The 274,210-nt window shown below is 55.1% G+C and overlaps 4 protein-coding genes, 4 long non-coding RNA genes and 1 pseudogene across 19 annotated transcripts; 3 read left to right on the top strand and 6 right to left on the bottom strand.

The window, feature by feature from the left end:
- Positions 1-31,709: 31,709 nt before the first annotated feature.
- LOC127462968 (zinc finger protein 239-like) lies at positions 31,710-117,359 on the bottom strand. Its single transcript, XM_051771907.1, has 2 exons — positions 117,226-117,359; positions 31,710-32,064 (listed from the first exon to the last, which is right to left on the bottom strand). Exons 1-2 carry the CDS (start codon positions 117,252-117,254, stop codon positions 31,710-31,712), a joined length of 384 nt encoding a protein of 127 aa, XP_051627867.1. The 5' UTR covers positions 117,255-117,359.
- LOC127462961 (uncharacterized) lies at positions 33,898-34,704 on the top strand. Its single transcript, XR_007900610.1, has 3 exons — positions 33,898-33,967; positions 34,066-34,104; positions 34,456-34,704. It is a non-coding gene; the product is annotated as an uncharacterized LOC127462961 (long non-coding RNA).
- On the top strand, positions 52,550-53,350 carry LOC127462959 (uncharacterized). The gene is made up of 3 exons (XR_007900609.1): positions 52,550-52,621; positions 52,720-52,758; positions 53,113-53,350. It is a non-coding gene; the product is annotated as an uncharacterized LOC127462959 (long non-coding RNA).
- On the bottom strand, positions 77,119-106,482 carry LOC127462942 (class I histocompatibility antigen, F10 alpha chain-like). Of its 9 annotated transcripts, none has more exons than XM_051771881.1 (7): positions 106,176-106,482; positions 104,076-104,339; positions 103,647-103,916; positions 103,126-103,398; positions 102,900-103,010; positions 102,763-102,801; positions 77,119-77,279 (listed from the first exon to the last, which is right to left on the bottom strand). In XM_051771881.1, exons 1-7 carry the CDS (start codon positions 106,240-106,242, stop codon positions 77,263-77,265), a joined length of 1,041 nt encoding a protein of 346 aa, XP_051627841.1. In that variant the 5' UTR covers positions 106,243-106,482; the 3' UTR covers positions 77,119-77,262. The 9 variants fall into 9 exon arrangements, with proteins under 9 accessions (XP_051627841.1, XP_051627844.1, XP_051627840.1 ...); XM_051771884.1 differs by having other exon boundaries at positions 77,119-77,276; XM_051771880.1 differs by lacking the exon at positions 102,763-102,801 and adding an exon at positions 89,936-89,974.
- A 10,272-nt stretch (positions 117,360-127,631) lies between the features above and the next one.
- Positions 127,632-138,370, bottom strand: LOC127462964 (uncharacterized). Its single transcript, XR_007900613.1, has 3 exons — positions 138,239-138,370; positions 136,996-138,207; positions 127,632-127,690 (listed from the first exon to the last, which is right to left on the bottom strand). It is a non-coding gene; the product is annotated as an uncharacterized LOC127462964 (long non-coding RNA).
- A 21,611-nt stretch (positions 138,371-159,981) lies between these two features.
- On the top strand, positions 159,982-242,600 carry LOC127462952 (class II histocompatibility antigen, B-L beta chain-like). 4 transcript variants are annotated; one of them, XM_051771898.1, is made up of 6 exons: positions 159,989-160,114; positions 160,628-160,897; positions 161,613-161,718; positions 241,884-242,059; positions 242,329-242,435; positions 242,545-242,600. In XM_051771898.1, exons 1-6 carry the CDS (start codon positions 160,030-160,032, stop codon positions 242,551-242,553), a joined length of 753 nt encoding a protein of 250 aa, XP_051627858.1. In that variant the 5' UTR covers positions 159,989-160,029; the 3' UTR covers positions 242,554-242,600. The 4 variants fall into 4 exon arrangements, with proteins under 4 accessions (XP_051627861.1, XP_051627859.1, XP_051627857.1 ...); XM_051771901.1 differs by lacking the exons at positions 161,613-161,718; positions 241,884-242,059; positions 242,329-242,435; positions 242,545-242,600 and adding exons at positions 166,523-166,804; positions 167,320-167,426; positions 237,742-237,859 and having other exon boundaries at positions 159,982-160,114; XM_051771899.1 differs by lacking the exons at positions 241,884-242,059; positions 242,329-242,435; positions 242,545-242,600 and adding exons at positions 167,320-167,426; positions 237,742-237,859 and having other exon boundaries at positions 159,982-160,114; positions 161,613-161,894.
- On the bottom strand, positions 199,658-202,676 carry LOC127462956 (class II histocompatibility antigen, B-L beta chain-like; annotated as a pseudogene).
- Positions 242,601-248,867: 6,267 nt separating the features above from the next.
- LOC127462946 (zinc finger protein 239-like) lies at positions 248,868-271,825 on the bottom strand (the record flags this gene model as incomplete). The annotated part of the gene is given in 5 exon segments (XM_051771891.1): positions 248,868-248,913; positions 248,985-249,156; positions 249,159-249,911; positions 250,056-250,137; positions 271,726-271,825. Coding segments are annotated over 4 exon segments (1,023 nt in total), but the record flags the coding sequence as incomplete, so codon positions are not given.
- On the bottom strand, positions 257,513-258,357 carry LOC127462958 (uncharacterized). The gene is made up of 3 exons (XR_007900608.1): positions 258,290-258,357; positions 258,153-258,191; positions 257,513-257,751 (listed from the first exon to the last, which is right to left on the bottom strand). It is a non-coding gene; the product is annotated as an uncharacterized LOC127462958 (long non-coding RNA).
- Positions 271,826-274,210: the final 2,385 nt, after the last annotated feature.

The following is a 274,210-nucleotide window of genomic DNA, read 5'->3' as shown; positions in this document are numbered from 1 at the left end:
AATCTCCATCGTGACAACTCTTTCCTTTGGTTTGGTTGGTTTTGTGTTCTTTTGTTCTTCTGCCAATACACAGATATCCTTTAATAAAAAACTGTTATTTTTCCTTTTTCCATACTTCCTCAACTGGAATCTCTTAATTTCCGATTTACAATTCCTTACAGGGAGGAGTTTGGTTTTCCTCATAACTCATCCCCCTCAGCAAAACACTTCAGTCTCATCCAACTGAGACAGAGGTGCTGCCCCATGCTCCTGCCCTTGCCACTGCACATCCCCACATCCCAGAGCCCCAGCAAGAGCCCTGAGGAATGAGGCAGGCACAGGATCTCCCTTCCCAGGGCTGGGGGTCAGGCCTTGGCCCTTTGCAAGAACAAAACAAATCCAGATTTATTCAGCATCACAGACCCCAGGACTTTGCTTGTCCCCACCTGTCATCACTGCCCCCAGTTTTCAGCTCTAACTGGAAGCAGGGGACAATTTCTGAGTGCTGGCCCTCAGTGGGACACATTAACGCCACGAGAAACTGTGGACTTGGATCTGACTTGGAATTCTTCAGAGGTTTCTTTAACTTGCTCTCTGTCTGATGTTCAGGGACTCAGCACCAACCCCCGAGGGTCATTCAGTGCCTGGGGCTGCGTCTGTGCTGCTGAGCTGGGCTGGGCTCCTGGCACACAGGGAGCTCCTGGCAAGCGGGCAGCGCTGCAGAGAGACAGCTCTGCCCAGGAGCAGCTCCTCTGCACAGCCCAGCAGGGCTGAGGGCACTGCCAGGGTAGCTCAGGGACACCAGCAGAGCTTCAAGGGGCTCAGGGTTGGGAGGGTGACTGAGAGCTCCCTGCAGCAGGAATCTTGGCAGGGCTGCACACGGGCAGTCTGTGGCTGCAGGGCAGTGCAGGGGCAGCTCCTGGAGGCATCTCCTAAAGCTGGCCCAGCCCCAGCTGATGGGATGGGTGAGGAGGGGGCTGTTGGGGGGCACTTTGGAAGAGCTGTGAAGCCAGGGGTGCAGCCAGGGGTGCCCAGGGCTGTGGGGCAGAGCAGGGTCCTGCAGCCCAGGGCGCTGTGCGGGGCAGGGACTCTGCTGCCTGCCAGGGGCAGCTCTCAGCCGGCCCGGGGAGCTGCTCCAGGGCTGGGGGAGAAGGGCTGTGGGCAAGGAGCAAACCCCAATTGACAGGGGAAGGCAGAGCAGGGCCCTTCTGCTGTCGAGACGGTGCAGCACATGTCAGGAATGATCACAGCTCCAAATGACTGCTGGAGGTTTCTAAGAGGAATTTTCAGGAAATGCAGCAAGGCAGGAGCATCCTGAAAGGGAAGGATCCTGTACTTCCAGTGTTCTGCTTCGGGTTCCCAGGGACGGGCAATGAGAAAGATCAATTCATGTCTCCATTCAGGAGGAAGTATGGAAAATCCAAAGCTGTTCTTCTTCGAGGGCAATGGCACAGGGACTGTCAGAAATCAGCACCCTGGGCCTCACAGGCAGCAGCAGTGGTGCTTTTCCAGCCTCCTCAGGGTTGCTCTAACATTGCCATCAGAGCCTGCCCAGCCAGAGGTGCCCCTGGCACCAGAGTGCCCTGTGCTGGGAGGGCTCTGCAGGGCAGAGCTGAGCACCCAGGGCTGGGCTGGGCTCTGGATGCACTACCAGGGCCCAGCCCTGGGCACAGGGAAACAGCTGCTGGCAGGGACAGCTCCAGGCAGCAGAGCCTGAGCACTCCTCTGCATCGCCCTCTGCTCAGCTGCACAGGGAAAGAGGGAAATAGAGTTGGGAGGAATTGATTTTGCAAGTGCAGTCTTCACAAAAACCCAGGTTTTTTTCAGGCATCTTTGAAGAGAATCATCCACCAAGAGAGAGGTGCAAATAGCACAGGGAACCTGTGTGCTGACCAGCAGGTCACTTGTGGGCAGAGCAGCTCTCCTGAGTCTGCACTGGGGCACAGGGAGCCCTTTGGGACCTCAGAGCTGTCCAGGGTTCAGGCTGAGAGCAATGGGGAGGGTGAGAATTCCTGCCCAGTCAAGGAAAGTGCTCTCGCTGAGCAGCACAGAGCTGAGTTGAACAAAGTTCCCCCAAAGAAATTCAAAGAATTTGGAGTAGATTGTAAAGCAGCAGAGGATTGACTCAAGGCAGCCCTGCCCTGACTGTGCTGCCTCTGCTGTCCCCTCCCCGCCCAGGGACCAGGCCCGGCCCGGCTGCCCTGAGGCTGCCGCTGCTGCAGCTGAGGGCGGCGGCCGGAGGAGGCCTGGGCTGGAGGCGGCTGCCTCGGCACAGCTGGGGAGCCCGGCGCCGGCCCACCAGCGGCCTCTCCTCCTGCCCCGGCCCTCAGCTGGACTGGCCACCCGGGGGGCTCCTCAAACAGCCCAGGCCAGGGCGGGGCCCAAAGGCTCACAAGGTGCCCTCGGTTCCAGGAGGCCCCGCAGGGTCACAGTGGCCCCTGGGCACCCGCAGGCCCCACATCACACAGCCCTGGCACTTGCCATGGAAAGGCCCCTGCCCACAACCGGCTGCAAGCGGCCCGAGCAGCCCCTTCCAGCACAGCCGCTCAGGGGGGGCCCTTTCGGCTGCTCTGGGGCACCTTTTGCCCGCCGGGAGCGTGTGGGGATCCCCCCCCGCAGCCCGGACAGCGGCACAGCGGCACCTCCTTGCTGCTGACACCCCCCAGCAGGGGGGAAGCTTTGCTTCGGGCCCTGCCACATCTCGGGCTGCTCCAGGGCTGCCAGGGCTCCTGTGGCACGCAGCTGTCCCCAGCTGGCCACTCCGGGGGCCAGTGCTCTGTGGGCAGTGCCCGCAAAGGGCCCTGGGGGTCCTGGGGGTGCCCACTTGGCCAGGAGTCAGCAGTGCCCTGGCAGCCAGGAGGGACAACCCTGTCCTGGGGGCATCAGGCCCAGCATGGCCGGGCCAGGGAGGGGATTGTCCTGCTCTGCTCTGCCCTGGGGTGGCCTCACCTCAATAGTGGGGCACTCTGGGGGGACACAATGGAAGGAAGAGATTGAGCCAGTCAAGGGTGTCCAAAGGAGGTGTGCTGGTTTAAGAGTTAACTGGTAGGGGGAATGAACTCAACTCAAAGGAGAGATTAGAAGTCAGAATAACAATTTATTAAAATAATACAGTAAGTACAATAATACAAACAAACAATTGGTCTCAACCCACAAAAACCCAGGTGTATAACCCAGTACCCTGGGGCATGAACAAAGTGGTTTTCCTTGGGCCCCGCTTGAGTCCAAAGTAAAGGGAGAGGGGAAGAACCTGCTGGTGGGAGAGCTGCTGCAGTCTGGTCAGAAGTGCTGATCGCAGTCCAGTGGTGGTCTAAGTCTGGTTGAGAGCGATGAGATGCAGCCTTCCTCTGGATCCCACCAGTGGGTTGAAAAATGTTCCAAAACTCCAAGATTATATATCCTCCAGTTCAGGCAGGAATGTTCAGTGTTCCCCTCAGGGCGGGGAGTTTCACAAAGGGTGTGAGGACAGAAACATCCTCCTATCTCACAGACCTCTTAACACCTAGTTTATAGCCTGAGGAGTCAGGCTCTATGGGCAGAGGGTGCGAATAGTCTATTGACAACAATAGTCTAGTTTCTGGGAAATGACATGGAAGGCTATAGAATACAGTTTTGGGTTACACCCACCATGATGAACTGATCTCAACTGTCCTAACTAGGACAGGAGGCCACCAGGATGGGGAAGGCTCTGCAGGGGAAGCCAAAGGAGGAGCAGCTCAGGGCACTTGGGGTGTTCAGCTGCACAAGGGGAGACTGAGGGGAGACCTCATGGCAGTTCCAACTTCCTCAGGAGGGGCAGAGGAGGGGCAGGCCCTGAGCTCTGCTCTGGGGGGACCAGGGACAGCCCCCAGGGAACGGCCTGGAGTTGTGTCAGGGCAGGCTCAGGTTGGATGTTAGAAAGAGGTTCTTCCCCCCCAGGGTGGTTGGCACTGAACAGGCTCCCCAGGGCAGTGGGCACAGCACCAAGGCTGACAGAGCTCCAGGACAGTTTGGATGATCCTCTGGGGCACAGGCTGTGACTCTTGGGGATAGGCCTTTGCAGGGCTGAGGGTTGGACTTGATGATCCCTCTGGGGTCCCTTCCAACTCGCACAGTCTTTCATTCTGGGATTCTGTAACACTTTGCCTGCTTTGCTGCTTCTGTGAACCACGAGTTCCTTATAGAATCATAGAATCATAGAATCAGCTGGGTTGGAAGGGACCCCACAGGGATCATCAAGTCCAACCCTTGATCCAACACCGCTGCAGTTACTAGGCCATGGCACTGATGCCACATCCAGTCTCTTTTTAAAAATCTCCAGGGACTGGGAATCCACCACTTCCCTGGGCAGCCCATTCCAATGTCTGACCACCCTCTCTGGAAAGAAATTCTTTCTAATATCTAACCTAAACCTCCCCTGGCACAACTTGAGACCATGCCCTCTTGTCTTGCTGATGGTTGCCTGGGAAAAGAGACCAACAGCCCCCTGGCTCCCCCCTCCTGTCAGGGAGTTGTAGAGACTGAGGAGGTCTCCCCTGAGCCTCCTCTTCTCCAGGCTGAACAGCCCCAGCTCCCTCAGCCTCTCCTCATAGGACTTGTGCTCCAGCCCCTTCCCCATCCTCGTTGCCCTCCTCTGGACCTGCTCCAGGACCTCAATATCCTTCCTGAACTGAGGGCCCAGAACTGGACACAGCACTCCAGGGGTGGCCTCACCAGTGCTGAGTCCAGGGGAAGAATCACTTCCTTGGACCTGCTGGCCACGCTGTTCCTGATTGTATTAGGGAGGGTTCAAAACCATACTGAAACTCAAAACCAAGACACCATTAAAAGCTTAACAAAAACCAATATTTATTACCAAGAGGTGGCCAACAAAACGAACAAACCCAAAAGGGAGGAAGGAGGAGAGAAATAAGCCCCCAGTTCCCCAGCTGTTGCCCATAAAGTTCTCTTACTGACCTAGCAGGCCTATAATTACCCAGAGCAGAAGCTGCATCCTTGGAGAGTCAGTAAGTTCACAAACTGGCAGGTGTCCCTGCCAAAGGCAACGTTGTCCTTGGTGTGAAGTTAGCTCTCCCCAAGAAAGCACTATCTGCTTTTTATACAATTAATTGAGTGGCCACAGCCTCCCAGGAGTGGCCAGCACCGCCCAGCCCGAGGCCCTCAGTCCCACCCCCCGTTATGTCAGTGCCTCCCTTCTGTGCATGTGAGAACTTGGGAAATCCCCTCACACACACACAGTGTGTTTTGGGGGTCTTTCTTAATTGAGTCTGGGGACGAGCCTTCCTCATCCTCCTCCTCAATCTCTCCTTCAAGCGACCTTGGAGGACAACTGGCCAATCACAGAACACCAATTAAAACAGTTTATACACAAGTTCTTCCTCCATGGATGAATTCACTTTTTATCATTGAACTTGGCAGGGAGAATATAAACTCTTGCAGGTGGCTGGGGCCAAACACAGACCAAAAGGATCAGCATAAATTCCCCCTAGTACAGATAAACAAGCGCAGGGAAAGCCCCGCGTGCGCAGAAGAGATGCACTGACATAACCAAGGGGTGGGACTGAGGGCTCTGGCTGGGCGGTGCTGGCCACACCTGCCGAGGTTGAGGGGACTCAATTAATTGTATAAAAGCAGATAGCTCTTTTTTTGGAGGGGAACAAGCTCCACATCAAGGACAACGTTGCCTTTGGCAGGGACACCTGCCAGTTTGTGAACTTACTGACTCTCCAAGGATGCAGCTTCTGCCATTGGTAATTACAGGCATTCTAGGTCAGTGAGATAACTTTATGGGAAACAGCTGGGTGACTGGGGGAGGTCATGCTGGGGGCTTATTTCTCTCTTCCTTCCTCTCCTTTGGGTGTGTTCGTTTTTTTGGCCACCTCTTGCTAATAAAGATCAGTTTTGTTGAGCTTTCAATGGTGTCGTGGTTTCAGCTTCAGTATGATTCGAACCCCTCCCCAATACAGCCAGCCAAAGGGACAGTGGGTTGACAGGCCCAGCTCTCTGAAAGATGAGTTGAGGGCTCTGAGCCAGAGAGGGGACGAGAGCCGGGTCCAGGCTTGGGAATGGCCGGGAGGGGAAAGGGATGTCTAAGAACAAGTCCCTCAGGAGAGGGAAGCAGAGAGGCTGTGTTTTGACCCCAGCACAAGGGTCTGCAGGGCAGAGCAGAGAATATCCCCCACGTGAGATTGTTGTGCATCCCTCCTTGCAGTTGTGACAGGCACTTCTCTGCAAAGGTCGTTCTGTGAGCGTCTTCTTGTTCTTTCCAGGTGGGATGCAAGCGGTGGGGGGGCCTTTGGCACCGGAGGGACAACGAGCAAGGTGAGCATTTTCCTGCCAATCTGAATCAGATGTTAATTCTGGTGGGCTGTATCCTTGGTGAATCTAAGCACATCCCTTGGCATTTGGATTTTTTCCGGGTGGTTCGCAACCTGAGAAGCATCAGCAGAGTGGGAAGGAGGTCCCTGCAGTCAGAGGTCAGTGTAAAGGAAGCTGAGAGGGGAGCTTTGGTGAGAATGTTGCCCTCTGAGGGGATCCGTCAGTGTGTGCCTTCCCTGGGGGATTTCTTTGCAGTGGCCGTGCCTGTTGCCAGGGGAGCAGAGCCACAGGCCCAGGAGCCGAGCGACAAGGTCAGGTGCTCTTGTGCTGGCCTGGTGGGCAAGGGCAGGGGATTGCAGGGCTCAACAATGAAGCATTTCCCTCTTCTCTTTGGAGGGAATGTTGCACTCTGAGGGCATCCATCAGTTTGTGCCTTTGCCTCTGTGATGCTGAAAAACCCAGTCTGAAGAACTGCTCAGAGACTTTGGATCTTTGAGCAGCAAAGGGATTTATTGCCGACGTCGGCAGCGAGCGTGGTTCGCACCACAGAGAACTTGGTCGAGAGTTTCACACAATATCGGGGTTGTATACAATTTTCATATATGATTAAATATGATAAATCATATTCATCTGATCACAACATCTGTCTATGCATATTAATAATGGGCAATGCTCGGGCGGAGCTCAGGTGGAGCTTCTCTTGGCCCTCAGTTCTGGGAGGGGTTTAGGTGAGTCTGGGGTCTCTGCTCCTCTCCATCAGTCCCCAGTGTCCCCATCCTGGTCCCTCATGTTCCCACTCCATTCCTGGTGTCCGCATTCCCATTCCTGGTGTCCCCATTCCCATTCCTAGAGTTCCCAACCCAGTTCTGTTTTCCCCATTCCCATTCCTGGTGTCCTCATTCCCATTCCTGATGTTCCCATCCCAGCTCTGTTTTCCGCATTCCCATTTCCGTGTGTCCCCATTCCCAGTTCCTGCTGTCCCCAACCTGCTCCCAATGTCTCCATTGCTATTCCTGGTGTCTCCATCCCATTCCTGATGACCCCAGCCTGTTCCAGTGTCCCCAACCTTCTCCTGGTCATCCCATCCTGCTCCTGGTGTCCCCATCCCTTTCCCTTTTATCTCCTGGTGTTCCCGTTCCCATTCCTGCTGTCCCCATCCCTGTCCCAAATGTCCCCATCCCAGTCCCGACGTCCCCATTCCAAATCCTGGTGGCCCCAGCCTGCTCCCAGTGTCCCCATCCCATTCCCCCTGTCCCCATTCCCATTCCTGGTTCCCACAGAGGAACTGCCGGATGCCAGAGGAGGGAGCCAGGATTTCTTGCCCAAAGCAGGAGATTTTCACACCCAAATTAAAGCCTCAGCAATAATTGTGGTCCTGGGTTTCACACAGGAAAAAGCAGGAAGTTGATCCATGGGGAAGAGCCGCAGGGGGGCCGGGGTGGGTGGGAGCAGCGGGATGAGCTCTGCCAGCAGCTCCTGCCTTTCCGCAGGGAGAGGGAAGGGGCAGATCCAGCTCCGGGGTCGCTCAGGCTGTGATTCCTGCCGGGATGAGAGCGGGGAAAGGAGTCACCATGTCCCTGTTCCCATCCCAGGGGATGGAGCCGGCTGTGGAGCCCAGGGAGAGTAGGAACTGCTCCGGAATCCCATCTGATCCTGCTCTGTCCATCCCACCCCAATCCCACTCCATCCATCCCACCCCAATCCCACTCCAGAATCCAGCCCTGATCCCAGTCCACAATTCCACCTGATCCCACTCTGGAATCCTGCCCTGAGCTGGAATCCCCTTCCAATTCCACTCCAGCCATTAGACCCCCATTCCCCTCTGGAATCCCGGCATCCATCCTGGGATCCCTGCACAGAGGATCTGGATCCACACACGCTGCTGGGACTCACTGGTGGGCGCGGGGCCGTATCCATTCCCCTTCCTCTTCCCTATGGAAAGAAAGTGGGATCAGCACCCGTGGCACAGGATCCCCGGAATGCTGCCGGGCGGATCCGTGCCCCTTGCCGACCCCCATCCCGGGAGTTACCGGATCGGAGCTTCCAGACACCGACTGCCACGAGGCCGATGATGATGATGATGGCAGCGATGACGGACACAGTGTCCTAGTTAGAACAGCTGGGACTGATTCCTCACTGGATGGGTGTAGCCCAAAAGTGTGTATTCTATGGCCTTCCATGCCATTTTCCCAGGAAGTGTTGTCGGGGGGGGGGTCTGCGAGGTGGGGGGGATGTTCCTGTCCTCATACCCTTTTATGGAATTCCCCACTCTGACAATCCTCATATCCTTTTATGGAATTCCCCGCTCTGAGGGAAGAACTCAGCATCCTTTTATGGAATTCCCCGCTCTGAGGGAACGACTGACCATTCCTGCCTGAACTGGAGAATATATAAACCTGGAGTTTCAGAACCTTTCCACCACTCGTGGGATCCAGAGGAAGGCAGCAGCTCACCACTCTCAACTAGACTGAGACCACCACCCTCAACTGGACTGCAATCACCACTTCTGACCAGACTGCAACAGCTCTCCCACCAGCAGGTTTTTTCTCCTCTCCCTTTACTTTGGACTCGGGGGGGGTCCAAGGAAAACCACTTTGTTCATGCCCCAGGGTGCTGGGTTATACCTTTGGGTTTTGTGGATTAAAAGCAATTGCTTGTCTGTATAATCAGACTTATTGGGCAAGGGGGGCCCAAGGGGGGCCCAAGGGGGCTGGTCCAGGGGGGAAAGGGCTGCAGGGGGCGGATCCCGGAGGAGGAAACCCGCCAAAAGTGGCGGCCCAGCCGAGGGAGGAGCCGAGCAGGAGCACAAAGAAGAGCAGCCAAAAGGTCCTGGCGGTGGCTGGGCAATGGCGGGGGGGGCGAGAGCGGTTTGGGGGCCCCCGTGAGAGCCGGGGGGGAACCCCGGTAGCCGCGGAGTGGGGAGAGCGGAGAGGGGCGATCCCGGAGCTGGGGGACCCCCGGAATGCTGGAGGGGGGGGAGCAGAGAGGGAGCGCCGGGCCCCTTAAGCGGGGGTCCCGGAGAGGGGGAAGGCCTTGGAGTGTGGAGAGGAGGGGGGGCCTTGAGGCGGGGTGGGAGCCGAGAGCGCCAAGAGGTTTGCGAGGGTGGGAGCCGAGAGAGGAGGGCCGGCCGGCCCCGGGAGGCAGAGTGGGGAGAAGTGAGCCCTGGGACCCCCCTGGAAACACTCAAGGGGACCCCAATGAGTGGGAACCCCCCGGAGCCGCGGGACGTCCGGCAGCCCAGAGAAGGGGGACCCCCAATGCAGGCAGAAGTGCCATGAGGCCAGACAGGGTAGACCCCCCTAACCCCAAAGAGCAGAGAGGAGGAACTCCTGGAAAGGGGAATTTGGGCTGAATGTTGGTGTTTTGGGGGTTTTTATGGACACAAGATGCCCGGTGAGTCCTAGAGCTGGACTTGGGCAGGAGGAACCCCCAAGGCAACGCGCTCACCCCTTGTTTCCCCCCCCCCCATCAGGATTTCTGCTTCCCAAAGCTTGGGCGGATGGAGGAGGAGGCTGCGAGGAAGAGGAAGATGCCTTGGGCCCCCCAGGCAGGTGAGGAGGAAGTCAGTGCCCCTTTGGGTGGGTCTTTTGTCTTTTGTGGCCGTCCTGGTGGGGCCGGAGTTGGGGGGATGTCCTTGGGCTTCCCTGTGGGCCGGAGGCAAATCCCCTGCGTGTCCTTGTTGGTTCCTGCCCCAGGCCCCGAGGTGAGGCCGGAGAGCGCGGAGGACAAATCCCCCCGGCAGAGCCTGGTGGGAGAGGCCGTTTTGAAGGGCTCCCCGGCGCAGGAAGGCAGCGGGGAGGAAAAGGGCCGGAGATGCCCCCGCAGGAGGGGCTCCAAAGCCAGCCCAGGGGGCTGTGAGGAGGAAAGAGCCAGCGTGTGCCGGGAAGGCGGCCGGAGCTTGAGGCGGAGCTGCGAGTTGGTGGTCCCTGAGCAGCCTCCCAGCAGGGAGAAACCCTTCAGCTGCTTGGAATGTGGGAAGAGCTTCAGGAAGAGAACCGACCTCCTGAGGCACCAGCACATCCACACTGGGGAACGGCCCTACACGTGTGGGGAGTGTGGGAAAAGCTTCAGGCAGAGCTCCACCCTCCGCAACCGCCGTCGCATCCACAGTGGGGAACAGCCCTACATGTGTGAGGAGTGTGGGAAGAGCTTCAATCAGAGCTTCAACCTGCTCCGACACCAGATGATCCACAGTGGAGAAAGGCCCTACATGTGTGAGGAATGTGGGAAGAGCTTCAATCAGAGCTTCAACCTGCTCCGACACCAGATGATCCACAGTGGAGAAAGCCCTACATGTGTGAGGAATGTGGGAAGAGCTTCAAACGGAGCTCCCACCTGCTCCAACACCAGATGATCCACAGTGGGAAAGGCCCTACACGTGTGGGGAGTGTGGGAAGAGCTTCAGGGACAGCTCCAGCCTTTGCAAACACCATTGCATCCACACCAGGGAATGGCCCTACAAGTGCTTGGAATGTGGGAAGAGCTTCAGCACAAGCACCAAGCTGCTCAGCCACCAGCACATCCCCACTGGGGAACAGCCCTACACGTGTAGGGAATGTGGGACAGCTCCACCCTCTACACCCACCATCACATCCACTTCAGGGAGAGGCCTCACAAGTGTGGGGAGTGTGGGAAGAGCTTCAGGGACAGCTCTGCCTTTTCCTCCCACCAACGGACCCACCGGTAAGAGAAGCCCCGAGTGCCCCGACTGCGGGAAGAGCTTCGGCCGCTGCTCCAACTCCATCAGCCATGGGAGGACCCGCGTTGGATGATCCACAGGGACCCCCGTTGGGCACAGCCCTGGTGTGCTGGTTTAAAGGTAAACCAGCAGGGGAAATGACAGTGGTGTCCCCTAGAATGGGATGGAACAGCTGGAAAGGGAATGAGAATGCCTGGAATGGGAATGGGAACACCAGGAATTGGAATGGAGACACCTGGAGTGGGAACACCTGGAATGGGAATAGGAACACCTGGAATGGGAATGGGGACACCAGGAATGGGAATGGGAACACCTGGAACTGGAATGGAAACACCTGGAGTGGGAACACCTGGAATGGGAATAGGAACACCTGGAATGGGAATGGGGACACCAGGAATGGGAATGGAAACACCAGGAATTGGAATGGAAACACCTGGAATGGGAATGGGGACACCAGGAATGGGAATGGGGACACCTGGAATGGGAATGGGAACATTGGGAATGGGAATGGGAACATCGGGAGCAGGTTGGGGACACCAGGAATGGTAATGGTTTCACCTGGGATTGGAATGGGGACACCTGGAATGGGAATGGGAACATTGGGAGCAGACTGAGCACACCAGGAATGGGAATGGGAACACCTGGAATGAGAATGGGAACACCTGGAATGGGAATAGGGAAAACAGAGGTGGGATGGGAACACCTGGAATGGGAATGGGGACAATAGGAATGGGAATGGAGACACCTGGAATATGAATGGGAACACCAAGAACTGGGAATGAGGAAAACAGGAGTGGGATGGGAACACCAGGAATGAGAGGAGCGACAATAGGAATGGGAATGGGGACACCTAGAATGGGATGGAACACCTGGAAAGGGAATTGGAACACATGGAATGGGAATGGGAACACCTGGAATGGGAATGGGAACTCCTGGAATGGGAATGGGGACACCTGGAATGGGATGGGAACAACTAGAATGGGATGGGAACACCTGGAACAGGAATGCAAACCCGTGGAATGGGAATGGGAACAGCCGGGCCCGGGCTGTGTCCCTGGGGAAACAGGAGGCCAGGCCCAAAAGAGTTAACTAAGAAATTGGGGCCTGCTAACAAGCTACCAACATCCAAGAGCATCTGTGCTCGTTCTGTTCTACTGACTGGAGCAAAGCTTCAGAGAATAGTACAGGAACATGTCCTAGGCCTAGAGGGGATAAATTAGAGAGACAGCAGGATCAGGGAGACATTGGAATAGGAGGAATAGGCCGGGAGCCAGGGCTTTTTCCAAGCTTCAGTGAGCGGGTCAAGAAGAATGGAAGAGAAGGAAGGTCAAGCTGAGGAAGATGAGTTGAAGCCCCCAGAGCCATGGAGGAAGAGTGGAAGTACCCTCAGGATTGAGGGCCAAGAGAAACACCGCCCCAAGCCCCGCCTGAGCTCCACCTCTACTCCGCCTGTTATTAATATGCATCGATAGATGTTGTAATCACTTGAATATGCATTTAATCCCAGCTGAAGATTGTAGAAAAATGCTGATTTTGTGTGAAGCCTTCGAGCGGGACCTCCTGAGACCAAAGGAACCCCGGGAGAATTTGGATACTCCTGGAATCAAGGCACAACTGGGACACTGCAGGGCCCTATGGAAAAAAAGGAACCTTGTGACACTGCGGAATTCCTGAAATCCAGGGGCCTTTGGGACATGGGGGCCTCATGGAACCAAAGGAACCCTGAGGTGTTTCCGAAGGTCATGGAATCAAGGGGCCACTGGGACACTGCAGGGCCTCTGGGAATTAAAGGAACACTGGGACACTGGGGCAGGACATCCCCCTGCAATGGCACCAAGACAATGCCCCATTTGCAAAGGGGTCAGTGCTGAGCTGAGAGGGGGCCAGGCCAAGGCAGGAGATGTTGGACCCCAGACTGGTTTGACCCCAAATGAAGCCCCTGATGGTGAGGGAACCCCTGGAGTCCAAGGCCTGTCAGTCCTTGGGTTTCTACCAGAAAGGGCCAGTCCCCTTTCCCAGGGGCAGGTTCTTCCAACAGAACCCTTCTTGGGGGGTGTGTGGAGATTCCTGCCTTGGCTGGGGACCCCCCCAAGGTCACTGCTGGAGGTTGAGAGCAGAGATCTCCCCACGAACGCTGGTCTGGGGCAGTTCCATCCATCTCTAATTAAGAATTCTTACTTGTTTGCCACCTTTAGTAGAATTGCTTCAACAATTGCTTTAGTGTATTGCCCTGTCCTATCTTATCCTGTACTACTGGTAGTTTTAGTGTGTATGTTGTGTAATAAATAATTCTGGTTTAGTCCTTTTGTCTGATCATTATTAGTAATAAGTAGTTCATTGATATAAATATATCTGCTTTTCCATCATTAAAACCTGTGGGACAAAACTGGTTCAATCCCATCTCTATAATTCCTTAAATTCAAAACATTGGCATAACCCAAGGCTGAGATTGGATCCAGCTGCCCCCAGGCTCCTCTGGGAGCAGAGTTTAGAAAGCCAGGGAGTCCGTTCTGCACCTCGGGACTCCAGGGCAGGACTTCTCCCATCAACTTTGTCTGAGCCTTGAACTCCCCCTGCCACAGGGGGATGGGGAAAAGGGAGCAGGAAAGGGGAGAAAAGGTGGGAAAAAGGGGGCGTGGGACCCCTTCAGCTGAGGGGCCAAAGGGGTGGGACCCCCAAAGGGAGCAGAGGGAAGCTGTGGTTTAGTGGGACAATAGGAAAGGGGTGGGAGAGAAGGGAAAAGTGGTGGGCTGAGAGCCCCAAAACTGAGTGTGAGGAGTGCTGGGACCCCAAAGTTATTGGGAGAGGGACGGGAGACCCCAACTGAGTGCAGAGGGGGTCTGGGGGCTGGGGAGACCATAGGAAAGGGGTGGGAGAGGGGCAGAAAACGGGGGTGGGACAGCAGGAAGAGGAGTCCCATGGGGGTCCCCTGGTGTCCCCATCACTTGAGCCCTGGAGCAGTTCCCTGGGGCTCTGGGGGGGTTGGATCTGCACTGGGGGGTCCCCAAACCCCCTGTCCATCCCTGGGGGGCTGATGGGGGGTTCCCCTCCACCCAACAGCCAGTGCTGCAGTGGCCACAGGGGAAAAGGTGGGAAAAGGGGGGTCTGGGGTGGCCCCTGAGCTCCCACCCTGCTGTGGGGTATCACAGCCAGCACGGCTTCCCCAGAGGAAAGGCCTGCTGATCAAACCTGAGTTACTTTATGACAACATCACCCCCTGGCTGATCAAGGGAAGGCAGTTGATGGGACCTTTTTGGGTTTCAGTGAAGCTTCCCATAGTGTCTGTGCCCAGATCCCTCTGGACAAAGTGTCCAGCCCAGAGCTGGATAAACACACCCTGTGCTGGGCGAGCAATGGGCTCCCGGGTCGGGCACAGAGGGTGGCAGTGACTGGGGGACATCAGATGGGGGTCACTAGGGGGGTTCCCCAGGGCTCCATCTGGGCCCTGTGCTCTCCAACATCTCCATCCGTGACTTGGACGCAGCACTGGAAGGGACACGGAGCAAGTTTGCAGATGACCCCAACCTGGGAGGAGCTGCTGAGTCCCTGGAGGGCAGGGAGGCCCTGCAGAGAGACCTGGACAGATCCCAGGGCTGGGAATCACCACCCATGGAAGTTCAACAAGGGGCAGTGCCGGATTCTGCCCCTGGGATGGGCAACCCCAGATGTGGGGACAGAGTGGGAATGAGAGGCTGGAGAGCAGTGCTGGGAAAGGGCCCTGGGGGTCCTGGGGGTGCCCACTTGGCCAGGAGTCAGCAGTGCCCTGGCAGCCAGGAGGGACAACCCTGTCCTGGGGGCATCAGGCCCAGCATGGCCGGGCCAGGGAGGGGATTGTCCCGCTCTGCTCTGCCCTGGGGCGGCCTCACCTCAGTAGTGGGGCACTCGGGGGGGACACAATGGAAGGAAGAGATGGAGCCAGTCGAGAGTGTCCAAAGGAGGCCCCCAGGATGGGGAAGGCTCTGCAGGGGAAGCCTTAGGTGGAGCAGCTCAGGGCACTTGGGGTGTTCAGCTGCACAAGAGGAGACTGAGGGGAGACCTCATGGCAGTTCCAACTTCCTCAGGAGGGGCAGAGGAGGGGCAGGCCCTGAGCTCTGCTCTGGGGGGACCAGGGACAGCCCCCAGGGAATGGCCTGGAGTTGTGTCAGGGCAGGCTCAGGTTGGATGTTAGAAAGAGGTTCTTCCCCCCCAGGCTGGTTGGCACTGAACAGGCTCCCCAGGGCAGTGGGCACAGCACCAAGGCTGACAGAGCTCCAGGAGAGTTTGGATGATCCTCTGGGGCACAGGCTGTGACTCTTGGGGATGGGCCTGGGCAGGGCTGAGGGTTGGACTTGATGATCCCTCTGGGGTCCCTTCCAACTCGCACGTTCTTTCATTCTGGGATTCTGTAACACTTTACCTGCTTTGCTGCTTCTGTGAACACGAGTTCCTTATAGAATCATAGAATCATAGAATCAGCTGGGTTGGAAGGGACCTCTGAGATCATCAAGTCCAGCCCTTGATCCAACACCGCTGCAGTTACTCAACCATGGCACTGATGCCACATCCAGTCTCTTTTTAAAAATCTCCAGGGACTGGGAATCCCCCACTTCCCTGGGCAGCCCATTCCAATGTCTGACCACCCTCTCTGGAGAGAATACTTTCTAATATCTAACCTAAACCTCCCCTGTCACAGCTTAAGACCATGCCCTCTTGTCTTGCTGATGGTTACCTGGGAAAAGAGACCAACCCCCACCTGGCTCCCCCCTCCTGTCAGGGAGTTGTAGAGAGTGAGGAGGTCTCCCCTGAGCCTCCTCTTCTCCAGGCTGAACAGCCTCAGCTCCCTCAGCCTCTCCTCACAGGACTTGTGCTCCAGCCCCTTCCCCATCCTCGTTGCTCTCCTCTGGACCTGCTCCAGGACCTCAATGTCCTTCCTGAGCTGAGGGCCCAGAACTGGACACAGCACTCCAGGGGTGGCCTCACCAGTGCTGAGTCCAGGGGAAGAATCACTTCCTTGGACCTGCTGGCCACGCTGTTCCTGATTGTATTAGGAAGGGTTCAAAACCATACTGAAACTCAAAACCAAGACACCATTAAAAGCTTAACAAAAACCAATATTTATTACCAAGAGGTGGCCAACAAAACGAAAAACCCAAAAGGGAGGAAGGAGGAGAGAAATAAGCCCCCAGTTCCCCAGCTGTTGCCCATAAAGTTCTCTTACTGACCTAGCAGGCCTATAATTACCCAGAGCAGAAGCTGCATCCTTGGAGAGTCAGTAAGTTCACAAACTGGCAGGTGTCCCTGCCAAAGGCAACATTGTCCTAGGTGTGAAGTTAGCTCTCCCCAAGAAAGCACTATCTGCTTTTTATACAATTAACTGAGTGGCCACAGCCTCCCAGGAGTGGCCAGCACCGCCCAGCCCGAGGCCCTCAGTCCCACCCCCCGTTATGTCAGTGCCTCCCTTCTGTGCATGTGAGAACTTGGGAAATCCCCTCACACACACACAGTGTGTTTTGGGGGTCTTTCTTAATTGAGTCTGGGGACGAGCCTTCCTCATCCTCCTCCTCAATCTCTCCTTCAAGCAGCCTTGGAGGACAACTGGCCAATCACAGAACACCAATTAAAACAGTTTATACACAAGTTCTTCCTCCATGGATGAATTCACTTTTTATCATTGAACTTGGCAGGGAGAATATAAACTCCTGCAGGTGGCTGGGGCCAAACACAGACCAAAAGTTTCAGCATAAATTCCCCCTAGTACAGATAAACAAGCGCAGGGAAAGCCCCGCGTGCGCAGAAAAGATGCACTGACATAACCAAGGGGTGGGACTGGGGGCTCTGGCTGGGCGGTGCTGGCCACACCTGCCAAGGTTGAGGTCACTCAACTCATTGTATAAAAGCAGATAGCTCTTTTTTTGGAGGGGAACAAGCTCCACATCAAGGACACCGTTGCCTTTGGCAGGGACACCTGCCAGTTTGTGAACTTACTGACTCTCCAAGGATGCAGCTCCTGCCATTGGTAATTACAGGCATTCTAGGTCAGTGAGAGAACTTTATGGGCAACAGCTGGGTGACAGGGGGAGGTCATGCTGGGGGCTTATTTCTCTCTTCCTTCCTCTCCTTTGGGTTTGTTCGTTTTGTTGGCCACCTCTTGCTAATAAAGATCAGTTTTGTTGAGCTTTCAATGGTGTCGTGGTTTCAGCTTCAGTATGATCCGAACCCCTCCCCAGTACAGCCAGCCAAAGGGACGGTGGGTTGACAGGCCCAGCTCTCTGAAAGATGAGTTGAGGGCTCTGAGCCAGAGAGGGGATGAGAGCCTGGTACAGGCTTGGGAATTGCTGGGAGGGCTTTTGAAAGGAGCGTAGGGGAAAGGGATGTCTAAGAACGAGTCCCTCAGGAGAGGGAAGCAGAGAGGCTGAGTTTTGACCCCAGCACAAAGATGTGCAGGGCAGAGCAGAGAATATGCCCACAGAAGGTTCTTTTGCGCCCATCTTTGCAGTTCTGACAGGCACTTCTTGTCACAGCCTGTCCTCTCCATTCCAGAATAGGTCCTGGCAACCAAAGAACCAACACCCCACACCATAGTGCAGACCAACCCATGTGATTTGAGTCCTTTTGTTGTCCTATCCATTCTGGCCCATCCTCTCCATTCCGGAATAGCCTCTGGAAACCAAAGAACCAAGCCCCCACCATGTGACAGTTCAACCCCATCCATGTGCCAAGGGCTCCTTTGTGGTGTCACAGCCTGTCCTCTCCATTCTGGAATGGGCCCTGGCAACCAAAGAACCAACACCCTACAACCCCAAAGTGAAGCCCCACCTTTGTGCCATGGGCCCTCTTGTGATGTCACGGCCTATCCCCTCCATTCCAGAATGGCTGTAGGAAACCAAAAAACCAATGTCTCACAGCCCCTAGTGCAGCCCAACCCGTGTGCCATGGGCCCCTTTGTGATGTCACAGCCTGTCCTCTCCATTCTGGAATAGCCCCTGGAAACCAAAGAACCAACACCTCACACCCCCACAGTGCAGCCCCACCTGTCTGCCACGGGACTCTTTGGGATGTCACGGCCTTTCCCCCAGGAAAGAAAGCCTGGAACCTTCGGGTTTCACATGCAGTTGGGGGGCCACCCTGGGCACTCCATGGGCAGCAAGAGCTTTCTGCCCTGGTCCTTTTTGTCTGGCAGGAATCTTCAGCTGTGTTCAGTTTGGGCAGTCAGACTGGTAATTTCAGCGCAGGGCTCCTGCAAGTGAACGACAGCCCTTCCCTCCAGGAAAGAAACCCCTTACCCTCGGTCTCTTCTCCTGTTCCTTAAAACACAACCTGCTGGGGAGCTTTCTGGGATCTCTTCTCTTGGGAATTGGGAATACAAACCCGCTCCCATGTTTAACACCTCAGGCAAAACCACCCTTTTACACCTTTCCCAACCCTCCCCAACCTTTCCCAAAGCCCAGATTTTACAGGTGTCCTGTAATTATGGCCCAATCTTACTGATATGGTTTGAAGCTGGCTCCCTGCCAAGTCTCCAAACCTTACCACCAGAGTTCCACCCCCCCCCCCAAACCTCAGGGAGAAGAGGGAGAAAAAAAAACCTAAGAAAACCCAAAACGAGAGAGAGACAACCAAAGTGAGATATATAAATATATTTACACTTATATACAATTAAAATAAGGGAAAGGGAAGGGGGAAGGGAAAAGGAACACACCCAAAATATTATATATATATAAATATCGCAATTAGCAGCCCAATATCTATCCACTAAAAGAGTTAGCAAAGAAATAGCTCACTACTCTCCTGGGACAACCGAGGGTCGCTCCGGAACGATCGCCGGCAACCTCTGTCTCCCAAGGTCGGCAAGGCCTAACCAGGCCTCGCTCCCCAACACGGCAGATCAACAGCAGGGAACCTGCACCTCCAAGCCGCCGGAAGGAAAGAGAGCGAAGGCCTCTCCTCCTTTCTTCTTATAATCTGGCTTACGTAAAAATCGTAGGGAATACTGGGTAAATCTGGACCCTTCCTTGGTTACAAACTGGTCACCAAGGAAGGCCTAGCCCAAACCACCACATTCTCCACCCCTTATTCCATACTATTTTTACGTAACACCTATGTCTCACGTTCGCCTACATCCCGCACGTATATATACACATATACATATATATATATAGTCCTTGTTGGTCTCTCAGCGCAGTTGTCTCGTCGTTGGAAAATCAATACCAATGTCAGTTCAGTTCAGTCCAGATCTTTGGTCTCCTCAGTCACAATTACAGTTCTGATTTATGGCTGTTTCATCACTGGACTGTCTCATCACTGGATACCAGCACCAGCTTAGTTCAGGTCTCTCTCTCTCTCATCTGGTGACTGGCTTCCTGTGAAAACACAACTCAGGACATACAATCAGTTTTTCCCCAAGGCTAAATTTCCTTGAGGCACACACTGGATGACTCCATCCTTCCTCATTACCCACCACGTATATCCTGGCCCTTGAGCAAAGACAATCCCACAAATGGGTTTGTCTTGGCCTGAGGCAGGGGTAACCCAAACAGCTTTCCCTAGCATTCCCCTCAAATGGATTGCTGGAACTTTATCTCCATCAACAATGTGAAGGGATTCTGCTTGTGCGGGGCCAGCTCGATTGACAGAACCCCTGGTGTTAACTAGCCAGGTAGCCTTGGCTAAGTTCTTGTCCCAGTTTTTATAAGTCCCCTCACCTAGTGACTTTAGAGTTGTCTTCAACAGTCCGTTATATCTCTCAACCTTCCCAGCAGCTGGTGCATGATATGGAATGTGGTACACCCATTCGATACCATGTTCCCTCGCCCAAGTGGTGACTAATTCATTTTTGAAATGAGTCCCGTTGTCCGACTCAATACGTTCTGGGGTCCCATGTCTCCACAGGACTTGCTTTTCAAGGCCCAGAATGGTATTCCGGGCCGTTGCGTGGGGCACTGAAAAAGTCTCTAACCATCCTGTTGTTGCTTCCACCATGGTAAGTACATAGCACTTACCTTGACGGGGTCTGTGGCAGTTTGAGATAATCAACCTGCCATGCCTCTCCATACTTATACTTATCCCACCGTCCACCATACCACAGGGGCTTCAGTCTTTTCGCCTGCTTAATAGCGGCACAAGTCTCACAATCATGGATAACTTCAGAAATGATATCCATGGTTAAATCCACCCCTCGGTCTCGTGCCCATCTGTGGGTGGCATCTCAGCCCTGATGACAGGAAGCATCATGGGCCCATCGAGCTAGAAACAACTCTCCTTTCTGCTGCCAGTCTAGGTCTACTTGTGACACTCCTATCTGTGCAGCTCGGTCTGCTTCTCTGTTGTTATTGTGTTCTTCATTAGCTCGCTTCTTGGACACCTGGGCATCTACATGGTGGACTCTCACATTCAGACTCTTTGCTCTGGCAGCGATGTCCTGCCACAAGTCAGCAGCCCAGATGGGTTTTCCTCCACGCCTCCAGTTCATCTTCTTCCATCGGTCTAACCATCCCCATAGGGCATTGGCTATCATCCACGAGTCTGGGTAGAGGTAGAGCCTTGGCCATCATTCTCGTTCTGCAATGTCCAGGGCCAATTGGACGGCTTTGAGCTCTGCAAATTGACTGGACTCGCCTTGACCCTCAGCAGCTTCTGCCACTCGTCGGGTGTGATTCCAAACGGCTGCTTTCCACTTCCGGTGGCAAACGGCCTTAAAATCAAGTACCCAAAATTCATGGCCTGTTCTTTTTCCAAGAAAAGAAGGCGTGGTGAACTCCCCAGACCAGGGAATTGGAAGATCTCCCCAAAACTCCTTTGGTACACGCTGCAGGGCCAACGATTCCTCTGCTCTGCCCTGTCGGCGCTGCTTTGTCTCATCTGGGCCCCCAGAAACTGTCAGTGAAAGCCGGGGAATAAAATCTCTGAGCAGTTGGTTGGGTTCCAGAGGTGACCCTACTTCATTCAGCGCTGAAGGGACACAGGAATTGCTCTCTAACACATGTACATCAGTTCTCAAAACTTTTAACTGTTTCTACATTTTAGCAAACAAAGGAATTCCTGTCCATTGGCTTACCAGTTCTCTGCAGGAATTCTTATTCTCTCTTCTATTGGCTCTTGATTTCTCACTTTGCATGATGCTTAGTCCACAGTTTTTGTCCTTTTCTTGTCTTTTCCCTAGATAGGGAGAGCCTCAGTAACTGTCTGTGTTAGTTTTGTCTTCATCTCTGGTTTCTCTAAGGGTCTTGGTGGTTTAGAAATTCTGCCTTCTTGGTGTCCAGGTCTCAAAAATAGATTTCTCTGCCAGGTCTCTGACCACTGAAGTATGGCAGGCCTTAAACTTTTCCTTTGTTTTTCTAACAAATGGCCATGGCCCAGAACTTGTCCATCATCCATTGTCTCTTGCCCCCATTCAATCTCCTGCCAGCAGTTTCTCCCCACTGCTGGGTGGGCTCCTTTGTCAAGCACTAGAACTTGTTGGGTAACAGGCCCAGTCCTGTTGCACATTTTTCGTGGGGATCTGCAGGAGGGCATTGAGTCTTCCAGGAGCAAATTGGCAGAGGACCCCAAGCTGGCTTGCAGTGTGGATGTGCTGGAGGGTAGGAAGGCTGTGCAGAGGGACCTGGACAGGCTGGACCTCTGGGCCGAGCCCGTGGGCATGAGGTTCAAGAGTGCCTTTGGTGCCTTTGGGGCCCGTGGCCACAAGAACCCCCTGCCGCTCCAGGCCGGGGGCAGAGGAGCTGCAAAGGGTCCCTGTGGGAGAGGCCCTGGGGGTGCTGGTGGACAGAGGCTGAACCTGAGCCAGCGGGTGCCCGGGTGGGCAAGAAGGCCAAGGGCAGGCTGGCCTGGATCAGAAAGAGTGTGGCAGCAGGAGCAGGGCAGGGATTCTTCTGCTGGACTGGGCACTGGTGAGGCCACCCCTGGAGTGCTGTGTCCAGCTCTGGGCCCCTCAATTCAGGGAGAACCTTGAGGGGCTGCAGTGGGTGGAGAGCCGGGCAATGGAGCTGGGCAAGGGTCTGCAGTGCATGGCCTGTGAGGAGCAGCTGAGGGAGCTGGGCTTCTCCAACCTGGAGAAGAGGAGGCTCGGGGCTGACCTTCTCCCTGTCCACAACTTCCTGACAGGTGGCTGGAGCCAGGTGGGGGTCAGCCCCTTCTCCGAGGCAACAGGCGATAGGACAAGAGGACACGAGGACCTGCCTGTCAGGGGCTGTTTGTCAGGGACAGGAGCAGGACTTTTTGGAGAGAAACAGGGATTAGGTATTGAAATGGGCTGCCCAGGGAGGTGGTGGAGTCACCGTACCTGGAGGTGTTTAAGCAAAGACTGGCCATGGCACTGAGTGCCGTGCTCTGCTTGACGTGCTGGGGATGGGGCGTAGGCTGGACGCCGGTTGATCTCACAAGTCTCTGCCAAGCTCGGGGACTCTGGGCTTCTGTGCCACCCCAGCCTTTGGGGACAGCGTGCTGGTGGCTCAGAGGCTCCGTCCTTGCCTTGCCTTGCCCATCTCCTGGCTGCCAGGCAAGGGCCTTGTGACATCACAGCCTCTGTGGAACAGCGCAGGGGCTGAAAAGTGTCAGTGCTGCGTCCCCGTGCCCAGAGCCTGGGCAGAAGTCGGCTGGCAGGGACGGGCAGAGACTGTGCAGAGGTGTCAGCTCGTCCCGCAGCAGCACCATGCCCAGCCAGGGCATCTCCTGGCTCCTCAGGCTCTCGGTGCTCCTGCTCTTGCCTGGCCCACTGGAGCCTTGCAGCCGTGCCACAGGTGCCATTGCTGAGAACCGGGGTTTGCCTTGGCTGGCCCCTTGCCAGAAAAGGCAGGAGAGGCTGGAGAGAGGGGAAGGAGGGGGGTCAGGCCGCTGGGATGGTGCCGGCGGGCCGTGAGCCCCAAGCCAGCAAGGCCTTGGGCCCACCCGGTGTCAGGGGAGGACTGAGAGCCCCCAGGGAGGAGGAAAGCTGGGCAGGCCCCAAGGCTCCTGGGCCTCTTCCTTGGCAGCCCTTTGGCCAAGGCCCCGAGGCACAGGTGGGGCTCAGCCCCTGCCCAGCAATGGGGCACAGGCTGAGCCCCAGGGACACCAGACCCAGGTGGCCTGAGCTCTTCTTCCTGCAGCGTCTGCCTGGGGCAGCCCAGCCAGGCCTGAGTCTCTGCAGGAGAGGCCAAGCCCAGCCAGAGAGGGCTCAGCCCTCTGAGGCTGCACTCACTGCAAAGGGAACAAAACATTGGCCCAGAGGACATCCTGCCCCCAAATGGAGAACTGGAAATGTCAAGAATAAAAAAGTCACCCCCCTCCATTCTTCAAGAAATGTTTAGACCTCTTTCCCAAAAGCATCCAGCACTCGGGTCACCCAATTTTCTCTCTGACAAGGGTTTTTCCATGGTTCCCCTCAATTCCCAGGTTCAAGGGGGTCCCAGTACACTTTGGGATGCGTTGGATGCCATGTTGGGGTGCAGATGTCCCCCCAGGACTCCCCCAGAACAGGGTGACACAAGGGGGAGCACAGAGGGGTCCCCATTCCTGATCCATCCTGGAGCAACCACACTGGGGGCAACTGGGGTCAGAGTGGGAGCAGCTGGGCCCCTGCTGGGCTCATACTGGGATCATCCTGGGAGTGACTGCAATAATACTGGGAGTATGTGAGAGGGACTGCAACCATACTGGGGATGACTGGGATCAAACTGGATTCATACTGGAAGTGTTTGCAAGTTCCTGGGATCATACTGGGGGTGACTGGACTCATAGTGGGATCATACTGGGAGCAACTGGGACCATGCAGGGGCAAATGGCATCGTCCAGGCAGTGACTGAAAGTGCCTGGGGCCAGACTGGACTCAGACTGGGAGTCCCTGAGAGGGAAAGGAACCATCCTGGGGGGACTGGGAGGAACTGGGACCACCTTGGGGGCAACTGGAATCCAATTAGGAGTGGCTGAGAGTGACTGGGATGATAGTGGGAGTGACCAGGACCATACTGGAACCATCCTGAGAGTGATTGTCAGTGCCCAGGATCATACTGGGAGCAACTGAGTCATGGTTGCAGCACAAAGGACAGAGGGAGGAGAGGGGAACAGAGAGGGGAGGGAAAGAGAGGGGAGGGGGAAGTTTAGAAAGGATAAAGAGGAAAGAAAGACAAAAAAAGAAGAAAAATAAGAGAAGAAGCCGAGTTTAAACATTCAGTAAATGTGTGAGTCACTGAGAGCTCCCAGGTCAAAGGCAGGGGAAGTGTTTGCAGGGGACAGGAGCCTGTTCAGGGCTCAGGAGCTGCTGCTGCCCAAAGGGAGGAAACGCACCGAGGGCTCGGAGCAGAGTTTGTGCTTTGGGGCCTTTGCCAAGAACCCGCAGGAGGGAAAGCAGTTCCAGCCAGGGGGGCCCAGGGGCTCCCAGCACGGGCCCAGGGGCTCCCAGTCCCACCCAGGATGGGCCCAGTCACCCCCAGGATGGGCCCAGTCACCCCCAGGATGATCTCAGTCACTTTTAGTCACACCCAGTCTGATCCCAGCGTGATCCCAGTCACTCCCAGTCTGATTCCATTCTCTCCTAGTAGGATCCAAGTTACCCCCTGCAAGGTCCCAGTTGCTCCCAGTCAGTCCCAGTATAATCTCAGTCAGTCCTGGTGTCTCCCACTATATCCCAGTTGCCTCCAGTGTGGTCCCATTGACTCCCGGTTGTTCCCAGCACCTTCCAGCATGATCCCAGTTGCTCACAGCCACTCTCAGTCACTCCCACTGTGGTCCCAGTCACTCCCACTATGATCCCAGTTACCTCCAGCATACTTCCTCCCAGTATATACCAGTTGCATCAGCATGGTTCCAACTGCCCTCAGAATGCTCCCAGTCACTCCCAGTATGACCCCAGTCATCCTCACTGTAGCCCCAGTTGCCCAAGCATGGGTCAAGCTGCTCCCACTGTGATCCCAGTGTGATACCACTTGTCCCCAGCACGGTCCCACTTGCTCCCAGTTCCTCCTAGTGGGATCCCAGTTGCTCCCAGTTGACCCTAGGATTGAACCAGTCATTCCCAGTATGATCCTAGTATGATTTCTGTATGATCCCAGTACAATCACAGTTACCCCAGCACAGTCCCAGTCAATCCCAGTTACCCCCTTGTACATCCAGTCACTCCAGGTGCTCCCAGTCCAAGTCACTCCCAGTGTGGTCCCAGTCACCCCCAGGATGGTTGCAGACTCTCCCAGTATATCCCAGTTGCCCTCAGCATGCTCACAGTCATACCCAGTTACTTCCACTTGCCCCACAATGCTTCCAGTTCCCATCAGGATGATCCCAGTCACTCCCAGTCTATGCCAGTTGCCTCCAGTATGCACCCTGTCACTCCCAGTTACTCCCAGTTCCACCATACTTCCAGCATGGCCCCACTGGCTCCCAGTTCCACCCTGTGTAGTTTTACTCACTCCCAGTATGATCCTGGGCACTGACAGTCACTCCCAGGATGGTTCCAGTATGGCCCTGGTCACTCCCACTAGGATCCCAGTCTCTCCCAGTCACTCCAAATAGGATCCAAGTCACTCCCAATTGGATCCCAGTTACTGCCAAGGTGGTCCCAGTTGCTTCCAGTATGATCCCAGTTGCCCCCAGTGTGGTTCCAGTTGCTCCCATCCACCCCTTCTGTGCTTCCAGTCACTCCCAGTATCATCCCTGTCACTCCCAGTCACTCCCAGTAGATCCCACTTGCCTCCAACATGCTCCCAGTCACCCCCAGTATCATCTCAGTCACTTTCAGTCATGCCCAGTATCATCCCACTATGATCCCAGTCACTCCCAGTACGATACCAGTCTCTCCGAGTAGGATCCAAGTTACCCCCTGCATGGTCCCAGTTGCTCCCAGTCACCCCACTCGAGTTCCACTCCCTCCCAGTCCCTCCCAGGACCATCCCAGTAGGATCTCAGTGACACCCCAGATGGTGGCACTCACACCCAGGATGAACCCAGACATGCCCTGGCACTCCCAGGATAAAGCCATTTGCCCCCAGCAGGGTCCCAGTTCCTCCCAGTCACTGACTATGGTTCCAGTTGCTCCCAGGATGATCCCTGGCACTCCCAGTCACTCCCACTATGATCCCAGTCAGTCTCAGTATGATCCCAGTCCCTCCTGGTCTCTCCCAGTATACCTCAGTTGAAGTCAATGTGGTCCCACTCACTCCCAGTTGCTCCCAGTATCTTCCAGCATAATCCCAGTTGCTCACAGCCACTCCCAGTCACTCCCAGTGTGGTCCTAGTTGCTCCCAGTTTTTCTACTGTGATCCCAGTTGCTCCCAGTTGCCCTGAGCAGAGACCCAGTTGCTTCCAGTATGATCCCTGTCTGATCCCAGTCTGATCCCTGTCTGATCCCAGTCTGATCCCAGTCTGATCCCAGTCTGATCCCAGTATTATCCCAGTACAATCACAGTTGTCCCCAGCATGGGCCAAGTTGCTCCCAGTTGCCTCCAGCACAGATCCAGTCAATCCAAGTGTGATCCCAGTCTTCCCCCAGCATGGTCCCAGTCAATCCCAGTTGCCCCACTGTAGATCCAGTCACTCCCAGTTGCTCCCAGTTGCCCCCCACATGGTCCAAGTCACTCCCAGTGTGCTCCCAGTCACCCTCACGATGGTTGCAGACTCTCCCAGTAAATCCCAGTTGCCCTCAGCATGCTCACAGTCATACCCAGTTACTTCCACTTGCCCCAGGATGCTTCCAGTTCCCATCAGGACAATCCCAGTCACTCCCAGTCACTCCCAGTCTATGCCAGTTTCCTCCAGCATGCACCCTGTCATTCCCAGTCACTCCCAGTTCCACCATACTTCCAGCATGGCCCCACTGGTTCCCAGTTCCCCCCTGAATACTTGCAGTCACTCCCAGTATGATCCCAGTCACTTATAGTCACTCCCAGGATGGTTCCGGTATGGTCTTGGTCACTCCCACTAGGATCCCAGTCACTCCCAGTAGGATCCCAGTTGCCCTCAAGGTGGTCCCAGTTGCTCCCAGTATGATCCCACTGTGAGTCCAGTCACCCTCAGTACAATCCCAGTAACTTGCAGACACTTCCAGTACGAATCCAGTTTGATCCCAGTCATCCCCAGCATGACCCCAGTCACCCTCACTGTGTCCCCAGTTTCTCCCAGTATGGGCCAAGCTCTCCAACTGTGATCCCAGTATGACCCCAGTACTCCCCAGCATGGTCCCAGTTGCTCCCAGTTTCTCCCAGTGTGACCCCAGTTGCTCTAAGTTGTCTCTAGGATTGACCCAGTCTCTCCCTTTAAGATCCCAGTCTGATCCCAGTATGAGCCCAGCATGACCCCAGCAGGGGCCCAGCTGCTCCCAGGATGATCCCAGTTGCCCCCAGCGTGGTTCCAGTTGCTCCCATTCACCCCTATTATGGTTCCACTCACTCCCAAACACTCCCAGTATATCCCAGTTGCCCCCAACATGCTCCCAGTTGCTCCCAGTATGATCCCAGTTGCCCCAGTTCTGGTCCCGCTGGCTCCAGTCCAGGTTTCGGTGTATCCTGGTGTCCCCCCTGTCCCCCCACCCCACTCTCACCCCCTTTTCTCTCCCCACAGAGCTCCTGAGCCGCCAGTGGCCGCAGCCCCTCCCCGTGGCCTCGGGCCCAGCCGGGACCCCCCAGTCCATCCCCACATTGCAGGTTGGGAGCCCTCAGAAGGCTGGGGGGGGTGGAGTTTTTTGCTTTCTCCTGGGCAAAGGGCAAGGCCCTTCACTTTGGCCTTAACTCAGGCAAAGGGGTGTGTTGGAGAGGCTCCGAGGTCCTTTTGTTCTCGACCTGCTCATCTGACTGTTTGCTGGTTCCCGTTTGCCTTCGTTTCCTGCACCCTGTTCTGCCCCCAGCCCGGACCTGCTCGGACTTCATGGGACAGGTTTGACCCCCCTCCAGAGGAACCTTTTGGGGAGGAGGTCGCCCTTTCCCTCCTCCGCTCCCGTGTTGGCAGTGGCGTGTGTTCATCGGCCAAAAGGGGGAATTCCCGGCCACAGCCAGCCACAGACAGCGGGAGATTCGTGGGAAGAGCCCCTTTTTCCCCTTTTCCACTTTTTCCCCTTTTTGTTGTTCTGCCAATACACAGATATCCTTTAAGAAAGCTGTTATTTTTCCTTTCTCCATACTTCCTCAACTGGAATCTCTTAATTTCAGATTTACAATTCCTTACAGGGAGGAGTTTGGTTTTCCTCATAACTCATCCCCCTCAGCAAAACACTTCAGTCTCATCCAACTGAGACAGAGGTGCTACCCCATGCTCCTGCCCTTGCCATTGCACATCCCCACATCCCAGAGCCCCAGCAAGAGCCCTGAGGAATGAGGCAGGCACAGGATCTCCCTTCCCAGGGCTGGGGGTCAGGCCTTGGCCCTTTGCAAGAACAAAACAAATCCAGATTTATTCAGCATCACAGACCCCAGGACTTTGCTTGTCCCCACCTGTCATCACTGCCTCCAGTTTTCTGCTCTAACTGGAAGCAGGGGACAATTTCTGAGTGCTGGTCCTTAGTGGGACACATTAACGCCAGGAGAAACTGTGGACTTGGATCTGACTTGGAATTCTTCAGAGGTTTCTTTAACTTGTCTTTGTCTGATGCTCAGGGACTCATCCCCAACCCCCGAGGGTCATTCAGTGCCTGGGGCTGTGTCTGTGCTGCTGAGCTGGGCCGGGCTCCTGGCTGAGTTGAACAAAGTTCCCCCAAGAAATCCAAAGAACTTGGAGGAGATTGTAAAGCAGCAGAGGATTGACTCAAGGCAGCCCTGCCCTGACTGTGCTGCCTCTCCTGTCCCCTCCCCAGTTCTCTCCTCTCTGCTGGGCAGGCAGGAACAGGCTCCCCCCAGACACTGCCCAGCCCTGGGGGGACAGCTGAGTGCTGGGAGGGCAGCCCTGGATGGCAACAGCTCCTCAGGAAGGCAGGAAGGAAGGGCAGGAGCTGGCCAGGAGCTCTGGGCAAAGGGCAGGCTGGGCTGCACAGGGCCTGGCCTTGGAGGAAGCCTCGTGCTCCCAGGGCTCCAAGAACACAGGGATTGCCACCCCACACTCTGCTGGGAGGGCAGCAGGGCAGGGCACAGAGCAACCCAGGGGGACCTGGAGAGCCCTGGGGACAACATTTCCACACAGATGGTGCAGGGGCTGACTAAGACTCCTTTGTTACAGACAAGGGGCAAGTGCAACAGCCACTGCATGTGGGCAAAGGAATTCATCTGAGTCATTTGGGCTCAGGAGAGGACATTTTTGGCCTTCTTGGTGAATCCGAAAAATCGGTCCCAGAAACTGCTCAGAGACTTTTTTATCTTTAAGCAGCAAGGTATTTGTTTATTCAACGTTGGGAGCAAGCCAGCTGGCACTGGACAAACTTGCTCGAAGGCTTCACACAAAATCAGCATTTTTATCCAATCTTCAGCTGGGATTAAATGCATATTCAAGAGATTACAACATCTATCGATGCATATTAATAACAGGCGGAGTAGAGGAGGAGCTCAGGCGGGGCTTGGGGCGGTGTTTCTCTTGGCCCTCAATCCTGAGGGTACTTCCACTCTTCCTCCATGGCTCTGGGGGCTTCAACTCATCTTCCTCAGCTTGACCTTCCTTCTCTTCCATTCTTCTTGACCCGCTCACTGAAGCTTGGAAAAAGCCCTGGCTCCCGGCCTATTCCTCCTATTCCAATGTCTCCCTGATCCTGCTGTCTCTCTAATTTATCCCCTCTAGGCCTAGGACATGTTCCTGTACTATTCTCTGAAGCTTTGCTCCAGTCAGTAGAACAGAACGAGCACAGATGGTCTTGGATGTTGGTAGCTTGTTAGCAGGCCCCAATTTCTTAGTTAACTCTTTTGGGCCTGGCCTCCTGTTTCCCCAGGGACACAGCCCGGGCCCGGCTGTTCCCATTCCCATTCCACGGGTTTGCATTCCTGTTCCAGGTGTTCCCATCCCATTCTAGTTGTTCCCATTCTAGTTGTTCCCATCCCATTCCAGGTGTTCCCATTCCCATTCCTACTGTCCGTCCTCCCATTCCTGGTGTTCCCATCCCACTTCTGTTTTCCCCATTTCCATTCCAGGTGTTCCCTCCCCATTCCAGGCGTCCCCATTACAACTCCTGCTGCCCCCATTCCCATTCCTGGTGTCCCCAACCTGCTCCCAATGTCCCCATTCCCATTCCTGGTGTTCTCATTTCCATTCCTGGTGTTCCCATTCCCATTCCACGTGTCCCCATTCCCATTCCTTCTGCCCCCATTCCCATTCCTGGTGTCCCCAACCTACTCCTAATGTCCCCATTCCCATTCCATGTGTTCCCATTCCCATTCCAGGTGTTCCTATTCCCATTCCAGAGTTTCCCATCCCATTCCAGGTGTCTCCATTCCAATTCCAGGTGTTGCCATTCCCATTCCTGGTGTCCCCATTCCCATTCCAGGTGTTCCCTTTCCATTCCTGGTGTTCCCATCCCATTGCTATTGTCCCCATCACATTCCTTATGTCCCCATTCCCATTCCAGGCATTCTCATTCCCATTCCAGGGGTTCCTATTCCCATTCCATGTGTTCCAATTCCCTTTCCAGGTGTTCCATCCCATTCTAGATGTCCCCATTCCTATTGTCCCTCCTCCCATTCCTGATGTTCCCATCCCACTTCTGTTTTCCCCATTCCCAGTTCTTGGGGTTCCCATTCATATTCCAGGTGTCTCCATTGCCATTCTTATTGTCCCCATTCCCATTCCAGGTGTTCCCATCCCACCTCTGTTTTCCCATTCCCATTCCACGTGTTCCCATTCCCATTCCAGGTGTCCCCATTCCAATTCCTGGTGTCCTTAATCTCCTCCCAATGTTCCCGTGCCCATTCCAGGTGTTCCCATTCCACGAATTCCCATTCCAGGTGTTCCCATCCCAGTTCCTGCTGTCTCCATTCCAATTCCTGGTGTCTCCATTCCCATTCCTGGTGTCCCTAACCTGCTCCCAGTGTCTCCATCCCTCTCCCCGGTGTCCCCATTCCCAATCCAGGTGTCCCAATTCCCAGTTCCTGATGACTCCATTGCCATTCCTGTTGTTCCCAGTCTGCTCCCAATGTCCCCATTCCCATTCCAGGCGTTCCCATTCCCATTCCAGGTGTTCCCATTCCCATTCCCCCTGTCCCCATTCTCATTCCTGGTTCCCAGGGAGGAACTGCCCAATGCCGGAGGAGGAGACAGAATTTATTGCCAAAACCAGGAGATTTTCACACCAAAATTAACCCTCGGTGATGTCACCACTGTCCCTGTGATGTCACCGCTGTCCCTGTGATGTCACCGCTGTCATTTCCCCTGCTGGTTTACCTTAAAACCAGCACACCAGGTCTGTGCCCAACGGGGGTCCCTGTGGATCATCCAACGCGGGTCCTCCCATGGCTGATGGAGTTGGAGCAGCGGCCGAAGCTCTTCCCGCAGTCGGGGCACTCGGGGCTTCTCTTACCGGTGGGTCCGTTGGTGGGAGGTCAAGGCAGAGCTGTCCCTGAAGCTCTTCCCACACTCCCCACACTTGTGAGGCCTCTCCCTGATGTGGATGGGAAGGTGGGTGTGGAGGGTGGAGCTGTCCCACATTCCCTACACGTGTAGGGCTGTTCCCCACTGTGGATGTGCTGGTGGCTGAGCAGCTTGGTGCTTGTGCTGAAGCTCTTCCCACATTCCAAGCACTTGTAGGGCCATTCCCTGGTGTGGATGCAACGGTGTTTGCAAAGGCTGGAGCTGTCCCTGAAGCTCTTCCCACACTCCGCACACGAGTAGGGCTGTTCCCACTGTGGATCATCTGGTGTCGGAGCAGGTGGGCGCTCTGACTGAAACTCTACCCACACTCCCCACACGTGTAGGGCCTTTCCCCACTGTGGATCATCTGGTGTCGGAGCAGGGTGGAGCTCCGTTTGAAGCTCTTCCCACATTCCCCACACGTGTAGGGCCGTTCCCCACTGTGGATCATCTGGTGTTGGAGCAGGTGGGAGCTCTGTTTGAAGCTCTTCCCACACTCCCCACATGTGTAGGGCTGTTCCCCACTGTGGATGCGACGGTGGGTGCGGAGGGTGGTGCTCTGGCTGAAGCTCTTCCCACACTCCCCACACGTGTAGGGCCGTTCCCCACTGTGGATGCGCTGGTGGCTGAGGAGGGTGGATCTCTTCCTGAAGCTCTTCCCACATTCCAAGCACCTGAAGGGTTTCTCCCTGCTGGGAGGCTGCTCAGGGACCACCAGCTCGCAGCTCCGCCTCAAGCTCCGGCCGCCTTCCCGGCACACGCTGGTTCTTTCCTCCTCACAGCCCCCTGGGCTGGCTTTGGAGCCCCTCCTGCGGGTGCATCTCCGGCCCTTTTCCTCCCCGCTGCCTTCCTGCGCCGGGGAGCCCTTCAAAACGGCCTCTCCCACCAGGCTCTGCCGGGGGGATTTGTCCTCCGCGCTCTCCGGCCTCACCTCGGGGCCTGGGGCAGGAACCAACAAGGACACGCAGGGGATTTGCCTCCGGCCCACAGGGAAGCCCAAGGACATCCCCCCAACTCCGGCCCCGGCAGGATGGCCACAAAAGACAAAAGACCCACCCAAAGGAGCACTGACTTCCTCCTCACCTGCCTGTGGGGCCCAAGGCATCTTCCTCTTCCTCGCAGCCTCCTCCTCCATCCACCCAAGCTTTGGGAAGCAGAAATCCTGCTGGGGGGGACAACATGGGGTGAGCACATTGCCCTTGGGGTTCCTCCTGCCCAAGTCCAGCTCAAGGACTCACTGGGCATCTTGTGTCCATAAAAACCCCCAAAACAACAACATTCAGCCAAAAATCCCCTACCAAAATTCCCCCTCTCTGCTCTCTGGGGTTAGGGGGGTCCCCCCTGTCTGCCCTGATGGCACTTCTGCCTGCATTGGGGGTCCCCCTTCTCCGGGCTGCCGGGGGTCCTGCGGCTCTGGGGGGTCCCCACTCACCGGGGTTCCCTTTAGTGTTGCCAGGGGGGTCCCAGGGCTCACTTCTCCCCACTCTGCCTCCCGGGGCCGGCCGGCCCTCCTCTCTCGGCTCCCACCCTCGCAAACCTCTTGGCGCTCTCGGCTCCCACCCCGCCTCAAGGCCCCCCCTCCTCTCCACACTCCAAGGCCTTCCCCCTCTCCGGGACCCCCGCTTAAGGGGTCTGGCGCTCCCTCTCTGCTCCCCCCCCCTCCAGCATTCCGGGGGTCCCCCAGCTCCGGGATCGCCCCTCTCCGCTCTCCCCACTCCGCGGCTACCGGGGTTCCCCCCCGGCTCTCACGGGGGCCCCCAAACCGCTCTCGCCCCCCCCGCCATTGCCCAGCCACCGCCAGGACCTTTTGGCTGCTCTTCTTTGTGCTCCCGCTCGGCTCCTCCCTTGGCTGGGTCGCCGCTTTTGGCGGGTTTCCTCCTCCGGGATCCGCCCCCTGCAGCCCTTCCCCCCCTGGACCAGCCCCCTTGGGCCCCTCTTGGGCCCCCCTTGCCCAATAAGTCTGATTATACAGACAAGGAATTGGTTTTAACCCACAAAACCCAAATGTATAACCCAACACCCTGGGACATGAACAAAGTGGTTTTCCTTGCCTCGCCCCCCCCCCCTCCGAGTCCAAAATAAGAGGAGAGGGGAAAAAAACCTGCTGGTGGGAGAGCTGTTGCAGTCTGGTCAAAAGTGGTGATTGCAGTCCAGTTGAGGGTGGTGGTCTCAGTCTAATTGAGAGTGGTGAGCTGCAGCCTTCCTCTGGATCCCACGAGTGGTGAAAATGTTCTGAAACTCCAGGTTTATATATTCTCCAGTTCAGGCAGGAATGGTCAGTTGTTCCCTCAGAGCGGGGAATTCCATAAAAGGATATGAGGATTCTCAGATTAGGGAATTCCATAAAAGGATATGAGGACAGGGACACCCCCCCCACCTCGCAGCCCCCCCCCCCCACCCCCCGACAACAGTTCCTGGGAAAATGGCATGGAAGGCCATAGAATACACACTTTTGGGCTACACCCATCCAGTGAGGAATCAGTCCCAGCTGTTCTAACTAGGACACTGTGTCCGTCATCGCTGCCATCATCATCATCATCGGCCTCGTGGCAGTCGGTGTCTGGAAGCTCCGATCCGGTAACTCCCAGGATGGGGGTCGGCAAGGGGCACGGATCCGCCCGGCAGCATTCCGGGGATCCTGTGCCACGGGTGCTGATCCCACTTTCTTTCCATAGGGAAGAGGGAGGGGAATGGATACGACCCCGTGCCCACCAGTGAGTCCCAGCAGCGTGTGTGGATCCAGATCCTCTGTGCAGGGATCCCAGGATGGATGCCGGGATTCCAGAGGGGAATGGGGGCCTAATGGCTGGAGCGGGATTGGAAGGGGATTCCAGTTCAGGGCAGGATTCCAGAGTGGGATCAGGTGGAATTGTGGACTGGGATCAGGGCTGGATTCTGGAGTGGGATTGGGGTGGGATGGATGGAGTGGGATTGGGGTGGGATGGACGGAGTAGGATCAGGTGGGATTCCGGAGCAGTTCCTACTCTCCCTGGGCTCCACAGCCAGATGCATCCCCTGGGATGGGAACAGGGACATGGTGACTCCTTTCCCCGCTCTCATCCCAGCAGGAATCACGGCCTGAGCCATCCCGGAGCTGGATCTGCCCCTTCCCTCTCCCTGCGGAAAGGCAGGAGCTGCTGGCAGAGCTCATCCCGCTGCTCCCACCCACCCCGGCCCCCCTGCGGCTCTTCCCGATGGATCAACTTCCTGCTTTTTCCTGTGTGAAACCCAGGACCACAATTATTCCTGAGGCTTTAATTTGGGTGTGAAAATCTCCTGCTTTGGGCAAGAAATCCTGGCTCCCTCCTCCGGCATCCGGCAGTTCCTCTGTGGGAACCAGGAATGGGAATGGGGACAGGGGGGACTGGGATGGGGACATTGGAGACAGGGATGGGGATACTGGGAGCAGGTTGGGGACACCAGGATTTGGAATGGGGACGTCAGGACTGGGTTGGGACATTGGGGACAGGGATGGGGACACTGGGAATAGGTTGCAGACATCAGGAATGGAAATGGGAACACCAGGAGACAATGGGGACAGGGATGGGGACACCAGGAACAGGATGGGATGACCAAGAGAAGGTTGGGGACACTGGAACAGGCTGGGGTCATCAGGAATGGGATGGAGACACCAGGAATAGCAATGGAGACATTGGGAGCAGGTTGGGGACAGCAGGAACTGGGAATGGGGACATACAGAAATGGAAATGTGGAAAACAGAGCTGGGATGGGAACATCAGGAATGGGAATGGGGACACCAGGAATGGGAATGGGGAAAACAGAACTGGGTTGGGAACTCTAGGAATGGGAATGGGGACACCAGGAATGGGAATGGGGACCTGGAGGACCACGCTGGGGACACTGGGAACAGCCTAGGGAGAGCAGGAACTGGAATGGTAACACCAGGAAAGGGAACGGGGACATCGGCAGCAGGTTGGAGACACGAGGGACTGGGAATGGGGACATCAGGAATGGGATGGTCACACTGGGAATGGGAACACCAGGAATGGAGTGGGAACATGAGGGACCAGGATGGGGACACTGGGGACTGATGGAGAGGAGCAGAGACCCCAGACTCACCTAAACCCCTCCCAGAACTGAGGGCCAAGAGAAGCTCCACCTGAGCTCCGCCCGAGCTTTGCCCATTATTAATATGCACAGATAGATGTTGTGATCAGATGAATATGATTTATCATATTTAATCATATATGAAAATTGTATACAACCCCGATATTGTGTGAAACTCTCGACCAAGTTCTCTGTGGTGTGAACCACGCTCGCTGCCGACGTCGGCAATAAATCCCTTTGCTGCTCAAAGATCCAAAGTCTCTGAGCAGTTCTTCGGACTGGGTTTTTCAGCATCGCAGAGGCAAAGGCACAAACTGATGGATGCCCTCAGAGGGCAACATTCCCTCCAAAGAGAAGAGGGAAATGCTTCATTGCTGAGCCCTGTAATCCCCTGCCCTTGCCCACCAGGCCAGCACAAGAGCACCTGACCTTGTCGCTCGGCTCCTGGGCCTGTGGCTCTGCTCCCCTGGCAACAGGCATGGCCACTGCAAAGAAATCCCCCAGGGAAGGCACACACTGACGGATCCCCTCAGAGGGCAACATTCTCACCAAAGCTCCCCTCTCAGCTTCCTTTACACTGACCTCTGACTGCAGGGACCTCCTTCCCACTCTGCTGATGCTTCTCAGGTTGCGAACCACCCGGAAAAAAAAACAAATGCCAAGGGATGTGCTTAGATTCACCAAGGATACAGCCCACCAGAATTAACATCTGATTCACACTGGCAGGAAAATGTTCAACTTGCTCGTCTCCCCTTTGGTGTCAAAGGCCCCCCCACCGCTTGCATCCCACCTGGAAAGAACAAGAAGACGCTCCCAGAACGACCTTTGAAGAGAAGTGCCTGTCACAACTGCAAGGAGGGATGCACAACAATCTCACGTGGGGGATATTCTCTGCTCTGCCCTGCAGACCCTTGTGCTGGGGTCAAAACACAGCCTCTCTGCTTCCCTCTCCTGAGGGACTTGTTCTTAGACATCCCTTTCCCCTCCCGGCCATTCCCAAGCCTGGACCCGGCTCTCAGCCCCTCTCTGGCTCAGAGCCCTCAACTTCTCTTGCAGAGAGCTGGGCCTGTCAACCCAGCTGCCAAAAGCACGGCCCTTGGGCTGCCTCGGAGGTTCCTGCAGTCGCCCCAGGCCCTGCCCAAGGCCCTCCCATCAGGGGCTGGGCCCTGGGGGCCGGGGGAGAACCCACCCGCGGCTTGGCCCTTCTTGCCCAGCCCTGCTCTGGCCCAGCCTCCTCCCCCTGCACACTCCCCACTGCCACAGCCTGCGCTGGGGCAGCATTTCCTTCCTGGGCCCTTTCCAGCTGCCCCCATGGGGACACTTCCATTTTCTGGGCCAGGCCCCAGAGGCAATCCCAGCCAGTCCTGCCCCTCGGCCCCAGCCCGGCTCACTGACTCCTGGGGGCCCCTGGAAGCCAAGAGCCAAAGGCCGACCCCCCCAGAGTGCAGCCCCACCATCTGCACTGGGGCCCCAGGGCTTCCCTTTCCCAAGCAGCCCCTGCAAAGCCTTGTCAGAGACAAAACTGGGTGACCCGAGTCCTGGATGCTTTTAGGAAAGAGGTCTGAACATTTCTTGAAGAATGGAGGGGGGTGACTTTTTTTTTCTTGACCTTTCCAGTTCTCCATTTGGGGGCAGGATGTCCTCTGGGCCAATGTTTTGTTCCCTTTGCAGTGAGTGCAGCCTCAGAGGGCTGAGCCCTCTCTGGCTGGGCTTGGCCTCTCCTGGAGAGACTCAGGCCTGGCTGGGCTGCCCCAGGCAGACGCTGCAGGAAGAAGAGCTCAGGCCGCCTGGGTCTGGTGTCCCTGGGGCTCAGCCTGTGCCCCATTGCTGGGCAGGGGCTGAGCCCCACCTCTGCCTCGGGGCCTTGGCCAAAGGGCTGCCAAGGAAGAGGCCCAGGAGCCTTGGGGCCTGCCCAGCTTTCCTCCTCCCTGGGGGCTCTCAGTCCTCCCCTGACACCGTGTGGGCCCAAGGCCTTGCTGGCTTGGGGCTCACGGCCCGCCGGCACCATCCCAGCGGCCTGACCCCCCTCCTTCCCCTCTCTCCAGCCTCTCCTGCCTTTTCTGGCAAGGGGCCAGCCAAGGCAAACCCCGGTTCTCAGCAATGGCACCTGTGGCACGGCTGCAAGGCTCCAGTGGGCCAGGCAAGAGCAGGAGCACCGAGAGCCTGAGGAGCCAGGAGATGCCCTGGCTGGGCATGGTGCTGCTGCGGGACGAGCTGACACCTCTGCACAGTCTCTGCCCGTCCCTGCCAGCCGACTTCTGCCCAGGCTCTGGGCACAGGGACGCAGCACTGACACTTTTCAGCCCCCGCGCTGTTCCACAGAGGTTGTGATGTCACAAGGCCCTTGCCTGGCAGCCAGGAGATGGGCAAGGCAAGGCAAGGACGGAGCCTCTGAGCCACCAGCACGCTGTCCCCAAAGGCTGGGGTGGCACAGAAGCCCAGAGTCCCTGAGCTTGGCAGAGACTTGTGAGATCAACCGGCGTCCAGCCTACGCCCCATCCCCAGCACGTCAAGCAGAGCACGGCACTCAGTGCCATGGCCAGTCTTTGCTTAAACACCTCCAGGGACGCTGACTCCACCACCTCCCTGGGCAGTCCATTTCAATACCTACTCCCTGTTTCTCTCCAAAAAGTCCTGCTCCTGTCCCTGACAAACAGCCCCTGACAGGCAGGTCCTCGTGTCCTCTTGTCCTATCGCCTGTTGCCTCGGAGAAGGGGCTGACCCCCACCTGGCTTTAGCCTCCTGTCAGGAAGTTGTGGACAGGGAGAAGGTCAGCCCCGAGCCTCCTCTTCTCCAGGTTGGAGAAGCCCAGTTCCCTCCCTGCTCCTCACAGGCCATGCACTGCAGACCCTTGCCCAGCTCCATTGCCCTGCTCTCCACCCACTGCAGCCCCTCAAGGTTCTCCCTGAATTGAGGGGCCCAGAGCTGGACACAGCACTCCAGGGGTGGCCTCACCAGTGCCCAGTCCAGCAGAAGAATCCCTGCCCTGCTCCTGCTGCCACACTCTTTCTGATCCAGGCCAGCCTGCCCTTGGCCTTCTTGCCCACCCGGGCACCCGCTGGCTCAGGTTCAGCCTCTGTCCACCAGCACCCCCAGGGCCTCTCCCACGGGGACCCTTTGCAGCTCCTCTGCCCCCGGCCTGGAGCTGCAGGGGGTTCTTGTGGCCAGAGGCCCCAAAGGCACCAAAGGCACTCTTGAACCTCATGCCCACGGGCTCGGCCCAGAGGTCCAGCCTGTCCAGGTCCCTCTGCACAGCCTTCCTACTCTCCAGCACATCCACACTGCAAGCCAGCCTGGGGTCCTCTGCCAATTTGCTCCTGGAAGACTCAATGCCCTCCTGCAGATCCCCACAAAAAATGTGCAACAGGACTGGGCCTGTTACCCAACAAGTTCTAGTGCTTGACAAAGGAGCCCACCCAGCAGTGGGGAGAAACTGCTGGCAGGAGATTGAATGGGGGCAAGAGACAATGCATGATGGACAAGTTCTGGGCCATGGCCATTTGTTAGAAAAACAAAGGAAAAGTTTAAGGCCTGCCATATTTCACTGGTCAGAGACCTGGCAGAGAAATCTATTTTTGAGACCTGGACACCAAGAAGGCAGAATTTCTAAACCACAAAGACCCTTAGAGAAACCAGAGATGAAGGCAAAACTAACACAGACAGTTACTGAGGCTTTCCCTGTCCAGGGAAAAGACAAGAAAAGGACAAAAACTGTGGACTAAGCATCATGCAAAGTGAGAAATCAAGAGTCAATAGAAGAGAGAAGAAGAATTCCTGCAGAGAACTGGTAAACCAATGGACAGGAATTCCTTTGTCTGCTAAAATGTAAAAAGAGTTAAAAGTTTTGGGAACTGATGTACAAGTGTTAGAGAGCAATTCCTGTGTCCCTTCAGCCGCTGAATGAAGTAGGGTCACCTCTGGAACCCAACCAACTGCTCAGAGATTTTATTCCCCGGCTTTCGCTGACGGTTTCTGGGGACCCAGATGAGACAAAGCAGCGCCGACAGGGCAGAGCAGAGGAATCGTTGGCCCTGCAGCGTGTACCAAAGGAGTTTTGGGGAGATCTTCCAGTTCCCTGGTCTGGAGAGTTCACCACACCTTCTTTTGTGGGAAAAAGAACAGGCCATGAATTTTGGGTACTTGATTTTAAGGCCTTTTGCCTGCACATAAGGCACAGCAATGGGAAGGACGCAGCGTGAGGCTGAGAGGTTTCTGTCATGGTTTGTGGGCCTGGGTGAGATTGGGCCAGAATTACAGGACACCTGTAAAATCTGGGCTTTGGGAAAGGTTGGGGAGGGTTGGGAAAGGTGTTCAAAGGGTGGTTTTGCCTGAGGTGTTAAACATGGGAGTGGGTCTGTCTTCCCAATTCCCAAGAGAAGAGATCCCAGAAAGCTCCCCTGCAGGTTGTGTTTTAAGGAACAGGAGAAGAGACCGAGGGTAAGGGGTTTCTTTCCTGGAGGGAAGGGCTGTCGTTCACTTGCAGGAGCCCTGTGCTGAAATTGCCAGTCTGACTGCCCAAACTGAATACAGACAAAGATTCCTGCCAGACAAAAAGGGTCAGGACAGAAAGCTCTTGCTGCCCATGGAGTGCCCAGGGTGGCCCCCCAACTGCATGTGAAACCCGAAGGTTCCAGGCTTTGTTTCCTGGGGGAAAGGCCGTGACATCCCAAAGAGTCCCGTGGCAGACAGGTGGGGCTGCACTGTGGGGGTGTGAGGTGTTGGTTCTTTGGTTTCCAGGGGCTATTCCAGAATGGAGAGGACAGGCTGTGACATCACAAAGGGGTCCATGGCACAGGGGTTGGGCTGCACTAGGGGCTGTGAGACATTGTTTTTTTGGTTTCCAGCAGCCTTTCTGGAATGGAGGGGATAGGCCGTGACATCACAAGAGGGCCCATGGCACAAAGGTGGGGCTTTGTAGCGAATTGGCTATAGAACACGGCTTGCCTAGGCCATGGGAACATCTTAGATAGCGAGGTTACAGTGCCCTTGTACCCTGTTAGCTGGCTGGTAAACAGGACATTGTGATTAGCAAAACAAAAGTAACTGAGTGCCACCTGTGTCAACAAAGAAATGAGTAAGAGGTGAGATCAACATTTAAGCCAGAGTCAATAATGAGCTTAACCTTTGCAATATGTATGAGCTAATTATAAAGCATATATTAAGCTGTTTGCAATGATCAGTAAACGAAGCTTGCTGATTCTCATATTGAGGGTCTCTTTCTTCCTTGTCCAACAAATGGCACCCGAAGAGGGGCTAAGTTAAATCTGCAGCCCCAGGGGCTAAGCTGAATGTGTAAGCCCCAAGGGCTAAGTTGAATCTGCGGCCCAAGGGACTAAGTTGAATCTGCGGTCCCCGAAACCTGAAAAGGGAGAAAGTTAAATCTGCACTCCCCGAAGCCACGGTCTGACGCAGTAGCCGGTCGGTCTTGCAGCAGCACAAGAGGCAAAAGAGCTGGACTCCGTGCCCCAGGCGACCTCACAGAAGGGTCCTGGCCGACAACACCGCCGATGTCTTGTAAAGGGCTGCAAAGTGTGCTGAAGATTTATAGGTATGGAAAGACAAGCGGTGCTTTCATTACTCCAGTGCTTTTTAGAAAAGCGGGGACTTAAGGGTATAGCTTTGAAAAAAGAATTACCAAGATTGCTTACAACGGGGGTTGCTAAAAGTTGTTTTGTGGACCCTAATACAGTTTTTGATGAAAGAGAATGGAAATGTTATGAGGTTAAGTTGTGGTAGGTTGACGCAGAGACGGAGCTCAGTGTAACATGACAGAAGTGGAGAGGCTGCCAGGCCAGCCAGACAAGACGCCTGGACAGGTGAGCCACCGAGAACAAAAGGGATCTAATGTTGCATTTATATGGAAGTCTATCCTGCTTAAAAAGGAAGAAAAATTAGACGAACTGGCTTTGCGGCAGATGCTGCTTTCATGTAAGGGCCAGGGACATGAAGCAAACACTGTAACTGCCTTTACTATCTCTACTTGGAAAGAACTTAGTGATAACTTAGTGATAAGCTTTTTACTGCTGTCTATAAGGGAGAAAAAGTTGCTGCTTCCCTCCTTACAACTTGGCGATTGTTATCTGGAACAGTAAAAGACATTAAAGCACAGTCTGAGGGCATTAGAATGCTACTAGATACCATCATACGGAGAAATCGTGTAAAAAGGGAGTCGAGTGGAGTTGAAGGGAGCCGGAGCGGGACAGGAAATCACGGATCGGGGCCGGGGACAACCGAGTGGCCCCGCCAGCATGAACGCGGTGCAACATCTCGGCAGTGCATATCCAGGACGATCGGAGACGACGGCTGCGGCGTGAAAGTACTGCTGATGGACCAGAGATGAACTTTACGAACACTATGACTGAGTTCCACCTGAAGACATTTCCAGCTTTTCATCTGAACTGTGCAGTGGGACTGCGCTGCGCGTTTGTGGCTGTGTTCACGGCGCTGGGTGCTTACACCGCCGTGCTGAGTGAATACGGGGCGGCGCTGGGCAGCGGGGCAGTGGCGGTGGTCGCGGTTCCTGCGCGGCCCCGGCTCGGAGCGCTCCCGGATGCCGCACAGCCGGGGCCGGTGATATCGCTCGGAGCGCTCCCGGATGCCGCAGAGCCGGGGCCGGTGATATCGCTCGGAGCGCTCCCGGATGCCGCAGGGCCGGGGCCGGTGATATCGCTCGGAGCGGTGCGCGGCCCCGGCTCGGAGCGGTGCGCCCGCGCGCGTGCACGCCGGCGGCCCCAGGCTCGGCGGGCGGCGGGGGGGGCTCTGTGTCCCCCGCACTGCTGACAGCCATGGTCCCGGGGGGTGTGCGTTCCCCTTCCCTTCTTTGCAGCGAGTGTTTTCTCCCTGGTGCCGCTCCTCTTCCTAGAGCGGCGAGTTAATGACGGTAGCAAAAGCCTTGGGGGGTGCAGCTGGGGGAGGGGGAAAGCTGTTTCTCTTTTTTCCTCGTTACTCCAATCACCCCCTCTCTAAAACGTGCCTCTCCTATGTTTTGTCTTTTCTTAAGCAGACTCTGTGATTAAGTTCCTTCTGCTGATCTCTCTGGGTGAGCCCGGCCCCTCCTTCCCCTCCTTCGTCCTTCGGCAATGAGGAGCGTGGGGGAGGCAAAGACGGTAAAACACAGAAAAAAGGGAAAAGAGAAAAACACCTTAAAATTAACAACATCCCACTTATAAATCAAATAAGATTGCATTGTTTTTACAGCAATAGGTGTCACGCATACAGCGTGCTCATGGCATTCTCAAATGTTTTCTTCAAAAACAGAAAGGGAGACTGACGAAAAATCCCTTGAAGCAAGATTAGAAATAACGGAACATCCGTGCTTAGCTTTTTGCATATTACGGAAGGTTATTAAGAATTTCCTATAGTTTGCTATTTTGCTTCTCTTACATGAAATTTGGCTGTTTCCCCCAGGGGCAGGGTGCAGGTAGAAGATTTGGAGACGGAATGATGAGACAGAAGTGGATATAGTCTTGCCCCCTGCAAAAGTAGTTTTATTGCCTTTATGATAGAATATCATTGCTCTATGAGAAGAGTTGAAGATTTCCAAGATAATATTCTGTTCTTTCCTGCTGTATCTGTCTTTTACATAGAGAGTTATGCAGGATTTGCAGATTGCTGATGGCAGCTATGCCATAAATTTCCTTTGAATTATGAAACTGATAAGAAGTGCACAACCAATGACTACTTGAAAATGTGTGTGAATGATGGATGTCTGAGGTGGCCCCCTAAGAGTGTGTGAAAAAAGATTGTGTGAAAGAGAAAAGCTACATGAATGTGTGACTGTGTAAACTTAAAAATACCTTCTGCCGGTGTCAAGATTTTAGAGATGTGTAACATGATTCTGTTGAACCATAGTGACTCCTTATTCTGAATGGTAAATGAATTCTTCAAATTCCCACCATGAGTGACGAGGCTTTGGTTATTTCTGGACTAGCCCTGTCCGGCTAGCTGTTTGATCTGAACTGAGGTTGAATAAGGGGTTCTTGCGTAGGTTTGGTGTTCTATTTCTGCCTTGTTTCAGAAATTTGTGAAAGTTAAGTCTCAGGTGGAGTTTTTCCACTGCTGTTGTTCCTTAGCTGTGTAATCTGCGCAGGAGATCACCAGTTTTAAAGCGAGTAGAAACCATAAGCCAGCAAACATTGGTGCAGACTGCAAGGTTGGCAGAGCCCGAAGCAAGGTACACCACTGTGCATCCAGGTGCCCGGGAACCATTCTTACAGTTCGTGGAAAAGCTGCAAGGCACTGTAGAGAAACAAGTTTTGTGACAGATACAGAAGTTGCTAGTTACATAACTAGCTAGAGATAATGCAGGCTTGTGCCGGGGTGAGGTCCTTAGACCATCAAATAATTGCATTTGCATCTGCTATGGCAGTAGTGAGGGTCGTTTTGAGCTTTTCTGTGTTTCCCAGGATTTAAATCAGGAGTTGTCGATGTTGCTGCCTTGTTTGCTCAGCTCGTTGCAGGGGGGCCTTTAGGCTGTCAAGGCCATCCTGCGTGCCTTCTCAAAAACATCTGCAGTGTTGTGGATAGTGTGTCTTCAGGCCTCCTGGCTGGAGGCCAGAGCAGACCAGTTATGTTGATCAGTGTGACCAGAGCTGAAGTGTTGTTTTAAAGAGTCCTTATATATTGTCTTCAAAACCCCTCCCGTGCACCAGCTGGTAGCAATATTCATTGTAAAACAGCTAGTCTCTCCTCCTTAAAACATGCCCTACCCATTGTAGCTGTGTTCTCAGCAAAATAGCCTCACTAATTGTGATTACTCCTTGTTTCATACCAGACGTATTGCTTGCATAATTTGACTAGTGAATGTTTAGGGTTGTACGAAGGCAACCTGTACTCTTCATGATGCTCAAAGCTTGTTGTTAATTGTCCAAACAAACAAACAAACAGACTTCTGTAGTCATTCCAAAAGTTAGGGTTGTGATATTAGGAGGTACTGCTTGGAGTTTTCTTTTAGAAGGTACAGATCCTGTGTGACTTAAACAATGGGTCCTACCTACAGAACAGCTGTTGGCCCTGCAAGAGCTTGTCAGAAGGCAGCTTGATGCTGATTACATTGAACCATCTCAGAATCCTTTAATTACCCCTGTGTTTGTGATAAAGAAAAAAAAAAATCTGTGAAATGAAAACCTTTGCATGATCTCAGACAGGTTGGTGCAATCATGGTTAGTAAGCATTGGCTTACTGACCCCTTCTGTGCTTTCTGCTGAATAACCCATTGTTATTATTGATTTGACAGGTTATCTTCTCACAATCCAGTTAAATCCCAGTGATAGAGAAAAGATGTGCATTTTTAGTTCCATCTATTATTCGTGCAGAACCTTATGAGTGTTATCCATAGAAAACCCTCTCCCATGGAATGAAAGGCTTTTCTATAATTTGTCAGTGGTTTATGTTTCCAATGCAATTTTCTGACTGTCTTTGTTGTCATTATATAGATGATATTTCTGCTAGCTGTAGCCACTGAGGATCAGCTGGGTGTGTTGGACGCTGAAACCAGAGTCTACAATTCTTTGGCCTAGTAGTTGCTCCTGACACGGTGCAGTGAAAAATACCCTGGAAATATTTAGGGTTCATGTACACAAAAAGCAGTCATTTCTCAACCAGTTATGCCAAGTCTTAATTTTCAAGCGTTGTTTGTACTCTAAAGAACTCCTTTGCAGAGGATTGTTCCAGCAAGTTTCCTATGCTTCAATCCAGTGCAGTTTCATAGTTTTTCACCTCTTTTACAGTTTTGGGAAAAACACGCTGTGCTTGGCCAGAAGCCTCCTTTAAGCTGATGGTCTTGTGGTCCCTGTGGGAGCTGGGGGCGGAGCGCAGCGTGCAGGTGTGGACCTTGTCCTTCTCACAGTAGCATTCCAGCAGTTTACTGTACTGGGGGATTTCCTCTCAGCCAAAACCTGGGCACCACAGAGCCCCACCAGGACGTAGTTTTTTCTGAGTGTTCTTTGTGCTGTGCTTACTCAGGTGGGCTTGGCACAGGGAGGCCTTGCAGGTCAGGCAAGTCTTCATGGCTGGACGGGGGCCTGTGGGGTAAAGGCAGAGTGGGCACTGGGAAGGGCCCTGCTGGCATATTTCTGTTCCTTCTGCATGCACTCCTTGCAGAAGCTGTGACCGCACCCCAGAGACATGGGGTTCCTGTAAATGTCCAGGCAGATGGGGCATGTCAGTTCATCCTCCAGCCTGGCCTCAGCACCCACCTCGGCCATGTTGCCTGAGCCTCGTGACAGGGCTGAGAGCAAGGAGGAGGGCACTGGTGAGAAACTGAGAGCACAGCATACAGAAGCCTTCAGATGTCGATTTAGCTTAATTCATTCTATTGCTCGCTCAGTTGTTGTCTCTTGTCCGGATTGTCGTCGTGCTTGTGCTGTCTATTTTAGTACTAACCCTCGAGGTCTTACTCTGGCAAAAGATCCCCAAGAGTTAGATTTAATGGGATCACTGTCTGTACATAACACAAGTGGTAATGGGACTCAAACCTGTTTTATGTTGGGATTATTTCAATCTAGATTAAGTGTTTATCAAAGCCGTGACTTGTCCAGCTGGCACAAACTGCCCAGCCTGTACACAAAAGAACTGTAGAGCCTGAGTGAAACAGTAGAACACACAAAGAAAGTAACAGTAACAACTAGTCCTATAGACTTGTAGCTTCAATCTATTTTTGGTTCTACGTCTGAATAAGTTTTAAGTTTTGTTAAAGAAAAGCCTATGATGGTTGTTGACAATTGTTGTAATTTTAGTAATAGTTCATATTGTTTTTTCTTGTATTGTTAAATGTGTAAGTGCTATAACAGAGAAAACATTGTTGGCCCAGAATAAAAAAACGGGGGTATTTGTAGGGAATTGGCTATAGAACACGGCTTGCCTAGGCCGTGGGAACATCTTAGATAGCGAGGTTTCAGTGCCCTTGTACCCTGTTAGCTGGCTGGCAAACAGGACATTGTGATTAGCAAAACAAAAAGCAACTGAGTACCACCTGTGTCAACAAAGAAATGAGTAAGAGGTGAGATCAACATTTAAGCAGAACCAATAACGAGCTTAGCTTTTGCAACATGTATGAACTAATTATAAAGCATATATTAAACTGCTAGCAATGATCAATAAACGAAGCTTGCTGATTCTCATATTGAGGGTCTCATTCTTCCCTCGTCCGACAGGGTCCAACATCTCCTGCCTTGGCCTGGCCCCCTCTCAGCTCAGCACTGACCCCTTTGCAAATGGGGCGTTGTCTTGGTGCCATTGCAGGGGGATGTCCTGCCCCAGTGTCCCAGTGTTCCTTTAATTCCCAGAGGCCCTGCAGTGTCCCAGTGGCCCCTTGATTCCATGACCTTCGGAAACACCTCAGGGTTCCTTTGGTTCCATGAGGCCCCCATGTCCCAAAGGCCCCTGGATTCCAGGAATTCCGCAGTGTCACAAGGTTCCTTTTTTTCCATAGGGCCCTGCAGTGTCCCAGTTGTGCCTTGATTCCAGGAGTATCCAAATTCTCCCGGGGTTCCTTTGGTCTCAGGAGGTCCCGCAGTGTCCCAGCGGCCCCTTCATTCCAGGCAGGCCCAGGGAGACGAAGCCAAAGACGGAGCCCCGACCCCGTCAGCATCTTGGGGGGCGGGGGGGCAGGACCTGGGAAACGACTGGGAAGGGACTGGGATGGACTGGGATGGACTGGGACAGACTGGGATGGACTGGGATGGATTGGGACTGACTGGGATGGACTGGGACAGAGTGGGAAGGACTGGGATGGACTGGGACGGACTGGGATGGACTGGGACAGAGTGGGACAGACTGGGACGGACTGGGATGGACTGGGATGGACTGGGACGGACTGGGATGGACTGGGATGGACTGGGATGGACTGGGACAGACTAGGACAGACTGGGACAGACTGGGAGGGACTGGGATGGACTGGGACAGACTGGGATGGACTGGGACACCAGGATACAGCGGGACCAGGACTGGGACCCAGCAGGACCCCCCAGGAGCAGGATCTGAGCACACTGGGACCCTCCAGGACCAGAACTGGGGCAACAGGGATCAGACTGGGAGCAACTGGGACCACACTGAGGGCTACTGGGAGCAACTGGAGGCCACATAGGATATAGTGGGAGTGCCTTGGAGTCACTGGGATCATACTGGTGGAAACTGAAATGTTACTGGGGCAACTGGGAGTGACTGGGAAGGATTAGGAGCATGCTGAGGGCTCTACTGGGATATACTGGGAGTGTCTGCAACCATGGTGGGGGTGACTGGGACTGTACTGGGAGTGACTGGGACTACATGAAGGGGAATTAGGACCAGGTTGGGGGCAACTGGAAGGAATTGTGAGTGACTGGATCTACAAGAGAAGCAACTGGGATTGACTGGGACTGTCAGGAGGGAGGACTGGGATCATACTTGGAGTGACTGGATCTGTGCTAGGGGCAACTGGGAGCAAGTGGGACCATAATGGGGACAACTGGGATCATCCTGGGATCACGGTGGGAGAAGCTTGGCCCATGCTGGGAGCAACTGAGACCACACTGAGGGTGACTGGGGTCATCCTGGGATCACACCAGAAGTGAGTGGGATCATGCAGGAGGTGATTGGGATCATACTGGGAGCAACTGGGAGTGCACTGGGGATGACTGGAAGTGGCTGTGAGCAACTGGGATCATGCTGGAAGCTTCTGGGGGCAACTGGGAATGAGTGGGACCACATGGGGGAAACTGGGAGCAACTGGGAGAGACCAGGAGTGACTGGGATCATCCTGGGACTGACTGGGCGCTGAATCCGAAAAATCGGTCCCAGAAACTGCTCAGAGACTTTTTTATCTTTAAGCAGCAAGGTATTTGTTTATTCAACGTTGGGAGCAAGCCAGCTGGCGCTGGACAAACTTGCTGGAAGGCTTCACACAAAATCAGCATTTTTCTACAATCTTCAGCTGGGATTAAATGCATATTCAAGTGATTACAACATCTATCGATGCATATTAATAACAGGCGCAGTAGAGGTGGAGCTCAGGCGGGGCTTGGGGCGGTGTTTCTCTTGGCCCTCAATCCTGAGGGTACTTCCACTCTTCCTCCATGGCTCTGGGGGCTTCAACTCATCTTCCTCAGCTTGACCTTCCTTCTCTTCCATTCTTCTTGACCCGCTCACTGAAGCTTGGAAAAAGCCCTGGCTCCCGGCCTATTCCTCCTATTCCAATGTCTCCCTGATCCTGCTGTCTCTCTAATTTATCCCCTCGAGGCCTAGGACATGTTCCTGCACTATTCTCTGAAGCTTTGCTCCAGTCAGTAGAACAGAACGAGCACAGATGGTCTTGGATGTTGGTAGCTTGTTAGCAGGCCCCAATTTCTTAGTTAACTCTTTTGGGCCTGGCCTCCTGTTTCCCCAGGGACACAGCCCGGGCCCGGCTGTTCCCATTCCCATTCCACGGGTTTGCATTCCTGTCCCAGGTGTTCCCATCCCATTCTAGTTGTTCCCATCCCATTCCTATTGTCCCCATTCCCTTTCCAGGTGTTCCCATTCCCATTCCATGTGTTCCAATTCCCTTTCCAGGTGTTCCATCGCATTCTAGGTGTCTCCATTCCCATTCCTATTGTCCCTACTCCCGTTCCTGGTGTTCCCATCCCACTTCTGTTTTCCCCATTCCCAGTTCTTGGTGTTCCCATTCATATTGCAGGTGTCTCTATTCCCATTCCTATTGTCCCCATTCCCATTCCAGGTGTTCCCATCCCACCTCTGTTTTCCCTATTCCCATTCCAGGTGTCTCCATTCCCATTCCAGGTGTCCCCATTCCCATTCCTGGTGTCCCCAGTCTGCTCCCAATGTTCCCATTCCCATTCCAGGTGTTCCCATTCCCATTCCTGGTGTCCCAAACCTGCTCCCAATGTTCCCATTCCCATTCCTGATGTCCCCATTTCCAGCCCAGGTGTCCCTATTCCCATTCCAGGTGTTCCCATTCCAGGTGTTCCCATTCCAGATGTCTCCATTCCCATTCCAGGTGTCCCCATATCCATTCCAGGTGTTCCCATTCCAGGTGTCTCCATTCCAAATCCAGGTGTTCCCATTCCAATTCCTGGTGTCCCCATTTCCATTCCAGGTGTTCCCATTCCAGGTGTTCCCATTCCAGGTGTCTCCATTCCAAATCCAGGTGTTCCCATTTCCATTCCTGGTGTCCCCATTTCCATTCCTGGTGTTCCCATTCCAGGTGTCTCCATTCCCATTCCAGGTGTCCCCATTTCCATTCCAGGTGTTCCCATTCCAGGTGTTACCATTCCAGGTGTCTCCATTCCAATTCCAGGTGTTCCCATTTCCATTCCTGGTGTCCCCATTTCCATTCCAGGTGTTCCCATTCCCGTTCCAAGTGTTCCCATTCCAGGTGTCTCCATTCCCATTCCAGGTGTTCCTATTCCCATTCCAGAGTTTCCCATCCCATTCCAGGTGTTCCCATTCCCATTCCACGTGTTCCCATTCCCATTCCTAGTGTCCCCACTCTGCTCCCAATGTCCCCATTCCCATTCCAGGTGTTCCCATTTCCATTCCTGGTGTTCCCATCCCATTGCTATTGTCCCCATCCCATTCCTGATGTCCCCATTCCCATTCCAGGCATTCTCATTCCCATTCCAGGTGTTCCATCCCATTCTAGGTGTCACCGCTGTCATTTCCCCTGCTGGTTTACCTTTAAACCAGCACACCAGGGCTGTGCCCAACGGGGGTCCCTGTGGATCATCCAACGCGGGTCCTCCCATGGCTGATGGAGTTGGAGCAGCGGCCGAAGCTCTTCCCGCAGTCGGGGCACTCGGGGCTTCTCTTACCGGTGGGTCCGTTGGTGGGAGGTCAAGGCAGAGCTGTCCCTGAAGCTCTTCCCACACTCCCCACACTTGTGAGGCCTCTCCCTGATGTGGATGCGACGGTGGGTGTGGAGGGTAGAGCTGTCCCACATTCCCTACACGTGTAGGGCTGTTCCCCAGTGGGGATGTGCTGGTGGCTGAGCAGCTTGGTGCTTGTGCTGAAGCTCTTCCCACATTCCATGGACTTGTAGGGCCATTCCCTGGTGGGGATGAAACGGTGTTTGCAAAGGCTGGAGCTGTCCCTGAAGCTCTTCCCACACTCCCCACACCTGTAGGGCCGTTCCCCACTATGGACCATCTGGTGTCCGAGCAGGTGGGAGCTCTGTTTGAAGCTCTTCCCACACTCCCCACACGTGTAGGGCTGTTCCCCACTGTGGATGCGACGGTGGGTGCGGAGGTTGGATCTCTTCCTGAAGTTCTTCCCACATTCCCCACATGTGAAGCGCTTTTCCCTGCTGGGAGGCTGCTCAGGGACCACCAGCTCGCAGCTCCGCCTCAAGCTCCGGCCGCCTTCCCGGCACACGCTGGCTCTTTCCTCCTCACAGCCCCCTGGGCTGGCTTTGCAGCCCCTCCTGCGGGGGCATCTCCGGCCCTTTTCCTCCCCGCTGCCTTCCTGCGCCGGGGAGCCCTTCAAAACGGCCTCTCCCACCAGGCTCTGCCGGGGGGATTTTTCCTCCGCGCTCTCCGGCCTCACCTCGGGGCCTGGGGCAGGAACCAACAAGGACACGCAGGGGATTTGCCTCCGGCCCACAGGGAAGCCCAAGGACATCCCCCCAACTCCGGCCCCGGCAGGACGGCCACAAAAGACAAAAGACCCACCCAAAGGGGCACTGACTTCCTCCTCACCTGCCTGGGGGGCCCAAGGCATCTTCCTCTTCCTCGCAGCCTCCTCCTCCATCCGCCCAAGCTTTGGGAAGCAGAAATCCTGATGGGGGGGGAAAACAAGGGGTGAGCGTGTTGCCTTGGGGGTTCCTCCTGCCCAAGTCCAGCTCTAGGACTCACCGGGCATCTTGTGTCCATAAAAACCCCCAAAACACCAACATTCAGCCCAAATTCCCGTCCCAGGAGTTCCCCCTTTTTGCTCTCTGGGGTTAGGGGGGTCCCCCCTGTCAGGCCTGATGGCACTTCTGCCTGCATTGGGGGTCCCCCTTCTCCGGGCTGCCGGGGGTCCCACGGCTCCGGGGGGTCCCCACTCTCCGGGGTCCCCTTTAGTGTTGCCAGGGGGGTCCCAGGGCTCACTTCTCCCCACTCTGCCTCCCGGGGCCGGCCGGCCCTCCTCTCTCGGCCCCCACCCTCGCAAACCTCTTGGTGCTCTCGGCTCCCACCCCGCCTCAAGGCACCCCCTCCTCTCCACACTGCAAGGCCTTCCCCCTCTCCGGGACCCCCGCTTAAGGGGCCCGGCGCTCCCTCTCTGCTCCCCCCCCTCCAGCATTCCGGGGGTCCCCCAGCTCCGGGATCGCCCCTCTCCGCTCTCCCCACTCCGCGGCTACCAAGGTTCCCCCCTGGCTCTCACGAAGGCCCCCAAACCGCTCTCGCCCCCCCCCGCCATTGCCCAGCCACCGCCAGGACCTTTTGGCTGCTCTTCTTTGTGCTCCCGCTCGGCTCCTCCCTCGGCTGGGCCGCCGCTTTTGGCGGGTTTCCTCCTCCGGGATCCGCCCCCTGCAGCCCTTCCCCCCCTGGACCAGCCCCCTTGGGCCCCCCTTGGGCCCCCCTTGGGCCCCCCTTGCCCAATAAGTCTGGTTATACAGACAAGCAATTGCTTTTAATCCACAAAACCCAAATGTATAACCCAGCACCCTGGGGCATGAACAAAGTGGTTTTCCTTGGGCCCCCCCCCGAGTCCAAAGTAAAAGGAGAGGAGAAAAAAACCTGCTGGTGGGAGAGCTGTTGCAGTCTGGTCAGAAGTGGTGATTGCAGTCCAGTTGAGGGTGGTGGTCTCAGTCTGGTTGAGAGTGGTGAGCTGCAGCCTTCCTCTGGATCCCACGAGTGGTGGAAAGGTTCTGAAACTCCAGGTTTATATATTCTCCAGTTCAGGCAGGAATGGTCAGTGATTCCCTCAGAGCGGGGAATTCCATAAAAGGATATGAAGATTGCCAGAGTGGAGAATTCCATAAAAGGGTATGAGGACAGGAACACCCCCCCACCTCGCAGGCCCCCCTCCCCCCCCGACAACAGTTCCTGGGAAAATGGCATGGAAGGCCATAGAATACACACTTTTGGGCTACACCCATCCAGTGAGGAATCGGTCCCAGCTGTTCTAACTAGGACACTGTGTCCGTCATCGCTGCCATCATCATCATCATCGGCCTCGTGGCAGTCGGTGTCTGGAAGCTCCGATCCGGTAACTCCCGGGATGGGGGTCAGCAAGGGACACGGATCCGCCCGGCAGCATTCCGGGGATCCTGTGCCACGGGTGCTGATCCCACTTTCTTTCCAGAGGGAAGAGGGAGGGGAATGGATACGACCCCGCGCCCACCAGTGAGTCCCAGCAGCGTGTGTGGATCCAGATCCTCTGTGCAGGGATCCCAGGATGGATGCCGGGATTCCAGAGGGGAATGGGGGCCTAATGGCTGCAGTTGGATTGGAAGGGGATTGCAGCTCAGGCCAGGATTCCAGAGTGGGATCGGGTGGATCTGCGGACTGGGATCAGGGCTGGATTCTGGAGTGGGATTGGGGTGGGATGGATGGAGTGGGATTGGGGTGGGATGGACGGAGCAGGATCAGGAGGGATTCCAGAGCAGTTCCTACTCTCCCTGGGCTCCACAGCCAGATCCATCCCCTGGGATGGGAACAGGGACATGGTGACTCCTTTCCCCGCTCTCATCCCGGCAGGAATCACAACCTGAGCGATCCTGGAGCTGGATCCACCCCTTCCCTCTCCCTGTGGAAAGGCAGGAGCTGCTGGCAGAGCTCATCCCGCTGCTCCCACCCACCCCGGCCCCCCTGCGGCTCTTCCCCATGGATCAACTTCCTGCTTTTTCCCGTGTGAAACCCAGGACCACAATTATTCCTGAGGCTTTAATTTGGGTGTGAAAATCTCCTGCTTTGGGCAATAAATCCTGGCTCCCTCCTCCGGCATCCGGCAGTTCCTCTGTGGGAACCAGGGATAGGAATGGGGACAGGGGGGACTGGGGTGGGGACATTGGGGACAGAGATGGGGACACTAGGAGCAGGTTGGGGACAGCAGGAATGGGCATGGAAACTCCAGGAATGGGAAAGGGGACACTGGGAGCAGGTTGGAGTTGCAAGGAATGGGAATTGGGACACTAGGAATGGGAATGGGGACATGGGAGACAAGGATAGGGATAGTGGGGACAGGAACGGAGACACTGGGAGCAGGTTGGCACAGTAGGAAGTGGGAATGGGGACAGGGATGGGAACCCCAGGAATGGGAATGGGGACAGGGATGGGAACCCCAGGAATGGGAATGGGGACAGGGATGGGAACGTGTCTCTCCAGGAGTTGGTTCAATACAAAGGTGGGTCCCTGGCTCGAGGCCACGGGAAGCCCCTTCTTTGGGAATGTCTGGGAACCAGGTGTCAGAGGTTTGAAAAGAGGTGTTGGAATTGTTTCCCAGTGTCCCCCCATTCCCATCTGTGTCTCCCGGGATGGGGTGGGTTGGAGCGGAGCCGCAGGCGCTGGGCAGGGGCAGTGGGGGGAGGGCGGCTCTCGGGGACACCGCGGTGGCCGCGGGGAGGGCGGGGGGTCCTTTGTTCGGGGGCTTTTGGGGTTTGTCCGGGACCGGACAGAGCGGGAGTTGATTTTGGCCACCTCGTTCTCTTTTCCTGAGAGGAAGTTTTTTCCCCACGGGACACCTCGTGGAGAATGACTGAGAGAGAGAGAGAGAGAGAGCCCGACCCATCTGGGAGCGAGGTGTTCTGCTTTGGGGACTGCCCTGGGAAAAGGGACTCCTTCACTGCTGGCTGCGAGCACACGGGGCTGAGAGAACTTTGAACTGCCGGGACAGTTTCTCCCCCCACCTGGGGATTTGGGACTTCGTTTTGTCTTGTTTAACTAAGACCCAGTGCCCCCAGGGGGAGGAGGAGGAAAGGAGACCAAGAGGTGCTGTGGCCACTCAAACTGCAGAGGAACAACCTGTGCCAGTAGCAGCTGCCCCTCTACAGAAGAAATCCAAGACCAAATCAGCTCAGTTAGTGAGGGATGAAGGGGAAGCAGAGCCCTCAGAACAGGAGCAAGAGGCAGGGCCAGAGATAATCACCAGATCCCCATCCCCGGCTGAGCTGTGAGAGATGTGAAAAGATTTCAGCCTCCAGCTGGGAGAGCCCCTGCTGACCTGGCTGCTCCAGTGCTGGGATATCATGGCCCAGCATATGGAACTAGGTGGGAGTGCAGCCAAGCACCTGGGATCCCTGTCCTGGCATGTTGGGATTGACCAGGGGATTGGGAAGACGAGAGAGAGAGGATGAGAGCCGGGTACAGGCTTGGGAATTGCCAGGAGGGCTTTTGAAAGGAGCATAGGGGAAAGGGATGTCTAAGAACAAGTCCCTCAGGAGAGGGAAGCAGAGAGGCTGTGTTTTCACCCCAACACAAGGGTCTGCAGGGTAGAGCAGAGAATATGCCCACATAAGATTCTTGTGCGTCCGTCTTTGCAGTTCTGACAGGCACTTCTTGTCACAGCCTGTCCTCTCCATTCCAGAATAGGCCCTGGCAACCAAAGAACCAACACCCCACACCATAGTGCAGACCAACCCATGTGCTTTGGGCCCTTTTGTTGTCCTATCCATTCTGGCCTATCCTCTCCATTCCGGAATAGCCTCTGGAAACCAAAGAACCAAGCCCCCACCATGTGACAGTTCAACCCCACCCGTGTGCCAAGGGCTCCTTTGTGGTGTCACAGCCTGTCCTCTCCATTCTGGAATGGGCCCTGGCAACCAAAGAACCAACGCCCTACAACCCCAAAGTGAAGCCCCACCTTTGTGCCATGGGCCCTCTTGTGATGTCACAGCCTATCCCCTCCATTCCAGAAAGGCTGTTGGAAACCAAAAAACCAATGTCTCACAGCCCCTAGTGCAGCCCAACCCCTGTGCCATGGGCCCCTTTGTGATGTCACAGCCTGTCCTCTCCATTCTGGAATAGCCCCTGGAAACCAAAGAACCAACACCTCACACCCCCACAGTGCAGCCCCACCTGTCTGCCACGGGACTCTTTGGGATGTCACGGCCTTTCCCCCAGGAAGGAAAACCTAGAACCTTCGGGTTTCACATGCAGTTGGGGGGTCACCCTGGGCACTCCATGGGCAGCAAGAGCTTTCTGTCCTGGTCCTTTTTGTCTGGCAGGAATCTTCAGCTGTGTTCAGTTTGGGCAGTCAGACTGGCAATTTCAGCGCAGGGCTCCTACAAGTGAACGACAGCCCTTCCCTCCAGGAAAGAAACCCCTTACCCTCGGTCTCTTCTCCTGTTCCTTAAAACACAACCTGCAGGGGAGCTTTCTGGGATCTCTTCTCTGGGGAATTGGGAAGACAGACCCACTCCCATGTTTAACACTTCAGGCAAAACCACCCTTTGAACACCTTTCCTAACCTTCCCCAACCTTTCCCAAAGCCCAGATTTTACAGGTGTCCTGTAATTCTGACCCAATCTCACCCAAGCCCACAAACCATGACAGAAACCTCTCAGCCTCACGCTGCCTCCTTCCCATTGCTGTGCCTTATGTGCAGGCAAAAGGCCTTAAAATCAAGTACCCAAAATTCATGGCCTGTTCTTTTTCCCAGAAAAGAAGGCGTGGTGAACTCCCCAGACCAGGGAATTGGAAGATCTCCCCAAAACTCCTTTGGTACACGCTGCAGGGCCAACGATTCCTCTGCTCTGCCCTGTCGGCGCTGCTTTGTCTCATCTGGGTCCCCAGAAACCGTCAGCGAAAGCCGGGGAATAAAATCTCTGAGCAGTTGGTTGGGTTCCAGAGGTGACCCTACTTCATTCAGCACTCAAGGGACACAGGAATTGCTCTCTAACACCTGTACATCAGTTCTCAAAACTTTTATCTATTTTTACATTTTAGCAAACAAAAGAATTCCTGTCCATTGGCTTACAAGTTCTCTGCAAGAATTCTTATTCTCTCTTCTATTGGCTATTGATTTCTCACTTTGCCTGATGCTTAGTCCACAGTTTTTGTCCTTTTCTTGTCTTTTCCCTAGATAGGGAGAGCCTCAGTAACTGTCTGTGTTAGTTTTGTCTTTGTCTCTGGTTTCTCTAAGGGTCTTGGTGGTTTAGAAATTCTGCCTTCTTCGTGTCCAGGTCTCAACAATAGATTTCTCTGCCAGGTCTCTGACCACTGAAGTATGGCAGGCCTTAAACTTTTCCTTTGTTTTTCTAACAAATGGCCATGGGCCAGAACTTGTCCATCATCCATTGTCTCTTGCCCCCATTCAATCTCCTGCCAGCAGTTTCTCCCCACTGCTGGGTGGGCTCCTTTGTCAAGCACTAGAACTTGTTGGGTAACAGGCCCAGTCCTGTTGCCTATTTTTCGTGGGGATGTGCAGGAGGGCATTGAGTCTTCCAGGAGCAAATTGGCAGAGGACCCCAAGCTGGCTTGCAGTGTGGGTGTGCTGGAGGGCAGGAAGGCTGTGCAGAGGGACCTGGACAGGCTGGACCTCTGGGCCGAGCCCGTGGGCATGAGGTTCAAGAGTGCCTTTGGTGCCTTTGGGGCCTCTGGCCACAAGAACCCCCTGCAGCTCCAGGCCGGGGGCAGAGGAGCTGCAAAGGGTCCCCGTGGGAGAGGCCCTGGGGGTGCTGGTGGACAGAGGCTGAACCTGAGCCAGTGGGTGCCCGGGTGGGCAAGAAGGCCAAGGGCAGGCTGGCCTGGATCAGAAAGAGTGTGGCAGCAGGAGCAGGGCAGTGATGCTTCTGCTGGACTGGGCACTGGTGAGGCCACCCCTGGAGTGCTGTGTCCAGCTCTGGGCCCCTCAATTCAGGGAGAACCTTGAGGGGCTGCAGTGGGTGGAGAGCAGGGCAAGGGAGCTGGGCAAGGGTCTGCAGTGCATGGCCTGTGAGGAGCAGCTGAGGGAGCTGGGCTTCTCCAACCTGGAGAAGAGGAGGCTCGGGGCTGACCTTCTCCCTGTCCACAACTTCCTGACAGGAGGCTGGAGCCAGGTGGGGGTCAGCCCCTTTTCCGAGGCAACAGGCGACAGGACAAGAGGACACGAGGACCTGCCTGTCAGGGGCTGTTTGTCAGGGACAGGAGCAGGACTTTTTGGAGAGAAACAGGGATTAGGTATTGAAATGGGCTGCTCCATTGTTCAAGAAATGTTCAGACCTCTTTCCTAAAAGCATCCAGGACTCGGGTCACCCAGTTTTGTCTCTGACAAGGCTTTGCAGGGGCTGCTTGGGAAAGGGAAGCCCTGGGGCCCCAGTGCAGATGGTGGGGCTGCACTCTGGGGGGGTCGGCCTTTGGCTCTTGGCTTCCAGGGGCCCCCAGGAGTCAGTGAGCCGGGCTGGGGCCGAGGGGCAGGACTGGCTGGGATTGCCTCTGGGACCTGGCCCAGAAAATGGAAGTGTCCCCATGGGGGCAGCTGGAAAGGGCCCAGGAAGGAAATGCTGCCCCAGCGCAGGCTGTGGCAGTGGGGAGTGTGCAGGGGGAGGAGGCTGGGCCAGAGCAGGGCTGGGCAAGAAGGGCCAAGCCGCGGGTGGGTTCTCCCCCGGCCCCCAGGGCCCAGCCCCTGATGGGAGGGCCTTGGGCAGGGCCTGGGGCGACTGCAGGAACCTCCGAGGCAGCCCAAGGGCCCTGCTTTTGGCAGGTGGGTTGACAGGCGGTGAGCGTCTTCTTGTTCTTTCCAGGTGGGATGCAAGCAGTGCGGTGGGCCTTTGACACCAAAGGGGAGATGATCAAGGTGAGCATTTTCCTGCCAGTGTGAATCAGATGTTAATTCTGGTGGGCTGTATCTTTGGTGAATCTAAGCACATCCCTTGGCATTTGTTTTTTTTCCGGGTGGTTTGCAGCCTGAGAAGCATCAGCAGAGTGTGAAGGAGGTCCCTGCAGTCAGAGGTCAGTGTAAAGGAAGCTGAGAGGGGAGCTTTGGTGAGAATGTTGCCCTCTGAGGGGATCCCTCAGTGTGTGCCTTCCCTGGGGGATTTCTTTGCAGTGGCCGTGCCTATTGCCAGGGGAGCAGAGCCACAGGCCCAGGAGCCGAGCGACAAGGTCAGGTGCTCTTGTGCTGGCCTGGTGGGCAAGGGCAGGGGATTGCAGGGCTCAGCAATGAAGCATTTCCCTCTTCTCTTTGGAGGGAATGTTGCACTCTGAGGGCATCCAGCAGTTTGTGCCTTTGCCTCTGTGATGCTGAAAAACCCAGTCCGAAGAACTGCTCAGAGACTTCGGATCTTTGAGCAGCAAAGGGATTTATTGCCGACGTTGGCAGCGAGCGTGGTTCGCACCACAGAGAACTTGGTCGAGAGTTTCCCACAATATCGGGGTTGTATACAATTTTCAGATATGATTAAATATGATAAATCATATTCATCTGATCACAACATCTATCTATGCATATTAATAATGGGCAAAGCTCGGGCGGAGCTTCTCTTGGTCCTCAGTTCTGGGAGGGGTTTAGGTGAGTCTGGGGTCTCTGCTCCTCTCCATCAGTCCCCAGTGTCCCCATCCTGGTCCCTCATGTTCCCACTCCATTCCTGGTGTTCCCATTCCCAGTGTTCCCATTCCCAGTGTTCCCATCCCATTCCTGATGTCCCCATTCCCGGTCCCTGGTGTCTCCAACCTGCTACCAGTGTCCCCGTTCCCTTTCCTGGAGTTGCCATCCCTGTTCCTGCTCTCCCTAGCCTGCTCCCAGTGTCCCCAGTGTGGTCCTCCAGGCCCCCATTCCCATTCCTGGTGTCCCCATTCCCATTCCTGGTGTCCCCATTCCCATTCCTAGAGTTCCCAACCCAGTTCTGTTTTCCCCATTCCCATTCCTGGTGTCCCCATTCCCATTCCTGATGTTCCCATCCCAGCTCTGTTTTGTGCATTCCCATTTCCGTGTGTCCCCATTCCAAGTTCCTGCTGTCCCCAACCTGCTCCCCATGTCTCCATTGCTATTCCTGGTGTCTCCATCCCATTCCTGATGACCCCAGCCTGTTCCAGCGTCCCCAACCTTCTCCTGGTCATCCCATCCTGCTCCTGGTGTCCCCATCCCTTTCCCCATTGTCTCCTGGTGTTCCCATTTCCATTCCTGATGTCTGCAACCTACTCCCAGTGTCCCCATCCCTGTCCCCAATGTCCCCATCCCAGTCCCAACGTCCCCATTCCAAATCCTGGTGTCCCCAACCTGTCCCCAGTGTGCCCATCCCTGTCCCCAATGTCCCCATTCCAGTCCCCCCTGTCCCCATTCCCATTCCTGGTTCCCACAGAGGAACTGCCGGATGCCGGAGGAGGGAGCCAGGATTTCTTGCCCAAAGCAGGAGATTTTCACACCCAAATTAAAGCCTCAGGAATAATTGTGGTCCTGGGTTTCACACAGGAAAAAGCAGGAAGTTGATCCATCGGGAAGAGCCGCAGGGGGCCGCGGTGGGTGGGAGCAGCGGGATGAGCTCTGCCAGCAGCTCATGCCTTTCCTCAGGGAGAGGGAAGGGGCGGATCCAGCTCCAGGATTGCTCAGACCTTGATTCCTGCTGGGATGAGAGCGGGGAAAGGAGTCACCATGTCCCTGTTCCCATCCCAGGGGATGGATCTGGCTGTGGAGCCCAGGGAGAGTAGGAACTGCTCCGGATTCTCTCCCAATCCTGCTCCATCCATCCCACCTCAATCCCACCCCAATCCCACTCCAGAATCCAGCCCTTATCCCAGTCCACAATTCCACCTGATCCCACTCTGGAATGCTGTCCTAGTTAGAACAACTGGGACCGATTCCTCACTAGATGGGTGTAGCCCAAAAGTGTGTATTCTATGGCCTTCCATGCCATTTTCCCAGGAACTGTGTTCGGGGAGGGGGGGGCCTGCGAGGTGGAGGGGGTGTCCCTGTCCTCATATCCTTTTATGGATTTCCCCGCTCTGACAATCCTCATATCCTTTTATGGAATTCCCCGCTCTGAGGGAAGAACTGAGCATCCTTTTATGGAATTCCCCACTCTGAGGGAATCACTGACCATTCCTGCCTGAACTGGAGAATATATAAACTTGGAGTTTCAGAACCTCTCCACCACTAGTGGGATCCAGAGGAAGGCTGCAGCTCACCACTCTCAACCAGACTGAGACCACCACCCTCAACTGGACTGCAATCACCACTTCTGACCAGACTGCAACAGTTCTCCCACCAGCAGGTTTTTTCTCCTCTCCCTTTACTTTGGACTCGGGGGGGGGCCAAGGAAAACCACTTTGTTCATGCCCCAGGGTGCTGGGTTATACATTTGGTTTTTGTGGGTTAAAATCAATTGCTTGTCTGTATAATCAGACTTATTGGGCAAGGGGGCCCAAGGGGGGCCCAAGGGGGGCCAAGGGGGCTGGTCCAGGGGGGAAGGGCTGCAGGGGGCGGATCCCGGAGGAGGAAACCCGCCAAAAGCGGCGGCCCAGCCGAGGGAGGAGCCGAGCGGGAGCACAAAGAAGAGCAGCCAAAAGGTCCTGGCGGTGGCTGGGCAATGGCGGGGGGGGCGAGAGCGGTTTGGGGGCCCCCGTGAGAGCCAGGGGGGAACCCCGGTAGCCGCGGAGTGGGGAGAGCGGAGAGGGGCGATCCCGGAGCTGGGGGACCCCCGGAATGCTGGAGGGGGGGAGCAGAGAGGGAGCGCCGGGCCCCTTAAGCGGGGGTCCCGGAGAGGGGGAAGGCCTTGGAGTGTGGAGAGGAGGGGGGGCCTTGAGGCGGGGTGGGAGCCGAGAGCGCCAAGAGGTTTGCGAGGGTGGGAGCCGAGAGAGGAGGGCCGGCCGGCCCCGGGAGGCAGAGTGGGGAGAAGTGAGCCCTGGGACCCCCCTGGCAACACTCAAGGGGACCCCGGAGAGTGGGGACCCCCCGGAGCCGCGGGACCCCCGGCAGCCCGGAGAAGGGGGACCCCCAATGCAGGCAGAAGTGCCATCAGGGCAGACAGGGTGGACCCCCCTAACCCCAGAGAGCAGAGAGGGGGAACTCCTAGGAGGGGAATTTGGGCTGAATGTTGGTGTTTTGGGGGTTTTTATGGAAACAAGTTGCCCGGTGAGTCCTAGAGCTGGACTTGGGCAGGAGGAGTCCCCAAGGAAATGCACTCACCCCTTGTTTCCCCCCCCATCAGGATTTCTGTTTCCCAAAGCTTGGGCGGATGGAGGAGGAGGCTGCGAGGAAGAGGAAGATGCCTTGGGCCCCCCAGGCAGGTGAGGAGGAAGTCAGTGCCCCTTTGGGTGGGTCTTTTGTCTTTTGTGGCCGTCCTGCCGGGACCGGAGTTGGGGGGATGTCCTTGGGCTTCCCTGTGGGCCGGAGGCAAATCCCCTGCGTGTCCTTGTTGGTTCCTGCCCCAGGCCCCGAGGTGAGGCCGGAGAGCGCGGAGGACAAATCCCCCCGGCAGAGCCTGGTGGGAGAGGCCGTTTTGAAGGGCTCCCCGGCGCAGGAAGGCAGCGGGGAGGAAAAGGGCCGTAGATGACCCCGCAGGAGGGGCTCCAAAGCCAGCCCAGGGGGCTGTGAGGAGGAAAGAGCCAGCGTGTGCCGGGAAGGCGGCCGGAGCTTGAGGCGGAGCTGTGAGCTGGTGGTCCCTGAGCAGCCTCCCAGCAGGGAGAAACGCTTCAGGTGCTTGGAATGTGGGAAGAGCTTCAGGAGGAGCACCCACCTCCTCAGCCACAAGCACATCCACACCGGAGAACGGCCCTTCACGTGTGGGGAGTGTGGGAAGAGCTTCAAACTGAGCTCCCACCTCCTCAGCCACCAGATGATCCACACTGGGGAACGGCCCTACACGTGTGGGGAGTGTGGGAAGAGCTTCAATCAGAGCTCCAACCTCCGCACGCACCGTCGCATCCACAGTGGGGAAAGGCCCTACATCTGTGGGCAATGTGGGAAGAGCTTCAAACAGAGCTCCCACCTGCTCCAACACCAGATGATCCACAGTGGGGAAGGTTCTACATGTGTGGGGAGTGTGGGAAGAGCTTCAGGGACAGCTCCAGCCTTTGCAAACACCGTTGCATCCATACCATGGAATGGCCCTACAAGTGCTTGGAATGTGGGAAGAGCTTCAGCACAAGCACCAAGCTGCTCAGCCACCAGCACATCCACACTGGGGAACAGCCCTACACGTGTAGGGAATATGGGACAGCTCCACCCTCTACACCCACCTTCCCATCCACATCATGGAGAGGCCTCACAAGTGTGGGGAGTGTGGGAAGAGCTTCAGGGACAGCTCTGCCTTGACCTCCCACCAACGGACCCACCGGTAAGAGAAGCCCCGAGTGCCCCGACTGCGGGAAGAGCTTCGGCCGCTGCTCCAACTCCATCAGCCATGGGAGGACCCGCGTTGGATGATCCACAGGGACCCCCGTTGGGCACAGCCCTGGTGTGCTGGTTTAAAGGTAAACCAGCAGGGGAAATGACAGCGGTGACCCCTAGAATGGGATGGAACAGCTGGAATGGGAATGAGAATGCCTGGAATGGGAATGGGGACATCAGGAATGGGATGGGGACAATAGCAATGGGATGGGAACACCAGGAATGGAAATGGGAACACCTGGAATGGGAATGGGGACATTGGGAGCAGAGTGGGGACACTAGGAATGGGAATGGGAACACGTGGAATGGGAATGGGAACACCTGGAATGGGATGGGAAACTCTGGAATGGGAATAGGAACACCTGGAATGGGAATGGAGACACCTGGAATGGGAACACTTGGAATGGGAATGGGAACACCTGGAATGGAAATGGGGACACCAGGAATGGAAATGGGAACAACTGGAATTGGAATGGGAACACCTGGAATGGGAACACCTGGAATGGGAACACCTGGAATGGAAATGGGGACACCTGGAATGGGAATGGGGACACCTGGAATGGGAATGGAGACACCTGGAATGGGAACACCAGGAATGGAAATGGGGACACCAGGAATTGGAATGGGAACACCTGGAATTGGAATGGAGACATATGGAATGGGAACACCTGGAATGGGAACACCTGCAATGGGAACACCTGCAATGGGAACACCAGGAATGGAAATGGGGACACCAGGAATCGGAATGGGAACACCTGGAATTGGAATGGAGACATCTGGAATGGGAACACCTGGAATGGGAACACCTGGAATGGGAAGAGGAACACCTGGAATGGGAATAGGGACACTTGGGCTGGAAATGAGGACATCTGGAATGGGAATGGGAACATTGGGAGCAGGTTTGGGACACCAGGAATGGGAATGGGAACACCTGGAATGGGAATGGGAACACTGTGAGCAGACTGGGGACACCAGGAATGGGAATGGGGACACCTGGAATGGGAATGGAGACACCTGGAATGGGAATAGGGAAAACAGAGGTGGGATGGGAACACCTGGAATGGGAATGGGGACAATAGGAATGGGAATGGAGATACCTGGAATATGAATGGGAACACCAAGAACTGGGAATTGGGAAAACAGAAGTGGGATGGGAACACCAGGAATGGGAGGAGGGACAATAGGAATGGGAATGGAGACACCTAGAATGCGATGGAACACCTGGAATGGGAATTGGAACACATGGAATGGGAATGGGAACACATGGAATGGGAATGGGAACACCTGGAAAGGGAATGGGGACAATAGGAATGGGATGGGAACAACTAGAATGGGATGGGAACACCTGGAACAGGAATGCAAACCCGTGGAATGGGAATGGGAACAGCCGGGCCCGGGCTGTGTCCCTGGGGAAACAGGAGGCCAGGCCCAAAAGAGTTAACTCAGAAATTGGGGCCTGCTAACAAGCTACCAACATCCAAGACCATCTGTGCTCGTTCTGTTCTACTGACTGGAGCAAAGCTTCAGAGAATACTGCAGGAACATGTCCTAGGCCTCGAGGGGATAAATTAGAGAGACAGCAGGATCAGGGAGACTTTTGAATAGGAGGAATAGGCCGGGAGCCAGGGCTTTTTCCAAGCTTCAGTGAGCGGGTCAAGACCAATGGAAGAGAAGGAAGGTCAAGCTGAGGAAGATGAGTTGAAGCCCCCAGAGCCATGGAGGAAGAGTGGAAGTACCCTCAGGATTGAGGGCCAAGAGAAACACCGCCCCAAGCCCCGCCTGAGCTCCACCTCTACTCCGCCTATTATTAATATGCAGAGATAGATGTTGTAATCACTTGAATATGCATTTAATCCCAGTTGAAGATTGGATAAAAATGCTGATTTTGTGTGAAGCCTTCGAGCGGGACCTCCTGAGACCAAAGGAACCCCGGGAGAATTTGGATACTCCTGGAATCAAGGCACAATTGGGACACTGCAGGGCCCCATGGAAAAAAAGGAACCTTGTGACACTGCGGAATTCCTGGAATCCAGGGGCCTTTGGGACATGGGGGCCTCATGGAACCAAAGGAACCCTGAGGTGTTTCCGAAGGTCATGGAATCAAGGGGCCACTGGGACACTGCAGGGCCTCTGGGAATTAAAGGAACACTGGGACACTGGGGCAGGACATCCCTCTGCAATGGCACCAAGACAATGCCCCATTTGCAAAGGGGTCAGTGCTGAGCTGAGAGGGGGCCAGGCCAAGGCAGGAGATGTTGGACCCCAGACTGGTTTCACCCCAAATGAAGCCCCTGATGGTGAGGGAACCCCTGGAGTCCAAGGACTGTCAGTCCTTGGGTTTCTACCAGAAAGGGCCAGTCCCCTGTCCCAGGGGCAGGTTCTTCCAACAGAACCCTTCTTGGGGGTGTGTGGAGATTCCTGCCTTGGCTGGGGACCCCCCAAGGAGGTTGGATCTCTTCCTGAAACTCTTCCCACATTCCAAACACCTGAAGGGTTTCTCCCTGCTAGGAGGCTGCTCAGGGACCACCAGCTCGCAGCTCCGCCTCAAGCTCCGGCCGCCTTCCCGGCACACGCTGGCTCTTTCCTCCTCACAGCCCCCTGGGCTGGCTTTGGAGCCCCTCCTGCGGGGGCATCTCCGGCCCTTTTCCTCCCCGCTGCCTTCCTGCGCCGGGGAGCCCTTCAAAACGGCCTCTCCCACCAGGCTCTGCCGGGGGGATTTGTCCTCCGCGCTCTCCGGCCTCACCTCTGGGCCTGGGGCAGGAACCAACAAGGACATGCAGGGGATTTGCCTCCGGCCCACAGGGAAGCCCAAGGACATCCCCCCAACTCCGGCCCCGGCAGGACGGCCACAAAAGACAGAAGACCCACCCAAAGGGGCACTGACTTCCTCCTCACCTGCCTGGGGGGCCCAAGGCATCTTCCTCTTCCTCGCAGCCTCCTCCTCCATCCGTCCAAGCTTTGGGAAGCAGAAATACTGATGGGGGTAAAAACAAGGGGTGAGCGCGTTGTCTTGGGGGTTCCTCCTGCCCAAGTCCAGCTCTAGGACTCACCAGGCATCTTGTGTCCATAAAAACCCCCAAAACACCAACATTCAGCCCAAAAACCCCTCCCAGGAGTTCCCTCTCTCTGCTCTCTGGGGTTAGGGGGGTCCCCCCTGTCTGGCCTGATGGCACTTCTGCCTGCATTGGGGGTCCCCCTTCTCCAGGCTGCCGGGGGTCCCGCGGCTCCGGGGGGTCCCCACTCTCCGGGGTCCCCTTGAGTGTTGCCAGGGGGGTCCCAGGGCTCACTTCTCCCCACTCTGCCTCCCGGGGCCGGCCGGCCCTCCTCTCTCGGCTCCCACCCTCGCAAACCTCTTGGCGCTCTCGGCTCCCACCCCGCCTCAAGGCCCCCCCTCCTCTCCACACTCCAAGGCCTTCCCCCTCTCCGGGACCCCCGCTTAAGGGGCCCGGCGCTCCCTCTCTGCTCCCCCCCCTCCAGCATTCCGGGGGTCCCCCAGCTCCGGGATCGCCCCTCTCCGCTCTCCCCACTCCGCGGCTACCGGGGTTCCCCCCTGGCTCTCACGAGGGCCCCCAAACCGCTCTCGCCACCCCCGCCATTGCCCAGCCACCGCCAGGACCTTTCGGCTGCTCTTCTTTGTGCTCCCGCTCGGCTCCTCCCTCGGCTGGGCCGCCGCTTTTGGCGGGTTTCCTCCTCCGGGATCCGCCCCCTGCAGCCCTTCCCCCCCTGGACCAGCCCCCTTGGGCCCCCCTTGGGCCCCCCTTGGGCCCCCCTTGCCCAATAAGTCTGATTATACAGACAAGCAATTGCTTTTAATCCACAAAACCCAAATGTATAACCCAGCACCCTGGGGCATGAACAAAGTGGTTTTCCTTGGGCCCCCCCCGAGTCCAAAGTAAAGGGAGAGGGGAAAAAAACCTGCTGGTGGGAGAGCTGTTGCAATCTGGTCAGAAGTGGTGATTGCAGTCCAGTTGAGGGTGGTGGTCTCAGTCTGGTTGAGAGTGCTGAGCTGCTGCCTTCTTCAGGATCCCACGAGTGGTGGAAAGGTTCTGAAACTCCAGGTTTATATATTCTCCAGTTCAGGCAGGAATGGTCAGTGATTCCCTCAGAGCGGGGAATTCCATAAAAGGATGCTCAGTTCCCTCCCTCAGAGCGGGGAATTCCATAAAAGGATATGAGGATTCTCAGAGCAGGGAATTCCATGAAAGGATATGAGGACAGGAACACCTCCCCCACCTCGCAGCCCCCCCGCCCCCCCCCCCCCCGACAACAGTTCCTGGGAAAATGGCATGGAAGGCCATAGAATACACACTTTTGGGCTACACCCATCCAGTGAGGAATCGGTCCCAGCTGTTCTAACTAGGACACTGTGTCCGTCATCGCTTCCATCATCATCATCATCGGCCTCGTGGCAGTCGGTGTCTGGAAGCTCCGATCCGGTAGCTCCCGGGATGGGGGTCGGCAAGGGGCACGGATCCGCCCGGCAGCATTCCGGGGATCCTGTGCCACGGGTGCTGATCCCGCTTTCTTTCCAGAGGGAAGAGGGAGGGGAATGGATACGACCCCGTGCCCACCAGTGAGTCCCAGCAGCGTGTGTGGATCCAGATCCTCTGTGCAGGGATCCCAGGATGGATGCCGGGATTCCAGAGGGGAATGGGGGCCTAATGGCTGGAGCGGGATTGGAAGGGGATTCCAGCTCAGGGCAGGATTCCAGAGTGGGATCAGGTGGAATTGTGGACTGGGATCAGGGCTGGATTCTGGAGTGGGATTGGCGTGGGATGGATGGAATGGGATTGGGGTGGGATGGACAGAGCAGGATCAGGTGGGAATCCGCAGCAGTTCCTACTCTCCCTGGCCTCCACAGCCGGCTCCATCCCCTGGGATGGGAACAGGGACATGGTGACTCCTTTCCCCACTCTCATCCCAGCAGGAATCATGGCCTGAGCCATCCCGGAGCTGGATCCACCCCTTCCCTCTCCCTGCAGAAAGGCAGGAGCTGCTGGCAGAGCTCATCCCGCTGCTCCCACCCACCCCGGCCCCCCTGCGGCTCTTCCCGATGGATCAACTTCCTACTCTTTCCTGTGTGAAACCCAGGACCACAATTATTCTTGAGGCTTTAATTTGGGTGTGAAAATCTCCTGCTTTGGGCAAGAAATCCTGGCTCCCTCCTCCGGCATCCGGCAGTTCCTCTGTGGGAACCAGGAATGGGAATGGAGACATTGAGGACAGGGATGGGCACACTGGGGACAGGCTGGGGACACCAGGATTTGGAATGGGGACATTGGGACTGGGATGGGGACATTGGGGACAGGGATGGGGACACTGGGAGTAGGTTGTAGACATCAGGAATGGAAATGTGAACACCAGGAGACAATGGGGAAAGGGATGGGGACACCAGGAGCAGGATGGTATGACCAAGAGAAGGTTGGGGACGCTGGAACAGGCTGGGGTCATCAGGAATGGGATGGAGATGCCAGAAATAGCAATGGAGACATTGGGAGCAGGTTGGGGACAGCAGGAACTGGGAGTGGGGACACACGGAAATGGGAATGCGGAAAACAGAGCTGGGATGGGAACATCAGGAATGGCGACACCAGGAATGGGAATGGGGAAAACAGAATTGGGTTGGGAACTCAAAGAATGGGAATGGGGACACCAGGAATGGGAATGGGGACACCAGGAATGGGAATGGGGACCTGGAGGACCACGCTGGGGACACTGGGAACAGCCTGGGGAGAGCAGGAACTGGGATGGCAACACCAGGAAAGGGAACGGGGACATCGGCAGCAGGTTGGAGACACCAGGGACTGGGAATGGGGACATCAGGAATGGGATGGGAATACTGGGAATAGGAACACCAGGAATGGGAACACCAGGAATGGAGTGGGAACATGAGGGACCAGGATGGGGACACTGGGGACTGATGGAGAGGAGCAGAGACCCCAGACTCACCTAAACCCCTCCCAGAACTGAGGGTCAAGAGAAGCTCCGCCTGAGCTCCACCCGAGCTTTGCCCATTATTAATATGCATAGACAGATGTTGTGATCAGATGAATATGATTTATCATATTTAATCACATATGAAAATTGTATACAACCCCGATATTGTGTGAAACTCTCAACCAAGTTCTCTATGGTTCGAACCACGCTCGCTGCCGACGTCGGCAATAAATCCCTTTGCTGCTCAAAGATCCGAAGTCTCTGAGCAGTTCTTCGGACTGGGTTTTTCAGCATCACAGAGGCAAAGGCACAACTGACGGACGCCCTCAGAGGGCAACATTCTCACCAAAGCTCCCCTCTCAGCTTCCTTTACACTGACCTCTGACTGCAGGGACCTCCTTCCCACTCTGCTGATGCTTCTCAGGTTGTGAACCTCCCAGAAAAAAAAACCAAATGCCAAGGGATGTGCTTAGATTCACCAAGGATACAGCCCACCAGAATATGCTCACCTTGATCATCTCCCCTTTGGTGTCAAAGGCCCACCCCACCGTTTGCATCCCACCTGGAAAAAACAAGAAGATGCTCACAGAACGACCTTTGAAGAGAAGTGCCTGTCAGAACTGCAAGGAGGGATGCACAACAATCTCACGTGGGGGATATTCTCTGCTCTGCCCTGCAGACCCTTGTGCTGGGGTCAAAACACAGCCTCTCTGCTTCCCTCTCCTGAGGGACTTGTTCTTAGACATCCCTTTCCCCTCCCGGCCATTCCCAAGCCTGGACCCGGCTCTCAGCCCCTCTCTGGCTCAGAGCCCTCAACTTCTCTTGCAGAGAGCTGGGCCTGTCAACCCAGCTGCCAAAAGCACGGCCCTTGGGCTGCCTCGGAGGTTCCTGCAGTCGCCCCAGGCCCTGCCCAAGGCCCTCCCATCAGGGGCTGGGCCCTGGGGGCCGGGAGAGAACCCACCCGCGGCTTGGCCCTTCTTGCCCAGCCCTGCTCTGGCCCAGCCTCCTCCCCCTGCACACTCCCCACTGCCACAGCCTGCGCTGGGGCAGCATTTCCTTCCTGGGCCCTTTCCAGCTGCCCCCATGGGGACACTTCCATTTTCTGGGCCAGGCCCCAGAGGCAATCCCAGCCAGTCCTGCCCCTCGGCCCCAGCCCGGCTCACTGACTCCTGGGGGCCCCTGGAAGCCAAGAGCCAAAGGCCGACCCCCCCAGAGTGCAGCCCCACCATCTGCACTGGGGCCCCAGGGCATCCCTTTCCCAAGCAGCCCCTGCAAAGCCTTGTCAGAGAGAAAACTGGGGGACCCGAGTCCTGGATGCTTTTAGGAAAGAGGTCTGAACATTTCTTGACTAATGGAGGGGGGTGACTTTTTTATTCTTGACCTTTCCAGTTCTCCATTTGGGGGCAGGATGTCCTCTGGGCCAATGTTTTGTTCCCTTTGCAGTGAGTGCAGCCTCAGAGGGCTGAGCCCTCTCTGGCTGGGCTTGGCCTCTCCTGCAGAGACTCAGGCCTGGCTGGGCTGCCCCAGGCAGACGCTGCAGGAAGAAGAGCTCAGGCCGCCTGGGTCTGGTGTCCCTGGGGCTCAGCCTGTGCCCCATTGCTGGGCAGGGGCTGAGCCCCACCTCTGCCTCGGGGCCTTGGCCAAAGGGCTGCCAAGGAAGAGGCCCAGGAGCCTTGGGGCCTGCCCAGCTTTCCTCCTCCCTGGGGGCTCTCAGTCCTCCCCTGACACCGGGTGGGCCCAAGGCCTTGCTGGCTTCGGGCTCACGGCCCGCCGGCACCATCCCAGCGGCCTGACCCCCCTCCTTCCCCTCTCTCCAGCCTCTCCTGCCTTTTCTGCCAAGGGGCCATCCAAGGCAAACCCCGGTTCTCAGCAATGGCACCTGTGGCACGGCTGCAAGGCTCCAGTGGGCCAGGCAAGAGCAGGAGCACCGAGAGCCTGAGGAGCCAGGAGATGCCCTGGCTGGGCATGGTGCTGCTGCGGGACGAGCTGACACCTCTGCACAGTCTCTGCCCGTCCCTGCCAGCCGACTTCTGCCCAGGCTCTGGGCACGGGGACGCAGCACTGACACTTTTCAGCCCCCGCGCTGTTCCACAGAGGCTCTGATGTCACAAGGCCCTTGCCTGGCAGCCAGGAGATGGGCAAGGCAAGGCAAGGACGGAGCCTCTGAGCCACCAGCACGCTGTCCCCAAAGGCTGGGGTGGCACAGAAGCCCAGAGTCCCTGAGTTTGGCAGAGACTTGTGAGATCAACCGGCGTCCAGCCTACGCTCCATCCCCAGCACGTCAAGCAGAGCACGGCACTCAGTGCCATGGCCAGTCTTTGCTTAAACACCTCTTGGGACGGTGACTCCACCACCTCCCTGGGCAGCCCATTTCAATACCTAATCCCTCTTTCTCTCCAAAAAGTCCTGCTCCTGTCCCTGACAAACAGCCCCTGACAGGCAGGTCCTCGTGTCCTCTTGTCCTATAGCCTGTTGCCTCGGAGAAGGGGCTGACCCGCACCTGGCTCCAGCCTCCTGTCAGGAAGTTGGGGACAGGGAGAAGGTCAGCCCCGAGCCTCCTCTTCTCCAGGCTGGAGAAGCCCAGCTCCCTTTAGCTGCTCCTCACAGGCCATGCACTGCAGACCCTTGCCCAGCTCCATTGCCCTGCTCTCCACCCACTGCAGCCCCTCAAGGTTCTCCCTGAATTGAGGGGCCCAGAGCTGGACACAGCACTCCAGGGGTGGCCTCACCAGTGCCCAGTCCAGCAGAAGAATCACTGCCCTGCTCCTGCTGCCACACTCTTTCTGATCCAGGCCAGCCTGCCCTTGGCCTTCTTGCCCACCCGGGCACCCGCTGGCTCAGGTTCAGCCTCTGTCCACCAGCACCCCCAGGACCTCTCCCACGGGGACCCTTTGCAGCTCCTCTGCCCCCGGCCTGGAGCTGCAGGGGGTTCTTGTGGCCAGAGGCCCCAAAGGCACCAAAGGCACTCTTGAACCTCATGCCCACGGGCTCGGCCCAGAGGTCCAGCCTGTCCAGGTCCCTCTGCACAGCCTTCCTACCCTCCAGCACATCCACACTGCAAGCCAGCTTGGGGTCCTCTGCCAATTTGCTCCTGGAAGACTCAATGCCCTCCTGCAGATCCCCACGAAAAATGTGCAACAGGACTGGGCCTGTTACCCAACAAGTTCTAGTGCTTGACAAAGGAGCCCACCCAGCAGTGGGGAGAAACTGCTGGTAGGAGATTGAATGGGGGCAAGAGACAATGGATGATGGACAAGTTCTAGGCCATGGCCATTTGTTTGAAAAACAAAGTAAAAGTTTAAGGTCTGCCATATTTCAGTGGTCAGAGACCTGGCAGAGAAATCTATTTTTGAGACCTGGACACCAAGAAGGCAGAATTTCTAAACCACAAAGACCCTTAGAGAAACCAGAGACAAAGACAAAACTAACACAGACAGTTACTGAGGCTCTCCCTATCCAGGGAAAAGACAAGAAAAGGATAGAAACTGTGGACTAAGCATCATGCAAAGTGAGAAATCAAGAGCCAATAGAAGAGAGAAGAAGAATTCCTGCAGAGAACTGGTAAACCAATGGACAGGAATTCCTTTGTTTGCTAAATTGTAAAAATAGTTAAAAGTTTTGAGAACTGATGTACATGTGTTAGAGAGCAATTCCTGTGTCCCTTCAGCGCTGAATGAAGTAGGGTCACCTCTGAAACCCAACCAACTGCTCAGAGATTTTATTCCCCAGCTTTCGCTGACGGTTTCTGGGGACCCAGATGAGACAAAGCAGCGTCGACAGGGCAGAGCAGAGGAATCGTTGGCCCTGCAGTGTGTACCAAAGGAGTTTTGGGGAGATCTTCCAATTCCCTGGTCTGGAGAGTTCACCAAGCCTTCTTTTCTTAGAAAAAGAACAGGCCATGAATTTTGGGTACTTGATTTTAAGGCCGTTTGCCACCGGAAGTGGAAAGCAGCCGTTTGGAATCCCACCCGACGAGTGGCAGAATCTGTAGAAGGTCAAGGCGAGTCCAGTCAATTTGCAGAGCTCAAAGCTGTCCAATTGGCCCTGGACATTGCCGAAGGAGAAGGTTGGCCGAGATTCTACCTCTACCCAGACTCGTGGATGATAGCCAATGCCCTATGGGGATGGTTAGACCGATGGAAGAAGATGAACTGGAGGCGTGGAGGAAAACCCATCTGGGCTGCTGACTTGTGGCAGGACATCGCTGCCAGAGCGAAGGGTCTGAATGTGAGAGTCCACCATGTAGATGCCCAGGTGTCCAAGAAGCGAGCTAATGAAGAACACAATAACAACAGAGAAGCGGACCGAGCTGCACAGATAGGAGTGTCACAAGTAGACCTAGACTGGCAGCAGAAAGGAGAGTTGTTTCTAGCTCGATGGGCCCATGATGCTTCCGGTCATCAGGACCGAGATGCCACCCATAGATGGGCACGAGACCGAGGGGTGGATTTAACCATGGATATCATTTCTGAAGTTATCCATGATTGTGAGACTTGTGCCGCTATTAAGCAGGCGAAAAGACTGAAGCCCCTGTGGTATGGTGGACAATGGGATAAGTATAAGTATGGAGAGGCATGGCAGGTTGATTATATCAAACTGCCACAGACCCCGTCAAGGTAAGTGCTATGTACTTACCATGGTGGAAGCAACAACGGGATGGTTAGAGACTTTTTCAGTGCCCCACGCAACGGCCCGGAATACCATTCTGGGCCTTGGAAAGCAAGTCCTGTGGAGACACGGGACCCCAGAACGTATTGAGTCGGACAACGGGACTCATTTCAAAAATGAATTAGTCACCACTTGGGCGAGGGAACATGGTATCGAATGGGTGTACCACATTCCATATCATGCACCAGCTGCTGGGAAGGTTGAGAGATATAACGGACTGTTGAAGACAACTCTAAAGTCACTAGGTGAGGGGACTTATAAAAACTGGGACAAGAACTTAGCCAAGGCTACCTGGCTAGTTAACACCAGGGGTTCTTTCAATCGAGCTGGCCCCGCACAAGCAGAATCCCTTCACATTGTTGATGGAGATAAAGTTCCAGCAATCCATTTGAGGGGAATGCTAGGGAAAGCTGTTTGGGTTACCCCTGCCTCAGGCCAAGACAAACCCATTTGTGGGATTGTCTTTGCTCAAGGGCCAGGATATACGTGGTGGGTAATGAGGAAGGATGGAGTCATCCAGTGTGTGCCTCAAGGAAATTTAGCCTTGGGGAAAAACTGATTGTATGTCCTGAGTTGTGTTTTCACAGGAAACCAGTCACCAGATGAGAGAGAGAGAGACCTGAACTAAGCTGGTGCTGGTATCCAGTGATGAGACAGTCCAGTGATGAAACAGCCATTAATCAGAACTGTAATTGTGACTGAGGAGACCAAAGATCTGGACTGAACTGAACTGACATTGGTATTGATTTTCCAACGACGAGACAACTGCGCTGAGAGACCAACAAGGACTATATATATCTATATATGTATATGTGTATATATACGTGCGGGATGTAGGCGAACGTGAGACATAGGTGTTACGTAAAAATAGTATGGAATAAGGGGTGGAGAATGGGGTGGTTTGGGCTAGGCCTTCCTTGGTGACTAGTTTGTAACCAAGGAAGGGTCCAGATTTACCCAGTATTCCCTACAATTTTTACGTAAGCCAGATTATAAGAAGAAAGGAGGAGAGGCCTTCGCTCTCTTTCCTTCCGGCGGCTTGGAGGTGCAGGTTCCCTGCTGTTGATCTGCCGTGTTGGGGAGCGAGGCCTGGTTAGGCCTTGCCGACCTTGGGAGACAGAGGTTGCCGGCGATCGTTCCGGAGCGACCCTCGGTTGTCCCAGGAGAGTAGTGAGCTATTTCTTTGCTAACTCTTTTAGTGGATAGATATTGGGCTGCTAATTGCGATATTTATATATATATAATATTTTGGGTGTGTTCCTTTTCCCTTCCCCCTTCCCTTTCCCTTATTTTAATTGTATATAAGTGTAAATATATATCTCACTTTGGTTGTCTCTCTCTCGTTTCGGGTTTTCTTAGGTTTTTTTTTTCTCCCTCTTCTCCCTGAGGTTTGAGGGGGGGGGAGGGGAAATCTGGTGGTGAGGTTTGGAGACTTGGCAGGGAGCCAGGTTCAAACCATATCAGTAAGATTGGGCCATAATTACAGGACACCTGTAAAATCTGGGCTTTGGGAAAGGTTGGGGAGGGTTGGGAAAGGTGTTCAAAGGGTGGTTTTGCCTGAGGTGTTAAACATGGGAGCGGGTTTGTATTCCCAATTCCCAAGAGAAGAGACCCCAGAAAGCTCCCCTGCAGGTTGTGTTTTAAGGAACAGGAGAAGAGACCGAGGGTAAGGGGTTTCTTTCCTGGAGGGAAGGGCTGTCGTTCACTTGCAGGAGCCCTGCGCTGAAATTGCCAGTCTGACTGCCCAAACTGAACAGAGCTGAAGATTCCTGCCAGACAAAAAGTGCCAGGACAGAAAGCTCTTGCTGCCCATGGAGTGCCCAGGGTGGCCCCCCAACTGCATGTGAAACCCGAAGGTTCCAGGCTTTCTTTCCTGGGGGAAAGGCCGTGACATCCCAAAGAGTCCCGTGGCAGACAGGTGGGGCTGCACTGTGGGGGTGTGAGGTGTTGGTTCTTTGGTTTCCAGGGGCTATTCCAGAATGGAGAGGACAGACTGTGACATCACAAAGGGGCCCATGGCACACGGGTAGGGCTGCACTAGGGGCTGTGAGACATTGGTTTTTTGGTTTCCAGCAGCCATTCTGGAATGGAGGGGATAGGCCAGAATGGATAGGACAACAAAAGGACCCAAAGCACATGGGTTGGTCTGCACTATGGTGTGGGGTACTGGTTCTTTGGTTGCCAGGGCCTATTCTGGAATGGAGAGGACAGGCTGTGACAAGAAGTGCCTGTCAGAACTGCAAAGACGGACGCACAAGAATCTTATGTGGGCATATTCTCTGCTCTCCCTGCAGACCTTTGTGTTGGGGTGAAAACACAGCCTCTCTGCTTCCCTCTCCTAAGGGACTTGTTCTTAGACATCCCTTTCCCCTATGCTCCTTTCAAAAGCCCTCCTGGCAATTCCCAAGCCTGTACCCGGGTCTCATCCCCTCTCTCTCGTCTTCCCAATCCCCTGGTCAATCCCAACATCCCAGGACAGGGATCCCAGTTGCTTGGCTGCACTCCCACCTAGTTCCATATGCTGGGCCATGATATCCCAGCACTGGAGCAGCCAGGTCAGCAGGGGCTCTCCCAACTGGAGGTTGAAATCTTTTCACATCTCTCACAGCTCAGCCTGGGATGGGGATCTGGTGATTATCTCTGGCCCTGCCTCTTGCTCCTGTTCTGAGGGCTCTGCTTCCCCTTCATCCCTCACTAACTGAGCTGATTTGGTCTTGGATTTCTTCTGTAGAGGGGCAGCTGCTACTGGCACAGGTTGTTCCTCTGCAGTTTGAGTGGCCACAGCACCTCTTGGTCTCCTTTCCTCCTCCTCCCCCTGAGGGCACTGGATCTTAGTTAAACAAGACAAAACGAAGTCCCAAATCCCCAGGTGGGGGGAGAAACTGTCCCGGCAGTTCAAAGTTCTCTCAGCCCCGTGTGCTCGCAGCCAGCAGTGAAGGAGTCCCTTTTCCCAGGGCAGTCCCCAAAGCAGAACACCTCGCTCCCAGATGGGTCGGGCTCTCTCTCTCTCTCTCTCTCGGTCACTCTCCACGAGGTGTCCCGTGGGGAAAAAACTTCCTCTCAGGAAAAGAGAACAAGGTGGCCAAAATCAGCTCCCGCTCTGTCCGGTCCCGGACAAACCCCAAAAGCCCCCGAACAAAGGACCCCCCGCCCTCCCCGCGGCCACCGCGGTGTCCCCGAGAGCCGCCCTCCCCCCACTGCCCCTGCCCAGCGCCTGCGGCTCCGCTCCAACCCACCCCATCCCGGGAGACACAGATGGGAATGGGGGGACACTGGGAAACAATTCCAACACCTCTTTTCAAACCTCTGACACCTGGTTCCCAGACATTCCCAAAGAAGGGGCTTCCCGTGGCCTCGAGCCAGGGACCCACCTTTGTATTGAACCAACTCCTGGAGAGACACGTTCCCATCCCTGTCCCCATTCCCATTCCTGGGGTTCCCATCCCTGTCCCCATTCCCATTCCTGGGGTTCCCATCCCTGTCCCCATTCCCACTTCCTACTGTGCCAACCTGCTCCCAGTGTCTCCGTTCCTGTCCCCACTATCCCTATCCTGGTCTCCCATGTCCCCATTCCCATTCCCAGTGTCCCAATTCCCATTCCTTGCGACTCCAACCTGCTCCCAGTGTCCCCATTCCCATTCCTGGAGTTTCCATGCCCATTCCTGCTGTCCCCAACCTGCTCCCAGTGTCCCCATCTCTGTCCCCAATGTCCCCACCCCAGTCCCCCCGTCCCCATTCCTATTCCTGGTTCCCACAGAGGAACTGCCGGATGCCAGAGGAGGAGCCAGGATTTATTGCCCAAAACAGGAGACTTTCACACCCAAATTAAAACCTCAGAAATAATTGTGGTCTTGGGTTTCACACGGGAAAAAGCAGGAAGTTCATCCATCGGGAAGAGCCGCAGGGGGGCCGGGGTGGGTGGGAGCAGCGGGATGAGCTCTGCCAGCAGCTCCTGCCTTTCCACAGGGAGAGGGAAGGGGCGGATCCAGCTCCAGGATCACTCAGACCGTGATTCCTGCTGGGATGAAAGCAGGGAAAGGAGTCACCATGTCCCTGTTCCCATTCCAGGGGATGGATCTGGCTGTGGAGCCCAGGGAGAGTAGGAACTGCTCCGGAATCCCACCTGATCCTGCTCTGTCCATCCCACCCCAATCCCACTCCATCCATCCCACCCCAATCCCACTCCAGAATCCAGCCCTGATCCCAGTCCACAATTCCACCTGATCCCACTCTGGAATCCTGCCCTGAGCTGGAATCCCCTTCCAATCCCACTCCAGCCATTAGGCCCCCATTCCCCTCTGGAATCCCGGCATCCATCCTGGGATCCCTGCACAGAGGATCTGGATCCACACACGCTGCTGGGACTCACTGGTGGGCGCGGGGTCGTATCCATTCCCCTCCCTCTTCCCTCTGGAAAGAAAGTGGGATCAGCACCCGTGGCAGAGGATCCCCGGAATGCTGCCGGGCGGATCCGTGCCCCTTGCCGACCCCCATCCCGGGAGTTACCGGATCGGAGCTTCCAGACACCGACTGCCACGAGGCCGATGATGATGATGATGGCAGCGATGACGGACACAGTGTCCTAGTTAGAACAGCTGGGACCGATTCCTCACTGGATGGGTGTAGCCCAAAAGTGTGTATTCTATGGCCTTCCATGCCATTTTCCCAGGAACTGTGTTCGGGGGGGGGGGGGCCTGCGAAGTGGGGGGGATGTTCCTGTCCTCATACCCTTTTATGGAATTCCCTAATCTGAGAATCCTCATATCCTTTTATGGAATTCCTCGCTCTGAGAATCCTCATATCCTTTTATGGAATTCCCCACTCTGAGGGAAGAACTAAGCATCCTTTTATGGAATTCCACGCTCTGAGGGGAAGACTGACCCTTCCTGCCTGAACTGGAGAATATATAAACCTGGAGTTTCAGAACCTTTCCACCACTCGTGGGATTGAGAGGAAGGCTGCAGCTCACCACTCTCAACCAGACAGAGATCACCACCCTCAACTGGACTGCAATCACCACTTTTGACCAGACTGCAACAGTTCTCCCACCAGCAGGTTTTTTTCCCCTCTCCCTTTACTTTGGACTCGGGGGGGGGCCCAAGGAAAACCACTTTGTTCATGCCCCAGGGTGCTGGGTTATACATTTGGGTTTTGTGGATTAAAACGAAATTGCTTGTCTGTATAATCAGACTTATTGGGCAAGGGGGGCCCAAGGGGGGCCCAAGGGGGCTGGTCCAGGGGGGGAAGGGCTGCAGGGGGCGGATCCCGGAGGAGGAAACCCGCCAAAAGCGGCGGCCCAGCCGAGGGAGGAGCCGAGCGGGAGCACAAAGAAGAGCAGCCAAAAGGTCCTGGCGGTGGCTGGGCAATGGCGGGGGGGGCGAGAGCGGTTTGGGGGCCCCCGTGAGAGCCGGGGGGGAACCCCGGTAGCCGCGGAGTGGGGAGAGCGGAGAGGGGCGATCCCGGAGCTGGGGTACCCCCGGAATGCTGGAGGGGGGGGAGCAGAGAGGGAGCGCCGGGCCCCTTAAGCGGGGGTCCCGGAGAGGGGGAAGGCCTTGGAGTGTGGAGAGGAAGGGGGGCCTTGAGGCAGGGTGGGAGCCGAGAGCGCCAAGAGGTTTGCGAGGGTGGGAGCCGAGAGAGGAGGGCCGGCCGGCCCCGGGAGGCAGAGTGGGGAGAAGTGAGCCCTGGGACCCCCCTGGCAACACTCAAGGGGACCCCGGAGAGTGGGAACCCCCTGGAGCCGCGGGACCCCCGGCAGCCCGGAGAAGGGGGACCCCCAATGCAGGCAGAAGTGCCATCAGGCCAGACAGGGGGGACCCCCCTAACCCCAGAGAGCAGAGAGGGGGAACTCCTGGGAGGGGATTTTTGTGCTGAATGTTGTTGTTTTGGGGGTTTTTACAGACACAAGATGCCCGGTGAGTCCTAGAGCTGGACTTGGGCAGGAGGAACTCCCAAGGCAACGCGCTCACCCCTTGTTTTCCCCCCCAGCAGGATTTCTGCTTCCCAAAGCTTGGGCGGATGGAGGAGGAGGCTGCAAGGAAGAGGAAGATGCCTTGGGCCCCCCAGGCAGGTGAGGAGGAAGTCAGTGCCCCTTTGGGTGGGTCTTTTGTCTTTTGTGGCCGTCCTGCCGGGGCCGGAGTTGGGGGGATGTCCTTGGGCTTCCCTGTGGGCCGGAGGCAAATCCCCTGCGTGTCCTTGTTGGTTCCTGCCCCAGGCCCCGAGGTGAGGCCGGAGAGCGCGGAGGACAAATCCCCCCGGCAGAGCCTGGTGGGAGAGGCCGTTTTGAAGGGCTCCCCGGCGCAGGAAGGCAGCGGGGAGGAAAAGGGCCGGAGATGCCCCCGCAGGAGGGGCTCCAAAGCCAGCCCAGGGGGCTGTGAGGAGGAAAGAGCCAGCGTGTGCCGGGAAGGCGGCCGGAGCTTGAGGCGGAGCTGCGAGCTGGTGGTCCCTGAGCAGCCTCCCAGCAGGGAGAAACCCTTCAGGTGCTTGGAATGTGGGAAGAGCTTTAGGAAGAGAACTGACCTCCTGAGGCACCAGCACGTCCACAGTGGGGAACGGCCCTACACGTGTGGGGAGTGTGGGAAAAGCTTCAGTGACCGCTCCACCCTCCGCACCCACCGTCGCATCCACAGTAGGGAACGGCCCTACATGTGTGGGGAGTGTGGGAAGAGCTTCAAACAGAGCTCCCACCTGCTCCAACACCAGATGATCCACAGTGGGGAAAGGCCCTACATGTGTGAGGAATGTGGGAAGAGCTTCACTCTCCTCTTCCACCTGCTCCGACACCAGATGATCCATACTGGAGAAAGGCCCTACATGTGTGAGGAATGTGGGATGAACTTCAATCAGAGCTCTACCCTGCTCCGACACCAGAGGATCCACAGTGGGGAACGGCCCTACACGTGTCGGGAATGTGGGAAGAGCTTCAAACGGAGCTCCCACCTGCTCCAACACCAGATGATCCACAGTGGGAACAGCCCTACACGTGTGCGGAGTGTGGGAAGAGCTTCAGGGACAGCTCTGCCTTGACCTCCCACCAACGGACCCACCGGTAAGAGAAGCCCCGAGTGCCCCGACTGCGGGAAGAGCTTCGGCCGCTGCTCCAACTCCATCAGCCATGGGAGGACCCGCGTTGGATGATCCACAGGGACCCCCGTTGGGCACAGACCTGGTGTGCTGGTTTAAAGGTAAACCAGCAGGGGAAATGACAGCGGTGACACCTAGAATGGGATGGAACACCTGGAATGGGAATGAGAATGCCTGGAATGGGAATGGGGACAATAGGAATGGGAATGGAGACACCTGGAATATGAATGGGAACACCAAGAACTGGGAATGGGGAAAACAGAAGTGGGATGGGAACATCAGGAATGGGAGGAGGGACAATAGGAATGGGAATGGAGACACCTAGAATGGGATGGAACACCTGGAAAGGGAATGGGGACACCTGGAATGGGATGGGAACAACTAGAACGGGATGGGAACACCTGGAACAGGAATGCAAACCCGTGGAATGGGAATGGGAACAGCCGGGCCCGGGCTGTGTCCCTGGGGAAACAGGAGGCCAGGCCCAAAAGAGTTAACTAAGAAATTGGGGCCTGCTAACAAGCTACCAACATCCAAGAGCATCTGTGCTCGTTCTGTTCTACTGACTGGAGCAAAGCTTCAGAGAATAGTACAGGAACATGTCCTAGGCCTCGAGGGGATAAATTAGAGAGACAGCAGGATCAGGGAGACATTGGAATAGGAGGAATAGGCCGGGAGCCAGGGCTTTTTCCAAGCTTCAGTGAGTGGGTCAAGACCAATGGAAGAGAAGGAAGGTCAAGCTGAGGAAGATGAGTTGAAGCCCCCAGAGCCATGGAGGAAGAGTGGAAGTACCCTCAGGATTGAGGGCCAAGAGAAACACCGCCCCAAGCCCCGCCTGAGCTCCACCTCTACTGCGCCTGTTATTAATATGCATCGATAGATGTTGTAATCACTTGAATATGCATTTAATCCCAGCTGAAGATTGCATAAAAATGCTGATTTTGTGTGAAGCCTTGGAGCAAGTTTGTCCAGCGCCAGCTGGCTTGCTCCCAACGTTGAATAAACAAATACCTTGCTGCTTAAAGATAAAAAAGTCTCTGAGCAGTTTCTCGGACCGATTTTTCGCATTCAGCGCCCAGTCAGTCCCAGGATGATCCCAGTCACTCCTGGTCTCTCCCAGTTGCTCCCAGTTTCCTCCATGTGGTCCCACTCATTCCCAGTTGCTCCCAGAAGCTTCCAGCATGATCCCAGCTGCTCACAGCCACTTCCAGTCATCCCCAGTGCACTCCCAGTTGCTCCCAGTATGATCCCAATCACCTCCTGCATGATCCCACTCACTCCTGGTATGATCTCAGGATGACCCCAGTCACCCTCAGTGTGGTCTCAGTTGCTCCCAGCATGGGCCAAGCTGCTCCCACCGTGATCCCAGGATGATCCCAGTTGTCCCCATCATGGTCCCAGTTGCTCCCAGTTGCCCCTAGCACAGATCCAGTCACTCCAAGTATGATCCCAGTCCTCCCTCCTGACAGTCCCAGTCAATCCCAGTTGCTTCTATTTTAGATCCAGTCACTCACAGTTCCTTCCAGTTGCCCCCAGCCTGGTCCTAATTCCCCTTCCCGTAGTCCCAGTCACTCCCAGTATGGTCCCAGTCACCCCCACCATGGTTACAGACACTCCCAGTATATCCCAGTAGAGCCCTCAGCATGCTCCTAGTCCTTCCCAGTCACTCCCAGTGTGGTCCCAGTAACATTCCAGTTTCCACCAGTATGATCCCAGTGACTCCAAGGCACTCCCACTATATCCTATGTGGCCTCCAGTTGCTCCCAGTAGCCCTCGGTGTGGTCCCAGTTGCTCCCAGTCTGATCCCTGTTGCCGCAGTTCTGGTCCTGGAGGGTCCCAGTGGGCTTGGATCCTGCTCCCGGGGGGTCCTGCTGGGTCCCAGTCCTGGTCCTGGTGTATCCTGGTGTCCTGGTCCATCCCAGTCTGTCCCAGTCTGTCCCAGTCCATCCCAGTCAGTCCCAGTCCATCCCAGTCCATCCCAGTCCATCCCAGTCTGTCCCAATCCATCCCAGTCCATCCCAGTCCATCCCAGTCCCTTCCCAGCCGTTTCCCAGGTCCTGCCCCCCCGCCCCCCAAGATGCTGACGGGGTCGGGGCTCCGTCTTTGGCTTCGTCTCCCTGGGCCTGCCTGGAATGAAGGGTCCGCTGGGACACTGCGGGACCTCCTGAGACCAAAGGAACCCCGGGAGAATTTGGATACTCCTGGAATCAAGGCACAATTGGGACACTGCAGGGCCCTATGGAAAAAAAGGAACCTTGTGACACTGCGGAATTCATGGCAGGGAGAATATAAACTCCTGCAGGTGGCTGGGGCCAAACACAGACCAAAAGTTTCAGCATAAATTCCCCCTAGTACAGATAAACAAGCGCAGGGAAAGCCCCGCGTGCGCAGAAGAGATGCACTGACATCACCAAGGGGTGGGACTGAGGGCTCTGGCTGGGCGGTGCTGGCCACACCTGCCGAGGTTGAGGGGACTCAACTAATTGTATAAAAGCAGATAGCTCTTTTTTTGGAGGGGAGCAAGCTCCACATCAAGGACACCGTTGCCTTTGGCAGGGACACCTGCCAGTTTGTGAACTTACTGACTCTCCAAGGATGCAGCTTCTGCCATTGGTAATTACAGGCATTCTAGGTCAGTGAGATAACTTTATGGGCAACAGCTGGGTGACTGGGGGAGGTCATGCTGGGGGCTTATTTCTCTCTTCCTTCCTCTCCTTTGGGTGTGTTCGTTTTGTTGGCCACCTCTTGCTAATAAATATCAGTTTTGTTGAGCTTTCAGTGGTGTCGTGGTTTCAGCTTCAGTATGATCCGAACCCCTCCCCAATACAGCCAGCCAAAGGGACGGTGGGTTGACAGGCCCAGCTCTCTGAAAGATGAGTTGAGGGCTCTGAGCCAGAGAGGGGATGAGAGCCGGGTCCAGGCTTGGGAATGGCCGGGAGGGGAAAGGGATGTCTAAGAACAAGTCCCTCAGGAGAGGGAAGCAGAGAGGCTGAGTTTTGACCCCAGCACAAGGGTCTGCAGGGCAGAGCAGAGAATATGCCCACAGAAGATTCTTGTGTGTCCGTCTTGGCAGTTCTGACAGGCACTTCTTGTCACAGCCTGTCCTCTCCATTCCAGAATAGGTCCTGGCAACCAAAGAACCAACACCCCACACCATAGTGCAGACCAACCCATGTGCTTTGAGTCCTTTTGTTGTCCTATCCATTCTGGCCTATCCTCTCCATTCTGGAATGGCCTCTGGAAACCAAAGAACCAAGCCCCCACCATGTGACAGTTCAACCCCATCCATGTGCCAAGGGCTCCTTTGTGGTGTCACAGCCTGTCCTCTCCATTCTGGAATGGGCCCTGGCAACCAAAGAACCAATGCCCTACAACCCCAAAGTGAAACCCCACCTTTGTTCCATGGGCCCTCTTGTGATGTCACGGCCTATCCCCTCCATTACAGAATGGCTGCTGGAAACCAAAAAACCAATGTCTCACAGCCCCTAGTGCAGCCCAACCCCTGTGCCATGGGCTCCTTTGTGATGTCACAGCCTGTCCTCTCCATTCTGGAATAGTCCCTGGAAACCAAAGAACCAACACCTCACACCCCCACAGTGCAGCCCCACCTGTCTGCCACGGGACTCTTTGGGATGTCACGGCCTTTCCCCCAGGAAAGAAAGCCTGGAACCTTCGGGTTTCACATGCAGTTGGGGGGCCACCCTGGGCACTCCATGGGCAGCAAGAGCTTTCTGTCCTGGCCCTTTTTGTCTGGCAGGAATCTTCAGCTGTGTTCAGTTTGGGCAGTCAGACTGGCAATTTCAGCACAGGGCTCCTGCAAGTGAACGACAGCCCTTCCCTCCAGGAAAGAAACCCCTTACCCTCGGTCTCTTCTCCTGTTCCTTAGAACACAACCTGCAGGGAAGCTTTCTGGGATCTCTTCTCTTGAGAATTGGGAAGATAGACCCACTCCCATGTTTAACACCTCAGGCAAAACCACCCTTTGAACACCTTTCCCAACCCTCCCCAACCTTTCCCAAAGCCCAGATTTTACAGGTGTCCTGTAATTCTGGCCCAATCTCACCCAAGCCCACAAACCATGACAGAAACCTCTCAGCCTCACGCTGCCTCCTTCCCATTGCTGTGCCTTTTGTGCAGGCAAAAGGCCTTAAAATCAAGTACCCAAAATTCATGGCCTGTTCTTTTTCCCAGAAAAGAAGGCGTGGTGAACTCCCCAGACCAGGGAATTGGAAGATCTCCCCAAAACTCCTTTGGTACACGCTGCAGGGCCAACGATTCCTCTGCTCTGCAGTGTCGGCGCTGCTTTGTCTCATCTGGGTCCCCAGAAACCGTCAGCGAAAGCTGGGGAATAAAATCTCTGAGCAGTTGGTTGGGTTCCAGAGGTGACCCTACTTCATTCAGCACTGAAGGGACACAGGAATTGCTCTCTAACACCTGTACATCAGTTCTCAAAACTTTTAAGTATTTCTACATTTTAGCAAAGGAATTCCTGTTCATTGGTTTACCAGTTCTCTGCAGGAATTCTTCTTCTCTCTTCTATTGGCTCTTGATTTCTCACTTTGAATGATGCTTAGTCCACAGTTTTTGTCCTTTTCTTGTCTTTTCCCTAGATAGGGAGAGCCTCAGTAACTGTCTGTGTTAGTTTTGTCTCTGTCTCTGGTTTCTCTAAGGGTCTTGGTGGTTTAGAAATTCTGCCTTCTTGGTGTCCAGGTCTCAAAAATAGATTTCTCTGCCAGGTCTCTGACCAGTGAAATATGGCAGGCCTTAAACTTTTCCTTTGTTTTTCTAACAAATGGCCATGGCCCAGAACTTGTCCATCATCCATTGTCTCTTGCCCTCATTCAATCTCCTACCAGCAGTTTCTCCCCACTGCTGGGTGGGCTCCTTTGTCAAGCACTAGAACTTGTTGGGTAACAGGCCCAGTCCTGTTGCCTATTTTTCGTGGGGATCTGCAGGAGGGCATTGAGTCTTCCCTGAGCAAATTGGCAGAGGACCCCAAGCTGGCTTGCAGTGTGGATGTGCTGGAGGGCAGGAAGGCTGTGCAGAGGGACCTGGACAGGCTGGACCTCTGGGCCGAGCCCGTGGGCATGAGGTTCAAGAGTGCCTTTGGTGCCTTTGGGGCCTCTGGCCACAATAACCCCCTGCAGCTCCAGGCCGGGGGCAGAGGAGCTGCAAAGGGTCCCCGTGGGAGAGGCCCTGGGGGTGCTGGTGGACAGAGGCTGAACCTGAGCCAGCGGGTGCCCGGGTGAGCAAGAAGGCCAAGGGCAGGCTGGCCTGCATCAGAAAGAGTGTGGCAGCAGGAGCAGGGCAGGGATTCTTCTGCTGGACTGGGCACTGGTGAGGCCACCCCTGGAGTGCTGTGTCCAGCTCTGGGCCCCTCAATTCAGGGAGAACCTTGAGGGGCTGCAGTGGGTGGAGAGCAGGGCAATGGAGCTGGGCAAGGGTCTGCAGTGCATGGCCTGTGAGGAGCAGCTGAGGGAGCTGGGCTTCTCCAACCTGGAGAAGAGGAGGCTCGGGGCTGACCTTCTCCCTGTCCACAACTTCCTGACAGGAGGCTGGAGCCAGGTGGGGGTCAGCCCCTTCTCCGAGGCAACAGGCGACAGGACAAGAGGACACGAGGACCTGCCTGTCAGGGGCTGTTTGTCAGGGACAGGAGCAGGACTTTTTGGAGAGAAACAAGGATTAGGTATTGAAATGGGTTGCCCAGGGAGGTGGTGGAGTCACCGTCCCTGGAGGTGTTTAAGCAAAGACTGGCCATGGCACTGAGTGCCGTGCTCTGCTTGACGTGCTGGGGATGGGGCGTAGGCTGGACGCCGGTTGATCTCACAAGTCTCTGCCAAGCTCAGGGACTCTGGGCTTCTGTGCCACCCCAGCCTTTGGGGACAGCGTGCTGGTGGCTCAGAGGCTCCGTCCTTGCCTTGCCTTGCCCATCTCCTGGCTGCCAGGCAAGGGCCTTGTGACATCACAGCCTCTGTGGAACAGCGCGGGGGCTGAAAAGTGTCAGTGCTGCGTCCCCGTGCCCAGAGCCTGGGCAGAAGTCGGCTGGCAGGGACGGGCAGAGACTGTGCAGAGGTGTCAGCTCGTCCCGCAGCAGCACCATGCCCAGCCAGGGCATCTCCTGGCTCCTCAGGCTCTCTGTGCTCCTGCTCTTGCCTGGCCCACTGGAGCCTTGCAGCCGTGCCACAGGTGCCATTGCTGAGAACCGGGGTTTGCCTTGGATGGCCCCTTGGCAGAAAAGGCAGGAGAGGCTGGAGAGAGGGGAAGGAGGGGGGTCAGGCCGCTGGGATGGTGCCGGCGGGCCGTGAGCCCGAAGCCAGCAAGGCCTTGGGCCCACCCGGTGTCAGGGGAGGACTGAGAGCCCCCAGGGAGGAGGAAAGCTGGGCAGGCCCCAAGGCTCCTGGGCCTCTTCCTTGGCAGCCCTTTGGCCAAGGCCCCCAGGCAGAGGTGGGGCTCAGCCCCTGCCCAGCAATGGGGCACAGGCTGAGCCCCAGGGACACCAGACCCAGGCGGCCTGAGCTCTTCTTCCTGCAGCGTCTGCCTGGGGCAGCCCAGCCAGGCCTGAGTCTCTGCAGGAGAGGCCAAGCCCAGCCAGAGAGGGCTCAGCCCTCTGAGGCTGCACTCACTGCAAAGGGAACAAAACATTGGCCCAGAGGACATCCTGCCCCCAAATGGAGAACTGGAAAGGTCAAGAATAAAAAAGTCACCCCCCTCCATTAGTCAAGAAATGTTCAGACCGCTTTCCTAAAAGCATCCAGGACTCGGGTCCCCCAGTTTTGTCTCTGACAAGGCTTTGCAGGGGCTACTTGGGAAAGGGAAGCCCTGGGGCCCCAGTGCAGATGGTGGGGCTGCACTCTGGGGGGGTCGGCCTTTGGCTCTTGGCTTCCAGGGGCCCCCAGGAGTCAGTGAGCCGGGCTGGGGCCGAGGGGCAGGACTGGCTGGGATTGCCTCTGGGGCCTGGCCCAGAAAATGGAAGTGTCCCCATGGGGGCAGCTGGAAAGGGCCCAGGAAGGAAATGCTGCCCCAGCGCAGGCTGTGGCAGTGGGGAGTGTGCAGGGGGAGGAGGCTGGGCCAGAGCAGGGCTGGGCAAGAAGGGCCAAGCCGCGGGTGGGTTCTCCCCTGGCCCCCAGGGCCCAGCCCCTGATGGGAGGGCCTTGGGCAGGGCCTGGGGCGACTGCAGGAACCTCCGAGGCAGCCCAAGGGCCATGCTTTTGGCAGGCAGGTTGACAGGCCCAGCTCTCTGCAAGAGAAGTTGAGGGCTCTGAGCCAGAGAGGGAATGAGAGCCGGGTCCAGGCTTGGGAATTGCCAGGAGGGGAAAGGGATGTCTAAGAACAAGTCCCTCAGGAGAGGGAAGCAGAGAGGCTGTGTTTTGACCCCAGCACAAGGGTCTGCAGGGCAGAGCAGAGAATATCCCTCACGTGAGATTGTTCTGCATCCCTCCTTGCAGTTGTGACAGGCACTTCTCTCAAAGGTCGTTCTGTGAGCGTCTTCTTGTTCTTTCCAGGTGGGATGCAAGCGGTGGGGGGGCCTTTGGCACCAAAGGGGAGACGAGGAAGGTGAGTATTCTCCTGCCAGTCTGAATCAGATGTTAATTCTGGTGGTCTGTATCTTTGGTGAATCTAAGCACATCCCTTGGCATTTGGGTTTTTTTCGGGGTGGTTCTCAACCTGAGAAGCATCAGCAGAGTGGGAAGGAGGTCCCTGCAGTCAGAGGTCAGTGTAAAGGAAGCTGAGAGGGGAGCTTTGGTGAGAATGTTGCCCTCTGAGGGGATCCGTCAGTGTGTGCCTTCCCTGGGGGATTTCTTTGCAGTGGCCGTGCCTATTGCCAGGGGAGCAGAGCCACAGGCCCAGGAGCCGAGCGACAAGGTCAGGTGCTCTTGTGCTGGCCTGGTGGGCAAGGGCAGGGTATTGCAGGGCTCAGCAATGAAGCATTTCCCTCTTCTCTTTGGAGGGAATGTTGCACTCTGAGGGCATCCAGCAGTTTGTGCCTTTGCCTCTGTGATGCTGAAAAACCCAGTCCGAAGAACTGATCAGAGACTTTGGATCTTTGAGCAGCAAAGGGATTTATTGCAGACGTCGGCAGCGAGCGTGGTTTGCACCACAGAGAACTTGCTCGAGAGTTTCACACAATATCGGGGTTGTATACAATTTTCATATATGATTAAATATGATAAATCATATTCATCTGATCACAACATCTATCTATGCATATTAATAATGGGCAAAGCTCGGGCGGAGCTCAGGCGGAGCTTCTCTTGGCCCTCAGTTCTGGGAGGGGTTTAGGTGAGTCTGGGGTCTCTGCTCCTCTCCATCAGTCCCCAGTGTCCCCATCCTGGTCCCTCATGTTCCCACTCCATTCCTGGTGTTCCCATTCCCGGTGTTCCTATTCCCAGTGTTCCCATCCCATTCCTGATGTCCCCATTCCCAGTCCCTGGTGTCTCCAACCTGCTGCCGATGTCCCCATTCCCTTTCCTGGTGTTGCCATCCCAGTTCCTGCTCTCCCCAGGCTGCTCCCAGTGTCCCCAGCATTGTCCTCCAGGTCCTCATTCCCATTCCTGGTGTCCCCATTCCCATTCCTGGTGTCCCCATTCCCATTCCTGATGTTCCCATCCCAGCTCTGTTTTCCGCATTCCCATTTCCGTGTGTCCCCATTCCCAGTTCCTGCTGTCCCCAACCTACTCCCAATGTCTCCATTGCTACTCCTGGTGTCTCCATCCCATTCCTGATGACCCCAGCCTGTTCCAGTGTCCCCAACCTTCTCCTGGTCATCCCATCCTGCTCCTGGTGTCCCCATTCCCCATTGTCTCCTGGTGTTCCCATTTCCATTCCTGATGTCTGCAACCTACTCCCAGTGTCCCCATCCCTGTCCCCAATATCCCCATCCCAGTCCCAATGTCCCCATTCCAAATCCTGGTGTCCCCAGCCTGTCCCCAGTGTACCCATCCCTGTCCTCAATGTCTCCATTCCCATTCCTGGTTCCCACAGAGGAACTGCCGGATGCCGGAGGAGGAGCCAGGATTTCTTGCCCAAAGCAGGAGATTTTCACACCCAAATTAAAGCCTCAGGAATAATTGTGGTCCTGGGTTTCACACAGGAAAAAGCAGGAAGTTGATCCATCGGGAAGAGCCGCAGGGGGCCGGGGTGGGTGGGAGCAGCGGGATGAGCTCTGCCAGCAGCTCCTGCCTTTCCGCAGGGAGAGGGAAAGGAATGGATCCAGCTCCGGGATTTCTCAGGCTGTGATTCCTGCTGGGATGAGAGCGGGGAAAGGAGTCACCATGTCCCTGTTCCCATCCCAGGGGATGGAGCCGGCTGTGGAGCCCAGGGAGAGTAGGAACTGCTCTGGAATCCCTCCTGATCCTGCTCCGTCCATCCCACCCCAATCCCACTCCATCCATCCCACCCCAATCCCACTCCAGAATCCAGCCCTGATCCCAGTCCACAATTCCACCTGATCCCACTCTGGAATCCTGCCCTGAGCTGCAATCCCCTTCCAATCCCGCTCCAGCCATTAGGCCCCCATTCCCGTCTGGAATCCCGGCATCCATCCTGGGATCCCTGCACAGAGGATCTGGATCCACACACGCTGCTGGGACTCACTGGTGGGCGCGGGGTCGTATCCATTCCCCTCCCTCTTCCCTCTGGAAAGAAAGTGGGATCAGCACCCGTGGCACAGGATCCCCGGAATGCTGCCGGGCGGATCCGTGCCCCTTGCCGACCCCCATCCCGGGAGTTACCGGATCGGAGCTTCCAGACACCGACTGCCACGAGGCCGATGATGATGATGATGGCAGCGGTGACGGACACAGTGTCCTAGTTAGAACAGCTGGGACCGATTCCTCACTGGATGGGTGTAGCCCAAAAGTGTGTATTCTATGGCCTTCCATGCCATTTTCCCAGGAACTGTTGTCCGGGGATAGGCGGGGGGGCCTGCGAGGTGTGTTGGGTGCTCCAGTCCCCATATCCTTTTATGGAATTCCCTGCTCTGAGAATCCTCATATCCTTTTATGGAATTCCCCGCTCTGAGGGAGGGAACTGAGCATCCTTTTATGGAATTCCCCGCTCTGAGGGAATCACTGACCATTCCTGCCTGAACTGGAGAATATATAAACCTGGAGTTTCAGAACCTTTCCACCACTCGTGGGATCCTGAAGAAGGCAGCAGCTCAGCACTCTCAACCAGACTGAGACCACCACCCTCAACTGGACTGCAATCACCACTTCTGACCAGATTGCAACAGCTCTCCCACCAGCAGGTTTTTTTCCCCTCTCCCTTTACTTTGGACTCGGGGGGGGGGCAAGGAACACCACTCTGTTCATGCCCCAGGGTGCTGGGTTAGACATTTGGGTTTTGTGGATTAAAAGCAATTGCTTGTCTGTATAATCAGACTCATTGGGCAAGGGGGGCCCAAGGGGGGCCCAAGGGGGCTGGTCCAGGGGGGGAAGGGCTGCAGGGGGCGGATCCCGGAGGAGGAAACCCGCCAAAAGCGGCGGCCCAGCCGAGGGAGGAGCCGAGCGGGAGCACAAAGAAGAGCAGCCAAAAGGTCCTGGCGGTGGCTGGGCAATGGCGGGGGGGGCGAGAGCGGTTTGGGGGCCCCCGTGAGAGCCGGGGGGGAACCCCGGTAGCCGCGGAGTGGGGAGAGCGGAGAGGGGCGATCCCGGAGCTGGGGGACCCCCGGAATGCTGGAGGGGGGGGAGCAGAGAGGGAGCGCCGGGCCCCTTAAACGGGGGTCCCGGAGAGGGGGAAGGCCTTGGAGTGTGGAGAGGAGGGGGGGCCTTGAGGCGGGGTGGGAGCCGAGAGCGCCAAGAGGTTTGCGAGGGTGGGAGCCGAGAGAGGAGGGCCGGCCGGCCCCGGGAGGCAGAGTGGGGAGAAGTGAGCCCTGGGACCCCCCTGGCAACACTAAAGGGGACCCCGGAGAGTGGGAACCCCCCGGAGCCGCGGGACCCCCGGCAGCCTGGAGAAGAGGGACCCCCAAGGCAGGCAGAAGTGCCATCAGGCCAGACAGGGGACCCCCCTAACCCCAGAGAGCAGAGAGGGGGAACTCCTTGGAGGGGATTTTGGGCTGAATGTTGTTGTTTTGGGGGTTTTTATGGACACAAGATACCCGGTGAGTCCTAGAGCTGGACTTGGGCAGGAGGAACCCCCAAGGCAAAGCACTCACCCCTTGTTTTCCCCCCCCATCAGGATTTCTGCTTCCCAAAGCTTGGGCGGATGGAGGAGGAGGCTGCGAGGAAGAGGAAGATGCCTTGGGCCCCCCAGGCAGGTGAGGAGGAAGTCAGTGCCCCTTTGGGTGGGTCTTTTGTCTTTTGTGGCCGTCCTGCCGGGGCCGGAGTTGAGGGGATGTCCTTGGGCTTCCCTGTGGGCCGGAGGCAAATCCCCTGCGTGTCCTTGTTGGTTCCTGCCCCAGGCCCCGAGGTGAGGCCGGAGAGCGCGGAGGACAAATCCCCCCGGCAGAGCCTGGTGGGAGAGGCCGTTTTGAAGGGCTCCCCGGCGCAGGAAGGCAGCGGGGAGGAAAAGGGCCGGAGATGACCCCGCAGGAGGGGCTCCAAAGCCAGCCCAGGGGGCTGTGAGGAGGAAAGAGCCAGCGTGTGCCGGGAAGGCGGCCGGAGCTTGAGGCGGAGCTGCGAGCTGGTGGTCCCTGAGCAGCCTCCCAGCAGGGAGAAACCCTTCAGGTGCTTGGAATGTGGGAAGAGCTTCAGCAAGAGATCCAGCCTCTTGAGGCACCAGCACATCCACACTGGGGAACGGCCCTACACGTGTGGGGAGTGTGGGAAAAGCTTCAGGCAGAGAGCCGACCTCCTGAGGCACCAGCACATCCACAGTGGGGAACGGCCCTACAGGTGTGAGGAGTGTGGGAAAAGCTTCAGGCAGAGTTCCACCCTCCTCAGCCACCAGATGATCCACAGTGGGGAACGGCCCTACACATGTGGGGAGTGTGGGAAGAGCTTCAAGCAGAGCTCCACCCTCCGCAACCACCGTCGCATCCACAGTGGGGAACAGCGCTACACGTGTGGCAAGTGTGGGAAAAACTTCAAGCGGAGCTCCACCCTGCTCCAACACAAGATGATCCACAGTGGAGAAAGGCCCTACATGTGTGACGAATGTGGGATGAACTTCAATCAGAGCTCCACCCTGCTCCGACACCAGATGATCCACAGTGGGAACGGCCCTACACGTGTGCGGAGTGTGGGAAGAGCTTCAGGGACAGCTCCAACCTTTGCAAACACCGTTGCATCCACACCAGGGAATGGCCCTACAAGTGCTTGGAATGTGGGAAGAGCTTCTGCACAAGCACCAAGCTGCTCAGCCACCAGCACATCCCCACTGGGGAACAGCCCTACACGTGTAGGGAATGTGGGACAGCTCCACCCTCTACACCCACCTTCGCATCCACATCAGGGAGAGGCCTCACAAGTGTGGGGAGTGTGGGAAGAGCTTCAGGGACAGCTCTGCCTTGACCTCCCACCAACGGACCCACCGGTAAGAGAAGCCCCGAGTGCCCCGACTGCGGGAAGAGCTTCGGCCGCTGCTCCAACTCCATCAGCCATGGGAGGACCCGCGTTGGATGATCCACAGGGACCCCCGTTGGGCACAGCCCTGGTGTGCTGGTTTAAAGGTAAACCAGCAGGGGAAATGACAGCGGTGACACCTAGAATGGGATGGAACACCTGGAATGGGAATGAGAATGCCTGGAATGGGAATGGGGACATCAGGAATGGGATGGGGACAATAGTAATGGGATGGGAACAACAGGAATGGAAATGGGAACACCTGGAATGGGAATTGGGACATTGGGAGCAGACTGGGGGACACTAGGAATGAGAATGCGGGCAGCAGGAATGGGAATGGGGACACATGGAATGGGGAGGGAACACCTGGAATGGGAATGGGAACACCTGGAATGGAAATGGGGACACCTGGAATGGGAATGGGAACACCTGGAATGGAAATGGGGACACCTGGAATGGAAATGGGAACACCAGGAATGGGAATGGGAACACCTGGAACGGGAATGGGAACACCTGGAATGGAAATGGGGACACGAGGAATGGGAATGGGAACACCTGGAATGGAAATGGGGACACCTGGAATGGAAATGGGAACACCTGGAATTGGAGTGAGACACCTGGAATGGGAACACAGGAATGGGAATGGGAACACCTGGAATTGGAGTGGAGACACCTGGAATGGGAACACCTGGAATGGAAATGGAAACACCTGGAATTGGAGTGGAGACACCTGGAATGGGAACACAGGAATGGGAATGGGAACACCTGGAATTGGAATGGGAACACCAGGAATGGGAATGGGAACATTGGGAGTAGACTGGGGACACCAGGAATTGGAATGGGAACACCTGGAATGGGAATGGGAACATTGGGGGCAGTTTGGGGACACCAGGAATGGGAATGGGAACACCTGGGATTGGAATGGGGACACCTGGAATGGGAATGGGAACATTGGGAGCAGACTGAGCACACCAGGAATTGGCATGGGGACTTCTGGAATGCAATGGAGACAACAGGAATGGGAATAGGGAAAACAGAGGTGGGATGGGAACACCTGGAATGGGAATGGGGACAATAGGAATGGGAATGGAGACACCTGGAATATGAATGGGAACACCAAGAACTGGGAATGGGGAAAACAGAAGTGGGATGTGAACACCAGGAACGGGAGGAGGGACAATAGGAATGGGAATGGAGACACCTAGAATGGGATGGAACACCTGGAATGGGAATTGGAACACATGGAATGGGGATGGGGACAATAGGAATGGGAATGGAGACACCTGGAATATGAATGGGAACACCAAGAACTGGGAATGGGGAAAACAGAAGTGGGATGTGAACATCAGGAATGGGAGGAGGGACAATAGGAATGGGAATGGAGACAACTAGAATGGGATGGAACACCTGGAAAGGGAATGGGGACACCTGGAATGGGATGGGAACAACTAGAATGGGATGGGAACACCTGGAACAGGAATGCAAACCCGTGGAATGGGAATGGGAACAGCCGGGCCCGGGCTGTGTCCCTGGGGAAACAGGAGGCCAGGCCCAAAAGAGTTAACTAAGAAATTGGGGCCTGCTAACAAGCTACCAACATCCAAGAGCATCTGTGCTCGTTCTGTTCTACTGACTGGAGCAAAGCTTCAGAGAATAGTACAGGAACATGTCCTAGGCCTCGAGGGGATAAATTAGAGAGACAGCAGGATCAGGGAGACATTGGAATAGGAGGAATAGGCCGGGAGCCAGGGCTTTTTCCAAGCTTCAGTGAGCGGGTCAAGAAGAATGGAAGAGAAGGAAGGTCAAGCTGAGGAAGATGAGTTGAAGCCCCCAGAGCCATGGAGGAAGAGTGGAAGTACTCTCAGGATTGAGGGCCAAGAGAAACACCACCCCAAGCCCCGCCTGAGCTCCACCTCTACTCCGCCTGTTATTAATATGCATCGATAGATGTTGTAATCACTTGAATATGCATTTAATCCCAGCTGAAGATTGTAGAAAAATGCTGATTTTGTGTGAAGCCTTCCAGCAAGTTTGTCCAGCGCCAGCTGGCTTGCTCCCAACGTTGAATAAACAAATACCTTGCTGCTTAAAGATAAAAAAGTCTCTGAGCAGTTTCTCGGACTGATTTTTCGCATTCAGCGCCCAGTCAGTCCCAGGATGATCCCAGTCACTCCTGGTCTCTCCCAGTTGCTCCCAGTTTCCTCCATGTGGTCCCACTCATTCCCTGTTGCCCCCAGAAGCTTCCAGCATGATCCCAGCTGCTCACAGCCACTTCCAGTCATCCCCAGTGCACTCCCAGTTGCTCCCAGTATGATCCCAATCACCTCCTGCATGATCCCACTCACTCCTGCTATGATCCCAGGATGACCCCAGTCACCCTCAGTGTGGTCTCAGTTGCTCCCAGCATGGGCCAAGCTTCTCCCACCGTGATCCCAGGATGATCCCAGTTGTCCCCATCATGGTCCCAGTTGCTCCCAGTTGCCCCTAGCACAGGTCCAGTCACTCCAAGTATGATCCCGGTCTTCCCTCCTGACAGTCCCAGTCAATCCCAGTTGCTTCTATTGTAGATCCAGTCACTCACAGTTCCTTCCAGTTGTCCCCAGCCTGGTCCTAATTCCCCTTCCTGTAGTCCCAGTCACTCCCAGTATGGTCCCAGTCACCCCCACCATGGTTGCAGACACTCCCAGTATATCCCAGTAGAGCCCTCAGCATGCTCCTAGTCCTTCCCAGTCACTCCCAGTGTGGTCCCAGTAACATTCCAGTTTCCACCAGTACAATCCCAGTGACTCCAAGGCAATCCCAGTATATCCTATGTGGCCTCCAGTTGCTCCCAGTAGCCCTCGGTGTGGTCCCAGTTGCTCCCAGTATGATCCCTGTTGCCCCAATTCTGGTCCTGGAGGGTCCCAGTGTGCTCAGATCCTGCTCCTGGGGGGTCCTGCTCGGTCCCAGTCCTCGTCCCGGTGTATCCTGGCATCCCAGTCCCTCCCAGTCCCTCCCAGTCCATCCCAGTCCATCCCAGTCCATCCCAGTCTGTCCCAATCCATCCCAGTCCCTCCCAGTCCATCCCAGTCCATCCCAGTCCATCCCAGTCCATCCCAGTCCCTTCCCAGCCGTTTCCCAGGTCCTGCCCCCCCGCCCCCCAAGATGCTGACGGGGTCGGGGCTCCGTCTTTGGCTTCGTCTCCCTGGGCCTGCCTGGAATGAAGGGGCCGCTGGGACACTGCGGGACCTCCTGAGACCAAAGGAACCCCGGGAGAATTTGGATACTCCTGGAATCAAGGCACAATTGGGACACTGCAGGGCCCTATGGAAAAAAAGGAACCTTGTGACACTGCGGAATTCCTGGAATCCAGGGGCCTTTGGGACATGGGGGCCTCATGGAACCAAAGGAACCCTGAGGTGTTTCAGAAGGTCATGGAATCAAGGGGCCACTGGGACACTGCAGGGCCTCTGGGAATTAAAGGAACACTGGGACACTGGGGCAGGACATCCCCCTGCAATGGCACCAAGACAATGCCCCATTTGCAAAGGGGTCAGTGCTGAGCTGAGAGGGGGCCAGGACAAGGCAGGAGATGTTGGACCCCAGACTGGATTGACCCCAAATGAAGCCCCTGATGGTGAGGGAACCCCTGGAGTCCAAGGACTGTCAGTCCCTGGGTTTCTACCAGAAAGGGCCAGTCCCCTGTCCCAGGGGCAGGTTCTTCCAACAGAACCCTTCTTGGGGGGTGTGTGGAGATTCCTGCCTTGGCTGGGGACCCCCTCAAGGTCACTGCTGGAGGTTGAGAGCAGAGATCTCCCCACGAGCGCTGGTCTGGGGGAGTGTCAGAGACTGGAACAATTAATGATTTCTGCATTCTAAGAGACTTCTGCAGGCTTTTGACTTTCTGATGGGCAGCTGGGCCCATCCTCCTCCTCCAGTGCAGAAGATGTCAAGCCCCCAAAAGGCGGGAAGAGCCGAGTTTACCACGCCCTCCACATGAACTCCGCGCCAGAAAGGGGGACACCCCCCTATGGAACCAACTCCCCGCCTTGGGGAGGTGCAAAGGATATGGATATTGACTGGTGACTTTGGGGGTTTGGGGGGGATTTTTCCTTCTTCTCCCCCCACCGCCTGCGGATCCAGACCATTGCTTTTTACATGGCTGGATCCAGTGGGCGGTGACTATTTACGTTTTTACCACTCTCATCTTTTCCTTTTTCTTGCTCCCCCTCACTCTTACCCTGTCTTTCTCTCCCCTATGCATTTTTCTCCTCCCCTGAAATGTTGGCCTTGTTATATGACAGCCCCCAAAATGCTGCAATACCTGTTGATACAAAATTGTTCAAATAAACCTTGTCAATATGTTTTCAGACACCGATTATTCAGTGTCGTTTCACTTTAATCCACCCCAAGGGAATTATGGATAAAACCTGAGTTACCCTCCCGCCTCTTTCCTGGGGGGGGGGTCGTAACAGTCACTGCTGTCCCTGTGATGTCACCGCTGTCTCTGTGATGTCCCTGATGTCCCTGTGATGTCACCGATCTCTCTGTGATGTCACTGCTGTCCTTGTGATTGTGATGTCACTGTTGTCCCTTTGATGTCACTGTTGTCCCTGTGATGTTACCGATGTCCCTTCAACCAGACTGCAACCACCACTTTTCAATCAGACTGTGACCACCACTGTCAACCAGACTGCAGATCACCACTCTCGACCCAACTGCAACCACCACTCTTGACCAGACTGCACCACCACTCTCACCAACAGGTTTTTTCCCCCTCTCCCTTTACTTTGGGCTCAGGGGGCCCAACAAACACCACTCTGTTCATGCCCCAGGGTGCTGGGTTATACATTTGGGTTTTGTGGGTTAAAACCAACTGTTTGTCTGTATAATTGTACTTATTGTATTATTTCATGAAATTGTTATTCTGACTGTTATAGATTAGGAAATCAGGGGGAATTTTTCTTCCCCTGCCCTCACTCCAAGGGAAAGAAAGGGAGTGAGCAGGGGGAAGGGAGGTCATTAGCATTACAAAAGATGTAGCCAACCTAGGGTAATGGACCCATTGGAGAAAGAGGAGAGGTGGGGGGGGGGGGCTGGGCGCTGGTGGGAAAGGTGAGAGGCAGAGTGCTGTGGCTGGCTCCCGGGGTGCAGACAGGCATTTTGTTGGGGAGGGGGGCTGGAGGCCTAGCTTGTTTTTTGGCTGTTAATCCTGGGGAGTTTGGCCTCTCGTCCTGCTGGCTTCGACCTGCCTGACTGTCCCTCCCGCCGGAGCTGCTGTGTTTCATCGGAGAGTTTTGCTTGCCCGCGGGAGAGGAGGAGGAGTTTTTTTGAGACACCACCGCCTGAGACTGCAGTGAGTCCCCGCCACTTGAGACAGCGGTGAGTTCCCGTGGGAGTGTGCTGCCTGCCTTCCTTGTCGTCCCCACGGAGGCGAGGACCCCCCTCATCTCCTTCTCGGCTTCCCCCGCGGTCCCGGGACCGCTCTCTGCGGCCCCTCTGCCCGCGGGGACTGACGGGCCCACAGCGCCCCCTGCTGGCCACGGCCGGGCACTGCAGGTCCTGCAGCTCCAGCGATCCCACAGCGCCCCCTGCTGGCCACGGCCGGGCACTGCAGGTCCTGCAGCTCCAGCGGTCCCACAGCGCCCCCTGCTGGCCACGATTCGGGCTGTGCCGAAGGACAGAGCAGTGTTCTTTTGGACTTGTTGTTGTGGTGGTTGTTGCTGGTGTTGTTTTGGTTCGTGTTACTGTTTTTTTGCCAACATACATATATCTTTTAATAAAGGGTTGTTATTTCTTCTGTTTTTCCACATTTTCCTCGTGTAAAGCCCCTTAATTTGACATTACAATTGCAGAGAGAGAGGAGTTTGGTCTACCTCATAACTCATCCTCTTTAGCAAGCAGTCCAGTCTCTCTAGACAGCGACAGAGGGATTGATATGGGATGGGGTAACACGGTTGGGGATGTGTAAACATTATGCTACAGGGTAAGGGATAGAATGCAGCTCCATTAAAATCTACAATCACTACACCACTACTTCTAAAATCTACCAAAGTTAAAAATTCCAAAAAGCTCTGAGGTATCACACCTCTTCTTTTACAGTTCTATCACAACTTTTTATAAGTCAATTGTATTATATTATAGAGCTCCATTTCTATGTTGGGTAGGTACACCTTTTATATATATTTATATAACTTTTATAAACCTTTTAATGCCTTAATAAAATCCCAGGGATCCTGCTTGGAACTCCCCACATCCAGAGACTGAGAGGATCTCCCTGAATAACACTTTCAGTGAGCACTGGAATCCTCAGGGTCCTGGAACCCCTGGGGGCATCAACAGCTTTGTCCCTCCAAGTGGGTCCCAATTTGTTTCCAATGGTTCAAGAATACAAAATAAACCAAATACCAGTTTCCAAAACCAAATCAACTTCTTAGTCCAGAAATCACAAGTTAATATCCAAAATACCAGAAAGGATTTCTTCAAGATTCTTTCTTTGCAACCTGATTTACCCATAATACAAAATAAATCAAATACCTGTTTCCAAAACGAAATAAAACAAATACCAGTTCCAGAACCAAATAAACCAGTGAGTCCAGACTCCCAAATTAATATCCAAAATCATGGCTGGGCTTCGCAAAGGTAGATGTGGGAAGGGCTCTGCCCACATTTGCTACAAGCACACTGGTGGCTAAAGAGGCCAATACGAGATAGACACGTCCAGTTGCAAAAGGCAGAGCAGAAAGACTCCTTGGATGGGATGGACAGGACACGGTTCTTTCTGCGTTGTCTTTTCTCCTCGATGCTGATCCTGCTGCGTTCTCAAAGGAAGCAGCAGCGTTAGAGATGGGGTGTCTCCAGACCTCCCGACTGGAGGCCAGAGTAGACCAGTGATGAAGATCAATATGGCCAAGGCTGAGATGTTGTTTCAGGCAGTCCTTGTATCTCCTCTTCGGGGCTCCTCTCTTGCGGCAGCCGGTGGCAAGTTCACCACAGAGCACGATCTTAGGGAGGGGGTGGTTGGTCCTTCATCCTGGAGACGTGCCCTGCCCAGCACAGCTGTGTTCTCAGCAACATGGCCTCAATCCTTGTGACTGCTGCCTGTTCTAGAACAGATGGATTGGTCACATCATCTGACCAGTGGATGTTTAGGATTGTACGGAGGCAGCGTTGATGGAAGCGTTCCAGGAGTCGCAGGTGGTGGCTGTAGATGACCCAGGATTCGGACCCATATAAGAGAGTAGACAGCACAATGGCTCTGTAAACACTGATCTTGGTGCTTTTCTTCAAGTGTTTATTTCGCCAAACTCTTTTATGGAGTTTTCCAAAAGTTCTCTATGCCTTTGCTAACCTGTTGTCCATCTCTCTGTCAATCTCACCATCCGAGGAGATGAGGCTCCCTAGGTAATTAAACTGCTGGACTGCTTTGAGCTCTGATTGGCCAATGGTGATGTGGGGATGATGAGGGACTTCCTGAGGTGCAGGTTGATGGAGAACTTCTGTTTTCTTTAAGCTGACTTCCAGCCCAAAGAGCTCAGCAGCCTCAGCACAGCAGGATGTTAAACGCTGCAGAGCTGCTTCTGTGTGAGCGACGAGGGCGGCGTCATCAGCATAAAGCAGCTCCTGGACAAGATGGTTTAAGGTCTTGGTGTGGGCCTTCAGTCGCCTTAGGTTGAAAGGGCTTCCATCAGTACGGTATCAAATGTAGATCCCGTCCTGATCATCGAGGTCTGCCGTGGCCCTTTGGAGCATCCTGCTGGAAAAGATTGTGAATAGGGTTGGAGCGAGAACGCAGCCTTGTTTCACACCATTGGTTATTAGAAAGGGCTCAGAGAGTGCATTGCCATATCTGACTTGGCCGTGCTGATCCTCATGGAGTGAGATGATCTCTTTGAGGAACTTGGGGGGACAACCTAAACGTTCCAAAATCTGCCACACACCTTTCCTGCTCACAGTATCGAAAGCCTTGGTGAGATCAGCAAAGGTTCCATAGAGACCTTTGTTCTGTTCCCTGCACTGCTCTTGCAGTTGTCTGAGAACAAATCCCATGTCTGTGGGGCTCCTGTTGGTTCTGAAACCACATTGGCTTTCAGGGAGAATTCCTTCTGCTATAGCGGATTTTAGTCTGTTCAAAAGTATTCTTGCCAGGATTTTGCCAGCAATGGGGAGCAGAGTAATACCCCGGTAGTTTGAGCAGTCTGATTTATCTCCCTTCTTCTCATACAAGGTGATGATGACTGCATCACCAAGGTCTGATGGTATAACCCCCACCTAACTCACCCTGGGGTGTCATTCCTTTTGACTCAGTCATTAACCCAGCTCAGGTTAATGTCTTTCTCCCCCTTAACCCTCTGAGGGTTGGTTTGACTCTCTCCTGGAAAAGCCTTTCAACAGGTCCAGGTACCAGAGAACCTTTCAACAGGTCCAGGCTACACCAGAGAGCCTTTCAACAGGTCTGATGTGCCCGGGTCACACTGAGAGGAGAAAAATTCTCACTATAATTTCACAACGTGGGGATGGTCACCATTTGACTCACCCTCAGTGTCAGTTTTGGACTACACCGATTACTCCACCACATCCAAAGGGTCCTTGTCCCTGACGCCAAAAACGTTACAACCCACCCCAGAAAAGGGGGGGGGTAACCCAGGTTCTTATTAATGAATCCCTTGGGGTGGATTAGAGTGAAACGACACTGAATAATTGGTGTTTGAAAACTTACATATGTAGGGTTTATTTTAGAACAATTTTGTTTCAAAGGTAAACAGGTACGAGGCCATTTTGGGTGTTATCATCTGCATCTCTCATCTACAGCAATATGGCATAAAGAGAACCTTTGGGGAAAATGCATAAGGGAGAGAAAGGAAAGACAGGAGAAGGGTAAGGGAGAGGAAGGGAAAGAAAAGCTGAGAGTGGACAGATGTCTATAGTCACTGCCCATGGGGTCCAGCGATGGAACTTGGGAGTTGCAGCTCCCATGTCTGTCAGATGAAGTGGTGGCCTTGATCCACTGGGGGTGAAGGAGGGAAGCCCCCACACTCAGGGAAGTTATGAGTTATTATATCCATGGACAGTGTCCCGGGCCATGCCACGAACCCCCAACATCTCCCAGGCCTGCACAGAGTTCCTGTGAGGGGCATGGAAAAGGCTTTTTCCCACCTTCCAAGGTTGGCAGAGGGGGGATGGGCTTTGATGGGCCATGCCATGAACCCCCAACACCTCGGACAGCCCAGAGCAGAGTTCCCGTGAGGGGCCTGGTAAACTCGGCTCTTCTCTCCTTTCCAGGGCTTGACACCTTCAGCAGCACTGGAGGGGGAGATGGGCCCAGCTGCCCATCAGAGGGATAATGCCAAAGTCCTGCAAAAGCCGGCCAAAGCCTCCTGGCAATCCCAGAATGCAGAAATCATTGACTGTTTCAGTCTCTGACAGGTTCACACAGGAAAAAGCAGGAAGTTGATCCATCGGGAAGAGCCGCAGGGGGGCCGGGGTGGGTGGGAGCAGCGGGATGAGCTCTGCCAGCAGCTCCTGCCTTTCCGCAGGGAGAGGGAAGGGGTGGATCCAGCTCCAGGATTGCTCAGGATGTGATTCCTGCTGGGATGAGAGCGGGGAAAGGAGTCACCATGTCCCTGTTCCCATCCCAGGGGATGGAGCCGGCTGTGGAGCCCAGGGAGACTAGGAACTGCTTTGGATTCTCTCCTGATCCTGCTCTGTCCATCCCACCCCAATCCCACTCCATCCATCCCACCCCAATCCCACTCCAGAATCCAGCCCTGATCCCAGTCCACAATTCCACCTGATCCCACTCTGGAATCCTGCCCTGAGCTGCAATCCCCTTCCAATCCCACTCCAGCCATTAGGCCCCCATTCCCCTCTGGAATCCCGGCATCCATCCTGGGATCCCTGCACAGAGGATCTGGATCCACACACGCTGCTGGGACTCACTGGTGGGCGCGGGGTCGTATCCATTCCCCTCCCTCTTCCCTATGGAAAGAAAGTGGGATCAGCACCCATGGCACAGGATCCCCGGAATGCTGCCGGGCGGATCCGTGCCCCTTCCCGACCCCCATCCCGGGAGTTACCGGATCGGAGCTTCCAGACACCGACTGCCACGAGGCCGATGATGATGATGATGGCAGCGATGACGGACACAGCCACCAACACCGGGCTGGAATTCCAGACGGATTCCGGCTCTGGGAAGGGCAGGAGGGGCAGGAGGGGGAGGGTTACCCCCATCCCCCTCTCCCACACTCCCAAATTCCTCCTTCCCAAACCCCCAGTTCCCACATTGCCCGTTCCCAGCCTCACCCCAGGCGAAGATCCCGGGCTCCGGCATTCCGGCGTGCTCCACCCGGCACCGGTACTGCTCCCGCTCCCCCGGCAGCGCCTCGATCCTGGCCCAGCTGTGGAAGGTGCGGTCGCTGTTGGGAACGATCTCGCCCCACTCCGTCTCCTGATCCCGCAGTTCATCCCCCTTCAGCCAGTTGATCCCGATCATCCCGGGGTAGAATCCGTACACGCGGCAGGACAACGTCAGGATCCCGTGTTCCTCTTTCCCGGACAGATGGACATCGGGGGGCTCTGGAATGGGATAAGAGTGAGATCCATCCATGGAATTCCCATGGGAATGGGACTGGAGTTAGATCCATCCACGGAATTCCCATTGGAATGGGACAAAAGTGGAATCCATGCATGGAATTCCCACGGGAGTTGGATGACTCAGATTCATCCATGGAATTCCCATGGGAATTCCCTTGTTCCTCAGTTCCACCCTCCCAAATCCCACATTCCCAAATCCCACATTCCCATGGGAATTCTGTCTCACTCACCTTTGCGCTCCAGCGCCTCCCACCCATATCCAACGTATTTCTGGAGCCATTCCACACAGCTCTGTGCCAGCTCGTGCTGAAGAGCCTCGTACCCTTCAGATTTCCATTTCCTCTGGATGATCCGGGCAGCTCCATCGGCCGCCATGAAGGTCCCAGTCTCCGGGGAGAAGGAGATGAAATCCTGCCCATCAATGCCGTACCGAAGGGTTCTGTGGACACTCCCGTCGGACAGGAGGTCACAGCCAGAAAGTTGCTGCACTGTGTGGAGACCTGGGGGGTGGGATCGGATCCATGGAGACCCTGGAATTCCAGCCCTGTGGAGCCCCAGAGTCTGATGGAGACACACAGAGCCTCATCCCAGCCTTTGGAGCGCCTTGGATCCCCATCCCAGCCCCACACATCCCCCATTCCCCGGCTCCCCCCACTTACCCCCACTCCAGTTGTACCAGCCCTGTGCTATCTCCAGGTTGTCGGCATCAATGAACCGGTTCCTCTCATTGATCTGGGTCTGTCCATCCCAATATCCCGGCTCGGCTCCGGCCGCCATCCACGGCGTCAGCGGCTCCGTCCGGCCCCGCTCGCTGTTGTAGCGCACGAAGGGGATCCCGTCCACGTATCCCATGGACAGGAATTGAGGGATCCCCAGGCTGGGCTCCGTCACCGCCACATCCAGGTAACGCAGGGAGTGGAGAACTGGGGGGACACGGAGATTTGAGAGGTCTGGGGGTGTCCATGGGTCGAGAAAAGGGGGAACTGGGAGAGCTGGGAGAGCCGGGAAGAGGGTTTGGGGTTCCCAGGGAAGTTGGTGCAGGGGGTGTCAGTGCTGGGGTAGGGGGTGCCAGGGGTCCCACTGCACGGGATTGAGGGTTCAAGGAGGTCCCGGCATCAGGGAAAAGGGAGATACAGGGATTGGGAGAGGTGGAACTGGGGGGTCCAGAGGGTCCCTCTGCCCAGCAAAGGGGGTCCAGAGGTCCCCAGGGTTGAGGAAACAGGGTGGGGAGATGTGAGATGGCCGGGAATGGGGGTCCAGGGTGTGCCAGGATCAAGGAAAAGGGGACATCTGGGAATTGGGAGAGGTGAGATGGCCGGGAAATGGGCTGCAGGGGGATCCCAGTGCCCAATAGGGGCGTGCAGGGGGTCCCAGTCGCAGAGAAGGGGGTTCAGGGGGGACTGGGTGGTGGATAAGGGGGTTCAGGGGGGTCCTTGTGCCCAGGAATGGAGGTTCAGGGGGGTCCCAGGGTCAGGGGAAGGGGGGTGAGGGCACTGTGAGAAGTGGGATGGAGGTTCAGGGGGTCTCTGTGCCCAGGAAAGGGGGGTCCAGCGGTCCCTGGTGTTGAGGAAAGTGGGGGCTGGGGGCTGGGAAAGGCGGGAATGGGGGTCCAGGGGGTCTCAGGGTCAAGGAAAAGGGGGCTGTGGGGACTGGGAGAGGGAGGATGGCCAGGAAAGCAGGTGCAGGGGGGTGTTGGTGCAGGATAAGGGGGTTCAATTGGGTCCTGGAGCTGGGGATGGGGGTTCAGGGGGATCCCAGTGCCCAGGAATGAGGGTTCAGAGGGGTTCCTTCCCAGGAATGGGGTTCAGGGGGGCTCCCAGTCCCGGGAATGAGGGTTCAGGAGGCCCCAATGCTGGATAAGAGCATTTAGGGAAGTCCAGGTGCTGGGGCAGAGGGTCCACGGGAAGGTCCCAGTGCCAGGAAATGGAAGTTCAGGGAGGTCCCGGTGCCCAGGAATTGCGGTCGAGGGCGTTCCCGGTGCCTGGGACCCCCCTGCAGGAAGCACAGGGAGGGGAGAACTGGGGGGCGTCACAGAGATTGGCGGGTTTGGGAGGTTCAAGGGTCAGGGAGCTGGGAGAGGTGGGATTGGCAGGAAAAAGGTCACAGGGGGGTATTTGTTGAGAATAAGTGGGTTCGGAGGGGTCCTGGAGCCAGGGATGGAGGTTCAAGGGGTCCGGGTGCAGGATAAGGGGGTTCAGGGGGGTTTCCGTGCCCAGGAATGGAAATGAGGCGGTCCCGGTGCCGCATAGGGAGGTTTAAGGGGATCCCGGTGCTGAGGGAGAGGGTGCAGGGGGGTCCCGGTGCCCGGAAATGGAAGTTCAGGGGGGGTCCCGGTGCCCAGGAGTGGGTGTTCAGGGGGGTCCCGGTGCCCAGGAGTGGGTGTTCAGGGGGGTCCCGGTGCCCAGGAATGGGTGTTCAGGGGGGTCTCCTTCCGGGAATGGGGGCTCAGGGGGTTCCCGTGCCCAGCAATCGGGATTCAGGGGGTCCCAGTGCAGAGACAGAGGGTGCAGGGAGGTCCCAGTGCCTGGAAATGGAGGTTCAGTGGAGTTCCCGTGCCCAGGAATGGGTGTTCAAGGGGGTCTCGGTGCCCAGGAATGGAAATGAGGCGGTCCCGGTGCCGCATAGGGAGGTTTAAGGGGGTCCCGGTGCGGAGGGAGAGGGTGCAGGGGGGTCCCGGTGCCCGGAAATGGAGGTTCAGGGAAGTGCCGGTGCCCGGCAATAAAGGCTGAGGAGTTGCCCGTTCCGGGGGTCCCACTTACCCTCGGGCTGCCCCATCGAGACCCCCAGGAGCGCCAGGAGCGCCCCCAGCCCCAGCGCTGGAGCCATCGCGCTGCTCCGCTGGCCCCGCTGGGCGCAGTTCGGGAGACGCGGAAGCGAAAGTGGCCGAGGGAGCGCGGGGGGCGGGCAGGGGGGAATTGCCGGGAATGCCCCGGGATCCCCTTCGGGACCCCTCCCGGCACCGCCCCGGGTCCCCCCGCCACCCCCGGGCCCCCTGGACGGGCCCGAGCGGCGGGACCCCCGGGCCGGGCCGAGCTGAACTCGCGGGCCCTGCGCTTAAACTCGGCCATAAAGGCGCCGCTTTGGGGCCAAAGCGGGGGAAGCGCCGCGATCAGCGGATGCCGCGGGGGCGGGGGGCGATCTCCCTGGGCCAGTGCCCGCCCTGGGCAGCCCCCACTGCCCCCCGCAGGGGTCCCGGGATCAAGGCAAAGGGGGGCTCCCAAAGCCCCTGCCAGGGGGGAGCGGGAGCTGGGGCAGGAGCTCCGTGGGGAGAGAAAAGGGGTGACAGCGGGATGGGGGTCCCGGGGGGGCACACACGCTCCGGGGGGGACCCCCTTCAGCTCCTCCCGCGGGCGGAGGCCGAGCCCCAGCCCAGGGAGACGAAGCCAAAGACGGAGCCCCGACCCCCGTCAGCATCTTGGGGGGGCGGCGTCCGGTGGCAGCTCTGGGGGCGCGCGGGGGGGCAGAACCCGGGAAACGGCGGCGGCTGCTGGGAAGGGACCGGGATGGACTGGGATGGACTGGGATAGGCGGGGACAGTCTGGGATAACCTGAGACAGACTGGGACAGACTGCCGCCAGCCTGAGCACATCGCCAGGGCTGTTTCCCGTAAACCGCGGCCGGTTCAGCACAGGGAGCTGGGATTCTGGGCCAAGCCGGGCGGGCACTCGGGGAGGCGGTGGCGGAGCTCGGGCGCGGCCCCGGCGCGGCTGGAGGGGGCGGGAGGGGGGTCCGGCGGGTTCGTCCCGCCCTGTCCCCTCCCCAGGGCCCGCGCAGGGAGCGGCTGCCCGCGGGCTCCTCCTTCCCGCCCAGCCCCGGCGGGCTCGGAAGGAGCCGCTGCCGCAGCAGCGCTGCCTCGTCCCGGCTCCTCTCGCCCCGACCCCTTTGGCTGCCCCGGGCCCGCCACTGGTCCCGCCCGGGGGGGACCGGCCTTGCAGCCGCATCGGCTGCTGCCACATGGCCCTGCTGGGGCAGGGCTGGCACGGGAGGGGCTTGGAGTCCCTGCCAAGCCGAGCCGGGCTGGGACTGAAAGACGCGGACCGGGATGGACCGGGCTGGGAATGTACTGGGATGGGGATGTGGGATGGACCGGGATGGGGGTGTTGAGCCAGATCGGGGGGGTGGGGGCTGGGCTGGCCCAGGATGAAGCAAGTTTGCATTTGAGCTTACTTCTCTCTTCCCAAGATTGCTGTGCCAGATCCAGAGGGAATTTGGGAGGGGGAAGGAGGATGTGAGACTAAGAGGAGCAAGAAGAAGCAGCTTTCTCCTGCACGTCCTGCTCCGTCTCCCCTGAGCCTCCACCTCTAGCCCAGCCCAGCCTGGGGGTCCCACTTTGGGGTCCCCGTGACCCCCAGGTGTCTCCTTGCAGGGACACCTCAGGTCAGGGCTGAATTACTCTTGGATTTGCAGACAAAAAGTGGAAGTTCCTGGTGACTGGTTGGATTCCCTCTCCTTTGGTCACTACAGAAAAGCCCCTTTAAATCACTCCCACGGCCACTTGGGGACTCATTGCCCTTCCCTGAGCAGCAGCAAAAAAAAAAAAGGCCACAAGTATATTGGACTGCAATAGTTTTGAACTGCTCTTTGGGACACAAAAGTCCTTTATTTCCACAAACCCGATGTCTTTAGGAGTATTTTCCATGGTAAGTTCCTCTGTTGTTCCTCCTAGGTCTGTTTTCTCCTCCTCTTCCTCCCCCACCTGTTTTTGCTCCAAAATGCCCTAAACTGCAGCCTGGGGCAGGAGGAGTTTGGGGGTTAGGAACAGTAAAAAACCACTTCATCAATGAAAGCTTATTGAAAAATGAAGTGTTTGGGTGGCAAAAATGATCCTTTCAGTTCTTCCTTTGCAGACACAGGCAGAGGGTTCTTACCTGGAGAATATTTACCTATGGAGGAAAGGCTGGGTGCAGGGGCTGGTAATAATTGGAATTTGTTGATATCAGGGTCTATGGGGAGTTTCAATAAATGTGGAAACTCTTTGCAGCTGCCAGTGCCCCCCCAGCAGCATCCACATTCTGTGCCAGTGGATGCTTGTCCTGTTTCTTTGGGTTCTTTCCTTCCAAATATTCCACAAATGGCTCTGGTGGGGTCAGTTTTGCTTTGGTGACCCTGTGAATTTTGAACTTTGCCTTGGGGAATAGTGCATGGCCAGGGAAAGGCTGCGGAGGGAAAGAATTCAGGAAAAACCATGAACCAGATGAGAAAATGTTCCCGACATGGGAGGTTGGAGCAGTGACAAGAGGAGCAAGCAAAGGCTGGGACAGGAAACAGTGAACAAAAACCAGCCCTGGGGAAATGAACAGGGTTAGAAAAAGGCTGTGACTGCCTGGGTGGGAGTTTGGGGAATTATCAGCTCTTTGTGGGTTTATATTTGACCCATGAGGCATCCTGGCAAAGCCCCAGGATGGAGCAGGACCTGCCCAGGCCTCGGAGCTCAGGCTGTTGTCTCAGCTCAGCTCGTGGCAGGAGGAGCTGAGGGTGCCCCTGTCCCCTCTGTGCCCCCTGGGGGTGGCAGAAGCCCCTCGGGAGGCAGGTCCAGAGGCACCATCCCCTGTCCCGGGGGCTCCCTGAGCTGCCCTGCCAAGGGTGGGCACACGGGGGGTGGGCTCAGGTGGGTCTGAAGGGCCGTCCAGCACCTTGGGGGGTGACCTGGGAGGCTGGGACTGAAAACCCCTGGGAGCTGTGCAAGTCCTTGAGACAACACCTTCCCAGGGCACACAGAGCCAGCAGGAGCCAAGGCTGAGTTGGGAAAACCAAGCCAGCCCTGGCTCTTTGAAGGCTCAAATCACCTAAAGCCGCTGAAGGGAAAAGGGGGCTTAATGTTCCTGGCAGGAAAGTGCCCCAAATCAGGCATTTGCCACTGCCCAGTTCCCGGCCTGAGCAGGAACTCCCTTGGTTTGCACAGACTGGGCTGCTGCGATGGAGCTGCTGCAGCAGAGAGCAGAGGGAGGGCCAGGAAAACCAGCTCCTCTTTTGGGGAGGTTGTTTCAAAGCTGTGCTTGAGTTTAGTGTGTGTGGGCACTAAAATCAGTTCAAACAGCCACAGGGGAGTGCTACAGCCCACCCTGCCAGGCCGGAGGAACTTTTGTTTGATTCTTGTATCCCTTGGAGTGAATTAAAGTGAACCAGTCCTGGATGATCAGTGTTTGCAGAGAGAGAGAGAGAGAGAGAGAGAGAGAGAGAACATTTATTTTAGAGCAGTTGGGTTGCAAAGGAAAACAGGTGTGGAGCCCTTTGGGTTGTGATCCAGCCCCCCAAGGCAATGTGGAGGGATTCCGTCCCCTCCAAAAGCCTCCTGGGGCCTCCCCTGGGTGTGTTTGGGGCCACTTTGGCAGGGGCCGGAGGGGCTGGTTTGCGCCAAGTCTTTGCGGCCTGGGCAGGGGGTGCTTGGAGGGCAGCCCTGCTCAGAGGCCTTGTTGGGGCAGTGCTGGGTGTGGGCACCCCCCCAGGGGCCTCTGCCATGGCCTGGCCCAGGGCAGAGAAATGTCCAGGCCCCAGAGCCCAGAGAGGCGCCCCAGGGCCTCCCCAGTGCCACAGCCTGGGGGCTCCGGCCTCCTCCCCTCAGCCCGACCCTCCATGGCCTGGCAGCAGCTCCTTTGCACAGCCTGGCCCAGCCCAAAGGCTGCAAGTCCCCTCCAACAGGCCAGTTCCTGCCGGGGAGGAGCAGGGAAGGAAGGGCAAAGGGGTTGGCAAGCTGTGGGGCTGGGGGGGTGCCCATCCCGTGCTGGAAGGGGGCTCGGGGGGGATGCAGCCCCAAAAATCCTTGGGTGCCGCTGACAGCACTGGGATCCCCCCAAACTGAGCCTGGAGCCCCCACGGGCCTGGGGCTGGGCTGGGAGGTGGGGAAGGGACCCAGGGGGTACAAGAGCTGGGGCTGTGGGGTGCTCTTTGTGCCCCTTCCATGGGCTTTGTCCCCACATTTCAGCCTCAGGCCCATCAAGGACATAAAGGTGCCCGTGGGGGTCACCGGGCTCGTCACGGGGCTGCTCCTCACCATCACTGCCCTGGGGGGAGTGGCTGAGGCTGGAGGAGCCACCCCAGAGCCTCCTCCTGCACAAACCCCCTGCCAGGAGTCACCTGCACACATATGGTAAAGTTTAATTAACATTATCATATTAGATCAATATTTGGTGTAACAATGACAATAGATAGGATTGTATTTCCTACCTGCTTTTAACCAGCAGCAAAGAACAAGGAATGGAAGGATGGGATCTGCTTGGAATTTGTAGGGGGCTCGTTAATTTTGGGGGGTTCTGGCAACTTTTTTGGGGTGTTTCTGGCAGCTTTTTGGGTCCCAGCACTGCTCCCATCCCAGCTCAGAGGGGGGAGAAGAGCAGAGCTGGTGAACCAGGAAACACAGACCTGGTTGGGTTTGGCCACAAAACTCACCCTTGGCTGGTTTGGCCTTTCTAGAGGTGACTTTGCAGCAGATCCCTGTGGATTTGTGCTCCTGGGAATGCTCAAACACCGCAGGAAACATCTGCCATGGTACAGAGGGGTCTTGGCCAAAAAGGAGTATTTTAAGGAAGAAATCTCTTTTCCATGCTTCCAGCATGATCCCAGTTGCTCACAGCCACTCCCAGTCACTCCCAGTGTGCTCCCAGTCGCTCCCACTATGATCCCAGTCACCTCCAGCATGATCCCACTTGCTCCCAGTATATCCCAGTTGCATCAGCATGGTCCCAACTGCCCTCAGAATGCTCCCAGTCACTCCCAGTATGACCCCAGTCACCCTCACTGTGGGCCCAGTTGTCCCCAGCATGGGCCAAGCTGCTCCTACTGTGATCCCAGTATGACCCCAGTTATTCCCAGTGTGGTCGCAGTTGCTCCCAGTTCCTCCCATTGTGATCCCAGTTGCTCCCAGTTGCCTCCAGCACAGATCCAGTCAATCCAAGTACAATCCCAGTCTTCCCCCAGCATGGTCCCAGCCAATCCCTGTTGCCCTCACAGGGTTCCAGTCACCCCCAGGATGGTTGCAGACTCTCCCAGTATATCCCAGTTGCCCTCAGCATGCTCACAGTCATAGCCAGTTACTTCCACTTGCCCCAGGATGCTTCCAGTTCCCATCAGTACAATCCCAGTCATTCCCAGTCTATGCCAGTTGCCTCCAGCATGCACCCTGTCACTCCCAGTTACTCCCAGTTCCACCATACTCCCAGCATGGCCCCACTGGCTCCCAGTTTTCCCCTGAATAGTTCCAGTCACTCCCAGTATGACCCTGGGCACTGACAGTCACTCCCAGGATGGTTCCAGTATGGTCCTGGTCACTCCCACAGTGATCCCAGTCACTCCCAATAGGATTCCAGTTGCCCCCACGGTGGCCCCAGTTGCTCCCAGTCCCGCCCAGGATGGTTCCTTTCCCTCTCAGGGACTCCCAGTCTGAGTCCAGTCTGGCCCCAGGCACTTTCAGTCACTGCCTGGACGATGCCATTTGCCCCCTGCATGGTCCCAGTTGCTCCCAGGATGATCCCACTACGAGTCCAGTCACCCCCAGTATGATCCCAGGAACTTCCAGCCACTTCCAGTGGATTCAGTGAATCCAGTTTGACCCTAGTCATCCCCAGTATGGTTGCAGTGCCTCTCACATACTCCCAGGGGTATTGCAGTCATTCCCAGGATGATCCCAGTGTGAGCCCAGCAGGGGCCCAGCTGCTCCCAGGATGATCCCAGTTGCCCCCAGTGTGGTTCCAGTTGCTCCCATTCACCCCTATTATGGTTCCACTCACTCCCAGACATTCCCAGTATATCCCAGTTGCCCCCAACATGCTCCCAGTTGCTCCCAGTATGATCCCAGTTGCCCCAGTTCTGGTCCCACTGGCTCCAGTCCAGGTCTCGGTGTATCCCGGTGTCCCCCCTGTCCCCCCACCCCGCTCTCACCCCCTTTTCTCTCCCCACAGAGCTCCTGAGCCGCCGGCGGCCGCAGCCCCTCCCCGTGGCCTCGGGCCCAGCCGGGACCCCCAAACCCTGCCCTGATTTTGGGGGCTTTGGGAGGGCACCTGCCCTTCAATACAGCACCCAGCACACCCCAAAAGGTGCTGGGACTCCCCTAAAACGCCAACTGCTCCCCAAGGACCCCCCAAACCAACCAAATCCCACCCAGGACCCCACCTAACCCCATTGTTGGGGGGACTTTTATGGGCTCTGGTGTTACTGGGAGCCCCCCCGGCTTCGGGAGAGGAGCTCTGGGGTGAGTGGGGGGTGGGAAGAGGGGGGTCAGTGGGAAAAGGGGTGTGGAAAGGAGAGAAAAGGGGTGGTGGGACCCCACACTGAATGGGACAGGAGTGTGATCCCCCAAAAAGGGAGGGGGAGGAAGACTGAGGATTGGGGGCTGATGGGAAGGGGTGGGAGAGGTCGGAAGAGTGGGGAAAAGGGGAGGGCGGGACCCCCAAACTGAGCATGAGGAGGCTGGGGATTGGGGGATGATGTGTAAGGGGTGGGAGAGGGGAAAAAAGTGGGGGTTGGGACCCCAAAACTGGGAGAGGCTGGGGATTGAGGGGACCATGGAAAAGTGGGAGGAACAGGGAGAGGGGTGGAAAAAAGAGGCTGGACTGGAGGGATGGATGGCCCTATGGGGGTCTTTGGGCACTGGGGGGTTGGGAAAGGGGGGTGGTCCCCCTGAGCTCCCAAATTACTCTGGGTGCTGGGGGCTGCTGGATCCAATCTCAGCCTTGCATTGTGCCAACAGTTGAAATTTAGAGCAATTCTAGAGGGGGGACTGAACCACGTTTGTCCCATAGGTTTTAATGATGGCAAATCAGATCTATTGATAGAAAATGAGTTATTTATTTTTTGCAAATTATGACACAAAAGGTTTTAGTCAGAATAATTTAGCGAACAGTAGAAACACTAAAACTACCAGTAGTACAGGATAAGATAGGACAGGGCACTACACTAAAGCAATTGTTGAAGCAATTCTACTAAAGGTGGCAAACAAGCAAGAATTCTTAATTAGAGATGGATGGAACTCCCCCAGACCAGCGCTCGTGGGGAGATCTCTGCTCTCAACCTCCAGCAGTGACCTTGGGGGGTCCCCAGCCAAGGCAGGAATCTCCACACCCCCCCAAGAAGGGTTCTGTTGGAAGAACCTGCCCCTGGGACAGGGGACTGGCCCTTTCTGGTAGAAACCCATGGACTGACAGGCCTTGGACTCCAGGGGTTCCCTCACCATCAGGGGCTTCATTTGGGGTGAAACCAGTCTGGGGTCCAACATCTCCTGCCTTGGCCTGGCCCCCTCTCAGCTCAGCACTGACCCCTTTGCAAATGGGGCATTGTCTTGGTGCCATTGCAGGGGGATGTCCTGCCCCAGTGTCCCAGTGTTCCTTTAATTCCCAGAGGCCCTGCAGTGTCCCAGTGGCCCCTTGATTCCATGACCTTCGGAAACACCTCAGGGTTCCTTTGGTTCCATGAGGCCCCCATGTCCCAAAGGCCCCTGGATTCCTGGAATTCCGCAGTGTCACAAGGTTCCTTTTTTTCCATAGGGCCCTGCAGTGTCCCAGTTGTGCCTTGATTCCAGGAGTATCCAAATTCTCCCGGGGTTCCTTTGGTCTCAGGAGGTCCCGCAGTGTCCCAGCGGCCCCTTCATTCCAGGCAGGCCCAGGGAGACGAAGCCAAAGACGGAGCCCCGACCCCGTCAGCATCTTGGGGGCGGGGGGGCAGGACCTGGGAAATGGCTGGGAAGGGACTGGGATGGACTGGGATGGACTGGGATGGACTGGGATGGACTGGGACACCAGGATACACCGGGACCAGGACTGGGACCCAGCAGGACCCCCCGGGAGCAGGATCTGAGCACACGGGGACCCTCCAGGACCAGAACTGGAGCAACAGGGATCATACTGGGAGCAACTGGGACCACACTGAGGGTTACTGGGAGCAACTGGAGGCCACATAGGATATAGTGGGAGTGTCTTGGAGTCACTGGGATCATACTGGTGGAAACTGGAATGTTACTGGGGCATCTGGGAGTGACTGGGAAGGACTAGGAGCATGCTGAGGGCTCTACTGGGATATACTGGGAGTGTCTGCAACCATGGTGGGGGTGACTGGGACCATACTGGGAGTGACTGGGACTACGTGAAGGGGAATTAGGACCAGGCTGGGGGCAACTGGAAGGAATTGTGAGTGACTGGATCTACAAGAGAAGCAACTGGGATTGACTGGGACTGTCAGGAGGGAGGACCGAGATCATACTTGGAGTGACTGGATCTGTGCTAGGGGCAACTGGGAGCAAGTGGGACCATAATGGGGACAACTGGGATCATCCTGGGATCACGGTGGGAGAAGCTTGGCCCATACTGGGAGCAACTGAGACCACACTGAAGGTGACTGGGGTCATCCTGGGATCATAGCAGGAGTGAGTGGGATCATGCAGGAGGTGATTGGGATCATACTGGGAGCAACTGGGAGTGCACTGGGGATGACTGGAAGTGGCTGTGAGCAACTGGGATCATGCTGGAAGCTTCTGGGGGCAACTGGGAATGAGTGGGACCACATGGAGGAAACTGGGAGCAACTGGGAGAGACCAGGAGTGACTGGGATCATCCTGGGACTGACTGGGCGCTGAATGCGAAAAATCGGTCCGAGAAACTGCTCAGAGACTTTTTTATCTTTAAGCAGCAAGGTATTTGTTTATTCAACGTTGGGAGCAAGCCAGCTGGCGCTGGACAAACTTGCTCCAAGGCTTCACACAAAATCAGCATTTTTATCCAATCTTCAGCTGGGATTAAATGCATATTCAAGTGATTACAACATCTATCGATGCATATTAATAACAGGCAGAGTAGAGGTGGAGCTCAGGCGGGGCTTGGGGCGGTGTTTCTCTTGGTCCTCAGTCCTGAGGGTGCTTCCACTCTTCCTCCATGGCTCTGGGGGCTTCAACTCATCTTCCTCAGCTTGACCTTCCTTCTCTTCCATTCTTCTTGACCCGCTCACTGAAGCTTGGAAAAAGCCCTGGCTCCCGGCCTATTCCTCCTATTCCAATGTCTCCCTGATCCTGCTGTCTCTCTAATTTATCCCCTCGAGGCCTAGGACATGTTCCTGTACTATTCTCTGAAGCTTTGCTCCAGTCAGTAGAACAGAACGAGCACAGATGCTCTTGGATGTTGGTAGCTTGTTAGCAGGCCCCAATTTCTTAGTTAACTCTTTTGGGCCTGGCCTCCTGTTTCCCCAGGGACACAGCCCGGGCCTGGCTGTTCCCATTCCCATTCCACGGGTTTGCATTCCTGTTCCAGGTGTTCCCATCCCATTCTAGTTGTTCCCATCCCATTCCAGGTGTCCCCATTCCCATTCCAGGTGTTTCCATTCCCATTCGATGTGTTCCAATTTCTTTCCAGGTGTTCCATCCCATTCTAGGTGTCTCCATTCCCATTCCTATTGTCCCTCCTCCCATTCCTGGTGTTCCCATCCCACTTCTGTTTTCCCCATTCCCACTTCTTGGGGTTCCCATTCATATTACAGGTGTCTCCATTCCCATTCCTATTGTCCCCATTCCCATTCCAGGTGTTCCCATCCCACCTCTGTTTTCCCTATTCCCATTCCAGGTGTCTCCATTCCCATTCCAGGTGTTCCCATTCCCATTCCTGGTGTCCCCAGTCTGCTCCCAATGTTCCCATTCCCATTCCAGGTGTTCCCATTCCAATCCCAGGTGTTCCCATTCCCATTCCTGGTGTCCCCATTTCCATTCCTGGTGTTCCCATTCCAGGTGTCTCCATTCCCATTCCAGGTGTCCCCATTCCCATTCCTGGTGTCCCCATTTCCATTCCAGGTGTTCCCATTCCTGGTGTTCCCATTCCAGGTGTTCCCATTCCAGGTGTCTCCATTCCCATTCCAGGTGTCTCCATTCCCATTCCAGGTGTCCCCATTTCCATTCCAGGTGTTCCCATTCCCATTCCAGGTGTTCCCATTCCAGGTGTCTCCATTCCAATTCCAGGTGTTCCCATTTCCATTCCAGGTGTTCCCATTCCCATTCCAAGTGTTCCCATTCCAGGTGTCTTCATTCCCATTTTAGGTATTCCTATTCCCATTCCAGAGTTTCTCATTCCCATTCCAGGTGTTCCCATTCCCATTCCTGGTGTTCCCATTTCCATTCCTGGTGTTCCCATCCCATTCCTTATGTCCCCATTCCCATTCCAGGCATTCTCATTCCCATTCCAGGTGTTCCATCCCATTCTAGGTGTCACCGCTGTCATTTCCCCTGCTGGTTTACCTTTAAACCAGCACACCAGGGCTGTGCCCAACGGGAGTCCCTGTGGATCATCCAACGCGGGTCCTCCCATGGCTGATGGAGTTGGAGCAGCGGCCGAAGCTCTTCCCGCAGTCGGGGCACTCGGGGCTTCTCTTACCGGTGGGTCCGTTGGTGGGAGGTCAAGGCAGAGCTGTCCCTGAAGCTCTTCCCACACTCCCCACACTTGTGAGGCCTCTCCCTGATGTGGATGGGAAGGTGGGTGTAGAGGGTGGAGCTGTCCCACATTCCCTACACATGTAGGGCCGTTCCCCAGTGGGGATGTGCTGGTGGCTGAGCAGCTTGGTGCTTGTGCTGAAGCTCTTCCCACATTCCAAGCACTTGTAGGGCCATTCCCTGGTGGGGATGCAACGGTGTTTGCAAAGGCTGGAGCTGTCCCTGAAGCTCTTCCCACATTCCGCACACGTGTAGGGCCGTTCCCACTGTGGATCATCTGGTGTCGGAGCAGGTGGGAGCTCCGTTTGAAGCTCTTCCCACATTCCCGACACGTGTAGGGCCGTTCCCCACTGTGGATCATCTGGTGGTTGAGGAGGTGGGAGCTCCGTTTGAAGCTCTTCCCACACTCCTCACACATGTAGGGCCGTTCCCCACTGTGGATCATCTGGTGTCGGAGCAGGTGGGAGCTCCGTTTGAAGCTCTTCCCACACTCCCCACACTTGTAGGGCTGTTCCCCACTGTGGATGCGACAGTGGTTGCGGAGGGTGGAGCTGTCACTGAACCTCTTCCCACACTCCCCACACGTGTAGGGCCGTTCCCCAGTGTGGACAAGCTGGTGCCTCAGGAGGTGGGTGCTAATCCTGAAGCTCTTCCCACAATCCAAACATCTGAAGGGTTTCTCCCTGCTGGGAGGCTGCTCAGGGACCACCAGCTCGCAGCTCCGCCTCAAGCTCCGGCCGCCTTCCCGGCACACGCTGGCTCTTTCCTCCTCACAGCCCCCTGGGCTGGCTTTGGAGCCCCTCCTGCGGGGGCATCTCCGGCCCTTTTCCTCCCCGCTGCCTTCCTGCGCCGGGGAGCCCTTCAAAACGGCCTCTCCCACCAGGCTCTGCCGGGGGGATTTGTCCTCCGCGCTCTCCGGCCTCACCTCGGGGCCTGGGGCAGGAACCAACAAGGACACGCAGGGGATTTGCCTCCGGCCCACAGGGAAGCCCAAGGACATCCCCCCAACTCCGGCCCCACCAGGACGGCCACAAAAGACAAAAGACCCACCCAAAGGGGCACTGACTTCCTCCTCACCTGCCTGGGGGGCCCAAGGCATCTTCCTCTTCCTCGCAGCCTCCTCCTCCATCCGCCCAAGCTTTGGGAAGCAGAAATCCTACTGGAGGGTGAAAACAAGGGGTGAGTGCGTTGTCTTGGAGGTTCCTCCTGCCCAAGTCCAGCTCTAGGACTCACTGGGCATCTTGTGTCCATAGAAATCTCCAAAACAACAAGATTTAGACCAGAAAAACAGTAAACACAGAGATTTGGGAAAAAAAAACAAACAACAAAGTCCCCCCAAATTTGCAAAAGATCAAGGGACAGCAAAAAAATACTCCAAAATATGAACATTCAGCCCAAAAAACCCTCCCAGAAGTTCCCCCTCTCTGGTCTCTGCACATTTACCTTCTGGGCTCTCCCCTCTCTGGGCTGCTGGGGGTCCCGCTTAGGGGTGCCGGGGCTTTTGGAGGTCCCAGGGGTCCCTTCTCCCCTCACTCTCTGCTTCAGGGGGCCGGGTTCCCAGACATTCCCCCTCTCCGCCTTCTCCACTTTCTTGGCCCGGGGATCCCAGGGGTCCCCACTGCCCAGGCTGCCCCTTCTCCGGGACCCCCCTTGCAGCCTCCCGGGGCTCCTCCCTCTCCCTGCTCCCCCCTCCAGCCTGCCGGGGGTCCCCCAGCTCCGCCATCGCCCCGCTCCGCTCTCCACACTCCGGGGCTCCCGCCCTTCCTCCCCCCACCCCCGGCTCTCCCGAGGGCTCCCCAAACCCGCTGCCTCGGCTCCCTCCGGCTCCCCCGGACCAGCCCCCCCCGCCCACACCGGCCTCACAATGGAGCCGCCGGGGCCTCACCCACCAACACCAACCCCCAACAAGGGGGGGACCCGCAGCCCCCCGACCACCCACGGGGCTCTGCCCACAACCCACCCCGACACCGCCCCAAAACACCCCCCGGGGACCCCCAGCAGCCCCCCGGCACACAGCCCCGCACAAGGGCCGCCTGTGCCCGAGCCAACAAAACGCCCCCACAGCCGGGGGGACACCAGAGGCTGCCCCGGGGCAACGAGAGCAGGGAGCGGATCGGGCCCCGCACACGTGGCCGGGCTCTTGGCTCAGCCGGCCGGGATCGGCAACCAACAGCACGGCCCCGACCGCCGGCTCGGCACAGCGAGCCCGGGGGTGTCCCCTCTCCAGGGCCCCCCTCTCCACAGATCAACGCATGGGGACACCAAGGGACCCCCAAGGGAACCCCTTGCCCGCTCTCCCACCTCCCCTTAGCCCCCCTCGCCCACCCCTTGCCCACCGGCCCCCCAAACCCCGGCTCCCCCCAGCTCCCTTTGGGGCTCACCCACCGCCCCCCGCGCTCCCTTTGGGGGTCCTACCCCCCGTTTCCCTCCTTTCCCCCCTTTCCCATCGGCTCGTCCCCCTCCCCCGCTCACCCCAGAGCTCCGCCCGCGGCCGCAGCGATGCAGCAGGAGAAGGAGGGGCGGCAGGAAGGGCAGGGAGAAAGGCGGAGCGGGAACGGGAACAGGATCGTCCCCCCCGCCCCATCTCGCGGGGGATCGGGAAGGGGGAGCTTGTCCCAAATATCTTGATGGGGGTTTTGGTGTTTGTTTCTTTTTTGGAAGGGGGGGCTGTAGGGGGAGAATGTTTGGATCTTACAGGACTCCAAAGCTGAGCCGCAAATGCCCCTTAGGGGGATTTTGGGGGTCCCCGGTGGGTGTTTTGCAGTGGTGGAGGGATGGGTTGGCGGCAGAGCCACAGAAGTTCAAGAAGAGGCAGTGCTGGATTCTGCCCCTGGGATGGGGCAACCCCAGATGTGGGGACAGAGTGGGAATGAGAGGCTGGAGAGCAGTGCTGGGAAAGGGCCCTGGGGGTCCTGGGGGTGCCCACTTGGCCAGGAGTCAGCAGTGCCCTGGCAGCCAGGAGGGACAACCCTGTCCTGGGGGCATCAGGCCCAGCATGGCCGGGCCAGGGAGGGGATTGTCCCGCTCTGCTCTGCCCTGGGGCGGCCTCACCTCAATAGTGGGGCACTCTGGGGGGACACAATGGAAGGAAGAGATTGAGCCAGTCGAGAGTGTCCAAAGGAGGCCACCAGGATGGGGAAGGCTCTGCAGGGGAAGCCTTAGGAGGAGCAGCTCAGGGCACTTGGGGTGTTCAGCTGCACAAGAGGAGACTGAGGGGAGACCTCATGGCAGTTCCAACTTCCTCAGGAGGGGCAGAGGAGGGGCAGGCCCTGAGCTCTGCTCTGGGGGGACCAGGGACAGCCCCCAGGGAATGGCCTGGAGTTGTGTCAGGGCAGGCTCAGGTTGGATGTTAGAAAGAGGTTCTTCCCCCCCAGGGTGGTTGGCACTGAACAGGCTCCCCAGGGCAGTGGGCACAGCACCAAGGCTGACAGAGCTCCAGGACAGTTTGGATGATCCTCTGGGGCACAGGCTGTGACTCTTGGGGATGGGCCTGGGCAGGGCTGAAGGTTGGACTTGATGATCCCTCTGGGGTCCCTTCCAACTCGCACATTCTTTCATTCTGGGATTCTGTAACACCCCACCTTTGCCTGCTTTGCTGCTTCTGTGAACCACGAGTTCCTCCCTTCATTGTTTCTTTCCTTTCCTTGGCTGGTTTCTCTCCATTGCAGTTGGTTACACAGATATTTTCTAGGGCACATTCTGGACAACCACTGCTGGTTCAGTTCTGTCTCAGAGCCCGAGATCAGCCTTATGGAGCCAAAGGAACCCTGGGACACTGCGGGACCCCATGGGATCAAGGGACCATCGTGACACTGCGGGACCTCATGGAATTAAAGGAACCCAGAGGCCACTGTGGTGCCTCATGGAACAAAGTTGCCAGTGTGACATGTGGGGCCTCATGGAATCAAACGAGCCCTGAGACCTTTGGTACCCTCATGGAATCCAGTGGCCTTTGTGACCCTGTGGAACCTCATGGAATCAAAGGGCCACTGTGACACTGCAAAACCTCATGGAACCAAGGGGCCATTCCAGAATCACAGAATCAACGAGGTGGGAAAAGACCTCTGAGATCATGGAGTCCAAGCCATGACCCAACCCCACCCTGTCAACTAGACCATGGCCCTGAGAGCCACGTCCAGTCTTTTCTGAAACACCTCCAGGCACGGTGACTCCACCCCCTCCCTGGGCAGCCCATTCCAACACCCAGTCACCCCTTTTGGGAAGAACTTGAGCCTCCTGTCTGACCTAAACCTCCCCTGGTGCAGCTTTAGGCTGTGCCCTCTTGTCCCACTGTTGGTTGCCTGGGAGAAGAGACCGACCCCCCGGGTCCCCCCTCCTGTCAGGGAGTTGTAGAGAGTGAGAAGGTCCCCCCTGAGCCTCCTTCTGTCCAGGTTCAGCAAGCCCAGCTCCCTCAGCTGCTCCTCACAGCACTTGTGCTCCAGAGCCTTCAGCAGCCCCAGTGCCCTTCTCCAGACATGCTCCAGCACCTCAACACCTTCCCCAAAGTGAGGGGCCCAGAACTGGGCACAGCACTCGAGGTGTGGCCTCAGCAGGGAGAGCCCAGGGGCAGAATCCCTGCCCTGAAGGCAGCTCCCTGCAATCAGCTCTGCTGCAGCCCTGCAGGGCCCTTCTGCTCCTTGTCCTGCAGCTCCACCATTCCCTGCTCCCTGCAACCCTGGCTCCCTCAGCCTTCCCCTTCCCAGCCAGACCCCCTTGTCTGGCAGCAAGAGAGCAGCCCTGGGCAGCCCAGGGATTGTCTGGGGCCCAGAGCTGTCTGCCACAGCCTCCAGCATCTCCTGGCTTGCCTGTGCCCAGCCCTGCTGCCCTGCCAGAAGATCCCATGGTGTTCCCACTTGCAATGGAATGGGGGACCTGCTCCCAGGCTTTGCAGGCCCTTCTGTCCCTTCATCACCCACCTGATGATTCAACCAAGGCTCTGTGGGATGACTGTCAGTGTTCCTGAATCACGAGATGTGCCCACCCAAAGACATTTTCAGCGTCTCTGTCCTGCCTTGAGATCAGCTTCTCCTCCAGCACAGCCCCTCAGGGGCTGCAGAGACCCCCCCGACAGCAAAGGCCTCTCCTGCCAGGGCTGCAGAGACCAACCCAGCCTTTCCCTGGCCTGGGGGGAAGCGTTTCCCCTTTCTGTGCTGTCCCATTGCCATCTGCCCCTCCAGCACGTCTCTGCTCCAGCCCAGCACTTGCACACATCGGCTCCGGGCACTCGGTGCTGCTGCTGGGAACGAGATCATTTCCTGATTCTTTTAAATGAATGGTGTTCATTAACTTGTTAGTTAATTGCTTTAGTGAATCATTACCAGAATATTCATCCTAAACAGTGGGTTAGTCTTAAGTCACTATTGGCCAGCACTTGGCAAAGTTTGTCATCACCTGCTCTTGTGGGAACAGGCTTGGGAAAATTATTGCAACTCTGAGTTTTGCTAAACTAGCCCTGATCTGCTTCAGTGAACAAAGCCTGGGGAGAGAGGTGGATTGCTGAAACTGGACACAGGGAATGCAGAATTTACAGACCACAAGGACATTTTGCAGGAACTAGAAGATAAAGAAGAGGTTAACAAAGACCATACAATAGGTGTTGGAAACTCCCTACCTGGGAAAAGGATAATAAAAAGCCTGAACAATGGGGACTAATTAGCATGAGAAGTGAGAAGTCAATAACCAGTAGAGGACAGAATACTAAATACTGAAGAGGATGATGTAAGTTAGAACTGATGCCCTTTAAATTCTTTCTTTGCTAAACACATATAAATAAGTGAAAAGGCTGGGGGGCAGGGAGGGCTGGAGTTATCCCCAACACACCCCCTGGCCAGAAGAAAGTGGTGCCTGACTCACTGATACAAAAGGACAGAGTTGGAGGGTTTCATTTTTCCCATTTGTGGCTGCAGCAGGAAGAGCAAAGTCTTCTTCTCTGGAAATGTTTCTTCCCTCAGGGTGTCTGGTGCACATTCCAGTGGGCACACAGGGGAATGCTGGGCTGGAATGGGTTTGTTTCCAGGTGGCCTGCACAGTATCCCCTGGCACAGGGGTGGCCACGAGGCAGGGACCAAAGGGCAGGGAGGCCCTGCCCCGTGGCCAGAGCACAGGAGACACCGACTCTGAGCTCATCAGCAGCAGAGTAAAGACTTCATCCCAAAATTCTCACTGCTCCCTCCAGTAATGCAGGAAAGCCATTGTTGGAAATGGGGGGCTCTTTTGGATTAGTTTCCTAAAAGACTTTAAGCTTCAAATCCTCTTTAAAAGTGGTCAGGAACAAGGGTCTCAGCCTTTTTGGGACTGTGACAGACCAAGGGAACACAAAGGGTTGAGGAAACACCCCTTTTGCAGGACAGAGATGATGCCCAAAGCTCAGAGGTGGGCTCCTGAAAGTTGGTGCCATTAACTGTCCTTGGGAAGGAAAGCCCCCAGCCCCAGTGTTTCAGGGGCAGGTGACAGGGTGCCCAGGGCAGGCAAAGGCCAGCAACAGGTTCCTGTGCTGGCCCCTTTTGGGTGGGAGCAATCCCTGACAGAGTCAGGTTGGCAGGTGGCATCCAAGGTTTGGAGGTGGCTCCCGGGGGGGATGACAGTCCCTTTCCTTGGGAAGGACAGCACCCAGTCCCAGTGCTGGGGGGCAGAGGAAAGGTTTCCCAGGGCAGGCAAAGGCCAGCAGCAGCTTTCTGTCCTGGCCCTTTTGGCATGGCAGCAATCCCCAGACATATCCAATTTGGGAAGTGCTATCCAAATTTTGGAGCTGGGCTCCTGGAAATGATGGCAGTCCATGTTTTTTCCAAGGACAGCATTTGGCCCCCATGCTGGCAGTGCAAGTGACTGAGTGCTGAGGGTGTTGCCAAATGCTCTGACATTGTTGGGATCAATCAAACCCTCTAACACCGTGGGTTTAGTGTGACAAAGCAAGGCATTACTTTCTTTGCTGGCTGTGTATGTGGCCAACAACAATGCTGCCTTCACACAGACAGCAGTACATCACTTTTGCACCCATTTACACATTTATGACAAAGAAATTAATGTTCATCGGTTCCAAATGCCATCATTTCATTGTTCCATTTCAGTAATTAGTATTTTAGCCACTCTTGCTCAGTACTCTCTTGTTGCTTATGCTAATTAGTTCACACTTTTACTCTTTTTAGCACCTTTTTCTCCAGTGGGGATTTTCCCCCACAAATGCTGAGTCTTTGTTCATCTTCCTCCTTACCTGCTGCTTTCTGCAGAAGGCCCTTGTTTCCAGATATGCAGGTTCAAGAACACATCTTTCTCTCCCAGGCTTTGTTCACTGAAGCTTATCAAGGGTAACTCTCACAAAACTGACAGTTCTAGTGCTTTTCCCAAGCTGTGTTCTCTCCAAAGCAGCTTGTGAGGAATTTTTGCTGTGTGCTGGCTAAAGGTGATTTATGGCCTAACACCCCCTTTGTGATTAATGGAAACAACGAATCCAAAGGCAAAGTGGGCCCACTGAAAGATTAGGAAAGTTCTTTAATTTCCAGGAAGGGCCCCGTGCTGCCACCAGACTCTTGGCTGTGGCTCCTTGGGGCGAGTCTGTGATTCCCCCCGAAACTGGGGCTAAAAGGTTCCCCTTTGCAATGGTGCCCGTCTGTGCCTGGTGCATTGGGAGAGGCCTGTGCCGAGGGCAGAGCTGGAGAGCCCCTGTGCTGCTCCAGGCCTGCAGAGCTGCCTCTCTGCCTGCAGCCCTTGCCAGCTGGGAGCGGGCAGGCCTGCGGGCTCCCTGCCTGCTCTCCGGCCTCTCCCGGGCCTCGGGCGCTCCAGCCCCGGCCCACTGGGGCTCCGCTGGCCTCGCTCCGTGGGGCCCGTGTCTCCTGCCCCTGGGCAGCCCCAGCCCACCCCGCTGGGCCATGGGCTGGCTTTGCCCACAGCCGGGAGCTTGGAGAGCCTGGGGGGAAAGCTTCTGCCAGGGGGGTCCTTCCCAGGCCTCCCGTCAAACCAGGCGGGGTCTCTCCTGAGAGCAGGAATTCTCCCTTGCTCGGCAATTTTCCACGGGCCTTTGCAGTGGAAGTTTCTGGCAGGGGAGTTACAAAATCAGGAAGTTTCTGAATGCTTTTCAGTTGGGGTGGTTGTCACATAAGGTTTTGGAGAAGAGATGCTGAACAAGGGTCCTCTGTATCCAGCTGTAAATACTCTGCTCAACAGACAAGGTCAAGTAAAGTTCAAACTCCAAACAAGCACCAGAGACCACCAAGAGGCCACCAGAAGACCCCCAGTGACCAAATAAGGACTTTGGAAGGACTTCAGAAGGACCTCTCTGAGCTAATTCCCATGGGTGTGATCTTTCTGAGGGAAGGAGTGAATATGTAAGACATTTGCTGGATATGTAGAATTGTGAGTAAATCTCAGCTGCCCTGGGGGAGAACGGGGCACACTCCTGGTTGGGGGGAAGATCCTCCCATGGGTGAGGGGCTGATAACAAAGAATGGCTGCCCACTATTGCTCCCAAATTGAGCCTTGGGGGTTTCTTTTCTGCCCATTTACGGTCCCACCATGAGGAGACAAGTGACCCTTGCAGCCCTGGGGCCTCACTGCCTCCTTGTCCCTGCTCAGCAGCCTGGGAGGTTGTCACAGGTTTACTTGTTCAAAAAAACCCAGGCAGGGAATCTTTCTTTGCCCTGCATTGCTGTAAGGGGGGATGTTGAACGGGGGAGGTGAGTTTCTGCCTTGGGTGATTGACCCACACAAAAGAACCAACCAGCACATCCACATTCCAGGCTGAAGGCCCTCCAATAGCTGTGGGGGGGTGAGGAGCTTTTTATTTTACTCTCTCCTCAGAAATGGGAGGCACTACCTGGAGGATGCCACTTGCCCCTGCATGGTCCCAGTTGCTCCCAGTATGATCCCACTATGAGTCCAGTCACCCCCAATGATTCCAGTAAATTCCAGACACTTCCAGGGGATTCAATGAATCCAGTTTGATCCCAGTCATCCCCAGTATGGTTGCAGTCCCTTTCACATACTCCCAGTATTATTGCAGTCACTCACAGTACAATCCCAGTATAAACCCAGCAGGGGCCCGGCTGCTCCCAGTACGATCCCAGTTGCCCCCAGTGTGGTTGCTCCGGGATGGATCAGGAATAGGGGCACCTTTGTGCCCCCTCCCCCCCTTGTGTCACCCTGCTCTGGGGGAGCTTTGGGGGGACATCTGCACCCCAACACAGCATCCAACGCATCCCAAAGTGTGCTGGGACCCCCTTAAACCACCCCACAGCCCCCCAAGGAACCCCCAAACCCACTCAGAGTCCACCCAGGACCCCACCTAACCCCCTTTGGAGGGGACATTTATGGGCTCTGGTGTTACTGGGAGCCACCCCTGCTGAAGGTGAGGAGGTCTCGGGTGAGAGGGGGCGTTGGGAAGGGGGATTGGTGAGTCAGAGGGGATAAAAGGGGTGGTGGGACCCCAAACTGAGTGGGAGGGGAGTGGGACCCCCCAAAAGTGGAGGGGGAGGGGGAATGAGGATTGGGGGCTGATGGGAAAGGGGAGGGAGAGGTCAGAAGAGTGGGGAAAAGGGGAGGGTGGGACCCCCAAACTGAGCATGAGGGGGCTGGGGATTGGGGGAATGATGTGTAAGGGGTGGGAGAGGGGGGAAAAAGTGGGGGTTGGGACCCCAAAAGTGATCCTGGGCTGCCACGACCAGCGGGGCAAAGGAATGGGGACGCGGCACTGCAAAAAGGGTTCAGGACACAGCAGAGGTCCCGTGAAGCAATGCCGATTTTATTGGGGGTAACAGTAACTTATATAGGGCAGGTTCAAGGGTGGAGTTTGGACTAGGGAGGAGCATAAGACTGACAGCTCAGGGATGAACGTGATTGGGTAACCGGGCAAGGGGGGGAGGAGTTTTGATGTAACCGGGGAAACGGGCCAATGGCAGCTCTCCCTGCACTGCAGCACTTAGTGGCCAATCAGGCGCAGGGGAGCGGGAAAACAGGGGAAAACTGTGAGGGGATGAGGGAGACAATATGGTGGATAATTTAAAAACAACAACTGGGGTACAGACAACAGTATAACAGTACAATAATAAACCGGGGACAACTGGGGATAACTGGGGATGAACTGTCCAATCCAGGGTGATGTCATATCCAGTATAATAAGGTAAAGTCCAGTGGAGTAATGTCCATTCAGGTGTAGAATGTCTCATTCTGGGTTGTAAATTCTGCACCATGCTTGAAATTGTTCCCACTCAGTTTTTTGTTCTCCAACACTGGGCAGGTTGGGAATTGAGGGGAACGATGGAAAACCCCTTGTCAGAGAGAAAATTGGGTGACCCGAGTGCTGGATGCTTTTAGGAAAGAGGTCTGAACATTTCTTGAACCATGGAGGGGGGTGACTTTTTTATTCTTGACTGTAATAGGTAGAAAACGAGGAGGCTATAATTTAGGTTGCAAGGAAAAAGGAGTTTATTAAAGCTAACAAGCAAAAGCGGCTAGCCGGGCGACCGGGGAGACCCTTGCTCCACCACAGTCCGCAAAATGGAGAACCGAAACAGTAACTGTTATACCCTCGGTAGACACCACCCCCCTAAGTCATGTCAATAGTCCATTGGCTGTGCTTTAACGAGCTGCTCCCTGCTTGGTTCCTCTTTCGTGGGCAGATCTGTGGTTGGTGTCTCTAATTGTGAGCGTCGTCGTTGCTGAGGGGTTTCCACCAACGATATCAGAGTCATTAATCTCTATGGGACTGTGGTTCTGGAGCTTTCCATAGAGTGATGTCATCTAGTCACAGGGCTCCTCGTGGCTTGCCTTTACAATAGTCCTGTAACAAACAGCTTCAAAACACTAATTAAACAACTCTAAAAACACTGAATAGTACTCTGCGTTGTGTTCTGTAGTAATTAGACTTGTGGTTAAAGGTTTCACAATCACCTTATTTGTAACTTTTAACAATATAACAATTTAACTAACTTATCTCTTGAACAGCAAATTTCTTTAGTTTACTTATCACAATTCCCCCCTCCTAATTTCCTCATAAATTTACTGGTCAAGTCTAATTGCTGCTTCTCTAGATGCTTCTAAAAGAGAAGCTTGGTCTTCATCAGAAGACCTTCTACTCATATCTTCATACTGTTGTCTCATGGTCAATAATTGCACTTTATCAATCCTATTTTTAGCAAAAGCAACAATTTTGTTAAGAATACAGGGTCCGAAAATTAGGGAAGCAAACAGCACTACCAACGGTCCTGCCAGGGTTGAGATCAGGGCTGTCAGCCATGGGAACTGATTATGCCAATTTTCTAGCCAACTTTGAGTGATCTCTTTTTCCCTCTTTCTTTGTAAAATTCCCTCACGTAATTTAGACATTGAATCTTTGATAACTCCTGAATGATTGGCATAAAAACAACACTCTTCACCCAATGCTACACATAATCCTCCCTGTTGTAAGAACAGCAAATCCAATCCTCTCCTGTTTTGTAAAACCACTTCTGAAAGGGAATTTAGAGAGGTCTCTAAAAAGGATATAGATTTCTCTATCCGGTCCAAATCTTCATCTACAGCTGTTCTTAATGCGGTTAGTCCGTGACTATGTTGGACCAAAGAAGCAACTCCAGTTCCCGTAGCTCCCAATCCTAATATCATTGCTATCGTCACACTCACCAGCTCTCGCTTTTGTAGTGTATGTTTACTCACTTCCCAAGATTCGAAAACAGATTCTTCAGAACGATATAATATGCGAGGTAGCACTGTTATTTGAATACAAAACTCATTATTTCGCTTAAAGGCAGAGACGGACACACATGGAACCAGACCTGTTTTTGAACAAATCCACCACCCGCCTTGGTGTGGTATGACCCATTTATTGTTTCCCTCTTCTACTTTATTTACTTCAATACCACATAAATCTCTACTGCTTGGTGAAACATTCCCAATACATGCCCCTTGTCCGCTGATTTGCGACATGGAAAGACCTATTTCCTTTTCTCCCCATCTACACTGATTTGGGTTATCCTCAGTGCTAAAATTAAAGGTGAGGTTCAACCCTACTCCCTCATAAAAGGGAGGTCTCACATTGTAGCACAACCAACAGGACTCTGTCACCTCAGGATCTATATAATTAATTGCTTTATAAGATGACTCTACCATATTTAGCATTGATTTAATCCCACCATATGATACCTCGTCCTCTTTTACTGGCTTGGTGGGGAGAATTTGGGTACTCTTCAAGTCTTGTGGAACTGGTCTGATGAGAATTTTATTCTCTCTCTCCCTTTCTTTCTTTTGATTGTTTCCTTTGGGCTCTTTTATTTCCAAATTGGGTCCTAGGAACTGAGAATATGTGGTTAGTGGTTGTTTTCTTATAGTAACATATTCACCCGGGTCTGCTGACAATCGGTCTAGCCTTACTCCCCATGTCCGGCCAGTCAACCATCCCTTATCTTCATGGTTGAGAATCTGGACCTGTAAATATTCACAGTTAGATGGTTCATTGGGGAGGACAAGTCCTCCAAGAGCAGGTGGTTTACAATGTGGGGGTCCCCACTGCACTCGTAAATACCTATCCGGTTTTTCCGGCCTCCAAGCAGTAGCTATGGTTTCACAGCCCCAATACCCACAATGATAATGTCCTGGGTAATTACAAAAAGACTTTCCTGGGTTAGAGGTCGGGCACCAATATGTAGCTCCTTTGTTAACTGTCACTGAGGGCTTTCTTCCTCCCTGTCCACATTCCTGAGGTATAGTGGCCATAAGTAGATCACAAACAGTTACATTAAACTTAGGACTTATAGTAGTTATCATTTTTCTTACAACTTTAGAATCTTTTGACCGGATTATGGTCCATTCGAATGGTTGGTGGGCATGTCCCAGAAAGCTTATAGAAATTATTACTCCAATGATTATTGCCAATTCTTGCTCCAATTTGTTTTTGAGTCCCATCCCTGTATTATCAGTGATCCTTATTTCCCACACTCTTACCTCTCTGCCTTCCTTCGTCTGTTCCTGTGCAGGGAACAACGAGGTTCTAGCTCTTCTTAGCAGCAGAGGTATTCTTCAGGGAATACTGATTAATTTGCTCTATTGTCTGTCACTGATTCAGGTTGGGACTCTTCTATATTGAGTTTTTGAATATTGTCAAGTAGTCCCAATAAGTCAATATATCTCCTCCGACTTGGTTTCTCCAATTTCCACGAGAATCTAGCACGGCACAGTTCTATTAGTGCCCTATTCCAATTATATTCATACACTTCCCAAGTTTCTGGGACTAACCATTCCCAACCACAAAATGCCTTTATTATTTCAGCTTTAGCTAATTGTTCACTTATAGACTCAGTAGAACTTGTTCTGCATTTCATACAACAAGGTTGCCCTCTTAACGAAATACAGCGCCACTGTTTACCGCATTTCTTACACTTACACACCACCCAGCTGTAATGGGTAGATCCGGGATGTTTTATGCAAGGTATTCCATGTGGATCGCGTCCGCCTGGTACATCTGTTTCCACCTCGCAACAAAAAGGCAAAACTGTTTGAGTTCCAACTACTCTATATAGTCCTGAACCTCCAGTCTGCTCAGGGATTCCTTCTAAGTTCCATGAAACATAATACGACCTCCTTAGAGTCTGTCCTTGTGGTATCTGGAAAAAAGAATACAGGCTGGGCCTTACTCTCTCTTCTTCAAAGTTCATTTTCAGGCCGTACTCTCTTTATTTTCAACCGTAAGTTTCCAGGATTTGAAGTCACTCTCCACTCCGAATTTTCTATCGGTCCTTTCACTCGTGAGGCATGAGTCCACCCTCGTTCAGCTGTCCTTACTGAGGTATCTGTAGTGAGAAGAACGACAAATGGCCCCTCCCACTGTGGAGTTAGTGAAGTTTCTTTCCAGGTTTTAATTAGCACCTGATCACCAGGTTGGATTCTATGGATAGCTAAGTCTAGAGGAGGTCTTTGAGTTACCAACCCTTTCTTTTTCAATTCTTGTCTCCTCCTCATTAATTCAATAATATATTCTCTTAAACGTATGTCTTCAACTTTAGGGTGATCTACTGGGGTCCCAAATTCATAAGGCATACCGTATAGCATCTCAAATGGCGAAATACCTGTATCTGTACGAGGTTGGGTTCTAATGTAGAGTAATGCCAGGGGAAGACATTTTACCCAATTCATCTTAGTTTCTAACATCAATTTAGTTAAATGTTTCTTAATTTCCCCATTCATTCGTTCTACTTTTCCCGAACTTTGAGGGTGCCAAGGGGTATGATATTCCCACCTGATGCCTAGCAGCTCAGTTACTTCTTTAATTACTTTGGAAGTGAAGTGAGTCCCCCTATCCGAATCTATAGTAGTGACAACACCATACCTAGGTACAATTTCTTCCAATAGGACTTTAGATACTACTTTAGCTGTACACCGAGTAGTAGGAAAAGCTTCCACAAAGTGCGTTAGATGGTCTACCAACACCAACAAATACTGATGCCTACCCACTCTTGGTAATTCAGTAAAATCAACTTGAATACTTTCAAATGGTCTTTTAGCTAATTCTCTTCCTCCTTTAACTTTATCTCTTAAATACCCTCTATTCACTCTTTTACAAGTCAGACATCCTTCCAAGGTTTTCTTAGCTATATCATATACTCCGACACATACATACTTATTCTCAAAATGATCTACTAAAGCCTGGGTACTCCAATGAGTCTGTTTATGCAGTCTATCCATAATTTGACGGGCAAGGCCTTTAGGAATTATTTCTCTCCCGTCTGGTAACAACCACTTTCCCTGTTCTTCTCGTGCCCCCACTTGCAACAATTTTTCTTTTTCTTGATTGCTAAAAGACTTAGGGGTCTGTTCACTTCCTAGCTCCTGTTCACTCACTACCAACAGAGCTGCTTTCTTTGCTTCAGCGTCAGCTAAATTGTTTCCTCTGGCTGATACTCTCAACCCCTTCTGATGACTTCTCACATGCACCACAGCAATCTGCTTCGGGCCTCTCAGAGCTCTCAACACCTCTCGAATTAGATTTTCATGAACTAGCCCTTTTCCTTTTGCATTTGCTAGTCCCCTTTCTTCCCATATCTTTCCAAAGGTATGTACTACTTCAAAAGCATATTTTGAATCTGTGAATATAGTTCCTACCTTCCCTTTTAACAGTTGAAGAGACCTTAACAGAGCATAGAGCTCACATACTTGAGCTGACCAAGTACTACACAAAGATCCGGATTCTTTCACTTGAAAGGTAACTCCATCTACTATGGCATAGCCTGATTTCCTTTTTCCATCTACTACTCTGGATGAACCATCAATGTAAAACTTTTCTCCTGTATCCAACTCCTCTTCTTCTAAATCTTCCCTAATTTTTGTCCGAAGACTTATGACTTGGATGCAATCATGTACTATATTTCCTTGGGGTTCCCCATACAGAAATTGAGCTGGATTCTGTAAATGAGTTACTTCTAGCTCCAGCTTAGGAGTATTCAACAAGATACTCTCATACTTCAACAGCCTGCTATCAGACAACCATTTTTCTGCTCTTTGTTTCAGTACCCCTCTGATATCGTGAGGAGTATATACTTTTAGATCTCCCCCAAAAGTGATTTTGACAGCCTCTTCCACCAAAAGCGCAGTAGCTACTATAGCTTGTAAACAAGTGGGCCAACCCCTGCTGACTGGATCCAGGATTTTTGAATAATATCCTACAGGCTTCTTATGTTCTGCCCATTTCTGAGTTAATACACCATAAGTTGATCCATTTTCTACATTTACAAACAGATAAAAAGGTTTTCTGGTGTCTGGAAGGCTAAGCACTGGAGAATTTATCAAATCCTCTTTCAATGCTTCTAACTTACTCTCATCGTCATCATTCCACTTCACTAGTTTCTCCTTGGCCAGCTTTTCATATAGAAACTTTACTTTGTTGCTATAGTTCTCTATCCATTGCCTACAGTATCCCAAAAGTCCTAGTATCTGCCTGACTTGCCTTTTGCTCTTAGGTGCAGGTAGGGACAGTATTCCTTCTACCCTTTCAGGGTCTAACCCTTTACATCCTTTACTCAGCCAATGTCCCAGGTACTTTACTCTCTCTTCAGTAAACTGCAGCTTGGGTTTAGACACCTTTAGGCCCTTACTGCCCAAAAAATTCAGGAGCCTAATGCTTTCATCTCTTACAGATTCAACATCTTTCCCTGCTATCAGCAGATCATCGACATATTGCACTAACACTGTACCCTCTCTAGGTTTGAAGGACTCTAGCAACTGTTCCAGAGCCTGCCCAAACAAATTTGGCGACTCTGTAAATCCCTGGGGTAAAACTGTCCATCTCAACTGCTGTTTCCTATGTGTATCAGGGTCCTCCCATTCGAATGCAAAATAATTCCTGCTCTCCTCCTTAAGAGGGCACGTCCAAAAGGCATCTTTCAAATCTATTACGCTATACCATTGGTGCTCTGGGGATACTTGGCTCAATAAAGTGTATGGATTAGCAACCACAGGGAATCTTGTCACCGTCCGTTTGTTTACTTCCCTTAAGTCTTGCACCAATCGATAAGTCCCATCCGGCTTTTTCACCGGCAAAATGGGCGTGTTATGAGGAGACATACAAGATTCCAATAGTCCTTTTGCCAGCAGTCTCTCTATGATAGGCTTAAGGCCTACTTTTCCTTCACTAGGAATTGGATACTGTTTTACTCTAATTGGTTTATCCGGATCTTTTATAGATATTTCAAATGGTTCAATACCTAATTTCCCTACAGTGTCAGGAGTATACCACACCTCTGGGCTAATTTTGGTTTCATCTTCTGCCGTAAGGGCATAGATTTTTACTTTCAATTGTTGCTTTGAGACCTCTAAATTAACTCCTAACTCCACCATCAAATCTCTTCCCAATAAATTATATTCTGCCTCTGGGACTAACAGAAAGGTTCCCAAGGCAAACTTATTAGAAGCTTCTATTTCAACATCTTTAATCATAGGTACCTTAAAAGGTTCCCCTTTTGCTCCAATTACTTGGACTTTTTCGGATGATATTACACATCCTTGAGGTAGTTGTTGCACTGTTGATCTTTCTGCTCCAGAGTCCACAAGGAACTCCATAATTTGTTGCTGAGGACCCACTTTCAATTTTATCAAGGGCTCTGTGTTCTTTGGGGTCCCCAGCAGATAGAGCCCCTGACCCCTCTAATCTTCTAAAAAGATCTGCTCATCTCTCTGCTTTTTTCTGCAGTTTCTCTGAATATGTCCTCTCTGGCCGCAATAATGACACTCAACTTCTCTGAAACTTATTCTCCTACTTCTGCTGGGTTGTGTCTTGTCATCAAGCCTAAAGGACTCTTTTCTCTCCTTTTCTCTGTTATTGTTTTGCTCTCCTCTAATTGCTGCTACCAAAACCCTTGTCTGTTTCCTCTGCATATCCTCCTTCTTTCTTTGCCTTTCTTCTTCTCGTATCTCATCTCTCCTAACATACACCTCCTGAGCTTCTCTCAACAACAAATCCAAACCTTTAGTTTGCCAATCTCTATTCTTTTCTAACTTCTTCCTAATATCCTCCCAAGATCCTTGGACAAACCTGAGCTTAAGTACTGCTTGTCCCATAACATCATCTTCAGGGTCCATCCCTGAATACAACTGAAAACTCTTTCTCAATCTCTCCAACCAATCTGTGGGGGACTCATCCTTCCTTTGATATTCCTTAAATGCTCTGTCTATATTTTGTCCTCTCGGGACAGACTCCCGTATTCCCTGAACAATCATACTCCTTAGATCATCCATTAGAGCCCTATCTTCAGGTCTCTGATTATTCCAATTAGGCCTTTCAAGGGGCCACTTAGTCTCAGCAGCTGGACCTTGCTGATGCCTCCTATCCCAATTCCTCATGCCAGCTGTTCTAATCATTCCCCTTTCTTCCACTGTAAATAAAATGCCTAATATAGCTTGCATTTCATCCCAAGTATAGGTGTTAGGCCCTAAGAATTGATCAAACCTTTCGGAGACTCCTATGGGGTCCTCTAAAAGATTCCCCATTTCCTTCTTAAAAGTTCGGACTTCTCCGGAGCTAAGGGGCACCGATACAAATCCTATACCTCCCTGCCTCCCGGGTAACGCTGTCTCTCGCAGGGGATATAACTGCGACTGTAGAGGGGGGTGTTCAGTTTTTGTGTGAGTCCTTGCCAAGTCAATGGTTAAAAATGACTCGCTAGCCCTATCGGCTGATAGGGGTGTGGAGGGGGATAACAAGATGGAGGACTTCCGCCCTTGTGCGGATAAAATGGCGGATTCCCGCCCTGGTACAGATAAAATGGCGGATTCCCGCCCTGGCACAGATAAAATGGTGGATTCCCGCCCTGGCACAGATAAAATGGCGGATTCCCGCCCTTCTGTTGGTGAGATAAAAATTTCCCGCCCTTGTGTATGTGAAATGGCGGTCTCCCGCCCTTGTTCGGGTAAAATGGCGGGCTCTAACACCGTTGGAGCACTAGGTTTCATTTTACTATCCTCACTATATGGAGGAATATAAGGTGGAGGTGAACTCCACAATTCAGAATTCTTATTATGATCCACACACTTCCCTTTTTCTTTTAGTGGAAACAACCGAGCAGGTGTACTCGCTCCCAGCCAGATAACAGCATATTGGCTCTCTTCCAGACAATAAGGTCTTTTATCATTAACATAGTAATTCAAGATTTCACAAATCAAACCTTCTAAAGTACCATAGATAGGCCAGTATACACCATCTCCTATCTACCTACCTCCCCACACTTCAATGCAATAATAAATCATCTTGTTCTTCGACTTTCCGAGAGTATGTGGATTGTTACTCCAATCTCTCAACACTATTCCTAGTGGGCTATTAGATGGAATGCCCTGCAACCTAGCCTCAAAGTCACATCTCTCAAATCTTCTCTCATCCAGGGAGTCTATTCTAGTTTCACTCTCAATATCACTCCCCTTCTCGGTAGGTATATCCCTAGCACGATTCCTTACACTCTGGGAGCTGCAGCTGCCTAGTGCAAACTGTCTACTCTCTCGAGGGCACTTCTTCGCCACATAGATTCTGCTCCTTAGTCCTTTTCCTCCTCGGGAACCACCAGACCTCAGGAGCTGCGCCTCATCAGAGGACTTACTGGGCTACCCTACCTTACAGCCACCCATGGGTGGGGAAGCCTTGCTCTTCCCCAAACCCATCTTCTGGAGTGCCTTCTCACACACACACAATCACTCAAATCACAAACGCTTCCCTCTGGTCGTGGTCTGCTCCCTCGCGGGCTACAGAAACCGCACTACTGAGAGGTCCGCACTTGCTTCGTCCTCAGTGGACGTCTCAAACAGGCACACTCCAGGGCCCCCTCCCAACCACCAGGGGGTTCGCTATACTCACCTCTCCGTGGATGAGTCTTCGCTCGTTCCGGCAGTGCTCAGAGCACTGGAGCGGCCCTTCCCCAACCAGACAACTCACAGTCACCTCGCCTGTAACCGGCTGCTGCCCTCAAACAGAGCTCACCATCAGTTCCTAGCTACCCTTGAGCTAGGTGTTCTCTGGATTCGCATGCGAAAATTACGGAGACCTGCAGAAACCCAACTTTCTTTTGCTTGTTTGCCTCAATAAACTGATCGGTATGGAGAGGCTGAATGACAGAATCTCCTGGGGCCGTCCAAAAATGGGACGGGGGCGCCCTCCCCAAGAGTGTTTCGATCACTCAGGGGGTCTCCATCCGAGTCACGGCACCAATTGTAATAGGTAGAAAACGAGGAGGCTATAATTTAGGTTGCAAGGAAAAAGGAGTTTATTAAAGCTAACAAGCAAAAGCGGCTAGCCGGGCGACCGGGGAGACCCTTGCTCCACCACAGTCCGCAAAATGGAGAACCGAAACAGTAACTGTTATACCCTCGGTAGACACCACCCCCCTAAGTCATGTCAATAGTCCATTGGCTGTGCTTTAACGAGCTGCTCCCTGCTTGGTTCCTCTTTCGTGGGCAGATCTGTGGTTGGTGTCTCTAATTGTGAGCGTCGTCGTTGCTGAGGGGTTTCCACCAACGATATCAGAGTCATTAATCTCTATGGGACTGTGGTTCTGGAGCTTTCCATAGAGTGATGTCATCTAGTCACAGGGCTCCTCGTGGCTTGCCTTTACAATAGTCCTGTAACAAACAGCTTCAAAACACTAATTAAACAACTCTAAAAACACTGAATAGTACTCTGCGTTGTGTTCTGTAGTAATTAGACTTGTGGTTAAAAGTTTCACAATCACCTTATTTGTAACTTTTAACAATATAACAATTTAACTAACTTATCTCTTGAACAGCAAATTTCTTTAGTTTACTTATCACATTGACCTTTCCAGTTCTCCATTTGGGGGCAGGATGTCCTCTGGGCCAATGTTTTGTTCCCTTTGCAGTGAGTGCAGCCTCAGAGGGCTGAGCCCTCTCTGGCTGGGCTTGGCCTCTCCTGCAGAGACTCAGGCCTGGCTGGGCTGCCCCAGGCAGACGCTGCAGGAAGAAGAGCTCAGGCCGCCTGGGTCTGGTGTCCCTGGGGCTCAGCCTGTGCCCCATTGCTGGGCAGGGGCTGAGCCCCACCTCTGCCTGGGGGCCTTGGCCAAAGGGCTGCCAAGGAAGAGGCCCAGGAGCCTTGGGGCCTGCCCAGCTTTCCTCCTCCCTGGGGGCTCTCAGTCCTCCCCTGACACCGTGTGGGCCCAAGGCCTTGCTGGCTTGGGGCTCACGGCCCGCCGGCACCATCCCAGCGGCCTGACCCCCCTCCTTCCCCTCTCTCCAGCCTCTCCTGCCTTTTCTGGCAAGGGGCCATCCAAGGCAAACCCCGGTTCTCAGCAATGGCACCTGTGGCACGGCTGCAAGGCTCCAGTGGGCCAGGCAAGAGCAGGAGCACCGAGAGCCTGAGGAGCCAGGAGATGCCCTGGCTGGGCATGGTGCTGCTGCGGGACGAGCTGACACCTCTGCACAGTCTCTGCCCATCCCTGCCAGCCGACTTCTGCCCAGGCTCTGGGCACGGGGACGCAGCACTGACACTTTTCAGCCCCCGCGCTGTTCCACAGAGGCTGTGATGTCACAAGGCCCTTGCCTGGCAGCCAGGAGATGGGCAAGGCAAGGCAAGGACGGAGCCTCTGAGCCACCAGCACGCTGTCCCCAAAGGCTGGGGTGGCACAGAAGCCCAGAGTCCCTGAGCTTGGCAGAGACTTGGGAGATCAACCGGCGTCCAGCCTACGCCCCATCCCCAGCACGTCAAGCAGAGCACGGCACTCAGTGCCATGGCCAGTCTTTGCTTAAACACCTCCAGGGACGCTGACTCCACCACCTCCCTGGGCAGCCCAAAAAGCTCTGAGGCATCACACCTCTTCTTTTACAGTTCTATCACAACTTTTTATAAGTCAATCATATTATATTATAGAGCTCCATTTCTATGTTGGTTATGTACACCTTTTATATATCTTTATATACCTTTTATATACCTTTATATACTTTTTATATACCTTTATATACCTTTTATAAACCTTTTAATGCCTTAATAAAATCCCAGGGATCTTATTTGGAACTCCCTGCATCCAAGGACTGAGAGGATCTCCCTGAATAACACTTTCAGTGGGCACTGGAATCCTCAGGGTCCTGGAACCTCTGGAGCATCAACAGCTTTGTCCCTCCACAGGGGTCCCAATTTGTTTCTAATTGTTCAAGAATACAAAATAAACCAAATACCAGTTTCCAAATCCAAATCAACTTATAAGTCCAGAAATCACAAGTTAATATCCAAAATACCAGAAATGATTTCTTCAAGATTCTTTCTTTGCAACCTGATTTACCCATAATACAAAATAAATCAAATACCTGTTTCCAAAACCAAATAAACCAAATACCAGTTCCAGAACCAAATAAACCAATGAGTCCAGACTCCCAAATTAATATCCAAAATCATGGCTGGGCTTCGCAAAGGTAGATGTGGGAAGGGCTCTGCCCACATTTGCTACAAGCACACTGGTGGCTAAAGAGGCCAATACGAGATAGACACGTCCAGTTGCAAAAGGCAGAGCAGAAAGACTCCTTGGATGGGACCGACAGGACACGGTTCTTTCTGCGTTGTCTTTTCTCCTCGATGCTGATCCTGCTGCGTTCTCAAAGGAAGCAGCAGCGTTAGAGATGGGGTGTCTCCAGACCTCCCGACTGGAGGCCAGAGTAGACCAGTGATGGAGATCAATATGGCCAAGGCTGAGATGTTGTTTCAGGCAGTCCTTGTATCTCCTCTTCGGGGCTCCTCTCTTGCAGCAGCCGGTGGCAAGTTCACCACAGAGCACGATCTTAGGGAGGGGGTGGTTGGTCCTTCATCCTGGAGACGTGCCCTGCCCAGCACAGCTGTGTTCTCAGCAACATGGCCTCAATCCTTGTGACTGCTGCCTGTTCTAGAACAGATGGATTGGTCACATCATCTGACCAGTGGATGTTTAGGATTGTACGGAGGCAGCGTTGATGGAAGCGTTCCAGGAGTCGCAGGTGGTGGCTGTAGATGACCCAGGATTCGGACCCATATAAGAGAGTAGACAGCACAATGGCTCTGTAAACACTGATCTTGGTGCTTTTCTTCAAGTGTTTATTTCGCCAAACTCTTTTATGGAGTTTTCCAAGAGCTCTCTATGCCTTTGCTAACCTGTTGTCCATCTCTCCGTCAATCTCACCATCCGAGGAGATGAGGTTCCCTAGGTAATTAAACTGCTGGACTGATTTGAGCTCTGATTGGCCAATGGTGATGTGGGGATGATGGAAGCCTTCCTGAGGTGCAGGTTGATGGAGAACTTCTGTTTTCTTTAAGCTGACTTCCAGCCCAAAGAGCTCAGCAGCCTCAGCAAAGCAGGATGTTAAACGCTGCAGAGCTGCTTCTGTGGGAGCGACGAGGGCGGCGTCATCAGCATAAAGCAGCTCCTGGACAAGATGGTTTAAGGTCTTGGTGTGGGCCTTCAGTCACCTTAGGTTGAAAGGGCTTCCATCAGTACGGTATCGGATGTAGATCCCGTCCTGATCATCGAGGTCTGCCGTGGCCATTTGGAGCATCCTACTGGAAAAGATTGTGAATAGGGTTGGAGCGAGAACGCAGCCTTGTTTCACACCATTGGTTATTAGAAAGGGCTCAGAGAGTGCATTGCCATATCTGACTTGGCCGTGCTGATCCTCATGGAGTGAGATGATCATTTTAAGGAACTTGGGGGGACAACCTAAACGTTCCAAAATCTACCACAGACCTTTCCTGCTCACAGTATTGAAAGCCTTGGTGAGGTCAACAAAGGTTCCATAGAGACCTTTGTTCTGTTCCCTGCACTTCTCTTGCAGTTGTCTGAGAACAAATCCCATGTCTGTGGGGCTCCTGTTGGCTCTTAAACCACACTGGCTTTCAGGGAGAATTCCTTCTGCTATAGCAGATATTAATCTGATCAAGAGTATTCTTGCCAGGATTTTGCCAGCAATGGGGAGCAGAGTAATACCACGGTAGTTTGAGCAGTCTGATTGTGCTGGTTTAAAAGTAAACCAGCAGGGGAAATGAACTCAACTCAAAGGAGAGATTATAAATCAGAATAACAATTTAATAAAATAACACAATAAGTACGATTATACAGACAAACAATTGCTTTTAACCCACAAAACCCAAATGTCTAACCCAGCACCCTGGGGCATGAATAGAGTGGTGTTTGTTGGGCCCCCTGAGCCCAAAGTAAAGGGAGAGGGGAAAAAAACCCTGTTGGTGAGAGTGGTGGTGCAATCAGGTCAAGAGTGGTGATCTGCAGTCTGGTTGACAGTGGTGGTCAGAGTCTGATTGAAAAGTGGTGGTTGCAGTCTGGTTGAAGAGACATCAGTGACATCACAAGGACAGCAGTGAGATCACAGGGACAGTTGTAACATCACAGAGACAGTGATTACATCACAGGGACAGCAGTGACATCACAGAGAGAGCGATGACATCACATAGACAGCAGTGACATAAAAGGGATAGCAATGACATCACAGACACATCAGTGACATCACAGACACAGCAGTGACATCACAAGGACATTGGTGACATCACAGGGACATCGGTGACATCCAAGGGACAGCAGTGACATCACAGACACACCAGTGACATCACAAAGACAGCAGTGACATCACAGGGACAGCAGTGACTGTTACAACCCCTCCCAGGAAAAAGGCGGGGGGGTAACTCAGGTTTTATCAATAATTCCCTTGGGGTGGATTAAAGTGAAACGACACTGAATAATCGGTGTCTGAAAACAGATTGACAAGGTTTATTTTAACAATTTTGTATCAACAGGTATTGCAGCATTTTGGGGGCTGTCATATAACAAGGCCAACCTTTCGGGGGAGGAGCAAAATGCACAGGGGAGAGAAAGACAGGGTAAGAGTAAGGGAGAGCAAGAAAAAGGAAAAGAAAAGAGTGGTAAAAACGTAAATAGTCACCGCCCACGGGATCCAACCATGTAAAAAGCAATGGTCTGGATCCGCAGGCGGTGGGGGGAGGAGAAGGAAAAATCCCCCCCAAACCCCCAAAGTCACCAGTCAATATCCATATCCTTTGCACCTCCCCAAGGCGGGGAGTTGTTTCCATAGGGGGGTGTCCCCCTTTTTGGCGCGGAGTTCATGTGGAGGGCGTGGTAAACTCGGCTCTTCCCGCCTTTTGGGGGCTTGACATCTTCTGCACTGGAGGAGGGGGGATGGGCCCAGCTGCCCATCAGAAAGTCAAAAGCCTGCAGAAGTCTCTTAGAATGCAGAAATCATTAACTGTTCCAGTCTCTGACACTCCCCCAGACCAGCGCTCGTGGGGAGATCTCTGCTCTCAACCTCCAGCAGTGACCTTGGGGGGGTCCCCAGCCAAGGCAGGAATCTCCACACACACCCCCAAGAAGGGTTCTGTTGGAAGAACCTGCCCCTGGGAAAGGGGACTGGCCCTTTCTGGTAGAAACCCATGGACTGACAGTCCTTGGACTCCAGGGCGTCCCTCACCATCAGGGGCTTCATTTGGGGTGAAACCAGTCTGGGGTCCAACATCTCCTGCCTTGGCCTGGCCCCCTCTCAGCTCAGCACTGACCCCTTTGCAAATGGGGCATTGTCTTGGTGCCATTGCAGGGGGATGTCCTGCCCCAGTGTCCCAGTGTTCCTTTAATTCCCAGAGGCCCTGCAGTGTCCCAGTGGCCCCTTGATTCCATGACCTTTGGAAACACCTCAGGGTTCCTTTGGTTCCATGAGGCCCCCATGTCCCAAAGGCCCCTGGATTCCAGGAATTCCGCAGTGTCACAAGGTTCCTTTTTTTCCATAGGGCCCTGCAGTGTCCCAGTTGTGCCTTGATTCCAGGAGTATCCAAATTCTCCCGGGGTTCCTTTGGTCTCAGGAGGTCCCGCAGTGTCCCAGCGGCCCCTTCATTCCAGGCAGGCCCAGGGAGACGAAGCCAAAGACGGAGCCCCGACCCCATCAGCATCTTGGGGGGCGGGGGGGCAGGACCTGGGAAACGGCTGGGAAGGGACTGGGATGGACTGGGATGGACTGGGATGGACTGGGACAGACTGGGACAGACTGGGATGGACTGGGATGGACTGGGACAGACAGGGATGGACTGGGACACCAGGATACACCGGGACCAGGACTGGGACCCAGCAGGACCCCCCGGGAGCAGGATCTGAGCACACTGGGACCCTCCAGGACCAGAACTGGGGCAACAGGGATCAGACTGGGAGCAACTGGGACCACACTGAGGGCTACTGGGAGCAACTGGAGGCCACATAGGATATAGTGGGAGTGTCTTGGAGTCACTGGGATCATACTGGTGGAAACTGGAATGTTACTGGGGCATCTGGGAGTGACTGGGAAGGACTAGGAGCATGCTTAGGGCTCTACTGGGATATCCTGGGAGTGTCTGCAACCATGGTGGGGGTTACTGGGACTGTACTGGGAGTGACTGGGACTATGTGAAGGGGAATTAGGACCGGGATGGGGGCAACTGGAAGGAATTCAGTGACTGGATTTACAATAAAAGCAACTGGGATTGACTGGGACTGTCAGGAGGGAGGACTGGCATCATACTTGGAGTGACTGGATCTGTGCTAGGGGCAACTGGGAGCAACTGGGATCATCCTGGGATCACGGTGGGAGAAGCTTGGCCCATGCTGGGAGCAACTGAGACCACACTGAGGGTGACTGGGGTCAACCTGGGATCATAGCAGGAGTGAGTGGGATCATGCAGGAGGTGATTGGGATCATACTGGGAGCAACTGGGAGTGCACTGGGGATGACTGGAAGTGGCTGTGAGCAACTGGGATCATGCTGGAAGCTTCTGGGGGAAACTTCTGGGGAATGAGTGGGACCACATGGAGGAAACTGGGAGCATCTGGGAGAGACCAGGAGTGACTGGGATCATCCTGGGACTGACTGGGCGCTGAATGCGAAAAATCGGTCCGAGAAACTGCTCAGAGACTTTTTTATCTTTAAGCAGCAAGGTATTTGTTTATTCAACGTTGGGAGCAAGCCAGCTGGCGCTGGACAAACTTGCTCGAAGGCTTCACACAAAATCAGCATTTTTATCCAATCTTCAGCTGGGATTAAATGCATTTCAAGTGATTACAACATCTATCTCTGCATATTAATAACAGGTGGAGTAGAGGTGGAGCTCAGGCAGGGCTTGGGGCGGTGTTTCTCTTGGCCCTCAATCCTGAGGGTACTTCCACTCTTCCTCCATGGCTCTGGGGGCTTCAACTCATCTTCCTCAGCTTGACCTTCCTTCTCTTCCATTCTTCTTGACCCGCTCACTGAAGCTTGGAAAAAGCCCTGGCTCCCGGCCTATTCCTCCTATTCCAATGTTTCCCTGATCCTGCTGTCTCTCTAATTTATCCCCTCGAGGCCTAGGACATGTTCCTGTACTATTCTCTGAAGCTTTGCTCCAGTCAGTAGAACAGAACGAGCACAGATGGTCTTGGATGTTGGTAGCTTGTTAGCAGGCCCCAATTTCTTAGTTAACTCTTTTGGGCCTGGCCTCCTGTTTCCCCAGGGACACAGCCCGGGCCCGGCTGTTCCCATTCCCATTCCACGGGTTTGCATTCCTGTTCCAGGTGTTCCCATCCCATTCTAGTTGATCCCATCCCATTCCAGGTGTCCCCATTCCCATTCCAGGAGTTCCCATTCCCATTCCAGATGTCTCCATTCCCATTCCTATTGTCCCCATTCCCATTCCAGGTGTTCCCATCCCACCTCTTTTTTTCCCTATTCCCATTCCAGGTGTTCCCATTCCCATTCCTGGTGTCCCCATTCCAATTCCTGGTGTCCCCATTCTGCTCCCTATGTTCCCGTTCCCATTCCAGGTGTTCCCATTCCCATTCCACGAATTCCCATTCCCATTCCAGGTGTTCCCATCCCAGGTCCTGGTGGCTCCATTCCAATTCCTGGTGTCCCCATTCCCATTCCTGGTGTCCCTAACCTGCTCCCAGTGTCTCCATCCCTCTCCCCGGTGTCCCCATTCCCAATCCAGGTACCCCCATTCCGAGTTCCTGATGTCTCCATTCCCATTCCTGTTGTTCCCAGTCTGCTCCCAATGTTCCCATCCCCATTCCAGGTGTTCCCATTCCCATTCCAGGTGTCCCCATTCCCATTCCCCCTGTCCCCATTCCCATTCCTGGTTCCCAGGAAGGAACTGCCGGATGCCAGAGGAGGAGCCAGAATTTATTGCCCAAAGTAGGAGATTTTCACAAAAAAATTAACCCGTTGGTGATGTCACCACTGTCCCTGTGATGTCACTGCTGTCCCCGTCATGTCACCAATGTCCTTGTGATGTCACCGATGTCCCTGTGATGTCACCAATGTCTCAGTGATGTCACCGCTGTCCCCCTGATTTCACCAATGTCCCTGTGATGTCACCGATGTCTCAGTGATGTCATCGATGTCCCTGTGATGTCACCACTGTCATTTCCCCTGCTGGTTTACCTTAAAACCAGCACACCAGGGCTGTGCCCGACGGGGGTCCCTGTGGATCATCCAACGCGGGTCCTCCCATGGCTGATGGAGTTGGAGCAGCGGCCGAAGCTCTTCCCGCAGTCGGGGCACTCGGGGCTTCTCTTACCGGTGGGACCGTTGGTGGGAAGTCAAGGAAGAGCTCTGCCTGAAGCTCTTCCCACACTCCCCACACTTGTGAGGCCTCTCCCTGATGTGGATGGGAAGGTGGGTGTAGAGGGTGGAGCTGTCCCACATTCCCTACACGTGTAGGGCTGTTCCCCAGTGGGGATGTGCTGGTGGCTGAGCAGCTTGGTGCTTGTGCTGAAGCTCTTCCCACATTCCAAGCACTTGTAGGGCCATTCCCTGGTGGGGATGCAACGGTGTTTGCAAAGGCTGGAGCTGTCCCTGAAGCTCTTCCCACACTCCGCACATGTGTAGGGCCGTTCCCACTGTGGATCATCTGATGGTGGAACAGGTTGGAGCTCTGACTGAAGCTCTTCCCACATTCCTCACACATGTAGGGCCTTTCCCCAGTGTGGATCATCTGGTGTCGCAGCAGGGCGGAGATCTGTTTGAAACTCTTCCCACATTCCCCACACGTGTAGGGCCGTTCCCCAGTGTGGATCATCTGGTGGCTGAGAAGGTGGGAGCTCAGTTTAAAGCTCTTCCCACATTCCCCACACGTGAAGGGCCGTTCCCGACTGTGGATGCGACGGTGGTTGCGGAGGGTGGAGATGTCATTGAAACTCTTCCCACACTCCCCACACGTGTAGGGTCGCTCCCCAGTGTGGACAAGCTGGTGCCTCAGGAGGTTGAATCTCTTGCTGAAGCTCTTCCCACATTCCAAACACCTGAAGGGTTTCTCCCTGCTGGGAGGCTGCTCAGGGATCACCAGCTCGCAGCTCCGCCTCAAGCTCCGGCCGCCTTCCCGGCACACGCTGGCTCTTTCCTCCTCACAGCCCCCTGGGCTGGCTTTGGAGCCCCTCCTGCGGGGGCATCTCCGGCCCTTTTCCTCCCCGCTGCCTTCCTGCGCCGGGGAGCCCTTCAAAACGGCCTCTCCCACCAGGCTCTGCCGGGGGGATTTTTCCTCCGCGCTCTCCGGCCTCACCTCGGGGCCTGGGGCAGGAACCAACAAGGACACGCAGGGGATTTGCCTCCGGCCCACAGGGAAGCCCAAGGACATCCCCCCAACTCCGGCCCCGGCAGGACGGCCACAAAAGACAGAAGACCCACCCAAAGGGGCACTGACTTCCTCCTCACCTGCCTGGGGGTCCCAAGGCATCTTCCTCTTCCTCACAGCCTCCTCCTCCATCCGCCCAAGCTTTGGGAAGCAGAAATCCTGATGGGGGTAAAAACAAGGGGTGAGCGCGTTGCCTTGGGGGTTCCTCCTGCCCAAGTCCAGCTCTAGGACTCACCGGGCATCTTGTGCCCATAAAAACCCCCAAAACACCAACATTAAGCCCAAATTCCCCTCCCAGGAGTTCCCCCTCTCTGCTCTCTGGGGTTAGGGGGGTCCCCTGTCTGGCCTGATGGCACTTCTGCCTGCATTGGGGGTCCCCTTCTCCGGGCTGTCGGGGGTCCCGCAGTTCTGGGGGGTTCCCACTCTCCGGGGTCCCCTTTAGTGTTGCCAGGGGGGTCCCAGGGCTCACTTCTCCCCACTCTGCCTCCCGGGGCCGGCTGGCCCTCCTCTCTCGGCTCCCACCCTCGCAAACCTCTTGGCGCTCTCAGCTCCCACCCCGCCTCAAGGCCCCCCCTCCTCTCCACACTCCAAGGCCTTCCCCCTCCCAGGGACCCCCGCTTAAGGGGCCCGGCGCTCCCTCTCTGCTCCCCCCCTCCAGCATTCCGGGGGTCCCCCAGCTCCGGGATCGCCCCTCTCCGCTCTCCCCACTCCGCGGCTACCGGGATTCCCCCCGGCTCTCACGGGGGCCCCCAAACCGCTCTCGCCCCCCCCGCCATTGCCCAGCGACCGCCAGGACCTTTTGGCTGCTCTTCTTTGTGCTCCCGCTCGGCTCCTCCCTCGGCTGGGCCGCCGCTTTTGGCGGGTTTCCTCCTCCGGGATCCACCCCCCGCAGCCCTTCCCCCCCTGGACCAGCCCCCTTGGGCCCCCCTTGGGCCCCCCTTGGGCCCCCCCCTTGGGCCCCCCTTGCCCAATAAGTCTGATTATACAGACAAGCAATTTGGTTTTAACCCACAAAACCCAAATGTATAACCCAGCACCATGGAGCATGGTTTTCCTTGGGCCTCCCCGAGTCCAAAGTAAAGGGAGAGGGAAAAAAAACCTGCTGGTGGGAGAGCTGTTGCAATCTGGTCAGAAGTCGTGATTGCAGTCCAGTTGAGGGTGGTGGTCTCAGTCTGGTTGAGAGTGGTGAGCTGTAGCCTTCCTTTCGATCCCACGAGTGGTGGAAAGGTTCTGAAACTCCAGGTTTATATATTCTCCAGTTCAGGCAGGAATGCCCAGTCCTCCCCTCAGAGCAGGGAATTCCATAAAAGGATGCTTAGTTCTTCCCTCAGAGTGGGGAATTCCATAAAAGGATGCTCAGTTCGTTCCCTCAGAGCAGGGAATTCCATAAAAGGATATGAGGATTCTCAGAGCGGGGAATTCCATAAAAGGGTATGAGGACAGGAGCACCCCCCACACCTCGCAGACCCCCCCCCCCGACAACAGTTCCTGGGAAAATGGCATGGAAGGCCATAAAATACACACTTTTGGGCTACACCCATCCAGTGAGGAATCGGTCCCAGCTGTTCTAACTAGGACACTGTGTCCGTCATCGCTGCCATCATCATCATCATCGGCCTCGTGGCAGTCGGTGTCTGGAAGCTCCGATCCGGTAACTCCCGGGATGGAGGTCGGCAAGGGGCACGGATCCGCCCGGCAGCATTCCGGGGATCCTGTGCCACGGGTGCTGATCCCACTTTCTTTTCATAGGGAAATAGGAATAGAGACATTGGGGACAGGGATGGGGACATTAGGGACATTAGGGATGGGGACACTGGGAGCAGGTTGGGGACAGCAGGAATGGGCATGGGAACTCCAGGAATGGGAATGGGGACATTGGGAGCAGGTTGGAGTCACCAGGAATGGGAATTAGTACACCGGGAATGGGAATGGGGACATGGGAGACCAGGATAGGGATAGTGGGGACAGGAACGGAGACACTGGGAGCAGGTTGGCACAGTAGGAAGTGGGAATGGGGACAGGGATGGGAACCCCAGGAACTGGAATGGGGACAGGAATGGGAACCCCAGGAATGGGAATGGGGACAGGGATGGGAACCCCAGGAATGGGAATGGGGACAGGAATGGGAACCCCAGGAATGGGAATGGGGACAGGGATGGGAACGTGTCTCTCCAGGAGTTGGTTCAATACAAAGGTGGGTCCCTGGCTCGAGGCCACGGGAAGCCCCTTCTTTGGGAATGTCTGGGAACCAGGTGTCAGAGGTGTGAAAAGAGGTGTTGGAATTGTTTCCCAGTGTCCCCCCATTCCCATCTGTGTCTCCCGGGATGGGGTGGGTTGGAGCGGAGCCGCAGGCACTGGGCAGGGGCAGTGGGGGGAGGGCGGCTCTCGGGAACACCGCGGTGGCCGCGGGGAGGGCGGGGGGTCCTTTGTTCGGGGGCTTTTGGGGTTTGTCCGGGACCGGACAGAGCGGGAGCTGATTTTGGCCACCTTGTTCTCTTTTCCTGACAGGAAGTTTTTTCCCCACGGGACACCTCGTGGAGAGTGACCGAGAGAGAGAGAGAGCCCGACCCATCTGGGAGCGAGGTGTTCTGCTTTGGGGACTGCCCTGGGAAAAGGGACTCCTTCATTGCTGGCTGCGAGCACACGGGGCTGAGAGAGCTTTGAACTGCCAGGACAGTTCCTCCCCCCCACCTGGGGATTTGGGACTTGGTTTTGTTTCTTCTGAAAGTTTTTGGTTGCACCATTTGTTGTTTATTCAGATTTTGTTAATAAAAAGCTGCTTCTTTTCCTTTTCCACACTTCCACCTGAAGTCTCTTAATTTCTAAGTTGTAATCTTGTTTAACTAAGACCCAGTGCCCTCAGGGGGAGGAGGAGGAAAGGAGACCAAGAGGTACCGTGGCCACTCAAACTGCAGAGGAACAACCTGTGCCAGTAGCAGCTGCCCCTCTACAGAAGAAATCCAAGACCAAATCAGCTCAGTTAGTGAGGGATGAAGGGGAAGCAGAGCCCTCAGAACAGGAGCAAGAGGCAGGGCCAGAGATAATCACCAGATCCCCATCCCCAGATGAGCTGTGAGAGATGTGAAAAGATTTCAGCCTCCAGCTGGGAGAGCCCCTGCTGACCTGGCTGCTCCAGTGCTGGGATATCATGGCCCAGCATATGGAACTAGGTGGGAGTGCAGCCAAGCAACTGGGATCCCTGTCCTGGGATGTTGGGATTGACCAGGGGAGTGGGAAGAGGACAGAGAGGGGATGAGAGCTGGGTACAGGCTTGGGAATTGCCAGGAGGGCTTTTGAAAGGAGCGTAGGGGAAAGGGATGTCTAAGAACAAGTCCCTCAGGAGAGGGAAGCAGAGAGGCTGAGTTTTGACCCCAGCACAAGGGTCTGCAGGGCAGAACAGAGAATATGCCCACATAAGATTCTTGTGTGTCTTTGCAGTTCTGACAGGCACTTCTTGTCACAGCCTGTCCTCTCCATTCCAGAATAGGCTCTGGCAACCAAAGAACCAACACCCCACAAGGTCAGAATGCAGCCCAACCCGTGTGCCATGGGCCCCATTGTGATGTCACAGCCTGTCCTCTCCATTCTGGAATAGCCCCTGGAAACCAAAGAACCAACACCTCACACCCCCACAGTGCAGCCCCACCTGTCTGCCACGGGACTCTTTGGGATGTCACGGCCTTTCCCCCAGGAAAGAAAGCCTGGAACCTTCGGGTTTCACATGCAGTTGGGGGGACACCCTGGGCACTCCATGGGCAGCAAGAGCTTTCTGTCCTGCCACCTTTTGTCTGGCAGGAATCTTCAGCTCTGTTCAGTTTGGGCAGTCAGACTGGCAATATCAGTGCAGGGCTCCTGCAAGTGAACGACAGCCCTTCCCTCGAGGAAAGAAACCCCTTACCCTCGGTCTCTTCTCCTGTTCCTTAAAACACAACCTGCAGGGGAGCTTTCTGGGATCTCTTCTCTTGGGAATTGGGAAGACAGACCCACTCCCATGTTTACACCTCAGGCAAAACCACCCTTTTACACCTTTCCCAACCCTCCCCAACCTTTCCCAAAGTCCAGATTTTACAGGTATCCTGTAATTATGGCCCAATCTTACTGATATGGTTTGAACCTGACTCCCTGCCAAGTCTCCAAACCTCACCACCAGAGTTCCCCCCTCAAACCTCAGGGAGAAGAGGGAGAAAAAAAAAACCTAAGAAAACCCGAAACGAGAGAGAGAACCAAAGTGAGATATATATTTACACTTATATACAATTAAAATAAGGGAAAGGGAAGGGGGAAGGGAAAAGGAACACACCCAAAATATTATATATATATAAATATCCCAATTAGCAGCCCAATATCTATCCACTAAAAGAGTTAGCAAAGAAATAGCTCACTACTCTCCTGGGACAACCAAGGGTCGCTCCGGAATGATCGCCGGCAACCTCTGTCTCCCAAGGTCGGCAAGGCCTAACCAGGCCTCGCTCCCCAACACGGCAGATCAACAGCAGGGAACCTGCACCTCCAAGCCGCCGGAAGGAAAGAGAGCGAAGGCCTCTCCTCCTTTCTTCTTATAATCTGGCTTACGTAAAAATCGTAGGGAATACTGGGTAAATCTGGACCCTTCCTTGGTTACAAACTAGTCACCAAGGAAGGCCTAGCCCAAACCACTACATTCTCCACCCCTTATTCCATACTATTTTTACGTAACACCTATATCTCACGTTCGCCTACATCCCGTGCGTATATATACACATATACATATATATATATATATAGTCCTTGTTGGTCTCTCAGCGCAGTTGTCTCGTCGTTGGAAAATCAATACCGATGTCAGTTCAGTTCAGTCCAGATCTTTGGTCTCCTCAGTCACAATTACAGTTCTGATTTATGGCTGTTTCATCACTGGACTGTCTCATCACTGGATACCAGCACCAGCTTAGTTCAGGTCTCTCTCTCTCTCATCTGGTGACTGGCTTCCTGTGAAAACACAACTCAGGACATACAATCAGTTTTTCCCCAAGGTTAAATTTCCTTGAGGCACACACTGGATGACTCCATCCTTCCTCATTATCCACCACCTATTTCCTGGCCCTTGAGCAAAGACAATCCCACGAACGGGTTTGTCTTGGCCTGAGGCAGGGGTAACCCAAACAGCTTTCCCTAGCATTCCCCTCAAATGGATTGCTGGAACTTTATCTCCATCAACAATGTGAAGGGATTCTGCTTGTGCGGGGCCAGCTCAATTGACAGAACCCCTGGTGTTAACTAGCCAGGCAGCCTTGGCTAAGTTCTTGTCCCAGTTTTTATAAGTCCCCTCACCTAGTGACTTTAGAGTTGTCTTCAACAGTCCGTTATATCTCTCAACCTTCCCAGCAGCTGGTGCATGATAAGGAATGTGGTACACCCATTCGATACCATGTTCCCTCGCCCAAGTGGTGACTAATTCATTTTTGAAATGAGTCCCGTTGTCTGACTCAATACGTTCTGGGGTCCCATGTCTCCACAGGACTTGCTTTTCAAGGCCCAGAATGGTATTCCGGGCCGTTGCGTGGGGCACTGAAAAAGTCTCTAACCATCCCGTTGTTGCTTCATTAGCTTGCTTCTTGGACACCTGGGCATCTACATGGTGGACTCTCACATTCAGACTCTTCGCTCTGGCAGCGATGTCCTGCCACAAGTCAGCAGCCCAGATGGGTTTTCCTCCACGCCTCCAGTTCATCTTCTTCCATCGGTCTAACCATCCCCATAGGGCATTGGCTATCATCCACGAGTCTGGGTAGAGGTAGAGTCTTGGCCAACCTTCTCGTTCGGCAATGTCCAGGGCCAATTGGACGGCTTTGAGTTCCGCAAATTGACTGGACTCGCCTTGACCTTCTACAGCTTCTGCCACTCGTCGGGTGGGATTCCAAATGGCTGCTTTCCACTTCCGGTGGCAAAAGGCCTTAAAATCAAGTACCCAAAATTCATGGTCTGTTCTTTTTCCCAGAAAAGAAGGCGTGGTGAACTCTCCAGACCAGGGAATTGGAAGATCTCCCCAAAACTCCTTTGGTACACGCTGCAGGGCCAACGATTCCTCTGCTCTGCCCTGTCGGTGCTGCTTTGTCTCATCTGGGTCCCCAGAAACCGTCAGGCAAAGCCGGGGAATAAAATCTCTGAGCAGAGATTGGGTTCCAGAGGTGACCCTACTTCATTCAGCGCTGAAGGGACACAGGAATTGCTTTCTAACACTTGTACATCAGTTCTCAAAACTTTAACTATTTTCACATTTTAGCAGACAAAGGAATTCCTGTCCATTGGCTCACCAGTTCTCTGCAGGAATTCTTATTCTCTCTTCTATTGACTCTGGATTTCTCATTTTGCATGATGCTTAGTCCACAGTTTTTGTCCTTTTCTTGTCTTTTCCCTGGATAGGGAGAGCCTCAGTAACTGTCTGTGTTAGTTTTGTCTTTGTCTGGTTTCTCTAAGGGTCTTTGTGATTTAGAAATTCTGCCTTCTTGGTGTCCAGGTCTCAAAAATAGATTTCTCTACCAGGTCTCTGACCACTGAAATATGGCAGGCCTTAAACTTTTCCTTTGTTTTTCTAACAAATGGCCATGGGCCAGAACTTGTCCATCACCCATTGTCTCTTGCCCCCATTCAATCTCCTGCCAGCAGTTTCTCCCCACTGCTGGGTGGGCTCCTTTGTCAAGCACTAGAACTTGTTGGGTAACAGGCCCAGTCCTGTTGCCTATTTTTCGTGGGGATCTGCAGGAGGGCATTGAGTCTTCCAGGAGCAAATTGGCAGAGGACCCCAAGCTGGCTTGCAGTGTGGATGTGCTGGAGGGTAGGAAGGCTGTGCAGAGGGACCTGGACAGGCTGGACCTCTGGGCCGAGCCCGTGGGCATGAGGTTCAAGAGTGCCTTTGGTGCCTTTGGGGCCTCTGGCCACAACAACCCTGTGCAGCTCCAGGCCAGGGGCAGAGGAGCTGCAAAGGGTCCCCGTGGGAGAGGCCCTGGGGGTGCTGGTGGACAGAGGCTGAACCTGAGCCAGCGGGTGCCCGGGTGGGCAAGAAGGCCAAGGGCAGGCTGGCCTGCATCAGAAAGAGTGTGGCAGCAGGAGCAGGGCAGGGATTCTTCTGCTGGACTGGGCACTGGTGAGGCCACCCCTGGAGTGCTGTGTCCAGCTCTGGGCCCCTCAATTCAGGGAGAACCTTGAGGGGCTGCAGTGGGTGGAGAGCAGGGCAATGGAGCTGGGCAAGGGTCTGCAGTGCATGGCCTGTGGGGAGCAGCTGAGGGAGCTGGGCTTCTCCAGCCTGGAGAAGAGGAGGCTCGGGGCTGACCTTCTCCCTGTCCACAACTTCCTGACAGGAGGCTGGAGCCAGGTGGGGGTCAGCCCCTTCTCCGAGGCAACAGGCAATAGGACAAGAGGACACGAGGACCTGCCTGTCGGGGGCTGTTTGTCAGGGACAGGAGCAGGACTTTTTGGAGAGAAACAGGGATTAGGTATTGAAATGGGCTGCCCAGGGAGGTGGTGGAGTCACTGTCCCTGGAGGTGTTTAAGCAAAGACTGGCCATGGCACTGAGTGCCGTGCTCTGCTTGACGTGCTGGGGATGGGGCGTAGGCTGGACGCCGGTTGATCTCACAAGTCTCTGCCAAGCTCAGGGACTCTGGGCTTCTGTGCCACCCCAGCCTTTGGGGACAGCGTGCTGGTGGCTCAGAGGCTCCGTCCTTGCCTTGCCTTGCCCATCTCCTGGCTGCCAGGCAAGGGCCTTGTGACATCACAGCCTCTGTGGAACAGCGCGGGGGCTGAAAAGTGTCAGTGCTGCGTCCCCGTGCCCAGAGCCTGGGCAGAAGTCGGCTGGCAGGGACGGGCAGAGACTGTGCAGAGGTGTCAGCTCATCCCGCAGCAGCACCATGCCCAGCCAGGGCATCTCCTGGCTCCTCAGGCTCTCGGTGCTCCTGCTCTTGCCTGGCCCACTGGAGCCTTGCAGCCGTGCCACAGGTGCCACTGCTGAGAACCGGGGTTTGCCTTGGATGGCCCCTTGGCAGAAAAGGCAGGAGAGGCTGGAGAGAGGGGAAGGAGGGGGGTCAGGCCGCTGGGATGGTGCCGGCGGGCCGTGAGCCCGAAGCCAGCAAGGCCTTGGGCCCACACGGTGTCAGGGGAGGACTGAGAGCCCCCAGGGAGGAGGAAAGCTGGGCAGGCCCCAAGGCTCCTGGGCCTCTTCCTTGGCAGCCCTTTGGCCAAGGCCCCGAGGCACAGGTGGGGCTCAGCCCCTGCCCAGCAATGGGGCACAGGCTGAGCCCCAGGGACACCAGACCCAGGCGGCCTGAGCTCTTCTTCCTGCAGCGTCTGCCTGGGGCAGCCCAGCCAGGCCTGAGTCTCTGCAGGAGAGGCCAAGCCCAGCCAGAGAGGGCTCAGCCCTCTGAGGCTGCACTCACTGCAAAGGGAACAAACCATTGGCCCAGAGGACATCCTGCCCCCAAATGGAGAACTGGAAAGGTCAAGAAGAAAAAAGTCACCCCCCTCCATTAGTCAAGAAATGTTCAGACCTCTTTCCTAAAAGCATCCAGGACTCAGGTCACCGAGTTTTCTCTCTGACAAGGGTTTTCCATGGTTCCCTTCAATTCCCAGCCCGCCCAGGATCAGTTTTAGGGTCCCAACACCTACTTTTTCCTCCCTCTCCCACCCCTTACACATCATTCCCCCAGTCCCCAGCCCCCTCATGCTCAGTTTAGGGGTACCTTTTCCCCACTCTTCCGACCTCTCCCTCCCCTTTTCGATCATCCCCCAATCCTCAGTCTCCCTCCCCCTCCACCTTTGGGGGGTCCCACTCTCCTCCCACTCAGTCTGGGGTCCCACCACCTTTTTTATCCCCTCTGACTCACCGATCCCCCTCTTCCCAACACCCCCTCTCACCCGACAGCTCCTCACCTTCAGCGGGGGGGGCTCCCCATAAAACCAGAGCCCATAAATGTCCCCCCCAAAAAAGGGGTTAGGTGGGGTCCTGGATGGACTCTGAGTGAGTTTGGGGGTTCCTTGGGGGGCTGTGGGGTGGTTTAAGGGGGTCCCAGCACACTTTGGGATGTGTTGGATGCCATGTTGGGGTGCAGATGTCCCCCCAAAGCTCCCCCAGAACAGGGGGACACAAGGGGGGGGCACAGAGGGGTCCCCATTCCTGATCCATCCTGGAGCAATCACATGGGGGGCAACTGGGATCAGAGGGGGAGCAGCTGGGCCCCTGCTGGGCTCATACTGGGACCATCCTGGGAGTGACTGCAAGAATACTGGGAGTATGTGAGAGGGACTGCAACCATACTGGGGATGACTGGGATCAAACTGGATTTGTACTGGAACTGTCTGCAATTACCTGGGATCATACCGGGGGTGACTGGACACATACTGAGATCATACTGGGAGCAACTGGGACCATGCAGGGGCAAATGGCATCGTCCAGGCAGTGACTGAAAGTGCCTGGGGCCAGACTGGACTCAGACTGGGAGTCCCTGAGAGGGAAAGGAACCATCCTAGGGGGGACTGGGAGCAACTGGGACCACCTTGGGGGCAACTGGGATCCTATTGGGAGTGACTGGGATCCTAGTGGGAGTGACCAGGACCATATTGGGACCATGCTGAGAGTGACTGTCAGTGCCCAGGATCATACTGAGAGCAACTGGGATCATGCTGGTGGCACAAAGGACAGAGGGAGGGGAGGGGAAAAGGGAGGGGAGGGAAAGGGAGGGGAGGGGGAAGTTTAGAAAGGATAAAGAGGAAAGAAAGACAAAAGAAAAGAAGAAAAATAAGAGAAAAAGCCGAGTTTAAACATTCAGTAAATGTGTGAGTCCCTGAGAGCTCCCAGGTCAAAGGCAGGGGAAGTGTTTGCAGGGGACAGGAGCCTGTTCAGGGCTCAGGAGCTGCTGCTGCCCAAAGGGAGGAAACGCACCGAGGGCTCGGAGCAGAGTTTGTGCTTTGGGGCCTTTGCCAAGAAGCCGCAGGAGGGAAAGCAGTTCCAGCCAGGGGGGCCCAGGGGCTCCCAGCACGGGCCCAGGGGCTCCCAGTCACCCCCAGGATGGGCCCAGTCACCCCCAGGATGGGCCCAGTCACCCCCAGGATGATCTCAGTCACTTTTAGTCATGCCCAGTCTGATCCCAGCATGATCCCAGTCACTCCCAGTCTGATTCCATTCTCTCCTAGTAGGATCCAAGTTACCCCCTGTAAGTTCCCAGTTGCTCCCAGTTAGTCCCAGTATAATTCTGGTGTTTCCCATTATATCTCAGTTGCCCCCAGTGTGGTCCCACTCGCTCCCAGTCGTTTCCAGTAGCTTCCAGCATGATTCCAGTTGCTCACAGCCACTCCCAGTCACCCCCAGTGTGGTCCCAGTCACTCCCAGGATGGCTGCAGACACTCCCAGTATATCCCAGTTGCCCTCAGGATGCTCGTAGTCATAACCAGTTACTTCCACTTGCCCCAGGATGCTTCCAGTTCCCATCAAGACAATCCCAGTCACTCCCAGTCTATGCCAGTTGCCTCCAGTATACACCTTGTCACTCCCAGTTACTCCCAGTTCCACCATACTTCCAACATGGCCCCACTGGCTCCCAGTTCCACCCTGTGTAGTTTTACTCACTCCCAGTATGATCCCGGGTACTGACAGTCACTCCCAGGATGGTTCCAGTATGGCCCTGGATCCCAATCACTCCCAGTCACTCCAAATAGGATCCAAGTCACTCCCAATTGGATCCCAGTTACCCCCAAGGTGGTCTCAGTTGCTTCCAGTATGATCCCAGTTGCCCCCAGTGTGGTTCCAGTTGCTCCCATCCACCCCTTCTGTGCTTCCAGTCACTCCCAGTATCATCCCTGTCACTCCCAGCCACTCCCAGTAGATCCCACTTGCCTCCAACATGCTCCCAGTCACCCCCAGTATCACCTCACTCACTTTCAGTCATGCCCAGTATCATCCCACTATGATCCCTGTCACTCCCAGTACAATACCAGTCTCTCCTAGTAGGATCCAAGTTACCCCCTGCGTGGTCCCAGTTGCTTCCAGTCACCCCACTCGAGTTCCACTCCCTCCCAGTCCCTCCCAGGATCATCCCAGTAGGATCCCAGTGACACCCCAGATGGTGGCACTCACACCCAGGATGAACCCAGACATGCCCTGGCACTCCCAGGATAAAGCCATTTGCCCCCAGCAGGGTCCCAGTTCCTCCCAGTCACTGACTATGGTTCCAGTTGTTCCCAGGATGATCCCTGGCACTCCCAGTCACTCCCACTATGATCCCAGTCAGTCTCAGTATGATCCCAGTCCCTCCTGGTCTCTCCCAGTATACCTCAGTTGAAGTCAATGTGGTCCCACTCACTCCCACTTGCTCCCAGTATCTTCCAGCATAATCCCAGTTGCTCACAGCCACTCCCAGTCACTCCCAGTGTGGTCCTAGTTGCTCCCAGTTTTTCTACTGTGATCCCAGTTGCTCCCAGTTGCCCTGAGCAGAGACCCAGTTGCTTCCAGTATGATCCCTGTCTCATCCCAGTCTGATCCCAGTAATATCCCAGTATTATCCCAGTACAATCACAGTTGTCCCCAGCATGGGCCAAGTTGCTCCCAGTTGCCTCCAGCACAGATCCAGTCAATCCAAGTGTGATGCCAGTCTTCCCCCAGCATGGTCGCAGTCAATCCCAGTTGCCCCATTGTAGATCCAGTCACTCCCAGTCACTCCCAGTGTGGTCCCAGTCGCTCCCAGTATGATCCCAGTAACCTCCAGCGTGATCCCACTTGCTCCCAGTATATCCCAGTTGCACCAACACGGTCCCAACTGCCCTCAGAATGCTCCCAGTCATTCCCAGTATGACCCCAGTCACCCTCACTGTGGGCCCAGTTGTCCCCAGCATGGCCAAGCTGCTCCCAGTTGCCTCCAGCACAGATCCAGTCAATCCAAGTGTGATCCCAGTCTTCCCCCAGCATGGTCCCAGCCAATCCCAGTTGCACCACTGTAGATCCAGTCACTCCCAGTTGCTCCCAGTTGCCCCCCACATGGTCCAACTCACTCCCAGTGTGCTCCCAGTCCCCCCCACGATGGTTGCAGACTCTCCCAGTAAATCCCAGTTGCCCTCAGCATGCTCACAGTCATGCCCAGTTACTTCCACTTGCCCCAGGATGCTTCCAGTTCCCATCAGGACAATCCCAGTAACTCCCAGTCACTCCCAGTCTATGCCAGTTTCCTCCAGCATGCACCCTGTCATTCCCAGTCACTCCCAGTTTCACCATACTTCCAGCATGGCCCCACTGGTTCCCAGTTCCCCCCTGAATACTTGCAGTCACTCCCAGTATGATCCCAGTCACTTACAGTCACCCCCAGGATGGTTCCAGTATGGCCCTGGTCACTCCCACTAGGACCCAGTCACTCCCAGTTGGATCCCAGTTGCCCTCAAGGTGGTCCCAGTTGCTCCCAGTATGATCCCACTGTGAGTCCAGTCACCCTCAGTACAATCCCAGTAACTTGCAGACACTTCCAGTACGAATCCAGTTTAATCCCAGTCACTCCCAGTATGACCCCAGTCACACTCACTGTGTCCCCAATTTCTCCCAGCATTGGCCAAGCTCTCCAACTGTGATCCCAGTATGATCCCAGTACTCCCCAGCATGGTCCCAGTTGCTCCCAGTTTCTCCCAGTGTGATCCCAGTTGCTCTACGTTGTCTCTAGGATTGACCCAGTCACTCCCTGTAAGATCCCAGTCTGATCCCAGTATGAGCCCAGCAGGGGCCCAGCTGCTCCCAGGATGATCCCAGTTGCCCCCAGCGTGGTTCCAGTTGCTCCCATTCACCCCTATTATGGTTCCACTCACTCCCAAACACTCCCAGTATATCCCAGTTGCCCCCAACATGCTCCCAGTTGCTCCCAGTATGATCCCAGTTGCCCCAGTTCTGGTCCCGCTGGCTCCAGTCCAGGTCTGGGTGTATCCCGGTGTCCCCCCTGTCCCCCCACCCCGCTCTCACCCCCTTTTCTCTCCCCACAGAGCTCCTGAGCCGCCGGCGGCCGCAGCCCCTCCCCGTGGCCTCGGGCCCAGCCGGGACCCCCCAGTCCAGCCCCACCTGCACTTTGGGGGGTCGTGTGTCCTCCCCGGCCCTGCTTTTGTTCACACCCCAGCCGGCTGCTCCCAGTGTTCCCAGTAAAGCTTCCCAGTTCTCTGCAGTCCCGGTTTTTGGGGGGGCAGTGAGGGGGCTCTGAAAATCCCAGGAATGGGGGGTTTGGGCACTTCCAGACCCACAAAATCCTTTGAACAGGACTTTTGGGGACATTCAGACCCCAAAAATCTTGGGAACATGGGGGCTTTCCTAGAACCCAGAAGTTACAGGAACATCGTGGTTGGGGCTCTCCCTGACCCCAAAATATTGGAAAAGAGGGGCTTGGACACTCCTAGACCATAAAACTCATGGGAATAGGGGGTTGGGGCACTCCCAGACCCTACAAATCCCCGAGAAAGTTGGCTTGGGCACATCCAGAGCCCAAAATATTGGAAAAGAGGGGACTGGACACTCCCAGACCCTAAAAGTCCCAGGCAGAGTGGGATTTGGGAAGCGTCACACCCCCAGAATCCCAGGAACTGGAGGTTTTTGGGCACTCGGGGCCGCCCAGAACTTCATTCCCACGTACCCAGGCCAACCCAAACGCCAACCCCAGGAATCCGGGAACTCCCAGAACCCACCTTGGACCCCCCAAAACCCGGGCAGGGTCAGCAGCAGCAGCCAATGGGAGCGAGCGCTGTTGGTGCGTCATCAGCTGCCGGGCAGACCCGTCCGGAACGGAGCCCTCCCCGAGTTCAGCCAGTCAGAGAACGCCCTCAACTCATTTTGGGGACCCGTGGGAGCTGCGGGAGCCCTGGCTGGGCATTTTTGGTGGGCCCTGAGCTCCCCCCCTCCGCCGCAGCCCACGGACCCCCCGAACCCCCCAGCCCCGGGGCTGCCGCGGGGGCCCCCAACGGCCCTCAGCCAATCCCAAAGCGCCCACGCCGCCCGCGCCCAATCCCAGCGCGCCACGCTGATGACTCATCAGTCGCCGGGAAGACGCCTCGAAAAAAGGGCCCCAACTGCGCCCTCAGCCAAGCCCAGCGCGCCCCAAACCCCCCAAAACGGCGCCGCCCGGCTGTTTTGGGGCTGTCAGCAGCTGTCCGGCGCTGGGCATGGAGCGTGTGCGGGGAGCTGGGGCCGTGCTGGCGGTGCTGGTGGTGCTGGGAGCCCCCCCGGCTGCGGGCGAGGAGCTGTCGGGTGAGCGGGGGGGGGCGGGCAGGGGGGTCGGGTGGGAAAGGGGGGGAAAGAGGGGAGAAAAGAGGGGGTGGGAGCCCCAAAAGTGGGAGGGAGGGGGGTTGGAAGGCTCGGAGTGAGTGGGAGGGGGGTGAGAGCCCCAAAGTGAGTGCGGGGGGATCTGGGGATTGTGGGGCCGGTGGGAAAGGGGTGGGAGAGGGGGGCAAAGGGGTGTGGGAGAGCAGGCAGAGGGGTGCCCTGGGGGTCCCTGGGTGTCCCTTGAGCCCTGGAGTGGTTCCCTGGGGCTCTGGGGGGGTCGGATGTGCAGTGGGGGGGTCCCCAACCCCTCTGTCCATCCGTGGGGGGCTGATGGGGGGTTTCCCCCCAGCCAAGAGCCGGTGCTGGGGCGTCCATGGGGCAGAGGGGGGTGGGAAAGGGGGGTCCGGGGTGGCTCCCTGAGCTCCCACCGTGCTGTGGGGGGCTGGGGGATGATGGGGGGGAACGGGGCACCCCCTACCCCGTGTCCTGCACACACAGGGGTGTTCCAGTTGTTGTCTCCGAGCGAGTGTCACTTCATCAACGGCACCGAGCGGGTGAGGCTCGTGGACAGGTACATCTACAACCGGGAGCAGCTCCTGCACTTCGACAGTGATGTGGGGGTCTATGTGGGGGACACCCCGTTTGGGGAGATCCAGGCCAGGTACTTCAACAGCAACCCAGAAATCATTGAGCGTAAACGGGCTGAGGTGGACACGTTCTGCCGGCACAACTACGAGGTGTACACTCCACCTGCTATGGAGAGGAGAGGTGAGCCTGGGGCACAGCGGGTCCCCTGGGCCCTCCCCCGGGAATGACCCTGGAGCCCCTCAAACCCTCACTGGGAATCACCCCAGACCCCACAGCCCTCCCTGTGCCCATCCCCTTGCCTTTTCCCCACTCCCAGTTCCTCCCAGTCCGTCCCAGTGTCTCCCAGTCCTTCCAATGCTCCCTAGTCACTCCCAGTCCATTCCAGTTATTCAGAGTCCATCCCAGTCCATCCCAGTCTCTCCCAGTGCCCCCCCCGCGTCTCCACCCCGCTGGGGCCACCGAGCTCCCGCCCCTCAGCCAATCCCAGCGCGTCTCTGTGATGACGCTCCAGTTGCCAGGCAGACCCAAACCAAAGACTTCCCTCCCCAGGACTCAGCCTCCCAGTCCCGAGCGCTCCTTCCCAGTCCACACCAGTCACTCCCAGTCTTTCCCAGTCACTCCCAGTCCCTCTCACTCCACTCCCAGACCCTCTCACTCCATTTCCAGTCGTTCTCACTTCACTCTCACATCTCCCAACTCTCTCCCCAGTGCCCCCCCAGCCCAGCCCCTTCTCCCCCAGTCTATTCCCAGTCCCTCCCACTGCCATCCCAGTCCCTCCCACTGCCATCCCAGTCCCTCCCACTGCCATTCAAATCCCTACCAATGTCCTCCAAGCCCTCTGCCCTTCCCCCCAGTGCCCCCCAACTCAGCCCAGTGTCTCCCCCGTCCCTCCCAGTGCCCCCCAGTGTGTCCATCTCGCTGGTGCCGTCGAGCTCCCAGCCCGGCCCCGGCCGCCTGCTCTGCTCCGTGATGGATTTCTACCCTGCGCCGGTGCAGGTGAGGTGGTTCCAGGATGGGCAGGAGCTGCCGGAGCACGTGGTGGCCACCGACGTGGTCCCCACCGGGGACTGGACCTACCAGGTGCTGGTGCTGCTGGAAATCCCCCCCCGGCGTGGGGTCACCTACAGCTGCCAGGTGGAGCACGTCAGCCTGGAGCACCCCCTCAGCCGGCACTGGGGTACGGCCCGGCCCCCCCAGCACCGGGGGCACACTGGCAGCGGTGCCGGGGGTGAAGGGGGCAACTGGGGGCGACTGGGAGGGAGTCTGGTGGGTGCTGGGGGTGATGGGAAGGGGGTTGGAGGGTCCTAAAGGGGCCAGGAGAGGCTGGGTGGGATCCCTGCAGGGGCTGGGAAGGGACTGGCAGGAGGTTTCAGGGACCCCCGGGTGGACTGGGGGAGAGCGGGCTGGGCTCTGTGGGGTGCCGGGGGGTGCGTGGGAGGAGGTTTTGGGGGTGCTGACCCCCCCGGCTCCCCCCAGAGATGCCACCGGACACCGTCCACAGCAAGATCCTGGTGGGGGTCGGGGGCTTCGTCTTGGGCTTGGTCTTCCTGGCGCTGGGGCTCGGCTTCTACCTGCGGGAGAAGGTAAAGGGGGGTCCCCAAATGGGGGTTGTGTCCCCCCCCTTGCTCTCCCACAGCCTCTGTGCCCCCCCAGCCCCTTTGCTCTCACCCCCTTTTCTCTCCCCACAGAGCTCCTGAGCCGCCGGCGGCCGCAGCCCCTCCCCGTGGCCTCGGGCCCAACCGGGACCCCCCCAAACCCTGCGCTCATTTGGGGGGGTCGCCTGTCCCCCCCTTCCCTGCATTTCTTCCCACACTAACCAGCTGTTCCCAGTGTTCCCAGTAAAGCTTCTCAGTGCTCTGCAGTCCTGGGTGTTTGGAGAGGTGGGGGGGGGTGTGCAAAAATCCCAGGAATGGGGGAGGTTGGGCACTGCAACAACTACAGAATCCTGGGAGCAGCGGGATTTTTGGCACTCCCAGACCCTAAAACTCCTGGGAACTGAGGGGTCTGGACACTCCCAGCCATTTAAAATAATGGGAACAGGGGGTTGGGCACTCCCAAACCCACAAAATCCTGGAGAAAGGTTGTTTGGACACATCCCGACCAAAACCAGTGGACAAGAGGGATTGGACACTCCCAGACTCTAAAACTCCCGGGAACATTGGGGTTTAGGCACACTAAGACCCACAAAATCCCGGGAACTCGGGGCTTTGGGAAACATCAGCCCCTCAAAATCTGGGAACAGGGTCTTTGGGCACATTCAAACCCCAAAAATTCTGAGAACAGGGGGGTTTGGGTACTCCCAGACTCCCAAAATCCCAGCAACAGGGGGTTACTGGACACCCGCGGACACCCAGAACCTCATTCCTACGTATCCAGGGCACCCCAAACCCCATCCCCAGCAATCCGGGAACCCCCAAAACCCACCTCGGACCTCCCAAGGCCCGGGCGGGGTCAGCAGCAGCAGTAGCCAATGGGAGCGAGCGCTGTTTTTTCGTCATCAGTTGCCGGGTAGACGAGTCCCGAGCTGAGCCCCGATCGGACTCAGCCAATCAGAGACCGCCCTGAGCTCGTTTTTTGGTCAACGGGGGCACTCCCAGACCCCCCAAATCCTGGAGAAAGGTGGGTTTGGACACATCCAGACCCTAAAAATCCTTGGAACGGGGGTTTTGGAAGTTCCCAGCCCCCCAAGAAACCAAGGGACAGGGGAGTTGGGAGCAATCAGACACTAAAAATTTTGAGAACATGGGGGTGTGGGCTCTCCTAGACCCTAAAAATCCCAGGAATATGGGGTTTAGGGCACTCCCAGAGCCCAAAATATTGGAAAAGAGGGGCTTGGACACTCCCAGACTCCTTCAAAATTCTGGGAACCAAGGGGGTTGGGCACTCTCAGACCCACAAAATCCTGTGTACAGGGGGGTTTGGGCACCTTCAGACCCCCAAAATCTTGGAAAAAGATGGTTTGGGCACATCCAGAGGCAAAAAATCGTGGGAAAAGGGGGGTTTGGGACATGTCAGTGCCCTAAAAACCCAGGAACACAGGGGTTGGGGCACTCCCAGACCCCCAAAACCATGGAAAAATGGGGTTTGGGCACTCCCAGACACTAAAAGTCCTGGGAACAAGATGGTTGGGCACTCCCAGACCCCCAAAATCCCGGGAACAGGGGGGTTGGGACAAACCCAGACCCCAAAAATCCCGGAAAAGGGAAGTTGAGCTGCACCCAGACGCCCAAAACCGCAGGAACGGGAGGGTGTGGGCACACCCAGGTGCCCAAAATCCCCGGAAAACGAGGATTTCTCACCCCCTTCTTCCCCATCACCGCATTCCCACCTATCCAGGTCACCTCAAAACCCATTCCTAAAAATCCGGGACCCCCCAAAAACCCACCTTGGACCCCCAAAATCCCGGGAACAGGGGGGTTGGGGCTCTCCCAGACCTTAAAAATCATGGGAAAAGGTGGTTTGGGCACATCCAGAGCACAAAAATCTTAGGAACGAGGGGTCGGGGCACTCCCAGAGCCCAAAATATTGGAAAAGAGGGGCTTGGACAGTCCCAGACTCCATCAAAATCCTGGGAACGGAGGGGGTTTGGGCACCTTCAGACCCTCAAAATTTTGGGAACAGGGGGGTTAGGACACTCCCAGACCCCAAAACATTGGAAAAGAGGGCTTTGGACACTCCCAGACCCTAAAACTCCTGGGAACAGGGGGGTTTTGGCATTCCCAGAGCCATGGAATTGTGGGAACAGAGGGGTTTGGGCAACGCCAGACCCACGGGATTTAAGGAACAGAGGGGTTTGGGCACCCCCAGACCCCAAAACATTGGTAAAGAGAGGTTTGGACACTCCCAGACCCTAAAACTCCTGGGAACAGGGGGGTTTGGGCACTCACAGACTCCCAAAATCCCGGGAACAAGGGGTTATTGGACACCAACACCCACCCAGAACCCCATTCCAACGCATCCAGATCACCTTAAATGCCATCTCCAGGAATCTGGGACCCCCCAAAACCCACCTTGGACCCTCCCGAACCCCCCAGCCCCGGGGCTGCCGCGGGGGCCCCCAACGGCCCTCAGCCAATCCCAAAGCGCCCACGCCGCCCGCGCCCAATCCCAGCGCGCCGCGCTGATGACTCATCAGTCGCCGGGAAGACGCCTCGAAAAAAAGGGCCCCAACTGCGCCCTCAGCCAAGCCCAGCGCGCCCCAAACCCCCCAAAACGGCGCCGCCCGGCTGGTTTGGGGCTGTCAGCAGCTGTCCGGCGCTGGGCATGGAGCGTGTGCGGGGAGCTGGGGCCGTGCTGGCGGTGCTGGTGGTGCTGGGAGCCCCCCCGGCTGCGGGCGAGGAGCTGTCGGGTGAGCGGGGGGGGCGGGCAGGGGGGTCGGGTGGGAAAGGGGGGGAAAGAGGGGAGAAAAGAGGGGGTGGGAGCCCCAAAAGTGGGAGGGAGGGGGGTTGGAAGGCCCGGAGTGAGTGGGAGGGGGTTCGGAGCCCCAAAGTGAGGTTGGGGGGTTCTGGAAATTGTGGGGCCGGTGGGAAAGGGGTGGGAGAGGGGGGAAAGGGGAGTGTGGGAGCAGGCAGAGGGGTTCCCTGGGGGTGCCTGGGTGTCCCTTGAGCCCTGGAGCGGTTCCCTGGGGCTCTGGAGTGGTTGGATCCGCACTGGGGGGGTCCCTAACCCCCCTGTCCATCCCCGGGGGGCTGATGGGGGGGTTTCCCCCCAGCCAAGAGCCGGTGCTGGGGTGTCCGTGGGGCAGAGGGGGGTTGGGAAAGGGGGGTCCGGGGTGACCCCCTGAGCTCCCACCCTGCTGTGGGGGGCTGGGGGATGATGGGGAGTAAGGGGCACCCCCTGACCCGTGTCCTGCACACACAGGGGTGTTCCAGGACATGGTGAAATCTGAGTGTCACTTCATCAACGGCACCGAGCGGGTGAGGTTCGTACACAGGTACATCTACAACCGGCAGCAGCAAGTGCACTTCGACAGCGATGTGGGGATCTTTGTGGGTGACACTCCATTTGGAGAGTACCAGGCCAGGAACTGGAATAGCCAACAGGAAAGGCTGGAGTACTATCGGTCTCTGGTGGACAGGGTCTGCCTGCCCAGCTACGAGGGGTACGGCCCGTTCAGTGTGGAGAGGAGAGGTGAGTGTGGGGCAGAGCGGGTCCCCTCGGCCCCTGCCCCGGGAATGACCCTGGAGCCCCTCAAACCCTCTCTGGGAATCACTCCAGACCCCTCAGCCCTCCCTGTGCCCGTCCCGTGGCATTTTGCCCCTCCCAGTTCTTCCCAGTCCATCCCAGTCTCTCCCAGTGAGGCCCAGTCCATCTGAATCCATTCCAGTTTTTCAGTGTCCATCCCAATCCATCCCAGTCCATCCCAGTCTCTCCCAGTGCCCCCCCCGCGTCTCCACCCCGCTGGGGCCACCGAGCTCCCGCCCCTCAGCCAATCCCAGCGCGTCTCTGTGATGACGCTCCAGTTGCCAGGCAGACCCAAACCAAAGACTTCCCTCCCCAGGACTCAGCCTCCCAGTCCCGAGCGCTCCTTCCCAGTCCACACCAGTCACTCCCAGACCCTCTCCCTCCACTCCCAGACCCTCTCAGTCCATTCCCAGTCGTTCTCACTTCACTCCCACATCTCCCAACTCTCTCCCCAGTGCCCCCCCAGCCCAGCCTCTTCTCCCCCACTCGATTCCCACTCCCTCCCACTGCCATCCCAGTCCCTCCCACTGCCATCCCACTCCCTCCTAACGCCCTCCAAGCCCTCTGCCCTCCCTCCCAGTGCCCCCCAGCTCAGCCCAGTGTCTCCCCCGTCCCTCCCAGTGCCCCCCAGTGTGTCCATCTCGCTGGTGCCGTCGAGCTCCCAGCCCGGCCCCGGCCGCCTGCTCTGCTCCGTGATGGATTTCTACCCTGCGCCGGTGCAGGTGAGGTGGTTCCAGGATGGGCAGGAGCTGCCGGAGCACGTGGTGGCCACCGACGTGGTCCCCACCGGGGACTGGAGCTACCAGGTGCTGGTGCTGCTGGAAATCCCCCCCCGGCGCGGGGTCACCTACAGCTGCCAGGTGGAGCACGTCAGCCTGGAGCACCCCCTCAGCCGGCACTGGGGTACGGCCCGGCCCCCCCAGCCCCGGGGGCACACTGGCAGGGGGGCTGGGGGCTCAGGGGGACAATGGGGGCAATTGGGAGGGAGACTGGGGGGGAATAGGAAGGGCTCGAGGGTGGTGGAGAGGCTGAGAAGGAGGTTGGTGGGTGTTGGGAGGGCTTGAGAGGGGCTTTGGGGAATCCTGGGAGCAGCTGGGAGGGAGTTTGGGGGAGCCTGGGCGGGACAGGAGGGAGGCTGGGGGGGCTTGTCATGACTGGAAGGGGATCTGAGAAGTGGTGGGGGGTCTGGGAAGGGACTAGAAGGGGTTCTGGGGTGTCCTCGGCGTGATGGGAGGGGGTTTGGAGGGTCCTAAAGGGGCTGGGAGGGGCTTTGTGGAATCCCCAAAGGGGCTGGGAAGGGACTGGCAGGAGGTCTCAGGTGGTACTGGGTGGGCTGGGAGAGACTAGGATGGGGTTTGTGGAGTCCTGGGTGGTGTCTGGGAGGTTTTAGGGGTGCTGACCCCCCCGGTTCCCCCCAGAGATGCCACCGGACACCGTCCGCAGCAAGATCCTGGTGGGGGTCGGGGGCTTCGTCTTTGGCTTGGTCTTCCTGGCGCTGGGGCTCGGCTTCTACCTGCGGGAGAAGGTAAAGGGGGGTCCCCGGGGGTCGTGTCCCCCTTTCCCAGAGCTTGCGTGCCCCCCCCTGCCCCCCCACCCCGCTCTCACCCCCTTTTCTCTCCCCACAGAGCTCCTGAGCCGCCGGCGGCCGCAGCCCCTCCCCGTGGCCTCGGACCCAGCCGGGACCCCCCAGTCCAGCCCCACACTGAATTTGGGGGGTCGTGTGTCCCCCCTGTTGCTGCTGTATTTTGGTGCTGAAAAATTCTCCGGAGCAGTTAATTAGGGGTGAGATAAGAAAGGGTTTATTTACCAAGGCTAAGATGTTACAAGACCCGCGCAGGCCGTGCCTGAGAGGTTACGTTTTATAACACCATCCATCCAATCCCAGATGTGCCCACCCTGTGGCCTTTACTCTGGTCCGCCCTGGGTCGACCCCCTTAAAATGAGTCTGGGGTGTATTTCGGGACCCCCCATTCATCCCATCTTCACCATCACCAGAGCACAAAGGGTACATAGTTACCTAATTCTTGACCGTATTCTGTGGTTTAGGCCTTGATATGCTGTTCTGCCAACAATCTAGGCCTTGCCTTGACAAAAGACTAAACATTTCTATTGGATTTGGGGCTATGAGTGATATCGGGAGGATAGAATGGGGGAAGAGGGTTAAGGAATGTATGAACAAGGGTGCTAGAGAGAGGGAAAGGAACAAGGGACAAAAAGGGGGAGGGGAGGTTGCTGCTTTTAAAATCTACTTCCACTACTTATAAAACTTACAAGTCTTACAAATATTAGAAAAATAAAAAAACATTAGGGGCTTAAGGCATCAGTCCCCCCTTAGAGACTGGACAAAACCCAAAGGTCTTGTCCAATCTCTACTACCTACACCTACAACAACTATAAAACGGTGCATGCAGTGAGCTATTACACTAACACTAAGTATATACAATACTAAAATAAACAGTTGTTTCATCCATGTCCAGTTCGGTAACCATGAGGTGAGTTTGTTGAAGACATCTCCTAAACCTAGGGAGACATCATCCAGAGATATTTGGTGTAAGATTTTAGTTTGATTTTGAATTGCGGCCAAATCATTATTAATTCTACCAGTCTGGTCTATGTAAGAGCAGCAGCTGGTATTGATGACTTTACACACGCCTCCCTGTGAGGCTAGCAAAAAATTGAGGGCCATTCTGTTTTGTATTACTACATGAGACAAGCTCTGGAATTGTTCTTTCAGGGTTTCAATTGCATCCAGAGTGTGATCTTGTATGTTTTCCATAACAGCCGAAATATTTACAATTGCCTTTTCCAATTCACTCACTCCTAGAGATGGGATTAAAGCTCTGATTATGCTATGGAAAATCGTAGGGCGCTCAATGAGGGGATTGCTAGTTCTTTTCACTCTTTTTGGATAGGGTCTTTCCCATTCCTGTTCATCAATTGGGTCGAGAATTGTTATATTTGGAATCACTGCCCCCAGGGCACAGGCCCAATCTTTATCAAGGGGCAAAACTTTCCAGGCCTCCTTTTCACAAATCCAATACCATCCTGAACCCTGGGGAGGAATTAATCTCAAAGGGAACTGTGCCATCCCTGCAACAATTTCTGGGTTTATTTCTTCTTTTGAATTGTTTTTATCACAGTAGGGGGGAAGAATGATTTTTCCTGTAGCGTTTATGATCATACAGGGAACAACATCCTGATTAGAAATTACATTACTTAGGGCCACCGGGTAATAGGCCTCTGTAACAGGCTTCCAGGTCCCTGGGAAATTCATCATGGACTTACCGAAGTTTGTCTCATTTAGTAAAATGCCAATTAGGGGCCACTCACTATTCTCATCATCAATTGCTGGTACTTGAGTACAAATCCAGCATTCCGTTTTTCGGAGAATTTTAGATCCGTTTTGGACTAGGGCCACATGCAATTTTTGGTCCCAAACTCGGTTCATAGTTACCGGTTGCACGAACAGAATGCACAGAACAAGCAGTCTATTCCACATCCTCGTCGTCGGTGCCTGGTTCTGTCTGGTTGGTTGTTCCAGGAGCTGATGCTCTCTTGACTCTGGAATAGTGGAACCAGGGTTCTCTGCCAGCAACTTTGACGGAGGTGAGGGAAGTCAGCAGGACTTGGTATGGTCCTCTCCACTTGGCTCTCAAGGGGCCACTGTTCCACCACTTGACGTAGACCCAGTCTCCTGGCTGGAATGGGTGAGCAGGGGTGTCCAGTCCTATGGGTCTGGATAGCTCGATGACCTTCTGCAGCTTCTGCAAAGTAGAGCCTAAAGCAATCAAATATTTTTGTAAATCGGCTCTCCCTCTCAAGTGTACATCCCCTGGTACGTGTGGTGCCTGATATGGTCTTCCATATAATATTTCATAGGGGTTATGTTATCCCTCCGCCTCGGCTGGATACGAATTCTCAGCAGAGCTAGTGGCAAAGCCTGAACCCAGGACATAGATGTTTCCTGACAAATTTTACTAATTTGCATTTTCAAGGTGCCATTCATTCGTTCAACTTTGCCACTGGCCTGAGGTCTGTAGGGGGTATGTAGGTCCCAGACAATTCCCAGGATGCAGCATACTTCTTTTACTACTGTCGCAATAAAATGTGTTCCTCTATCTGATGCCATTCCTAGAGGAACCCCAAACCTTGGAATTATGTGGTTTAGTAAAGCTTTTACCACTTCCCTTGCTGTGTTAGTGCGACAGGGGTATGCTTCAGGCCATCCACTGAAAGTGTCAACCAGTACAAGGATGTATTTGTACCCCCCCCATGGTGGTAACTCAGCAAAATCTATTTGCCAGTAATCTCCGGGTTGGTCTCCAGCTTTGGTTACCCCTAGTACCACTCTCTTTGATGTATCTGGATTGTTTCGTTTGCAGATTTCACACTTACCTACTGTAGACTGCACAGCTTCAGTCATATTTGTTCCTATTACTGTTTTCTTTAGATGTTTCAGGAGGTTTTCCGTTCCCCAATGGGTAGCCTCATGTTCCTGTTGAGCTATTTCCCTGAGGAGTGGTGGTGGGACTACAACCTGTCCAGTAGGGGTAACACCCACCCCCCTTCTTTGATTTCAGCTTTCAGTGATCTAATTAGCTGATTGTCTCTCTCATCATACTTAGGGGTGTGTTTTGTCAAATCAATTTCTTTTTGTGGCACTACTGCCAAGATGCCTTTTTCTGCAGCCCCTTTTGCTGCTCGATCAGCAAACTGATTTCCCAACTCGGGAATTGTTTTCCCCTTCTGGTGGGCCCTACAATGCATAATAACTACCTCCTCTGGTTTCCAAATACTCTGCAGGAGTGCATGGATTTGGTCTGCATGCTTGACTCCACTGCCTTGGGCTGTCAGTAGTCCTCTCTCCTTCCAGATGGCTCCGTGGGCATGTACAACACTAAATGCATATTTTGAGTCAGTCCAGATATTTACCTTCTTTCCTTCACTCAGTTCCAAGGCTCTTGTCAGTGCGATTAATTCTGCTTTTTGGGATGACACATCTGCTGACAAGGCTTTTGCCTCGATCACTTCGTCTCTGGTTGTCACTGCATACCCTGTGAAGCGTTTACCATCCCGCATGAAGCTGTTTCTGTCCGTATACAGTTCCCAGTCTGCGTTTTCCAGGGGCTCATCCTTCAGGTCTGGTCTGCTGGAGTGAGTCTCCTCTATAGTCTGCAAACAGTCATGCTCGGGGACACTGTCAGTTAGTGTTGAAGACAGAAACATAGCTGGATTTACAATAGACGTTGTTTTTAGGGTAACATCGTCCTGTTCCAGCAACACAACCTGGTACTTAAGCATTCTGCTGGGGGACAGCCAGTGGCCTCCCTTTTGCTCAAGCACGGCTTGAACTGCATGGGGCACATACACAGTGATGTGCTGCCCAAGGGTGAGCTTCCAGGCCTCTTCAATCAGGATAACAGTTGCTGCGACAGCTCGCAGGCACCCCGGCCACCCTTGGCTAACACTGTCCAGCTGTTTGGAGAAATAAGCCACAGCTCTTTGTTGGCTTCCCAGAGTTTGTGATAATACCCCCAGAGCAACATTTAACTGCTCATGTGTGAACAGTTCAAATGGTTTAGTCAAATCTGGTAGTCCTAGTGCTGGAGCTGACATCAAGGACTGTTTCAGTGGTTTGAACACATCTCTGGTCTCATCTGTCCATGTTACAACTCCCTCTTTGGCCGTTTTCAGGGCTTCATACAGAGGTTTGACTAGCAACCCATAGTTAGCTATCCACAGCCGACACCATCCTACCATTCCCAGGAAAGCCTGCCTCTCCCGTACAGTGTGGGGCTCTGGGGGACGGCAAATGGCCTCTTGTCGGTCTGTACTGAGTCGCCGATGCCCACGATAGATCTCAAGTCCCAGGTAGATGACTATCTCCTTGGCTATCTGTGCCTTCTCTCTCGAGACCCGATACCCACTTAGCCCCAAAAAGTTCAAGAGACTTACAGTGAGCTCGATGCATTGGTCCCGGCTTTTGGCTGCAATTAAGATGTCGTCAGCATACTTCAGGACAACTCCTTCTTGCTGCTGTCTTCTCCAGTCCTCCAGTTCCTTTGCCAACTGATTTCCGAAAGGCGTTGGACTGTTCTTAAAGCCTTGTGGAAGAACTCTCCAGGTTAGTTGCGTTTTTCTCCCTGTCTCAGGATTTTCCCACTCAAAGGCAAAAATCTCCTGGCTGTCTTTGTGTACAGGAATGCAGAAAAAGGCATCTTTAAGGTCGAATACAGTAAACCATCCTAAATCCTCTGTCAATGTGTTTAACAGTGTATAGGGGTTGGCTACCACTGGGTAAATGTCCTCAGTTATTCTATTGATGGCCCTAAGATCTTGGACTAGCCGATAGCTTTTGCCATCAGCCCTTTTCACGGGTAGAATGGGGGTATTAAATCTGGATTCACATTCTACTAGTAAACCAAATTTAAGGAACTTTTCAATTATAGGTGCTAGGCCTTTTCGGCTTTCTAATTTCAAAGGATATTGTTTCTGCCTTACCGGGGCTGCTCCTGGCCTGAGTGCGATGCTTACTGGTTCAGCTTGCTTTGATTTCCCAGGGTACTCGCTGGCCCAGACTAAAGGCATGACAGCATTTTCAACTTCTGCAGGGATCTCTCCATGATTTTCCTGTATAAAGAAAGCAGCTGCCTCGATGTCTCAGTCTGAAGAGACTAGACTGTTTGCTAAAGAGGAGGAGTTATGAGGTAGACCAAACTCCTCTCTCTCTGCAATTGTAATGTCAAATTAAGGGGCTTTACTCGAGGAAAATGTGGAAAAACAGAAGAAATAACAACCCTTTATTAAGAGATATATGAATGTTGGCAAAAAAACAGTAACACAAACCAAAACAACACCAGCAACAACCACCACAACAACAAGTCCAAAAGAACACTGCTCTGTCCTTCGGCACAGCCCGAATCGTGGCCAGCAGGGGGCGCTGTGGGACCGCTGGAGCTGCAGGACCTGCAGTGCCCGGCCGTGGCCAGCAGGGGGCGCTGTGGGCCCGTCAGTCCCCGCGGGCAGAGGGGCCGCAGAGAGCGGTCCCGGGACCGCGGGGGAAGCCGAGAAGGAGATGAGGGGGGTCCTCGCCTCCGTGGGGGCGACAAGGAAGGCAGGCAGCACACTCCCACGGGAACTCACCGCTGTCTCAAGTGGCGGGGACTCACTGCAGTCTCAGGTGGTGGTGTCTCAAAAAAACTCCTCCACCTCTCCCGCGGGCAAGCAAAACTCTCCGATGAAACACAGCAGCTCCGGCGGGCGGGACAGTCAGGCAGGTCGAAGCCAGCAGGATGGGAGGTCGAACTCCCCAGAATTAACAGCCAAAAAACAAGCTAGGCTTCCAGCCCCCCTCCCCAACAAAATACCTGCCTGCACCCAGGGAGCCAGCCACAGCACTCTGCCTCTCACCTTTCCCACCAGCGCCCAGCCCCCCCCCCCCCCACCTCTCCTCTATCTCCAATGGGTCCATTACCCTAGGTTGGCTACATCTTTTGTAATGCTAATGACCTCCCTTCCCCCGCTCACTCCCTTTCTTTCCCTTGGAGTGAGGGCAGGGGAAGAAAAATTCCCCCTGATTTCCTAATCTATAACAGTCAGAATAACAATTTCATGAAATAATAAATAAGTACAATTATACAGACAAACAGTTGGTTTTAACCCACAAAACCCAAATGTCTAACCCAGCACCCTGGGGCATGAACAGAGTGGTGTTTGTTGGGCCCCCTGAGCCCAAAGTAAAGGGAGAGGGGGAAAAAACCTGTTGGTGAGAGTGGTGGTGCAGTCTGGTCAAGAGTGGTGGTTGAGGTTCGGTCGAGAGTGGTGATCTGCAGTCTGGTTGAGAGCGGTGGTCACAGTCTGATTGAAAAGTGGTGGTTGCAGTCTGGTTGAAGGGACATCGGTGACATCACAGGGACAGCAGTGACATCATAGAGACATTGGTGACATCACAGAGACAGCGGTAACATCACAGGAACAGCAGTGACATCAAAGGGACAACAGTGACATCACAATCACAAGGACAGCAGTGACATCACAGAGACATCGGTGACATCACAGGGACATCAGGGACATCACAGTCACAGCAGTGACATCACAGGCACAGCAGTGACTGTTACAACCCCCCCAGGAAAGAGGCGGGGGGGTAACTCAGGTTTTATCCATAATTCCCTTGGGGTGGATTAAAGTGAAACAACACTGAATAATCGGTGTCTGAAAACATATTGACAAGGTTTATTTGAACAATTTTGTATCAACAGGTATTGCAGCATTTTGGGGGCTGTCATATAACAAGGCCAACCTTTTGGGGGAGGAGCAAAATGCATAGGGGAGAGAAAGACAGGGTAAGAGTAAGGGAGAGCAAGAAAGAAGAAAAGATGAGAGTGGTAAAAACGTAAATAGTCACCGCCCACGGGATCCAACCATGTAAAAAGCAATGGTCTGGATCCGCAGGCGGTGGGGGGAGAAGAAGGAAAAATCCCCCCCAAACCCCCAAAGTCACCAGTCAATATCCATATCCTTTGCACCTCCCCAAGGCGGGGAGTTGTTTCCATAGGGGGGTGTCCCCCTTTTTGGCGCGGAGTTCATGTGGAGGGCGTGGTAAACTCGGCTCTTCCCGCCTTTTGGGGGCTTGACATCTTCTGCACTGGAGGAGGGGGGATGGGCCCAGCTGCCCATCAGAAAGTCAGAAGCCTGCAGAAGTCTCTTAGAATGCAGAAATCATTAACTGTTCCAGTCTCTGACACTCCCCCAGACCAGCGCTCGTGGGGAGATCTCTGCTCTCAACCTCCAGCAGTGACCTTGGGGGGTCCCCAGCCAAGGCAGGAATCTCCACACACCCCCAAGAAGGGTTCTGTTGGAAGAACCTGCCCCTGGGAAAGGGGACTGACCCTTTCTGGTAGAAACCCATGGACTGACAGTCCTTGGACTCCAGGGGTTCCCTCACCATCAGGGGCTTCATTTGGGGTGAAACCAGTCTGGGGTCCAACATCTCCTGCCTTGGCCTGGCCCCCTCTCAGCTCAGCACTGACCCCTTTGCAAATGGGGCATTGTCTTGGTGCCATTGCAGGGGGATGTCCTGCCCCAGTGTCCCAGTGTTCCTTTAATTCCCAGAGGCCCTGCAGTGTCCCAGTGGCCCCTTGATTCCATGACCTTCGGAAACACCTCAGGGTTCCTTTGGTTCCATGAGGCCCCCATGTCCCAAAGGCCCCTGGATTCCAGGAATTCCGCAGTGTCACAAGGTTCCTTTTTTTCCATAGGGCCCTGCAGTGTCCCAGTTGTGCCTTGATTCCAGGAGTATCCAAATTCTCCCGGGGTTCCTTTGGTTTCAGGAGGTTCCGCAGTGGCCCAGCGGCCCCTTCATTCCAGGCAGGCCCAGGGAGACGAAGCCAAAGACGGAGCCCCGACCCCGTCAGCATCTTGGGGGGCGGGGGGGCAGGACCTGAGAAATGGTTGGGATGGACTGGGATGGACTGGGATGGACTGGGACACCAGGATACACCGGGACCAGGACTGGGACCCAGCAGGACCCCCCGGGAGCAGGATCTGAGCACACTGGGACCCTCCAGGACCAGAACTGGGGCAACAGGGATCATACTGGGAGCAACTGGGACCACACTGAGGGCTACTGGGAGCAACTGGAGGCCACATAGGATATAGTGGGAGTGCTTTGGAGTCACTGGGATCCTACTGGTGGAAACTGAAATGTTACTGGGGCATCTGGGAGTGACTGGGAAGGACTATGAGCATGCTGAGGGCTCTACTGGGATATACTGGGAGTGTCTGCAACCATGGTGGGGGTGAATGGGACCATACTGGGAGTGACTGGGACTACATGAAGGGGAATTAGGACCAGGCTGGGGGCAACTGGAAGGAACTGTGAGTGACTGGATCTACAATAGAAGCAACTGGCATTGACTGGGACTGTCAGGAGGGAGGACTAGGATCATACTTGGAGTGACTGGATCTGTGCTAGGGGCAACTGGGAGCAACTGGGACCATGATGGGGACAACTGGGATCATCCTGGGATCACGGTGGGAGAAGCTTGGCCCATGCTGGGAGCAACTGAGACCACACTGAGGGTGACTGGGGTCATCCTGGGATCATAGCAGGAGTGAGTGGGTTCATGCAGGAGGTGATTGGGATCATACTGGGAGCAACTGGGAGTGCACTGGGGATGACTGGAAGTGGTTGTGAGCAACTGGGATCATGCTGGAAGCTTCTGGGGGCAACTGGGAATGAGTGGGACCACATGGAGGAAACTGGGAGCAACTGGGAGAGACCAGGAGTGACTGGGATCATCCTGGGACTGACTGGGCGCTGAATGCGAAAAATCGGTCCGAGAAACTGCTCAGAGACTTTTTTATCTTTAAGCAGCAAGGTATTTGTTTATTCAACGTTGGGAGCAAGCCAGCTGGCGCTGGACAAACTTACTCCAAGGCTTCACACAAAATCAGCATTTTTATCCAATCTTCAGCTGGGATTAAATGCATATTCAAGTGATTACAACATCTATCGATGCATATTAATAACAGGCGGAGTAGAGGTGGAGCTCAGGCGGGGCTTGGGGCGGTGTTTCTCTTGGCCCTCAATCCTGAGGGTACTTCCACTCTTCCTCCATGGCTCTGGGGGCTTCAACTCATCTTCCTCAGCTTGACCTTCCTTCTCTTCCCATCTTCTTGACCCGCTCACTGAAGCTTGGAAAAAGCCCTGGCTCCCGGCCTATTCCTTCTATTCCAATGTCTCCCTGATCCTGCTGTCTCTCTAATTTATCCCCTCGAGGCCTAGGACATGTTCCTGTACTATTCTCTGAAGCTTTGCTCCAGTCAGTAGAACAGAACGAGCACAGATGCTCTTGGATGTTGGTAGCTTGTTAGCAGACCCCAATTTCTGAGTTAACTCTTTTGGGCCTGGCCTCCTGTTTCCCCAGGGACACAGCCCGGGCCCGGCTGTTCCCATTCCCATTCCACGGGTTTGCATTCCTGTTCCAGCTGTTCCCATCCCGTTCTAGTTGTTCCCATCCCATTCCTGGTGTTCCCATTCCCATTCCATGTGTTCCAATTCCCATTCCAGGTGTTCCATCCCATTCTAGGTGTCTCCATTCCCATTCCTATTGTCCCTCCTCCCGTTCCTGGTGTTCACATCCCACTTCTGTTTTCCCCATTCCCAGTTCTTTGTGTTCCCATTCATATTCCAGGTGTCTCCATTCCCATTCCTATTGTCCCCATTCCCATTCCAGGTGTTCCCATCCCACCTCTGTTTTCCCTATTCCCATTCCTGTTGTCTCCATTCCCTTCCAGAAGTCCCCATGCCAATTCCTGGTGTGCTCAGTCTGCTCCCAATGTTCCCATTCCCATTCCAGGTGTCCCCATTCCAATCCCAGGTGTTCCCATTCCCATTCCTGATGTCCCCAAACTGCTCCCAATGTTCCCATTCCCATTCCAGGTGTCCCCATTCCAATTCCTGGTGTCCCCAGTCTACTCCCAATGTTCCCATTCCCATTCCAGGTGTTCCCATTCCAATTCCAGGTGTTCCCATTCCCATTCCTGGTGTCCCCAACCTGCTCCCAATGTTCCCATTCCCAATTTTCCGATTCCCAGTCCAGGTGTCCCCATTCCCATTCCTGATGTCCCCATTCCCATTCCGGGTGTCCCCATTTCCATTCCAGGTGTCTCCACTCCCATTCCAGGTGTTCCCATTGCCATTCCTGGTGTCCCCATTTCCATTCCAGGTGTTCCCATTCCCATTCCAGGTGTTCCCACTCCAGGTGTCCCCATTTCCATTCCAGGTGTTCCCATTCCCATTCCAGGTGTTCCCATTCCAGGTGTCTCCACTCCAATTCCATGTGTTCCCATTTCCATTCCAGGTGTTCCCATTCCATGTGTCTCCATTCCAATTCCAGGTGTTCCCATTCCCATTCCAGGTGTTCCCATTCCAGGTGTCCCCATTTCCATTCCAGGTGTTCCCATTCCAGCTGTTCCCATTCCCATTCCTGGTGTTCCCATTCCATGTGTCTCCATTCCAATTCCAGGTGTTCCCATTTCCATTCCAGGTGTTTCCATTCTCATTCCTGGTGTCCCCATTTCCATTCCAGGTGTTCCCATTCCCATTCCTGGTGTTCCTATTCCAGGTGTTTCCATTTCCATTCCAGGTGTTCCCATTCCTTTTGTCCCCATTCCCATTCCTGGTGTCCCCATTCCCATTCCAGGTGTTCCCATTTCCATTCCAGGTGTTCCCATTCCAGGTGTCTCCATTCCAATTCCAGTTGTTCCCATTCCCATTCCTGGTGTCCCCATTTCCATTCCAGGTGTTCCCATTCCCATTCCTGGTGTTCCCACTCCAGGTGTCTCCATTTCCATTCCAGGTGTTCCCATTCCCATTCCTGGTGTTCCCATTCCAGGTGTCTCCATTCCAATTCCAGTTGTTCCCATTCCCATTCCAGGTGTTCCCATTTCCATTCCAGGTGTCCCCATTTCCATTCCAGGTGTTCCCATTCCAGGTGTCCCCATTTCCATTCCATGTGTTCCCATTCCCATTCCTGGTGTCCCCATTCCCGTTCCAGGTGTCTCCATTCCCATTCCAGGTGTTCCCATTCCCATTCCAGGTGTTCTCTCCCCATTCCACATGTCCCCATTCCCATTCCTGCTGCCCGCATTCCCATTCCTAGTGTCCCCAGTCTGCTCCCAATGTCCCCATTCCCATTCCAGGTGTTCCCATTTCCATTCCTGTTGTTCCCATCCCATTACTATTGTCCCCATCCCATTCCTGATGTCCCCATTCCCATTCCAGGCATTCTCATTCCCTTTCCAGGTGTTCCATCCCATTCTAGGTGTCACCGCTGTCATTTCCCCTGCTGGTTTACCTTTAAACCAGCACACCAGGTCTGTGCCCAACGGGGGTCCCTGTGGATCATCCAACGCGGGTCCTCCCATGGCTGATGGAGTTGGAGCAGCGGCCGAAGCTCTTCCCGCAGTCGGGGCACTCGGGGCTTCCATTACTGGTGGGTCCGTTGGTGGGAGGTCAAGGCAGAGCTGTCCCTGAAGCTCTTCCCACACTCCCCACACGTGTAGGGCCGTTCCCACTGTGGATCATCTGGTGTTGGAGCAGGTGGGAGCTCTGTTTGAAGCTCTTCCCACACTCCCCACACGTGTAGCGCTGTTCCCCAGTGTGGATGCGACGGTGGTTGCGAAGGGTGGAGCGGTCATTGAAGCTCTTCCCACATTCCTCACACATGTAGGGCCGTTCCCCACTGTGGATCATCTGGTGTCTGAGGAGGTGGGAGCTCTGCTTGAAGCTCTTCCCACACTCCTCACACATGTAGGGCCCTTCCCCACTGTGGATCATCTGGTGTCGGAGCAGGCTGGAGCTCTGATTGAAGTTCATCCCACATTCCCCACACGTGAAGGGCCGTTCCCGACTGTGGATGCGACGGTGGTTGCGGAGGGTGGAGATGTCATTGAAACTCTTCCCACACTCCCCACACGTGTAGGGTCGCTCCCCAGTGTGGACAAGCTGGTGCCTCAGGAGGTTGAATCTCTTGCTGAAGCTCTTCCCACATTCCAAACACCTGAAGGGTTTCTCCCTGCTGGGAGGCTGCTCAGGGATCACCAGCTCGCAGCTCCGCCTCAAGCTCCGGCTGCCTTCCCGGCACACGCTGGCTCTTTCCTCCTCACAGCCCCCTGGGCTGGCTTTGGAGCCCCTCCTGCGGGGGCATCTCCGGCCCTTTTCCTCCCCGCTGCCTTCCTGCGCCAGGGAGCCCTTCAAAACGGCCTCTCCCACCAGGCTCTGCCGGGGGGATTTGTCCTCCGCGCTCTCCGGCCTCACCTCGGGGCCTGGGGCAGGAACCAACAAGGACACGCAGGGGATTTGCCTCCGGCCCACAGGGAAGCCCAAGGACATCCCCCCAACTCCGGCCCCGGCAGGACGGCCACAAAAGACAGAAGACCCACCCAAAGGGGCACTGACTTCCTCCTCACCTGCCTGGGGGGCCCAAGGCATCTTCCTCTTCCTCGCAGCCTCCTCCTCCATCCGCCCAAGCTTTGGGAAGCAGAAATAATGCTGGGGGGGAAAACATGGGGTGAGCACATTGCCCTTGGGGTTCCTCCTGCCCAAGTCCAGCTCAAGGACTCACCGGGCATCTTGTGTCCGTAAAAAGCCCCAAAACACCAACATTCAGCCCAAAAACCCCTCCCAGGAGTTCCCCCTCTCTGCTCTCTGGGGTTAGGGGGGTCCCCCCTGTCTGGCCTGATGGCACTTCTGCCTGCATTGGGGGTCCCCCTTCTCTGGGCTGCCAGGGGTCCCGCGGCTCCAGGGGGTTCCCACTCTCTGGGGTCCCCTTTAGTGTTGCCAGGGCGGTCCCAGGGCTCACTTCTCCCCACTCTGCCTCCCGGGGCCGGCCGGCCCTCCTCTCTCGGCTCCCACCCTCGCAAACCTCTTGGCGCTCTCAGCTCCCACCCCGCCTCAAGGCCCCCCCTCCTCTCCACACTCCAAGGCCTTCCGCCTCTCCGGGACCCCCGCTTAAGGGGCCCGGCGCTCCCTCTCTGCTCCCCCCCCTCCAGCATTCCGGGGGTCCCCCAGCTCCGGGATCGCCCCTCTCCGCTCTCCCCACTCCGCGGCTACCGGGGTTCCCCCCCGGCTCTCACGGGGGCCCCCAAACCGCTCTCGCCCCCCCACCATTGCCCAGCCACCGCCAGGACCTTTTGGCTGCTCTTCTTTGTGCTCCCGCTCGGCTCCTCCCTCGGCTGGGCCGCCGCTTTTGGCGGGTTTCCTCCTCCGGGATCCGCCCCCTGCAGCCCTTCCCCCCCTGGACCAGCCCCCTTGGGCCCCCCTTGGGCCCCCCTTGGGCCCCCCTTGCCCAATAAGTCTGATTATACAGACAAGGAATTGATTTTAACCCACAAAACCTAAATGTATAACCCAGCACCCTGGGGCATGAACAAAGTGGTTTTCCTTGGGCCCCCCCCCCGAGTCCAAAGTAAAGGGAGAGGGGAAAAAACCTGCTGGTGGGAGAGCTGTTGCAGTCTGGTCAGAAGAGGTGATTGCAGTCCAGTTGAGGCTGGTGGTCTCAGTCTGGTTGAGAGTGGTGAGCTGCAGCCTTCCTGTGGATCCCACGAGTGGTGGAAAGGTTCTGAAACTCCAGGTTTATATATTCTCCAGTTCAGGCAGGAATGGTCAGTCGTTCCCTCAGAGCGGGGAATTCCATAAAAGGATGCTTAGTTCGTTTCCTCAGAGCGGGGAATTCCATAAAAGGATGCTCAGTTCGTTCCCTCAGAGAGGCAAATTCCATAAAAGGATATGAGGATTGTCAGAGCGGGGAATTCCATAAAAGGATATGAAGATTGCCAGAGTGGGGAATTCCATAAAAGGATATGAGGATTCTCAGAGCAGGGAATTCCATAAAAGGGTATGAGGACAGGGACACCCCCCCCACCTCGCAGCCCCCCCCCCCCCCCGACAACAGTTCCTGGGAAAATGGCATGGAAGGCCATAGAATACACACTTTTGGGCTACACCCATCCAGTGAGGAATCGGTCCCAGCTGTTCTAACTAGGACACTGTGTCCGTCATCGCTGCCATCATCATCATCATCATCGGCCTCGTGGCAGTCGGTGTCTGGAAGCTCCGATTCGGTAACTCCCGGGATGGGGGTCGGCAAGGGGCACGGATCCGCCCGGCAGCATTCCGGGGATCCTGTGCCACGGGTGCTGATCCCACTTTCTTGCCATAGGGAAGAGGGAGGGGAATGGATACGACCCCGCGCCCACCAGTGAGTCCCAGCAGCGTGTGTGGATCCAGATCCTCTGTGCAGGGATCCCAGGATGGATGCCGGGATTCCAGAGGGGAATGGGGGCCTAATGGCTAGAGCGGGATTGGAAGGGGATTGCAGCTCAGGGTAGGATTCCAGAGTGGGATCAGGTGGAATTGTGGACTGAGATCAGGGCTGGATTCTGGAGTGGGATTGGCGTGGGATGGATGGAGTGGGATTGGGGTGGGATGGACAGAGCAGGATCAGGTGGGATTCCGGAGCAGTTCCTACTCTCCCTGGGCTCCACAGCCGGCTCCATCCCTTGGGATGGGAACAGGGACATGGTGACTCCTTTCCCCGCTCTCATCCCAGCAGGAATCACAACCTGAGCGATCCCGGAGCTGGATCCACCCCTTCCCTCTCCCTGCGGAAAGGCAGGAGCTGCTGGCAGAGCTCATCCCGCTGCTCCCACCCACCCCGGCCCCCCTGCGGCTCTTCCCGATGGATAAACTTCCTGCTTTTTCCTGTGTGAAACCCAGGACCACAATTATTCCTGAGGCTTTAATTTGGGTGTGAAAATCTCCTGCTTTGGGCAAGAAATCCTGGCTCCCTCCTCCGGCATCCAGGAGTTCCTCTGTGGGAACCAGGACTGGGAATGGGGCCATGGGGGACCGGGATGGGGATAGTGGGGACAGGGATGGAGACACTGGAAGCAGTTTGGCACAGTAGGAAGTGGGAATGGGGACAGGGATGAGGACCCCAGGAACTGGAATGGGGACAGGGATGGGAATGGGGAGATGGATGGGAACCCCAGGAATTGGAATGGGGACAGGGATGGGAACCCCAGGAATGGGAATGGGGACAGGGATGGGAACGTGTCTCTCCAGGAGTTGGTTCAATACAAAGGTGGGTCCCTGGCTCGAGGCCACGGGAAGCCCCTTCTTTGGGAATGTCTGGGAACCAGGTGTTAGAGGTGTGAAAAGAGGTGTTGGAATTGTTTCCCAGTGTCCCCCCATTCCCATCTGTGTCTCCCGGGATGGGGTGGGTTGGAGCGGAGCCGCAGGCACTGGGCAGGGGCAGTGGGGGGAGGGCGGCTCTCGGGGACACCGCGGTGGCCGCGGGGAGGGCGGGGGGTCCTTTGTTCGGGGGCTTTTGGGGTTTGTCCGGGACCGGACAGAGCGGGAGCTGATTTTGGCCACCTTGTTCTCTTTTCCTGAGAGGAAGTTTTTTCCCCACGGGACACCTCGTGGAGAGTGACCGAGAGAGAGAGAGAGCCCGACCCATCTGGGAGCGAGGTGTTCTGCTTTGGGGACTGCCCTGGGAAAAGGGACTCCTTCATTGCTGGCTGCGAGCACACGGGGCTGAGAGAGCTTTGAACTGCCAGGACAGTTCCTCCCCCCCACCTGGGGATTTGGGACTTGGTTTTGTTTCTTCTGAAAGTTTTTGGTTGCACCATTTGTTGTTTATTCAGATTTTGTTAATAAAAAGCTGCTTCTTTTCCTTTTCCACACTTCCACCTGAAGTCTCTTAATTTCTAAGTTGTAATCTTGTTTAACTAAGACCCAGTGCCCTCAGGGGGAGGAGGAGGAAAGGAGACCAAGAGGTACCGTGGCCACTCAAACTGCAGAGGAACAACCTGTGCCAGTAGCAGCTGCCCCTCTACAGAAGAAATCCAAGACCAAATCAGCTCAGTTAGTGAGGGATGAAGGGGAAGCAGAGCCCTCAGAACAGGAGCAAGAGGCAGGGCCAGAGATAATCACCAGATCCCCATCCCCAGATGAGCTGTGAGAGATGTGAAAAGATTTCAGCCTCCAGCTGGGAGAGCCCCTGCTGACCTGGCTGCTCCAGTGCTGGGATATCATGGCCCAGCATATGGAACTAGGTGGGAGTGCAGCCAAGCAACTGGGATCCCTGTCCTGGGATGTTGGGATTGACCAGGGGAGTGGGAAGAGGACAGAGAGGGGATGAGAGCTGGGTACAGGCTTGGGAATTGCCAGGAGGGCTTTTGAAAGGAGCGTAGGGGAAAGGGATGTCTAAGAACAAGTCCCTCAGGAGAGGGAAGCAGAGAGGCTGAGTTTTGACCCCAGCACAAGGGTCTGCAGGGCAGAACAGAGAATATGCCCACAGAAGATTCTTGTGCGTCTTTGCAGTTCTGACAGGCACTTCTTGTCACAGCCTGTCCTCTCCATTCCAGAATGGGCCCTGGCAACCAAAGAACCAACACCCCACAAGGTCAGAATGCAGCCCAACCCGTGTGCCATGGGCCCCTTTGTGATGTCACAGCCTGTCCTCTCCATTCTGGAATAGCCCCTGGAAACCAAAGAACCAACACCTCACACCCCCACAGTGCAGCCCCACCTGTCTGCCACGGGACTCTTTGGGATGTCACGGCCTTTCCCCCAGGAAAGAAAGCCTGGAACCTTCGGGTTTCACATGCAGTTGGGGGGACACCCTGGGCACTCCATGGGCAGCAAGAGCTTTCTGTCCTGCCACCTTTTGTCTGGCAGGAATCTTCAGCTCTGTTCAGTTTGGGCAGTCAGACTGGCAATATCAGTGCAGGGCTCCTGCAAGTGAACGACAGCCCTTCCCTCGAGGAAAGAAACCCCTTACCCTCGGTCTCTTCTCCTGTTCCTTAAAACACAACCTGCAGGGGAGCTTTCTGGGATCTCTTCTCTTGGGAATTGGGAAGACAGACCCACTCCCATGTTTACACCTCAGGCAAAACCACCCTTTTACACCTTTCCCAACCCTCCCCAACCTTTCCCAAAGCCCAGATTTTACAGGTATCCTGTAATTATGGCCCAATCTTACTGATATGGTTTGAACCTGACTCCCTGCCAAGTCTCCAAACCTCACCACCAGAGTTCCCCCCTCAAACCTCAGGGAGAAGAGGGAGAAAAAAAAAACCTAAGAAAACCCGAAACGAGAGAGAGAACCAAAGTGAGATATATATTTACACTTATATACAATTAAAATAAGGGAAAGGGAAGGGGGAAGGGAAAAGGAACACACCCAAAATATTATATATATATAAATATCCCAATTAGCAGCCCAATATCTATCCACTAAAAGAGTTAGCAAAGAAATAGCTCACTACTCTCCTGGGACAACCGAGGGTCGCTCCGGAACGATCGCCGGCAACCTCTGTCTCCCAAGGTCGGCAAGGCCTAACCAGGCCTCGCTCCCCAACACGGCAGATCAACAGCAGGGAACCTGCACCTCCAAGCCGCCGGAAGGAAAGAGAGCGAAGGCCTCTCCTCCTTTCTTCTTATAATCTGGCTTACGTAAAAATCGTAGGGAATACTGGGTAAATCTGGACCCTTCCTTGGTTACAAACTAGTCACCAAGGAAGGCCTAGCCCAAACCACTACATTCTCCACCCCTTATTCCATACTATTTTTACGTAACACCTATATCTCACGTTCGCCTACATCCCGTGTGTATATATACACATATACATATATATATATATATAGTCCTTGTTGGTCTCTCAGCGCAGTTGTCTCGTCGTTGGAAAATCAATACCGATGTCAGTTCAGTTCAGTCCAGATCTTTGGTCTCCTCAGTCACAATTACAGTTCTGATTTATGGCTGTTTCATCACTGGACTGTCTCATCACTGGATACCAGCACCAGCTTAGTTCAGGTCTCTCTCTCTCTCATCTGGTGACTGGCTTCCTGTGAAAACACAACTCAGGACATACAATCAGTTTTTCCCCAAGGCTAAATTTCCTTGAGGCACACACTGGATGACTCCATCCTTCCTCATTATCCACCACCTATTTCCTGGCCCTTGAGCAAAGACAATCCCACGAACGGGTTTGTCTTGGCCTGAGGCAGGGGTAACCCAAACAGCTTTCCCTAGCATTCCCCTCAAATGGATTGCTGGAACTTTATCTCCATCAACAATGTGAAGGGATTCTGCTTGTGCGGGGCCAGCTCAATTGACAGAACCCCTGGTGTTAACTAGCCAGGCAGCCTTGGCTAAGTTCTTGTCCCAGTTTTTATAAGTCCCCTCACCTAGTGACTTTAGAGTTGTCTTCAACAGTCCGTTATATCTCTCAACCTTCCCAGCAGCTGGTGCATGATAAGGAATGTGGTACACCCATTCGATACCATGTTCCCTCGCCCAAGTGGTGACTAATTCATTTTTGAAATGAGTCCCGTTGTCTGACTCAATACGTTCTGGGGTCCCATGTCTCCACAGGACTTGCTTTTCAAGGCCCAGAATGGTATTCCGGGCCGTTGCGTGGGGCACTGAAAAAGTCTCTAACCATCCCGTTGTTGCTTCATTAGCTTGCTTCTTGGACACCTGGGCATCTACATGGTGGACTCTCACATTCAGACTCTTCGCTCTGGCAGCGATGTCCTGCCACAAGTCAGCAGCCCAGATGGGTTTTCCTCCACGCCTCCAGTTCATCTTCTTCCATCGGTCTAACCATCCCCATAGGGCATTGGCTATCATCCACGAGTCTGGGTAGAGGTAGACTCTCGGCCAACCTTCTCGTTCGGCAATGTCCAGGGCCAATTGGACGGCTTTGAGTTCCGCAAATTGACTGGACTCGCCTTGACCTTCTACAGCTTCTGCCACTCGTCGGGTGGGATTCCAAATGGCTGCTTTCCACTTCCGGTGGCAAAAGGCCTTAAAATCAAGTACCCAAAATTCATGGTCTGTTCTTTTTCCCAGAAAAGAAGGCGTGGTGAACTCTCCAGACCAGGGAATTGGAAGATCTCCCCAAAACTCCTTTGGTACACGCTGCAGGGCCAACGATTCCTCTGCTCTGCCCTGTCGGTGCTGCTTTGTCTCATCTGGGTCCCCAGAAACCGTCAGGCAAAGCCGGGGAATAAAATCTCTGAGCAGAGATTGGGTTCCAGAGGTGACCCTACTTCATTCAGCGCTGAAGGGACACAGGAATTGCTTTCTAACACTTGTACATCAGTTCTCAAAACTTTAACTATTTTCACATTTTAGCAGACAAAGGAATTCCTGTCCATTGGCTCACCAGTTCTCTGCAGGAATTCTTATTCTCTCTTCTATTGACTCTGGATTTCTCATTTTGCATGATGCTTAGTCCACAGTTTTTGTCCTTTTCTTGTCTTTTCCCTGGATAGGGAGAGCCTCAGTAACTGTCTGTGTTAGTTCTGTCTTTGTCTGGTTTCTCTAAGGGTCTTTGTGATTTAGAAATTCTGCCTTCTTGGTGTCCAGGTCTCAAAAATAGATTTCTCTGCCAGGTCTCTGACCACTGAAATATGGCAGGCCTTAAACTTTTCCTTTGTTTTTCTACCAAATGGCCATGGCCCAGAACTTGTCCATCATCCATTGTCTCTTGCCCCCATTCAATCTCCTGCCAGCAGTTTCTCCCCACTGCTGGGTGGGCTCCTTTGTCAAGCACTAGAACTTGTTGGGTAACAGGCCCAGTCCTGTTGCCTATTTTTCGTGGGGATCTGCAGGAGGGCATTGAGTCTTCCCTGAGCAAATTGGCAGAGGACCCCAAGCTGGCTTGCAGTGTGGATGTGCTGGAGGGTAGGAAGGCTGTGCAGAGGGACCTGGACAGGCTGGACCTCTGGGCCGAGCCCGTGGGCATGAGGTTCAAGAGTGCCTTTGGTGCCTTTGGGGCCTCTGGCCACAACAACCCTGTGCAGCTCCAGGCCAGGGGCAGAGGAGCTGCAAAGGGTCCCCGTGGGAGAGGCCCTGGGGGTGCTGGTGGACAGAGGCTGAACCTGAGCCAGCGGGTGCCCGGGTGGGCAAGAAGGCCAAGGGCAGGCTGGCCTGCATCAGAAAGAGTGTGGCAGCAGGAGCAGGGCAGGGATTCTTCTGCTGGACTGGGCACTGGTGAGGCCACCCCTGGAGTGCTGTGTCCAGCTCTGGGCCCCTCCATTCAGGGAGAACCTTGAGGGGCTGCAGTGGGTGGAGAGCAGGGCAATGGAGCTGGGCAAGGGTGTGCAGTGCATGGCCTGTGAGGAGCAGCTGAGGGAGCTGGGCTTCTCCAACCTGGAGAAGAGGAGGCTCGGGGCTGACCTTCTCCCTGTCCACAACTTCCTGACAGGAGGCTGGAGCCAGGTGGGGGTCAGCCCCTTCTCCGAGGCAACAGGTGATAGGACAAGAGGACACGAGGACCTGCCTGTCAGGGGCTGTTTGTCAGGGACAGGAGCAGGACTTGTTGGAGAGAAAGAGGGATTAGGTATTGAAATGGGCTGCCCAGGGAGGTGGTGGAGTCACCGTCCTGGAGGTGTTTAAGCAAAGACTGGCCATGGCACTGAGTGCCGTGCTCTGCTTGACATGCTGGGGATGGGGCGTAGGCTGGACGCCGGTTGATCTCACAAGTCTCTGCCAAGCTCAGGGACTCTGGGCTTCTGTGCCACCCCAGCCTTTGGGGACAGCGTGCTGGTGGCTCAGAGGCTCCGTCCTTGCCTTGCCTTGCCCATCTCCTGGCTGCCAGGCAAGGGCCTTGTGACATCACAGCCTCTGTGGAACAGCGCGGGGGCTGAAAAGTGTCAGTGCTGCGTCCCCGTGCCCAGAGCCTGGGCAGAAGTCGGCTGGCAGGGACGGGCAGAGACTGTGCAGAGGTGTCAGCTCGTCCCGCAGCAGCACCATGCCCAGCCAGGGCATCTCCTGGCTCCTCAGGCTCTCGGTGCTCCTGCTCTTGCCTGGCCCACTGGAGCCTTGCAGCCGTGCCACAGGTACCATTGCTGAGAACCAGGGTTTGCCTTGGATGGCCCCTTGCCAGAAAAGGCAGGAGAGACTGGAGAGAGGGGAAGGAGGGGGGTCAGGCCGCTGGGATGGTGCCGGCGGGCCGTGAGCCCGAAGCCAGCAAGGCCTTGGGCCCACCCGGTGTCAGGGGAGGACTGAGAGCCCCCAGGGAGGAGGAAAGCTGGGCAGGCCCCAAGGCTCCTGGGCCTCTTCCTTGGCAGCCCTTTGGCCAAGGCCCCGAGGCAGAGGTGGGGCTCAGCCCCTGCCCAGCAATGGGGCACAGGCTGAGCCCCAGGGACACCAGACCCAGGCGGCCTGAGCTCTTCTTCCTGCAGCGTCTGCCTGGGGCAGCCCAGCCAGGCCTGAGTCTCTGCAGGAGAGGCCAAGCCCAGCCAGAGAGGGCTCAGCCCTCTGAGGCTGCACTCACTGCAAAGGGAACAAAACATTGGCCCAGAGGACATCCTGCCCCCAAATGGAGAACTGGAAAGGTCAAGGATAAAAAAGTCACCCCCCTCCATTCTTCAAGAAATGTTCAGACCTCTTTCCTAAAAGCATCCAGGACTCAGGTCACCCAGTTTTGTCTCTGACACGGCTTTGCAGGGGCTGCTTGGGAAAGGGAAGCCCTGGGGCCCCAGTGCAGATGGTGGGGCTGCACTCTGGGGGGGTCGGCCTTTGGCTCTTGGCTTCCAGGGGCCCCCAGGAGTCAGTGAGCCGGGCTGGGGCCGAGGGGCAGGACTGGCTGGGATTGCCTCTGGGGCCTGGCCCAGAAAATGGAAGTGTCCCCATGGGGGCAGCTGGAAAGGGCCCAGGAAGGAAATGCTGCCCCAGCGCAGGCTGTGGCAGTGGGGAGTGTGCAGGGGGAGGAGGCTGGGCCAGAGCAGGGCTGGGCAAGAAGGGCCAAGCCGCGGGTGGGTTCTCCCCCGGCCCCCAGGGCCCAGCCCCTGATGGGAGGGCCTTGGGCAGGGCCTGGGGCGACTGCAGGAACCTCCGAGGCAGCCCAAGGGCCGTGCTTTTGGCAGCTGGGTTGACAGGCCCAGCTCTCTGCAAGAGAAGTTGAGGGCTCTGAGCCAGAGAGGGGATGAGAGCCGGGTCCAGGCTTGGGAATGGCCGGGAGGGGAAAGGGATGTCTAAGAACAAGTCCCTCAGGGGAGGGAAGCAGAGAGGCTGAGTTTTGACCCCAGCACAAGGGTCTGCAGGGCAGAGCAGAGAATATCCCCCACGTGAGATTGTTGTGCATCCCTCCTTGCAGTTGTGACAGGCACTTCTCTTCAAAGGTCGTTCTGTGAGCGTCTTCTTGTTTTTTCCAGGTGGGATGCAAGCGGTGGGGGGGCCTTTGGCACCGGAGGAACGATGAGCAAGGTGAGCATTTTCCTGCCAGTCTGAATCAGATGTTAATTCTGGTGGGCTGTATCTTTGGTGAATCTAAGCACATCCCTTGACATTTGGGTTTTTTTCCGGGTGGTTCGCAACCTGAGAAGCATCAGCAGAGTGGGAAGGAGGTCCCTGCAGTCAGAGGTCAGTGTAAAGGAAGCTGAGAGGGGAGCTTTGGTGAGAATGTTGCCCTCTGAGGGGATCCGTCAGTTGTGCCTTTGCCTCTGTGATGCTGAAAAACCCAGTCCGAAGAACTGCTCAGAGACTTTGGATCTTTGAGCAGCAAAGGGATTTATTACCGACGTCGGCAGCGAGCGTGGTTCGAACCACAGAGAACTTGGTCGAGAGTTTCACACAATATCGGGGTTGTATACAATTTTCATATGTGATTAAATATGATAAATCATATTCATCTGATCACAACATCTATCTGTGCATATTAATAATGGGCAAAGCTCAGGCGGAGCTTCTCTTGGCCCTCAGTTCTGGGAGGGGTTTAGGTGAGTCTGGGGTCTCTGCTCCTCTCCATCAGTTCCCAGTGTCCCCATCCTGGTCCCTCATGTTCCGACTCCATTCCTGGTGTTTCCATTCCCAGTGTTCCCATTCCCATTGTTCCCATCCCATTCCTGTTGTCCCCATTCCCAGTCCCTGGTGTCTCCAACCTGCTGCCGATGTCCCCGTTCCCTTTCCTGGTGTTACCATCCCAGTTCCTGCTCTCCCCAGGCTGCTCCCAGTGTCCCCAACGTGGTCCTCCAGGTCCCCCTTCCCATTCCTGGTGTCCCCATTCCCATTCCTGGTGTCCCTATTCCGATTCTAGAGTTTCCAACCCAGTTCTGTTTTCCCCATTCCCATTCCTGGTGTCCCCATTCCCATTCCTGGTGTCCCCATTCCCATTCCTGATGTTCCCATCCCAGCTCTGTTTTCCATATTCCCATTTCCGTGTGTCCCCATTCCCAGTTCCTCCAGGGAGACCTGCTCCCAATGTCTCCATTGCTATTCCTGGTGTCTCCATCCCATTCCTGATGACCTCAGCATGTTCCAGTGTCCCCAGCCTTCTCTTGGTCATCCCATCCTGCTCCTGGTGTCCCCATCCCTTTCCCCATTGTCTCCTGAAGTTCCCATTTCCATTCCTGATGTCTGCAACCTGCTCCCAGTGTCCCCATCCCTGTCCCCAATGTCCCCATCCCAGCCCCCCTGTCCCCATTCCCAGTTCTGGTTCCCACAGAGGAACTGCCGGATACGGGAGGAGGAGCCAGGATTTCTTGCCCAAAGCAGGAGATTTTCACACCCAAATTAAAGCCTCAGGAATAATTGTGGTCCTGGGTTTCACACGGGAAAAAGTAGGAAGTTGATCCATCAGGAAGAGCCGTAGGGGGGCCGGGGTGGGTGGGAGCAGCGGGATGAGCTCTGCCAGCAGCTCCTGCCTTTCCACATGGAGAGGGGAGGGGCAGATCCAGCTCCGGGATCGCTCAGGCTGTGATTCCTGCTGGGATGAGAGTGGGGAAAGGAGTCACCATGTCCCTGTTCCCATCCCAGGGGATGGAGCCGGCTGTGGAGCCCAGGGAGAGTAGGAACTGCTGCGGAATCCCACCTGGTCCAGCTCCGTCCATCCCACCCCAATCCCACTCCAGAATCCAGCCGTGATCTCAGTCCACAATTCCACCTGATCCCACTCTGGAATCCTGCCCTGAGCTGCAATCCCCTTCCAATCCCGCTCTAGCCATTAGGCCCCCATTCCCCTCTGGAATCCCGGCATCCATCCTGGGATCCCTGCACAGAGGATCTGGATCCACACACGCTGCTGGGACTCACTGGTGGGCGCGGGGTCGTATCCATTCCCCTCCCTCTTCCCTATGGCAAGAAAGTGGGATCAGCACCCGTGGCACAGGATCCCCGGAATGCTGCCGGGCGGATCCGTGCCCCTTGCCGACCCCCATCCCGGGAGTTACCGAATCGGAGCTTCCAGACACCGACTGCCACGAGGCCGATGATGATGATGATGGCAGCGATGACGGACACAGTGTCCTAGTTAGAACAGCTGGGACCGATTCCTCACTGGATGGGTGTAGCCCAAAAGTGTGTATTCTATGGCCTTCCATGCCATTTTCCCAGGAACTGTTGTCGGGGGGGGGGGGCTGCGAGGTGGGGGGGGTGTCCCTGTCCTCATACCCTTTTGAGGACGGAGCATCCTCATATCCTTTTATGGAATTCCCTGCCCTGACAATCCTCATATCCTTTTATGGAATTCCCCGCTCTTAGGGAAGAACTGATCATCCTTTTATGGAATTCCCTGCTCTGAGGGGACGACTGACCATTCCTGCCTGAACTGGAGAATATATAAACCTGGAGTTTCGGAACCTTTCCACCACTCGTGGGATCCAGAGGAAGGCTGCAGCTCACCACTCTCAACCAGACTGAGACCACCACCCTCAACTGGACTGCAATCACCACTTCTGACCAGACTGCAACAGCTCTCCCACCAGCAGGTTTTTTCTCCTCTCCCTTTACTTTGGACTTGGGGGGGCCCAAGGAAAACCACATTGTTCATGCCCCAGGGTGCTGGGTTATACATTTGGGTTTTGTGGATGAAAACCAATTGCTTGTCTGTATAATCAGACTTACTGGGCAAGGGGGGGCGAAGGGGGGCCCAAGGGGGGCCCAAGGGGGGCCCAAGGGGGCTGGTCCAGGGGGGGAAGGGCTGCAGGGGGCGGATCCCGGAGGAGGAAACCCGCCAAAAGCGGCGGCCCAGCCGAGGCAGGAGCCGAGTGGGAGCACAAAGAAGAGCAGCCAAAAGGTCCTGGCGGTGGCTGGGCAATGGCGGGGGGGGGCGAGAGCGGTTTGGGGGCCCCCGTGAGAGCCGGGGGGGAACCCCGGTAGCCGCGGAGTGGGGAGAGCGGAGAGGGGCGATCCCGGAGCTGGGGGACCCCCGGAATGCTGGAGGGGGGGAGCAGAGAGGGAGCGCCGGGCCCCTTAAGCGGGGGTCCCTGGGAGGGGGACGGCCTTGGAGTGTGGAGAGGAGGGGGGGCCTTGAGGCGGGGTGGGAGCTGAGAGCGCCAAGAGGTTTGCGAGGGTGGGAGCCGAGAGAGGAGGGCCGGCCGGCCCCGGGAGGCAGAGTGGGGAGAAGTGAGCCCTGGGACCCCCCTGGCAACACTCAAGGGGACCCCAGAGAGTGGGAACCCCCCGGAGCCGCGGGACCCCCGGCAGCCCGGAGAAGGGGGACCCCCAATGCAGGCAGAAGTGCCATCAGGCCAGACAGGGGGGATCCCCCTAACCCCAGAGAGCAGAGTGGGGGAATTTTGGTTGGGGTTTTTGGGCTGAATGTTGTTGTTTTGGGGGTTTTTATGGACACAAGATGCCCGGTGAGTCCTTGAGCTGGACTTGGGCAGGAGGAACCCCATGGGCAATGTGCTCACCCCATGTTGTCCCCCCCAGCATTATTTTTGCTTCCCAAAGCTTGGGCGGATGGAGGAGGAGGCTGCGAGGAAGAGGAAGATGCCTTGGGCCCCCCAGGCAGGTGAGGAGGAAGTCAGTGCCCCTTTGGGTGGGTCTTTTGTCTTTTGTGGCTGTCCTGGTGGGGCCGGAGTTGGGGGGATGTCCTTGGGCTTCCCTGTGGGCCGGAGGCAAATCCCCTGCGTGTCCTTGTTGGTTCCTGCCCCAGGCCCCGAGGTGAGGCCGGAGAGCGCGGAGGACAAATCCCCCCGGCAGAGCCTGGTGGGAGAGGCCGTTTTGAAGGGCTCCCCGGCGCAGGAAGGCAGCGGGGAGGAAAAGGGCCGGAGATGCCCCCGCAGGAGGGGCTCCAAAGCCAGCCCAGGGGGCTGTGAGGAGGAAAGAGCCAGCCTGTGCTGGGAAGGCGGCCGGAGCTTGAGGCAGAGCTGCGAGCTGGTGGTCCCTGAGCAGCCTCCCAGCAGGGAGAAACCCTTCAGGTGCTTGGAATGTGGGAAGAGCTTCAGGAAGAGATCCAGCTTCCTGAGGCACCAGCACATCCACACTGGGGAACGACCCTACACGTGTGGGGAGTGTGGGAAGAACTTCAATGACATCTCCACCCTCCGCAAACACCGTCGCATCCACAGTGGGGAACGGCCCTACATGTGTGGGGAGTGTGGGAAGAGCTTCAATCAGAGCTTCAACCTGCTCCGACACCAGATGATCCACAGTGGGAACGGCCCTACACGTGTGCGGAGTGTGGGAAGAGCTTCAGGGACAGCTCCAGCCTTTGCAAACACCGTTGCATCCACACCAGGGAATGGCCCTACAAGTGCTTGGAATGTGGGAAGAGCTTCAGCACAAGCACCAAGCTGCTCAGCCACCAGCACATCCACACTGGGGAACGGCCCTACACGTGTAGGGAATGTGGGACAGCTCCACCCTCTACACCCACCTTCGCATCCACATCAGGGAGAGGCCTCACAAGTGTGGGGAGTGTGGGAAGAGCTTCAGGGACAGCTCTGCCTTGACCTCCCACCAACGGACCCACCGGTAAGAGAAGCCCCGAGTGCCCCGACTGCGGGAAGAGCTTCGGCCGCTGCTCCAACTCCATCAGCCATGGGAGGACCCGCGTTGGATGATCCACAGGGACCCCCGTTGGGCACAGCCCTGGTGTGCTGGTTTAAAGGTAAACCAGCAGGGGAAATGACAGCGGTGACACCTAGAATGGGATGGAACACCTGGAATGGGAATGAGAATGCCTGGGATGGGAATGGGGACATCAGGAATGGGATGAGGACAATAGTAATGGGATGGGAACAACAGGAATGGAAATGGGAACACCTGGAATGGGAATTGGGACATTGGGAGCAGACTGGGGACACTAGGAATGGGAATGGGGGCAGCAGGAATGGGAATGGGGACATGTGGAATGGGGAAGGAACACCTGGAATGGGAATGGGAACACCTGGAATGGGAATGGAGACACCTGGAATGGGAATGGGAACACCTGGAATGGGAATGGAGACAGCTGGAACGGGAATGGGAACACCAGGAATGGGAATGGGAACACATGGAATGGAAATGGGGACACCTGGAATGGAAATGGGAACACCTGGAATGGAAATGGGGACACCTGGAATGGAAATGGGAACACCTGGAATGGGAATGGGAACAACTGGAATTGGAATGGAGACACCTGGAATGGGAACACCAGGAATGGGAATGGGAACACCTGGAATGGGAATGGGGACACCAGGAATGGGAATGGGGACAAAAGGAATGGGAACACCTGGAATGGAAATGGGGACACGAGGAATGGGAATGGGAACACCTGGAATGGAAATGGGGACACCTGGAATGGAAATGGGAACACCTGGAATTGGAATGGAGACACCTGGAATGGGAACACCTGGAATAGGGATGGGAACACCTGGAATGGAAATGGGGACACCAGGAATGGGAACACCTGGAATGGAAATGGGAACACCAGGAATGGGAATGGGAACACCTGGAATGGAAATGGGGACACCAGGAATGAGAATGGAAACACCTGGAATGGAAATGGGAACACCTGGAATTGGAATGGAGACACATGGAATGGGAACACCAGGAATGGGAATGGGAACACCTGGAATGGAAATGGGGAGACCTGGAATGGGAACACCTGGAATGGAAATGGGGACACCTGGAATTGGAATGGAAACACCTGGAATGGAAATGGGAACACCTGGATTTGGAATGGAGACACATGGAATGGGAACACCTGGAATGGAAATGGGAACACCTGGAATGGAAATGGGGACACCTGGAGTGGGAACACCTGGAATGGGAATGGGAACACCTGGAATGGAAATGGGGACACCAGGAATGGGAATGGGAACCCCTGGAACGGGAGTGGAGACACCTGGAATGGAAATGGGGACACCTGGAATGGGAATGGGGACATCAGGAATGGGAATGGGGACACCTGGACTGGGAATTGGAAAATTGGGAATGGGAATGGGAACATTGGGAGCAGGTTGGGGACACCAGGAATGGGAATGGAGACACCTGGAATTGGAATGGGAACACCTGGAATGGGAATGGGAACATTGGGAGTAGACTGGGGACACCAGGAATTGGAATGGGGACACCTGGAATGGGAATGGGAACATTGGGAGCAGTTTGGGGACACCAGGAATGGGAATGGGAACACCTGGGATTGGAATGGGGACACCTGGAATGGGAATGGGAACATTGGGAGCAGACTGAGCACACCAGGAATTGGCATGGGGACTTCTGGAAGGGAATGGAGACAACAGGAATGGGAATAGGGAAAACAGAGGTGGGATGGGAACACCTGGAATGGGAATGGGGACAATAGGAATGGGAATGGAGACACCTGGAATATAAATGGGAACACCAAGAACTGGGAATGGGGAAAACAGAAGTGGGATGTGAACACCAGGAACGGGAGTAGGGACAATAGGAATGGGAATGGAGACACCTAGAATGGGATGGAACACCTGGAATGGTAATTGGAACACATGGAATGGGAATGGGAACACCTGGAATGGTATGGGAACAACTAGAACGGGATGGGAACAGCTGGAACAGGAATGCAAACCCGTGGAATGGGAATGGGAACAGCCGGGCCCGGGCTGTGTCCCTGGGGAAACAGGAGGCCAGGCCCAAAAGAGTTAACTAAGAAATTGGGGCCTGCTAACAAGCTACCAACATCCAAGACCATCTGTGCTCGTTCTGTTCTACTGACTGGAGCAAAGCTTCAGAGAATAGTACAGGAACATGTCCTAGGCCTCGAGGGGATAAATTAGAGAGACAGCAGGATCAGGGAAACATTGGAATAGGAGGAATAGGCCGGGAGCCAGGGCTTTTTCCAAGCTTCAGTGAGCGGGTCAAGAAGAATGGAAGAGAAGGAAGGTCAAGCTGAGGAAGATGAGTTGAAGCCCCCAGAGCCATGGAGGAAGAGTGGAAGTACCCTCAGGATTGAGGGCCAAGAGAAACACCGCCCCAAGCCCCGCCTGAGCTCCACCTCTACTCCGCCTGTTATTAATATGCATCGATAGATGTTGTAATCACTTGAATATGCATTTAATCCCAGCTGAAGATTGGATAAAAATGCTGATTTTGTGTGAAGCCTTCGAGCAAGTTTGTCCAGCGCCAGCTGGCTTGCTCCCAACGTTGAATAAACAAATACCTTGCTGCTTAAAGATAAAAAAGTCTCTGAGCAGTTTCTCGGACCGATTTTTCGCATTCAGCGCCCAGTCAGTCCCAGGATGATCCCAGTCACTCCTGGTCTCTCCCAGTTGCTCCCAGTTTCCTCCATGTGGTCCCACTCATTCCCTGTTGCCCCCAGAAGCTTCCAGCATGATCCCAGTTGCTCACAGTCACTTCCAGTCATCCCCAGTGCACTCCCAGTTGCTCCCAGTATGATCCCAATCACCTCCTGCATGATCCCACTCACTCCTGGTATGGTCCCAGGATGACCCCAGTCAGCCTCAGTGTGGTCTCAGTTGCTCCCAGCATGGGCCAAGCTTCTCCCACCGTGATCCCAGGATGATCCCAGTTGTCCCCATCATGGTCCCAGTTGCTCCCAGTTGCCCCTAGCACAGATCCAGTCACTCCAAGTATGATCCTAGTCCTCCCTCCTGACAGTCCCAGTCAATGCCAGTTGCTTCTATTGTAGATCCAGTCACTCACAGTTCCTTCCAGTTGCCCCCAGCCTGGTCCTAATTCCCCTTCACGTAGTCCCAGTCACTCCCAGTATGGTCCCATTCACCCCCACCATGGTTGCAGACACTCCCAGGATATCCCAGTAGAGCCCTCAGCATGCTCCTAGTCCTTCCCAGTCACTCCCAGTGTGGTCCCAGTAACATTCCAGTTTCCACCAGTATGATCCCAGTGACTCCAAGGCACTCCCACTATATCCTATGTGGCCTCCAGTTGCTCCCAGTAGCCCTCGGTGTGGTCCCAGTTGCTCCCAGTATGATCGCTGTTGCCCCAGTTCTGGTCCTGGAGGGTCCCAGTGGGCTCAGATCCTGCTCCTGGGGGGGTCCTGCTGGGTCCCAGTCCTGGTCCCGGTGTATCCTGGTGTCCCAGTCCATCCCAGTCTGTCCCAGTCTGTCCCAGTCCATCCCAGTCCATCCCAGTCCATCCCAGTCCCTTCCCAGCCGTTTCCCAGGTCCTGCCCCCCCGCCCCCCAAGATGCTGACGGGGTCGGGGCTCCGTCTTTGGCTTCGTCTCCCTGGGCCTGCCTGGAATGAAGGGGCCGCTGGGACACTGCGGGACCTCCTGAGAGCAAAGGAACCCCGGGAGAATTTGGATACTCCTGGAATCAAGGCACAATTGGGACACTGCAGGGCCCTATGGAAAAAAAGGAACCTTGTGACACTGCGGAATTCCTGGAATCCAGGGGCCTTTGGGACATGGGGGCCTCATGGAACCAAAGGAACCCTGAGCTGATTCCATGTCATGGAATCAAGGGGCCACTGGGACACTGCAGGGCCTCTGGGAATTAAAGGAACACTGGGACACTGGGGCAGGACATCCCCCTGCAATGGCACCAAGACAATGCCCCATTTGCAAAGGGGTCAGTGCTGAGCTGAGAGGGGGCCAGGCCAAGGCAGGAGATGTTGGACCCCAGACTGGTTTCACCCCAAATGAAGCCCCTGATGGTGAGGGAACCCCTGGAGTCCAAGGACTGTCAGTCCATGGGTTTCTACCAGAAAGGGTCAGTCCCCTTTCCCGGGGGCAGGTTCTTCCAACAGAACCCTTCTTGGGGGTGTGTGGAGATTCCTGCCTTGGCTGGGGACCCCCCAAGGTCACTTCTGGAGGTTGAGAGCAGAGATCTCCCCACGAGCGCTGCTCTGGGGGAGTTCCATCCATCTCTAATTAAGAATTCTTGCTTGTTTGCCACCTTTAGTAGAATTGCTTCAACAATTGCTTTAGTGTAGTGCCCTGTCCTGCCTTATCCTCTACTACTGGTAGTTTTAGTGTGTATGTTGTGTAGTAAATAATTCTGGTTTAGTCCTTTTGTCTGATCATTATTAAGAATAAGTAGTTAATTGATATAAATATAGCTGCTTTTCCATCATTAAAACCTATGGGACAAAACTGGTTCAATCCCATCTCTATAATTCCTTAAATTCAAACCATTGGCACAATGCAAGGCTCAGATTGGATCCAGCTGCCCCCAGGCTCCTCTGGGAGCAGGAGTTTAGTGTCGCTGGATACAGAGATTTCTGTGAACAATTTTTCCTGCACTCTGTAGGCCTTGCTTGCCATGGAAGTGTCAAGTGTGTATTGTTTATACTTATAGACTGTGTGAAAATATGTGATGCTTATACTTGTTAGCTGTGTGTCTAATTATAAGGTTTGAGAACATGATATGTTTATAGAAAGAAAACCTTGAGAAACTGAAGATAATGAAACACCTGCAAATTTAGTAAAACTCTAAAAGCAGATTAATTAGAAAGAGGTTTCTATGCCAAGGATGATTTCAGATCGCGTGGACAGAACATCAGGTCCAATGAACTGGGGACATGAGACACGTGCACAGACTGAGCTATCCAATCACCTTATTGTGAGCATGTGCCCTAAACAAATAAACTGTATAAAAGTTAACTGATTTAAATAATAAATTTGACATATTGCCAATCCTAGGGGTCTGTGAGCTTATGTTCGTGCCTCCCCATCGATAACTGGTGCCCGAAACAGGACGGGACTTCCTCTTCGTCGAGTTCTGAGGGACGTAAGGCGAACAGAAGGACGTGGGAGAAGCAGCCGTTTACAGGTAGCGTGACCCCGGCACTACGGAACAAAGTCATGCGCGTGGGGAAAAAGAAATCTTACCCTGATCAGGTGAGTCGGCTGAAGAAAGGAGAATCGGGGTCTGCAGAAAGAGGCAGTGCAAACGCTCCTTTATTTAATTCTCTCTGAGAGGGCTGGGGGGGACACACGACCCCCAAAAGTGCGGGCGGGGCAAAATTGGGAGGTCCCGGCTGGGCCCGAGGCCACGGGGAGAGGCTGCGGCCGCCGGCGGCTCAGGAGCTCTGTGGGGAGAGAAAAGGGGGTGAGAGCAAAGGGGCTGGGGGGGCAGGGGGGTCCAGAGGCTGTGGGAGAGCAAGGGGGGGGACACACCCCCCCTTTGGGGACCCCCCTTTACCTTCTCCCGCAGGTAGAAGCCGAGCCCCAGCGCCAGGAAGACCAAGCCCAAGACGAAGCCCCCGACCCCCACCAGGATCTTGCTGCGGACGGTGTCCGGTGGCATCTCTGGGGGGAGCCGGGGGGGTCAGCACCCCCAAAACCTCCTCCCACGCACCCCCCAGCACCCCACAGAGCCCGGCCCGCTCTCCCCCAGCCCACCCGGGGGTCCCTCCAACCTCCTGCCAGTCCCTTCCCAGCCCCTGCAGGGATCCCACCCAGCCCCTCTCAGACCCTTTAGGACCCTCCAACCCCCCTCCCATCACCCCCAGCACCCCCCAAACTCCCTCCCAGTCGCCCCCAGTTGCCCCCCCGGTGCTGGGGGGGCCGGGCCGTACCCCAGTGCCGGCTGAGGGGGTGCTCCAGGCTGACGTGCTCCACCTGGCAGCTGTAGGTGACCCCACACCGGGGGGGGATTTCCAGCAGCACCAGCACCTGGTAGGTCCAGTCCCCGTTGGGGACCACGTCGGTGGCCACCACGTGCTCCGGCAGCTCCTGCCCATCCTGGAACCACCTCACCTGCACCGGCGCAGGGTAGAAATCCATCACGGAGCAGAGCAGGCGGCCGGGGCCGGGCTGGGAGCTCGACGGCACCAGCGAGATGGACACGCTGGGGGGCACTGGCAGGGACGGGGGAGACACTGGGCTCAGCTGGGGGGCACTGGGAGGGAAGGCAGAGGCCTTGGAGGGCACTGGGAGGGACTGGGATGGCAGTGGGAGGGACTGGGATGGCAGTGGGAGGGACTGGGAATAGACTGGGGGAGAAGGGGTTGGGCTTGTGGGGGCACTGGGGAGAGTGTTGGGAGATGTGGGAGTGAAGTGAGAACGACTGGGAATGGAGTGAGAGGGTCTGGGAATGGATCGAGAGGGTCTGGGAGTGGAGTGAGAGGGACTCGGATTGACTGGGATGGACTGGGAGTGACTGGTCTGGACTGGGAAGGAAGCGAGCGGGACTGGGAGGCTGAGTCCTGGTGAGGGAACTCTTTGCTTTGTGTCTGCCTGGCAACTGGAGCGTCATCAGAGTCGCGCTGGGATTGGCTGAGGGGCGTGAGCTCGGTGGCCCCAGCGGGGTGGAGACGCGGGGGGGCACTGGGAGAGACTGGGATGGACTGGAAGGAACTGGGAGGGGGCAAAAGGCCACGAGGGAGGGCTGAGGGGTCTAGGGTGATTCCCAGAGAGGGTCTGAGGGGCTCCAGGGTCATTCCCGGGGCAGGGGCCGAGGGGACCCACTCTGCCGCACAGTCACCTCTCCTCTCCTCGCTGAACGGGGTGATCCCCTCGTAGTTGTGCCGGCAGTACCTGTCCACCATAGACCGTTTGTACTCCAGCCATTCCAGTTGGCTGTTCCAGTACCTGGCCTGGATCTCCCCAAACGGGGTGTCCCCCACAAAGACCCCCACATCGCTGTCGAAGTGCGCTTGCTGCTCCCGGTTGTAGATGAGCTTCTCGAAAAACCTCACCCGCTCGGTGCCGTTGATGAAGTGGCACTCCTCCTTTCCCATGTGCAGGAACACCCCTGTGTGTGCAGGACACGGGTCAGGGCGTGCCCCGTCCTCCCACCATCTTCCTCCAGCCCCCCACAGCAGGGTGGGAGCTCAGGGGGCCACCCCGGACCCCCCTTTCTCACCCCCTCTACCCCATGGACGCCCCAGCACCGGCTCTTGGCTGGGGGAGAACCCCCCCATCAGCCCCCTGGGGACGGACAGGGGGATTGGGGACCCCCCCACTGTGGATCCGACCCCCCCAGAACCCCAGAGAACCGCTCCAGGGCTCGATGGACAGCCAGGAACCCCCAGGGCACCCCTCTGCCTGCTCTCCCACACCCCTTTGCCCCCCTCTTCCACCCCTTTCCCACCGGCCCCACAATCCCCAGACCCCCCCGCCTTCACTTTGGGGCTCCCACACCCCTCCCACTCACTCCGGGCCTTCTGACCCCCCTCGCACTCACTTTTGGGGCTCCCACCCCCGCTTTTCTCCCCTCTTGCCCCCCTTTCTCACCCCCCCGCTCACCCGACAGCTCCTCGCCCGCAGCCAGGGGGGTCCCAGCACCACCAGCACCGCCAGCACGGCCCCAGCTCCCCGCACACGCTCCATGCCCAGCGCCGGACAGCTGCTGACAGCCCCAAACCAGCCGGGCGGCGCCGTTTTGGGGGGTTTGGGGCGCGCTGGGCTTGGCTGAGGGCGCAGTTGGGGCCCTTTTTTCGAGGCGTCTTCCCGGCGACTGATGAGTCATCAGCGCGGCGCGCTGGGATTGGGCGCGGGCGGCGTGGGCGCTTTGGGATTGGCTGAGGGCCGTTGGGGGCCCCCGCGGCAGCCCCGGGGCTGGGGGGTTCGGGGGGTCCGTGGGCTGCGGGGGAGGGGGGAGCTCAGGGCCCACCAAAAATGCCCAGCCAGGGCTCCCGGAGCTCCCACGGGTCCCCAAAATGAGTTGAGGGCGTTCTCTGACTGGCTGAGCTCGGGGAGGGCTCCGTTCCGGACGGGTCTGCCCGGCAGCTGATGACGCACCAACAGCGCTCGCTCCCATTGGCTGCTGCTGCTGACCCTGCCCGGGTTTTGGGGGGTCCAAGGTGGGTTCTGGGAGTTCCCGGATTCCTGGGGTTGGCGTTTGGGTTGGCCTGGATACGTGGGGATGAGGTTCTGGGTGGCCCCGAGTGCCCAAAAACCTCCAGTTCCTGGGATTCTGGGGGTGTGACGCTTCCCAAATCCCACTCTGCCTGGGATTTTTAGGGTCTGGGAGTGTCCAGTCCCCTCTTTTCCAATATTTTGGGCTCTGGATGTGCCCAAGCCAACTTTCTCGGGGATTTTTAGGGTCTGGGAGTGCCCCAACCCCCTATTCCCATGCGTTTCATGGTCTAGGAGTGTCCAAGCCCCTCTCTTCCAATATTTTGGGGTCAGGGAGTGCCCCAACCACGATGTTCCTGTAACTTCTGGGATCTAGGAGAGCCCCCATGTTCCCAAGATTTTTGGGGTCTGAATGTCCCCAAAAGCCCTGTTCAAAGGATTTTGTGGGTCTGGAAGTGCCCAAACCCCCCCATTCCTGGGATTTTCAGAGCCCACTCACTTCCCCCCCAAAAACCGGGACTGCAGAGAACTGGGAAGCTTTACTGGGAGCACTGGGAGCAGCCAACTGGGGTGTGAACAAAAGCAGGGCCGGGGGGAACACACGACCCCCCCAAAGTGCAGGTGGGGCTGGACTGGGGGGTCCCGGCTGGGCCCGAGGCCACGGGGAGGGGCTGCGGCCGCCGGCGGCTCAGGAGCTCTGTGGGGAGAGAAAAGGGGGTGAGAGCGGGGTGGGGGGACAGGGGGGACACCGGGATACACCGAGACCTGGACTGGAGCCAGCGGGACCAGAACTGGGGCAACTGGGATCATACTGGGAGCAACTGGGAGCAGGTTGGGGGCAACTGGGATATACTGGGAATGTTTGGGAGTGAGTGGAACCATAGGAGGGGTGAATGGGAGCAACTGGAACCACGCTGGGGGCAACTGGGATCATCCTGGGAGCAGCTGGGCCCCTGCTGGGCTCATACTGGGATCAGACTGGGATCTTAAAGGGAGAGACTGGGTCAATCCTAGAGACAACTTAGAGCAACTGGGATCACACTGGGAGAAACTGGGAGCAACTGGGACCATGCTGGGGAGTACTGGGATCATACTGGGATCACAGTTGGAGAGCTTGGCCAATGCTGGGAGAAACTGGGGACACAGTGAGGGTGACTGGGGTCATACTGGGAGTGACTGGGAACAAACTGGATTCGTACTGGAAGTGTCTGCAAGTTACTGGGATTGTACTGAGGGTGACTGGACTCACAGTGGGATCATACTGGGAGCAACTGGGACCACCTTGGGGGCAACTGGGATCCTACTGGGAGTGACTGGGATCCTAGTGGGAGTGACCAGGACCATACTGGAACCATCCTGGGGGTGACTGTAAGTGACTGGGATCATACTGGGAGTGACTGCAAGTATTCAGGGGGGAACTGGGAACCAGTGGGGCCATGCTGGAAGTATGGTGGAACTGAGAGTGACTGGGAATGACAGGGTGCATGCTGGAGGAAACTGGCATAGACTGGGAGTGACTGGGAGTGACTGGGATTGTCCTGATGGGAACTGGAAGCATCCTGGGGCAAGTGGAAGTAACTGGGTATGACTGTGAGCATGCTGAGGGTTACTGGGATTTACTGGGAGAGTCTGCAACCATCGTGGGGGGGACTGGGAGCACACTGGGAGTGAGTTGGACCATGTGGGGGGCAACTGGGAGCAACTGGGAGTGACTGGATCTACAGTGGTGCAACTGGGATTGGCTGGGACCATGCTGGGGGAAGAATGGGATCACACTTGGATTGACTGGATCTGTGCTGGAGGCAACTGGGAGCAGCTTGGCCATGCTGGGGACAACTGGGCCCACAGTGAGGGTGACTGGGGTCATACTGGGAATGACTGGGAGCATTCTGAGGGCAGTTGGGACCATATTGGTGCAACTGGGATATACTGGGAGCAAGTGGGATCACGCTGGAGGTTCCTGGGATCATACTGGGAGCGACTGGGACCACACTAGGAGTGACTGGGAGTGACTGGATCTACAATGGGGCAACTGGGATTGACTGGGACCATGCTGGGGGAAGACTGGCATCACACTTGGATTGACTGGATCTGTGCTGGAGGCAACTGGGAGCAACTTGGCCCATGCTGGGGACAACTGTGATTGTACTGGGATAATACTGGGATCAGACTGGGATCAGACAGGGATCATACTGGAAGCAACTGGTTCTCTGCTCAGGGCAACTGGGAGCAACTGGGATCACAGTAGAAAAACTGGGAGCAACTAGGACCACACTGGGAGTGACTGGGAGTGGCTGTGAGCAACTGGGATTATGCTGGAAGATACTGGGAGCAACTGGGAGTGAGTGGGACCACATTGACTTCAACTGAGGTATACTGGGAGAGACCAGGAGGGACTGGGATCATACTGAGACTGACTGGGATCATAGTGGGAGTGACTGGGAGTGCCAGGGATCATCCTGGGAGCAACTGGAACCATAGTCAGTGACTGGGAGGAACTGGGACCCTGCTGGGGGCAAATGGCTTTATCCTGGGAGTGCCAGGGCATGTCTGGGTTCATCCTGGGTGTGAGTGCCACCATCCAGGGTGTCACTGGGATCCTACTGGGATGGTCCTGGGAGGGACTGGGAGGGAGTGGAACTCGAGTGGGGTGACTGGAAGCAACTGGGACCATGCAGGGGGTAACTTGGATCCTACTCGGAGAGACTGGTATCGTACTGGGAGTGACTGGGATCATAGTGGGATGATACTGGGCATGACTAAAAGTGAGTGAGGTGATACTGGGGGTGACTGGGAGCATGTTGGAGGCAAGTGGGATCTACTGGGAGTGACTGGGAGTGACAGGGATGATACTGGGAGTGACTGGAAGCACAGAAGGGGTGGATGGGAGCAACTGGAACCACACTGGGGGCAACTGGGATCATACTGGAAGCAACTGAGACCACCTTGGGGGTAACTGGGATCCAATTGGGAGTGACTTGGATCCTATTTGGAGTGACTGGGAGTGATTGGGATCCAGGGCCATACTGGAACCATCCTGGGAGTGACTGTCAGTACCCAGGATCATACTGGGAGTGAGTAAAACTACACAGGGTGGAACTGGGAGCCAGTGGGGCCATGCTGGAAGTATGGTGGAACTGGGAGTAACTGGGAGTGACAAGGTGTATACTGGAGGCAACTGGCATAGACTGGGAGTGACTGGGATTGTACTGATGGGAACTGGAAGCATCCTGGGGCAAGTGGAAGTAACTGGGTATGACTACGAGCATCCTGAGGGCAACTGGGATATACTGGGAGTGTCTGCAGCCATCCTGGGAGTGACTGGGACCACACTGGGGGTGACTGGGAGTGGCTGTGAGCAACTGGAATCATGCTGGAAGCTACTGGAAACGACTGGGAGCGAGTGGGACTACACTGGGGGCAACTGAGATATAATGGGAAACACCAGAATTATACTGGGACTAACTGGGAGCAACTGGGAACTTACAGGGGGTAACTTGGATCCTACTAGGAGAGAATGGAATCAGACTGGGAGTGACTGGGATCATGCTGGGATCAGACTGGGTGTGACTAAAAGTGACTGAGATCATCCTGGGGGTGACTGGGCCCATCCTGGGGGTGACTGGGCCCATCCTGGGGGTGACTGGGAGCCCCTGGGCCCCCCTGGCTGGAACTGCTTTCCCTCCTGCGGCTTCTTGGCAAAGGCCCCAAAGCACAAACTCTGCTCCGAGCCCTCGGTGCATTTCCTCCCTTTGGGCAGCAGCAGCTCCTGAGCCCTGAACAGGCTCCTGTCCCCTGCAAACACTTCCCCTGCCTTTGACCTGGGAGCTCTCAGGGACTCACACATTTACTGAATGTTTAAACTCGGCTTTTTCTCTTATTTTTCTTCTTTTCTTTTGTCTTTCTTTCCTCTTTATCCTTTCTAAACTTCCCCCTCCCCTCTCTTTCCCTCCCCTCTCTGTTCCCATCCCCTCCCTCAGTCCTTTGTGCTGCCAGCATGATCCCAGTTGCTCTCAGTATGATCCTGGGCACTGACAGTCACTCTCAGGATGGTCCCAATATGGTCCTGGTCACTCCCACTAGGATCCCAGTCACTCCCACTAGGATCCCAGTCACTCCCAATAGGATCCCAGTTGCCCCCAAGGTGGTCCCAGTTGCTCCCAGTCCCCCCTAGGATGGTTCCTTTCCCTCTCAGGGACTCCCAGTCTGAGTCCAGTCTGGCCCCAGGCACTTTCAGTCACTGCCTGGACGATGCCATTTGCCCCTGCATGGTCCCAGTTGCTCCCAGTATGATCTCAGTATGTGTCCAGTCACCCCCGGTATGACCCCAGGTAATTGCAGACAGTTCCAGTACAAATCCAGTTTGATCCCAGTCATCCCCAGTATGGTAGCAGTCCCTCTCACATACTCCCAGTATTCTTGCAGTCACTCCCAGGATGGTCCCAGTATGAGCCCAGCAGGGGCCCAGCTGCTCCCCCTCTGATCCCAGTTGCCCCCCATGTGATTGCTCCAGGATGGATCAGGAATGGGGACCCCTCTGTGCCCCCCCCTTGTGTCCCCCTGTTCTGGGGGAGCTTTGGGGGGACATCTGCACCCCAACATGGCATCCAACACATCCCAAAGTGTGCTGGGACCCCCTTAAACCACCCCACAGCCCCCCAAGGAACCCCCAAACTCACTCAGAGTCCATCCAGGACCCCACCTAACCCCTTTTTTGGGGGGGACATTTATGGGCTCTGGTTTTATGGGGAGCCCCCCCCGCTGAAGGTGAGGAGCTGTCGGGTGAGAGGGGGTGTTGGGAAGAGGGGGATCGGTGAGTCAGAGGGGATAAAAAAGGTGGTGGGACCCCAAACTGAGTGGGAGGAGAGTGGGACCCCCCAAAGGTGGAGGGGGAGGGAGACTGAGGATTGGGGGATGATCGAAAAGGGGAGGGAGAGGTCGGAAGAGTGGGGAAAAGGTACCCCTAAACTGAGCATGAGGGGGCTGGGGACTGGGGGAATGACGTGTAAGGGGTGGGAGAGGGAGGAAAAAGTAGGTGTTGGGACCCTAAAACTGATCCTGGGCGGGCTGGGAATTGAAGGGAACCATGGAAAACCCTTGTCAGAGAGAAAACTTGGTGACCCGAGTCCTGGATGCTTTTAGGAAAGAGGTCTAAACATTTCTTGACTAATGGAGGGGGGTGACTTTTTTATTCTTGACCTTTCCAGTTCTCCATTTGGGGGCAGGATGTCCTCTGGGCCAATGTTTTGTTCCCTTTGCAGTGAGTGCAGCCTCAGAGGGCTGAGCCCTCTCTGGCTGGGCTTGGCCTCTCCTGCAGAGACTCAGGCCTGGCTGGGCTGCCCCAGGCAGACGCTGCATGAAGAAGAGCTCAGGCCGCCTGGGTCTGGTGTCCCTGGGGCTCAGCCTGTGCCCCATTGCTGGGCAGGGGCTGAGCCCCACCTCTGCCTCGGGGCCTTGGCCAAAGGGCTGCCAAGGAAGAGGCCCAGGAGCCTTGGGGCCTGCCCAGCTTTCCTCCTCCCTGGGGGCTCTCAGTCCTCCCCTGACACCGGGTGGGCCCAAGGCCTTGCTGGCTTCGGGCTCACGGCCCGCCGGCACCATCCCAGCGGCCTGACCCCCCTCCTTCCCCTCTCTCCAGCCTCTCCTGCCTTTTCTGGCAAGGGGCCATCCAAGGCAAACCCCGGTTCTCAGCAATGGCACCTGTGGCACGGCTGCAAGGCTCCAGTGGGCCAGGCAAGAGCAGGAGCACCGAGAGCCTGAGGAGCCAGGAGATGCCCTGGCTGGGCATGGTGCTGCTGCGGGACGAGCTGACACCTCTGCACAGTCTCTGCCCGTCCCTGCCAGCCGACTTCTGCCCAGGCTCTGGGCACGGGGACGCAGCACTGACACTTTTCAGCCCCCGCGCTGTTCCACAGAGGCTGTGATGTCACAAGGCCCTTGCCTGGCAGCCAGCAGATGGGCAAGGCAAGGCAAGGAAGGAGCCTCTGAGCCACCAGCACACTGTCCCCAAGGGCTGGGGTGGCACAGAAGCCCAGAGTCCCTGAGCTTGGCAGAGACTTGTGAGATCAACCGGCGTCCAGCCTACGCCCCATCCCCAGCACGTCAAGCAGAGCACGGCACTCAGTGCCATGGCCAGTCTTTGCTTAAACACCTCCAGGGACGGTGACTCCACCACCTCCCTGGGCAGCCCATTTCAATACCTAATCCCTGTTTCTCTCCAAAAAGTCCTGCTCCTGTCCCTGACAAACAGCCCCTGACAGGCAGGTCCTCGTGTCCTCTTGTCCTATCGCCTGTTGCCTCGGAGAAGGGGCTGACCCCCACCTGTCTTTAGCCTCCTGTCAGGAAGTTGTGGACAGGGAGAAGGTCAGCCCCGAGCCTCCTCTTCTCCAGGTTGGAGAAGCCCAGCTCCCTCAGCTGCTCCTCACAGGCCATGCACTGCAGACCCTTGCCCAGCTCCATTGCCCTGCTCTCCACCCACTCCAGCCCCTCAAGGTTCTCCCTGAATGGAGGGGCCCAGAGCTGGACACAGCACTCCAGGGGTGGCCTCACCAGTGCCCAGTCCAGCAGAAGAATCACTGCCCTGCTCCTGCTGCCACACTCTTTCTGATCCAGGCCAGCCTGTCCTTGGCCTTCTTGCCCACCCGGGCACCCGCTGACTCAGGTTCAGCCTCTGTCCACCAGCACCCCCAGGGCCTCTCCCACGGGGACCCTTTGCAGCTCCTCTGCCCCCGGCCTGGAGCTGCAGGGGGTTCTTGTGGCCACAGGCCCCAAAGGCACCAAAGGCACTCTTGAACCTCGTGCCCACGGGCTCGGCCCAGAGGTCCAGCCTGTCCAGGTCCCTCTGCACAGCCTTCCTACTCTCCAGCACATCCACACTGCAAGCCAGCCTGGAGTCCTCTGCCAATTTGCTCCTGGAAGACTCAATGCCCTCCTGCAGATCCCCACGAAAAATAGGCAACAGGACTGGGCCTGTTACCCAACAAGTTCTAGTGCTTGACAAAGGAGCCCACCCAGCAGTGGGGAGAAACTGCTGGCAGGAGATTGAATGGGGGTAAGAGACAATGGATGATGGACAAGTTCTGGGCCATGGCCATTTGTTAGAAAAACAAAGCAAAAGTTTAAGGCCTGCCATATTTCACTGGTCAGAGACCTGGCAGAGAAATCTATTTTTGAGACCTGGACACCAAGAAGGCAGAATTTCTAAACCACCAAGACCCTTAGAGAAACCAGAGATGAAGGCAAAACTAACACAGACAGTTACTGAGGCTTTCCCTGTCCAGGGAAAAGACAAGAAATAGACAAAAACTGTGGACTAAGCATCATGCAAAGTGAGAAATCAAGAACCAAAAAAAGCGAGAATAAGAATTCCTGCAGAGAACTGGTAAACCAATGGACAGGAATTCCTTTGTCTGCTAAAATGTAGAAAGAGTTAAAAGTTTTGAGAACTGATGTACATGTGTTAGAGAGCAATTACTGTGTCCCTTCAGCGCTGAATGAAGTAGGGTCACCTCTGGAACCCAACCAACTGCTCAGAGATTTTATTCCCCAGCTTTCGCTGACGGTTTCTGGGGACCCAGATGAGACAAAGCAGCGCCGACAGGGCAGAGCAGAGGAATCGTTGGCCCTGCAGCGTGTACCAAAGGAGTTTTGGGGAGATCTTCCAATTCCCTGGTCTGGAGAGTTCACCACACCTTCTTTTCTGGGAGAAAGAACAGGCCATGAATTTTGGGTACTTGATTTTAAGGCCTTTTGCCTGCACATCAGGCACAGCAATGGGAAGGACGCAGCGTGAGGCTGAGAGGTTTCTGTCATGGTTTGTGGGCTTGGGTGAGATTGGGCCATAATTACAGGACACCTGTAAAATCTGGGCTTTGGGAAAGGTTGGGGAGGGTTGGGAAAGGTGTTCAAAGGGTGGTTTTGCCTGAGGTGTTAAACATGGGAGCAGGTCTGTCTTCCCAATTCCCAAGAGAAGAGATGCCAGAAAGCTCCCCTGCAGGTTGTGTTTTAAGGAACAGGAGAAGAGACTGAGAGTAAGGGGTTTCTTTCCTGGAGGGAAGGGCTGTCGTTCACTTGCAGGAGCCCTGCGCTGATATTGCCAGTCTGACTGCCCAAACTGAACACAGCTGAAGATTCCTGCCAGACAAAAAGTGCCAGGACAGAAAGCTCTTGCTGCCCATGGAGTGCCCAGGGTGTCCCCCCAACTGCATGTGAAACCCGAAAGTTCCAGGCTTTGTTTCCTGGGGGAAAGGCCGTGACATCCCAAAGAGTCTCGTGGCAGACAGGTGGGGCTGCACTGTGGGGGTGTGAGGTGTTGGTTCTTTGGTTTCCAGGGGCTATTCCAGAATGGAGAGGACAGGCTGTGACACCACAAAGGAGCCCTTGGCACACGGGTGGGGTTGAACTGTCACATGGGGGGGACTTGGTTCTTTGGTTTCCAGAGGCCATTCCAGAATGGAGAGGATAGGCCAGAATGGACAGGACAACAAAAGGGCCCAAAGCACATGGGTTGGTCTGCACTATGGTGTGGGGTGTTGGTTCTTTGGTTGCCAGTGTTGCAAAGCAATTTAAATTAGTAGTAGAATGGCTAAGGCTTAGTAGAAGACTAGGCCTAGAAAGCAACACTCCAAAGTAGCAACCTTGTTTGTGTGTGAAGTGGAAACCATAATCAAAGAATCTAGTCAGGCATGTATATAACGATTTGTTACCTAGGATGTGGTTAAGGTCTGTTAAACAGTTTCTAGGGATAAGACAACTTAAGCAGATTTATGATTAGAGTAGATGATTATTAATTGTTATCAGTATGAAGTATGAGCTTGTTTGTAACTGCACCTGGTTTGCTGTGGAAACTGTAACTGGTTTGCTGTGGAAACTGCATGTAAACTTGTTTGTGTATAAAAGCTGAACTGAAAATGAGGGTCTTTGGAATCCTGACTTGGGGCGTTAGCCCGCAGGTTCCCAGGGCCCCGAATAAAGCACCGCATAAACCGGCACTCTGTGGGTTTGTGTTTCTTTTGGATTACGGGCAACAGTTTTCTGGCGACCCAGGTATGGGACTCCGGGGGTCGCTGGGGCGGCTCACGAGCTGATCCACTCCATGCCGTCAACCAGGTGATTTCTGGGGAGACATCGACCCGTGCCCGACCCTGCGCCCGCCGGACGACCACTCAGGTAAGCCCGGAGGTGCTTTATTCTTTTAGGTCTGTTGGTTGGGAGCCTGCCTATAAGACGGGATAGTGAGTTACCCGCTGGGTTGGGCTAAAGGTACCTCGGTTGGGAAGCCTAGGCGCTGGTCGTAAGACGTAGCGAAAGACGCGCTGTACCAGCACTCGCCACTCAGAGGGAGAATTGGTGAGTTGGTTTTGGTTTTGGTTTTGGAATATGTTACTGGTTTATATTGTTGTGTTATCGTGCTGGTCGTTCAAAGTATTGTTTTGTATTGTTGTGTTATTGTGAATTTGATGAATTTAGCTTGTGGTGTGTGTGTGTGAGTCAGTATGATGCCGTTTAAAACCTTTAGAACACTGTCTTGTGCAGAAAAAGATATCCCTAGCGATTCTCCGCTTGGTTGCTTGTTAAAACATTGGAAGGAAGGAAATTTTGGACAAGAGTTAAGTAGGAAACAATTGATTGATTATTGTAATAATGTATGGCCTCAATATGAGACAGAAGGAATGCAATGGCCTAGAAATGGTTCACTGACTTTGGAAATTATAACCCCTTTGATGCGATATTTACGAGAGAATGAGAAGTGGGATGAAATACCGTATCTGGATTTGTTTTATTATTTAGAACAAAACACTGAATGGCAAAAGGAATGTGGTATCTTAGTGTTGAAAGAACTGGAACTGGAGGATGATAAATGTAAGAAATGTCAAGAGCGGAGTATAAAGATATTGAAAGGATTGAATGATAAACATGAGCAGAAAATACGGTTTTCAGAACCAGAGGAGGATGTGTCTTTGTTAGTCTCCCCCGGAGTAACTCCAAGTGCGCCCCCGAGAAATAGTCTCCCTTCACGTGCAAGGGCACAATCACACACCATGCCCCCGTTAGAATCATCCTCGGATGAGGAAGAAAAAGGGGGGTGGGAATGTGACAGAACTCCTCTAGCAGAACGGACTCGGAGAGGGCGAAGGGAGAGGGAAAGAAGACGGGGAGGGGGGAGGGAGACAGACGTTTCGCTCTCACCCCCTAGATTGATGGCTCCCTTGCGAGAAGCAGTTGGAGTAGGCAGGGGAAAAATCATGATAAAAGTTCCTTTTTCGCCTAATGATTTACTAATTTGGAAACAGTCAGCTGGGACATATAGAGAAAATCCTGAACGGGTGGCTCGTGTTATAAAAATGGTTATAAAAACACAAGACCCGGACTGGAATGATTTACAGGTATTAATAGATACAATTTTAGATTCAACAGAAAAAGAAATGGTATTAAAGGTGATGGTGGAGAGAGCAAAGGAAAGGATTCGTACCCTGCCTCGGGCAGCACGGGGGACGGTAAACGATTTTGTACCGCGGGAGGATCCCGATTGGGACGCTAATAACCCCGCAGATTATAAAAAGTTAAAAATTTACCAGGAATTATTGGTAGAGGGAATACGATGTGGCATTCCAAAAACGTTGAATTGGTCTAAGTTATATTCAGTAATGCAAGATAAGACTGAGTCCCCTTCTGCCTTTTTAGAAAGGCTAAAGGAAACAGCTAGGAAGTATACAGACTTAGATGTGGAAGACGAGTCTGGAAAATTACAATTAGCATTGATCTTTATGGGACAATCACAAGAATATATTAGAAAGAAATTTCAAAAACTGGAAGGGAGAGAAACAAGAGATTTAGAGAAATTGTTAGAAGTGGCTTGGAAAGCATATAACAATCGGGAAAAGGAAAGTACTAAGAAACAACAAGCGAGCTTGTTGGCGCTTTTACAAGCTTCAGGAGAGAACAATGGGGCTGGTGGCCATAGAGGAAGAAGTCGTGGTAATAGGGGAAGGGGAGGAATGGGTAGAGGATTTAACAATCAGTCGGGATTTGGAAATCAATATGGGGGAGGACGTGGTAGAATAGGACCAAATCAGTGTGCTCTTTGTAAAGGACAAGGACATTGGAAAAACGAATGCCCATTAAATGCTGGAAATGGAATGAATCCTTGGAATCCTCAAAGCTTTGTGAATCCACAAAACCCTGTTGGTATGGGCACGCCACAGGGTGTCGCCCAAGCATTTATGTTAGGGAGTTATGGAAGACGGAGTCGGCTAGATTCAGACTAAAAGGTTGTTTTGCAAGTAGAGGGGGAGCCGACGGAATTTAGAATAGATACTGGAGCTAGTTTTTCGGCAATGAATAAATTGATGGGGCCATTAAGTGATTCAACCGTACAAGTAGTGGGAGTTTCAGGACAGATAGAGGAAAGAACATTTCTGCGACCTCTAGATATCAAATTTAAGGGAAGAGAATTAGATCATCAATTTCTGTACATGCCCAACAGTCCTGAATGTTTATTAGGAAGGGATTTGCTTTCAGCCTTGCAAGCTAAAATTATATTTGAAAAAGGGAGAGTCAAGATAGAAATTCCAGAAGAAAATTTAGCAAAAATTTTTGTTGTGAAAGAAGTGGAAAAGGAAGAAATACCCCAAGAGATTGAACAGGCTGTTGTACCCTGGGTTTGGGAAACAGGGGTCCCTGGAAAATCTAAAGCTGCTACCCCAGTTAGAATAGAATTAGAAGAAGGAGCACAACCTGTTAGAGTGAAGCAATACCCAATTAGTTTAGAAGCTAGGAAAGGGATAGCTCCAATGATCACACAGTTTTTAATTTTAGGGATATTAAAAGAATGTGAGTCGGAATTTAATACCCCCATATTTCCGATAAAAAAAAAAAAAAAAAAAAAAAAATGGTAAGTATAGGTTAGTGTAAGACTTGTTAACATCTGTTTCTGAGAAATTTCAGTGGTTTACAGTTATTGATCTAAAGGATGCCTTCTTCTGCATACCACTGGCACGGGAAAGTTGGAAAATCTTTGCCTTTGAATGGGAGAACCCAGAGACTGGACGAAAGCGACAGCTTACTTGGACCAGATTACCACAAGGATTCAAGTGTTCTCCTACAATATTTGGTAATCAGTTAGCAAAGGAACTAGAGGAATGGAAGACTACCCAGGTAAAAGAATCTCCTTTTTCTTATATAGTGCTTCAGTATGTTGATGACGTCTTTTTGGGGGCTACAGAACAGGGACTTTGTCGTCAGTTAACTATTGAACTGTTAAACATGCTGGGCCAAGCAGGCTACCGAGTCTCAAAAGAAAAAGCACAATTAGTAAAACGGAAAGTTATCTATCTGGGATGTGAAATTTCCCAAGGAGTCCGGCGCCTGGGAACAAATAGAATCCAAGCAATATGTGCTATACCTGTGCCTAGAAATAATCAAGAACTGAGATCTTTTCTAGGAATGGTCGGATGGTGCAGGCTGTGGATTCCTAACTTCGGACTGACTGCTCGACCACTGTATGAAGCAGCAAAGGAGTCCAAGCTAACCTGGGGGACAGAGCAAGAAAAAGTATTCCAGGAACTGAAGAAAGCCCTCCAGGAAGCACCTGCCCTGGGACTACCGGACCCAACCAAGGAATTTCAGCTCTATGTTTGTGAGAGACAGCGAATGGCCTTAGGAGTACTCACTCAGCGATTATGGTCCTGGAAGAGACCGGTTGGGTACTTCTCCAAACGGCTAGACGCAGTAAGTGGGGGATGGCCGGGGTGTCTCAGAGCTGTGGCAGCGACGGTCATTTTAATACAGGAAGCCCGCAAATTGACTCTGGGAAAACACATGATAGTGTACGTGCCCCACATGGTCATAGCAGTTCTAGAGCAAAAAGGGGGGCATTGGCTCTCCTCCAGCCGCATGTTGCAATACCAGGCTTTGTTGAGAGAACAAGATGATGTTGAACTGAAAATTACTAACCATCTCAACCCAGCAGAATTCCTTAGGTCTACACAGGAAGAAGGCACCCTGGAGCATGACTGTGTAGAGACCATTGAACAAGTCTACGCGAGCAGAAGAGACTTGAAGGACGAACCACTGACAGATCCTGACTGGGAGCTGTACACCGACGGATCTAGTTTTGTGGAAAATGGCACCAGGTACGCTGGGTATGCAGTAGTCACTTTACAACAAGTGATAGAAGCGAATGCACTACCCCAAGGTACGTCTGCACAAAAGGCCGAGATATGGGCATTGGTGAGAGCTTTAATATTAAGCCAAGGAAGGAGAGTTAACATATGGACTGACTCCAAATATGCTTTTGGGGTAGTTCATGTTCACGGAGCACTCTGGAAGGAGAGAGGACTTCTTACTTCTCAGGGGACAACGATTAAACATCGGGAAGAAATTTTACAATTGCTAGAGGCAATACATAAGCCTTCAGCAGTGGCAATAATGCATGTCAGAGGACACCAGGCTGATCCAGGACGAGAGTTTCAGGGAAATCGATACGCTGACCAAGCAGCCAGGAGGGCTGCGAGAAAGGTATGGACTCAAATGGTTCTTTTACCAACCCGGAATAATCCAGCAATAACATTCATGGAAGAGAAACCGCATTATTCACCTGAAGATGAGAAATTAGCTGTGATGATGGAAGCGAAGAAAAATATCAGGGGGTGGTATATCACTCCTACGAGACAGGTAATTTTACCAGTCAGAATAATGAAAGCAGTGCTTGAAATGGAACACAACAAGTGCCACTGGGGTGCAGAAGCACTAGTGAAATTCTTGAAAAACGAAATTTTCTCAAACCAGATGTTAACACTAGCTAAAAGGGTGAATGCAATGTGTCCTATGTGTATAAAGAATAATCCAGTAGTCAGGAAGCAAGTACAAATGGGAAAACTACAAGTAGGACAGTTACCAGGAGACTATTGGCAAGTAGATTTTTCTGAGTTGCCTAAGGCCCAAACTTTTAAATATCTGCTAGTGTATGTTTGTACCTTCTCAGGGTGGCCAGAAGCTTTTCCATGCAGGACCAATCAGGCAAAAGAAGTAGTGAAAACCCTTCTGAAGGAAATCATCCCAAGATTTGGAGTTCCCCTAGGGTTGTCCTCTGATCGAGGACCGCACTTTACAGCAGGGATAGTCCGAGATGTGTCAGCTGTATTAGGGATAACATGGAATCTCCATACACCATGGAGACCGCAGTCTAGTGGACAAGTAGAAAGAATGAATCAGACATTAAAAGGTCAATTGAAGAAGATCTGTCAGGAAGCCAAAATCCAGTGGCCCCAAGCAGTACCCCTCGCTCTGCTGAGAGTTAGGATTAAACCAAGGGAAAGAATAGGAGTAAGTCCATACGAAATATTGTATGGCAAGCCCTATCATGCGGCTACTTACCAAGGGGATCCTCATGTAGTGGGTGATCAGGCAGTATTTAACTATGTGTTATCTTTGAATAAGACCCTTACAGCCCTCAGAGGAGCGCTGCAGTGGAATCGGCCTCTGCCCCTGGAGAATCCGGTTCATGACATTTCTCCAGGAGACCAAGTCTATGTGAAAAACTGGTCAGTGGAACCATTAAAGGGAACATGGGACGGTCCTCGCCAGGTGATAATGACCACTTATACGGCGGTGAAAGTCGAGGGAATCGACAATTGGATCCATTACACCCGAGTCAAGAAGGTTCCAGTCTCATGGTCGGTAGAACCTCTCTCACCTACAAAGATGGTATTTCGAGCCAACAATTGAAGATTGTGGTATTCCTGGGGTTGATAAGTTTAGCAGAGACCATCGTGAGAATTGAGACCCCAGATCCTTATTTGTTTGTACCAGAACACACTGATGTAAACTTAACTTGTCTGTTTTCAGATGACCAGGGAGCTGAATTAAGAGATGTCCACGTCAAGTGGAGACGGAGGGATCAAGATCGAATCATAACAGAAGGAGTGACAACAGTTTGGGATGCGACACAACAAAAGGGTTATACCGTCCTGCAGGTACCTGAGGTGTCTAAAACCGTAGAAGGGACATACATGTGTGTAGTTTGGATTCAAAGGAGTTTTGATTATGGGTATGTAGAAATACACATGATAAACACAACTCGGGAAATAATGACTAAGGTACAAGTTATACCCCCTAGGAAAACTCGACATGTGAGAGATCTGCAGATTCCGAATAGAGAAATAGAACAGGAAAATTTAATTGTGGGCCTAATTCGAGATTTTGGGAAAGTACAAAACGTTACTAAAATTACTGCATGTCTCCCTATGCCTCATGCAGCAGGAGACCCAATTCCATGGGGAATAATTCCAGTGCCAGAAATACCCAAAATGTTTAAGAATATTACAAGGAATTGCAAATTTGTAACCATCACATGGAGCGAAACGGTAGATGTATGTTTATTAAGTGACAAAATGATGAAGAAGCAATGTGAACAGATGCCGGGATATTTCCGATGGGTAGTAATTGGGACATGGGTAACAAGTGAAACAATTAATGAATTAAAAGGATACTGTTTAGTTACAAATTCAACACACCCATGCTCTAAAGTTCCGGCTTCAGTAAAACGAGAAAAACAAGAAGAGGTCTGTCAAAATATTACCGGTTCTACAACCATGGAAGAATGGCAAACAATTTGGGGACCCAGCCTGCTGGAGACATATAGTTATATTGGAAAGGTACAGTGGTGCATTCACTGGAAGGGAAAAAAGAATCAAACTTATTCTACAGGAAATAGAGGGAATCATAATTGGAGGACAGAGACACGTGCAAAAGAGAATTGGAATTGTACTCGAGTATACACATGTGATACCCCAGACGATGAAATAGGCTTAATGCCAGTCAAAGCCCTCCTGCAGTTAGGATGTGAGTGTCGAGGATATAACCATACTATTAAGGGACATGTGAAAAACATTGATTGTCACACTACTACAGTTAGAAGTCCCGAAAACCTAGTATGGGTCATGGGACATGGTCAATGGACCACCCACATGCCACTAGACGGTCCGGTTGTACCTGTCACACTAGGGATACCTACTCTTTGTCCACTCTGGAGAAAAGAGAAGTTAACACCAGCAGAGATGCGACCACGGGAGAAAAGAGAAGTTAGTAATGACATTAATGACCTGGAACTAACAGATTGGCATGAGCCATCAGCAGGAGTTAAATTCGGATGGGCACTAGAATCTTTGTTTGCCCCAATTTCAACATATCGAAATAGAGAAATATTGTTCAAATTGATGACCCAGACCGAAAGGTTAGCAGCAGTCACTAAGAAAGGATTTAAAGATCTAAATTTACAATTACAAGCCACCTCTAGAATGACCATACAAAACCGCATGGCATTAGACCTGATATTACTCAAAGAACATGGAGTTTGCGGTTACCTGCATGCAAAGGATGAGCATTGTTGTGTACACATCCCAAATGTCACTCAAGAAGTAGAGAAAGATATTAATCAATTAGAACAAATTGACGAGAATGTTCATAAACTGCAGAGAGAAGCGGAACACAATTGGATAGGACAATTATTCAGCTCCCTAGGTCTCCATGTGTCAGGATGGATATCTTCTGTTATCCAGTACGGAATATTGATTGTAATAATTGTTGTCATAGCCATAACTGTTTACAAGTGTCTTTTAGGAATGATTGTAAAAGAAGGTCAACATACAAGACGAATCATGAAAGCTATAACAAGAAAAGAAGTAATCTCACCGCAAAATGGATCACCTCCTATCCATCAAGAAACTGCAACCTGAAGATTGCTGTATTTGAGCATCCTTGCAAGCAAAGCCTGAAGAATGCTCAAAAGGGGGGACTGTTGCAAAGCAGTTTAAATTTAGTAGTAGAATGGCTAAGGCTTAAGTAAAAGGGTAGGCCTAGAAAGCAACACATTACAGTAGTGAGTTAAGCAGCAGCCTTGTTCGTGGGAATAGAATGTACTGAAGAAGTAGAAACAATAATCAAAAGATGTAGTCAAGCATGTACGTAACGATTTGTACCTTAGATGTGGTAAGGGTCTGTTAAACAGTTCTAGGGGGGTAAGGCAACTTAAGCAGATTTATGATTAGAGTAGATGATTGTTAATTGTTATAAACTACTGCACCTGGGTTGCTATAGAAACTGTAATTGTTTTAGCCGTGAGAATACATGTAAACTTGTTTGTGTATAAAAGCTGAACTGAGAACGAGGGTCGTCGGAATCCTGACTTGGGGCGTTAGCCCGCAGGTTCCCGGGGCCCCGAATAAAGCACCCATAAACCGGCACTCTGTTGGTTTGTGTCTTTGTTTACAGGCAACAATGGCACTGAGTGCCGTGCTCTGCTTGACGTGCTGGGGATGGGGCGTAGGCTGGACGCCGGTTGATCTCACAAGTCTCTGCCAAGCTCAGGGACTCTGGGCTTCTGTGCCACCCCAGCCTTTGGGGACAGCGTGCTGGTGGCTCAGAGGCTCCGTCCTTGCCTTGCCTTGCCCATCTCCTGGCTGCCAGGCAAGGGCCTTGTGACATCACAGCCTCTGTGGAACAGCGCGGGGGCTGAAAAGTGTCAGTGCTGCGTCCCCGTGCCCAGAGCCTGGGCAGAAGTCGGCTGGCAGGGATGGGCAGAGACTGTGCAGAGGTGTCAGCTCGTCCCGCAGCAGCACCATGCCCAGCCAGGGCATCTCCTGGCTCCTCAGGCTCTCGGTGCTCCTGCTCTTGCCTGGCCCACTGGAGCCTTGCAGCCGTGCCACAGGTGCCATTGCTGAGAACCGGGGTTTGCCTTGGATGGCCCCTTGCCAGAAAAGGCAGGAGAGGCTGGAGAGAGGGGAAGGAGGGGGGTCAGGCCGCTGGGATGGTGCCGGCGGGCCGTGAGCCCGAAGCCAGCAAGGCCTTGGGCCCACCCGGTGTCAGGGGAGGACTGAGAGCCCCCAGGGAGGAGGAAAGCTGGGCAGGCCCCAAGGCTCCTGGGCCTCTTCCTTGCCAGCCCTTTGGCCAAGGCCCCCAGGCAGAGGTGGGGCTCAGCCCCTGCCCAGCAATGGGGCACAGGCTGAGCCCCAGGGACACCAGACCCAGGCGGCCTGAGCTCTTCTTCCTGCAGCGTCTGCCTGGGGCAGCCCAGCCAGGCCTGAGTCTCTGCAGGAGAGGCCAAGCCCAGCCAGAGAGGGCTCAGCCCTCTGAGGCTGCACTCACTGCAAAGGGAACAAAACATTGGCCCAGAGGACATCCTGCCCCAAATGGAGAACTGGAAAGGTCAAGAATAAAATAGTCACCCCCCTCCATTAGTCAAGAAATGTTCAGACCTCTTTCCTAAAAGCATCCAGGACTCAGGTCACCCACTTTTCTCTCTGACAAGGTTTTGCAGGGGCTGCTTGGGAAAGGGAAGCCCTGGGGCCCCAGTGCAGATGGTGGGGCTGCACTCTGGGGGGGTCGGCCTTTGGCTCTTGGCTTCCAGGGGCCCCCAGGAGTCAGTGAGCCGGGCTGGGGCCGAGGGGCAGGACTGGCTGGGATTGCCTCTGGGGCCTGGCCCAGAAAATGGAAGTGTCCCCATGGGGGCAGCTGGAAAGGGCCCAGGAAGGAAATGCTGCCCCAGCGCAGGCTGTGGCAGTGGGGAGTGTGCAGGGGGAGGAGGCTGGGCCAGAGCAGGGCTGGGCAAGAAGGGCCAAGCCGCGGGTGGGTTCTCCCCCGGCCCCCAGGGCCCAGCCCCTGATGGGAGGGCCTTGGGCAGGGCCTGGGGCGACTGCAGGAACCTCCGAGGCAGCCCAAGGGCCGTGCTTTTGGCAGCTGGGTTGACAGGCCCAGCTCTCTGCAAGAGAAGTTGAGGGCTCTGAGCCAGAGAGGGGCTGAGAGCCGGGTCCAGGCTTGGGAATTGGCGGGAGGGGAAAGGGATGTCTAAGAACAAGTCCCTCAGGAGAGGGAAGCAGAGAGGCTGAGTTTTGACCCCAGCACAAGGGTCTGCAGGGCAGAGCAGAGAATATCCCCCACGTGAGATTGTTGTGCATCCCTCCTTGCAGTACTGACAGGCACTTCTCTTCAAAGGTCGTTCTGGGAGCGTCTTCTTGTTCTTTCCAGGTGGGATGCAAGCGGTGGGGGGGCCTTTGACACCAAAGGGGAGACGAGCAAGGTGGGCATTTTCCTGCCAGTCTGAATCAGATGTTAATTCTGGTGGGCTGTATCTTTGGTGAATCTAAGCACATCCCTTGGCATTTGGGTTTTTTCAGGGTGGTTTGCAGCCTGAGAAGCATCAGCAGAGTAGGAAGGAGGTCCCTGCAGTCAGAGGTCAGTGTAAAGCAAGCTGAGAGGGGAGCTTTGGTGAGAATGTTGCCCTCTGAGGGGATCCGTCAGTGTGTGCCTTCCCTGGGGGATTTCTTTGCAGTGGCCGTGCCTATTGCCAGGGGAGCAGAGCCACAGGCCCAGGAGCCGAGCGACAAGGTCAGGTGCTCTTGTGCTGGCCTGGTGGGCAAGGGCAGGGGATTGCAGGGCTCAGCAATGAAGCATTTCCCTCTTCTCTTTGGAGGGAATGTTGCACTCTGAGGGCATCCATCAGTTTGTGCCTTTGCCTCTGTGATGCTGAAAAACCCAGTCCGAAGAACTGCTCAGAGACTTTGGATCTTTGAGCAGCAAAGGGATTTATTGCCGACGTCGGCAGCGAGCGTGGTTCACACCACAGAGAACTTGGTCGAGAGTTTCCCACAATATCGGGGTTGTATACAATTTTCATATATGATTAAATATGATAAATCATATTCATCTGATCACAACATCTATCTATGCATATTAATAATGGGCAAAGCTCGGGCGGAGCTCAGGCAGAGCTTCTCTTGGCCCTCAGTTCTGGGAGGGGTTTAGGTGAGTCTGGGGTCTCTGCTCCTCTCCATCAGTTCCCAGTGTCCCCATCCTGGTCCCTCATGTTTCCACTCCATTCCTGGTGTTCCCATTCCCAGTGCGACCATCCCATTCCTGATGTCCCCATTCCCAGTCCCTGGTGTCTCCAACCTGCTGCCAGTGTCCCCGTTCCCTTTCCTGGTGTTGCCATCTCAGTTCCTGCTCTCCCCAGGCTGTTCCCAGTGTCCCCAGCGTGGTCCTCCAGGTCCCCATTCCCATTCCTGGTGTCCCCATTCCCATTCCTGGTGTCCCCATTCCCATTCCTAGAGTTCCCAACCCAGTTCTGTTTTCCCCATTCCCATTCCTGGTGTGCCCATTCCCATTCCTGATGTTCCCATCCCAGCTCTGTTTTCCGCATTTCCATTTCCGTGTGTCCCCATTCCCAGTTCCTGCTGTCCCCAACCTGCTCCCCATGTCTCCATTGCTATTCCTGGTGTCCCCACCCCATTCCTGATGACCCCAGCCTGTTCCAGTGTCCCCAACCTTCTCCTGGTCATCCCATCCTGCTCCTGGTGTCCCCATCCCTTTCCCCATTGTCTCCTGGTGTTCCCATTTCCATTCCTGATGTCTGCAGCCTACTCCCAGTGTCCCCATCCCTGTCCCCAATGTCCCCATTCCAGCCCCCCTGTCCCCATTCCCAGTTCTGGTTCCCACAGAGGAACTGCCGGATGCCGGAGGAGGGAGCCAGGATTTATTGCCCAAAGCAGGAGATTTTCACACCCAAATTAAAGCCTCAGGAATAATTGTGGTCCTGGGTTTCACACAGGAAAAAGCAGGAAGTTGATCCATCGGGAAGAGCCGCAGGGGGGCTGGGATGGGTGGGAGCAGCGGGATGAGCTCTGCCAGCAGCTCCTGCCTTTCCGCAGGGAGAGGGAAGGGGCGGATCCAGCTCTGGGATCGCTCAGGCTGTGATTCCTGCTGGGATGAGAGCGGGGAAAGGAGTCACCATGTCCCTGTTCCCATCCCAGGGGATGGATCTGGCTGTGGAGCCCAGGGAGAGTAGGAACTGCTCCAGAATCCCACCTGATCCTGCTCTGTCCATCCCACCCCAATCCCACTCCATCCATCCCACCCCAATCCCACTCCAGAATCCAGCCCTGATCCCAGTCCACAATTCCACCTGATCCCACTCTGGAATCCTGCCCTGAGCTGGAATCCCCTTCCAATTCCGCTCCAGCCATTAGGCCCCCATTCCCCTCTGGAATCCCGGCATCCATCCTGGGATCCTTGCACAGAGGATCTGGATCCACACACGCTGCTGGGACTCACTGGTGGGCGCGGGGTCGTATCCATTCCCCTCCCTCTTCCCTCTGGAAAGAAAGTGGGATCAGCACCCGTGGCACAGGATCCCCGGAATGCTGCCGGGCGGATCCGTGCCCCTTGCCGACCCCCATCCCGGGAGTTACCGGATCGGAGCTTCCAGACACCGACTGCCACGAGGCCGATGATGATGATGATGGCAGCGATGACGGACACAGTGTCCTAGTTAGAACAGCTGGGACCGATTCCTCACTGGATGGGTGTAGCCCAAAAGTGTGTATTCTATGGCCTTCCATGCCATTTTCCCAGGAACTGTTTTCGGGGGGGGGCCTGCGAGGTGGGGGGGATGTCCTGAGCACCCTCCTACCCTTTTATGGACTGAGCATCCTCATATCCTTTTATGGAATTTACCGCTCTGACAATTATCATATCCTTTTATGGAATTCCCCGCTCTTAGGGAAGAATTGAGCATCCTTTTATGGAATTCCCTGCTCTGAGGAAACGACTGACCATTCCTGCCTGAACTGGAGAATATATAAACCTGGAGTTTCGGAACCTTTCCACCACTCGTGGGATCCAGAGGAAGGCTGCAGCTCACCACTCTCAACCAGACTGAGACCACCACCCTCAACTGGACTGCAATCACCACTTCTGACCAGACTGCAACAGCTCTCCCACCAGCAGGTTTTTTTCCCCTCTCCCTTTACTTTGGACTCGGGGGGGGGGCAAGGAAAACCACTTTGTTCATGCCCCAGGGTGCTGGGTTATACATTTGGGTTTTGTGGATTAAAACCAAATTGCTTGTCTGTATAATCAGACTTATTGGGCAAGGGGGGCCCAAGGGGGGCCCAAGGGGGCTGGTCCAGGGGGGGAAGGGCTGCAGGGGGCAGATCCCGGAGGAGGAAACCCGCCAAAAGCGGCGGCCCAGCCGAGGGAGGAGCCGAGCGGGAGCACAAAGAAGAGCAGCCAAAAGGTCCTGGCGGTGGCTGGGCAATGGCGGGGGGGGCGAGAGCGGTTTGGGGGCCCCCGTGAGAGCCGGGGGGGAACCCCGGTAGCCGCGGAGTGGGGAGAGCGGAGAGGGGCGATCCCGGAGCTGGGGGACCCCCGGAATGCTGGAGGGGGGGGAGCAGAGAGGGAGCGCCGGGCCCCTTAAGCGGGGGTCCCGGAGAGGGGGAAGGCCTTGGAGTGTGGAGAGGAGGGGGGGCCTTGAGGCGGGGTGGGAGCCGAGAGTGCCAAGAGGTTTGCGAGGGTGGGAGCCGAGAGAGGAGGGCCGGCCGGCCCCGGGAGGCAGAGTGGGGAGAAGTGAGCCCTGGGACCCCCCTGGCAACACTAAAGGGGACCCCGGAGAGTGGGGACCCCCCAGAGCCGCGGGACCCCCGGCAGCCCGGAGAAGGGGGACCCCCAATGCAGGTAGAAGTGCCATCAGGGCAGACAGGGTGGACCCCCCTAACCCCAGAGAGCAGAGAGGGGGAACTCCTGGAAGGGGAATTTGGGCTGAATGTTGGTGTTTTGGGGGTTTTTATGGACACAAGTTGCCCGGTGAGTCCTAGAGCTGGACTTGGGCAGGAGGAGTCCCCAAGGAAATGCACTCACCCCTTGTTTCCCCCCCATCAGGATTTCTGCTTCCCAAAGCTTGGGCGGATGGAGGAGGAGGCTGCGAGGAAGAGGAAGATGCCTTGGGCCCCCCAGGCAGGTGAGGAGGAAGTCAGTGCCCCTTTGGGTGGGTCTTTTGTCTTTTGTGGCCGTCCTGCCGGGGCCGGAGTTGGGGGGATGTCCTTGGGCTTCCCTGTGGGCCGGAGGCAAATCCCCTGCGTGTCCTTGTTGGTTCCTGCCCCAGGCCCCGAGGTGAGGCCGGAGAGCGCGGAGGACAAATCCCCCCGGCAGAGCCTGGTGGGAGAGGCCGTTTTGAAGGGCTCCCCGGCGCAGGAAGGCAGCGGAGAGGAAAAGGGCCGGAGATGCCCCCGCAGGAGGGGCTCCAAAGCCAGCCCAGGGGGCTGTGAGGAGGAAAGAGCCAGCGTGTGCCGGGAAGGCGGCCGGAGCTTGAGGTGGAGCTGCGAGCTGGTGGTCCCTGAGCAGCCTCCCAGCAGGGAGAAACCCTTCAGGTGCTTGGAATGTGGGAAGAGCTTCAGCAAGAGATCCAGCCTCTTGAGGCACCAGCACATCCACACTGGGGAACGGCCCTACACGTGTGGGGAGTGTGGGAAGAGCTTCAAGCAGAGCTCCACCCTCCGCACCCACCATCGCATCCACAGTGGGGAACGGCCCTACACGTGTGGGGAGTGTGGGAAGAGCTTCAAACGGAGTTCCAACCTTCTCCAACACCAGATGATCCACAGTGGGGAAAGGCCCTACATGTGTGAGGAATGTGGGAAGAACTTCAATCAGATCTCCGCCCTGCGCCGACACCAGATGATCCACAGTGGGAACGGCCCTACACGTGTGTGGAGTGTGGGAAGAGCTTCAGGGACAGCTCCAGCCTTTGCAGACACCGTTGCATCCACACCAGGGAATGGCCCTACAAGTGCTTGGAATGTGGGAAGAGCTTCAGCACAAGCACCAAGCTGCTCAGCCACCAGCACGTCCCCACTGGGGAACAGCCCTACACGTGTAGGGAATGTGGGACAGCTCCACCCTCTACACCCACCTTCGCATCCACATCAGGGAGAGGCCTCACAAGTGTGGGGAGTGTGGGAAGAGCTTCAGGGACAGCTCTGCCTTGACCTCCCACCAACGGACCCACCGGTAAGAGAAGCCCCGAGTGCCCCGACTGCGGGAAGAGCTTCGGCCGCTGCTCCAACTCCATCAGCCATGGGAGGACCCGCGTTGGATGATCCACAGGGACCCCCGTTGGGCACAGCCCTGGTGTGCTGGTTTAAAGGTAAACCAGCAGGGGAAATGACAGCGGTGACCCCTAGAATGGGATGGAACACCTGGAATGGGAATGAGAATGCCTGGGATGGGAATGGGGACATCAGGAATGGGATGGGGACAATAGCAATGGGATGGGAACACCAGGAATGGGAATGGGAACACCTGGAATGGGAATTGGGACATTGGGAGCAGATTGGGGACACTAGGAATGGGAATGGGGGCAGCAGGAATGGGAATGGGGACACGTGGAACGGGGAAGGAACACCTGGAATGGGAATGGGAACACCTGGAATGGGAACACCTGGAATTGGAATGGAGACATCTGGAATGGGAACACCTGGAATGGCAATGGGGACACCAGGAATGGGAATGGGGACACCAGGAATGGGAATGGAAACACCTGGAATGGGAATGGAAACACCTGGAATGGGAATGGGGGCAGCAGGAATGGGAATGGGAACACCTGGAACTGGAATAGAAACACCTGGAATGGGAACACCTGGAATGGGAATAGGAACATCTGGAAAGGGAATGGGAACACCTGGAATTGGAATGGGGACACCTGAAATTGGAATGGGGACACCTGGAACGGGAATGGGAACACCTGGATTGAAAATGGGGACACCTGGATTGGAAATGGGGACACCAGGAATGGGAACAACTGGAATTGGAATGGAGACACCTGGAATGGGAACACCTGGAATGGGAATGGGGGCAGCAGGAATGGGAATGGGAACACCTGGAATTGGAATGGGGACACCTGAAATTGGAATGGGGACACCTGGAACGGGAATGGGAACACCTGGATTGGAAATGGGGACACCAGGAATGGGAACAACTGGAATTGGAATGGAGACACCTGGAATGGAAACATCTGGAATGGGAATGGAAACACCTGGAATGGGAATGGGGGCAGCAGGAATGGGAATGGGAACACCTGGAACTGGAATGGGGACACCTGAAATTGGAATGGGGACACCTGGAACGGGAATGGGAACACCTGGATTGGAAATGGGGACACCAGGAATGGGAACAACTGGAATTGGAATGGAGACACCTGGAATGGGAACACCTGGAATGGGAATGGGAACACCTGGAATGGAAATGGGGACACCAGGAATGGGAATGGGAACACCTGGAACTGGAATGGAAACACCTGGAATGGGAACACCTGGAATTGGAATAGGAACACCTGGAATGGGAATGGGGACAGCAGGAATGGGAAAGGGGACATCAGGAATGGGAATGGGGACACCTGGGCTGGGAATGGGAACATTGGGAATGGGAATGGCAACATCGGGAGCAGGTTGGGAACACCAGGAATGGGAATGGGATCACCTGGGATTGGAATGGGGACACCTGGAATGGGAATGGGAACATTGGGAGCAGACTGGGGACACCAGGAATTGGAATGGGGACTTCTGGAAGGGAATGGAGACAACAGGAATGGGAATAGGGAAAACAGAGGTGGGATGGGAACACCTGGAATGGGAATGGGGACAATAGGAATGGGAATGGAGACACCTGGAATATGAATGGGAACACCAAGAACTGGGAATGGGGAAAACAGAAGTGGGATGGGAACACCAGGAATGGGAGGACGGACAATAGGAATGGGAATGGGGACACCTAAAATGGGATGGAACACCTGGAAAGGGCATTGGAACACATGGAATGGGAATTGGAACACATGGAATGGGAACACTTTGAATGGGAATGGGAACACCTGGAACTGGAATGGGGACAATGGGAATGGGATGGGAACAACTAGAACGGGATGGGAACACCTGGAACAGGAATGCAAACCCATGGAATGGGAATGGGAACAGCCGGGCCCGGGCTGTGTCCCTGGTGAAACAGGAGGCCAAGCCCAAAAGAGTTAACTAAGAAATTGGGGCCTGCTAACAAGCTACCAACATCCAAGAGCATCTGTGCTCGTTCTGTTCTACTGACTGGAGCAAAGCTTCAGAGAATAGTGCAGGAACATGTCCTAGGCCTCGAGGGGATAAATTAGAGAGACAGCAGGATCAGGGAGACATTGGAATAGGAGGAATAGGCCGGGAGCCAGGGCTTTTTCCAAGCTTCAGTGAGCGGGTCAAGAAGAATGGAAGAGAAGGAAGGTCAAGCTGAGGAAGATGAGTTGAAGCCCCCAGAGCCTTGGAGGAAGAGTGGAAGTACCCTCAGGACTGAGGGCCAAGAGAAACACCGCCCCAAGCCCCGCCTGAGCTCCACCTCTACTCCGCCTATTATTAATATGCAGAGATAGATGTTGTAATCACTTGAATATGCATTTAATCCCAACTGAAGATTGTATAAAAATGCTGATTTTGTGTGAAGCCTTCCAGCAAGTTTGTCCAGCGCCAGCTGGCTTGCTCCCAACGTTGAATAAACAAATCTCTTGCTGCTTAAAGATAAAAAAGTCTCTGAGCAGTTTCTGGGACCAATTTTTCGGATTCAGCGCCCAGTCAGTCCCAGGATGATCCCAGTCACTCCTGGTCTTTCCCAGTCGCTCCCAGTTTCCTCCATGTGGTCCCACTCATTCCCAGTTGCCCCCAGAAGCTTCCAGTATGATCCCAGTTGCTCACAGCCGCTTCCAGTCATCCCCAGTGCACTCCCAGTTGCTCCCAGTATGATCCCAATCACCTCCTGCATGATCCCACTCACTCCTGCTATGATCCCAGGATGACCCCAGTCACCCTCAGTGTGGTCTCAGTTGCTCCCACCATGGGCCAAGCTTCTCCCACCATGATCCCAGGATGATCCCAGTTGTCCCCATCATGGTCCCACTTGCTCCCAGTTGCCCCTAGCACAGACCCAGTCATTCCAAGTATGATGCCAGTCCTCCCTCCTGACAGTCCCAGTCAATCCCAGTTGCTTCTCTTGTAGATCCAGTCACTCACAGTTCCTTCCAGTTGCCCCCAGCCTGGTCCTAATTCCCCTTCCCGTAGTCCCAGTCACTCCCAGTATGGTCCCAGTCACCCCCACCATGGTTGCAGACACTCTACTGGGAGTGCAGACACTCCCAGTAGAGCCCTCAGCATGCTCCTAGTCCTTCCCAGTCACTCCCAGTGTGGTCCCAGTAACATTCCAGTTTCCACCAGTATGATCCCAGTGACTCCAAGGCACTCCCACGATATCCTATGTGGCCTCCAGTTGCTCCCAATAGCCCTCAGTGTGGTCCCAGTTGCTCCCAGTATGATCCCTGTTGCCCCAGTTCTGGTCCTGGAGGGTCCCAGTGTGCTCAGATCCTGCTCCCAGGGGGGTCCTGCTGGGTCCCAGTCCTGGTCCTGGTGTATCCTGGTGTCCCAGTCCGTCCCAGTCTGTCCCAGTCCATCCCAGTCTGTCCCAATGCATCCCAGTCCATCCCAATCCATCCCAGTCCATCCCAGTCCATCCCAGTCCATCCCAGTCCATCCCAGTCCCTTCCCAGCCGTTTCCCAGGTCCTGCCCCGCGTCCCCCAAGATGCTGACGGGGTCGGGGCTCCGTCTTTGGCTTCGTCTCCCTGGGCCTGCCTGGAATGAAGGGGCCGCTGGGACACTGCGGGACCTCCTGAGACCAAAGGAACCCCGGGAGAATTTGGATACTCCTGGAATCAAGGCACAATTGGGACACTGCAGGGCCCTATGGAAAAAAAGGAACCTTGTGACACTGCGGAATTCCTGGAATCCAGGGGCCTTTGGGACATGGGGGCCTCATGGAACCAAAGGAACCCTGAGGTGTTTCAGAAGGTCATGGAATCAAGGGGCCACTGGGACACTGCAGGGCCTCTAGGAATTAAAGGAACACTGGGACACTGGGGCAGGACATCCCCCTGCAATGGCACCAAGACAATGCCCCATTTGCAAAGGGGTCAGTGCTGAGCTGAGAGGGGGCCAGGCCAAGGCAGGAGATGTTGGATCCTGTAGGACGAGGGAAGAATGAGACCCTCAGTATGAGAATCAGCAAGCTTCGTTTATTGATCATTGCTAGCAGCTTAATATATGCTTTATAATTAGTTCATACATATTGCAAAAGCTAAGCTCATTATTGGTTCTGCTTAAATGTTGATCTCACCTCTTACTCATTTCTTTGTTGACACAGGTGGTACTCAGTTGCTTTTTGTTGTGCTAATCACAATGTCCTGTTTGCCAGCCAGCTAACAGGGTACAAGGGCACTGTAACCTCCTATCTAAGATGTTCCCATGGCCTAGGCAAGCCGTGTTCTATAGCCAATTCCCTACAAATACCCCCGTTTTTTTATTCTGGGCCAATAATGTTTTCTCTGTTATAGCACTTACACATTTAACAATACAAGAAAAAACAATATGAACTATTACTAAAATTACAACAATTGTCAACAACCATCATAGGCTTTTCTTTAACAAAACTTAAAACTTATTCAGACATGGAACCAAAAATAGATTGAAGCCACGAGTCCATAGGACTAGTTGTTACTGTTCCTTTCTTTGTGTGTCCTACTGTTTCACTCAGGCTCTACAGTTCTTTTGTGTACAGGCTAGGCAGTTTGTGCCAGCTGGACAAGTTGTGGCTTTGATAAACACTTAATCTAGATTGAAATAATCCCAACATAAAACAGGTTTGAGTCCCATTACCACTTGTGTTTTGTACAGACAGTGATCCCATTAAATCTAACTCTTGGGGATCTTTTGCCAGAGTAAGACCTCGAGGGTTAGTACTAAAATAGACAGTACAAGCACAGTGACAATCCGGACAAGAGACAACAACTGAGCGAGCAATAGAATGAATTAAGCTAAATCAACATCTGAAGGCTTCTGTGTGCTGTGCTCTCAGTTTCTCACCAGTGCCCTCCTCCTTGCTCTCAGCCCCGTCACGAGGCTCAGGCAACATGGCCGAGGTGGGTGCTGAGGCCAGGCTGGAGGATGAACTGACATGCCCCATCTGCCTGGACATTTACAGGAACCCTCTGTCCCTGGGGTGCGGTCACAGCTTCTGCAAGGAGTGCATACAGAAGGAACAGAAATATGCCAGCAGGGCCCTTCCCAGTGCCCACTCTGCCTTTACCCCACAGGCTCCCGTCCAGCCATGAAGACTTGCCTGACCTGCAAGGCCTCCCTGTGCCAAGCCCACCTGAGTAAGCACAGCACAAAGAACACTCAGAAAAAACTACGTCCTGGTGGGGCTCTGTGGTGCCCAGGTTTTGGCTGAGAGAAAATCCCCCAGTACAGTAAACTGCTGGAATGCTACTGTGAGAAGGACAAGGTCCACACCTGCACGCTGCGCTCCGCCCCCAGCTCCCACAGGGACCACAAGACCATCAGTTTAAAGGAGGCTTTTGGCCAAGCACAGCGTGTTTTTCCCAAAACTGTAAAAGAGGTGAAAAACTATGAAACTGCACTGGATCGAAGCATAGGAAACTTGCTGGAACAATCCTCTGCAAAGGAGTTCTTTAGAGTACAAACAACGCTTGAAAATTAAGACTTGGCATAACTGGTTGAGAAATGACTGCTTTTTGTGTACATGAACCCTAAATATTTCCAGGGTACTTTTCACTGCACCGTGTCAGGAGCAACTACTAGGCCAAAGAATTGTAGACTCTTTCTGGTTTCAGCGTCCAACACACCCAGCTGATCCTCAGTGGCTACAGCTAGCAGAAATATCATCTATATAATGACGACAAAGACAGTCAGAAAATTGCATTGGAAACATAAACCACTGACAAATTATAGAAAAGCCTTTCATTCCATGGGAGAGGGTTTTCTATGGATAACACTCATAAGGTTCTGCACGAATAATAGATGGAACTAAAAATGCACATCTTTTCTCTATCACTGGGATCTAACTGGATTGTGAGAAGATAACCTGTCAAATCAATAATAACAATGGGTTATTCAGCAGAAAGCACAGAAGGGGTCAGTAAGCCAATGCTTACTAACCATGACTGCACCAACCTGTCTGAGATCATGCAAAGGTTTTCATTTCACAGATTTTTTTTTTTTCTTTATCACAAACACAGGGGTAATTAAAGGATTCTGAGATGGTTCAATGTAATCAGCATCAAGCTGCCTTTTGACAAGCTGTTGCAGGGCCAACAGCTGTTCTGTAGGTAGGAGCCATTGTTTAAGTCACACAGGATCTGTATGTTCTAAAAGAAAACTCTGAGCAGTATCTCCTAGTATCACAACTCTAACTCTTGGAATGACTACAGAAGTCTGTTTGTTTGTTTGGACAATTAACAGCAAGCTTTGAGCATCATGAAGAGTACAGGTTGCCTTCGTACAACCCTAAACATTCACTAGTCAAATTATGCAAGCAATACGTCTGGTATGAAACAAGGAGTAATCCCAATTAGTGAGGCTATTTTGCTGAGAACACAGCTGCAATGGGTAGGGCATGTTTTAAGGAGGAGAGACTAGCCGTTTTACAATGAATATTGCTACCAGCTGGTGCACGGGAGGGGTTTTGAAGACAATATATAAGGACTCTTTAAAACAACACTTCAGCTCTGGTCACACTGATCAACATAACTGGTCTGCTCTGGCCTCCAGCCAGGAGGCCTGAAGACACACTATCCACAACACTGCAGATGTCTCTGAGAAGGCACGCAGGATGGCCTTGACAGCCTAAAGGCCCCCCTGCAACGAGCTGAGCAAACAAGGCAGCAACATCGACAACTCCTGATTTAAATCCTGGAAAACACAGAAAAGCTCAAAACGACCCTCACTGCTGCCATAGCAGATGCAAATGCAATTATTTGATGGTCTAAGGACCTCACCCCGGCACAAGCCTGCATTATCTCTAGCTAGTTATGTAACTAGCAACTTCTGTATCTGTCACAAAACTTGTTTCTCTACAGCGTCTTGCAGCTTTTCCACGAATTGTAAGAATGGTTCCCGGGCACCTGGATGCACAGTGGTGTACCTTGCTTCGGGCTCTGCCAACCTTGCAGTCTGCACCAATGTTTGCTGGCTTATGGTTTTTACTCGCTTTAAAACTGGTGATCTCCTGCGCAGATTACACAGCTAAGGAACAACAGCAGTGGAAAAACTCCACCTGAGACTTAACCTTCACAAATTTCTGAAACAAGGCAGAAATAGAACACCAAACCTACGCAAGAACCCCTTATTCAACCTCAGTTCAGATCAAACAGCTAGCCTGACAGGGCTAGTCCAGAAATAACCAAAGCCTCGTCACTCATGGTGGGAATTTGAAGAATTCATTTACCATTCAGAATAAGGATTCACTATGGTTCAACAGAATCATGTTACACATCTCTAAAATCTTGACACCGGCAGAAGGTATTTTTAAGTTTACACAGTCACACATTCATGTAGCTTTTCTCTTTCACACAATCTTTTTTCACACACTCTTAGGGGGCCACCTCAGACATCCATCATTCACACACATTTTCAAGTAGTCATTGGTTGTGCACTTCTTATCAGTTTCATAATTCAAAGGAAATTTATGGCATAGCTGCCATCAGCAATCTGCAAATCCTGCATAACTCTCCATGTAAAAGACAGATACAGCAGGAAAGAACAGAATATTATCTTGGAAATCTTCAACTCTTCTCATAGAGCAATGATATTCTATCATAAAGGCAATAAAACTACTTTTGCAGGGGGCAAGACTATATCCACTTCTGTTTCATCATTCCGTCTCCAAATCTTCTACCTGCACCCTGCCCCTGGGGGAAACAGCCAAATTTCATGTAAGAGAAGCAAAATAGCAAACTATAGGAAATTCTTAATAACCTTCTGTAATATGCAAAAAGCTAAGCACGGATGTTCCGTTATTTCTAATCTTGCTTCAAGGGATTTTTCGTCAGTCTCCCTGTTTTGAAGAAAACGTTTGAGAATGCCATGAGCACGCGGTATGCGTGACACCTATTGCTGTAAAAACAATGCAATCTTATTTGATTTATAAGTTGGGATATTGTTAATTTTAAGTTGTTTTTTCTCTTTTCCCTTTTTTCCGTGTTTTACCGTCTTTGCCTCCCCCCATGCTCCTCATTGCCGAAGGACGAAGGAGGGGAAGGAGGGGCCGGGCTCACCCAGAGAGATCAGCAGAAGGAACTTAATCACAGGGTCTGCTTAAGAAAAGACAAAACATAGGAGAGGCACGTTTTAGAGAGGGGGTGATTGGAGTAACGAGGAAAAAAGAGAAACAGCTTTCCCCCTCCCCCAGCTGCACCCCCCAAGGCTTTTGCTACCGTCATTAACTCGCCGCTCTAGGAAGAGGAGCGGCACCAGGGAAAAAACACTCGCTGCAAAGAAGGGAAGGGGAACGCACACCCCCCGGGACCATGGCTGTCAGCAGTGCGGGGGACACAGAGCCCCCCCCGCCGCCCACCGCGCCCGGGGCCGCCGGCGTGCACGCGCGCGGGCGCACCGCTCCGAGCCGGGGCCGCGCACCGCTCCGAGCGATATCACCGGCCCCGGCCCTGCGGCATCCGGGAGCGCTCCGAGCGATATCACCGGCCCCGGCTCTGCGGCATCCGGGAGCGCTCCGAGCGATATCACCGGCCCCGGCCCTGCGGCATCCGGGAGCGCTCCGAGCGATATCACCGGCCCCGGCTCTGCGGCATCCGGGAGCGCTCCGAGCGATATCACCGGCCCCGGCCCTGCGGCATCCGGGAGCGCTCCGAGCGATATCACCGGCCCCGGCCCTGCGGCATCCGGGAGCGCTCCGAGCGATATCACCGGCCCCGGCCCTGCGGCATCCGGGAGCGCTCCGAGCGATATCACCGGCCCCGGCCCTGCGGCATCCGGGAGCGCTCCGAGCGATATCACCGGCCCCGGCCCTGCGGCATCCGGGAGCGCTCCGAGCGATATCACCGGCCCCGGCCCTGCGGCATCCGGGAGCGCTCCGAGCGATATCACCGGCCCCGGCCCTGCGGCATCCGGGAGCGCTCCGAGCGATATCACCGGCCCCGGCTCTGCGGCATCCGGGAGCGCTCCGAGCGATATCACCGGCCCCGGCTCTGCGGCATCCGGGAGCGCTCCGAGCGATATCACCGGCCCCGGCTCTGCGGCATCCGGGAGCGCTCCGAGCGATATCACCGGCCCCGGCTCTGCGGCATCCGGGAGCGCTCCGAGCGATATCACCGGCCCCGGCTCTGCGGCATCCGGGAGCGCTCCGAGCCGGGACCGCGCAGGAACCGCGACCACCGCCACTGCCCCGCTGCCCAGCGCCGCCCCGCAGGCACTCAGCACGGCGGTGTAAGCACCCAGCGCCGTGAACACAGCCACAAACGCGCAGCGCAGTCCCGCAGCGCAGTTCAGATGAAAAGCTGGAAATGTCTTAAGGTGGAACTCAGTCATAGTGTTCGTAAAGTTCATCCCTGGTCCATCAGCAGTACTTTCACGCCGCAGCCGTCGTCTCCGATCGTCCTGGATATGCACTGCCGAGATGTTGCACCGCGTTCATGTTGGCGGGGCCGCTCGGTTGTCCCCGGCCCTGATCCGTGATTTCCTGTCCCGCTCCGGCTCCCTTCAACTCCGCTCGACTCCCTTTTTACACGATTTCTCCGTATGATGGTATCTAGTAGCATTCTAATGCCCTCCGACTGTGCTTTAATGTCTTTTACTGTTCCACATAACAATCGCCAAGTTGTAAGGAGGGAAGCAGCAACTTTTTCTCCCTTATAGGCAGCAGTAAAGAGCTTATCACTAAGTTATCACTAAGTTCTTTCCACGTAGAGATAGTAAAGGCAGTTACAGTGTTCGCTTCATATCCCTGGCCCTTACATGAAAGCAGCATCTGCCGCAAAGCCAGTTTGTCTAATTTTTCTTCCTTTTTAAGCAGGATAGACTTCCATATAGATGCAACATTAGATCCCTTTTGTTCTCGGTGGCTCACCTGTCCAGGCGTCTTGTCTGGTTGGCCTGGCAGTTTCTCCACTTCTGTCATGTTACACTGAGCTCCGTCTCCGCGGCAACCTCCCACAACTTAACCTCATAACATCTCCATTCTCTTTCATCAAAAACTGTATTAGGGTCCACAAAACAACTTTTAGCAACCCCCGTTGTAAGCAATCTTGGTAATTCTTTTTTCAAAGCTATACCCTTAAGTCCCCGCTTTTCTAAAAAGCACTGGAGTAATGAAAGCACCGCTTGTCTTTCCATACCCATAAATCTTCAGCGCACTTTGCAGCCCGTTACAAGACATCGGCGGTGTTGTCGGCCAGGACCCTTCTGTGAGGTCGCCTGGGGCACAGAGTCCAGCTCTTTTACCTCTTGTGCTGCTGCAAGACCGACCGGCTACTGCGTCAGACCGTGGCTTCGGGGAGTGCAGATTTAACTTACTCCCTGTTCAGGTTTCGGGGACCGCAGATTCAACTTAGTCCCTTGGGCCGCAGATTAAACTTAGCCCTTGGGGCTTACAGATTTAACTTAGCCCCTGGGGCTGCAGATTTAACTTAGCCCCTGTTCAAGCGCCATTTGTCGGAGGAGGGAAGAAAGAGACCCTCAATATGAGAATCAGCAAGCTTCATTTATTGATCATTGCTAACAGCTTAATATATGCTTTATAATTAGTTCATACATATTGCAAAAGCTAAGCTCATTATTGACTCTGGCTTAAATGTTGATCTCACCTCTTATACTCATTTCTTTGTTGACACAGGAGGTACTCAGTTGCTTTTTGTTTTGCTAATCACAATGTCCTGTTTGCCAACCAGCTAACAGGGTACAAGGGCACTGTAACCTCGCTAACTCAGATTTTCTCACCGCCTAGGCAAGCCCTGTTCTATAGCCAATTCCCTACAGGCAGGAGCTGCCGGAGCACGTGGTGGCCACCGACGTGGTCCCCAACGGGGACTGGACCTACCAGGTGCTGGTGCTGCTGGAAATCCCCCCCCGGCGCGGGGTCACCTACAGCTGCCAGGTGGAGCACGTCAGCCTGGAGCACCCCCTCAGCCGGCACTGGGGTACGGCCCGGCCCCCCCAGCACCGGGGGGGCAACTGGGGGCGACTGGGAGGGAGTTTGGTGGGTGCTGGGGGGGATGGGAGGGAGGTTGGAGGCTCCTAAAGGGGCTGGGAGGGGCTGGGTGGGATCCCTGCAGGGGCTGGGAAGGGACTGGCAGGACGTTTCAGGGACCCCCGGGTGGGCTGGGGGAGAGTGGGCCGGGCTCTGTGGGGTGCCGGGGGGTGCGTGGGAGGAGGTTTTGGGGGTGCTGACCCCCCCGGCTCCTCCCAGAGATGCCACCGGACACCGTCCACAGCAAGATCCTGGTGGGGGTCGGGGGCTTCGTCTTGGGCTTGGTCTTCCTGGCGCTGGGGCTCGGCTTCTACCTGCGGGAGAAGGTAAAGGGGGGTCCCCAAATGGGGGTCGTGTCCCCCCCCTTGCTGTCCCACAGCCTCTGGGCCCCCCCTGCCCCCCCAGCCCCTTTGCTCTCACCCCCTTTTCTCTCCCCACAGAGCTCCTGAGCCGCCAGCGGCCGCAGCCCCTCCCCGTGGCCTCGGGCCCAGCCGGGACCCCCCAAACCCTGCGCTCATTTGGGGGGGTCGCCTGTCCCCCCCTTCCCTGTGTTTCTTCCCACACTAACCAGCTGTTCCCAGTGTTCCCAGTAAAGCTTCTCAGTGCTCTGCAGTCCTGGGTGTTGGGGAGAGGTGGGGGGGGTGTGCAAAAATCCCAGGAATGGGGGAGGTTGGGCACTGCAACAACTACAGAATCCTGGGAGCAGCGGGGTTTTTGGCACTCCCAGACCCTAAAACTCCTGGGAACTGAGGGGTCTGGACACTCCCAGCCATTCAAACTAGTGGGAACAAGGGGTTGGGCACTCCCAAACCCACAAAATCCTGGAGAAAGGTTGTTTGGACACATCCAGACCAAAAACAGTGGACAAGAGGGACTGGACACTCTCAGACTCTAAAACTCCCGGGAACATTGGGGTTTAGGCACACTAAGACCCACAAAATCCCGGGAACTCGGGGTTTTGGGAAACATCAGCCCCTCAAAATCTGGGAACAGGGTGTTTGGGCACATTCAAACCCCAAAAATTCTGAGAACAGGGGGGTTTGGGTACTCCCAGACTCCCAAAATCCCAGCAACAGGGGGTTACTGGACACCCATGGACACCCAGAACCTCATTCCTACGTATCCAGGACACCCCAAACCCCATCCCCAGCAATCCGGGAACCCCCCAAACCCACCTCGGACCTCCCAAGGCCCGGGCGGGGTCAGCAGCAGCAGCAGCCAATGGGAGCGAGCGCTGTTTTTGCGTCATCAGTTGCCGGGTAGACGAGTCCCGAACTGAGCCCCGATCGGACTCAGCCAATCAGAGACCGCCCTGACCTCGTTTTTTGGTCAACGGGGGCACTCCCAGACCCCCAAAATCCTGGAGAAAGGTGGGTTTGGACACATCCAGACCCTAAAAATCCTTGGAACGGGGGTTTTGGAAGTTCCCAGCCCCCCCAGAAACCAAGGGACAGGGGAGTTGGGAGCAATCAGACACTAAAAATTTTGGGAACATGGGGGGGTGGGCTCTCCTAGACCCTAAAAATCCCAGGAATATGGGGTTTAGGGCACTCCCAGAGCCCAAAATATTGGAAAAGAGGGGCTTGGACACTCCCAGACTCCTTCAAAATCCTGGGAACCAAGGGGGTTGGGCACTCTCAGACCCACAAAATCCTGTGTACAGGGGGGTTTGGGCACCTTCAGACCCCCAAAATCTTGGAAAAAGATGGTTTGGGCACATCCAGAGGCAAAAAATCATGGGAAAAGGGGGGTTTGGGACATGTCAGTGCCCTAAAAACCCAGGAACACAGGGGTTGGGGTACTCCCAGACCCCCAAAACCATGGAAAAATGGGGTTTGGGCACTCCCAGAGACTAAAAATCCTGGGAACAAGGTGGTTGGGCACTCCCAGACCCCCAAAATCCCGGGAACAGGGGGGTTGGGACAAACCCAGACCCCAAAAATCCCGGAAAAGGGAAGTCGAGCTGCACCCAGACGCCCAAAACCGCAGGAACGGGGGTGTGTGGGCACACCCAGGTGCCCAAAATCCCCGGAAAACGAGGATTTCTCACCCCCTTCTTCCCCATCACCGCATTCCCACCTATCCAGGTCACCTCAAACCCCATTCCTAAAAATCCGGGACCCCCAAAAACCCACCTTGGACCCCCAAAATCCCGGGAACAGGGGGGTTGGGGCTCTCCCAGACCATAAAAATCATGGGAAGAGGTGGTTTGGGCACATCCAGAGCACAAAAATCTTAGGAACGAGGGGGTCGGGGCACTCCCAGAGCCCAAACTATTGGAAAAGAGGGGCTTGGACAGTCCCAGACTCCATCAAAATCCTGGGAACAGGGGGGGTTTGGACACCTTCAGACCCTCAAAATTTTGGGAACAGGGGGGTTAGGACACTTCCAGACCCCAAAACATTGGAAAAGAGGGCTTTGGACACTCCCAGACCCCAAAACATTGGAAAAGAGGGGTTTGGACACTCCCAGACCCTAAAACTCCTGGGAACAGGGGGGTTTGGGCACTCCCAGACTCCCAAAATCCCGGGAACAAGGGGTTATTGGACACCCACACCCACCCAGAACCCCATTCCAACGCATCCAGATCACCTTAAATGCCATCTCCAGGAATCCGGGACCCCCCAAAACCCACCTTGGACCGCCCCCAGCCCCGGGGCTGCCGCGGGGGCCCCCAACGGCCCTCAGCCAATCCCGAAGCGCCCACGCCGCCCGCGCCCAATCCCAGCGCGCCGCGCTGATGACTCATCAGTCGCCGGGAAGACCAGGCTCCAACACGGCCCCAAACCGGCGCCGGGCTTTTGCCCTCAGCCAATCCGAGCGCGCCCAAAAACCCCCAAAACGGCGCCGCCCGGCTGGTTTGGGGCTGTCAGCAGCTGTCCGGCGCTGGGCATGGAGCGTGTGCGGGGAGCTGGGGCCGTGCTGGCGGTGCTGGTGGTGCTGGGAGCCCCCCGGCTGCGGGCGAGGAGCTGTCGGGTGAGCGGGGGGGGCGGGCAGGGGGTTCGGGTGGGAAAGGGGAGGAAAAAAGGGAGAAAAGAGGGGTTGGGAGCCCCAAAAATATCAGTGCGGGGGGGGGGCGGAAGGCCCGGAGTGAGTGGGAGGGGGGTAGGAGCCCCAAAGTGAGGGCGGGGGGTTCTGGGGATTGTGGGGCCGGTGGGAAAGGGGTGGGAGAGGGGGGCAAGGGGGTGTGGGAGAGCAGGCAGAGGGGTGCCCTGGGGGTCCCTGGGTGTCCCTTGAGCCTTGGAGCGGTTCCCTGGGGCTCTGGGGGGGGTCGGATCGATATTGGGGGGGTCCCGAACCCCCCTGTCCATCCGCGGGGGGCTGATGGGGGGGTTCCCCCCCAGCCAAGAGCCGGTGCCGGGGGGTCTGTGGGGCAGAGATGGGAGGGAAAGGGGGGTCCGGGGTAGCCCCCTGAGCTCCCACCCTGCTGTAGGGAGCTGGGGGATGATGGGGAGGGGAAGGGGCAGCCCCTGACCCATGTCCTGCACACACAGGGGTGTTCCAGTTTCTAGGAAAGTCTGAGTGTCAATTCATCAACGGCACCGAGCGGGTGAGGCTCGTGCAGAGGCACATCTACAACCAGGAGCAGCTCCTGCACTTCGACAGCGATTTGGGGGTCTATGTGGGGGACACCCCATATGGGGAGAGCCTGGCCAAACAATGGAACCATGAACCAGAAGAGCTGGAACTCATACGGTCTATGGTTGACGTGTTCTGCCGTCACAACTACGAGGTGTTCACCCCGTTCATTGTGAAACCCAGAGGTGAGTGTGGGGCAGAGCGGGTCCCCTCGTCCCCTGCCCCGGAATGACCCTGGAGCCCCTCGGGCCCTCCCTGGGAATCACCCCAGACCCCTCAGCCCTCCCTGTGTCCATCCCATGGCCTTTGGCCCTTCCAGTTCTTCCCAGTTCTTTCCAGTCTCTCCCAGTCCTTCCAATGCCCCCTACTCTCTCCTAGTGTATTCCAGTTTTTCAAAGTCCATCCCAGTCCATCCCAGTCCATCCCAGTCTCTCCCAGTGCCCCCCCGCGTCTCGACCCCGCTGGGGCCACCGAGCTCACGCCCCTCAGCCAATCCCAGCGCGTCTCTCTGATGACGCTCCAGTTGCCAGGCAGACCCAAAGCAAAGACTTCCCTCACCACGACTCAGCCTCCCAGTCCCGAGAGCTTCCTTCCCAGTCCACACCAGTCACTCCCAGTCCTTCCCAGTCACTCCCAGTCATTCCTAGTCCCCATCACTTCACTCCCAGACCCTCTCAGTCCATTCCCAGCCGTTTTCACTTCACTCCCACATCTCCCAACTCTCTCCCCAGTGTCCCCCCAGCCCATCCCCTTCTCCCCCACTCTATTCCCAGTCCCTCCCAGTGCCATCCCAGTCCCTCACACTGCCATCCCAGTCCCTCCCAATGCCCTCCAAGCCCTCTCCCCTCCCTCCCAGTGCCCCCCGGCTCAACCCAGTGTCTCCCCCGTCCCTCCCAGTGCCCCCCAGCGTGTCCATCTCGCTGGTGCCGTCGAGCTCCCAGCCCGGCCCCGGCCGCCTGCTCTGCTCCGGGATGGATTTCTACCCTGCGCCAGTGCAGGTGAGGTGGTTCCAGGATGGGCAGGAGCTGCCGGAGCACGTGGTGGCCACCGACGTGGTCCCCAACGGGGACTGGACCTACCAGGTGCTGGTGCTGCTGGAAATCCCCCCCCGGCGCGGGGTCACCTACAGCTGCCAGGTGGAGCACGTCAGCCTGGAGCACCCCCTCAGCCGGCACTGGGGTACGGCCCGGCCCCCCCAGCACCGGGGGGGCAACTGGGGGCGACTGGGAGGGAGTTTGGTGGGTGCTGGGGGTGATGGGAGGGGGGTTGGAGGGTCCTAAAGGGTCTGAGAGGGGCTGGGTGGGATCCCTGCAGGGGCTGGGAAGGGACTGGCAGGAGGTTGGAGGGACCCCCGGGTGGGCTGGGGGAGAGCGGGCCGGGCTCTGTGGGGTGCCGGGGGGTGCGTGGGAGGAGGTTTTGGGGGTGCTGACCCCCCCGGCTCCCCCCAGAGATGCCACCGGACACCGTCCGCAGCAAGATCCTGGTGGGGGTCGGGGGCTTCGTCTTGGGCTTGGTCTTCCTGGCGCTGGGGCTCGGCTTCTACCTGCGGGAGAAGGTAAAGGGGGGTCCCTAAATAGGGGTCGTGTCCCCCCCCTTGCTCTCCCACAGCCTCTGGACCCCCCTGCCCCTCCAGCCCGCTCTCACCCCTTTTTCTCTCCCCACAGAGCTCCTGAGCCGCCGGCGGCCGCAGCCCCTCCCCGTGGCCTCGGGCCCAGCCGGGACCTCCCAATTTTTCCCTGCCCGCACTTTTGGGGGTCGTGTGTCCCCCCCAGCCCTCTCAGAGAGAATTAAATAAAGGAGCGTTTGCACTGCCTCTTTCTGCAGACCCCGATTCTCCTTTCTTCAGCCGACTCACCTGATCAGGGTAAGATTTCTTTTTCCCCACGCGCATGACTTTGTTCCGTAGTGCCGGGGTCACGCTACCTGTAAACGGCTGCTTCTCCCACGTCCTTCTGTTCGCCTTACGTCCCTCAGAACTCGACGAAGAGGAAGTCCCGTCCTGTTTCGGGCACCAGTTATCGATGGGGAGGCACGAACATAAGCTCACAGACCCTTAGGATCGGCAATATGTCAATTTATTATTTAAATCAGTTAACTTTTATACAGTTTATTTGTTTAAGGCACATGCTTACAATAAGGTGATTGGATAGCTCAGTCTGTGCACGTGTCTCATGTCCCCAGTTCATTGGACCTGATGTTCTGTCCACGCGATCTGAAATCATCCTTGGCATAGAAACCTCTTTCTAATTAATCTGCTTTTAGAGTTTTACTAAATTTGCAGGTGTTTCATTATCTTCAGTTTCTCAAGGTTTTCTTTCTATAAACATATCATGTTCTCAAACCTTATAATTAGACACACAGCTAACAAGTATAAGCATCACATATTTTCACACAGTCTATAAGTAGAAACAATACACACTTGACACTTCCATGGCAAGCAAGGCCTACAGAGTGCAGGAAAAACTGTTCACAGAAATCTCTGTGTCCGGTGACACTAAACTCCTGCTCCCAGAGGAGCCTGGGGGCAGCTGGATCCAATCTCAGCCTTGCATTGTGCCAATGGTTTGAATTTAAGGAATTATAGAGATGGGATTGAACCAGTTTTGTCCCATAGGTTTTAATGATGGAAAAGCAGTTATATTTATATCAATTAACTACTTATTCTTAATAATGATCAGACAAAAGGACTAAACCAGAATTATTTACTACACAACATACACACTAAAACTACCAGTAGTAGAGGATAAGATAGGACAGGGCACTACACTAAAGCAATTGTTGAAGCAATTCTACTAAAGGTGGCAATCAAGCAAGAATTCTTAATTAGAGATGGATGGAACTCCCCCAGACCAGCGCTCGTGGGGAGATCTCTGCTCTCAACCTCCAGCAGTGACCTTGGGGGGTCCCCAGCCAAGGCAGGAATCTCCACACACCCCCAAGAAGGGTTCTGTTGGAAGAACCTGCCCCTGGGAAAGGGGACTGGCCCTTTCTGGTAGAAACCCATGGACTGACAGGCCTTGGACTCCAGGGCTTCCCTCACCATCAGGGGCTTCATTTGGGGTGAAACCAGTCTGGGTTCCAACATCTCCTGCCTTGGCCTGGCCCCCTCTCAGCTCAGCACTGACCCCTTTGCAAATGGGGCATTGTCTTGGTGCCATTGCAGGGGGATGTCCTGCCCCAGTGTCCCAGTGTTCCTTTAATTGCCAGAGGCCCTGCAGTGTCCCAGTGGCCCCTTGATTCCATGACCTTCTGAAACACCTCAGGGTTCCTTTGGTTCCATGAGGCCCCCATGTCCCAAAGGCCCCTGGATTCCAGGAATTCCGCAGTGTCACAAGGTTCCTTTTTTTCCATAGGGCCCTGCAGTGTCCCAGTTGTGCCTTGATTCCAGGAGTATCCAAATTCTCCCGGGGTTCCTTTGGTCTCAGGAGGTCCCGCAGTGTCCCAGCGGCCCCTTCATTCCAGGCAGGCCCAGGGAGACGAAGCCAAAGACGGAGCCCCGACCCCGTCAGCATCTTGGGGGGCGGGGGGGCAGGACCTGGGAAACGGCTGGGAAGGGACTGGGATGGACTGGGATGGAGTGGGATGGGACTGATGGATTGGGATGCATTGGGACTGACTGGGATGGACTGGGATGGATTGGGATGGACTGGGATGGAGTGGGATGGAGTGGGACAGACTGGGATGGACTGGGACTGACTGGGATGGATTGGAATGGACTGGGATGGACTGGATACACTAGGACCAGGACTGGGACCCAGCAGGACCCCCCGGGAGCAGGATCTGAGAACACTGGGACCCTCCAGGACCAGAACTGGGGCAACAGGGATCAGACTGGGAGCAACTGGGACCACACTGAGGGCTACTGGGAGCAACTGGAGGCCACATAGGATATAGTGGGAGTGCCTTGGAGTCACTGGGATCATACTGGTGGAAACTGGAATGTTACTGGGGCATCTGGGAGTGACTGGGAAGGACTAGGAGCATGCTGAGGGCTCTACTGGGATATACTGGGAGTGTCTGCAACCATGGTGGGGGTGACTGGGACCATACTGGGAGTGACTGGGACTACGGGAAGGGGAATTAGGACCAGGCTGGGGGCAACTGGAAGGAACTGTGAGTGACTGGATCTACAAGAGAAGCAACTGGGATTGACTGGGACTGTCAGGTGGGAAGACCGGGATCATACTTGGAGTGACTGGATCTGTGCTAGGGGCAACTGGGAGCAACTGGGAGCATGATGGGGACAACTGGGATCATCCTGGGATCATGGTGGGAGAAGCTTGGCCCATGCTGGGAGCAACTGAGACCACACTGAGGGTGACTGGGGTCATCCTGGGATCATACCAGGAGTGAGTGGGATCATGCAGGAGGTGATTGGGATCATACTGGGAGCAACTGGGAGTGCACTGGGGATGACTGGAAGCGACTGTGAGGAACTGGGATCATGCTGGAAGCTTCTGGGGGCAACTGGGAATGAGTGGGATCACATGGGGGAAACTGGGAGCAACTGGGAGAGACCAGGAGTGACTGGGATCATCCTGGGACTGACTGGGCGCTGAATCCGAAAAATCGGTCCCAGAAACTGCTCAGAGACTTTTTTATCTTTAAGCAGCAAGGTATTTGTTTATTCAACGTTGGGAGCAAGCCAGCTGGCGCTGGACAAACTTGCTGGAAGGCTTCACACAAAATCAGCATTTTTCTACAATCTTCAGCTGGGATTAAATGCATATTCAAGTGATTACAACATCTATCGATGCATATTAATAACAGGCGGAGTAGAGGTGGAGCTCAGGCGGGGCTTGGGGCGGTGTTTCTCTTGGCCCTCAATCCTGAGGGTACTTCCACTCTTCCTCCATGGCTCTGGGGGCTTCAACTCATCTTCCTCAGCTTGACCTTCCTTCTCTTCCGTTCTTCTTCACCTGCTCACTGAAGCTTGGAAAAAGCCCTGGCTCCTGGCCTATTCCTCCTATTCCAATGTCTCCCTGATCCTGCTGTCTCTCTAATTTATCCCCTCGAGGCCTAGGACATGTTCCTGTACTATTCTCTGAAGCTTTGCTCCAGTCAGTAGAACAGAACGAGCACAGATGGTCTTGGATGTTGGTAGCTTGTTAGCAGGCCCCAATTTCTTAGTTAACTCTTTTGGGCCTGGCCTCCTGTTTCCCCAGGGACACAGCCCGGGCCCGGCTGTTCCCATTCCCATTCCACGGGTTTGCATTCCTGTTCCAGGTGTTCCCATCCCATTCTAGTTGTTCCCATCCCATTCCAGGTGTCCCCATTCCCATTCCAGGAGTTCCCATTCCCATTCCATGTGTTCCCATTCCCATTCCATGTGTTCCAATTCCCTTTCCAGGTGTTCCATCCCATTCTAGGTGTCCCCATTCCCATTCCTATTGTCGCTCCTCGCATTCCTGGTGTTCCCATCCCACTCCTGTTTTCCCCATTCCCAGTTCTTGGTGTTCCCATTCATATTCCAGGTGTTCCCATCCCACCTCTGTTTTCCCTATTCCCATTCCAGGTGTTCCCATTCTCATTCCAGGTGTCCCCCTGCCAATTCCTGGTGTGCTCAGTCTGCTCCCAATGTTCCCATTCTCATTCCAGGTGTTCCCATTCCCATTCCTGGTGTCCCCAACCTGCTCCCAATGTTCCCATTCCCATTCCAGGTGTCCCCATTCCAATCCCAGGTGATCCCATTCCCATTCCTGGTGTCCCCAACCTGCTCCCGATGTTGCCATTCCCATTCCCAATGTTCCCATTCCCATTCCAGGTGTCCCCATTCCCATTCCTGGTGTCCCCATTTCGATTCCTGGTGTCCCCATTCCCATTCCAGGTGTTCCCACTCCAGGTGTTTCCATTCCAGTTCCAGGTGTCCCCATTTCCATTCCAGGTGTTTCCATTCCCATTCCTGGTGTCCCCATTTCCATTCCAGGTGTTCCCATTCCCATTACTAGTGTTCCCATTCCAGGTGTCTCCATTCCAATTCCAGGTGTTCCTATTCCCATTCCAGGTGTTCCCACTCCAGGTGTTTCCATTCCAGTTCCAGGTGTTCCCATTCCCATTCCTGGTGTCCCCATTTCCATTCCAGGTGTTCCCATTCCCATTCCAGGTGTTCCCATTCCCATTACTAGTGTTCCCACTCCAGGTGTTTCCATTCCAGTTAGAGGTGTTCCCATTCCCATTCCTGGTGTCCCCATTTCCATTCCAGGTGTTTCCATTCCCATTCCTGGTGTCCCCATTTCCATTCCAGGTGTTCCCTTTCCCATTACTAGTGTTCCCATTCCTGGTGTCTCCATTCCAATTCCAGGTGTTCCTATTACCATTCCAGGTGTTCCCACTCCAGGTGTTTCCATTCCAGTTCCAGGTGTTCCCATTCCCATTCCTGGTGTCCCCATTTCCATTCCAGGTGTTCCCAATCCAATTCCAGGTGTCTCCATTCCAATTCCTGGTGTTTCCATTCCCATTCCTGGTGTCCCCATTCCCATTCCAGGTGTTCCCACTCCAGGTGTTTCCATTCCAGTTCCAGGTGTTCCCATTCCCATTCCTGGTGTCCCCATTTCCATTCCAGGTGTTCCCATTCCAATTCCTGGTGTCCCCATTCTCATTCCAGGTGTTCCCATTCCCATTCCTGGTGTCCCCATTTCCATTCCAGGTGTTCCCATTCCAATTCCAGGTGTCTCCATTCCAATTCCTGGTGTCCCCATTCCCATTCCAGGTGTTCCCACTCCAGGTGTTTCCATTCCAGTTCCAGGTGTCCCCATTTCCATTCCAGGTGTTCCCATTCCAGTTCCTGGTGTCCCCATTTCCATTCCAGGTGTTCCCATTCCCATTCCAGGTGTTTCCATTCCCATTCCTGGTGTCCCAATTCCCATTCCAGGTGTTCCCACTCCAGGTGTTTCCATTCCAGTTCCAGGTGTCCCCATTTCCATTCCAGGTGTTCCCATTCCCATTCCTGGTGTCCCCATTCCCATTCCAGGTGTTCCTATTCCCATTCCAGGTGTTCCCACTCCAGGTGTTTCCATTCCAGTTCCAGGTGTTCCCATTCCCATTCCTGGTGTCCCCATTTCCATTCCAGGTGTTCCCATTCCAATTCCAGATGTCTCCATTCCAGTTTCAGGTGTTCCCATTCCCATTCCAGGTGTTCCCATTTCCATTCCAGGTGTCCCCATTCCAGGTGTCTCCATTCCAATTCCAGGTGTCCCCATTTCCATTCCAGGTGTTCCTATTCCCATTCCAGGTGTTCCCACTCCAGGTGTTTGCATTCCAGTTCCAGGTGTTCCCATTCCCATTCCAGGTGTCTCCATTCCAATTCCAGGTGTCCCCATTTCCATTCCTGGTGTTCCCATTTCCATTCCAGGTGTTCCCATTCCCATTCCAGGTGTTTCCATTCCCATTCCTGCTGCCCCCATTCCTATTCCAGGTGTTCCTATTCCCATTCCTGGTGTCCCCATTCCAGGTGTTCCCATTCCCATTCCTGGTGTTCCCATTCCAGGTGTTCCCATTCCAATTCCGGGTGTTCCCATTCCTGGTGTCCCCATTTCCATTCCAGGTGTTCCCATTCCCATTCCAGGTGTTCCTTCCCCATTCCACGTGTCCCCATTCCCATTCCTGCTGGCCCCATTCCCATTCCTAGTGTCCCCAGTTTGCTCCCAAAGTCCCCATTCCCATTCCAGGTGTTCCCATTTCCATTCCTGGTGTTCCCATCCCATTGCTATTGTCCCCATCCCATTCCTGATGTCCTCATTCCCATCCCAGGCATACTCATTTCCATTCCAGGTGTTCCATCCCATTCTAGGTGTCACCGCTGTCATTTCCCCTGCTGGTTTACCTTTAAACCAGCACACCAGGGCTGTGCCCAACGGGGGTCCCTGTGGATCATCCAACGCGGGTCCTCCCATGGCTGATGGAGTTGGAGCAGCGGCCGAAGCTCTTCCCGCAGTCGGGGTACTCGGGGCTTCTCTTACCGGTGGGTCCGTTGGTGGGAGGTCAAGGCAGAGCTGTCCCTGAAGCTCTTCCCACACTCCCCACACTTGTGAGGCCTCTCCCTGATGTGGATGTGATGGTGGGTGTAGAGGGTGGAGCTGTCCCACATTCCCTACACGTGTAGGGCTGTTCCCCAGTGGGGATGTGCTGGTGGCTGAGCAGCTTGGTGCTTGTGCTGAAGCTCTTCCCACATTCCAAGCACTTGTAGGGCCATTCCCTGGTGTGGATGCAACGGTGTTTGCAAAGGCTGGAGCTGTCCCTGAAGCTCTTCCCACACTCCCCACACGTGTAGGGCCGTTCCCACTGTGGATCATCTGGTGTTGGAGCAGGTAGGAGCTCCGCTTGAAGCTCTTCCCACACTCCTCACACGTGTAGGGCCGTTCCCCAGTGTGGACCATCTGGTGTTGGAGCAGGGTAGAGCTCCGCTTGAAGCTTTTCCCACACTTCCCACACTTGTAGCGCTGTTCCCCACTCTGGATGCGACGGTGGGTGCGGAGGGTGGAACTCTGCCTGAAGCTTTTCCCACACTCCCCACACGTGTAGGGCCGTACCCCAGTGTGGATCATCTGGTGGCTGAGGAGGTGGGAGCTCAGTTTAAAGCTCTTCCCACACTCCCCACATGCGTAGGGCCTTTCCTTACTGTGGATGCGACGGTGGGTGTGGAGGTGGGAGCTCTGCCTGAAGCTTTTCCCACACTCCCCACACGTGTAGGGCCGTTCCCCAGTGTGGATGTGCTGGTGGCTGAGGAGGTTGGATCTCTTGCTGAAGCTCTTCCCACATTCCAAGCACCTGAAGGGTTTCTCCCTGCTGGGAGGCTGCTCAGGGACCACCAGCTCGCAGCTCCGCCTCAAGCTCCGGCCGCCTTCCCGACACACGCTGGCTCTTTCCTCCTCACAGCCCCCTGGGCTGGCTTTGGAGCCCCTCCTGCGGGGGCATCTCCGGCCCTTTTCCTCCCCGCTGCCTTCCTGCGCCGGGGAGCCCTTCAAAACGGCCTCTCCCACCAGGCTCTGCCGGGGGGATTTGTCCTCCGCGCTCTCCGGCCTCACCTCGGGGCCTGGGGCAGGAACCAACAAGGACACGCAGGGGATTTGCCTCCGGCCCACAGGGAAGCCCAAGGACATCCCCCCAACTCCGGCCCCACCAGGACGGCCACAAAAGACAAAAGACCCACCCAAAGGGGCACTGACTTCCTCCTCACCTGCCTGGGGGGCCCAAGGCATCTTCCTCTTCCTCGCAGCCTCCTCCTCCATCCACCCAAGCTTTGGGAAGCAGAAATCCTGCTGGGGGGGGGAAACAAGGGGTGAGCGTGTTGCCTTGGGGGTTCCTCCTGCCCAAGTCCAGCTCTAGGACTCACCGGGCAACTTGTGTCCATAAAAACCCCCAAAACAACAACATTCAGCCCAAAACCCCTCCCAGGAGTTCCCTCTCTCTGGTCTCTGGGGTTAGGGGGGTCCCCTGTCTGGCCTGATGGCACTTCTGCCTGCATTGGGGGTCCCCCTTCTCCGGGCTGCCGGGGGTCCCGCGGCTCTGGGGGGTTCCCACTCACCGGGGTCCCCTTGAGTGTTGCCAGGGGGGTCCCAGGGCTCACTTCTCCCCACTCTGCCTCCCGGGGCCGGCCGGCCCTCCTCTCTCGGCTCCCACCCTCGCAAACCTCTTGGCGCTCTCGGCTCCCACCCCGCCTCAAGGGCCCCCCTCCTCTCCACACTCCAAGGCCTTCCCCCTCTCCGGGACCCCCGCTTAAGGGGCCCGGCGCTCCCTCTCTGCTCCCCCCCCTCCAGCATTCCGGGGGTCCCCCAGCTCCGGGATCGCCCCTCTCCGCTCTCCCCACTCCGCGGCTACCGGGGTTCCCCCCCGGCTCTCACGGGGGCCCCCAAACCACTCTCGCCACCCCCGCCATTGCCCAGCCACCGCCAGGACCTTTTGGCTGCTCTTCTTTGTGCTCCCACTCGGCTCCTCCCTCGGCTGGGCCGCCGCTTTTGGCGGGTTTCCTCCTCCGGGATCCGCCCCCTGCAGCCCTTCCCCCCCTGGACCAGCCCCCTTGGGCCCCCCTTGCCGAATAAGTCTGATTATACAAACAAGCAATTTGGTTTTCATCCACAAAACCCAAAGGTATAACCCAGCACCCTGGGGCATGAACAAAGTGGTTTTCCTTGGGCGCCCCCAGAGTCCAAAGTAAAGGGAGAGAGGAAAAAACCTGCTGGTGGGAGAGCTGTTGCAGTCTGGTCAGAAGTGGTGGTTGCAGTCCAGTTGAGGGTGGTGGTCTCAGTCTGGTTGAGAGCGATGAGCTGCAGCCTTCCTGTGGATCCCACGAGTGGTGGAAAGGTTCCGAAAGTCCAGGTTTATATATTCTCCAGTTCAGGCAGGAATGCCCAGTCCTCCCCTCAGAGTGGGGAATTCCATAAAAGGATGCTTAGTTCTTCCCTCAGAGTGGGGAATTCCATAAAAGGATATGAGGATTCTCAGAGCAGGGAATTCCATAAAAGGGTATGAGGACAGGGACACCCCCCCCCACCTCGCAGCACCCCCCCTCACCCCCCGACAACAGTTCCTGGGAAAATGGCATGGAAGGCCATAGAATACACACTTTTGGGCTACACCCATCCAGTGAGGAATCGGTCCCAGCTGTTCTAACTAGGACACTGTGTCCGTCATCGCTGCCATCATCATCATCATCATCGGCCTCGTGGCAGTCGGTGTCTGGAAGCTCCGATCCGGTAACTCCCGGGATGGGGGTCGGCAAGGGGCACGGATCCGCCCGGCAGCATTCCGGGGATCCTGTGCCACGGGTGCTGATCCCACTTTCTTTCCATAGGGAAGAGGGAGGGGAATGGATACGACCCCGCGCCCACCAGTGAGTCCCAGCAGCGTGTGTGGATCCAGATCCTCTGTGCAGGGATCCCAGGATGGATGCCGGGATTCCAGAGGGGAATGGGGGCCTAATGGCTGGAGCGGGATTGGAAGCGGATTGCAGCTCAGGCCAGGATTCTGGAGTGGGATCAGGTGGAATTGTGGACTGGTCACAGGGCTGGATTCTGGAGTGGGATTGGCGAGGGATGGATGGAATGGGATTAGGGTGGGATGGACAGCACTTCTCTTGCAGAGAGCTGGGCCTGTCAACCCAGCTGCCAAAAGCACGGCCCTTGGGCTGCCTCGGAGGTTCCTGCAGTCGCCCCAGGCCCTGCCCAAGGCCCTCCCATCAGGGGCTGGGCCCTGGGGGCCGGGGGAGGACCCACCCGCGGCTTGGCCCTTCTTGCCCAGCCCTGCTCTGGCCCAGCCTCCTCCCCCTGCACACTCCCCACTGCCACAGCCTGCGCTGGGGCAGCATTTCCTTCCTGGGCCCTTTCCAGCTGCCCCCATGGGGACACTTCCATTTTCTGGGCCAGGCCCCAGAGGCAATCCCAGCCAGTCCTGCCCCTCGTCCCCAGCCCGACTCACTGACTCCTGGGGGCCCCTGGAAGCCAAGAGCCAAAGGCCGACCCCCCCAGAGTGCAGCCCCACCATCTGCACTGGGGCCCCAGGGCTTCCCTTTCCCAAGCAGCCCCTGCAAAGCCTTGTCAGAGAGAAAATTGGGTGACCCGAGTCCTGGATGCTTTTAGGAAAGAGGTCTGAACATTTCTTGAGTAATGGAGGAGGATGACCTTTTTATTCTTGACCTTTCCAGTTCTCCATTTGGGGCAGGATGTCCTCTGGGCCAAGGTTTTGTTCCCTTTGCAGTGAGTGCAGCCTCAGAGGGCTGAGCCCTCTCTGGCTGGGCTTGGCCTCTCCTGCAGAGACTCAGGCCTGGCTGGGCTGCCCCAGGCAGACGCTGCAGGAAGAAGAGCTCAGGCCGCCTGGGTCTGGTGTCCCTGGGGCTCAGCCTGTGCCCCATTGCTGGGCAGGGGCTGAGCCCCACCTCTGCCTGGGGGCCTTGGCCAAAGGGCTGCCAAGGAAGAGGCCCAGGAGCCTTGGGGCCTGCCCAGCTTTCCTCCTCCCTGGGGGCTCTCAGTCCTCCCCTGACACCGTGTGGGCCCAAGGCCTTGCTGGCTTCGGGCTCACGGCCCGCCGGCACCATCCCAGCGGCCTGACCCCCCTCCTTCCCCTCTCTCCAGCCTCTCCTGCCTTTTCTGCCAAGGGGCCATCCAAGGCAAACCCCGGTTCTCAGCAATGGCACCTGTGGCACGGCTGCAAGGCTCCAGTGGGCCAGGCAAGAGCAGGAGCACCGAGAGCCTGAGGAGCCAGGAGATGCCCTGGCTGGGCATGGTGCTGCTGTGGGACGAGCTGACACCTCTGCACAGTCTCTGCCCGTCCCTGCCAGCCGACTTCTGCCCAGGCTCTGGGCACGGGGACGCAGCACTGACACTTTTCAGCCCCCGCGCTGTTCCACAGAGGCTGTGATGTCACAAGGCCCTTGCCTGGCAGCCAGGAGATGGGCAAGGCAAGGCAAGGACGGAGCCTCTGAGCCACCAGCACGCTGTCCCCAAAGGCTGGGGTGGCACAGAAGCCCAGAGTCCCTGAGCTTGGAAGAGACTTGTGAGATCAACCGGCGTCCAGCCTACGCCCCATCCCCAGCACGTCAAGCAGAGCACGGCACTCAGTGCCATGGCCAGTCTTTGCTTAAACACCTCCAGGGACGGTGACTCCACCACCTCCCTGGGCAGCCCATTTCAATACCTAATCCCTGTTTCTCTCCAAAAAGTCCTGCTCCTGTCCCTGACAAACAGCCCCTGACAGGCAGGTCCTCGTGTCCTTTTGTCCTATCGCCTGTTGCCTCGGAGAAGGGGCTGACCCCCACCTGGCTCCAGCCTCCTGTCAGGAAGTTGTGGACAGGGAGAAGGTCAGCCCCGAGCCTCCTCTTCTCCAGGCTGGAGAAGCCCAGCTCCCTCAGCTGCTCCTCACAGGCCATGCACTGCAGACCCTTGCCCAGCTCCATTGCCCTGCTCTCCACCCACTGCAGCCCCTCAAGGTTCTCCCTGAATTGAGGGGCCCAGAGCTGGACACAGCACTCCAGGGGTGGCCTCACCAGTGCCCAGTCCAGCAGAAGAATCACTGCCCTGCTCCTGCTGCCACACTCTTTCTGATCCAGGCCAGCCTGCCCTTGGCCTTCTTGCCCACCCGGGCACCCGCTGGCTCAGGTTCAGCCTCTGTCCACCAGCACCCCCAGGGCCTCTCCCACGGGGACCCTTTGCAGCTCCTCTGCCCCCGGCCTGGAGCTGCAGGGGGTTCTTGTGGCCAGAGGCCCCAAAGGCACCAAAGGCACTCTTGAACCTCATGCCCACGGGCTCGGCCCAGAGGTCCAGCCTGTCCAGGTCCCTCTGCACAGCCTTCCTGCCCTCCAGCACATCCACACTGCAAGCCAACTTGGGGTCCTCTGCCAATTTGCTCCTGGAAGACTCAATGCCCTCCTGCAGATCCCCACGAAAAATAGGCAACAGGACTGGGCCTGTTACCCAACAAGTTCTAGTGCTTGACAAAGGAGCCCACCCAGCAGTGGGGAGAAACTGCTGGCAGGAGATTGAATGGGGGCAAGAGACAATGGATGATGGACAAGTTCTGGGCCATGGCCATTTGGTAGAAAAACAAAGTAAAAGTTTAAGGCCTGCCATATTTCAGTGGTCAGAGACCTGGCAGAGAAATCTATTTTTGACACCTGGACACCAAGAAGGCAGAATTTCTAAACCACAAAGACCCTTAGAGAAACCAGAGACGAAGACAAAACTAACACAGACAGTTACTGAGGCTCTCCCTATCTAGGGAAAAGACAAGAAAAGGACAAAAACTGTGGACTAAGCATCATTCAAAGTGAGAAATCAAGAGCCAATAGAAGAGAGAAGAAGAATTCCTGCAGAGAACTGGTAAGCCAATGGACAGGAATTCCTTTGTCTGCTAAAATGTAAAAAGAGTTAAAAGTTTGAGAACTGATGTACAGGTGTTAGAGAGCAATTCCTGTGTCCCTTCAGCGCTGAATGAAGTAGGGTCACCTCTGGAACCCAACCAACTGCTCAGAGATTTTATTCCCCGGCTTTCGCTGACGGTTTCTGGGGACCCAGATGAGACAAAGCAGCGCCGACAGGGCAGAGCAGAGGAATCGTTGGCCCTGCAGCGTGTACCAAAGGAGTTTTGGGGAGATCTTCCAGTTCCCTGGTCTGGAGAGTTCACCACGCCTTCTTTTGTGGGAAAAAGAACAGGCCATGAATTTTGGGTACTTGATTTTAAGGCCTTTTGCCTGCACATAAGGCACAGCAATGGGAAGGAGGCAGCGTGAGGCTGAGAGGTTTCTGTCCTGGTTTGTGGGCTTGGGTGAGATTGGGCCAGAATTACAGGACACCTGTAAAATCTGGACTTTGGGAAAGGTTGGGGAGGGTTGGGAAAGGTGTTCAAAGGGTGGTTTTGCCTGAGGTGTTAAACATGGGAGTGGGTCTATCTTCCCGATTCCCAAGAGAAGAGATCCCAGAAAGCTCCCCTGCAGGTTGTGTTTTAAGGAACAGGAGAAGAGACCGAGGGTAAGGGGTTTCTTTCCTGGAGGGAAGGGCTGTCGTTCACTTGCAGGAGCCCTGCGCTGAAATTGCCAGTCCCACTCCCCAAATTGAATAGGGACAAAGATTCCTGCCAGACAAAAAGGGCCAGGACAGAAAGCTCTTGCTGCCCATGGAGTGCCCAGGGTGTCCCCCCAACTGCATGTGAAACCCAAAGGTTCCAGGCTTTGTTTCCTGGGGGAAAGGCCGTGACATCCCAAAGAGTCCCGTGGCAGACAGGTGGGGCTGCACTGTGGGGGTGTGAGGTGTTGGTTCTTTGGTTTCCAGGAGTTATTCCAGAATGGAGAGGACAGGCTGTGACATCACAAAGGGGCCCATGGCACACGGGTGGGGTTGAACTGTCACATGGTGGGGGCTTGGTTCTTTGGTTTCCAGAGGCCATTCCGGAATGGAGAGGATAGTCCAGAATGGACAGGACAACAAAAGGACCCAAAGCACATGGGTTGGTCTGCACTATGGTGTGGGGTGTTGGTTCTTTGGTTGCCAGGGCCTATTCTGGAATGGAGAGGACAGGCTGTGACAAGAAGTGCCTGTCAGAACTGCAAAGACGGACGCACAAGAATCTTCTGTGGGCATATTCTCTGCTCCACCCTGCAGACCCTTGTGCTGGGGTCAAAACTCAGCCTCTCTGCTTCCCTCTCCTGAGGGACTTGTTCTTAGACATCCCTTTCCCCTACGCTCCTTTCAAAAGCCCTCCTGGCAATTCCCAAGCCTGTACCCAGCTCTCATCCCCTCTCTGTCCTCTTCCCAATCCCCTGGTCAATCCCAACATCCCAGGACAGGGATCCCAGTTGCTTGGCTGCACTCCCACCTAGTTCCATATGCTGGGCCATGATATCCCAGCACTGGAGCAGCCAGGTCAGCAGGGGCTCTCCCAGCTGGAGGCTGAAATCTTTTCACATCTCTCACAGCTCAGCCTGGGATGGGGATCTGGTGATTATCTCTGGCCCTGCCTCTTGCTCCTGTTCTGAGGGCTCTGCTTCCCCTTCATCCCTCACTAACTGAGCTGATTTGGTCTTGGATTTCTTCTGTAGAGGGGCAGCTGCTACTGGCACAGGTTGTTCCTCTGCAGTTTGAGTGGCCACAGCACCTCTTGGTCTCCTTTCCTCCTCCTCCCCCTGAGGGCACTGGGTCTTAGTTAAACAAGATTACAACTTAGAAATTAAGAGACTTCAGGTGGAAGTGTGGAAAAGGAAAAGAAGCAGCTTTTTATTAACAAAATCTGAATAAACAACAAATGGTGCAACCAAAAACTTTCAGAAGAAACAAAACAAAGTCCCAAATCCCCAGGTGGGGGGGAGAAACTGTCCCGGCAGTTCAAAGCTCTCCAAGCCCCGTGTGCTCGCAGCCAGCAGTGAAGGAGTCCCTTTTCCCAGGGCAGTCCCCAAAGCAGAACACCTCGCTCCCAGATGGGTCGGGCTCTCTCTCTCTCTCTCAGTCGTTCTCCACGAGGTGTCCCGTGGGGAAAAAACTTCCTGACAGGAAAAGAGAACAAGGTGGCCAAAATCAGCTCCCGCTCTGTCCGGTCCCGGACAAACCCCAAAAGCCCCCGAACAAAGGACCCCCCGCCCTCCCCGCGGCCACCGCGGTGTCCCCGAGAACCGCCCTCCCCCCACTGCCCCTGCCCAGCGCCTGCGGCTCCGCTCCAACCCACCCCATCCCGGGAGACACAGATGGGAATGGGGGGACACTGGGAAACAATTCCAACACCTCTTTTCAAACCTCTGACACCTGGTTCCCAGACATTCCCAAAGAAGGGGCTTCCCGTGGCCTCGAGCCAGGGACCCACCTTTGTATTGAACCAACTCCTGGAGAGACACGTTCCCATCCCTGTCCCCATTCCCATTCCTGGGGTTCCCATCCCTGTCCCCATTCCCACTTCCTGCTGTGCCAACCTGCTCCCAGTGTCCCCGTTCCTGTCCCCACTATCCCTATCCTGGTCTCCCATGTCCCCATTACCATTCCCGGTGTCTCAAATCCCATTCCTGGTGACTCCAACCTGCTCCCAATGTCCCCATTCCCATTCCTGGAGTTCCCATTTCCATTCCTGATGTCTGTAACCTAATTCCAGTGTCCCCATCCCAGTCCCCCTCTGTCTCCATTCCTATTCCTGGTTCCCATAGAGGAACTGCCGGATGCCGGAGGAGGGAGCCAGGATTTATTGCCCAAAGCAGGAGATTTTCACACCCAAATTAAAGCCTCAGGAATAATTGTGGTCCTGGGTTTCACACGGGAAAAAGCAGGAAGTTGATCCATGGGGAAGAGCCGCAGGGGGGCTGGGATGGGTGGGAGCAGCGGGATGAGCTCTGCCAGCAGCTCCTGCCTTTCCGCAGGGAGAGGGAAGGGGTGGATCCAGCTCCGGGATCGCTCAGGCTGTGATTCCTGCTGGGATGAGAGTGGGGAAAGGAGTCACCATGTCCCTGTTCCCATCCCAAGGGATGGAGCCGGCTGTGGAGCCCAGGGAGAGTAGGAACTGCTCCGGAATCCCACCTGATCCTGCTCTGTCCATCCCACCCCAATCCCACTCCATCCATCCCACCCCAATCCCACTCCAGAATCCAGCCCTGATCCCAGTCCACAATTCCACCTGATCCCACTCTGGAATCCTGCCCTGATCCCAGTTCACAATTCCACCTGATCCCACTCTGGAATCCTGCCCTGAGCTGCAATCCCCTTCCAATCCCACTCCAACCATTAGGCCCCCATTCCCCTCTGGAATCCCGGCATGCATCCTGGGATCCCTGCACAGAGGGTCTGGATCCACACACGCTGCTGGGACTCACTGGTGGGCGCGGGGTCGTATCCATTCCCCTCCCTCTTCCCTATGGAAAGAAAGTGGGATCAGCACCCGTGGCACAGGATCCCCGGAATGCTGCCGGGCGGATCCGTGCCCCTTGCCGACCCCCATCCCGGGAGTTACCGGATCGGAGCTTCCAGACACCGACTGCCACGAGGCCGATGATGATGATGATGGCAGCGATGACGGACACAGTGTCCTAGTTAGAACAGCTGGGACCGATTCCTCACTGGATGGGTGTAGCCCAAAAGTGTGTTTTCTATGGCCTTCCATGCCATTTTCCCAGGAACTGTTGTTGGGGGGGGGGGTCTGCGAGGTGGGGGGGGTGTCCCTGTCCTCATACCCTTTTATGGAATTCCCTGCTCTGAGAATCCTCATATCCTTTTATGGAATTCCCTGCTCTGAGCATTCTCATATCCTTTTATGGAATTCCCTGCTCTGAGGGAAGAACTAAGCATCCTTTTATGGAATTCCCCACTCTGAGGAAACGACTGACCAGTCCTGCCTGAACTGGAGAATATATAAACCTGGAGTTTCAGAACCTTTCCACCACTAGTGGGATCCAGAGGAAGGCTGCAGCTCACCACTCTCAACCAGACTGAGACCACCATCCTCAACTGGACTGCAATCACCACTTCTGACCAGACTGCAACAGTTCTCCCACCAGCAGGTTTTTTTCCCCTCTCCCTTTACTTTGGACTCGGGGGGGGCCCAAGGAAAACCACTTTGTTCATGCCCCAGGGTGCTGGGTTATACATTTGGGTTTTGTGGGTTAAAATCAATTGCTTGTCTGTATAATCAGACTTATTCGGCAAGGGGGGCCCAAGGGGGGCCCAACGGGGGCCCAAGGGGGCTGGTCCAGGGGGGGAAGGGCTGCAGGGGGCGGATCCCGGAGGAGGAAACCCGCCAAAAGCGGCGGCCCAGCCGAGGGAGGAGCCGAGCGGGAGCACAAAGAAGAGCAGCCAAAAGGTCCTGGCGGTGGCTGGGCAATGGCGGGGGGGGCGAGAGCGGTTTGGGGGCCCCCGTGAGAGCCGGGGGGGAACCCCGGTAGCCGCGGAGTGGGGAGAGCGGAGAGGGGCGATCCCGGAGCTGGGGGACCCCCGGAATGCTGGAGGGGGGGGAGCAGAGAGGGAGCGCCGGGCCCCTTAAGCGGGGGTCCCGGAGAGGGGGAAGGCCTTGGAGTGTGGAGAGGAGGGGGGGCCTTGAGGCGGGGTGGGAGCCGAGAGCGCCAAGAGGTTTGCGAGGGTGGGAGCCGAGAGAGGAGGACCGGCCGGCCCCGGGAGGCAGAGTGGGGAGAAGTGAGCCCTGGGACCCCCCTGGCAACACTCAAGGGGACCCCGGTGAGTGGGAACCCCCCAGAGCCGCGGGACCCCCGGCAGCCCGGAGAAGGGGGACCCCCAATGCAGGCAGAAGTGCCATCAGACCAGACAGGGGGGACCCCCCTAACCCAGAGAGCAGAGAGGGGGAACTCCTGGGAGGGGATTTTGGGCTGAATGTTGGTGTTTTGGGGGTTTTTATGGACACAGGATGCCCGGTGAGTCCTAGAGCTGGACTTGGGCAGGAGGAACCCCCAAGGCAACACGCTCACCCCTTGTTTTCCCCCCCCATCAGGATTTCTGCTTCCCAAAGCTTGGGCGGATGGAGGAGGAGGCTGCGAGGGAGAGGAAGATGCCTTGGGCCCCCCAGGCAGGTGAGGAGGAAGTCAGTGCCCCTTTGGGTGGGTCTTTTGTCTTTTGTGGCCGTCCTGCCGGGGCCGGAGTTGGGGGGATGTCCTTGGGCTTCCCTGTGGGCCGGAGGCAAATCCCCTGCGTGTCCTTGTTGGTTCCTGCCCCAGGCCCCGAGGTGAGGCCGGAGAGCGCGGAGGACAAATCCCCCCGGCAGAGCCTGGTGGGAGAGGCCGTTTTGAAGGGCTCCCCGGCGCAGGAAGGCAGCGGGGAGGAAAAGGGCCGGAGATGCCCCTGCAGGAGGGGCTCCAAAGCCAGCCCAGGGGGCTGTGAGGAGGAAAGAGCCAGCGTGTGCCGGGAAGGCGGCCGGAGCTTGAGGCGGAGCTGCGAGCTGGTGGTTCTTGAGCAGCCTCCCAGCAGGCAAAAGCACTTCATGTGCTTGGAATGTGGGAAGAACTTCAGCAAGAGATGCAACCTCTTGAGTCACCAGCACATCCACACTGGGGAACGGCCTTACACGTGTGAGGAGTGTGGGAAGAGCTTCAAACGGAGCTCCAACCTTCTCAGCCACCACATGACACACACGGGTGAAAGGCCATACATGTGTGAGGAGTGTGGGAAAAGCTTTAGGCAGAGTTCCACCCTCCGCACGCACCGTCGCATCCACAGTCGGGAAAGGCCCTACATGTGTGGGGAGTGTGGGAAGAGCTTCAATCAGAGCTCCAACCTGCTCCGACACCAGATGATCCACAGTGGGAAAGGCCCTACACGTGTGCAGAGTGTGGGAAGAGCTTCAAGGAGAGCTCCAGCCTTTGCAAACACCGTTGCATCCACACCAGGGAATGGCCCTACAAGTGCTTGGAATGTGGGAAGAGCTTCAGCACAAGCACCAAGCTGCTCAGCCACCAGCACATCCACACTGGGGAACAGCCCTACACGTGTAGGGAATGTGGGACAGCTCCACCCTCTACACCCACCTTCGCATCCACATCAGGGAGAGGCCTCACAAGTGTGGGGAGTGTGGGAAGAGCTTCAGGGACAGCTCTGCCTTTTCCTCCCACCAACGGACCCACCGGTAAGAGAAGCCCCGAGTGCCCCGACTGCGGGAAGAGCTTCGGCCGCTGCTCCAACTCCATCAGCCATGGGAGGACCCGCGTTGGATGATCCACAGGGACCCCCATTGGTCACAACCCTGATGTACTGGTTTTAAGGTAAACCAGCAGGGGAAATGACAGCGGTGACACCATGGGGACATCGGTGACATCACGGGGACAGCGGTGACATCACAGGGACATTGGTGACATCACAGGGACAGCGGTGACAAAAACGGAGTTAATTTTGGTGTGAAAATCTCCTGCTTTGGGCAATAAATTCTGACTCCTCCTCCAGCATCCGGCAGTTCATCCCTGGGAACCAGGAATGGGAATGGGGACATAAGGAATGGGATGGGGACACCTGGAATGCGAATGGGAACACCTGGAATGGGAACGGGAACATTGGGAGCAGACTGGGGACAGCAGGAATTGGAATGGGGACACCTGGAATTGGAATGGGAACACGTGGAATGGGAAAAGGGAAAACAGAGGTGGGATGGGAACACCTGGAATGGGAATGGGAACTCCTGGAATGGGAATGGGGACACCTGGAATGGGATGGGAATAACTAGAATGGGATGGGAACACCTGGAACAGGAATGCAAACCCCTGGAATGGGAATGGGAACAGCCGGGCCCGGGCTGTGTCCCTGGGGAAACAGGAGGCCAGGCCCAAAAGAGTTAACTAAGAAATTGGGGCCTGCTAACAAGCTACCAACATCCAAGACCATCTGTGCTCGTTCTGTTCTACTGACTGGAGCAAAGCTTCAGAGAATAGTACAGGAACATGTCCTAGGCCTCGAGGGGATAAATTAGAGAGACAGCAGGATCAGGGAGACATTTGAATAGGAGGAATAGGCCGGGAGCCAGGGCTTTTTCCAAGCTTCAGTGAGCGGGTCAAGAAGAATGGAAGAGAAGGAAGGTCAAGCTGAGGAAGATGAGTTGAAGCCCCCAGAGCCATGGAGGAAGAGTGGAAGTATCCTCAGGATTGAGGGCCAAGAGAAACACCGCCCCAAGCCCCGCCTGAGCTCCACCTCTACTCCGCCTGTTATTAATATGCATCGATAGATGTTGTAATCACTTGAATATGCATTTAATCCCAGCTGAAGATTGTATAAAAATGCTGATTTTGTGTGAAGCCTTGGAGTAAGTTTGTCCAGCGCCAGCTGGCTTGCTCCCAACGTTGAATAAACAAATACCTTGCTGCTTAAAGATAAAAAAGTCTCTGAGCAGTTTCTCGGACCAATTTTTCGGATTCAGCGCCCAGTCAGTCCCAGGATGATCCCAGTCACTCCTGGTCTCTCCCAGTTGCTCCCAGTTTCCTCCATGTGGTCCCACTCATTCCCAGTTGCCCCCAGAAGCTTCCAGCATGATCCCAGTTCCTCACTGCCGCTTCCAGTCATCCCCAGTGCACTCCCAGTTGCTCCCAGTATGATCCCAATCACCTCCTGCATGATCCCACTCACTCCTGCTATGATCCCAGGATGACCCCAGTCAGCCTCAGTGTGGTCTCAGTTGCTCCCACCATGGGCCAAGCTTCTCCCACCATGATCCCAGGATGATCCCAGTTGTCCCCATCATGGTCCCACTTGCTCCCAGTTGCCCCTAGCACAGATCCAGTCACTCCAAGTATGATGCCAGTCCTCCCTCCTGACAGTCCCAGTCAATCCCAGTTGCTTCTCTTGTAGATCCAGTCACTCACAGTTCCTTCCAGTTGCCCCCAGCCTGGTCCTAATTCCCCTTCCCGTAGTCCCAGTCACTCCCAGTATGGTCCCAGTCACCCCCACCATGGTTGCAGACACTCCCAGTATATCCCAGTAGAGCCCTCAGCATGCTCCTAGTCCTTCCCAGTCACTCCCAGATGCCCCAGTAACATTCCAGTTTCCACCAGTATGATCCCAGTGACTCCAAGGCACTCCCACTATATCCTATGTGGCCTCCAGTTGCTCCCAGTAGCCCTCAGTGTGGTCCCAGTTGCTCCCAGTATGATCCCTGTTGCCCCAGTTCTGGTCCTGGAGTCTCCCAGTGTGCTCAGATCCTGCTCCCGGGGAGTCTTGCTGGGTCCCAGTCCTGGTCCCGGTGTATCCTGGTGTCCCGGTCCATCCCAGTCTGTCCCAGTCCATCCCAGTCAGTCCCAATCCATCCCAGTCAGTCCCAATCCATCCCAGTCAGTCCCAATCCATCCCAGTCTGTCCCAGTCCATCCCAGTCAGTCCCAATCCATCCCAGTCAGTCCCAATCCATCCCAGTCCATCTCAGTCCCTTCCCACCCATTTCCCGGGTCCTGCCCCCCCGCCCCCCAAGATGCTGACGGGGTCGGGGCTCCGTCTTTGGCTTCGTCTCCCTGGGCCTGCCTGGAATGAAGGGGCCGCTGGGACACTGCGGGACCTCCTGAGACCAAAGGAACCCCGGGAGAATTTGGATACTCCTGGAATCAAGGCACAACTGGGACACTGCAGGGCCCTATGGAAAAAAAGGAACCTTGTGACACTGTGGAATTCCTGGAATCCAGGGGCCTTTGGAACATGGGGGCCTCATGGAACCAAAGGAACCCTGAGGTAACGTCGCGACGGAAAGCTCTAGACACCTCAATATGAGAATCCAGGAACTTTGTTTATTGTAGATTGATAGTAGCTTAATATACACTCTATAATAGGTTCATGAATATTACAGAATTTAGGCTCATTATTGGTACTCGGTTAGGTGGTGATATCATCTTAACTGCTTCCCACTGTTTACACAGGTGGCTCATTAAGTGCCTTTGTTTTGGTAATGCCTAGCTCCTGTTTCTCAGCTCAATTTAGAATACCCAAGGACACTGCCACTTTCTCACGGCCCTGCTATCTCTAACTTTCTCATGGGCCTAGGGAAACTGCTTATACTTTAGCAGTAGTCTTATACTTTAACAGCTCATCCATAGCCTTAGCCATGTTCATATGTCCTTGCATTTCTAACCAATCCTCTACAATTCCCCCGTTTTTATTATGGGTCAACAATGTTTTCTTTGTCGTAGTATTTAGACGTCTAGTAATACAAGAAAAGGTAACACGAGCTAAAAGGCATACCAAATAAGCAAGTACGAAAAGGATCTGAGGCAGATGCCAAGGACAAGCAAAAGGATGATTGTCCTGTTTGATTTGCCCAGGTGACCCATATGTTTTTCCGAGGGTCAATGGTGTGAAGAGCCCCAACATTGGCAATCATACCCGTGAAAAGAAGAAAACTTATTACATAGCCGTACAATGAAATAGACAGAAATCCTAACATCTTTGCTATACTAATACACAAAAACAGTAAATCAAGTCCGGGCACATAAGTCTTGCAGTTCCTTTGTGTACAGTTACTCAGTTAATTCAGATGCTGTTCCAGTGTCTCCCTCTTCAGCAGGTGCAGGGGAATCAGGTGTTGAAGAGGCTGGAGGTGGTGGTGTAAGGTCAGGTGAGGCTGCAGGCACCGCAGGTGTCTCTCCTTCTCGTTCTCCAGGGCTCTCAATTGCTGGCTTGACCCAACGACTGGGAACCCACAGGGTACCTGTAGAAGTAGACACACAGAAGTAGCCTCGGCCTATAAAGATGACTTCTGCTGGACCTTCCCACATCCCAGTTTTAGGATTCCGATAATGAACCTTCATGGATGGTCCTTTTGACACCTGCTCTTTCTGATTATGTTTGATGATAGGAGGTACTGAATCATCTCCGAAAATACACAAATGGTTAAGGACAAAAAGAGTTTTGCTAACTCTCTCTCGGGCATCCCTGATGGCTTTGTATTTCTGAAGGTAGCTTTTAACTGTTCCATTCATTCGCTCTACTATAGCTTGTCCAGTAGGCGAATGAGCTATGCCCGTAACATGCTTTATGTCCCACTGCTGCAAGAATTGTCCCAGAATCTTGCTAACATAGGCAGGTCCGTTATCTGTTTTTAATGTTTTAGGGACTCCCATGACAGCAAAGCAATCTGTCAGATGACGCTTCACATCTTGGACCTTTTCTCCTGGCTGCAGCGTAGCCCATACGAAGTGACTGTAGGTGTCAATTGACACATGCATGTATTTCAATCGACCAAAAGCAGGAACATGTGTGACATCCATCTGCCACAACTCATTAGCTTTTAGTCCTTTGGGATTAACTCCCACTCCGAGGCCTACTCCTTTATTTTGCTGACTGCAAATAGGGCATGCTTTCACTATTGCTCTGGCATCTTCAATTGACAGTCCATATGAGTGACTGAGACCTTTTGCATTTTGGTGATATACAGCATGAGCCTCACGTGCTCTCAGGAAAGGAGGTATAGGAGCTTCTGTGAGAGCTGACAAAGAGTGGGAGAATTCTTCATTCCCTGAGGCAACACAGTCCACTCATAACGTTGCGCTGGTCCTTCCTTGTTTATAGCAGGAATAGTGAATGCAAAACGCTGACGATCCTGCTCATGTAATGCAATAGTGAAGAAGCAGTCCTTAAGATCGATTATTAACAGGAACCAATTTTGTGGGATCATAGCTGGATTTGGCAGTCCTGGTTGTAATGCCCCCATCGTATGCATCTGGGCATTTACTGCACGTAAATCATGTAACAGCCTGTATTTCCCAGATTTCTTCCTGATCACAAAAATAGGAGTATTCCACGGGCTAGTTGACAAACGCAAATGTCCCTGTTGTAACTGCTCTGACACTAACGCATGTGCCTGTAAAAGACTTTCCCTTTTTAAGGGCCATTGCTCTACCCACACCGGCGTTTCTGTCTTCCATTGGAGCGGGATCGGGAAAGTCCAGGCAATGGCCGTCATGCTAAAGGGGATCTTGGTTCGTTGGTCAGAACCATTCCCATCTGAGCGAGAATGTCTCTGCCTATTAACGCTTGTACTCCATCGGGTAGGGGGAGAACAGACACCGTACAGTTCACAGTCATTTCATCCAACGTGATAGTTATAGGAGGGGACCTTTTTGCCAGAGTCAGACCACCCACTCCTGCAACTGTTGCTCCTGAGTTTACCAAGGGCCACGATGTGGGCCACTTGCAAGCTGCAACAATGCTGATGTCAGCTCCCGTATCCAAAAGAGCAATTAAATGTGTAGTTTGTGAGTTCCATTGGAGCTGGATAGCTTTTCGTGGTCGTCTGGCTAAATCTATTGTTAGCAGAGCCGATGTACCGGTAGATCCGAAGCCCTGATCTCCTCGTTCGGGCTTATCCGATGGTCCAGGAGCGATCTGAGGGAGCGGTATCAGTTGTGCGATACGAGATCTGGCCGGTATATGCAAAGGTGGAAATAGTGTATTTACCATGATTGATATTTCTCCAGTGTAATCGGCATCAATCAGTCCCACTAAAACAGTTAATCCAGCCATTGTGGACGAGGACCGACCTATTAACAAAGCCCCCACTGGTTTGCCGTCGATTAACACCGGCCCGTGCACTCCTGTCGGTATTTTCTGAGGACGCTGGTCTATTAGGGTGCAGTCTATTGTGGTTGCCAGGTCCAGCCCGAGGCTCCCTCTGGTTGCGGGATGCAGTGTGAGGTCTGAGCCGGGAAGCTGTGAGTAGTTGGAGCCGTCACCTGTGTCTTGGCGCGGGACCCCTTCGCACTGGCTTTCCCGTTTCCCGACCCACGCCAGCACATAGCAGGAACATGCGTGTTTTGCTGACAGCGAGAACACCCCACTGGACCGGACTGGCACTCTCTTCGTACGTGTCCGTATGCTCCACACCGAAAACAGCGTCTTTGTGCTGGTCTGCTTCGTTGCGTGGCTCCGGTCGGAGCTTGTAAGGGCGCAAGCACGGCTAAAACCTGAGAGCTAGTAGCCTTCGCCTGCTCCTTTAAGCTTTCACCTAGCTCTTTAACCGTGTTCACTAACATAGCATTAGGCCCCTGGGGTATTTGCGCCATTCGCTCTAATAGCTCCTCAATTGACCAATTACCCGGGAGCGTAACAATGACATTGCGAGCTGTAGAATTACAGTTCTGCAGCGCACACTGCTTTAGCAAAGCGCCGCGCATATATTCGGGAACCCCCGCTAACTGGATGGCATTAGCAACCCGATCTATAAATGATCCAAAAGGCTCATCCCTTCCTTGTTTGATTCCCATATATGACGGAATTCCCCCTGGAGCTTTGATCTTATCTAGAGCGAGACGGGCTAGGCGCATAGACTCCCTGATCTTATCCGGCCCTATTAACGCTTGTGCCTCTATTCTGGCGTACGGTCCGAAGCCCATTAATTCATCTAGCGTAACCCCGTGCAAAGGGTCAGCTGCCTGTCTCTGAACCGCTACGGCCTCCTGGCAAAGCGCCTGCCAGTGCGCACTATGTAGCATTTGCTGATGCTGTGAAAGAACCAACTTCATAATGTTACTAATATCTGCTGGTAAAAGCAAGTTGCTACCCCAAATATAATTTAACATTTGTCGGGTAGGCTCACCCTGGATTCCACTCTCATTAACGGTAGCACGCAATTGCGACAACAGCTCCCAATCAAGGGCAGTGATATTCGCTACCAATCCACCCCCTTGTGCCGGAGCATAAACTACTGGAAAGGCATTAGTTAAAGTTTCTGCCGCTTCTTTATCTCCCGCTTGCAAAGCATCTGCGGCAATGCCTTGCCAGAGCTTTCACCGCTCTGCCGCGACAGTACTCGATGTATCGGGTGAGGGGAGTGACGCAGCCCCGGTAGACGAGGTCTGCTGGGACTCAGGGGACGGGCTAGGGAACTCTAGGGAAGGGGCAGTGGGAGTAATAAGAGCCTGCTCTTGGGGTTCAGGCGGGATATGTACAACATTAGTCGAGGGAGGCAGCGGGCACGGAGACTCAGCCGCGAAAGGATTGCCGATGTCTCCCAAACGCTGCGCAGCAACTCGGGCAGCCTGCTGCTCGGCCTTATGTTGTTGTAAAGCATTAGAAACAGCCTGCCACTGCTTGGCTAACTTTTTAGCTACTTTATCATCATTCAATAAATCCTCCCACAACTTATCCCCGTACTGTTTCCATTCACCTTCATCAAAGACCGTATTGGGGTCCACAAAACACCCTTTCGCAAACCCCACCTTAAGCAATTCCGGTAAATCCTTTTTTAAATCTAACCCTTTAACTCCCCGCTTTCCCAGAAAGCATTGGAGCAATGATAGTGCCGCCTGTCTCTCCATTACCTAAAAAAAACGTGTTACCACGCTTTGTGCAGCCCTTTCCACGAGACTTTGCGGCTTTGTCGGCGGGCCTCCTTCTTCAGGAGTCTTCTCGGGCGCCGGGTCCAACTATTTTGTTGCTAGGAACGCGGAACTTAACTCTTTCGCCGTCCGAAATCCCCGAAAGGGAGGCGTCCGGCGGCGGCAAGTTGAGCTCTTTTCGTTCAACCCTTTCGCCTTCTTGTGCTGCACGGCAAGACCGACCGAAACTCCTACGTCCGACCGCGGCTGCGAGAACCCGACTTGGCTCTCGGGAGTCCGACTTGACTCCGACCCAGGAGATCCATCTTGATCTCCTAGAGACCCCCCCTTGGTCCCTGTTACACGGGCGCCAGTAATAACGTCGCGACGGAAAGCTCTAGACACCTCAATATGAGAATCCAGGAACTTCGTTTATTATAGATTGACAGTAGCTTAATATACACTCTATAATAGGTTCATGAATATTACAGAAATTAGGCTCATTATTGGTACTCGGTTAGGTGGTGATATCATCTTAACTGCTTCCCACTGTTTACACAGGTGGCTCATTAAGTGCCTTTGTTTTGGTAATGCCCAGCTCCTGTTTCTCAGCTCAATTTAGAATACCCAAGGACACTGCCACTTTCTCACGGCCCTGCTATCTCTAACTTTCTCATGGGCCTAGGGAAAACTGCATCTTATACTTTAGTAGTAGTCTTATACTTTAGCAGCTCATCCATAGCCTTAGCCATGTTCATATGTCCTTGCATTTCTAACCAATCCTCTACAATTCCTGGTGTCCCCAGTCTGCTCCCAATGTCCCCATTCCCATTCCAGGTGTTCCCATTTCCATTTTTGGTATTCCCATCCCATTGCTATTGTCCCCATCCCATTCCTTATGTCCCCATTCCCATTCCAGGCATTCTCATTCCCTTTCCAGGTGTTCCCATTCCCATTCCAGGTGTCTCCGTTCCCATTCCTATTGTCCCCATTCCCATTCCAGGTGTTCCCATCCCACCTCTGTTTTCCCTATTCCCATTCCAGGTGTCTCCATTCCCATTCCAGTTGTCCCCATTCCAATTCCTGGTGTCCCCAGTCTGCTCCCAATGTTCCCATTCCCATTCCAGGTGTCCCCATTCCCATTCCAGGTGTTCCCATTCCCATTCCTGGTGTCCCAAACCTGCTCCCAATGTTCCCATTCCCATTCCCAATGCTCCCATTCCCAGCCCAGGTGTCCCCATTCCCATTCCTGATATCCCCATTCCCATTCCAGGTGTCCCCATTCCGATTCCTGGTGTCCCCATTTCCATTCCAGGTGTTCCCATTCCCATTCCTGGTGTCCCCATTCCAGGCGTTTCCATTCCCATTCCAGGTGTTTCCATTCCCATTCCTGGTGTCCCCATTTCCATTCCAGGTGTTCCCATTCCCATTCCAGGTGTCTCCATTCCTATTCCTATTGTCCCCATTCCCATTCCAGGTGTTCCCATTCCCATTCCAGGTGTTCCCTCCCCATTCCACATGTTCCCATTCCCATTCCTGCTGCCCCCATTCCAATTCCTGGTGTCCCCAGTCTGCTCCCAATGTCCCCAGTCTGCTCCCAATGTCCCCATTCCCATTCCAGGTGTTCCCATTTCCATTCCTGGTGTTCCCATCCCATTCCTTATGTCCCCATCCCCATTCCAGGCATTCTCATTCCCATTCCAGGTGTTCCATCCCATTCTAGGTGTCACCGCTGTCATTTCCCCTGCTGGTTTACCTTTAAACCAGCACACCAGGGCTGTGCCCAACGGGGGTCCCTGTGGATCATCCAACGCGGGTCCTCCCATGGCTGATGGAGTTGGAGCAGCGGCCGAAGCTCTTCCCGCAGTCGGGGCACTCGGGGCTTCTCTTACCGGTGGGTCCATTGGTGGGAGGTCAAGGCAGAGCTGTCCCTGAAGCTCTTCCCACACTCCCCACACTTGTGAGGCCTCTCCCTGATGTGGATGGGAAGGTGGGTGTAGAGGGTGGAGCTGTCCCACATTCTCTACACGTGTAGGGCTGTTCCCCAGTGGGGATGTGCTGGTGGCTGAGCAGCTTGGTGCTTGTGCTGAAGCTCTTCCCACATTCCAAGCACTTGTAGGGCCATTCCCTGGTGTGGATGCAACGGTGTTTGCAAAGGCTGGAGCTGTCCCTGAAGCTCTTCCCACACTCCCCACACGTGTAGGGCCATTCCCACTGTGGATCATCTGGTGTCGGAGCAGGCTGGAGCTCTGACTGAAGCTCTTCCCACATTGCTCACACATGTAGGGCCTTTCTCCACTGTGGATCCTCTGGTGTCGGAGCAGGCTGGAGATCTGATTGAAGCTCTTCCTACACTCCCCACACGTGTAGGACTGATCCCCAGTGTGGATCATCTGGTGGCTGAGAAGGTGGGAGCTCTGTTTGAAGCTCTTCCCACATTCCCCACACATGTAGGGCCGTTCCCCACTGTGGATGTGCTTGTGACTGAGGAGGTCGGTTCTCTTCCTGAAGCTCTTCCCACATTCCAAGCACCTGAAGTGCTTTTCCCTGCTGGGAGGCTGCTCAGGGACCACCAGCTCGCAGCTCCGCCTCAAGCTCCGGCCGCCTTCCCGGCACACGCTGGCTCTTTCCTCCTCACAGCCCCCTGGGCTGGCTTTGGAGCCCCTCCTGCGGGGGCATCTCCGGCCCTTTTCCTCCCCGCTGCCTTCCGTGCACCGGGGAGCCCTTCAAAACGGCCTCTCCCACCAGGCTCTGCCGGGGGGATTTGTCCTCCGCGCTCTCCGGCCTCACCTCGGGGCCTGGGGCAGGAACCAACAAGGACACGCAGGGGATTTGCCTCCGGCCCACAGGGAAGCCCAAGGACATCCCCCCAACTCCGGCCCCGGCAGGACGGCCACAAAAGACAAAAGACCCACCCAAAGGGGCACTGACTTCCTCCTCACCTGCCTGGGGGGCCCGTGGCATCTTCCTCTTCCTTGCAGCCTCCTCCTCCATCCGCCCAAGCTTTGGGAAGCAGAAATCCTGATGGGGGGAGGGAAAAAAGGGGGTGAGCGCGTTGCCTTGGGGGTTCCTCCTGCCCAAGTCCAGCTCTAGGACTCACCGGGCATCTTGTGTCCATAAAAACCCCCAAAACACCAACATTCAGCCCAAATTCCCCTCCCAGGAGTTCCCCCTCTCTGCTCTCTGGGGTTAGGGGTGTCCCCCCTGTCTGTTCTGATGGTACTTCTGCCTGCATTGGGGGTCCCCCTTCTCCGGGCTGCCGGGGGTCTCCCGGCTCCGGGGGGTTCCCACTCTCCGGGGTCCCCTTGAGTGTTGCCAGGGGGGTCCCAGGGCTCACTTCTCCCCACTCTGCCTCCCGGGGCCGGCCGGCCCTCCTCTCTCGGCTCCCACCCTCGCAAACCTCTTGGCGCTCTCGGCTCCCACCCCGCCTCAAGGCCCCCCCTCCTCTCCACACTCCAAGGCCTTCCCCCTCTCCGGGACCCCCGCTTAAGGGGCCCGGCACTCCCTCTCTGCTTCCCCCCTCCAGCATTCCGGGGGTCCCCCAGCTCCGGAATCGCCCCTCTCCGCTCTCCCCACTCCGCGGCTACCGGGGTTCCCCCCCGGCTCTCACGGGGGCCCCCAAACCGCTCTCGCCCCCCCCGCCATTGCCCAGCCACCGCCAGGACCTTTTGGCTGCTCTTCTTTGTGCTCCCGCTCGGCTCCTCCCTCGGCTGGGCCGCCGCTTTTGGCGGGTTTCCTCCTCCGGGATCCACCCCCTGCAGCCCTTCCCCCCCTGGACCAGCCCCCTTGGGCCCCCCTTGGGCCCCCTTTGCCCAATAAGTCTGATTATACAGACAAGCAATTGCTTTTAACCCACAAAACCCAAATGTATAACCCAGCACCCTGGGGCATGAACAAAGTGGTTTTCCTTGGGCCCCCCCCGAGTCCAAAGTAAAGGGAGAGGGAAAAAAAACCTGCTGGTGGGAGAGCTGTTGCAGTCTGGTCAAAAGTGGTGGTTGCAGTCCAGTTGAGGGTGGTGGTCTCAGTCTGGTTGAGAGTGGTGAGCTGCAGCCTTTCTCCTGATCCCACGAGTGGTGGAAAGGTTCCGAAACTCCAGGTTTATATATTCTCCAGTTCAGGCAGGAATGGTCAGTCATTCCCTCAGAGCAGGGAATTCCCATAAAAGGATGCTCAGTTCATTCCCTCAGAGCGGGGAATTCCATAAAAGGATATGAGGATTGTCAGAGCGGGGAATTCCATAAAAGGGTATGAGGACAGGAACATCCCCCCCACCTTCCTGCTTTTTCCCGTGTGAAACCCAGGACCACAATTATTCCTGAGGCTTTAATTTGGGTGTGAAAATCTCCTCCTTTGGGCAATAAATCCTGGCTCCCTCCTCCGGCATCCGGCAGTTCCTCTGTGGGAACCAGGGATAGGAATGGGGACAGGAGGGTTGGGATAGGGACACTGGGGACAGGGATGGGGACACTGGGAGCAGGTTGGGGACAGCAGGAATGGGGCATGGGAACTCCAGGAATGGGAATGGGGACACTGGGAGCAGGTTGGAGTCACCAGGAATGGGAATTGGGACACCGGAAATAGGAATGGGGACATGGGAGACCAGGATAGGGATAGTTGGGACAGGGATGGGGACACTGGGAGCAGGTTGGCACAGCAGGAAGTGGGAATGGGAACAGGGATGGGAACCCCAGGATTTGCAATGGGGACAGGGATGGGAACCCCAGGAATGGTAATGGAGAGAGGGATGGGAACCCCAGGAATTACAATGGGGACAGGGATGGGAACCCCAGGAATGGGAATGGGGACAGGGATGGGAACCCCAGGAATGGGAATGGGGACAGGGATGGGAACGTGTCTCTCCAGGAGTTGGTTCAATACAAAGGTAGGTCCCTGGCTCGAGGCCACGGGAAGCCCCTTCTTTGGGAATGTCTGGGAACCAGGTGTCAGAGGTTTGAAAAGAGGTGTTGGAATTGTTTCCCAGTGTCCCCCCATTCCCATCTGTGTCTCCCGGGATGGGGTGGGTTGGAGCGGAGCCGCAGGCGCTGGGCAGGGGCAGTGGGGGGAGGGCGGCTCTCGGGGACACCACGGTGGCCGCGGGGAGGGCGGGGGGTCCTTTGTTCGGGGGCTTTTGGGGTTTGTCCGGGACCGGACAGAGCGGGAGCTGATTTTGGCCACCTTGTTCGCTTTTCCTGAGAGGAAGTTTTTTCCCCACGGGACACCTCGTGGAGAGTGACCGAGAGAGAGAGAGAGAGAGCCCGACCCATCTGGGAGCGAGGTGTTCTGCTTTGGGGACTGCCCTGGGAAAAGGGATTCCTTCACTGCTGGCTGCGAGCACACGGGGCTGAGAGAGCTTTGAACTGCCGGGACAGTTTCTCCCCCCACCCGGGGATTTGGGACTTGGTTTTGTTTCTTCTGAAAGTTTTAGGTTGCACCATTTGTTGTTTATTCAGATTTTGTTAATAAAAAGCTGTTTCTTTTCCTTTTCCACACTTCCACCTGAAGTCTCTTAATTTCTAAGTTGTAATCTTGTTTAACCAAGACCCAGTGCCCTCAGGGGGAGGAGGAGGAAAGGAGACCAAGAGGTGCTGTGGCCACTCAAACTGCAGAGGAACAACCAGTGCCAGTAGCAGCTGCCCCTCTACAGAAGAAATCCAAGACCAAATCAGCTCAGTTAGTGAGGGATGAAGGGGAAGCAGAGCCCTCAGAACAGGAGCAAGAGGCAGGGCCAGAGATAATCACCAGATCCCCATCCCAGATGAACTGTGAGAGATGTGAAAAGATTTCAACCTCCAGCTGGGAGAGCCCCTGCTGACCTGGCTGCTCCAGTGCTGGGATATCATGGCCCAGCATATGGAACTAGGTGGGAGTGCAGCCAAACAACTGGGATCCCTGTCCTGGGATGTTGGGATTGACCAGGGGATTGGGAAGACGAGAGAGAGGGGATGAGAGCAGGGTACAGGCTTGCGAATTGCCAGGAGGGCTTTTGAAAGGAGCGTAGGGGAAAGGGATGTCTAAGAACAAGTCCCTTAGGAGAGGGAAGCAGAGAGGCTGAGTTTTCACCCCAACACAAGGGTCTGCAGGGCAGAGCAGAGAATATGCCCACAGAAGATTCTTGTGTGTCCGTCTTTGCAGTTCTGACAGGCACTTCTT

This window comes from Manacus candei, unplaced genomic scaffold (genome assembly GCF_025592945.1).
Source record: "Manacus candei isolate 608988 ecotype Guabito, Panama unplaced genomic scaffold, ASM2559294v1 h1tg000147l, whole genome shotgun sequence".
Classification (NCBI taxonomy): Eukaryota; Metazoa; Chordata; class Aves; order Passeriformes; family Pipridae; genus Manacus; species Manacus candei.
The sequence above is the reverse complement of the archived record's forward strand: the minus strand, read 5'-3'. Positions and strand labels throughout refer to the sequence as shown.

Coding starts and splice junctions, on each gene's coding strand:
- LOC127462942 (XM_051771878.1), bottom strand. CDS start 106,242: ATGGCTCCAGCGCTGGGGCTGGGGGCGCTCCTGGCGCTCCTGGGGGTC. Junction 103,011..103,125: donor GCCCGGGATCTTCGCCTGGG/GTGAGGCTGGGA, acceptor TGCCCTTCCCAG/AGCCGGAATCCGTCTGGAAT. Junction 77,670..102,899: donor TGTCTGGAAGCTCCGATCCG/GTAACTCCCGGG, acceptor TTCTTTCCAGAG/GGAAGAGGGAGGGGAATGGA.
- LOC127462968 (XM_051771907.1), bottom strand. CDS start 117,254: ATGATCCACAGTGGGGAACGGCCCTACAT. Junction 32,065..117,225: donor AGTGGGGAACGGCCCTACAT/GTGTGAGGAGTG, acceptor GAAACCCTTCAG/GTGCTTGGAATGTGGGAAGA.
- LOC127462952 (XM_051771897.1), top strand. CDS start 160,030: ATGGAGCGTGTGCGGGGAGCTGGGGCCGTGCTGGCGGTGCTGGTGGTG. Junction 160,115..160,627: donor TGCGGGCGAGGAGCTGTCGG/GTGAGCGGGGGG, acceptor CTGCACACACAG/GGGTGTTCCAGTTGTTGTCT. Junction 160,898..166,522: donor ACCTGCTATGGAGAGGAGAG/GTGAGCCTGGGG, acceptor CGTCCCTCCCAG/TGCCCCCCAGTGTGTCCATC.